The 267,771-nt window shown below is 43.7% G+C and overlaps 1 protein-coding gene and 213 non-coding genes across 214 annotated transcripts; 5 read left to right on the top strand and 209 right to left on the bottom strand.

The window, feature by feature from the left end:
• Positions 1-4,217: 4,217 nt before the first annotated feature.
• Positions 4,218-5,690, top strand: LOC137502202 (uncharacterized). The gene is made up of 2 exons (XM_068229253.1): positions 4,218-4,751; positions 5,064-5,690. Exons 1-2 carry the CDS (start codon positions 4,218-4,220, stop codon positions 5,457-5,459), a joined length of 930 nt encoding a protein of 309 aa, XP_068085354.1. The 3' UTR covers positions 5,460-5,690.
• Positions 5,691-20,693: 15,003 nt separating this feature from the next.
• TRNAG-UCC (transfer RNA glycine (anticodon UCC)) lies at positions 20,694-20,765 on the bottom strand. The gene has a single exon. It is a non-coding gene; the product is annotated as a tRNA-Gly (tRNA).
• A 3,299-nt stretch (positions 20,766-24,064) lies between these two features.
• Positions 24,065-24,136, top strand: TRNAG-UCC (transfer RNA glycine (anticodon UCC)). Its single transcript has one exon. It is a non-coding gene; the product is annotated as a tRNA-Gly (tRNA).
• Positions 24,137-65,755: 41,619 nt separating this feature from the next.
• TRNAG-UCC (transfer RNA glycine (anticodon UCC)) lies at positions 65,756-65,827 on the bottom strand. Its single transcript has one exon. It is a non-coding gene; the product is annotated as a tRNA-Gly (tRNA).
• A 145-nt stretch (positions 65,828-65,972) lies between these two features.
• TRNAG-UCC (transfer RNA glycine (anticodon UCC)) lies at positions 65,973-66,044 on the bottom strand. The gene has a single exon. It is a non-coding gene; the product is annotated as a tRNA-Gly (tRNA).
• A 146-nt stretch (positions 66,045-66,190) lies between these two features.
• TRNAG-UCC (transfer RNA glycine (anticodon UCC)) lies at positions 66,191-66,262 on the bottom strand. Its single transcript has one exon. It is a non-coding gene; the product is annotated as a tRNA-Gly (tRNA).
• Positions 66,263-67,624: 1,362 nt separating this feature from the next.
• Positions 67,625-67,696, bottom strand: TRNAG-UCC (transfer RNA glycine (anticodon UCC)). The gene has a single exon. It is a non-coding gene; the product is annotated as a tRNA-Gly (tRNA).
• A 145-nt stretch (positions 67,697-67,841) lies between these two features.
• On the bottom strand, positions 67,842-67,913 carry TRNAG-UCC (transfer RNA glycine (anticodon UCC)). Its single transcript has one exon. It is a non-coding gene; the product is annotated as a tRNA-Gly (tRNA).
• A 146-nt stretch (positions 67,914-68,059) lies between these two features.
• TRNAG-UCC (transfer RNA glycine (anticodon UCC)) lies at positions 68,060-68,131 on the bottom strand. The gene has a single exon. It is a non-coding gene; the product is annotated as a tRNA-Gly (tRNA).
• A 360-nt stretch (positions 68,132-68,491) lies between these two features.
• TRNAG-UCC (transfer RNA glycine (anticodon UCC)) lies at positions 68,492-68,563 on the bottom strand. The gene has a single exon. It is a non-coding gene; the product is annotated as a tRNA-Gly (tRNA).
• Positions 68,564-69,430: 867 nt separating this feature from the next.
• On the bottom strand, positions 69,431-69,502 carry TRNAG-UCC (transfer RNA glycine (anticodon UCC)). Its single transcript has one exon. It is a non-coding gene; the product is annotated as a tRNA-Gly (tRNA).
• A 145-nt stretch (positions 69,503-69,647) lies between these two features.
• TRNAG-UCC (transfer RNA glycine (anticodon UCC)) lies at positions 69,648-69,719 on the bottom strand. Its single transcript has one exon. It is a non-coding gene; the product is annotated as a tRNA-Gly (tRNA).
• A 362-nt stretch (positions 69,720-70,081) lies between these two features.
• TRNAG-UCC (transfer RNA glycine (anticodon UCC)) lies at positions 70,082-70,153 on the bottom strand. The gene has a single exon. It is a non-coding gene; the product is annotated as a tRNA-Gly (tRNA).
• Positions 70,154-71,783: 1,630 nt separating this feature from the next.
• On the bottom strand, positions 71,784-71,855 carry TRNAG-UCC (transfer RNA glycine (anticodon UCC)). The gene has a single exon. It is a non-coding gene; the product is annotated as a tRNA-Gly (tRNA).
• A 1,557-nt stretch (positions 71,856-73,412) lies between these two features.
• On the bottom strand, positions 73,413-73,484 carry TRNAG-UCC (transfer RNA glycine (anticodon UCC)). Its single transcript has one exon. It is a non-coding gene; the product is annotated as a tRNA-Gly (tRNA).
• Positions 73,485-73,846: 362 nt separating this feature from the next.
• On the bottom strand, positions 73,847-73,918 carry TRNAG-UCC (transfer RNA glycine (anticodon UCC)). Its single transcript has one exon. It is a non-coding gene; the product is annotated as a tRNA-Gly (tRNA).
• Positions 73,919-74,719: 801 nt separating this feature from the next.
• On the bottom strand, positions 74,720-74,791 carry TRNAG-UCC (transfer RNA glycine (anticodon UCC)). The gene has a single exon. It is a non-coding gene; the product is annotated as a tRNA-Gly (tRNA).
• Positions 74,792-74,930: 139 nt separating this feature from the next.
• On the bottom strand, positions 74,931-75,002 carry TRNAG-UCC (transfer RNA glycine (anticodon UCC)). The gene has a single exon. It is a non-coding gene; the product is annotated as a tRNA-Gly (tRNA).
• Positions 75,003-89,271: 14,269 nt separating this feature from the next.
• Positions 89,272-89,343, bottom strand: TRNAG-UCC (transfer RNA glycine (anticodon UCC)). The gene has a single exon. It is a non-coding gene; the product is annotated as a tRNA-Gly (tRNA).
• Positions 89,344-93,812: 4,469 nt separating this feature from the next.
• TRNAG-UCC (transfer RNA glycine (anticodon UCC)) lies at positions 93,813-93,884 on the bottom strand. Its single transcript has one exon. It is a non-coding gene; the product is annotated as a tRNA-Gly (tRNA).
• A 798-nt stretch (positions 93,885-94,682) lies between these two features.
• Positions 94,683-94,754, bottom strand: TRNAG-UCC (transfer RNA glycine (anticodon UCC)). The gene has a single exon. It is a non-coding gene; the product is annotated as a tRNA-Gly (tRNA).
• Positions 94,755-95,117: 363 nt separating this feature from the next.
• TRNAG-UCC (transfer RNA glycine (anticodon UCC)) lies at positions 95,118-95,189 on the bottom strand. Its single transcript has one exon. It is a non-coding gene; the product is annotated as a tRNA-Gly (tRNA).
• Positions 95,190-95,334: 145 nt separating this feature from the next.
• On the bottom strand, positions 95,335-95,406 carry TRNAG-UCC (transfer RNA glycine (anticodon UCC)). The gene has a single exon. It is a non-coding gene; the product is annotated as a tRNA-Gly (tRNA).
• A 146-nt stretch (positions 95,407-95,552) lies between these two features.
• TRNAG-UCC (transfer RNA glycine (anticodon UCC)) lies at positions 95,553-95,624 on the bottom strand. The gene has a single exon. It is a non-coding gene; the product is annotated as a tRNA-Gly (tRNA).
• Positions 95,625-96,636: 1,012 nt separating this feature from the next.
• TRNAG-UCC (transfer RNA glycine (anticodon UCC)) lies at positions 96,637-96,708 on the bottom strand. The gene has a single exon. It is a non-coding gene; the product is annotated as a tRNA-Gly (tRNA).
• A 363-nt stretch (positions 96,709-97,071) lies between these two features.
• Positions 97,072-97,143, bottom strand: TRNAG-UCC (transfer RNA glycine (anticodon UCC)). The gene has a single exon. It is a non-coding gene; the product is annotated as a tRNA-Gly (tRNA).
• Positions 97,144-97,288: 145 nt separating this feature from the next.
• Positions 97,289-97,360, bottom strand: TRNAG-UCC (transfer RNA glycine (anticodon UCC)). Its single transcript has one exon. It is a non-coding gene; the product is annotated as a tRNA-Gly (tRNA).
• Positions 97,361-97,505: 145 nt separating this feature from the next.
• On the bottom strand, positions 97,506-97,577 carry TRNAG-UCC (transfer RNA glycine (anticodon UCC)). Its single transcript has one exon. It is a non-coding gene; the product is annotated as a tRNA-Gly (tRNA).
• A 796-nt stretch (positions 97,578-98,373) lies between these two features.
• Positions 98,374-98,445, bottom strand: TRNAG-UCC (transfer RNA glycine (anticodon UCC)). The gene has a single exon. It is a non-coding gene; the product is annotated as a tRNA-Gly (tRNA).
• Positions 98,446-98,808: 363 nt separating this feature from the next.
• Positions 98,809-98,880, bottom strand: TRNAG-UCC (transfer RNA glycine (anticodon UCC)). Its single transcript has one exon. It is a non-coding gene; the product is annotated as a tRNA-Gly (tRNA).
• A 145-nt stretch (positions 98,881-99,025) lies between these two features.
• Positions 99,026-99,097, bottom strand: TRNAG-UCC (transfer RNA glycine (anticodon UCC)). Its single transcript has one exon. It is a non-coding gene; the product is annotated as a tRNA-Gly (tRNA).
• A 146-nt stretch (positions 99,098-99,243) lies between these two features.
• TRNAG-UCC (transfer RNA glycine (anticodon UCC)) lies at positions 99,244-99,315 on the bottom strand. The gene has a single exon. It is a non-coding gene; the product is annotated as a tRNA-Gly (tRNA).
• Positions 99,316-100,327: 1,012 nt separating this feature from the next.
• Positions 100,328-100,399, bottom strand: TRNAG-UCC (transfer RNA glycine (anticodon UCC)). Its single transcript has one exon. It is a non-coding gene; the product is annotated as a tRNA-Gly (tRNA).
• Positions 100,400-100,762: 363 nt separating this feature from the next.
• Positions 100,763-100,834, bottom strand: TRNAG-UCC (transfer RNA glycine (anticodon UCC)). The gene has a single exon. It is a non-coding gene; the product is annotated as a tRNA-Gly (tRNA).
• Positions 100,835-100,979: 145 nt separating this feature from the next.
• TRNAG-UCC (transfer RNA glycine (anticodon UCC)) lies at positions 100,980-101,051 on the bottom strand. Its single transcript has one exon. It is a non-coding gene; the product is annotated as a tRNA-Gly (tRNA).
• Positions 101,052-101,196: 145 nt separating this feature from the next.
• TRNAG-UCC (transfer RNA glycine (anticodon UCC)) lies at positions 101,197-101,268 on the bottom strand. The gene has a single exon. It is a non-coding gene; the product is annotated as a tRNA-Gly (tRNA).
• A 579-nt stretch (positions 101,269-101,847) lies between these two features.
• On the bottom strand, positions 101,848-101,919 carry TRNAG-UCC (transfer RNA glycine (anticodon UCC)). Its single transcript has one exon. It is a non-coding gene; the product is annotated as a tRNA-Gly (tRNA).
• A 145-nt stretch (positions 101,920-102,064) lies between these two features.
• On the bottom strand, positions 102,065-102,136 carry TRNAG-UCC (transfer RNA glycine (anticodon UCC)). Its single transcript has one exon. It is a non-coding gene; the product is annotated as a tRNA-Gly (tRNA).
• Positions 102,137-102,932: 796 nt separating this feature from the next.
• Positions 102,933-103,004, bottom strand: TRNAG-UCC (transfer RNA glycine (anticodon UCC)). Its single transcript has one exon. It is a non-coding gene; the product is annotated as a tRNA-Gly (tRNA).
• A 797-nt stretch (positions 103,005-103,801) lies between these two features.
• On the bottom strand, positions 103,802-103,873 carry TRNAG-UCC (transfer RNA glycine (anticodon UCC)). Its single transcript has one exon. It is a non-coding gene; the product is annotated as a tRNA-Gly (tRNA).
• Positions 103,874-104,018: 145 nt separating this feature from the next.
• TRNAG-UCC (transfer RNA glycine (anticodon UCC)) lies at positions 104,019-104,090 on the bottom strand. Its single transcript has one exon. It is a non-coding gene; the product is annotated as a tRNA-Gly (tRNA).
• A 579-nt stretch (positions 104,091-104,669) lies between these two features.
• Positions 104,670-104,741, bottom strand: TRNAG-UCC (transfer RNA glycine (anticodon UCC)). The gene has a single exon. It is a non-coding gene; the product is annotated as a tRNA-Gly (tRNA).
• Positions 104,742-105,536: 795 nt separating this feature from the next.
• On the bottom strand, positions 105,537-105,608 carry TRNAG-UCC (transfer RNA glycine (anticodon UCC)). The gene has a single exon. It is a non-coding gene; the product is annotated as a tRNA-Gly (tRNA).
• Positions 105,609-106,183: 575 nt separating this feature from the next.
• Positions 106,184-106,255, bottom strand: TRNAG-UCC (transfer RNA glycine (anticodon UCC)). The gene has a single exon. It is a non-coding gene; the product is annotated as a tRNA-Gly (tRNA).
• Positions 106,256-106,400: 145 nt separating this feature from the next.
• Positions 106,401-106,472, bottom strand: TRNAG-UCC (transfer RNA glycine (anticodon UCC)). The gene has a single exon. It is a non-coding gene; the product is annotated as a tRNA-Gly (tRNA).
• A 417-nt stretch (positions 106,473-106,889) lies between these two features.
• Positions 106,890-106,961, bottom strand: TRNAG-UCC (transfer RNA glycine (anticodon UCC)). The gene has a single exon. It is a non-coding gene; the product is annotated as a tRNA-Gly (tRNA).
• A 145-nt stretch (positions 106,962-107,106) lies between these two features.
• TRNAG-UCC (transfer RNA glycine (anticodon UCC)) lies at positions 107,107-107,178 on the bottom strand. The gene has a single exon. It is a non-coding gene; the product is annotated as a tRNA-Gly (tRNA).
• Positions 107,179-107,324: 146 nt separating this feature from the next.
• On the bottom strand, positions 107,325-107,396 carry TRNAG-UCC (transfer RNA glycine (anticodon UCC)). The gene has a single exon. It is a non-coding gene; the product is annotated as a tRNA-Gly (tRNA).
• A 145-nt stretch (positions 107,397-107,541) lies between these two features.
• TRNAG-UCC (transfer RNA glycine (anticodon UCC)) lies at positions 107,542-107,613 on the bottom strand. The gene has a single exon. It is a non-coding gene; the product is annotated as a tRNA-Gly (tRNA).
• A 1,009-nt stretch (positions 107,614-108,622) lies between these two features.
• Positions 108,623-108,694, bottom strand: TRNAG-UCC (transfer RNA glycine (anticodon UCC)). The gene has a single exon. It is a non-coding gene; the product is annotated as a tRNA-Gly (tRNA).
• A 363-nt stretch (positions 108,695-109,057) lies between these two features.
• Positions 109,058-109,129, bottom strand: TRNAG-UCC (transfer RNA glycine (anticodon UCC)). Its single transcript has one exon. It is a non-coding gene; the product is annotated as a tRNA-Gly (tRNA).
• Positions 109,130-109,274: 145 nt separating this feature from the next.
• On the bottom strand, positions 109,275-109,346 carry TRNAG-UCC (transfer RNA glycine (anticodon UCC)). The gene has a single exon. It is a non-coding gene; the product is annotated as a tRNA-Gly (tRNA).
• Positions 109,347-110,142: 796 nt separating this feature from the next.
• TRNAG-UCC (transfer RNA glycine (anticodon UCC)) lies at positions 110,143-110,214 on the bottom strand. Its single transcript has one exon. It is a non-coding gene; the product is annotated as a tRNA-Gly (tRNA).
• A 145-nt stretch (positions 110,215-110,359) lies between these two features.
• TRNAG-UCC (transfer RNA glycine (anticodon UCC)) lies at positions 110,360-110,431 on the bottom strand. Its single transcript has one exon. It is a non-coding gene; the product is annotated as a tRNA-Gly (tRNA).
• A 146-nt stretch (positions 110,432-110,577) lies between these two features.
• On the bottom strand, positions 110,578-110,649 carry TRNAG-UCC (transfer RNA glycine (anticodon UCC)). The gene has a single exon. It is a non-coding gene; the product is annotated as a tRNA-Gly (tRNA).
• Positions 110,650-111,877: 1,228 nt separating this feature from the next.
• Positions 111,878-111,949, bottom strand: TRNAG-UCC (transfer RNA glycine (anticodon UCC)). The gene has a single exon. It is a non-coding gene; the product is annotated as a tRNA-Gly (tRNA).
• A 362-nt stretch (positions 111,950-112,311) lies between these two features.
• TRNAG-UCC (transfer RNA glycine (anticodon ACC)) lies at positions 112,312-112,383 on the bottom strand. The gene has a single exon. It is a non-coding gene; the product is annotated as a tRNA-Gly (tRNA).
• Positions 112,384-112,528: 145 nt separating this feature from the next.
• On the bottom strand, positions 112,529-112,600 carry TRNAG-UCC (transfer RNA glycine (anticodon UCC)). Its single transcript has one exon. It is a non-coding gene; the product is annotated as a tRNA-Gly (tRNA).
• A 146-nt stretch (positions 112,601-112,746) lies between these two features.
• TRNAG-UCC (transfer RNA glycine (anticodon UCC)) lies at positions 112,747-112,818 on the bottom strand. The gene has a single exon. It is a non-coding gene; the product is annotated as a tRNA-Gly (tRNA).
• Positions 112,819-112,963: 145 nt separating this feature from the next.
• TRNAG-UCC (transfer RNA glycine (anticodon UCC)) lies at positions 112,964-113,035 on the bottom strand. The gene has a single exon. It is a non-coding gene; the product is annotated as a tRNA-Gly (tRNA).
• A 146-nt stretch (positions 113,036-113,181) lies between these two features.
• TRNAG-UCC (transfer RNA glycine (anticodon UCC)) lies at positions 113,182-113,253 on the bottom strand. The gene has a single exon. It is a non-coding gene; the product is annotated as a tRNA-Gly (tRNA).
• An 820-nt stretch (positions 113,254-114,073) lies between these two features.
• On the bottom strand, positions 114,074-114,145 carry TRNAG-UCC (transfer RNA glycine (anticodon UCC)). Its single transcript has one exon. It is a non-coding gene; the product is annotated as a tRNA-Gly (tRNA).
• Positions 114,146-114,290: 145 nt separating this feature from the next.
• TRNAG-UCC (transfer RNA glycine (anticodon UCC)) lies at positions 114,291-114,362 on the bottom strand. The gene has a single exon. It is a non-coding gene; the product is annotated as a tRNA-Gly (tRNA).
• A 359-nt stretch (positions 114,363-114,721) lies between these two features.
• TRNAG-UCC (transfer RNA glycine (anticodon UCC)) lies at positions 114,722-114,793 on the bottom strand. The gene has a single exon. It is a non-coding gene; the product is annotated as a tRNA-Gly (tRNA).
• Positions 114,794-115,156: 363 nt separating this feature from the next.
• On the bottom strand, positions 115,157-115,228 carry TRNAG-UCC (transfer RNA glycine (anticodon UCC)). Its single transcript has one exon. It is a non-coding gene; the product is annotated as a tRNA-Gly (tRNA).
• A 795-nt stretch (positions 115,229-116,023) lies between these two features.
• On the bottom strand, positions 116,024-116,095 carry TRNAG-UCC (transfer RNA glycine (anticodon UCC)). The gene has a single exon. It is a non-coding gene; the product is annotated as a tRNA-Gly (tRNA).
• A 145-nt stretch (positions 116,096-116,240) lies between these two features.
• Positions 116,241-116,312, bottom strand: TRNAG-UCC (transfer RNA glycine (anticodon UCC)). The gene has a single exon. It is a non-coding gene; the product is annotated as a tRNA-Gly (tRNA).
• Positions 116,313-116,458: 146 nt separating this feature from the next.
• Positions 116,459-116,530, bottom strand: TRNAG-UCC (transfer RNA glycine (anticodon UCC)). Its single transcript has one exon. It is a non-coding gene; the product is annotated as a tRNA-Gly (tRNA).
• A 1,228-nt stretch (positions 116,531-117,758) lies between these two features.
• TRNAG-UCC (transfer RNA glycine (anticodon UCC)) lies at positions 117,759-117,830 on the bottom strand. The gene has a single exon. It is a non-coding gene; the product is annotated as a tRNA-Gly (tRNA).
• Positions 117,831-118,650: 820 nt separating this feature from the next.
• On the bottom strand, positions 118,651-118,722 carry TRNAG-UCC (transfer RNA glycine (anticodon UCC)). Its single transcript has one exon. It is a non-coding gene; the product is annotated as a tRNA-Gly (tRNA).
• A 145-nt stretch (positions 118,723-118,867) lies between these two features.
• TRNAG-UCC (transfer RNA glycine (anticodon UCC)) lies at positions 118,868-118,939 on the bottom strand. The gene has a single exon. It is a non-coding gene; the product is annotated as a tRNA-Gly (tRNA).
• Positions 118,940-119,953: 1,014 nt separating this feature from the next.
• On the bottom strand, positions 119,954-120,025 carry TRNAG-UCC (transfer RNA glycine (anticodon UCC)). The gene has a single exon. It is a non-coding gene; the product is annotated as a tRNA-Gly (tRNA).
• A 361-nt stretch (positions 120,026-120,386) lies between these two features.
• On the bottom strand, positions 120,387-120,458 carry TRNAG-UCC (transfer RNA glycine (anticodon UCC)). The gene has a single exon. It is a non-coding gene; the product is annotated as a tRNA-Gly (tRNA).
• A 362-nt stretch (positions 120,459-120,820) lies between these two features.
• Positions 120,821-120,892, bottom strand: TRNAG-UCC (transfer RNA glycine (anticodon UCC)). Its single transcript has one exon. It is a non-coding gene; the product is annotated as a tRNA-Gly (tRNA).
• Positions 120,893-121,037: 145 nt separating this feature from the next.
• Positions 121,038-121,109, bottom strand: TRNAG-UCC (transfer RNA glycine (anticodon UCC)). Its single transcript has one exon. It is a non-coding gene; the product is annotated as a tRNA-Gly (tRNA).
• Positions 121,110-121,255: 146 nt separating this feature from the next.
• Positions 121,256-121,327, bottom strand: TRNAG-UCC (transfer RNA glycine (anticodon UCC)). Its single transcript has one exon. It is a non-coding gene; the product is annotated as a tRNA-Gly (tRNA).
• Positions 121,328-121,690: 363 nt separating this feature from the next.
• Positions 121,691-121,762, bottom strand: TRNAG-UCC (transfer RNA glycine (anticodon UCC)). Its single transcript has one exon. It is a non-coding gene; the product is annotated as a tRNA-Gly (tRNA).
• A 362-nt stretch (positions 121,763-122,124) lies between these two features.
• Positions 122,125-122,196, bottom strand: TRNAG-UCC (transfer RNA glycine (anticodon UCC)). The gene has a single exon. It is a non-coding gene; the product is annotated as a tRNA-Gly (tRNA).
• A 145-nt stretch (positions 122,197-122,341) lies between these two features.
• TRNAG-UCC (transfer RNA glycine (anticodon UCC)) lies at positions 122,342-122,413 on the bottom strand. Its single transcript has one exon. It is a non-coding gene; the product is annotated as a tRNA-Gly (tRNA).
• A 363-nt stretch (positions 122,414-122,776) lies between these two features.
• Positions 122,777-122,848, bottom strand: TRNAG-UCC (transfer RNA glycine (anticodon UCC)). Its single transcript has one exon. It is a non-coding gene; the product is annotated as a tRNA-Gly (tRNA).
• A 145-nt stretch (positions 122,849-122,993) lies between these two features.
• TRNAG-UCC (transfer RNA glycine (anticodon UCC)) lies at positions 122,994-123,065 on the bottom strand. The gene has a single exon. It is a non-coding gene; the product is annotated as a tRNA-Gly (tRNA).
• A 146-nt stretch (positions 123,066-123,211) lies between these two features.
• Positions 123,212-123,283, bottom strand: TRNAG-UCC (transfer RNA glycine (anticodon UCC)). The gene has a single exon. It is a non-coding gene; the product is annotated as a tRNA-Gly (tRNA).
• Positions 123,284-124,294: 1,011 nt separating this feature from the next.
• TRNAG-UCC (transfer RNA glycine (anticodon UCC)) lies at positions 124,295-124,366 on the bottom strand. The gene has a single exon. It is a non-coding gene; the product is annotated as a tRNA-Gly (tRNA).
• Positions 124,367-124,729: 363 nt separating this feature from the next.
• Positions 124,730-124,801, bottom strand: TRNAG-UCC (transfer RNA glycine (anticodon UCC)). The gene has a single exon. It is a non-coding gene; the product is annotated as a tRNA-Gly (tRNA).
• A 145-nt stretch (positions 124,802-124,946) lies between these two features.
• TRNAG-UCC (transfer RNA glycine (anticodon UCC)) lies at positions 124,947-125,018 on the bottom strand. The gene has a single exon. It is a non-coding gene; the product is annotated as a tRNA-Gly (tRNA).
• Positions 125,019-125,163: 145 nt separating this feature from the next.
• Positions 125,164-125,235, bottom strand: TRNAG-UCC (transfer RNA glycine (anticodon UCC)). Its single transcript has one exon. It is a non-coding gene; the product is annotated as a tRNA-Gly (tRNA).
• A 579-nt stretch (positions 125,236-125,814) lies between these two features.
• On the bottom strand, positions 125,815-125,886 carry TRNAG-UCC (transfer RNA glycine (anticodon UCC)). The gene has a single exon. It is a non-coding gene; the product is annotated as a tRNA-Gly (tRNA).
• Positions 125,887-126,465: 579 nt separating this feature from the next.
• On the bottom strand, positions 126,466-126,537 carry TRNAG-UCC (transfer RNA glycine (anticodon UCC)). Its single transcript has one exon. It is a non-coding gene; the product is annotated as a tRNA-Gly (tRNA).
• Positions 126,538-127,333: 796 nt separating this feature from the next.
• Positions 127,334-127,405, bottom strand: TRNAG-UCC (transfer RNA glycine (anticodon UCC)). The gene has a single exon. It is a non-coding gene; the product is annotated as a tRNA-Gly (tRNA).
• A 797-nt stretch (positions 127,406-128,202) lies between these two features.
• Positions 128,203-128,274, bottom strand: TRNAG-UCC (transfer RNA glycine (anticodon UCC)). The gene has a single exon. It is a non-coding gene; the product is annotated as a tRNA-Gly (tRNA).
• Positions 128,275-128,419: 145 nt separating this feature from the next.
• Positions 128,420-128,491, bottom strand: TRNAG-UCC (transfer RNA glycine (anticodon UCC)). Its single transcript has one exon. It is a non-coding gene; the product is annotated as a tRNA-Gly (tRNA).
• Positions 128,492-129,939: 1,448 nt separating this feature from the next.
• On the bottom strand, positions 129,940-130,011 carry TRNAG-UCC (transfer RNA glycine (anticodon UCC)). Its single transcript has one exon. It is a non-coding gene; the product is annotated as a tRNA-Gly (tRNA).
• Positions 130,012-130,156: 145 nt separating this feature from the next.
• Positions 130,157-130,228, bottom strand: TRNAG-UCC (transfer RNA glycine (anticodon UCC)). Its single transcript has one exon. It is a non-coding gene; the product is annotated as a tRNA-Gly (tRNA).
• Positions 130,229-130,373: 145 nt separating this feature from the next.
• Positions 130,374-130,445, bottom strand: TRNAG-UCC (transfer RNA glycine (anticodon UCC)). Its single transcript has one exon. It is a non-coding gene; the product is annotated as a tRNA-Gly (tRNA).
• A 579-nt stretch (positions 130,446-131,024) lies between these two features.
• Positions 131,025-131,096, bottom strand: TRNAG-UCC (transfer RNA glycine (anticodon UCC)). The gene has a single exon. It is a non-coding gene; the product is annotated as a tRNA-Gly (tRNA).
• A 796-nt stretch (positions 131,097-131,892) lies between these two features.
• On the bottom strand, positions 131,893-131,964 carry TRNAG-UCC (transfer RNA glycine (anticodon UCC)). Its single transcript has one exon. It is a non-coding gene; the product is annotated as a tRNA-Gly (tRNA).
• Positions 131,965-132,760: 796 nt separating this feature from the next.
• On the bottom strand, positions 132,761-132,832 carry TRNAG-UCC (transfer RNA glycine (anticodon UCC)). Its single transcript has one exon. It is a non-coding gene; the product is annotated as a tRNA-Gly (tRNA).
• A 145-nt stretch (positions 132,833-132,977) lies between these two features.
• Positions 132,978-133,049, bottom strand: TRNAG-UCC (transfer RNA glycine (anticodon UCC)). Its single transcript has one exon. It is a non-coding gene; the product is annotated as a tRNA-Gly (tRNA).
• Positions 133,050-133,195: 146 nt separating this feature from the next.
• Positions 133,196-133,267, bottom strand: TRNAG-UCC (transfer RNA glycine (anticodon UCC)). The gene has a single exon. It is a non-coding gene; the product is annotated as a tRNA-Gly (tRNA).
• A 361-nt stretch (positions 133,268-133,628) lies between these two features.
• TRNAG-UCC (transfer RNA glycine (anticodon UCC)) lies at positions 133,629-133,700 on the bottom strand. The gene has a single exon. It is a non-coding gene; the product is annotated as a tRNA-Gly (tRNA).
• A 795-nt stretch (positions 133,701-134,495) lies between these two features.
• TRNAG-UCC (transfer RNA glycine (anticodon UCC)) lies at positions 134,496-134,567 on the bottom strand. The gene has a single exon. It is a non-coding gene; the product is annotated as a tRNA-Gly (tRNA).
• Positions 134,568-135,143: 576 nt separating this feature from the next.
• On the bottom strand, positions 135,144-135,215 carry TRNAG-UCC (transfer RNA glycine (anticodon UCC)). Its single transcript has one exon. It is a non-coding gene; the product is annotated as a tRNA-Gly (tRNA).
• Positions 135,216-135,360: 145 nt separating this feature from the next.
• Positions 135,361-135,432, bottom strand: TRNAG-UCC (transfer RNA glycine (anticodon UCC)). Its single transcript has one exon. It is a non-coding gene; the product is annotated as a tRNA-Gly (tRNA).
• A 146-nt stretch (positions 135,433-135,578) lies between these two features.
• TRNAG-UCC (transfer RNA glycine (anticodon UCC)) lies at positions 135,579-135,650 on the bottom strand. The gene has a single exon. It is a non-coding gene; the product is annotated as a tRNA-Gly (tRNA).
• Positions 135,651-135,794: 144 nt separating this feature from the next.
• TRNAG-UCC (transfer RNA glycine (anticodon UCC)) lies at positions 135,795-135,866 on the bottom strand. Its single transcript has one exon. It is a non-coding gene; the product is annotated as a tRNA-Gly (tRNA).
• A 146-nt stretch (positions 135,867-136,012) lies between these two features.
• On the bottom strand, positions 136,013-136,084 carry TRNAG-UCC (transfer RNA glycine (anticodon UCC)). Its single transcript has one exon. It is a non-coding gene; the product is annotated as a tRNA-Gly (tRNA).
• Positions 136,085-136,229: 145 nt separating this feature from the next.
• On the bottom strand, positions 136,230-136,301 carry TRNAG-UCC (transfer RNA glycine (anticodon UCC)). The gene has a single exon. It is a non-coding gene; the product is annotated as a tRNA-Gly (tRNA).
• Positions 136,302-136,529: 228 nt separating this feature from the next.
• Positions 136,530-136,601, bottom strand: TRNAG-UCC (transfer RNA glycine (anticodon UCC)). Its single transcript has one exon. It is a non-coding gene; the product is annotated as a tRNA-Gly (tRNA).
• Positions 136,602-136,747: 146 nt separating this feature from the next.
• Positions 136,748-136,819, bottom strand: TRNAG-UCC (transfer RNA glycine (anticodon UCC)). The gene has a single exon. It is a non-coding gene; the product is annotated as a tRNA-Gly (tRNA).
• A 797-nt stretch (positions 136,820-137,616) lies between these two features.
• Positions 137,617-137,688, bottom strand: TRNAG-UCC (transfer RNA glycine (anticodon UCC)). The gene has a single exon. It is a non-coding gene; the product is annotated as a tRNA-Gly (tRNA).
• A 146-nt stretch (positions 137,689-137,834) lies between these two features.
• TRNAG-UCC (transfer RNA glycine (anticodon UCC)) lies at positions 137,835-137,906 on the bottom strand. The gene has a single exon. It is a non-coding gene; the product is annotated as a tRNA-Gly (tRNA).
• Positions 137,907-138,267: 361 nt separating this feature from the next.
• TRNAG-UCC (transfer RNA glycine (anticodon UCC)) lies at positions 138,268-138,339 on the bottom strand. Its single transcript has one exon. It is a non-coding gene; the product is annotated as a tRNA-Gly (tRNA).
• Positions 138,340-139,134: 795 nt separating this feature from the next.
• Positions 139,135-139,206, bottom strand: TRNAG-UCC (transfer RNA glycine (anticodon UCC)). The gene has a single exon. It is a non-coding gene; the product is annotated as a tRNA-Gly (tRNA).
• Positions 139,207-139,351: 145 nt separating this feature from the next.
• Positions 139,352-139,423, bottom strand: TRNAG-UCC (transfer RNA glycine (anticodon UCC)). Its single transcript has one exon. It is a non-coding gene; the product is annotated as a tRNA-Gly (tRNA).
• Positions 139,424-139,569: 146 nt separating this feature from the next.
• Positions 139,570-139,641, bottom strand: TRNAG-UCC (transfer RNA glycine (anticodon UCC)). Its single transcript has one exon. It is a non-coding gene; the product is annotated as a tRNA-Gly (tRNA).
• A 579-nt stretch (positions 139,642-140,220) lies between these two features.
• TRNAG-UCC (transfer RNA glycine (anticodon UCC)) lies at positions 140,221-140,292 on the bottom strand. Its single transcript has one exon. It is a non-coding gene; the product is annotated as a tRNA-Gly (tRNA).
• A 146-nt stretch (positions 140,293-140,438) lies between these two features.
• On the bottom strand, positions 140,439-140,510 carry TRNAG-UCC (transfer RNA glycine (anticodon UCC)). The gene has a single exon. It is a non-coding gene; the product is annotated as a tRNA-Gly (tRNA).
• A 362-nt stretch (positions 140,511-140,872) lies between these two features.
• TRNAG-UCC (transfer RNA glycine (anticodon UCC)) lies at positions 140,873-140,944 on the bottom strand. The gene has a single exon. It is a non-coding gene; the product is annotated as a tRNA-Gly (tRNA).
• A 644-nt stretch (positions 140,945-141,588) lies between these two features.
• Positions 141,589-141,660, bottom strand: TRNAG-UCC (transfer RNA glycine (anticodon UCC)). The gene has a single exon. It is a non-coding gene; the product is annotated as a tRNA-Gly (tRNA).
• Positions 141,661-141,806: 146 nt separating this feature from the next.
• Positions 141,807-141,878, bottom strand: TRNAG-UCC (transfer RNA glycine (anticodon UCC)). Its single transcript has one exon. It is a non-coding gene; the product is annotated as a tRNA-Gly (tRNA).
• A 579-nt stretch (positions 141,879-142,457) lies between these two features.
• Positions 142,458-142,529, bottom strand: TRNAG-UCC (transfer RNA glycine (anticodon UCC)). Its single transcript has one exon. It is a non-coding gene; the product is annotated as a tRNA-Gly (tRNA).
• Positions 142,530-142,891: 362 nt separating this feature from the next.
• TRNAG-UCC (transfer RNA glycine (anticodon UCC)) lies at positions 142,892-142,963 on the bottom strand. The gene has a single exon. It is a non-coding gene; the product is annotated as a tRNA-Gly (tRNA).
• A 145-nt stretch (positions 142,964-143,108) lies between these two features.
• TRNAG-UCC (transfer RNA glycine (anticodon UCC)) lies at positions 143,109-143,180 on the bottom strand. The gene has a single exon. It is a non-coding gene; the product is annotated as a tRNA-Gly (tRNA).
• Positions 143,181-143,326: 146 nt separating this feature from the next.
• Positions 143,327-143,398, bottom strand: TRNAG-UCC (transfer RNA glycine (anticodon UCC)). Its single transcript has one exon. It is a non-coding gene; the product is annotated as a tRNA-Gly (tRNA).
• A 145-nt stretch (positions 143,399-143,543) lies between these two features.
• Positions 143,544-143,615, bottom strand: TRNAG-UCC (transfer RNA glycine (anticodon UCC)). Its single transcript has one exon. It is a non-coding gene; the product is annotated as a tRNA-Gly (tRNA).
• A 146-nt stretch (positions 143,616-143,761) lies between these two features.
• On the bottom strand, positions 143,762-143,833 carry TRNAG-UCC (transfer RNA glycine (anticodon UCC)). The gene has a single exon. It is a non-coding gene; the product is annotated as a tRNA-Gly (tRNA).
• A 145-nt stretch (positions 143,834-143,978) lies between these two features.
• On the bottom strand, positions 143,979-144,050 carry TRNAG-UCC (transfer RNA glycine (anticodon UCC)). The gene has a single exon. It is a non-coding gene; the product is annotated as a tRNA-Gly (tRNA).
• A 228-nt stretch (positions 144,051-144,278) lies between these two features.
• On the bottom strand, positions 144,279-144,350 carry TRNAG-UCC (transfer RNA glycine (anticodon UCC)). Its single transcript has one exon. It is a non-coding gene; the product is annotated as a tRNA-Gly (tRNA).
• Positions 144,351-144,496: 146 nt separating this feature from the next.
• TRNAG-UCC (transfer RNA glycine (anticodon UCC)) lies at positions 144,497-144,568 on the bottom strand. The gene has a single exon. It is a non-coding gene; the product is annotated as a tRNA-Gly (tRNA).
• Positions 144,569-145,365: 797 nt separating this feature from the next.
• On the bottom strand, positions 145,366-145,437 carry TRNAG-UCC (transfer RNA glycine (anticodon UCC)). Its single transcript has one exon. It is a non-coding gene; the product is annotated as a tRNA-Gly (tRNA).
• Positions 145,438-145,583: 146 nt separating this feature from the next.
• TRNAG-UCC (transfer RNA glycine (anticodon UCC)) lies at positions 145,584-145,655 on the bottom strand. Its single transcript has one exon. It is a non-coding gene; the product is annotated as a tRNA-Gly (tRNA).
• Positions 145,656-146,016: 361 nt separating this feature from the next.
• TRNAG-UCC (transfer RNA glycine (anticodon UCC)) lies at positions 146,017-146,088 on the bottom strand. The gene has a single exon. It is a non-coding gene; the product is annotated as a tRNA-Gly (tRNA).
• Positions 146,089-146,883: 795 nt separating this feature from the next.
• Positions 146,884-146,956, bottom strand: TRNAG-UCC (transfer RNA glycine (anticodon UCC)). The gene has a single exon. It is a non-coding gene; the product is annotated as a tRNA-Gly (tRNA).
• Positions 146,957-147,538: 582 nt separating this feature from the next.
• On the bottom strand, positions 147,539-147,610 carry TRNAG-UCC (transfer RNA glycine (anticodon UCC)). The gene has a single exon. It is a non-coding gene; the product is annotated as a tRNA-Gly (tRNA).
• Positions 147,611-147,755: 145 nt separating this feature from the next.
• TRNAG-UCC (transfer RNA glycine (anticodon UCC)) lies at positions 147,756-147,827 on the bottom strand. Its single transcript has one exon. It is a non-coding gene; the product is annotated as a tRNA-Gly (tRNA).
• Positions 147,828-147,973: 146 nt separating this feature from the next.
• On the bottom strand, positions 147,974-148,045 carry TRNAG-UCC (transfer RNA glycine (anticodon UCC)). The gene has a single exon. It is a non-coding gene; the product is annotated as a tRNA-Gly (tRNA).
• Positions 148,046-148,624: 579 nt separating this feature from the next.
• Positions 148,625-148,696, bottom strand: TRNAG-UCC (transfer RNA glycine (anticodon UCC)). The gene has a single exon. It is a non-coding gene; the product is annotated as a tRNA-Gly (tRNA).
• Positions 148,697-148,842: 146 nt separating this feature from the next.
• Positions 148,843-148,914, bottom strand: TRNAG-UCC (transfer RNA glycine (anticodon UCC)). Its single transcript has one exon. It is a non-coding gene; the product is annotated as a tRNA-Gly (tRNA).
• A 362-nt stretch (positions 148,915-149,276) lies between these two features.
• Positions 149,277-149,348, bottom strand: TRNAG-UCC (transfer RNA glycine (anticodon UCC)). The gene has a single exon. It is a non-coding gene; the product is annotated as a tRNA-Gly (tRNA).
• Positions 149,349-149,992: 644 nt separating this feature from the next.
• On the bottom strand, positions 149,993-150,064 carry TRNAG-UCC (transfer RNA glycine (anticodon UCC)). Its single transcript has one exon. It is a non-coding gene; the product is annotated as a tRNA-Gly (tRNA).
• Positions 150,065-150,210: 146 nt separating this feature from the next.
• TRNAG-UCC (transfer RNA glycine (anticodon UCC)) lies at positions 150,211-150,282 on the bottom strand. The gene has a single exon. It is a non-coding gene; the product is annotated as a tRNA-Gly (tRNA).
• A 579-nt stretch (positions 150,283-150,861) lies between these two features.
• Positions 150,862-150,933, bottom strand: TRNAG-UCC (transfer RNA glycine (anticodon UCC)). Its single transcript has one exon. It is a non-coding gene; the product is annotated as a tRNA-Gly (tRNA).
• A 362-nt stretch (positions 150,934-151,295) lies between these two features.
• Positions 151,296-151,367, bottom strand: TRNAG-UCC (transfer RNA glycine (anticodon UCC)). Its single transcript has one exon. It is a non-coding gene; the product is annotated as a tRNA-Gly (tRNA).
• Positions 151,368-151,512: 145 nt separating this feature from the next.
• Positions 151,513-151,584, bottom strand: TRNAG-UCC (transfer RNA glycine (anticodon UCC)). Its single transcript has one exon. It is a non-coding gene; the product is annotated as a tRNA-Gly (tRNA).
• A 146-nt stretch (positions 151,585-151,730) lies between these two features.
• Positions 151,731-151,802, bottom strand: TRNAG-UCC (transfer RNA glycine (anticodon UCC)). Its single transcript has one exon. It is a non-coding gene; the product is annotated as a tRNA-Gly (tRNA).
• Positions 151,803-151,947: 145 nt separating this feature from the next.
• On the bottom strand, positions 151,948-152,019 carry TRNAG-UCC (transfer RNA glycine (anticodon UCC)). Its single transcript has one exon. It is a non-coding gene; the product is annotated as a tRNA-Gly (tRNA).
• Positions 152,020-152,165: 146 nt separating this feature from the next.
• TRNAG-UCC (transfer RNA glycine (anticodon UCC)) lies at positions 152,166-152,237 on the bottom strand. Its single transcript has one exon. It is a non-coding gene; the product is annotated as a tRNA-Gly (tRNA).
• Positions 152,238-152,382: 145 nt separating this feature from the next.
• TRNAG-UCC (transfer RNA glycine (anticodon UCC)) lies at positions 152,383-152,454 on the bottom strand. The gene has a single exon. It is a non-coding gene; the product is annotated as a tRNA-Gly (tRNA).
• Positions 152,455-152,682: 228 nt separating this feature from the next.
• On the bottom strand, positions 152,683-152,754 carry TRNAG-UCC (transfer RNA glycine (anticodon UCC)). The gene has a single exon. It is a non-coding gene; the product is annotated as a tRNA-Gly (tRNA).
• A 146-nt stretch (positions 152,755-152,900) lies between these two features.
• TRNAG-UCC (transfer RNA glycine (anticodon UCC)) lies at positions 152,901-152,972 on the bottom strand. The gene has a single exon. It is a non-coding gene; the product is annotated as a tRNA-Gly (tRNA).
• A 797-nt stretch (positions 152,973-153,769) lies between these two features.
• TRNAG-UCC (transfer RNA glycine (anticodon UCC)) lies at positions 153,770-153,841 on the bottom strand. The gene has a single exon. It is a non-coding gene; the product is annotated as a tRNA-Gly (tRNA).
• Positions 153,842-153,987: 146 nt separating this feature from the next.
• Positions 153,988-154,059, bottom strand: TRNAG-UCC (transfer RNA glycine (anticodon UCC)). Its single transcript has one exon. It is a non-coding gene; the product is annotated as a tRNA-Gly (tRNA).
• A 145-nt stretch (positions 154,060-154,204) lies between these two features.
• Positions 154,205-154,276, bottom strand: TRNAG-UCC (transfer RNA glycine (anticodon UCC)). Its single transcript has one exon. It is a non-coding gene; the product is annotated as a tRNA-Gly (tRNA).
• Positions 154,277-154,422: 146 nt separating this feature from the next.
• TRNAG-UCC (transfer RNA glycine (anticodon UCC)) lies at positions 154,423-154,494 on the bottom strand. The gene has a single exon. It is a non-coding gene; the product is annotated as a tRNA-Gly (tRNA).
• Positions 154,495-154,640: 146 nt separating this feature from the next.
• Positions 154,641-154,712, bottom strand: TRNAG-UCC (transfer RNA glycine (anticodon UCC)). Its single transcript has one exon. It is a non-coding gene; the product is annotated as a tRNA-Gly (tRNA).
• A 362-nt stretch (positions 154,713-155,074) lies between these two features.
• Positions 155,075-155,146, bottom strand: TRNAG-UCC (transfer RNA glycine (anticodon UCC)). Its single transcript has one exon. It is a non-coding gene; the product is annotated as a tRNA-Gly (tRNA).
• A 644-nt stretch (positions 155,147-155,790) lies between these two features.
• On the bottom strand, positions 155,791-155,862 carry TRNAG-UCC (transfer RNA glycine (anticodon UCC)). The gene has a single exon. It is a non-coding gene; the product is annotated as a tRNA-Gly (tRNA).
• A 146-nt stretch (positions 155,863-156,008) lies between these two features.
• Positions 156,009-156,080, bottom strand: TRNAG-UCC (transfer RNA glycine (anticodon UCC)). Its single transcript has one exon. It is a non-coding gene; the product is annotated as a tRNA-Gly (tRNA).
• A 144-nt stretch (positions 156,081-156,224) lies between these two features.
• Positions 156,225-156,296, bottom strand: TRNAG-UCC (transfer RNA glycine (anticodon UCC)). The gene has a single exon. It is a non-coding gene; the product is annotated as a tRNA-Gly (tRNA).
• Positions 156,297-156,442: 146 nt separating this feature from the next.
• TRNAG-UCC (transfer RNA glycine (anticodon UCC)) lies at positions 156,443-156,514 on the bottom strand. Its single transcript has one exon. It is a non-coding gene; the product is annotated as a tRNA-Gly (tRNA).
• Positions 156,515-157,160: 646 nt separating this feature from the next.
• Positions 157,161-157,232, bottom strand: TRNAG-UCC (transfer RNA glycine (anticodon UCC)). The gene has a single exon. It is a non-coding gene; the product is annotated as a tRNA-Gly (tRNA).
• A 644-nt stretch (positions 157,233-157,876) lies between these two features.
• On the bottom strand, positions 157,877-157,948 carry TRNAG-UCC (transfer RNA glycine (anticodon UCC)). The gene has a single exon. It is a non-coding gene; the product is annotated as a tRNA-Gly (tRNA).
• A 1,665-nt stretch (positions 157,949-159,613) lies between these two features.
• Positions 159,614-159,685, bottom strand: TRNAG-UCC (transfer RNA glycine (anticodon UCC)). Its single transcript has one exon. It is a non-coding gene; the product is annotated as a tRNA-Gly (tRNA).
• Positions 159,686-159,830: 145 nt separating this feature from the next.
• TRNAG-UCC (transfer RNA glycine (anticodon UCC)) lies at positions 159,831-159,902 on the bottom strand. The gene has a single exon. It is a non-coding gene; the product is annotated as a tRNA-Gly (tRNA).
• Positions 159,903-160,482: 580 nt separating this feature from the next.
• On the bottom strand, positions 160,483-160,554 carry TRNAG-UCC (transfer RNA glycine (anticodon UCC)). The gene has a single exon. It is a non-coding gene; the product is annotated as a tRNA-Gly (tRNA).
• A 145-nt stretch (positions 160,555-160,699) lies between these two features.
• Positions 160,700-160,771, bottom strand: TRNAG-UCC (transfer RNA glycine (anticodon UCC)). Its single transcript has one exon. It is a non-coding gene; the product is annotated as a tRNA-Gly (tRNA).
• Positions 160,772-161,352: 581 nt separating this feature from the next.
• TRNAG-UCC (transfer RNA glycine (anticodon UCC)) lies at positions 161,353-161,424 on the bottom strand. The gene has a single exon. It is a non-coding gene; the product is annotated as a tRNA-Gly (tRNA).
• Positions 161,425-161,569: 145 nt separating this feature from the next.
• On the bottom strand, positions 161,570-161,641 carry TRNAG-UCC (transfer RNA arginine (anticodon UCG)). The gene has a single exon. It is a non-coding gene; the product is annotated as a tRNA-Gly (tRNA).
• A 363-nt stretch (positions 161,642-162,004) lies between these two features.
• On the bottom strand, positions 162,005-162,076 carry TRNAG-UCC (transfer RNA glycine (anticodon UCC)). The gene has a single exon. It is a non-coding gene; the product is annotated as a tRNA-Gly (tRNA).
• Positions 162,077-162,438: 362 nt separating this feature from the next.
• Positions 162,439-162,510, bottom strand: TRNAG-UCC (transfer RNA glycine (anticodon UCC)). The gene has a single exon. It is a non-coding gene; the product is annotated as a tRNA-Gly (tRNA).
• Positions 162,511-162,655: 145 nt separating this feature from the next.
• TRNAG-UCC (transfer RNA glycine (anticodon UCC)) lies at positions 162,656-162,727 on the bottom strand. Its single transcript has one exon. It is a non-coding gene; the product is annotated as a tRNA-Gly (tRNA).
• Positions 162,728-163,522: 795 nt separating this feature from the next.
• TRNAG-UCC (transfer RNA glycine (anticodon UCC)) lies at positions 163,523-163,594 on the bottom strand. The gene has a single exon. It is a non-coding gene; the product is annotated as a tRNA-Gly (tRNA).
• Positions 163,595-163,957: 363 nt separating this feature from the next.
• TRNAG-UCC (transfer RNA glycine (anticodon UCC)) lies at positions 163,958-164,029 on the bottom strand. The gene has a single exon. It is a non-coding gene; the product is annotated as a tRNA-Gly (tRNA).
• A 362-nt stretch (positions 164,030-164,391) lies between these two features.
• On the bottom strand, positions 164,392-164,463 carry TRNAG-UCC (transfer RNA glycine (anticodon UCC)). The gene has a single exon. It is a non-coding gene; the product is annotated as a tRNA-Gly (tRNA).
• A 143-nt stretch (positions 164,464-164,606) lies between these two features.
• Positions 164,607-164,678, bottom strand: TRNAG-UCC (transfer RNA glycine (anticodon UCC)). The gene has a single exon. It is a non-coding gene; the product is annotated as a tRNA-Gly (tRNA).
• A 146-nt stretch (positions 164,679-164,824) lies between these two features.
• On the bottom strand, positions 164,825-164,896 carry TRNAR-UCU (transfer RNA arginine (anticodon UCU)). The gene has a single exon. It is a non-coding gene; the product is annotated as a tRNA-Arg (tRNA).
• Positions 164,897-165,040: 144 nt separating this feature from the next.
• On the bottom strand, positions 165,041-165,112 carry TRNAG-UCC (transfer RNA glycine (anticodon UCC)). Its single transcript has one exon. It is a non-coding gene; the product is annotated as a tRNA-Gly (tRNA).
• Positions 165,113-165,473: 361 nt separating this feature from the next.
• On the bottom strand, positions 165,474-165,545 carry TRNAG-UCC (transfer RNA glycine (anticodon UCC)). The gene has a single exon. It is a non-coding gene; the product is annotated as a tRNA-Gly (tRNA).
• A 579-nt stretch (positions 165,546-166,124) lies between these two features.
• On the bottom strand, positions 166,125-166,196 carry TRNAG-UCC (transfer RNA glycine (anticodon UCC)). Its single transcript has one exon. It is a non-coding gene; the product is annotated as a tRNA-Gly (tRNA).
• Positions 166,197-166,559: 363 nt separating this feature from the next.
• On the bottom strand, positions 166,560-166,631 carry TRNAG-UCC (transfer RNA glycine (anticodon UCC)). Its single transcript has one exon. It is a non-coding gene; the product is annotated as a tRNA-Gly (tRNA).
• A 145-nt stretch (positions 166,632-166,776) lies between these two features.
• TRNAG-UCC (transfer RNA glycine (anticodon UCC)) lies at positions 166,777-166,848 on the bottom strand. Its single transcript has one exon. It is a non-coding gene; the product is annotated as a tRNA-Gly (tRNA).
• Positions 166,849-166,994: 146 nt separating this feature from the next.
• TRNAG-UCC (transfer RNA glycine (anticodon UCC)) lies at positions 166,995-167,066 on the bottom strand. Its single transcript has one exon. It is a non-coding gene; the product is annotated as a tRNA-Gly (tRNA).
• Positions 167,067-167,211: 145 nt separating this feature from the next.
• Positions 167,212-167,283, bottom strand: TRNAA-UGC (transfer RNA alanine (anticodon UGC)). Its single transcript has one exon. It is a non-coding gene; the product is annotated as a tRNA-Ala (tRNA).
• Positions 167,284-167,645: 362 nt separating this feature from the next.
• TRNAG-UCC (transfer RNA glycine (anticodon UCC)) lies at positions 167,646-167,717 on the bottom strand. The gene has a single exon. It is a non-coding gene; the product is annotated as a tRNA-Gly (tRNA).
• A 1,500-nt stretch (positions 167,718-169,217) lies between these two features.
• On the bottom strand, positions 169,218-169,289 carry TRNAG-UCC (transfer RNA glycine (anticodon UCC)). The gene has a single exon. It is a non-coding gene; the product is annotated as a tRNA-Gly (tRNA).
• A 1,296-nt stretch (positions 169,290-170,585) lies between these two features.
• TRNAG-UCC (transfer RNA glycine (anticodon UCC)) lies at positions 170,586-170,657 on the bottom strand. The gene has a single exon. It is a non-coding gene; the product is annotated as a tRNA-Gly (tRNA).
• A 362-nt stretch (positions 170,658-171,019) lies between these two features.
• TRNAG-UCC (transfer RNA glycine (anticodon UCC)) lies at positions 171,020-171,091 on the bottom strand. Its single transcript has one exon. It is a non-coding gene; the product is annotated as a tRNA-Gly (tRNA).
• A 143-nt stretch (positions 171,092-171,234) lies between these two features.
• TRNAG-UCC (transfer RNA glycine (anticodon UCC)) lies at positions 171,235-171,306 on the bottom strand. The gene has a single exon. It is a non-coding gene; the product is annotated as a tRNA-Gly (tRNA).
• A 578-nt stretch (positions 171,307-171,884) lies between these two features.
• TRNAG-UCC (transfer RNA glycine (anticodon UCC)) lies at positions 171,885-171,956 on the bottom strand. The gene has a single exon. It is a non-coding gene; the product is annotated as a tRNA-Gly (tRNA).
• Positions 171,957-172,102: 146 nt separating this feature from the next.
• Positions 172,103-172,174, bottom strand: TRNAG-UCC (transfer RNA glycine (anticodon UCC)). The gene has a single exon. It is a non-coding gene; the product is annotated as a tRNA-Gly (tRNA).
• An 861-nt stretch (positions 172,175-173,035) lies between these two features.
• Positions 173,036-173,107, bottom strand: TRNAG-UCC (transfer RNA glycine (anticodon UCC)). The gene has a single exon. It is a non-coding gene; the product is annotated as a tRNA-Gly (tRNA).
• A 1,080-nt stretch (positions 173,108-174,187) lies between these two features.
• Positions 174,188-174,259, bottom strand: TRNAG-UCC (transfer RNA glycine (anticodon UCC)). The gene has a single exon. It is a non-coding gene; the product is annotated as a tRNA-Gly (tRNA).
• Positions 174,260-174,621: 362 nt separating this feature from the next.
• On the bottom strand, positions 174,622-174,693 carry TRNAG-UCC (transfer RNA glycine (anticodon UCC)). Its single transcript has one exon. It is a non-coding gene; the product is annotated as a tRNA-Gly (tRNA).
• A 362-nt stretch (positions 174,694-175,055) lies between these two features.
• On the bottom strand, positions 175,056-175,127 carry TRNAG-UCC (transfer RNA glycine (anticodon UCC)). Its single transcript has one exon. It is a non-coding gene; the product is annotated as a tRNA-Gly (tRNA).
• A 145-nt stretch (positions 175,128-175,272) lies between these two features.
• Positions 175,273-175,344, bottom strand: TRNAG-UCC (transfer RNA glycine (anticodon UCC)). Its single transcript has one exon. It is a non-coding gene; the product is annotated as a tRNA-Gly (tRNA).
• A 146-nt stretch (positions 175,345-175,490) lies between these two features.
• TRNAG-UCC (transfer RNA glycine (anticodon UCC)) lies at positions 175,491-175,562 on the bottom strand. The gene has a single exon. It is a non-coding gene; the product is annotated as a tRNA-Gly (tRNA).
• Positions 175,563-176,423: 861 nt separating this feature from the next.
• TRNAG-UCC (transfer RNA glycine (anticodon UCC)) lies at positions 176,424-176,495 on the bottom strand. Its single transcript has one exon. It is a non-coding gene; the product is annotated as a tRNA-Gly (tRNA).
• A 146-nt stretch (positions 176,496-176,641) lies between these two features.
• TRNAG-UCC (transfer RNA glycine (anticodon UCC)) lies at positions 176,642-176,713 on the bottom strand. Its single transcript has one exon. It is a non-coding gene; the product is annotated as a tRNA-Gly (tRNA).
• Positions 176,714-177,294: 581 nt separating this feature from the next.
• On the bottom strand, positions 177,295-177,366 carry TRNAG-UCC (transfer RNA glycine (anticodon UCC)). Its single transcript has one exon. It is a non-coding gene; the product is annotated as a tRNA-Gly (tRNA).
• Positions 177,367-180,586: 3,220 nt separating this feature from the next.
• Positions 180,587-180,658, bottom strand: TRNAG-UCC (transfer RNA glycine (anticodon UCC)). The gene has a single exon. It is a non-coding gene; the product is annotated as a tRNA-Gly (tRNA).
• Positions 180,659-181,237: 579 nt separating this feature from the next.
• TRNAG-UCC (transfer RNA glycine (anticodon UCC)) lies at positions 181,238-181,309 on the bottom strand. Its single transcript has one exon. It is a non-coding gene; the product is annotated as a tRNA-Gly (tRNA).
• Positions 181,310-181,671: 362 nt separating this feature from the next.
• Positions 181,672-181,743, bottom strand: TRNAG-UCC (transfer RNA glycine (anticodon UCC)). The gene has a single exon. It is a non-coding gene; the product is annotated as a tRNA-Gly (tRNA).
• A 579-nt stretch (positions 181,744-182,322) lies between these two features.
• On the bottom strand, positions 182,323-182,394 carry TRNAG-UCC (transfer RNA glycine (anticodon UCC)). Its single transcript has one exon. It is a non-coding gene; the product is annotated as a tRNA-Gly (tRNA).
• Positions 182,395-182,539: 145 nt separating this feature from the next.
• Positions 182,540-182,611, bottom strand: TRNAG-UCC (transfer RNA glycine (anticodon UCC)). The gene has a single exon. It is a non-coding gene; the product is annotated as a tRNA-Gly (tRNA).
• Positions 182,612-184,055: 1,444 nt separating this feature from the next.
• Positions 184,056-184,127, bottom strand: TRNAG-UCC (transfer RNA glycine (anticodon UCC)). Its single transcript has one exon. It is a non-coding gene; the product is annotated as a tRNA-Gly (tRNA).
• A 145-nt stretch (positions 184,128-184,272) lies between these two features.
• TRNAG-UCC (transfer RNA glycine (anticodon UCC)) lies at positions 184,273-184,344 on the bottom strand. Its single transcript has one exon. It is a non-coding gene; the product is annotated as a tRNA-Gly (tRNA).
• A 9,264-nt stretch (positions 184,345-193,608) lies between these two features.
• TRNAG-UCC (transfer RNA glycine (anticodon UCC)) lies at positions 193,609-193,680 on the bottom strand. The gene has a single exon. It is a non-coding gene; the product is annotated as a tRNA-Gly (tRNA).
• Positions 193,681-194,689: 1,009 nt separating this feature from the next.
• TRNAG-UCC (transfer RNA glycine (anticodon UCC)) lies at positions 194,690-194,761 on the bottom strand. The gene has a single exon. It is a non-coding gene; the product is annotated as a tRNA-Gly (tRNA).
• Positions 194,762-195,122: 361 nt separating this feature from the next.
• Positions 195,123-195,194, bottom strand: TRNAG-UCC (transfer RNA glycine (anticodon UCC)). Its single transcript has one exon. It is a non-coding gene; the product is annotated as a tRNA-Gly (tRNA).
• A 16,989-nt stretch (positions 195,195-212,183) lies between these two features.
• On the top strand, positions 212,184-212,255 carry TRNAG-UCC (transfer RNA glycine (anticodon UCC)). Its single transcript has one exon. It is a non-coding gene; the product is annotated as a tRNA-Gly (tRNA).
• Positions 212,256-213,057: 802 nt separating this feature from the next.
• On the top strand, positions 213,058-213,129 carry TRNAG-UCC (transfer RNA glycine (anticodon UCC)). The gene has a single exon. It is a non-coding gene; the product is annotated as a tRNA-Gly (tRNA).
• Positions 213,130-216,169: 3,040 nt separating this feature from the next.
• TRNAG-UCC (transfer RNA glycine (anticodon UCC)) lies at positions 216,170-216,241 on the top strand. The gene has a single exon. It is a non-coding gene; the product is annotated as a tRNA-Gly (tRNA).
• A 9,212-nt stretch (positions 216,242-225,453) lies between these two features.
• On the bottom strand, positions 225,454-225,525 carry TRNAG-UCC (transfer RNA glycine (anticodon UCC)). The gene has a single exon. It is a non-coding gene; the product is annotated as a tRNA-Gly (tRNA).
• Positions 225,526-244,973: 19,448 nt separating this feature from the next.
• Positions 244,974-245,045, bottom strand: TRNAG-UCC (transfer RNA glycine (anticodon UCC)). Its single transcript has one exon. It is a non-coding gene; the product is annotated as a tRNA-Gly (tRNA).
• Between the last annotated feature and the right edge of the window lie 22,726 nt (positions 245,046-267,771).

Raw genomic sequence — 267,771 nt, 5'->3', positions numbered from 1 at the left:
TGTTGAATTGGTGAGGTACTTTTGAATGCTCGGCCAAATCGAATGCTAATTGTACATTTTTTCCTGCCCAGGGACATGAAGATTTTCTAGATCCTTCATATAAGTAACCAACTGATTTTACATATCGTAATAAAAGGATTTTTTAATTCTTCCCATCTGAGGAGTTAGATCTACAGCCACACCCACTCTAAGTGCTCTCAGACGATCTCCTAACGTACTTCTTGGCGCATAAAAAGCCTCAGCAGCTTGCCTTGCAGTCATTTTGTTATATATAATTTAGTTCAGTGCCATCTTCATCCCGTCCTCGATCCACTTTTATTTTATTTTACTCCCTTTCTCTGCCATTTCACTATGGAAAGTGATAAGAAGTGGATATAATTTTATTTCTTTAAAAGTCCTATTGGCCGGTACTGGAAGACATATGGTTGGCCGGTACTGTACGACACTAACGTGAAGGAACTTCCCCAGCTGGATATTGTTTAAGAGACGATGTCGTGAAACTCTTACCAGCTATAGCGTCCTCAAGGAATGTATATAATATATAAGTAAAAACAAAATCAACAGCTTACCTGGAAATAGAGTACCTGGGGCTTGAAAATAACTTTTCGCGCGCGATCGTAAGCCGGCCAACGTATAACACTCACATCGCACACAAGACTTAACGCTAAACGAAACCCCCAAAGTATGACACGCGGGAATGTAGCATCCTTCATATGCCACCTGTAAGCTACTGCCATATAACACCTACAACGAGAAACAGCAATGGCCGGTACTGCCAGCCGGCCGGTACTGTAGGGCTCTCCCCTATACAAACCTTCAATTTGGTACTTCGAAAAACTTATGTTTTTGAAGGACTATGTCCAGCCCAGAAAAGGGACCAGCAGTGCAGCTCTGTCCAGAACACATGATGCCTCCCAAGGAACAGCCAATAGAGTACGTACGGAAATTTGTAAGAATTGCATAAGAATTGAATATTTTATTTATTATTATTATTATTATTATTATTATTATTATTATTATTATTATGATTATTATTATTATTATTTGATATATAGAGTATACCAGTATCTATGCCAACATTTTACAATAGAGTAGGCCTAGTAACATTTGAATCGAACTAGAAACCATTATAATGTTCATAAAATTAATACTAACATTCTATTGTCTATGCCCTAGTATTATATTATGATAAATTATGGAAACTGAAACATGAATCCAACATTTAACAGTTATTCTTCATTTCAGGTTGAATTTACATGCGAAGCTGTTCCAACCCTTGATGAAGTCCCTGTAGTTGGAGACTGGGAAGTGATGACGCCAGTTCCATCAACATCTAATGATCTACCACCACAGTTAATTGCTTCACCAAATCAACCATCACCACATGAAAGGAGCATATCAAGAGGCCAGAAAAGGAAACTAATCGTGCAAGAGGAAGACAACTCCTTCAACAAGCCACTTCAGTTCTGGACTCTGTGACAAAGGAAAAACAGCAGCTGTCTGATCTGGATGCATTTGGTGTGTTTGTTTCTAGTGCTTTAAAACAACTAAAGAAAAAACCCCTTGTCTTTCAAGGGAAGAGAGAAATATTTGATGTTATATTGAATCTGCAAGAAGAAGACCACAGGCTGAGTGAGTAATGAAGGAAGACTGGTTTAGATGTTCTTAATTTAATACTGCAAGTTTGTTTTTCTTTCTTACTTTCTTGTAATTTCACACTGATATGATTTTTCAGATACAACACAGTCAAATTAAAATACTATCACATACATGTGTAATGACAGAAGCATAGATTGAATTATAGTACATTTTTGCCTTGTTTTCTTTCCTATTTATTATGTTAATTTTTGTAATGCACACTGGTATTTTTTTCACATACAGCATAACAAAGTAAAAGCTAACTTAAAAAATAAAATACTAGCACTTACATATGGAATGACAGAAGCATAACTTAGATTAAAATATGAATTATGATACATTTTACATTTACATCTTAATTAATGTAATAAATTAAACATTATGAACTTAGTCAAATTTCTAGGAACACCACATTCCACATAGTTCAAATTTAATTTATTTTATTCACATTTATTGTAAGTTACTTATATTTCAAAATATACTTATGAAATTTCAATAATTACAATTCTTTATCGACTCCCACTGCCATGGCACAAAACCAGTAGTATTAAAATATTCTTGGTAAGTATCCCTTATTTTCCTAGCATCCTCTGCAGACCTGTGCCTCCCTACCCTCTGTAATCCTACAAGATTCTCCTTCCTCCATCCACCAGGAACAACTACACACTGTTCTGTATCTTCCCTCTCTTCTAGATGCCCTACATATCTTTTATTACCTGTAGTTAATAAAAAATTATGCAGTGCACAGGCAGATAATGTTATTATTTCCACTGTCTCCACAGGAAGCTCAATTTTTTTCAACAAAATCCTAAATCTGTTGCACAGTATGCCAAATGCATTTTCTGATGTGCGCCTAGCCCTGCTCAAGCGATAATTAAATATTTTCTGCTGCTGAGTGAGATTCCCTTTATAAGGCTTCATGATGTTTTCTTGTAGCGGGAAAGCATCATCTGCAACTATCACATAGGGAACTTTGACAGTGCTGCCTGGTAATTGTTTTGACAAAGGGAAGTTGGCTAAATTTTTGTCCATTATTGTATGTAATGTACTATTTCTCAACACACCCCCATCACTTATTCGTCCATTGCATCCTACATCTACATACAGAAATTTATATCCTGCATCAACTAGAGCAGTAACACTATGCTATTTCCTCCTTTGTAATTAAAATAGTATGAACCTATGCACCTTGGTGGCCTAAATTCAACATGTTTTCCATCAAGAGCACCAAGGCAATTGGGAAAGTTCCATATTTTTTCATACTGCTTGGATATTTCAAGCCACTCATTTTCTGTTGATGGCATCTGAAAAAGAAAATGTGCCATGTGAAAGTTCCAATGCAGAGTATAAATATAATAATGGAGCCTACAAACTCAACAAATAATGCTATCAACCTGTAGCATGAAACATTTATTTATATCACAGTTTAAATAAAACAGAATATGGTTTGAAAAATATTGGTTTACATGTTGCAGAAATTAGGCCTACTGTACAGTAGGCTATAGTTGCCATAAGCTGATGAAAAATATAGATACTATAGCATATATCCATGGTACCTACTAAGCATGCTAAATTCTACCAACATAACATGAGAATAATTAAATCTGTAGGCCTACCTTCAAGTATTCATCCTTCAGACTTTCATATATATCTTTACATGTTTCTGGAATTATTGTTGAGATAGCACTCGCAGAAATCCTAAAAGAATACATCAAACTTTTGTAGCTTTCTCCAGTTGCCAGGAACCTCAAGGTCAGCACTAATCTGTTGAAAGGGAAAATAGTGTTAATATTTCGGTGTTAGGTTAGGCTACATAGGCCTATAAGATGTACCGGTAGTGTGTTTTAAGGAACCATGTAACATTCATATACGTACCTCCTTGATGCTGAAATGCTTTCTCGCATGTTGGTGTTCATCTTTATGATTCTGGGTTCTACCAGATTTAACAGCTTTGTAAACTGTACTTCATCCATTCTCAAGAAATTTTTGTAGGATTCTGAGTCTTCAAGTCGTAGCTCGTTATTTAATAAGCTGTGCAATTCTCTATCTTCATCACGCCTCTGAATCCATGGTCGAGTCCACCACCTTCTATTGTACCATCGTAACTTTCTTCTCCTTCGACGTCGAGAAATCACGGCAATAATAACTGCAGCTGCAGCGGCTATCGTCCTCGTATCTTCGGCGTCAGCCATTTTCTAGCAATAACTTGCCACGGAAATGGTAAGCGTGTGTACAAGCTCCCGTGCAAGATTGCATACAAGGCAGTGGAGCAAAAAGTTGCACCATTGCGTGGCGCCATCTGTTGTACAATAGATGGCGCCACGTCGAGATGTCTCCGTGTGTACGTTCACCTTGCATGCCATCTACTGGCATACCAGGGAATTGCTTGTAAATGGCATGCCATTGCAGCATGCTATATTCCTTACCATCTGGTAGCCATTTCGAGCAAGAGCTGACGTGAGAAGTGTGAAGTGTGTGTTACATTACCGGTACCGTGTAACTCTGCTGTATTTTTATCGTTAACTATTAAATTAACTGTAAATTATAGTTGTTTCTATTTTTATTCCTTTTTAATTGTTATGGAGTGGTCTAAAGTCGCGATAGATGTCCTGATTGAGGCCTACAGCCGAGAATCGTGCCTCTACAACAACAAGTCGCCCTCGTACCACAATAAACATGCGAGACACGTGGCTATGGAAAATGTGCGCGAGGCTTTAAAAGAAATTAGACCATCGACAACAAATGGGGACATAATTAATAAAATGAAAAGTTTACGTACCACGTTCGTGGCAGAACTAAATAAAGTTAACAATTCGAAGAAAAGTGGTGCTGGGATGGACGAAGTATACAAACCTTCAATTTGGTACTTCGAAAAACTTATGTTTTTGAAGGACTATGTCCAGCCCAGAAAAGGGACCAGCAGTGCAGCTCTGTCCATAAATAAAGTTAACAATTCGAAGAAAAGTGGTGCTGGGATGGACGAAGTATACAAACCTTCAATTTGGTACTTCGAAAAACTTATGTTTTTGAAGGACTATGTCCAGCCCAGAAAAGGGACCAGCAGTGCAGCTCTGTCCAGAACACATGATGCCTCCCAAGGAACAGCCAATAGAGTAAGTACGGAAATTTGTAAGAATTGCATAAGAATTGAATATTTTATTTATTATTATTATTATTATTATTATTATTATTATTATTATTATTATTATTATTATTATTATTATTTGATATATAGAGTATACCAGTATCTATGCCAACATTTTACAATACAGTAGGCCTAGTAACATTTGAATCGAACTAGAAACCATTATAATGTTCATAAAATTAATACTAACATTCTATTGTCTATGCCCTAGTATTATATTATGATAAATTATGGAAACTGAAACATGAATCCAACATTTAACAGTTATTCTTCATTTCAGGTTGAATTTACATGCGAATCTGTTCCAACCCTTGATGAAGTCCCTGTAGTTGGAGACTGGGAAGTGATGACGCCAGTTCCATCAACATCTAATGATCTACCACCACAGTTAATTGCTTCACCAAATCAACCATCACCACATGAAAGGAGCATATCAAGAGGCCAGAAAAGGAAACTAATCGTGCAAGAGGAAGACAAACTCCTTCAACAAGCCACTTCAGTTCTGGACTCTGTGACAAAGGATAAACAGCAGCTGTCTGATCTGGATGCATTTGGTGTGTTTGTTTCTAGTGCTTTAAAACAACTAAAGAAAAAAACCCTTGTCTTTCAAGGGAAGAGAGAAATATTTGATGTTATATTAAATCTGCAAGAAGAAGACCACAGGCTGAGTGAGTAATGAAGGAAGACTGGTTTAGATGTTCTTAATTTAATACTGCAAGTTTGTTTTTCTTTCTTACTTTCTTGTAATTTCACACTGATATGATTTTTTCACATACAACACAGTCAAATTAAAATACTATCACATACATGTGGGATGACAGAAGCATAACTTAGATTAAAATATTAATTATGATACATTTTACATTTACAGCTTAATTAATGGAATAAATGAAACATTATGAACTTTTGTCGAATTTCTAGGAACACCACATTCCACATAGTTTAAATTTAATTCCTTTTATTCACATTTATTGTAAGTTAGTTATATTTCAGAATATACTCCTGAAATGTCAATAATTACAATTCTTTATTGACTCCCACTGCCATGGCACAAAACCAGTATTATTAAAATATTCTTGGTAGGTATCTCTTATCTTCCTAGCATCCTCTGCATACCTCTGTCTCCCTACCCTCTGTAATCCTACAAGATTCTCCTTCCTCCATCCACCAGGAACAACTACACACTGTTCTGTATCTTCCCTCTCTTCTAGATGCCCTACATATCTTTTATTACCTGTAGTTAATAAAAAATTATGCAGTGCACAGGCAGATAATGTTATTATTTCCACTGTCTCTACAGGAAGCTCAATTTTTTTCAACAAAATCCTAAATCTGTTGCACAGTATGCCAAATGCATTTTCTGATGTGCGCCTAGCCCTGCTCAAGCGATAATTAAATATTTTCTGCTGCTGAGTGAGATTCCCTTTATAAGGCTTCATGATGTTTTCTTGTAGAGGGAAAGCATCATCTGCAACTATCACATAGGGAACTTTGACAGTGCTCCCTGGTAATTGTTTTGACAAAGGGAAGTTGGCTAAATTTTTGTCCATTATTGTATGTAATGTACTATTTCTCAACACACCCCCATCACTTATTCGTCCATTACATCCTACATCTACATACAGAAATTTATATCCTGCATCAACTAGAGCAAGTAACACTATGCTATTTCCTCCTTTGTAATTAAAATAGTATGAACCTATGCACCTTGGTGGCCTAAATTCAACATGTTTTCCATCAAGAGCACCAAGGCAATTGGGAAAGTTCCATATTTCTTCATACTGCTTGGATATTTCAAGCCACTCATTTTCTGTTGATGGCATCTGAAAAAGAAAATGTGCCATGTGAAAGTTCCAATGCAGATTATAAATATAATAATGGAGGCTACAAACTCAACAAATAATGCTATCAACCTGTAGCATGAAACATTTATTTATATCACAGTTTAAATAAAACAGAATTTGGTTTGAAAAATATTGGTTTACATGTTGCAGAAATTCGGCCTACTGTACAGTAGGCTATAGTTGCCATAAGCTGATGAAAAATATAGATACTATAGCATATATCCCTGGTACCTACTAAGCATGTTAAACTCTACCAACATAACATGAGAGTAATTAAATCTGTAGGCCTACCTTCAAGTATTCATCCTTCAGGCTTTCATATATAGCTTTACATGTTTCTGGAATTATTGTTGAGATAGCACTCGCAGAAATCCTAAAAGAATACATCAAACTTTTGTAGCTTTCTCCAGTTGCCATTAACCTCAAGGTCAGCACTAATCTGTTGGAAGGGAAAATAGTGTTAATATTTCGGTTTTAGGTTACATAGGCCTATAAGATGTACCGGTAGTGTGTTTTAAGGAACCACGTAACATTCATATACGTACCTCCTTGATGCTGAAATGCTTTCTCGCATGTTAGTGTTCATCTTTATGATTCTGGGTTCTACCAAGTTTAAAAGCTTTGTAAACTGTACTTCATCCATTCTCAAGAAATTTTTGTAGGATTCTGAGTCTTCAAGTCGTAGCTCGTTATTTAATAAGCTGTGCAATTCTCTACCTTCATCACGCCTCTGAATCCATGGTCGAGTCCACCACCTTCTATTGTACCATCGTATCTTTCTTCTCCTTCGACGTCGAGAAATCACGGCAATAATAACAGCAGCTGCAGCGGCTATCTTCCTCTTATCCTCGGCGTCAGCCATTTTCTAGCAATAACTTGCCACGGAAATGGTAAGCGTGTGTACAAGCTCCCGTACAAGATTGCATACAAGGCAGCGGAGCAAAAAGTTGTACCATCGCGTGGCGCCATCTGTTGTACAATAAATGTCCTCGTCTGTTCATGGCAGTCAACAACACACTGACACTTATTCACTGAAGACAGGAAAAAGAAACACAGTGAAACAATGAAAGAATACTGGAAGAAAAGGAAAGAACAACTAAGGAGGAACAATTGAAATTGTAACGTGGTCCTTAGAAGGCCGGAACGCAAGAAGAAGAAGAAGAAGAAGAAGAAGAAGAAGAAGAAGAAGAAGAAGAATAGTAATTGCGTATGAAGCCTGCTGCATGTCTTTTGATTAGACGCCCTATTAGAGGCAAACGGCGCGGCTGCGAGGAAGGGGCTCTACATGAGATGAATTCTAATGTTGATGGCACAAATGCCCAGCCCCCAAACCAGAAGAATTAACCAATTAAAGCAAAAATTCTGACTCTAACCTAGGATCCCTTGGCCAGCATGCTAAACCTTTCGACTTGGACCCGGACTTTATTAACAACAACAACAACAACAACAACAACAACAACAACAACAACAACAACAACAACAACAACAACAACAACATTTAACGCCTTGGGGACCCAGACGTTCCTATACCTCCAATGTTAAATGCAAGGAACTTTTTTCTTCTAAACTATTAACACTAGAATGATGAAACTTTTAAAGTAGCGTGTGTCATTTATTTACCATTATACAGTATATCGTAGGTAATTTAATGTATTGGTATTTTCTGGGAAGATATTAATTATTTTGTTCCTGAAAATAATTGACATATTTTTTGATATAACGTAGTATCTTTCTTTCTTAATCTGCTTACCCTCCAGGGTTGGTTTTTCCCTCGGACTCTGCGAGGGATCCCACCTCTACCGCCTCAAAGGCAGTGTTCTGGAGCTTCAGACTCTGAGTCGTGGGATACAACTGGGGAGGATGACCAGTACCTCGCCCAGGTGGCCTCACCTGCTATGCTGAACAGGGGCCTTCCGGGGGATGGGAAGATTGGAAGGATAGACAAGGAAGAGGGAAAGAAGCGGCCGTGGCATTAAGTTAGGTACCATGCCGGCATTTGCCTGGAGGAGAAGTGGGAAACCGCGGAAAACCACTTTCAGGATGGCTGAGGTGGGAATCGAACCCACCTCTACTCAATTGACCTTCCGAGGCTGAGTGAACCCCGTTTCAGCCCTCGTACCACTTTTCAAATTTCGTGGCAGAGCCGGAAATTGAACCCGGCCTCAGGGGGTGGCAGCTAATCACACTAACCACTACACCGCAGAGGCGGGCAATTATTTTGTTACTGAAAAGAATTGACACTTTGATATATTATCTTTGAAAAAGGGCTATTGTTTACAATTCCTGAAAATTTGAGTTCTGTATCTCTCATAGTTTAGGAGAAAATGTTCCTTATGTGCTAAAAAAGTAAACTTGTAGAAAACAAGGTTCAAAGCTTGACTAACTTTTTTTTTTTTTTTCTGTCAGTAGACATCTTCTCATCTAGCCTTCTGTTTATACGTTTCATTCTTCGTTTGGCTTGCCTTTACACTCCTATTCTTTCCTTTCAGCATTTTCCTCTCATTGTCCATCATCATTATATCAGTGACGCTGTATTTTCCGAGCACTACACCTATCTTCTGCAGCAAATAGACTTTATAATCTTAATTCGTCATGATCTTACCTTTGTTGTATATAGTAATAGCATCATATACTCCAAAATGAAGAGTGTAAATTGCAATGAACACATTTTTCGAATTATGGCCCAAATTACATTATTCACACTCCCATTTTGATTTTGACGTCCTTTGTGTCGCTTGACATTTGCTGAAGTAGGTCATTTTGCAACATTCATTACACAATACCGAATTACCTATTACCTTTTATAGCAATGAAATTTCGTTCACTGTTTCAATAAATTGGAGTATTTTTCAGTTGATCAATGCAACATTTTCCTTGTGCTAGAGACAGCAGTAGATATCACTTCATAATTATATATAATTTCACTATTTTCAGAATCATTTCCTACGGTAATAGAAATTGTCTCAATTCCACTAGTGTCTCCAATGAGGATTTTCCGTTTTATTAATTCTACTACTAAATCGAGGAATGTTCGATAAGTTCCAGTCACACAATAGAAATAATGCAATGCAAATCTTCGAACTAACTACCAAATGACTCAATGTAAACAATTATATCCAAGGAATACAGCAATGGACATCAAACAATAGCGTGTAAAATAAAGAAGGCAACACAAGAAATATGTCCTGCATACTTAATATAATGTCTTTGGAAAGATCTGGAAATAGGAATAAAGATGTTTACTGTTTTCACTCAACACGTATCCATGGAAATTTTATGTGGTGACACACCCAACACAACACATTATTAAGTAATATTTTTAATACTTAGAGTTGAGCTACCGGTAATATGAATATGTAATTTCAAAGAGGAAAATCTGTCGTATTTGATTTCATAATAAACTGAAAACACAAAATATCATTTTCATGGTTCGGGTTCTCTTAAGTCTTTATCGATTGATGGGGCGTCGGAATTTTGTTCCTCAATTCTTTAATGTGCAGGAAGCTAAAGGCACGGAGTTTTCGGGTTGAAACCCCTTCAAATTCCTTTGATCGACCCGCGTTCCGAACCACAATCTTGAGAACAGACTAATCTATTCATAATGTTATTTGTTTTTACGTCCCACTAACTAATTTTACGGTTTTAAGAGACGCTGAGGTGCCGGAATTTAGTCCCGCAGAGTTTTTTCACGTGCCAGTGAATCTACCGACACGAGGCTAACGTATTTGAACACCTTGAAATACCACCGGACAAAGGCAGGATTGAACCTGCCAATTTAAGGTCAGAAAGCCAGCGCCTCAACCGTCTTAGCCACTCAGCCCAGCCAGACTAATCTACTGTGCCATAGGTCGTCTGGATATAGTAAACTTTTTCTACAGTATTTAGTTATGAATAATTTGTGGTAAGTTGTAAAAATAAGCGGTAACCCCTTTCATAGCATCGTGTACACGAACACAGATTTATAACAATTAATTAAGTAATTAACAAAGAAAATATTTTCTCAAAGGACGTTAGTCATGCTGTATCTTCCTAGATGACCTAATTTCATAAAATAATATGTTTCTACTTCTTGGGGCAAACTTCAGACTTGAAAGGACTAATATATCCCGTTCTTACACTATTTTTGTTGTATATATTCCATAGTATTCTTTTCCTCGAAACGAATTATTTTCTTTCTTTCTTTCTTTCTTTCTTTCTTTCTTTCTTTCTTTCTTCCTTAATGGCAGCTGATCACACTAAACATTACACCACAGAGGCGGACATTTTGCTAAGATACTGATATTTTCCTTTTCGAAATAATGATTTTAGCAATGCTATTTATGCAATGTGAGGAAGACTCTCGGGTGTGAGGCAGTTGCTCGGTGATTAGCAGCCCTGATGGGGAGAGATGTCTGCACCACTGTCAATCACAGTCGCAGAGCGCAGAAGGCAGGTACGGTAACTGTGTTTCAGAAGACTGCCTGCGGTCCCCACACAATGTTGTTACCGCATATCAATTGCTCGTTCGCTTACACCCAGTTAGCTGGTAATAGCATATTTTGCATTTCAATCTAGTGCCTCCCTCGCAGCAGGAACGAGCTTCTCTTTTATGTGTTTATCTTCCAACAGCTTATGCCCCAGGTGCCACAAGCTGACTGCCAAGTTATTCTGTGGTACTTATCATCGACTATTTGCACCTGCAAGGCACTTCATTGTGTATTCCCTCCAGTACAGGCCGTTCGCTCCCGATTTGTAGCTGCATAAGAAAGTATCGTGGCCCGGAAAATATTTATAAGACTGACGCTGAATTGACCCTTGTTAATAAATAGGAGAATTACCCACCACAGGAAATGCTGGAAACCGTAATTTCGATGCACCAATCGGTTGCTGTTACATGTCTGTCCGTGTGCATCTCCCGAGTACGTCGCTATGTCATTACGTGTGAGTGAGTAAGAGGAGCGGACGTGTTTAGTGACACAGAATAGTCCTTACGATAAAAGAGCACGTGTTCATTGTCGAGTGTTATGCGAAGCACGATTCGTGGAAAACATGTGCGGGACTGCTTGCGTAAGAGTTTAAGACTGGAAGTGTTTTTCGCAAAACCTCCAGCAAAGTCTGGAATACAAAACGTATTGGCAAAATGGCGCGAATTGGGCTCTGTAGCGAATAAATCCTTAACTATCCGAAAAGAGTTTGAACACCAGAAAACATTGCTCGAGTGAAGGAAAGCCTGGAACGAAGTCAGACGAAATCTCAACGACCGTTTATCTGTGCAGGTGGGAACTAAGAGATCTTCGTGTCGAAATATTATCAAAAATGACCTGCATCTGTACCGTTGTGCATACATTAAAGCGTCCAGATGAACCTTCGCGTATTGAGCATGCACAGATATGACAGCAACCGATTGGTGCATCGAAATCAAGGTTTCCAGCATTTCCTGTGATGGGCAGTTCTCAAGGGTCAATTCCTGGTCAGTCGTATAAATATTTTCTGGGTCAGTTTTTATCCCACCTTTATATTACTGTAAAGGAGATGTTTTACTTATTTATTTATTTATTTATTTATTTATTTATTTATGTATTTATTTATTTATTTATTTATTTATTTATTTATTTATTTATTTATTTATTTATTTATTTATTTATTTATTTATTTAGCTTCAGGCAGGTACAAGCCGAATGATGTAAAACACATACTGGTATACTATTACATTAAGTGAAAACAAATATAAATGTAAAATTATATTAACTCTTGTGAAAGTCCTTGTTAAATAAAATCATTCTGGTACCTTATATGAAATAATAATACACTTTTCTTCTGTAGCATAATATCGACAATTTAAGACAATATTCAGTTATATATGCACATTATTATTTTACTAACGATTTTAAACTTGTATTAGTATTGTAATTATACACTGACTGACAGAGCAAATGCAACACCAAGAAGAAGTGGTTCGAAAGGGATGAAAGTTGGGGAAAAAACAGAGACGGCACGAACGAATAATTGATGTTTATTTCAAACCGATATGCAGGTTACACAATGCGCACGGCATCGACTCAGTAGGATGTAGGACCACCGCGAGTGGCGATGCACGCAGAAACACGTCGAGGTACAGAGTCAATAAGAGTGCGGATGGTGTCCTGAGGGATGGTTCTCCATTCTCTGTCAACCATTTGCCACAGTTGGTCGTCCGTACGAGGCTGGGGCAGAGTTTGCAAAAGGCGTCCAATGAGATCCCACACGTGTTCGATTGGTAAGAGATCCGGAGAGTACGCTGGCCACGGAAGCATCTGTACACCTCGTAGAGCCTGTTGGGAGATGCGAGCAGTGTGTGGGCGGGCATTATCCTGCTGAAACAGAGCATTGGGCAGCCCCTGAAGGTACGGGAGTGCCACCGGCCGCAGCACATGCTGCACGTAGCGGTGGGCATTTAACGTGCCTTGAATACGCACTAGAGGTGACGTGGAATTATACGCAATAGCGCCCCAAACCATGATGCCGCGTTGTCTAGCGGTAGGGCGCTCCACAGTTACTGCCGGATTTGACCTTTCTCCACGCCGACGCCACACTCGTCTGCGGTGACTATCACTGACAGAACAGAAGCGTGACTCATCGGAGAACACGACGTTCCGCCATTCCCTCATCCAAGTCGCTCTAGCCCGGCACCATGCCAGGCGTGCACGTCTATGCTGTGGAGTCAATGGTAGTCTTCTGAGCGAACGCCGGGAGTGCAGGCCTCCTTCAACCAATCGACGGGAAATTGTTCTCATCGATATTGGAACAGCCAGGGTGTCTTGCACATGCTGAAGAATGGCGGTTGACGTGGCGTGCGGGGCTGCCACCGCTTGGCGGCGGATGCGCCAATCCTCGCGTGCTGACGTCACTCGGGCTGCGCCTGGACCCCTCGCACGTGCCACATGTCCCTGCGTCAACCATCTTCGCCACAGGCGCTGCACCGTGGACACATCCCTATGGGTATCGGCTGCGATTTGACGAAGCGACCAACCTGCCCTTCTCAGCCCGATCACCATACCCCTCGTAAAGTCGTCTGTCTGCTGGAAATGCCTCCGTTGACGGCGACCTGGCATTCTTAGCTATACACGTGTCCTGTGGCACACGACAACACGTTCTACAATGACTGTCGGCTGAGAAATCACGGTACGAAGTGGGCCATTCGCCAACGCCGTGTCCCATTTATCGTTCGCTACGTGCGCAGCACAGCGGCGCATTTCACATCATGAGCATACCTCAGTGACGTCAGTCTACCCTGCAATTGGCATAAAGTTCTGACCACTCCTTCTTGGTGTTGCATTTGCTCTGTCAGTCAGTGTATGAAGATGATAGTGATGTTATCGAAGATGATATTGATTATGATGGGTAGATGGTGTGAATAGAAACTAGTAAGTGAACTAAATCCATGAACTAAACAGTAAGTTATCAAAGTGGGATTTTAATTTATAATTTATTTAAAAAACATTTAAGTTATTCGTTTACATTGTTTTACTCTGGAAAATAATGTAGCTGCAAATATTTCTAGACTGTACTCACTGCTATATTTATTGAACATTTTCATTAACTTTAACACTGGTGAATTAAATATTGTTGAGTCCTTGATCTTGAGCATTAGAAGGTAGCCTAATATGTTTTTGGCGCGCTGATGGATTAGGGACAGACAAGTTGAACAGAGAGAGCAAGTTTGTGTTACCAATAATATTGTTAAATAATGTATAGATAAATAAAGGACCTGCGATTGTAGCCAATCTTTTTCATTTTTATCATAATAATCAAATTTAGGGTGAGATAACTTTCTTCTTTAGCATGCCATTCTTCTGGTTCATACGTGTTCTGATACTGCTGGTACGTAACACACTGGTTCATCATAGTATGCCAGCTATCCGATACATACTCTGACGCGCTGTTTTGAATGAGCAGTGTGCGCACTTAAGTCAGAGGCTCAGTTAGTAGTAGTATGAACTGGTCCAGAATTACAATTTAGGCCTATTCCAAATTATAGTACCACAATTCACTAAATAACTCAAAATTCAACCCTGAAAAGAGCCGTTTCTTAAGAAATGCTTCTTCCTCTTCACTTTTATTAAATCTACATTAATTTTATTCCAAATTAGCAGCGAAGATGTGGTTTCTTCTCTGGCTTGGAGGAAAAATTGCCTCCACGTCAGATAGTTCTTTCCCCCGCCAGTGTAGTGTATTGAGATTTTTCGACTCACCGGGTACTCCCAGGAAACAGATAAGTAAACGGGCATAGTTTTTGCCGTGGGACTATCCACTATTCGAATCCCCCCGCCGAAAAAAAAGACGAAGATTGTTCACGGATGTCTGCGTTTTGGTCATTCCAGCTCTGTAGCTTTGGACTGTTAGTTCGGCAGCATAGTACTGTTCGTTAAAAATGAGAAAATGTGTGGTTTTTCATTTGATCGAGTATTTCATATGAAAGCATTGCTTTGAATCGCGCCATACCTACTGACGTCATTGTAATGCCTCATGTTCATTTCAGCTGGGGAAACCACTAAGAGTCTTCCTGAGAATCTATAAAGGCAGGCGGAGAGTGAGTGTCTGCCATTATAATGAAAACTCCCCAACCTGATTGTGACTGACGGTAGGCAAGCGGGCCTACCATTACAATGAAAATTCCCTAATCCAGTCTTCATATGAGGAAAGACGTTGGTGATTTGCCCGTCGTGCTTCTAGGGCAACGTTAAGAGCTATGCAACTTAATACAGTCTTGCTCACAACGTTTACACTACCTAACCTAGAATTCTGTATAAAATTTAGAATTCCGTAGCGAAGCACGGGTACATCAGCTAGTTGTATAATAACTTTATTGCCTCGGGATTACTGAATTCATGTGTGCATCTCTTAATAAATCCTAACAGTCTGTAAGTATCTGAAACTACTTCGTTTATGTCTACAGCGTCAAAATGCACACCAAGATCCCTGTTAGAATTCACTGATGACAAATTAGTATTTAAAATGTTATATGAGCGACTAATGTTAATTCCTCGAAAATAAAATTACATGGCACTTGTTTATGTTAAAACCTAACTTGTTAATAACGCTCCAGTGCAATTTGTTATTGAGGTCTTTCAAAAGAAATATATCTAGTCCTCCTGTGACTGAATGGCTTTGAAAATTTTACGTCGTCTGTGAATATCAAGCAATATGTTTGAATGCACTTTGCATTTAGGAAGATCATTAATAAGTAGTAAACATAGTAATGCTCCAAGATTTGAACCCCGTGGGACACCAACTCGAGTATTGTAACACGCAGGGTCAATTTCTTTATAAATTCAAATTATTGTCTATAAGAGAGATGTGATCAGTTAAAACATAGAGCAGTGTTAAGAAACTTACCCTTACAACATACACTATATCGAAACGACTGAATAGTGATGATAGTTTGAGTGCGTCTACAGAAAATCACCCCATCGTCAGACACCTGTCTAACTCTAAACACATTTCTCTATATCCCCTACAATGAAGGACGCTGGTTGCTGGTTAAATCATTATTCCATAGCACAAGAACCATTGCATCGATTGTCCTTGTATACCATGGCTTTCCTGAGCGAACAAAGATCCTGGAATCTCCACCGAGGCATGCAACTAGTAACCATGCAGCAACACAATGTATTAAGTAAATTTCAATTCTACTCAGCCTAATTACATGTACGTGAACTCAAGCCAAACAGTTTTACTGTAAGTTTCTGGATTGAACGTGCGTACACAATTCTTGTTTTCTGTTTTTAAATGTGCGAGGGTAGAGAGAGGTCTCCCTGCTTTAACTATTTGAATCTTTTCATCAAACGAACGGCCATTAAATGGCTTTTCAAACTGATTTACAATTATATCCGTTTTGGACTCATCCATCGTTAATACCACATATGCGCAAAATATAATAAAACACCGAAAACGACGAATAGCACAGGAACAGCACACACAGAATGAACTCACTAAGCAACAAAACACACAATGAATGAACTCACTAGTTAGCCACAACTCAAGCACTGGAGGTAAGTCACCCCAGTGGCACTGGCCAGTTTCGTCACGTTGAGTTCTCGCTGGGAGGGGGGGGGGGGGTAATCTGTGGGTCCCGTCCGCTGTAAACTTGGACATGCCGACTTTCTCCAAGTTGCTAACAGACGGCAGAGGGTAGCACGTGTATAGGGTGACAAAGTCTGACCAATTTTCAATTGCAGTGACATCATTCGGAGGGTTTCAAAACTATGTCTGCCACCGAATGCAATTTTAAGATTGAATGCCTTACATCCTTAACTCCTTCATTTGCTATCTCTTTCTTTCCAGAATGGCGAGACTACACCAGCACCACACGTAGTCAAGCAACGGAACTAGTACAGCTGCGCGGAACTTTTGAACTTCTGAGAGATGAAATCGTTAATATTTGACTTGAAACAACCTAAAATCGTACTTCAGACAGTTGTTTGTTATCATAACGCATGCAGTGAATGCCTTGCATTCAAGGAGAATACGCCCCTGTGACTGCCTGAAGGGGAGAGGTCTTGGTTGTAAGGCGGGTGATCCATAAGTCTCCAGCGAAAACAGCGAAGGCAGAGGCAACGTGTTGCCGTGCGTTAACGTGGGGTATAGGGTCTAAGCATACTTCGTGGAAGATTTCCCAATCAAAGCACTTCATTTGCCCAAGAAATGCATCATGCCATGTTGTATCCGTTTGGACATAACCATTATACGAGAATGTTGCATCAACCATTTCCTCTACTTGTACGTTTATTGAACTTCATACAAGTGACGTTTACAATTCAAATAAGATTTGATGAAATGTTATCTTCGTTTCTGGTAACACAGATACATAGCTGATTTAGTACTAACATGTTTTATGAATAGCGGAGTATTTAAAGATAATATTTGTTGAAGTTTTCCCTTTTTTGTTCATTTTGGGGGTAATTTAGTTTTTTGTCCACTTTGTTCTTTTATCACTTTATTTGATCTTTAATATTTGAGCTATACATTTTTGCGTTAATACCCATGTTTTGTACTTGTTAATTTTTTTAACAAACTCAATACTTCCATTTTAACATTCACTCCTTCAGTAAAGTTTCGCTTTGTGTTCCATATTAGGTTCATTCTCGAGAACAATTCTCACTCGAGGCAGGAAATCACAATGATATTGTGTATTTTAAACATGCCCCTTTTCAGATTTGAAAACGTACATCAATTGTTATTTGTGCATTGCAACTCAGTGAGAATGAAAAGTAACAACTAACTAGAACTGATTGGTGGAAACTACATAAACAATACTTGCGCACTCGCTCAGTTAAAAATAATGCAAGTTTACGTAAATAATCTAGTATACGGTCTTCTACCTTAGTACTTAAATTGCTAGAGTGACAGTTAGAGGTGTAAATAAAACATATCACGACCACTTTTCCTACTAAGAAAAAAAATTAGGAACATAAACTTTATTTTTAGGTCATTTTAAAATCATTTTCGGGCATTTTTTAAGGATTTTAAAGTCGCAAATTCTTTTCATGGGGATTTTTTTGATAATGTATAGGTCATCAAATTCTTAGTCCTAAAGATTAGTGCTTGTTTTCTGACTTTAAATATTGTCAAAAATAAACTGGCATATAAGTTTGTCTAATATTCAAGACGTAAGTGAGATTTTCTCTCATTTTGGTTCAGTGGCTTCCTCAATGGACCAGTGGTAGAATACTGACATCCGAATCAGAAGATCGCGGGTTCAAACCTGGTAATCGGATTTCTGAAGGGTGGCAAAATGTCCATTAAACATTCCATGTCGTACGATGACGGAGATGTAAAAGATATCCGGTGGCACATTCGATGTTTACCTAAAAATATTAAAAGATTTAAAAAACCTTAGCCTTAGATTACCCAACATAAATCTGATTTATTCTGCCATCTGGTAGACTTAAACAGCATGTCGAATTTGACAGCCTGATTGGCGTCAAATTAATATGGCTGCTCATGCAAACGAGGTAATGCAATTATTTCTTTTCTTGCTAGGGGCTTTACGTCGCACCGACACAGATAGGTCTTATGGCGACGATGGAATAGGAAAGGCCTAGGAGTTTGAAGGAAGCGGCCGTGGCCTTAATTAAGGTACAGCCCCAAATGCAATTATTATTATTATTATTATTATTATTATTATTATTATTATTATTATTATTATTATTATGTCCGACTCGTTGGCTGAATGGTCAGCGTACTGGCCTTCGGTGCATAGGGTCTCGGGTTCGATTCCCGGTCGGGTCGGGGATTTTAACCTTCATTGGTTAATTCCAATGGCTCGGGGGCTGGGTGTTTGTGCTGTCCCCAACATCCCTGCAACTCACACACCACACATAACACTATCCTCCACCACAATAACACGCAGTTATCTACACATGGCAGATGCCGCCCACCCTCATCGGAGGGTCTGCCTTACAAGGGCTGCACTCGGCTAGAAAGAGCCACACGAAATTAAAATTAAAATTTATTATTATTATTATTATTATTATTATTATTATTATTATTATTATTATTATTATTATTATTACTATTACTATTACTATTATTATTATTATTATTAGTTTTATAACATATCCGAAAATGTTAATTCGATCGTTTTAGTAGCTTATGAACCGAACATGTTAGCTCAGTGCATTTAAGCACAGCCAGTTGTGACTGCTGGCTCTGTACACGGAAGACATGTGGCTTCGAATACCCAGTCGGACATCCTCGAAATGGTTTTCAGTGGTTTATTTCACTTCAAAGCAAATACCGGTAAGGTACCTTTCTCAAGGCTACTGCCACTTCCTTCCCATTCCTATTCCGTACAATTACAGCTACACTCACAGACAACACTCTCATACAGTGGTACATGTAGATCAGCCCATGGGGTGCACCGCGAAAAGGAGTTACAGAACCGACAATCCGACGATGTTCTCTGATACTCTCGGCACTAAAAGCGATACACTAAAATAAAGAACTTTTGAAACAAAGGAACGTATTACGATGAAAATATTAAATACTAGAAACTGAGATCAAAATAATTCAGCATGAAAGCTCACACAACCAAACCATGAACTACGATCATATACCGAACTCTAAACATCCATACTTTTTATGGCATTGCTACCCACGAAGGAATACACTTTAAGTTACCCGATCACGAAAGCCAAGCAACACGGCTAAGTATGTTGTTATGTCGACCACATAGTACCTCAGTATCTGGTTGAGCAGCAGTCTTCTTGGCTGTATGAGCTACCGGTTGGTTTGTTTTTAGACAATCTTTTAAATTTATTTTTAACACACACACACACACACACACACACACACACACACACACACACACACACACACACACACACACACACACACACACACACACACACACACACACACACACACACAAAATATTCGATTTCGACAATTTTTCCTCTCTTTGTTTTACTTCGAGCACAAACATGTAGTTACAATACTTCGGTGGGAGACATGCGTTGCGGGATTTAATGACGAAATAACATGATTTTTACCGAGCTCGACAGCTGCAGTCGCTAAAGTGCGGCCAGTATCCAGTATTCGGGAGATAGTAGGTTCAAACCCCACTGTCGGCAGCCTTGAAGATGGTTTTCCGTGGTTTCCCATTTTCACACCAGGCAAATGCTGGGGCTGTACCTTAATTAAGGCCATGGCCGCTTCCTTCCCACTCCTAGCTCTTTCCTGTCCCATCGTCGCCATAAGACCTATCTGTGTCGGTGCGACGTAAACAACTAGCAAAAAAAACCAAAAAACCAAAAAACCCCCAAGAAATATGATTTTCACATTTACAATAAAATAGAATTATTTATTTACTTATTTTATTTAATCCGTTCACCCTCCAGGGTTGGTTTTTCTCCCGGACTCAGCAAAGGATCGCGCCTCTACCGCCTCCAGGGCAGTGACGTGGAGCGTGAGACATTTGGTCTGGGATACATTTGGGGAGGAGTACCTCACCCAGGCGGCCTCACTTGTTATGCTGAATAGGGATCCCGTTTCCAGAGTAGAAGTTAACCTTGACGAATGACGTAATACCGACGCTTTCAAAAATGTGCGATGGCCGGGAATCGAACCCGGATCAACTGCTTGGAAGGCAACTATGCTCACCATTACACCACCATCGCACCTCCAGCATACAGTGAAAAAGTTAAAGACACGAGATTTTCTCTACTGACGTACAGCTTTCACCAGCAAGAAGAAGCATAACTTTAACAAGTTCCACAAGTCGCCAACACTGGAATTATCCATTGGTAGAGCTCAGGCAATAAGCGATGAGAAGCTGTATTATCTGCGGGTAGAATCCTAACAGGATCGCATTCAGGGTGCTTGGTAAAGTAAGTTGAGGATATTTAGGACCAAGCAAGAGGCCTGATGGCTTGTGTCACGTAGCTATCACCTTCCATTCGGCGGACAGTGAGTTTTCCCATTTTCACATCTTTCTTTCTTTCTTTCTTTCTTTCTTTCTTAATCTGTTTAATATCCAGGGTTGGTTTTTCCTCGGACTCAGCGAGGGATCCCACCTCTACCACCTCAAGGCCAGTGTCCTGGAGCGTGATACTTGGGTCGTGGGTATAACTAAGGAGGAGGAAAAGTACCTCGCCCAGGTGGCCTCACCTGCTATGCTGAAGATGGGTCTTGGTCGAGGGTTAGACGTGACGAGGGAAGGAAGTGACCGTGGCCTTAAGTTTGGTACCATCCAGGCATTTGCCTGGAGGAGAAGTGGAAAACCACGGAAAACCACTTCTAGGATGGCTGAGGTGGAAATCGAATCCCCCCCCCCCCTCAGTTAAGCAACCCGAGGCTGGGTGGACAAGGTTCCAACCCTCGTACCACTTTTCAAATTTCGTGGCAGAGCCGGAAATCGAACCTGGGCCTCCGGAGTAGGCAGCTAACCACACTAACCACTACACCCCAGACGCAGACCTCGTAATTACTTAACTGTTTACAATTTACGTTATATCCTGAACAAAGCTAAAGAGAGATTTTAACCGTATTTAGAAGTGCCAGTTTGGAGCTGAATTCAGTTCTTTTAAAGATACAATGAAACTGTACTGGAACTACTGAAATTACTACTCTTGAGCGCCATTAAAATTGACTACTGAGTATTTCCTCAAGGATATTCTGATGTAAATATATGCCTGTATTCATCGTAGGATCACGTGACCCTGAATCTCCACACTGACCGGATGTAGCAGAACAGAATAATTCATCGTTTACTGTCTGTTGAGACAATCACAGGTTTCCTTTGACTCTCTGCGAACGATTGGGATATATCGAAGCCAAAATTATAATAAAACGAAAATTTAAAAAATAAGAAAATAACGTTTTAGGCACTTGACTAGGCACGTGCTCGCCTCTGTGGTGTAGTCGTTAGTGTGATTAGCTGCTACCCGCGAGGAATCGGGTTCGATTCCCGGCTCTGCCACGAAATTTGAAAAGCTGTACGAGGGTGGGAACGGGGTCCACTCATCATCGGGAGGTCAACTTATTAGACGTGGGTTCAATTTCCACCTCAGCCATCCTGGAAGTAGTTTTCCATGGTTTTCCAATCTTCCCACCCCCCGCAAGGCCCCTGTTCAGCATACCAGGTGAGGCCGCCTGGGCGAGGTACTGGTCATCCTCCCCAGTTGTATCACCCGATACAGAGTCTGAAGTTCCAGAACACTGCCCTTAAGGGGGTAGAAGTGGGATCCCTCGCTGAGTCTGAGGGAAAATCGACCCAGGATAGAAAACAGATAAACAAGAAGAAGAAGAAGACTAGGAATGTGTTACAAAATCGCATTTTCAATGGCAATGTTACTCTCGACGAATGACATGACACGACGCTTTCAAAGCGAGCGATGACCGGGAATCGAACGCGGATCAACTGCTTGGAAGGCAACTATGCTCACCATAACACCACCATCGCACGTTCGCAAAGCAACGAAAAACTTTAATATCTTCTTCACTAAAGTCAATAGAACGCTACAGGCATGTTCTTTCTTTCTTAATCTGTTTATTGTTCAGGGTTGGCTTTTCCCTCGGACTTAGCGAGGGATCCTACCTCTACCGCCTCAAGGGCAGTGTCCTGGAGCTTCAGACATCGGATCGGGGGGTACAACTGGGGAGAATGATCAGTACCTCGCCCAGGCGGTCTCACCTGCTATACTGAACAGGGGCCTTGGTGGGGGATGGGAAGATTGGAAGGGATAGACAAGGAAGAGGGAAGGAAGCGGCCGTGGCCTTAAGTTAGGTACCATCCCGGCATTTGCCTGGAGGAGAAGTGGGAAACCACGGAAAACCACTTCCAGGATGGCTGAGGTGGGAATCGAACCCACCTCTACTCAGTTGACCTCCCGAGGCTGAGTGGACCCCGTTCCAGCCCTCGTACCACTTTTCAAATTTCGTGGCAGAGCCGGGAATCGAACCCGTGCCTCCGGGGGTGGCAGCTAATCACACTAACCACTACACCACAGAGGCGGACTACAGGCATGTAATAAGGAAAATGAAAATCCTCAGCCTGTTTCCAGTAATGAAGCCCCATCTAGCGGCGAGGATAGGAATTGTGCTGACTGCCGAAGCCTCTCGCACTTCTCTGGGATAATGACCGACGGCAATGTAATAATATCGGAGAGTGTCGCTGGAATGAAAGACGCAGGGAAAACTGGAGTACACGGAGAAAAAACTGTACCCCGCCTTCGCTTTGCCAAGCACAAATCTCACATGGAGTGTCAGGGATTTGAACCACGAAATACAGCAGTGAGATGCCGGTGCGCTGTCACCTGAGCCACGGTGGCTCAAACAGGCATGTATTACCACAAAATAGCTTTTTCAGTTTAGAAGTTAATCTCGGCTGAAAACATGACACTGACGCTTTTGAAAATGTGCGATGGGCGGGAATCAAACCCGGATCAACTGCTTGGAAGGCAACTCTGCCCATTTTACACCACCATAGCACCTTACAATGAGTTTCAATACACAAGACTTTTTTACTGACGTCAACTGAAAGTTATAGATATGTAACACAAAACCGCGTTTTCAGCTTACAAGTTAATCTGGGCGAATGACATGACACCGTCGATCTTAAAAATGTGCGTTGGCCGGGAATTGAGCCCGGATCAACTGCTCGGATGGCAGTTATGCTCACCAATACGCCATCACCTCACCTTATCAGATGAGCGAACAAGAATAATTAAGCAAGTTTTTCTTTATTGACGTCAGCAGAAAGCTTTCACCTGCATGAAGAAAAATCTAAATCTGATCCTGTTGGGACTTCCCCGCTCCCCTGCCGACAATCGTGTCGGAACTCTGTCAATGAACAATTGCAGTGTTGGTGACTTGTGGAACTGGTTATGGTTATGCTTCTTCCTGGAGGTGAGAACTTTTTGCTGACGTCAGTAAAGAAGAGCTTGTGTATTCAACTCTTTCGCCTTTCACTCGAAGTGCGATGGTGGTGTAATGGTGAGCATAGTTGCCTTCCAAGCAGTTGATCCGGGTTCGATTCCCGGCCATCGCACACTTTTTAAAACTGTCTATATTAAATCCTTCGCCTATATTAACTTCCAGACTGGAAACGCAATGGCCAGCAAGGTTGACCTGAACATTCATAAAATCAAGTTTTAGTCAACTTGACGATACTGCAGGGTTCAAAACTTATGAGACGTGACGATCAGGGGTTCATAGCTGAGTCTGTATTCACTTAGTTTTTTCATGTTATTCCCTTCTTCTTCTCCTTCTTAATCTGTTTATCTTCGAGGGTCGGTTTTTCCCTCGGACTCAGTGAGGGATCCCACCTCCACCGCCTCAAGGGCAATGTGCTGGAGCTTCAGACTCTGGGTCCGGGAACACAACTAAGGAGGATGACGAGTAACTCGCCCAGGCGGCCTCTCCTGCTATGCTGAACAGGGGCCTTGGGGACGGATGGGAAGATTGGAAGGGATAGAGAAGGAAGAGGGAAGGAAGCGGCCGTGGCCTTAAGTGGCCATCCCGGCATTTGCCTGGAGAAGAAGTGGGAAACCACGGAAAACCGCTTCCAGGATGGCAGAGCCGGGAATCGAACCCGGGCCTCCGGGGGTGGCAGCTAATCACACTAACCACTCCACCACAGAGGCGGACCATGTTTATTCTCTTTCATTTATATGGTCCGACCCCCCTCAGTCAACATTTGTTCTATTCATCCTCGGGGGGGGGGGGGGGTCCTGAAAAGTAATCTTTCTCCTTTCTCAATCTATTTACCCCCCAGGGTTGGTTTTTCCCTGGAACTCAGAGAGCAATCCCACCTCTACCACCTCAAGGGCAGTGTCCTGTAGCGTGAGACATTGTGTTAGGGAATACAGCTGGGGAAGATTAACAGTACTTCGCCCAGGCGGCCGACCTGCTATACTGAAAAGGCGGCCTCTGGGGGGGGATTGAAATACTGCCATTTGCTTTACGTCGCACCAACACAGATAGGTCTTATGGCGACGATGGGACAGGAAAGGCTTAGGAATAGGAAGGAAGCAGACATGGCCGTAATTAAGGTTCAGTCCCAGCATTTGCCTGGTGTGAAAATAGGGAAACCACGGAAAACCATCCTCAGGGCTGTAGACAGTGGGATTCGAGCCCACTATCTCCCGGATGCGAGCTCACAGCTGCGCGCTCCTAACCGCACGGCCAACTCGCCCGGTAATGGAAACATTGGAAGGGATAGACAAGGAAGAGGAAAAGTAGCGGCAGTGGCCTTAGGTAAGATTCCATGCCGGCATTTGCCTGGAGGAGAAGCAGGAAGTCCGCCTCTGTGGTGTATGATTAGTGTGCTTAGCTGTCACCCGGGTTCGATTCCCGGCTCTCCACGAAATTTAAAAAGTGGCACTAGGGTTGGAACGGTGTCCACTCAGCCTCGGGACGTCAACTGAGTGGAAGGGGGGCGGGGTATCTATTTCCACCCCAGCCATCCTTGAAGTGGTTTTGCGTGGTTTTCCACTTCTTCTCCAGGCAAATCCCTGGATGGTACCAAACTTAGGCCACGGTCGCTTCCTTCCCTCTTCCACGTCTATCCCTTCCAATCTTCCCATGCCGCCACAAGGCCCCTCTTCAGCATATCAGGTGTGGCCACCTGGGCAAGGTACTGGTCCTCCTCCCTTTTTACACCCATGACCCAAAGTCTCACGCTCCAGGACACTACCCTTGAGGCGGTAGAAGTGGGATCGCTAAACCACGGAAACCACTTCGAGGATAGCTGAGTTGGGAATCGAACCTCCCTCTACTCAGTTGACCTCCCGAGGCTGAGTGGACCCCGTTCCATCCCTCGTGGCAGAGTCAGGAATCGAACCCGAGCCTCCGGGGGTAGCAGCTAATCATGCTAAACCTTACACATTAATAATAATAATAATAATAATAATAATAATAATAATAATAATAATAATAATAATAATAATAATAATAATAATAATTGTACCGGGTGGTACACCTCCACGCCGCTAATTTAAATGCGCGCCAGTTAAAACTCCTCTGCTGGAGGAAGTCTGAACTTTATTGACGTTATTAATTTTCTACCTTCTCAGAAGATGTCACTACCTGTAAATTTTGGAGTTTTAGAACTGTGTCACTTTTGATGTGTTTTTGTTTCGCTTGAAGTAAGAAGTGTGAACTTTCTCTTCTAGAGGACACTACTGAAGATCTACAATAGTGCAACCTAGTGCGGAGTCAAAGAACTATTTTTTTGGGAGAAAATTTAATTTCAAGAGTTTGTTCTTTGTTAAATTTCTTTCTGTCATTGTTTAAGTTGGCAATATTTACCCCTTTCTTCCCCTTGTTATGAATGTATCCAATCCCGAATTTCTTCTATTAATTTCTGACCAATCTGGTGTATCTTCCCCCAACTTGTATCTGTTGCGGGGTCCTACCCAATAAAGAGTTTGTGGGAGGGTGTTTTCTTTCCCCTAACGCCTAGAACCTTCCGCGAGAGGATATAAACTGCTGATTTTCGGGTCTCCGGGCCACTTCTGTTCCATCTTTCAGTGTGTTAAGTACATAGCAGGGGGCGGGAAGCGCCTCTTTCTTCTCCAGCCGTTCAACACAAGGTAATGGCCGATTAATATCTTCTTTCTTTGCTAGCTCAGCAGTTTAACTTTTGGGGCGGGTTCTAAGCGTTCAACCATGTAACCTTTTCCTAAAATGTAACTACTCTTTTCATATATTCTCTTTTAAAACGACATATCGGGATAGAGAGTGCTTAACCCTCTCGAGCTCCCACTCACATCGTCCTGAGGTGAACTTATTTTTCTCAACCAATTCTTCCGTAATGTAATGTAAATTGCTATTAAGTCACCTCTGTAGTATGGGATTAGCCCTTGTATTAACGGCCTAGTGCCAGTTAGGTCTTAAGCAAAGTGTATTAGGAGGGCAAGTTCGCCTCCTCTCAAATTGTATTTTAGAGGTCATGTATTAATCTTCTTGTTATTTAACAGACCTCAGTAGGTTGGGTATTTTGCCCCTGTGTATATGTCCTTTGAGGACGGCTTAAAGGTGGAGTTCGGAGTGGCCTATGATAGGCTTGTATTTTAGGAAGTTGCCCTTTTTGAAAATTGTGTTTCTGCCTCAAGGAGGCTTTTGGATGTAATTGGAAGCAGATGTTTCTGGCATGTTTGGGGGGGTTTTCGGCCCCTTTGTTGTATGGTGTTCATTGTAAGGTTGGGCTCATTGCTCAAGAATTATGTTTCTGACTTTTGAAGCCCCAAATGGGGTACCTATGTAAATGTATTTGTCAATCGTGTTTCGGCTAATAAGTACCTGTTCTATTTGTTGTTACCTAATTTTGAAAAGAAAATATAACCTTGTTAAATTTTAAAATTAATTTCACTTTAGTAGCTTGAGACCCGTTCACCACCCCGCACCTTCTTTCATGCATAACTACCACCAAAACACGGTAACAATAATAATAATAATAATTGTTTCGGGCATTTCGTGGAACGCAGAGATCTAAGAAGGTGCCGGGGTGAATGGGTGGACAGGGAATGACCAGAGCATAAGTTAAAGCACTCAGTTTTGAAATCTTATTTCTTACCTTCTTTTTATTTATTTTAATATTTGATAAATAATCTGGATGTTCAATAATGTAAGGGTGAGTTCGTCAACTCCTACAACAAGAAGGACTTAGAGTCAAAAATCAGGTGCAATAGAGAAAATTATTGACACAATAATTTACAAGTGATGAGCAATAAAGCTGTAAATGCGAACATTTTACAATAGCATACTTGCACCGCTCATTTACATTCCAGGAGACTGAGCTCCAAAAGGTTACTGTAGCCCAGCCTCTATGAGGCACAAGCTTCTTACAAAATAATGCCTCACAAATTTCGAAATACTGCGTTAATAGTCACTTCTACTCAACAGTGTGTTACACACTCGTTTATCCATAACTAGCAAATGTACCCATGCTTCGCTACGGTATTTTGCATTGTATACGAATATAGAAGTAAATACTGTACATGCAGTAAATAAGATTGTTTTAAAATTGCATGTCACTTAGCGTTATCCGAGAAACAGCATGGAGAGGTCCCCATACGTTGTTTCCAATGTAAAGTGCTTGTTACGTATTTGTGATGATAACGACAGGCTCACTTGCCTACTGCCATTCGTAATCGAATTGGAAAGTTTACATTATAATTGCTCTGCATTCATTTACCAAGGTGTTAATGCTGTATTTACCAACAGCATTTCGTCATATAACTATTATATGAGAATAGTAAGGTAAGGGTGAATTCTGCCCGAAGAGAGGTCCGACTTCCGCAGGGGAGTGCCTGAGCAGGAGTTTACGTATTGTAGGGTGGCCAGTTTCTTCCCTCTCCTCCATTCCCTTACCACCCCACCAACAGCGCGTGGCAACCCATCCAAATCTTGACTACGCCCAATGAAGCTTAACTTCGGAGATATCACGGGATCTGGTGTTTCAGAACGGCTACAACCGTTACGTGAGGGTGAACGTCACGTACAAACACATTTCCACAGGAAGCACTTAATTCTGTCAGACTTACATATAATAATACTAATAATAATAATTGAACCGGGCGGTACACCTCCACGCCGCTAGTTCAAATATTGCACCAATTGAAACTCCTCTACAGGAGAAAGTCTGAACTTTAAAAAACTGTATCAACTCACTGTTTCTCCGAAGATGGCTCTGTGTAAATTTTGATGTGTTTTTGTTTGTCATTGATCAAAAATTGTGGACATTCTCTACCAGATGTCTCTACAAAAACTATGGTAATACACTCTGGTGCAATGGAATGAACTTTCTTGAAGAAATTTGGTATTCATAAGTTTTGTCTTTACTAAATTTTGTTCTGTCATTTGTAGGTTGGCAATATAAATCCTTTCTTTCCGCCTGTTTTGAATGTAGCCAATCAGGAATTTCTGTAATTAATTTTCCACCAATAAGCTGTTTCTTCCTCGTCTTGTGTATTAGTTTTTGCTGTTATCCAATAAACGTTTGTGGGCGTGTTGTTATCATTCATGAAAGGTCTCGAACTTTCAACGAGGGTATAAAAACTGCTGATTTTCTTGTCTCCTGGCCACTTCAGTAACATCTTTCTTAGTGTGTGGATATGTAGCAGGGGGCGGGAAGCGCCTCTTTCTTCGGGCAACAGATCTCCAACAAGGTAATGGCCTTTTAACATCTGTTTTTCTTGCTAGCTCAGCAGTTTAACACTCGGGGAGGGTTCGAAACCTTTAATATGTAACCAATTCCTTTAAAATGTAAATTACTTTTCTGTAAAAATTTCAAATCCCTTTTCCATAAAGCAGGGATAGAGAGTGCTTCACCCTCTCGAGCTCCATTTCATTTTGAAATCGAGGTGACTACGTTTTCATAACCGTTTCGTCTCTTCCTTAATGTATTAAAGTTTTTTCACACGAGTCACCTCCCTAGCTTGGGATTAGCCCCTGTATATCGGCCTAGAGCCACTTAGGTTTTAATATTGTATTTTTAGGAGTGCAAGTTCACGCCTCCAGTCCTTCCTGTACTTTGGGCCATTAACTTAACCTGATGTTTTGTTTTGTTCATGCGAAGGCCCTGTAGGTTGGGTATTAAATACCCCCGTTTCTTTGTATGCCTTGATGGCAGCTTGGATAAGAGCCTGTTATTGCCTTTATAGGCTTGAAAGATCGAGAGCGGGTCAGCTCTTTATGGTGTTGTGGTAAAGGTGCCTTAGAGAGGCTTGAGGTTAATAGTTGGGAGCAAGTGCTCCTTGTAGGAAGGGGTTTTCTGCCCCTGGGATCTGATTTGTAACCTGGCAAAGTTGAGCTTGCAGCTCGAGGAACGTAAAATGGGGCTCGAAGCCCAAATCTTATAACGAACTGTAATTTGTAATTGCTTTATTTGTTGATCTGCTACTTGGTACCTGTTAATACTCTGTGATTTGTTGATTTTGAAAAGAAACTATAACCTTTGTTAAAGTTTTAAATTAACTTTAATTTTGTAGTTGAGACCTATTCCAGCCCGCACCTTCTTTCACCTCTAACTACCACGGATATCTCCGTAATAATAATAATAATAATAATAATAATAATAATAATAATAATAATAATATAATAATAATAATAATAATAATAATAATAATAATAATAATAATAATAATAATAATAATAATAATAATAATAATAATAATAATAATTGTACAGGGCGGTACACCTCCACGCCGCGAATTCAAATATTGCGCCAGTTGAAACCTCTCTACAGGAGAAACCCTGAACTTTAACAACTGTATTAACTCAACGGTTTCTCGAAAGATGTCACTACTGTAAATTTGGTTATCTTGAAGTGTTCTGAACTGTGTCTATTTTGATTTGTGTTTGTTTGCTCCGTATCAAGAAGTTTGAACATTCTCTAACAGATGCAGCTATCCAAAATTATGGTAACACACTCTGGTGCAATGGAATGAACTTTCCTGAAGAAATATTGTATTCCTAAGTTTTATTTTTACTAAATTTTGTTCTGTGGTTCGTGGGTTGGCAATATAATCCTTTCCTTCCGCCAGTTTTGAAATTAGCCAATCATAAATTTCTGTAATTAATTTTCCACCAATAAGGTGTTTCTTCATCGTCTTGTGTATCAGTTTTTGCTGTCGGCCAATAAAAGTTTGTGGGCGGGTTGTTATCATTCATGAAAGGTCTCGAATGTTCCACGAGGGTATATAAACTGCTGATTTTCTTGTCTCGGGGCCACTTCAGTAACATCTTTCGCAGTGTGTGAACATATATAGCAGGGGGCGGGAAGCGCCTCTTTCTCCAAGCAGCAGTTCATCTACAAGGTAATGGCCTGTTAACATCTTCATTTCTTGCTAGCTCAGCAGTTTTAACCCGCGGGGGGAGGTTCGAATCCTTTTTAATGGAAACCTTACTGTATTCATGTAAAGTAGCTGCAATTTGGGATAGAGAGTGCTTAACCTTCTCGAACTCCCCTTCATTTTGAATTTGAGGTGACTATGTTTTCGTAACCGTTTTTCTCTTCCTTCTTAAAGTCTTAAACTTATTTGCCAACTAGTCACCTCCCTAGTATGGGATTAGCCCCTGTATAACTGGCCGAGTGCCACCTAGGTTTTAAGAAGTTTCATGTAGGAGTGCAAGCTACGCCTCCAGTCAATTTGGTTTTTTGGGCCATTTAATTAACCATGAGTTTGTTTTCTTCATGTGAAGGCCCGGTAGGTTGGGTACAATATACCCCTGTTTCTCTGTATGTGTGCCTTAAGGGCAGTTAGGAAAGAAGTTTGTTGTAGCCTGTGATAGGGTTGTAAAATTGAGAGTGGGCCTGCTCTTTCCCTCTTAATATTGTCATTAGGAGCAAGTGCTCCTTGTACTTAGGGGTTTTCTGCTCTGTAACTATTGTGGTGGTGAGCTGAGAGCTCATAAATCAATCTTGGGGCTCGAAGCCCAAATCTTGTAACAATTGTAATTTCTTAAATTGTTTTCTGCTACTTGGTACCTGTTACTCTGTTGTTGTTATCTGTTGATTTTGAAAAGAAAATATAACCTTTGTTAAAGTTTTAAATTCACTTTAATTTCGTAAGTTGAGACCTATTCCAGCCAGCATTTTCTTTCACCTCCAACTACCACGGATAACTCCGTAACAAGTGGTAGCAGAGCGTGGTTGAATGGGTCTCAATTTAGCCCCTTTTGATGGCTAAACATTGTTTTCGTTTCGAACTCTAACAATTTTCTCAGTTGCTGGAAATTTTTTTATTTTTCTAAAATTTATCTGTCATCATGTCCGGCTCTCGCGACGTCCTCCATCCCGGCTATTTGCGCAAGGAGGAATTGATCTATGAATTAACGATCAGGAATGCTCAATCTGGAGGCACGGTTGCTATAGACACCAATAAGTTAAAAGATTCCCTTGATTTGACTATTACCATACCGACTTTGGGAGAAAAAGAGATCGATGACGCTCTCTCCACGATCACTGATAATGCTACTGAGCTAGCATCTGTAGTTAGTTTTTTTGAAGAAAGTGATCCATCTCCTAATCAACTCAAAAGAGTACAGGCCAGATTGTACCACTTTTATAATAGGGTATGTGATCTATTGTCCTTGAAGTTAAATGACCTTCAGGGTAAGGAAGCTAGCGCTGTTACTGAAAATCTGTCTAAAATGTCTAGTAAAGTTAGCCAGTTGTTATCTGGATCTGCTATTCCAAAAACCGACCAGCCTATGGTAGTAAATATCGTAAGTGGGGAGGACCCCTCTAAGGAGGAAAGAGGTAGTACTGCGGAGGCTACCCAACGAACATCTGCCCCATTAGAAACTGTGTCCGATGTCGCACGTCCATTTCACCCTTCGTGTTAAATAATCCTCCTTCTGAATCTGCTTCTCCGCCACTTAGGCCCCTTCCTACTACGTCCCCGGGTTTCAGCAGTTTGCCCCATCCTTTAGCAATGTTGCTCAGAGGTATTTCTAAGTTTTCTGTTAACTCCACCAGTGACGTAATTTCATTCTTAAGGTTTTTAGTTGAGTATCAGGATCATGCCCTTGTTTTTTCTCTTTCTCCGTGTCAAATTTTGTAGATCGTTTATCCCTATGCAATTGGTGTTCTCTCCGATAAGATAGTCAGGGCAATTGCTGAACAGTCATCCATAGAAGACTTCCATGCCCATCCGTTGGCAAATTTTATCTCCGCTCGAGCTAGGTCATCGCTCATTCAAAAGTACTACTACCGAGTACAACGGTTGGATGAAAATTTGGCAGACTTCATCCAAGACATTAAGTTCTACACTAGCGTATTTGCTCTACATTTCCCTGAAGATCAAATTGTACAGGCTATTGTGGAAGGAATTTCACCACATTATAGATCATACTTGTGTTCTGCATCGCGTCCGCAAACTTTTGCCGAGTTAGAAGCTATGGTTGTCTCACCCGAAGGAGTTAGATACGCCGATACCTTGCGTGTCGTGAAAGAACCCCCTCCATCCTCTAGCAGTTTTCGGCCTCCACCTCGCCGACCCGTCACACCCCGTAAATGTTACGCTTGCGGGTCGCCAGACCATCTTCGCAATAAATGTCCACTGATCGAATCTAGTAGGACAAATAAGGAGCAGGTTCATCCCAAGGCTGCTTTAAATGCTGCGGTTTTCACATATTGCCAAGAACTGCCCTAATGCTAGCAGCACTCCCTCCTGCTCAACTTCGGGTGCAACTTCCACCAACAATCAAAAATGACTAGTGGCTTCGGCTGAGTCGGCTAACCCATCTTCCCTAGGCTCAGCCCCAAGTAAACATGTCGAAATTTCAGGGAAAATTCAGTCTTCAAATTTATCTTTTGAAGGTCCCGAAGAATGTCTTAGGATTGCGGCGGATACCCCTGCACCTGTTCCATTTCTCAAAATTGAATTGAATAATGAGCCCGTAACAGCTCTATTAGATTCTGGCAGTGTTTGTCCCATTATTTCGGCTGAGTGGTATTCCAAATTAAAATCCATTTGTAAACTTCCTGGTTTTTGCTTGTCTTCGGTTCAATATGTTTCGGCTAATTCTTCTCCATTAGAAATTTTAGGTTCCTTAAAGGCCAAAATTCGTATTTCTAAATTTACTTGGAAGGTTAAACTATTGGTGGCAAAGCACTTGTCTTGCCCCATTATATTGGGAGCAGACTTCATGTCCCATACTGGTCTAGTGCTCGATCTTCTGAGCAAGTCGTGCACATTCAAATTTGCTTCTAATTGTAAAATCCCTTCACTTAAATGTAGTTCTGTGTCATGCTCATCTGTTTCGCCTACCCAGGATGAGATGTTGTTAGATCTTAGACATCTACCTGAGGAACAGGCTGATAGTATTCGTAAGCTGTGTCAGTCGTTTCCAGAGGTTTTCTCGGATACTCTTGGTGTTACTGACCTTATTGAATACAAGATTGTGGTTACGGATTCCATCTCCGTCAAAGTTCCACCTTATCGACTATCTCCGCCTAAAATGAAGGCTCTGAAGGAGATCATTGATCAGATGTTGAAAGATGGTATTATTCGGCCCTCTAAGTCGGCGTATTCATAGCCTATTTTCCTTGTTCCGAAATCCCAAGGTGGTTTCAGGCCTGTGATTGATTATAGGGCTCTCAATCGGAAGGTGGTGTTACAATCTGTGCCCCTTCCTGACCTTCATTCTTGCTTTTCCTGGTTTCGTAAAGCTAAGTTTTTCACCATCTTGGACCTCAACCAGGCTTATAACCAGATACCATTAGCAGAGGAATCCAAGCACCTGACAGCGTTTGCCACGGATTGGAATTTGTATGAATACAACCCCGTGCCTTTTGGGCTCCCCACGGGAGCAGCGGTACTCAATAGACTGCTAGACAGGTTCTTCTCCGACATCAAGTTTGAGTACTTGTACCACTATCTTGATGATGTCGTCGTATTTTCGGAGACCTTCGAAGAACATCTAGATCATCTGAGAGAAGTTCTCAATCGCCTTCGTAAGGCTGGGTTAACTGTGAAGTTGTCCAAGGTCGCCTTCGCTAAGCCTTCCGTGTCATTCCTAGGGCATATTGTGTCGCCCGATGGTGTTGCAGTCGATCACTCTAGAACACAAGCCATCCGTGATTTCAAGCCTCCCAAGGACATCAAAGGTATTGCTAGGTTCATTGGTATGTTGAATTTCTTCAGGAAATTTATTCCAAATTTCGCCAATAGAGCGGCGCCCTTGAACTTACTACGTAGAAAAGGCGTCAAATTTGAGTGGGGAACTTCTCAAAAAGCCGCTTTTGAAGATCTCAAATTAGCTCTGTGTAATGCCCCTGTTCTGGCTATGCCCGATTTCTCCAAGAAATTCATCGTCCAAACCGACTCGTCGTAGTCGGCGGTAGCTGCAGTCCTTCTTCAAGAGACTGAACTAGGGAGGCGACCCATCGCCTATGCATCTAGGACTCTATCGACTCAAGAAGCCAACTATTCCATCTAAGAGCTCGAAGTTTGGGCAGCCTTATTTGCTTTAGAAAAGTTCCGTCTCTATCTGGAACATGTCAAATTCGACTGGGAGACCGATAACCAAGCCTTAAGTTGGGTCTTAGCTAGGCTGCGTCGTACTGGTCGTATAGCCCGGTGGGCCATTCGAATTTCTGCCTTCCAATTTGACGTTAGGCATATCAGAGGTACTGAAAATGTTGTGGCAGACGGACTAAGCCGTATGTTACCCAATGATGTAGAGACCAATGAACTGGTCGATAGTTCTTCACCTCCCGAGTCCATACGACCCGAGGTTAATGCCATTTTAACTGATGCTCCCATGTTGTTTAGGGATCTTGAGAAATATCAACGTGAAGATCCGACGCTGGCCCCTATCATAGAAACCCTTTCTTCTGGGGAAAATGTTGTCTCTTATGTTCTGAGGAATGGTGTTTTATGTTGCCCGTCGAGGCATGATAATAAGATGAAGGTTGTGGTTCCAGCTGTTCTCGTGCCCATGATCTTCAAGTACTATCATGAAACCCCATTAGGGGGGCATTTAGGTAACTTCAAAACCCGTGAAAAGATCCGGGAGATGTTTATTTGGAAAGGTATGGACGGTGAAATTCGTGAACTAGTAAAAGCTTGTAAATCTTGCTTGCTTTGTAAACCCACCATGTCCACCAATGTAGGCCTATTGTCTTCTCATCAAGCATCGCGCCCTATGGAACGTCTGTATATCGACTACGTCGGACCCTTCCCCCAGTCAAATGGGAATGCCAACAAGTTCATCCTTGTGTGTGTAGATGGCTTCACTAGATTTTCATGGTTATTTCCGACTAAGCTGGCTACCGCTCAGTCCACCATTTCCTGTTTAAATTCTATCTTTGCTTCTTTTGGCCCGTGTCAATATATCGTGTCCGACAATGCTAAAGCTTTCACTTCCTATATTTTTCGTAAATTTTGTTTCGATCTATCTATCTCTCATGTAACAACTTCAGCTTACTATCCTCAACCATCTCTGGCTGAACGGGTCAATCGTAATTTGAGGTCGGCGCTGATTGCATATCATCATGAAGATCATTCTAGGTGGGGCACGTCCCTGCATTGGTTAGCTTTTGCTTTGAATTCGGCGGTTCATGAATCTCATAAGTTTACTCCAGCTTCCTTGATGTTCAAGTTTGTTCCCAACACGCCGCTCTCTAGCCTTTCGTCTCTTAGTGATATTCTACCCGAGACAATAGACCCTGATAACATTAAAGATGTTTGGAAGAAGGCTAAGGCCAACCTTAAAGTGTCTTATGAAAAGGTTAGGGAAAGATATGATCGTGAACGGTGACCCACCCATTTGAAGGTAGGCGACCAGGTTATGGTCAAGAATTTTGTTCCCGCGGGCAAGCTTGCCCCTAGAATTCATGGGCCGTGTATTATTCTCGATTTCCTCACACCCGTTACTTTATTATTAAACAATCCAGCCACCGAGAGGATATTTAGGGTTCACCTGTCGCAGGTGAAACCTGTGTAATTTACGTGCTAACTTGGTCCTTATAATTTTGTCAGAATCCTGAAGGTTATATTTTTTAGTTCATTTTAAGGCCTTCTGCCCCTTGTTGTTTTACATTTGGTTGAATCTGCCTTGTATAAATTGTGTGAAACCTTCCCTCAGGTTACTCTGATGTTCTCTCCATAAGGCCATTACCAAGCTCCCGTCTCCTGCTAAACCACACCAGTGGCTAATTAAAATGAAATAAAATCTTCCACGCCGCTGGCCCCTCAGCCTCACCACAAAGACTGTACCCTAAAAACATTTCTGTCCAACAAAAATTCTGCCGCCGAGATCTTAATGTTTCAGTGCCTCCGCAGCCGTGTGGCGCCGTACCGCCACTGTGGTGGAGTACGGGTCCGCTCTACTCCAGTGAGGTGAACCAGTGTACGGCGAGTCGGTGCCCTCTTTCCGGCCAAGGCTGATGTGCGGCGCACCACCTGCTAACTGCCCGCGGTCTGTAAACATCGAAGCGTGTGCGGCGTATTTCACCACAACTACTCCTCTCATAGTAGCGGGAGAGGTCTATCTCAGGGTACTTGAGGGGTCCGAGCGGCCTCCTCTGGACACAAGCAGCGGCGGCTGATCTGGTCGTCAAAGTAATCGGCAACTAATGCACTTATTCAGCTACATGGACATTCCATATCCACAAATACGGCGATTTTGGATTCAACATCAACATCTGGTGGACTTAAAAAAAAATATTCTTCCAAGAATTAAAGTTTTCCTTTGGAATTCAACTACTACAACCATAGAGACCTTTCATCAAAAGCTACTACTAAGAAATTCCAAAACTGGATTTTATTTAATCCCACTTATATCAAATAACTTCTGTGGCCTTCAACTACTGCAAAATTAGATTTCTCTCTTCTAAATTCTGCAACTCATCAGCAAAACTTGGACCTTTTTGTAACAAATTTTTGTTTTCTTCTGTGTCACCCCTTGGGAGGACTTTTTGGAGGGGTGGGTCTGTACCGGGCGGTACACCTCCACGCCGCGAATTCAAATATTGCGCCAGTTGAAACCTCTCTACAGGAGAAACCCTGAACTTTAACAACTGTATTAACTCAACGGTTTCTCGGAAGATGTCACTACTGTAAATTTGGTTATCTTGAAGTGTTCTGAACTGTGTCTATTTTGATTTGTGTTTGTTTGCTCCGTATCAAGAAGTTTGAACATTCTCTAACAGATGTAGCTACCCAAAACTATGGTAACACACTCTGGTGCAATGGAATGAACTTTCCTGAAGAAATATTGTATTCCTAAGTTTTATTTTTACTAAATTTTGTTCTGTGGTTTGTGGGTTGGCAATATAATCCTTTCCTTCCGCCAGTTTTGAAATTAGCCAATCATAAATTTCTGTAACTAATTTTCCACCAATAAGGTGTTTCTTCATCGTCTTGTGTATCAGTTTTTGCTGTCGGCCAATAAAAGTTTGTGGGCGGGTTGTTATCATTCATGAAAGGTCTCGAATGTTCCACGAGAGTATATAAACTGCTGATTTTCTTGTCTCGGGGCCACTTCAGTAACATCTTTCGCAGTGTGTGAACATATATAGCAGGGGGCGGGAAGCGCCTCTTTCTCCAAGCAGCAGTTCACCTACAAGGTAATGGCCTGTTAACATCTTCATTTCTTGCTAGCTCAGCAGTTTTAACCCGCGGGGGAAGGTTCGAATCCTTTTTAATGGAAACCATACTGTATTCACGCAAAGTAGCTGCAGTTTGGGATAGAGAGTGCTTAACCCTCTCGAACTCCCCTTCATTTTGAATTTGAGGTGACTATGTTTTCGTAACCGTTTTTCTCTTCCTTCTTAAAGTCTTAAACTTATTTGCCAACTAGTCACCTCCCTAGTATGGGATTAGCCCCTGTATAACTGGCCAAGTGCCACCTATGTTTTAAGAAGTTTCATGTAGAAATGCAAGCTACGCCTCCAGTCAATTTGGTTTTTTGGGCCACTTAATTAACCAAGAGTTTGTTTTCTTCATGTGAATGCCCGGTAGGTTGGGTACAAGATACCCCTGTTTCTCTGTATGTGTGCCTTAAGGGCAGTTAGGAAAGAAGTTTGTTGTAGCCTGTGATAGGGTTGTAAAATTGAGAGTGGGTCTGCTCTTTCCCTCTTAATATTGTAATTAGGAGCAAGTGCTCCTTGTACTTAGGGGTTTTCTGCCCTGTAACTATTGTGGTGGTGAGATGAGAGCTCATAAATCATTCTTTAGGCTCGAAGCCCAAATCTTGTAACAATTGTAATTTCTTAAATTGTTTTCTGCTACTTGGTACCTGTTACTGTGTTGTTATCTGTTGATTTTGAAAAGAAAATATAACCTTTGTTAAAGTTTTAAATTAACTTTAATTTCGTAAGTTGAGACCTATTCCAGCCAGCACCTTCTTTCACCTCTAACTACCACGGATAACTCAGTAACAATAACAATAATAATAATAATAATAATAATAATAATAATAATAGTAATGCCATCAATAATGCCCAGCAAAATATGGCAATTCATGACAACACAGTATGTAAAACAATTTGCTTCAAATACTTAGGAGAGTGGATAACGAACGACACAAAAGAAAAAAAACAGCTATAAAAACTAGAGTGCACAAAATGGAATGGATGCTCCACATGACAAAAAATGCATATAACAAAAAAAAAAAAAAATTCCTTATCCTGGAAGACAATTCGAAACATTACCAAACAGTAGTCAGACTTGAAAATTTATATGCGGCGGAAACAATTAAACTAACAAGAACTGGATATCTCGAAAAACAAGAGAAGGTTGAGAGAAGAAGTTTGAGAAAAATACTGGAAGCTAAAAGAAATAATAATGCAGAACACAGGTTAAGACCAAACAGAGAGCTATATATGGAATTTGAAAAACTAACTGACGTAGTGAGGAAAAGAAGACTACAAATGTTTGGACACGTTTACAGAATGGATGACAACAGACTAACCAAGCGCATTTTCAACCTTCGGAATAGCTACAAATCTAAACCCACATGATTCACTGAAATTGAAAACATGAAAAATGCTGTAATTAATACAGTTACAATCAAAAACAGATTTTTTTAATGAAGCAGTTCAAAAGAAAGCGTTTCAGGAGCGGAAGAAACCAACAAGTCCGCCTCTGTGGTGTAGTGGTTAGTGTGATTAGCTGCCACCGCCCGCAGACTGGTGTTCGATTCCCGGCTCTGCCACGAAATTTGAAAAGAGGTACGAGGGCTGGAACGGGGTTCACTTAGCCTCCGGAGGTCAACTGAGTAGAGGTGGGTTCGATTCCCACCTCAGCCATCCTGGAAGTGGTTTTGCGTGGTTTCCCACTTCTCCTCCAGGCAAATGCCGGGATTGTACCTAAATTAATGCAACGGCCGCTTACTTCCCTATTCTTTGTCTATCACTTCCAATCTTTCTATGTCCCCCACAAGGCCCCTGTTCAGCATAGCAGGTGAGGCCGAGTGGGCTAGGTACTGGTCCTCCCCCAGTTGTATCCCTCGACCCAAATTCTGTCGCTCCAGGACACTGCCCTTGAGGCGGTAGAAGTGGGGTCCCTCGGCAAGTCCGAGGGAAAAACCACCTCTGAGAGGTAAACAGATTAAGAAGGAAAGACATGAAGAAGAAGACAGTTTCGAAGTTAATCTCGGCAAATGACATGATACCGATGGTTTTAAAAAATGCGCGATAGCCTGGTATCAAGCGCGGATCAACTGCTCACCAATACACCGCCATCGCCCTTCGGCAGAAAAGACAAATTTTAATACGCAATTTCCCTTTTTACTGACACCAGCAGAAAACAATAGGTACGTACCACAAAATCGCGTTTTTCTTTTCGATGTTAATGTCGGAGAATTACGTAATACGGACGCTTCTCCAAATTTGCGACGGCCGGGAATCAAACCCGAGTAAACTGCTCGGAAGGCAACTATGCTCACCATTACACCACAGTGGCATCTTGGCCTGTCGGTTAGGTCATCAGGCCTGAGAGTGGTTGGATCCTCAAATAGCACCACCAAATGCTATGCAGGTATAGGAAAATCAGAAAACTAATGGCAGCACTAAAATGAGGCAAGGCGAGGAGTGAGGTAGTTTGCCATTGCTTTCCTCACTGGACCAGACAGTGGTATTGCAGCACGACTTACCCTATGAGCAACAGCTCTGATAACACAGACGCACTGGTCGTGCTACGAGTGTCATTCATTACTCAGCATCACCCACACCCCAGCAGCTTCATATTGTCACAATCATGGATGAGACTCGGACTTCGGTGGAAGCTAAACTTTGCTTTGGTCTATGCCAAGAGATGATAAAAGAAGACTGTATCCACCAAGAACCGACAGCAGGCAGGGGCATCTTTGGTACAAGAAGGAAAAAGTTTATTATACAAGGTCTTCTTTACTGAAATCAGTTGAAAGCAGAGACACGTATCACAGATTCGCGTTAGAAGTTTAGTGGAGAATGACACGATACCGTCGCTTTCAAAAATGTGCGTCGGTCGGGAATCGCACCCCGGTTAACTGCTTCGAAGGCAACTATACTCACCATTACACCACCATCGCACCATAGCAGAGCACTGAAGAGGTCAATACACAAGCACTTCTTTACTGATGTCAGCAGAAAGCTATAGGCATGTGTTGTAAAATCACGTGTTCAACCGTCGGTAGATGCAGTATGGGTCTCGGCCCATAAGTGGCCACGGCTGGCCCGCGGTCCAACAGCTCCGCACTCCGACCGGCCAACCGAGCAGAGGAGGAGTGGCCACGGCTTTACCGCTGCTCTATGCCTCTGCATTCGGGATACGGGACACGACTGGACCACACGGCTGGTCCCAACCGTCGGCTGTCCTGAGAATTATTTTCCGTTCTTTTCCAGTCTTCTGCAATAAGGCGAATGGCGGGGCAGTTCCTAGTATAGGCCACGGCCGCCAACTCCCTCATATTCTCTAGGCATCTCCTTCACCAAAACAAATCTCCCAGCCTGAGAGACGGCGTCACCGTCTAAGAGGCCCGCCTCCCCATTCATGGAGGAGTGAAAACATTTTCTGCTAGTGACTTTACGTCGCACTGGCGACGATAGAATATGAAAGGCCTAGGAGTTGGAAGAAGGCAGCCGTGGCCTTAATTAAGGTACAGCCCCAATTTTTGCCTGGTGAGAAAATGGGATACCATGGAAAACCATCACCAGGGCTGCCGATAGTGGAATTCCAAACCACTATATCCTGGATGCATGCTCACAGCCGCGCGCCCCTAACCGCATAGCCAACTCGCCCGATGAAAACATTTTTGTAGTAGTAGTAGTAGAGCACGTGTTCAGTTCCGACGTTCATGTCGGCGAATGACATGATACAGAGGATCTTAAAAATAGCCGGAAATCGAACCCGGAACAATTGTATGAAAGGCAAATATTACACCACCATCGTAATCTTAAGACGTTTAATACACAAGTTCTTCTTTAGTGGCGTCACTAAAAAACTGCAGGTATGATTCGAAGTTACTCCCGGCGAGTGTAATGGTACCGAAGATCTTTTTTTTTTTTTTTTTTTGCTAGGGGCTTTACGTCGCACCGACACAGATAGGTCTTATGGCGACGATGGGATAGGAAAGGCCTAGGAGTTGGAAGGAAGCAGCCGTGGCCTTAATTAAGGTACAGCCCCAGCATTTGCCTGGTGTGAAAATGGGAAACCACGGAAAACCATTTTCAGGGCTGCCGATAGTGGGATTCGAACCTACTATCTCCCGGATGCAAGCTCACAGCCGCGCGCCTCTACGCGCACGGCCAACTCGCCCGGTACCGAAGATCTTAATAATAATAATAATGTTATTAGTTTTACGTCTCACTAACTACTCTTTTACGGTTTTCGGAGACGCCGAGGTGCCGGAATTTAGTCCCGCAGGAGTTCTTTTACGTGCCAGTAAATCTACCGACACGAGGCTGACGTATTTGAGCACCTTCAAATACCACCGGACTGAGCCAGGATCGAACCTGCCAAGTTGGGGTCAGAAGGCCAGCGCCTCAACCGTCTGAGCTACTCAGCCCGGCACCGAAGATCTTAAAAGATCTTAAAAGTGTGCGAAGGCCGGGAATCGCACGCGGATCTTTTTTTTTTTTTTTTTTTTTTTTGCTAGTTGCTTTACGTCGCACCGACACAGATAGGTCTTATGCCGACGACGGGACAGAAAGGGCTAGGAGTGGGAAGGAAGCGGCCGTGGGCTTAATTAAGGTACATCCCCAGCATTTGCCTGGTGTGAAAATGGGAAACCACGGAAAACCATTTTCAGGGCTGCCGAGATTGGGGTTCGAACCTACTATCTCCCGAATACTGGATACTGGCAGCACTTAAGCGACTGCAGCTATCGAGCTCGGTCGCACCCGGTTCAACTGCTCGGAAAGCAACCTTGCTCACCATTAAACCACCATGGAACCTTGAGATGCGAGTGAACTGCTTTAATACACAAGTTCTTCTTTAGTGACGTCACCAGAACGCTACAGGTTTGTATCACAAATTCACATGTTCAGTTTCGAAGTTACTCTCGGGTAGTGTAATGGTACCGAAGATCTTGAAAGTGCGCGATGGCCGGGAATCGAACCAGGATTAACTGCTTGGAAGGCAACTATGCTCACCATTACACCAACATCGTATTTTGGCGGGTGATAGAATTGCTTTAATACACAAGTTCTTCTTTAGTGGCGCTTAAGAAAGCTACAGGTATGTATCATAAATACGCGTGTGCAGGTTCGAAGATACTCCCGGCGAGTGAAATGGAACCGCAGATCTTAAAAGTGTACGATGGCCGTGAATCGAGCCCGGATCAAATGCTTGGAAAGCAACTGTGCTCACCATTACACCACCATCGCACCTTGGCATCCGAGCGAACTACTTTAATACACAAATTCATCTTTAGTGACGTCACAAGAAAGCTACAGGTATATATCATAAGTTCACGTGTCCAGCTTCGAAGGTACTCTCGGTGAGTGACATGGTGTCGAAGATCTTAAATGAGTTCTATGGCCGTGAATCTATCCCGTATCAAATGTTTGGAAGGCAACAATACTAACCATTACAAAATCAGCGCAACTTGGCATATGAGTGAACTGCTTTAAAACACACCTTCTTTTAAGTGACGTCACCAGAAAGCCACAGGTATGTATCGTAAATTCACGTGTTCAGTTTCGAAGTTACTCTCGCCGAGTGCAATGGTAACAAAGATCTTAAAAGTGTGCGATGGCCGGGAATCGAACCCGGATCAACTGCCTGGAAGGCAACTATGCTCACCATTAAACCACCATCTCACATATGCACGTGAGCGAACTGCTTTAGTACACAAGTTCTTCTTTAGTGACGTTTAAGAAAGCTACAGGTGTGTATCGTAATTTCGCGTGTTCAGGTTCGAAGTTACTCTCGGCGATTGTGTTGGAACCGAAGATCTTAACAGTGTACGATGGCCGGGAATCAAACCTGGATCAACTGCTTGGAAGGCACCTATGCTCACCATTACACCACCATCGCACCTTGGCATTCGAGCGAACTACTTAAATATACAAATTCTTCTTTAGTGACGTTTAAGAAAGCTACAGGTGTGTATCGTAATTTCGCGTGTTCAGGTTCGAAGTTACTCTCGGCGATTGTGTTGGAACCGAAGATCTTAACAGTGTACGATGGCCGGGAATCGAACCCGGATCAACTGCCTGGAAGGCAACTATGCTCACCATTAAACCACCATCTCACATATGCACGTGAGCGAACTGCTTTAGTACACAAGTTCTTCTTTAGTGACGTTTAAGAAAGCTACAGGTGTGTATCGTAATTTCGCGTGTTCAGGTTCGAAGTTACTCTCGGCGATTGTGTTGGAACCGAAGATCTTAACAGTGTACGATGGCCGGGAATCAAACCTGGATCAACTGCTTGGAAGGCACCTATGCTCACCATTACACCACCATCGCACCTTGGCATTCGAGCGAACTACTTAAATATACAAATTCTTCTTTAGTGACGTCACAAGAATGCTACTGGTATGTATAATAAATTCGCGTGATCAGCTTCGAAGGTACCCTCCGATAGTGACATGGTATCGAAAATATTAACAGTGTGTGATGGCCGGGAATCTATATCGCATCAAATGCTTGGAAGGCAACAATGCTAACCATTACACAATCAGCGCTATTTGGCATGCGAGCGAACTGCTTTAAAACACACCTTCTTCTTTAGTGACGTCACCAGGAAGCAACAGGTATGTTATATAAAGTCACGTGTTCAGTTTCGAAGTTATTCTCGCTGAGTTTAATGGTACCGAACATCTTCCAAGTGTGCGATCGCCGGGAATCGAACCCGTATCTACTGCTTGGACGGCAACTATGCTCACCATTACACCACAATCCCACATTGGCACGCGAGCGAACTGCTTTGAAACATAACTTCTTGTTTAGTGACATCACAAGAAAGCTAGAGGTATGTATCAAAAATTCGTGTGTTCAGGTTCGAAGTTAGTCTCGGCGAGTGTAATGGCACCGAAGGTCTTAAAAGTGTGCTATGGCCGACAATCGAACCCTTATCAACGGCTTGGAAGGCAACTATGCTCACCATTATACCACCATCGCACACTGGCACGCGAGGCACCAGAAATGAGAAAAGAACCATCTTTCGACAATTCGGATAATGAAATATATTAGACAATTGACCTTGTAAATTACATACACAGATTAACATGGGATTTGAAAAAAGTCCAAGGACAATATAAATGAAGTCTAGTAATGCGTTTTCCCACTTTTATTAAAGACCACAGAGTTCGAAACAATCAAAACAAAGGAAGAAACTGCTACCCAAAATCTTCTCACAAACTTTAAAACGACTTACACATATCGTAAACTCATAACATTCTTTTTTAGGATAACAAAGATAAACTTTTCATAAAGCAACATTTTAGCAAGACAACCATAATTATTGGCCACGATTTAAAAAAACCTAACTCCAGGGTGTTTTACAAAACTCTAATAATGCTAGCATAGGAGGGACGGGAGGGAAAGGAGGAAGATAAAACAATAACAAGGATGAAAGAAAATCAGGAATCCGTTTGCGCAATACCTACAGAGAGTTCTTTCGCCGGCTACTGTGCTATTCAAAAGGTTTGAACATATCATGTCGACGGTGGTCACTCAGTCCAAATTAAGGTTTTTCATCTTCATTTTATGTCGTGAAAATTTTAAGTCCAGAGAACATGGAAACAGATTAGGCACGAAATAAGGCCTTCAGAATGAATAGACAGACAAGTGCCAGACAGGGCAAATTTAGTCTTTGCAAAATTAGGAGTGAAGTGTTAGCTCACCCAGTCTCCCGACGATACGATGTTTCCTGTTGGACGAAAAAGACTAGCGCTTGAATACAGCAAGGCGCACAAGGACAGTGGCCCCCTCCACACACACACTCTGAATACAATTCGATGGCAGGCTGGCTGAAACTTTTTTTTTTTACGGGGGGTACCCGTAGCCTGCTCCCCCGCCGTGACCATCGACTCAATCTACATGGCCTCCGACACGCTATTAATTTCTAAGAAGAAAAGAGATAATTGGCTAGAGTGGGAAGTGATACTACAGCAGTATCTGCCTGTCCCCATGCTCAGCACGTTACCAGGCCAGATGTGGTGGTGGGTATCAATAGTGGTGTAATCGGGTAGTAAGAGTCAGGAAAAAACCACATAGGCGGAAATAGAAAGATGCCTACATGTAAAACCTGACATTTTGTAGATAGCACATGCAAGGATGTGCTTCTGGAGAGGTCCAGGAATTTGTGTTGGGAATGGGTATCATGCACTAGTCATTAGCCTATTCCTCGCCATTCCAGTTATTCAGGGGATCAGTCCTTCTGGGTACTGCTGTGACTAGCGCGGGCCATGCCGGTTGCCGAGCCATGCGGCAATAGCCACTAGTGCCTGCCGCACCGCCCGACCCCCTTGAGGTCCCTCGTACACAGTCTCCAGTCCAGGAGAATGAGGCCAAGCCCGCCGAGGCGGGGACCTGCTGGATGGTTGTGGGACATGGCGCCGGGCCTCCTTCCTTTTGGCCCCCGAGTGCTGCGCAGGCCGTGTAGTGGTGATCACCACCATAGCGGTTGCACCTCACCTCGAGCCCACAACTGACCTGACGGTGGCCCCACCTCAGACAGCCGAAACACTGCAAGAGCTGCTGAGGGAGACGTTTTACTCTCACCTGACTGCCGCTACCCGCTGAGGTCCTCTCCTAATTGGCTCCTCAATTGACTGCTGTCCTGGGAGCAGTCTTGGGTTGCGGCTGGGCGGTCCTCTCCTGATGGGCCGGCGTCGCCTTCTGCTTCGTGGTCCGGCGTTGTCTTCTTCTTCTTCCCGGGCGTGTCTTCTCGGCAGGGGAAGAGGCCTCGTCCTGGTGGCCCTCCTCCCGGCCTGGTGATCCCAGGGTAGCTGATGGCTCCGCTGCGTCGCCGTCTTCCTCCTTCTCCCGGTTGGCTGCAGCGGCGTCGGTCGGTGCTAACACTCGACTACGTTCCCGGTCCTGGGGCGCGCACATCGAGGTCTGCAGCTCGAAAGACACGATGGTAGGCTGGGCCTGGGTAGCAGCCTCCGAACGCCATGGGGCGTCCTTTTCCACTGCTGTGCTACCATCCGCCATCAGGGGCGCCTTCCTGGATTGCACCCGGGTGACAGGCCCTTCCTGGTAGGCCTGGGTCTGCGACCACTTCGAGGAGGTGGCCCTTGGAGGAGCGGTCTGCGTCCACTTCGCAGTTCCAAGCCGCTCAGCCTGGGTCGCACAGTCGCGGCGCCAGGGGGCGGCATGCTCCACCTCCGTAGTGGCGTCGCTGGTCTCCGGCTGAGTGGCTTGGACTAGGTCGGTGTTAACCGCCCTATGCCTTAGCCTCCTCGGCGTCTGGGTGATGGCCTCCCTGGTCTCCGGCTCAGCATTCCTCCTGAGGGCGCCGGCGTTCGTCCCTGGCACGCCGTTCTTCCAAGTCAGTCGGACTACCTGAAACAGAGTAGAGAGCTCCATCTCCACGTCGTGTATCCGCTCCTGGTCGTGATGCCTTATGATGAGGCCTCCTGGTAGAAAGCTCTCCACGGACATGGTCGTCGGGAGCCTCCTGCCTCCCAGTAGGGGGCGCCGCACTCTGTCCAGGACTAGGGCACGTTCGGAATGAACAGGGCGACTTGGCTTGTAGTAGACGAGCAGGGCCTCGTACACCGGATCGGTGTAGCCCTCAGAGAAAAAGCCATCAGGGGGGTTGAACCCCTCCCTGTGCGGCTCCGTCTCCACCGCGGTCTGCGACGCGTCCTGCTCCTTCGGTGAGGACGGTGTCTTCGGTTCGGGGTGGTCCTACATCCATTGCCGCGTTGGGTAGAAGCGGCCTCCCTTGTAGATAACTCCTTTCGCCAACGCCATGCCATAGGGAGCGTCTCTGAAGTTCGCCGTGGTCATCCTGAAATAAAATCCTGAAAGAGAAAAGCGAGCACTGAGAAGTGCTCAGCTTAGACAAATGCTCCTTCGAAGATGTACTAATAAGTACAAGTGGCTGGCTGATACTTGAAAAGTACAGAGCGCCTGGCAAGGAGAGAGAAAGCGCAGCGAGAGGCACGTACGTCCTTTCACTACGACTGTCAGCTCGTCCCTGGCTGAGACTTTTCTTTTTTCCTTTCTTTTTCTTTTTTTATACGGGGGGCCCCCGTATCCCGCTCCCCCGCCGTGACCATCGACTCAATCTACATGGCCTCCGACATGCTATTAGATTCTAAGAAGAAAAGAGATAGCTGGGTAGAGTGGGAAGTGATACAAGGAGTATATGCCGGTTTCCGAGTCAGACTCGCTACCACGGCAAAGTTTGTGTTGGTTGGAAATTGTTAAGGTGTGGTATTGAAGGGTCAGGGAAAAATCACATAGGCAGAAAGAAGAGAGAGCCTACATGTAAAACCTGACATCTTTTTATAGCACATGCAAGGATGTGGGCTGGAAGAAGACCAGAGGTTGTGTTAGTTAGGTACAGGTAACATGCACAGAACGTAAACCCATTCCTCGCCGTTCCATCGTCTGGGCACTGCTATGACTAGCACGGTCCTTGCCGGCTGCGGAGCCATGCGTCGAGTACCAGTAGGGCCTGTCGCACAGCTCCACCTCCTTGGGGTACCTCGTACCCAGTCTCCAATCCCGGAGAATGAGGCCAAGCCCGCCGAGGCGGGGGCCTCCTGGAAGGGAGTGGGTCATGGCGCCGGGCCTCCTTCCTCTCTGCCCGCGCCATGGCCCTGTAGACTGGGCAACTGCGGTGGGAGGCCGGGTGGCCCCCCCGTGCAATTGGCGCACACCGGCGCCTCCTTAAGTGTTGCGCAGGCCGTGTAGTGGTGATGACCACCACAGCAGTTGCACCTCACCTCGAGCCCACAGCTGACCTGACGGTGGCCCCACCTCAGACAACGGAAACACTGCAAAAGCTGCTGAGGGGGACGTTTTGCTCTCACCTGACTGCCGCTACCCGCTGAGGTACTCTCCTGATTGGCTCCTCGGTTGACTGCTGTCCTGGGAGCAGTCTTGGGTTGCGGCTGGGCGGCCCTCTCCTGGTGGGCCGGCGTCGCCTTCTGCTTCGTGGTCCGGCGTCGTCGTCTTCTTCTTCTTCCCGGGCGTGTCTTCTCGGCAGGGGAAGTGGCCTCGTCCTGGTGACCCTCCTCCCGGCCTGGTGACCCCAGGGTAGCTGGTGGCTCCGCTGCGTCGCCGTCTTCTTCCTTCTCCTGGCTGGCGGCGGCGGCGGCGTCGGTCGGTGCTAACGCTTGACTGCGTTCCCTGTCCTGTGGGGCGCACATCGAGGTCTGCAGCTCGCTAGACGTGCTGGCAGGCTGGCCCTGGACAGCAGCCTCAGAACGCCAGGGGGCGTCCTTCTCCACTGAAGTCGCACAGTCGCGGCGCCAGAGGGCGCCATGCCCCACCTCCGCGGTGGCGTCGCTGGTCGCCGGCTGGGTGGCCAGGACTAGGTCGGTGTTAACCGCCCTATTCCTTAGCCTCCTCGGCGTCTCCCTGGTCTCCGTCGCGGCCCTGACTGCGCCGGTGTTCATCCCCGGCACTCCGTCCCTCCCTGGTAGACGGATGACCTGGAACAGAGAAGAAAGCTCCCTCTCTGCGTCGCGCATCCGTTCCTGGTCGTGATGCCGGATAATGAGGCCTCCTGTTAGGAAGCTCTCGACGGCCATGGTGGACAACCAGGTTGTCCACGGCTCGTGTGCCGGGGTCTCCGGCACAGGTTCCAGCGTCTGCGGCTCCGGGTTGCTCTCCGGTGTCGGTGTCATGTCGGTGAAGAGATCTCGGGAGCAGGAGCCCGATCGCCACCGTCCGTTCTTCGGTCGTCATCGTATCCGCCTGGTTGTCCACCCTGGTCCTCCTGTAATAAACTCTGAAAGAGAAAGAGCGAGCACTGAGAAGTGCTCAGCTCAGACAAATGCTCTTCCGAAGTCGTACTTGTTACCGTGTTTTTGTGGTAGTTAAGCATGAAAGAAGGTGCTGGGTGGTGAATAGGTCTCAAGCTACTAAAGTGAAATTAATTTTAAAATTTAACAGGGTTATATTTTCTTTTCAAAATTAGGTAACAACAAATAGAACAGGTACTTAGTAGCCAAAACACGATTGAAAATAATACATTTACAAAGGTACCCCATTTGGGGCTTCAAAAGTCAGAAACATAATTCTTGAGCAATGAGCCCAACCTTACAATGAACACCATACAACAAAGGGGCCGAAAACCCCCAAACATGCCAGAAACATTTGCTTCCAATTACCCCCAAAAGCCTCCTTGAGGCAGAAACACAATTTTCAAGAAAGGGTAACTTCCCCCTAAAATACAAGCCTATCATAGGCCACTCCGAACTCCACCTTTAAGCTGTCCTCAAAGGACATATACACAGGGGTAAAATACCCAACCTACTGAGGTCTGTTAAATGACAAGAAGGTTAATGCGTGACCTCTAAAATACAATTTGAGAGGAGGCGAACTTGCACTCCCAATACACTTTGCTTAAGACCTACTTGGCACTAGGCCGTTAATACAAGGGCTAATCCCATACTACAGAGGTGACTTAATAGCAATTTATGTTATATTACGGAAGAATTGGTTGAGAAAAATAAGTTCACCTCAAAACGATGTGAGTGGGAGCTCGAGAGGGTTAAGCACTCTCTATCCCGATATGTCGTTTGAAAATAGAATAGATACCAGTTGTTTTTACATTTTAGGAAAAGGTTACATGGTTGAACGCTTAGAACCCGCCCCGAAAGTTAAACTGCTGAGCTAGCAAAGAAAGAAGTTATTAATCGGCCATTACCTTGTTGTTGACCGCTGCCGAAGAAAGAGGCGCTTCCCGCCCCCTGCTATGTACTTAACACACTGATAGATGGAACAAAAGTGGCCCGGAGACCCAAAAATCAGCAGTTTATAACCTCTCGTGGAAGGTTCTAGGCGTTAGGGGAATGAAAACACCCGCCCACAATTATTTTATTGGCTAGGACCCCGCAATCGATACAAGTTGGGGGAAGATACTCCAGATTGGTCAGAAATTAATAGAAGAATTCCGGGATTGGATACATTCATAACAAGGGGAAGAAAGGGGTAAATATTGCCAACTTAAACAAGGACAGAAAGAAATTTAACAAAGAACAAACTCTTGAAATTAAATTTTCTCCAACAAAATAGTTCTTTGACTCCGCACTAGGTTGCACTATTGTAGATCTTCAGTAGTGTCCTCTAGAAGAGAAAGTTCACACTTCTTACTTCAAGCGAAACAAAAACACATCAAAAATGACACAGTTCTAAAACTCCAAAATTTACAGGTAGTGACATCTTCTGAGAAGGTAGAAAATTAATACCGTCAATAAAGTTCAGACTTCCTCCAGCAGAGGAGTTTCAACAGGCGCACATTTTAAATTAGCGGAGTGGAGGTGTACCGCCCGGTACAGTACTAATAAGTACAGCTGCCTGGTTAGCACTTGAGAAGTACTGAATGCCTGGCAAGGAGAGAGAGAGCGCAGCGAGAGGCACGTACGTCCTTTCACTTCGGCAGTCAGCTCGTCCTTTAAAAAAAACCTGGCTGAGACGTGCACGGCAGTGCATTATATACGCCAACAAACGAAGCCCAGTAAAGTCGAGAAGTTTTGGGTGACGTAGCAGATGACGTAGACCATAGAATGTAAACACAGAGTGGCAGTCAGTATGTAGTGAGACACGGGAAGGAAGAGACGGGTGAACAACAAATATGTATAAACCATTAATACATAGATAATAATAAAAGTAGAAAGCATATAGTCCAGTAGAAATGTAGATATTGCAGAGTACATGGAGCCGTAGATGAGACGATGTTTCGAGAAGCATATAGAACGTAGATCGACGGGTTATGGCAGGAGCACGTTACAGACGTCAACAGAAAGCTAGAGGTATGTATCATAAAGTAACGTGTTCAGTTTCGAAGTTACTCTAGGCGAGAGTAACAGTACCAAATATCTTAAAAAAATTTGATAGCCGGGGATCGAAAACGGATCACCTGTTTCGAAGGCAACTATGCTCATCATTACACCACCATCGAACCTCGGCATATGAGTGTACTGCTTTAATACACAAGTTCTTTAGTCTTCTTTAGTAACGTCACAAAAAAGCTACAGGTATGTATCTTAAATTCACGTATTCAGTTTCGAAGTTACTCTCGGCGAGTGTAATGGTACTGTACCGGTTACGACATGTACATGAGTATTTTTTGAGTATAAATGACATTTAATTATTACGCGTAATGTTATGAGAACGCCTGGTTTGTTTACCGTCAGCGGGGCAAGCAAACGAGTGAAGGACAGCTGTGAGCTGTGACGTAGCCACAGGGGCTAGTTAGACCGCCCGCCCGTCACAGCACGTGTTCCCAGCCTGGACTCGTATATTCTAGATTCCACGTCACATCTTCCAGATTGTTCGACGGGGAAAATTTTGTAACTCCCGTAATAATTACGCTAGCGGCTTGAGCGATATGTCATCTTGTTTAGGATCACCTGAACATCGCAATGTTCGAGTTTGAAGTAAATCCATCGAGGGATTCAGGAGATATTCAGTCAAGCCGTATTATGACGTAGACGTCCCGGATCGAATAAAAGGTGGGCCCACTGTAGCCTGTTCACTCAGTTACAGCTGAGTAGTCAGCGTGGATACTCTCGCTGCTACTATCGTCGTGTAGTGACAGTCCCGACGGGAACTCTGTAATTTTCTAAGTATTCATAAAGTGAACTTGTATTTTTCTTCGAGTGTGAGAGAACGAATTCTTCCAAGTATTCTCAAGTGGACTTGCAATATTTCGAGTGTTAAAGAACTTTTTCTAAGTCTTCATAATTGAACTTACAATATTTACGGGTGTTCGAGATTGGAATTTTTCCAATTATTCATGAAATGGACTTGTATTATTTACGTGTGTTAAATTCATAATTGGACTTGTATTATTTACGTATTTTAAAGGACGAATTCTTCATAAATTGAACCTGCAATATTTGCGAGTGTTAAAAGACTCATTCCTCTAATAAACTTGTGTTTTTCGTACATGTTCACTCAAAGACTTGTACATTCGCCAGTGTTGATTCAAAGACTTATAAATTTTGCCAGTGATAGACTGTGAATTTATTCATGTGGATTGACTTGTGTTTTTCGTACATGTTCACTCAAAGACTTGTACATTCGCCAGTGTTGATTCAAAGACTTATAAATTTCGCCAGTGATAGACTGTAAATTTATTCATGTGGATGGACTTGTGTTTTTCGTCCGTGTTCATTCAAAGACTTGTACCTTCGCCAGTGATGAACTTTAAATTTGGTCATAGTTTCATGAGAAGGGACTTGTGTTATTTTTGCCAGTATTTATTCAGAGATGAGGACTTTGCTAGTGGTGAACTTTGAAAGTACTCATAATCCTCGTATACAGAGACATATCATTTTACGAGTGTTAAATTTTGAAAGTCTTGACGAATAATAACCAGTGACTTCGCTAATAGGTTAATCACCCAAGGTTTTTATGAACTCAAATTTATCAGTACTGCGAGTGACCTTGGAGACATCAACCCTCTCAGTCACATTGGACTGAGGGCGTAAATGATTATCTGCAACATCACCAGGATCATCGGGGTTCAACCTGGGCCTCGAAAGTTCGAGGCATCTCTACCTTCTACCAACCCAGACAGTCCAGCTGCTTCTGTACGGAGTCCCTGGAATCTTCTGGAACGTGTTCCAACCTGCTCGGCTTGGTGAACTGGAGAATCCGAGCCATATTATAGGACTATGTGGAAGACAACTTATATCTACCTGGAGGTGATGTGCAATTTCATGTCTTATATGTATAAACTCATGTTCAGTCAAAGTCAAAGTTTTCTTGTAGATAGGACCCTACCTCCTGTACCGAGCCCTAGCTACTAGTCACCCAGTTTTTGCCCTGAGAACTATATACTTGCATACTTTAAAATATAATCTGAGAGTCGGGCTCTTTTACCGGTGCAGAGAGGAGGGTAATATACGTGGCACCCTACACGTTGGGCTCGATAGCTAGGTTAACAGTGCTATCAATTAATAGACAATCACAACACCCTGGACTTGGTGTTCTTCTTTTTTTGTTTACAAAGTGAAACTTATGCAATGGACGTGGCAAATAATTTGTGTTTTATGTGTTCTTTGTCATATGGTTGATTTCTATGTGTTGATATATGATGAACTGAGTGCTTTTGAACTTTTAAAGCCACTGATATTGCAATTTCCATTTGAAATTTTCTATGTGTCACATTTTGAAATATTTACATTGCTCTAAACATGGAAAATATACTAGCAGCAATTGGATCCCTTAGGCTTAATATGAGTGAGGCTCATGCCAATTTAGAGACTAGGCTTACTTCAACTTGTGCTAACTTAGAGCGACGTCTTACCGAAACTAATACTAATCTTTCTAGCTTGGCTGAAGCTAATGTTCAAACTAATACTAATATTTCTAGCTTGGCTGAGGCTAATGTTCAAACTAATGCTAATCTTGCCAATGTAGACCAACGTTTAAATAACTTAGCCCAAGCAAATGTTAAATCTAATGCCAACCTAGATAGGCGCTTAGCTGAATCAAATGCTAAGTTAAATAATTTAGCAGAATCAAATGCCAACCTAGATAGACGCTTAAATAATATAGCAGAATCTAATGCCAACCTAGATAGGCGGTTAGTGGAAGCTGATGGGAGGTTAGATAAGCGTTTACATGACGTGGTTCATTCCCAATTTACTGATATGAACACGAAATTAGAATCACGTTTCGACCAAGCAAGTGTTAGAATAGAAGAAAGATTCTCTGAGTCCAATAAGAAAATTGATGACCGATTTACGGAAATTAATTCTCAGCTTACTCGTAACATCGAGGAGATGAGAAAAAGGTTGTACCTTCCGTTCAACAGCTTTCACGGGATATTGAGGAATTCAAGGCCGAATTTCAAGAGTCACATGGTCAGCTTTCGCAAATGCAGGCTAAAATTGTTTCTGTCCAAGATACTCTTCGGGACACGGTTAAGAATGACATGTCCAGAGTTGGAAACGAAGTTGCTTTATTAAAAGCTAAGCAGGGCGAGTTTGACAAACGATTCACGCAGCAAGCCGATAATACGACCACACAAATTAGTCGTATTTGTAAAGATGTTGGTGAACTTAAAACTGAATTGAAGAACGATGTCAAACAAGTCGAAGGAATAGTCCAACTCCAGTTGGGAGATGTTAAAAATAATCTCGAACAACTAGCCACTAAGGTCGTTAATCTTGAATCTCGAGATACTTCCAGACCTATTTGTAGTTCGATGGAAGGAGTTGAAGGAACGTCATACCAGACAACTATCGTTAAAATCCAAGAGGAAAACCTCCTAACTTCTCCGGTAAAGAAGATTATACTGCTAAAGAGTCTCTGATTAATGTAGCGGAATATTTTCAAGAACATAAGATTAGCGAGGATAGAAAGCTAAGAACAGTTGCCCGATTACTTGAAGGCAAAGCTCTTTCTTGGTATTCCGTATTCAAATCCAATTTCAAGACGAACTCTGACTTTGAGAAAGCTTTAATTGAATGTTTTTGGAACGCAGAAACTCAACACCTTATCAAATTTCAACTATATTCGAGAAGGTATAACACCTCCATTAACACCTCTCGATACGCAGACTTTTTATTATCTCAGTTGAAGAAGATGCAGTATTTAGATCCTCCTCTGCCTGAGAAGGAACTTATTCAGGTTATTACATTACAATACCCTTCTCACGTTCAAGAGATCCTAGTAGCTGCGAACATTCAGAACTTGGATCAATTCGATGCTGTATTACGACGTCTTGATACTGCTCATGCACAGGGTACTTTGAAACCGAGCAAGAGTAAGGACATAGCTGCTCATCCAGTTCAGATTAATGCTTCTGAACAACCACAACAAAGTCCAGAACGAAAGGTAGAAAGGAAGAAAGGGATACTCAATCATCACCTACGCGGTATAGAGGGTTTAGGAAACGCCCATACCGTGGCCAGATGCCATACCAAACCAAACCTACTTGGTTAAAACAAGAAAAAACAAGAGAGTAGAGACTCAAATAATTCGGACTTGCACAAACGATGGAAGGAAACACAGGACTACCTCCATCAGATGAAACAAGAGGGTCAACAACCTGGAGCGACTTCTCTTGAATATCAAGAATATCATAGGAGAAACAACACCTTTGGTCAAAATCCAGAATCCACAGGTGCTGTTACCAAAAAAACTTAATTTTTTCAAAAATAAGATTGCGTGAAAATGAGGAGGTCGGGTCATTTCACGTAGACATAATAAATTATTGGCATATCGATGATGACTTAGTGTTTGAGGACGAGTTACCTATTCGTCAACATGTCCAACGAAGTTTACCCATAATTAGTATTACCATAGGGGGATTCCAAGTATCATCATTAGTGGATTCGGGAGCGCAAGTGTCACTAATTTCTGACAAACTGATAACATTGATTAAGGATAAATGTGATCTTCTGATTTTGCCAGTTGCACAAGTGAAGATCAAGGGCATTATTCCTGACCGGAATATCAAATGCAAGCAGCAAGTATTCCTTGAGTTCACCATTAATGAGGAAGTGTGTGAACATGTCTTCCTGATAGTTTCGCCTATGAAATTCAACCTTATCTTGGGTTCAGACATTTTGTCTAAATATAAGGCTACTATTGACTACTCTGCCAACACCATTCATCTATGTAGGATTGGATCTGTAGAGTTGCAGCTGGTGGATGGTGAAGATTTTAGGCTTCAAGGGATTGATTTACCCTGTACACAAGTCGATGGTGTGATTGGCGATGCCGCCCCAGTCGACCAGGTACTGAAAGAAGAGGGTGATCCCGAGGAAGAAAAGGGACCCGTGTCAGAAGAAGGAGATCCCGATGAAGAGGGACCCATTGATGAAATTTTAAATGACAAAGGGCCCGATTTTCTCACATACATCTCCAGTGTAACTGAAGCCCCAGATTACCACCCTGACATAGCAGCGGCGGAGGAAGAAATCTATCAGGCTTATCCGGACGTCTTTGATGAGAAGCCCGGAGAAATTAAGAATTTTAAGCACCACTTCAACGTCAAGGATGCTTCGCCTTATAAACGCAAACCATATCCAGTGCCCGAGAAGTACATGGATGAAACCAGGACACCGATTCGTCAGATGGAGGCTGACGGAATTATCTCAAAATGCGTTACGCCCTATATTAATCCACTTACCATAGTAAGGAAACCCGATGGCAATCTACGTTTGTGTTTGGACGCTCGTGCCTTGAATGACCGACTGGTCCTTGAATATGACCACCCTCCTCCGCTTAAAGATGTCATTAAGCGATTTTATGGAAAGAAATATTTTTCAGGTATGGACATGACATCATCGTACTTCCATATTGTACTGGATGAACATAGCCGTCTCTTCACTGGATTTATCTTCGACAATATATTATATGTCTTCAACCGGTTGCCCTTTGGCATTAAGAACTCGGGAGCCGTTTTAATAAGAGTGTTGGAAAGCCAGTTATCTGATAAAGTAAAGGCCATCGCCACTATTTATGTCGACGATATCTTGATAGCATCTGATACATGGGAGCAGCATTTGGAAGATGTACACACTGTACTTAAGGAATTGAGAGAAAAGAACTTTAAAATTAATTTGAAGAAAAGTCAATTTTTCAAGACGGAAGTTCTTTTTCTTGGGCATGTCATTAGCGGGGAGTGCATCCGCCCAAATCCTGCCAAAATTCAATGCATTGCGGATTTTCCTAGGCCTTGCAGGATTAAGCAAGTTCGGCAATTCCTGGGACTTTGTCAATTCTTTTCGCAACATTGCCCTCAGTACACAGAAACTGTAGCGCCTCTCCAGGAATTACTGAAGAAAAACAAGCGCTGGAAGTGGACTACTGAATGTGAGCAATCCTTTAATGCTACTAAAAGGATGCTCAGAAATAATGTGCAGCTCTGCTATCCTAATTACGAGTGGCCTTTCCATATTGCATGTGACGCCAGTAAGATAGGAATTGGAGCCGTTCTTTACCAAGTCGACCCTAATAGGCCCGATGTCAAGTTGTTCATTTCATTTGTGAGTCGGAAGCTTAGGACACATGAAGAGTCATACACCATTACGGAGCTAGAAGCCCTCGCGATTGTATATTCGCTTTTGTATTGGAAAAAGGTTTTCTTTGGGTTTCCAATCACCATTTGCACGGACCACAAGGCACTTACCTTCATTCTGTCTTCCGACCTTACGAATGAACGAGTCACCAGATGGGCATTATTCATCCAACAATTCAATGTCTCTATTGTGCATCGATCTGGAAAGAACAACGTATTAGCCGATGCTCTCAGTCGGAATCCTTCCGATGCGGCCGTAGCTTGTCCAATTTCAGTCACTAAGAGTGATGACGAAGAATTTCTGAGAAAACTTCGATATCTAGCCAAAGCCCAGCGGAGAGATCACAGGCTAAGAGAAATAATTAGCTTCTGTAAAGGATCTATTCCACAACATGATCCAGACTATGCACGGATCGAGCAGGCAGCCCAATCTTTTTCTTGGGACAACAACTTACTCTACAAGTACACTAATACAACCAAGACTGCTAAAAGGATTTATGCCCCGGCTAAACTTCGGGAAGACATCATCTGGCATTGCCACTTCATCACAGGACTTGATGGAGTAGACAAAGTGGCTAGTGTAATTAAGGAAAGGTTCATCTGGGAATACCTCCGTAATGATATAAGAAAGACCATAAGAACCTGTGACTTGTGCCAACGGATTAAACCAAACAATTACCTTATGAGGGAATATCCGAGGCTTATCATTCCGGAGGAGCCACGGGAGGTGATGGCGCTTGATCTGTACGGCCCACTTCCAAAGGCGGCCAGGGGTAAGAAGCACGTCTTAGTTATTGTTGATGTCTTTTCAAAATTCACAATGTTGTTACCTATCCAGAAGGCAAACACTGGAAATATTTTAAGGAGACTCCGCAGGAATGTCTTCCCTGAGATGGGGAAACCTACGTTTCTACTAACAGATCATGGAAGCCAGTTTACGTCTGCAGAATTCCAGGCGGCGATAGAAGAGTTGGAGATTCATCATATAATGAATTCCATTCGTCATCCCGAAGCCAACCCTGCTGAGCGATTGATGAGAGAAATTGCCAGATTCTGTCGGGTTTACTGCCAGCAGGAACACTGGAGATGGATTGAAGTACTTCCAGTGATGCAGAAAATAGTCAATTCCACTGTCCACGAATCTACCGGAGATATTCCGATGTTGGTGCATCATGGGCATATTCCTCATCGCCCGTGGGATGCTATTCTTCCTGCTCCGCCTGATGCAGCCATCGGTCAAGAAGCAAGAATCGTTAAGGCCCTGGGAAAATTGAGAAACGCTGCAGATACCAGACAGCGGAGAAATAGGAATCGAAAATTCAGACCACCCTTGCAAGTGGGAGACAAGGTGTTAATTCGCAAACCGGCGATGTCTCGTCCGGAATTGAGAATCTATGCGAAATTTTGCCCCTTGTACATTGGACCTTTCAGGATTGCTAGATCTTTGGACAACGGTGCTTATGAGATCACAAGATTAGATGGCAACCTTGAAGGCATCTACAATGCTTCCAATATCAAAAAATACTTTGAATAAGGTTAACTAAAGAAAATCCTCATCGTATTTTCTTTTCCCTGAGAGGGAGGGATATGTACCGGTTACGACCTGTACATGAGTATTTTTTAGCATAAATGACATTTAAATATTACGCGTAATGTTATGAGAACGCCTGGTTTGTTTACCGTCAGCGGGGCAAGCAAACGAGTGAAGGACAGCTGTGAGCTGTGACGTAGCCACAGGGGCTAGTTAGACCGCCCGCCCGTCACAGCACGTGTTCCCAGCCTGGACTCGTATATTCTAGATTCCACGTCACATCTTCCAGATTGTTCGACGGGGAAAGTTTTGTAACTCCTGTAATAATTACGCTAGCGGCTTGAGCGATATGTCATCTTGTTTAGGATCACCTGAACGTCGCAATGCTCGAGTTTGAAGTAAATCCATCGAGGGATTCATGAGATATTCAGTCAAGCCGTATTATGACGTAGACGTCCCGGATCTAATAGAAGGAGGGCCCACTGTAGCCTGTTCACTCAGTTACAGCTGAGTAGTCAGCGTGGATACTCTCGCTGCTACTATCGTCGTGTAGTGACAGTCCCGACGGGAACTCTGTAATTTTCTAAGTATTCATAAAGTGAACTTGTATTTTTCTTCGAGTGTGAGAGAACGAATTCTTCCAAGTATTCTCAAGTGGACTTGCAATATTTCGAGTGTTAAAGAACATTTTCTAAGTCTTCATAATTGAACTTACAATATTTACGGGTGTTCGAGATTGGAATTTTTCCAATTATTCATGAAATGGACTTGTATTATTTACGTGTGTTAAATTCATAATTGGACTTGTATTATTTACGTATGTTAAAGAACGAATTCTTCATAAATTGAACCTGCAATATTTGCGAGTGTTAAAAGACTCATTCCTCTAATAAACTTGTGTTTTTCGTACATGTTCACTCAAAGACTTGTACATTCGCCAGTGTTGATTCAAAGACTTATAAATTTTGCCAGTGATAGACTGTGAATTTATTCATGTGGATGGACTTGTGTTTTTCGTACATGTTCACTCAAAGACTTGTACATTCGCCAGTGTTGATTCAAAGACTTATAAATTTCGCCAGTGATAGACTGTAAATTTATTCATGTGGATGGACTTGTGTTTTTCGTCCCTGTTCATTCAAAGACTTGTACCTTCGCCAGTGATGAACTTTAAATTTGGTCATAGTTTCATGAGAAGGGACTTGTGTTATTTTTGCCAGTTTTTATTCAGAGATGAGGACTTTGCTAGTGGTGAACTTTGAAAGTACTCATAATCTTCGTATACAGAGACATATCATTTTACGAGTGTTAAATTTTGAAAGTCTTGACGAATAATAACCAGTGACTTCGCTAATAGGTTAATCACCCAAGGTTTTTATGAACTCAAATTTATCAGTACTGCGAGTGACCTTGGAGACATCAACCCTCTCAGTCACATTGGACTGAGGGCGTAAATGATTATCTGCAACATCACCAGGATCATCGGGGTTCAACCTGGGCCTCGAAAGTTCGAGGCATCTCTACCTTCTACCAACCCAGACAGTCCAGCTGCTTCTGTACGGAGTCCCTGGAATCTTCTGGAACGTGTTCCAACCTGCTCGGCTTGGTGAACTGGAAAATCCGAGCCATATTATAGGACTATGTGGAAGACAACTTATATCTACCTGGAGGTGATGTGCAATTTCATGTCTTATATGAATAAACTCATGTTCAGTCAAAGTCAAAGTTTTCTTGTAGATAGGACCCTACCTCCTGTACCGAGCCCTAGCTACTAGTCACCCAGTTTTTTGCCCTGAGAACTATATACATGCTTACTTTAAAATATAATCTGACAGTCGGGCTCTTTTACCGGTACTGTACCGAAGATATTAAAAGTGTGCGATGGCCAGGAATCGACCCTGATCAATTAATTGGAAGGCAACTATGCTCACCGTTATACCACCATCGCGCCTTGACATTCCAGCGAAATACTTTAATAGCTAAACAAGTTCATCTTTAGCGACGCTTAAGAAAGCTAGAGGTATGTATAAAAAATTCGCGTGTTCAGATTCGAAGTTACTCTCGGGGAATGTAATGGAACCGATGATTTTAAAAAACTGCGATGGCCGGGAATTGAACCCGGATCAACTGCTTGGATGGCAACTAAGCTCACCTTTACACCACCATCACACACTGGCACGCGAGCGAACTGCTTTAAAAAACACCTTCTTTAGTGACGTCACCAGAAATCTAGAGGTATATATATCATAAATTCACGCTTTCTGCTTCGAAGTTACTCTCGCTGCGCGTCAAGGTACCGACGATCTTAAAAGCGTGCGATAGTCGGGAATCGAGCCCCGAACAACTGCTTGGAAGGCAACTAAGCTCACCTTTACACCACTATCGCATAATGGCACGCGAGCGACCTGCTTTAATACACAAGTTCTTCTTTAGTGACATCACCAGAAAGCTACAGGTATGTATCATAAATTCAAGTGTTCAGGTTACAACATACTCTCGGAAAATGTCATAGCATCGAATATCCTAAAAGTTGGCGATGGCCGGTAATCGGACCCGGATCAACTGCTTGGAAGGCAACTATCCTCACCATTACACTGCCATCGCACATTGGCATCCGAGCGAACTACTTTAATACACAAATTCTTCTTTAGTGACGTCACAAGAAAGCCACAGGTATGTATCATAAATTCACGCGTTCAGTTTCGAAGTTACTGTCGGCGAGTGTAATGGAACCGAAGATATTAAAAGTGTGGGATGGCTGAGAATCGAACCCGGATCAACTGCTTGGACGGCAACTATGCTCACCATTACACTACCATCGCACCTTGGCATTCGAGCTAACTACATTTATACACAAGTTGTTCTTTAGTGACGTTACCAGAAAGCTATATCTATATAAATAAAATTGTGCCTGTTTGTCTGTTTGTCTGTTCCACCATCACGTCGAAACGGCTGGATAGATCTCAACCAAACTTCATATTTAGGGTATACTCATCCCGGGGAAGGTTTTGATATGCATATCATTTTAAAATCCTTGAATAGACGGGGGGTTTATAGGAAAACCAGAATGGTTTTTCCACCATCACGTCGAAACGGCTGGATAGACCTCAACCAAATTTCATATTTAGAGTATACTCATCCCGGGGAAGTTTTCCATATGCATATCATTTTAAAATAGGATTTTATAGGAAAATCGGAATGGTTTTTCCACCATCACGTCGAAACGGCTGGATAGATCTCAGCCAAACTTCATATTTAGAGCGTATACTCATCCAGGGGAAGATTCCGATATGCATATAATTTTAAAAACTTTGAATAGACGGGGTGTTTATAGGAAAACCACATTGGTTTTCCTCCATTTTCTCTTATACTATTGATTTTCTGTAAACTTCGTTTACCGTACGTGAAACGTCTCTTCATTATAAACAACTTTCGTTATGTTCATAATTTACCTTACTCTTCACATGACGGAGAAATTTACAATTTTCTGCTGGTATCATGCTCTGCATTTAGTGATCGACAGACCGACAACGAACCTACAGGTTACCATGGCAACGTCTCTGACTGCATGCTAGTAGGGAAGTAACGTATTGCCATTTTCCTCATCATGCTTTTAAATTCGTGGTTGTTCCTTGGGTAGATGGCAAGAGAGGCGTCAATCGGCTCATCTGCGGGATATTGGCGGAATATCGTTGGAGGTTATAACCGCCCTCGAATAGATTAAGTAATAACACCTTTAGTCATCTTCTTATTTGTTTACCTAAGAATCACTGGACCTAAATTTCTCCTCTGTTACCGCTTTATTATATCTGTTCCGAGGTATCTGTGGAACAGCAGAGGTGAAAGAAGGTGCGGGGGTGAACAGGTCTCAGGCTACGAAATTAAAGTTAATTTAAAATTTAACAAGGTTATATTTTCTTTGCAAAATCAAGAAATAACAAGCATGGCAAGTACAGAGTAGCAAGGCAACAAAGTACAATTACAGTATTTACAGGATTTGGGCTTCGAGCCCCGAACTCACAATTCTTGAGCAATTAGCCCAGCTTTACCCCAAAACAAGTTTCAACAGAGGGGCAGAAAACCCCATTCATGCCCAGGAGCACTTGCTCCAAATTACACAGTAAAGCCACCTGAGGCGCGCAGAAAACAAAATTTTCAAGAAAGAGCAACTCGCTCTCAAAATTGAAGCCTGTCAAAGGCCACACCAAATTCCACCTTCAAGCTGTCCTCTAAGGACATAAACACAGGGGTAAAATACCCAACCTACTGAGGCCTATTAAGTGAGAAAAGGTTAATTACATGGCCTCTAAAATACCAATTTGAGAGGAGGCGATCTGCACTCCTAATACATTTGTTTAAAACCTATTTGGCACTAGGCCGTTAATGCAAGGGCTAATCCCATACTAAAGAGGTGACTTTAGAAAGAAACAATTTACATTACGTTAAGGAAGAAACGGTTGTGAAAAATAAGTTCACCTCAATGCAATATGAGTGGGAGCTCGAGAGGGTTAAGCACTCTCTATCCCAATATGTAGTTAAAACAGAAAGAATTGACACCGAGTGTCTTTACATTATTTTTAAAGGAAAGTTACATGGAAAAGGCTTCGGACCTGCCCCGAGAGTTAAACTGCTGAGCTAGCAAGAAAAGAAGTTATTAAAAGGCCATTACCTTGTGGATGAATTGCTGCCCGAAGAAAGAGGCGCTTCCCGCCCCCTGCTACGTACTTTACACACTGAAAGATGTTACTGAAGTGGCGCGGGGACCCGAAAATCAGCAGTTTATATACTCTCGAGGAATGTTCGAGGCGTTTCAGGAATGAGAACACCCTCCCACAAAAACTTTATTGGCTAGGGTTAAGCAATATATCCCCTTTGGAGAAAATACCCCTGATTGGTCATAAATTAATTAAAGAAATTCGGGATTGGCTAAATTCAAAACAAGGGGAAAGAAAGGGTTATACAGCCAACTTAAACAATAACAGAAAGAAATTTAACAAGAAACAAACTTTTGAAATCAAAATTTCTCCAAAAAACAGTTCTTTCACTTCGCACTAGGGTGCACCATTGTAGTTCTTCAGTAGTGTCCTCTAGAAGAGAATGTTCACACTTCTTACTACAGGCAAAACAAAAATACATCGAAAACGACCCAGTTCAGAAACTTCAAAATTTCCAAGTAGTGACATCTTCTGAGAAACTTGAAAATTAGCACATTAGGTAAAGTTCAGACTTCATCCAGTAGGGGAGTTTCAACTGGCGCAAAGTTTGAATTAGCGACGTGGAGGTGTACCGCCCGGTACAATATCCATAACTCACACTAGCATAATTTATTGAGGGGCATTTGATTTTCCAATACATTCACTTGGCATTTACATATTTGTCGTTATCCGGCTGTCCTCAGTTATAATCCATTTTCTATTAGTTTCAACATTCTTAACTGTCTTATTTTCTTCCTTAAAACGCCGTATGTACGTGAGTGCTAGAAACTACTGGATGCATTTCCACCAAGATTCGTATTTAGAATACACCTGTCCTTGATAGGTTTTAGGGGAAATATTGTTTCTAAATCCCTGAACTGACTGGGGGTTTATACGAAACCGAAACAGTGATTTTGCACTTCCAAAAAATATACACAACCAAACTTTATGGAAGTCTACCTACCTTGGTAGAAATTAATTTCTAAACTACTTTAATACACAAATTCTTCCTTAGTGACGTCACCAGAAAGCTACAGGTATGTATCATAAATTCACGTGTTCAGTTTTGAAGTTGCTCTCGTAGAGAGACGATGTATCGAATATTTTAGACGAGTGCGACGGCCGTTAATCGATCCCGGATCAACTGCTTGGAAGGCAACTATGCTAACAATTACACAGTCAGCGCAACATTGCATGCAAGCGAACTGCTTTAAAAAACACCTTTTTAGTGACGTCACCAGAAAGCCACAGGTATGTATCATAAATTCACGTATTCAGTTTCTAAGATAGTCCCGCCGAGTGTAAATGTACCGAAGATCTTAAAATCGTGCGATGGCCGGGAATCGAACCCGGATCAACTGCTTGGAAGGCAACTATGCTCACCATTACACCACCATCGCACACAGGCAAGTGAGCGAACTGCTTTAGTACACAAGTTCTTCTTTAGTGACGTCACCCGAAAGCTGCAGGTTTTATCATAAATTCACGTGAACAGCTTCGAAGGTACTCTCGGAAAGTAACATGGTATCAAGTATCTTAAAAGTGTGCGATGGCCGGGAATCGAACCCGGATGAACTGCTTGGAAGGCAACTATGCTCACCATTACACCACCATCGCACGTAGGCGTCAGCGCGGACTTCATTAACACACAAATTCTTCTTTAGTGACGTCACAAGGAAGCTAGAGTTATGTGTCATAAATTTACGTGTTCAGTTTCTAAGATAGTCCCGCCGATTGTAATGGAACCGAACATCCTAAAAGTGTGCGATGGCCGGGAATCGAACCCGGATAAAGTGCTTGGAAGGCAACTATGTTCACCATTACACCACCATCGCACATAGGCACGTAAGCCAAATAGTTTAGTACACAAGTTCTTCCCGCCTCTGTGGTGTAGTGGTTAGTGTGATTAGCTGCCACCCCCGGAGGTCCGGGTTCGATTCCCGGCTCTGCCACGAAATTTGAAAAGTGGTACGAGGGCTGGAACGGGGTCCACTCAGCCTCGGGAAGTCAACTGAGTAGAGGTGGGTTCGATTCCCACCTCAGCCATCCTGGAAGTGGTTTTCCGTGGTTTCCCACTTCTCCTCCAGGCAAATGCCGGGATGGTACCTAACTTAAGGCCACGGCCGCTTCCTTCCCTCTTCCTTGTCTATCCCTTCCAATATTCCCCATCCCCCGCAAGGCCCCTGTTCAGCATAGCAGGTGAGGCCGCCTGGGCGAGGTACTGGTCATTCTCCCCAGTTGTATCCCCCGACCAAGAGTCTGAAGCTCCAGGACACTGCCCTTGTGGCGGTAGAGGTGGGATCCCTCGCTGAGTCCGAGGGAAAAACCGACCCTGGAGGATAAACAGATGATGATGATGATGATGACACAAGTTCTTCTTTAGTAACGTTTACGAAAGCTGAAGGTATGTATCATAAATTCACGAGTTCAGGTTACAAATTACTTATGGAGAGTGTCATGGTATCGAATATGTCAATGGTGTGCCGTGGCCTGGAATCGAACCCACATCCACTGCTTTGAAGGCAACTATGCTAACCATTGCACAATCAGGGTAACATGGCATGCAAGCGAACTGCTTTTAAAAAACACCCTCTTTTTAGTGACGTCTCCCGAAAGCCACAGGTCATCATCATCATCTGTTTACCCTCCAGGTTCGGTTTTTCCCTCGGACTCAGCGAGGGATCGCACCTCTACCGCCTCAAGGGCAGTGTCCTGGAGCTTCAGACTCTTGGTCGTGGGATGGAACTGGGGAGTATGACCAGTACCTCGCCCAGGCGGCCTCAGCTGCTATGGTGAACAGGGGCCTTGTAGGGGGATGGGAAGATTGGAAGGGATAGACAAGGATGAGGGAAGGAAGCGGCCGTGGCCTTAAGTTAGGGACCATCCCGGCATTCGCCTGGAGGTGAAGTGGGAAACCACGGATAACCACTTCGAGGATGGCTGAGGTGGGAATCGAACCCACCTCTACTCAGTTGACCTCCCGAGGCTGAGTGGACCCCGTTCCAGCCCTCGGACCACTTTTCAAATTTCGTGGCAGAGCCGGGAATCGAACCCGGACCTCCGGGGGTGGCAGCTAATCACGCTAACCACTACACCACAGAGGCGGCCCGAATGCCACAGGTATGTATCATAAGTTGGCGTGTTCAGTTTGCATGATAGTCCCGCCGAGTGTAAATGTACCGAAGATCTTACAATCGTGCGATGGCCGGGAATCGAACCCGGATCAACTGCTTGGAAGGCAACTATGCTCACCATTACACCACCATCGCACACAGGCAAGTGAGCGAACTGCTTTAGTACACAAGTTCTTCTTTAGTGACGTCACCCGAAAGCTGCAGGTTTTATCATAAATTCACGTGAACAGCTTCGAAGGTACTCTCGGAGAGTAACATGGTATCAAGTATCTTAAAAGTGTGCGATGGCCGGGAATCGAACCCGGATCAACTGCTTGGAAGGCAACTATGCTCACCATTACACCACCATCGCACGTTTTCGTCAGAGCGGACTTCATTAATACACAAATTCTTCTTTAGTGACGTCACATGAAAGCTAGAATTATGTGTCATAAATTTACGTGTTCAGTTTCTAAGTTAGACCCGCCGATTGTAATGGAACCGAAGATCCTAAAATCGTGCGATGCCCGGGAATCGAACCCGGATCAACTGCTTGGAAGGCAACTATGCTCACCATCACACCACCATCGCACGTTGGCTTCGGAGCGGACTCCATTAATACACAAATTCTTCTTTAGTGACGTGACAAGAAAGCTAGAGTTATGTATAACGAATTTACGTGTTCAGCTTCGAAGGTACTCTCGATGAGTGTAACGGAACCGAAGATCTTAAGAGTGTGGGATGGCCGGGAATCGAACCTGGATCAAACGCTTGGAAGGCGACTAAGGTCACCATTACAAAATCTGCGCAACTTGGCATGCGAGCATTCTGCTTTAAAACACACCTTTTTTGTGACGTCACCAGAAAGCCACAGGTATGTATCATAAATTCACGTATTCAGTTTCTAAGATAGTCCGGCCGATTGTGATGGAACCGAAGATCCTAAAAGTGTGCGATGGCCGGGAATCGAACCCGGATCAACTGCTTGGAAGGCAAGTATGCTCACCATTACACCACCATCGCACATGGGCACGTAAGCGAAATAGTTTAGTACACAAGTTCTTCTTTAGTAACGTTTACGAAAGCTGCAGGTATGTATCATAAATGCACGTGTTCAGGTTACAAATTACTTATGGAGAGTGTCATGGTGGCCGCCTCTGTGGTGTAGTGGTTAGCGTGATTAGCTGCCACCCCCGGAGGTCCGGGTTCGATTCCCGGCTCTGCCACGAAAATTTGAAAAGTGGTACGAGGGCTGGAACGGGGTCCACTCAGCCTCGGGAGGTCAACTGAGTAGAGGTGGGTTCGATTCCCACCTCAGCCATCCTGGAAGTGGTTTTCCGTGGTTTCCCACTTCTCCTCCAGGCGAATGCCGGGATGGTACCTAACTGAAGGCAACGGCCGCTTCCTGCCCTCTCCCTTCCTTATACCTTCCAATCTTCCCATCCCTCCACAAGGCCCCTGTTCAGCATAGCAGGTGAGGCCGCCTGGGCGAGGTACTGGTCATTCTCCCCAGTTGTATCCCCCGACCAAGAGTCTGAAGCTCCAGGACACTGCCCTTGAGGCGGTAGAGATGGGATCCCTCGCTGAGTCCGAGGGAAAAGCCGAACCTGGAGGGTAAACAGATGATGATGATGATGATGATGAGTGTCATGGTATCGAATATGTCAATGGTGTGCAATGGCCTGGAATAGAACCCACATCCACTGCTTGGAAGGCAACTATGCTAACCATTGCACAATCAGGGTAACATGGCATGCAAGCGAACTGCTTTAAAAAACACCCTCTTTTTAGTGACGTCATTAGAAAGCCACAGGTATGGATCATAAATTCACGTGTTCAGTTTGGATGTTAGTCCCGCCGAGTGTAAATGTACCGAAGATCTTAAAATCGTGCGATGGCCGGGAATCGAACCCGGATCAACTGCTTGGAAGGCAACTATGCTCACCATTACACCACCATCGCACACAGGCAAGTGAGCGAACTGCTTTAGTACACAAGTTCTTCTTTAGTGACGTCACCCGAAAGCTGCAGGTTTTATCATAAATTCACGTGAACAGCTTCGAAGGTACTCTCGGAGAGTAACATGGTATCAAGTATCTTAAAAGTGTGCGATGGCCGGGAATCGAACCCGGATCAACTGCTTGGAAGGCAACTATGCTCACCATCACACCACCATCGCACCTTGGCTTCGGAGCGGACTCCATTAATACACAAATTCTTCTTTAGTGACGTCACAAGAAAGCTAGAGTTATGTATAACGAATTTACGTGTTCTGCTTCGAAGGTACTCTCGATGAGTGTAACGGAACCGAAGATCTTAAGAGTGTGGGATGGCCGGGAATCGAACCCGGATCAAACGCTTGGAAGGCAACTATGGTCACCATTACAAAATCTGCGCAACTTGGCATGCGAGCATTCTGCCTTAAACACTCCTTTTTTTTAGTGACGTCACCAGAAAGCCACAGGTACGTATCATAAATTCACGTATTCAGTTTCTAAGATAGTCCCGCCGATTGTAATGGAACCGAAGATCCTAAACGTGTGCGATGGCCGGGAATCGAACCCGGATCAACTGCTTGGAAGGCAACTATGCTCACCATTACACCACCATCGCACATGGGCACGTAAGCGAAATAGTTTAGTACACAAGTTCTTCTTTAGTAACGTTTACGAAAGCTGCAGGTATGTATCACAAATGCACGTGTTCAGGTTACAAATTACTTATGGAGAGTGTCATGGTATCGAATATGTCAATGGTGCGCGATGGCCTGGAATAGAACCCAACTAAGAAGGCAACTAAGCTAACCACTACACAATCAGGGCAACTTGGCTTGCAAGCGAACTGCTTTAAAACACACATTCTTTTTACTGACGTCTCCCGAAAGCTACAGGTATGTATCATAAATACATGTGTTCAGGTACGAAGTTACTCTCGGCGGGTGACAGGGCATCGAATATGTTAAAATGATCAGATGGCCGGCAATCGTGCGCGGATCAACTGCTTGGAAGGCAACTGTGCTCACCATTAATCACATCTTTTCGGGCGAACGACCTGCATTAATACACAAGTTCTTCTTTAGTGACCATTAAGAAAGCCTCAGGTATGTATCATAATACCGAAATACAAGGGATTGGAGGCGTGAATTTGCACTCCTATATGAAACTTCTTAAAAGCTAAAAGGCACTAGGCCGATGAAACAGGGGCTATTCCCAAACTATGGAGGTGACCCGTATAAGAAAGAAATTTAAACGTTAGGGAAGAAAAGAAAATCAGTTACCTAAACGTAGTCACGGCAAGTCAAAATGAAGGGATGCACGAAAGGGTAAAGCACTCACTATCCCCAATTTACAATTAAAAATATTTATATCAGCCGGCAAAATATACATTACAGAATAGTAGGTTACACGGCAAATGTTTCGGACTTTGGCCGCGGGTTAAACTCCTGAGCTAGCAAGAAAATAAAGATGTCAAACGGCCATTACATTACTGAAGAGCAGGTGCCTGAAGAAAGAAGCGCTTCCGGCCTCCTGCTACACGTCCATACACTAGGTTAGATGTTGATCAAGTGGCCGAGAGACAAGGAAATCTGCAGTTTTTATACCCGCGGGGAAGGTTGGACAACTTTCATGAATAATTAAAACACACCCACAGGTTTTTATTGGCTACAGTACACAGTTACACACACGATCGAAGAAGAACCAGTGATTGGTGGGAAATTAATTACAGAAATTCTTGATTGGCTAACTTCAAATCAGGCGGAAGGAAAAGCTAAATATTGCCAACCCACAAAAGAATGAACGAAATTTAGTAAAGGCAAAAAACTTATGAGTACAAAACTTCTTCAAGAAAGTTCCTTCACTTCGCACCAGAGTACATGATCATAGTTTTTGCAGTAACATCTGTGATAGAATGTCCAGACATCTTGATAAATAGGAAACAAAAAAGTCGAAATTCACACCGTGAAATCTTCAGAGGAAAGATTTAAGTAGGTCCAGTTTTAAGTTCAGTGTTTTTCGAGTAGACGAGTTCCAATTGGCGCAATATTTAAACGTGCGGTGTAGAAGTGTACCTACCGGTACACTAACCATTACACAATCAGCGCTCATTGGCATGCCAGCGAATGCTTTAAAACACACCTTCTTTAGTAACGTCACCAGAAAACTACAGGTATGTATCATAAATTCACGTGATCGGTATCGAAGTTACTCTCGCCGTGTGTAACGGTACAAAGATCTTAAAATATTGCGATGGCCGGGAATCGAACCCGGATCTACAACTTGGAAGGCAATTATGCTCACCATTACACCACCATCGCACATAAGCACGTGAGCGAAATACTTTAGTACACAAGTTCTTCTTTAGTAACGTTTACGAAAGCTGCTGGTATGTATCATAAATTCACGTGTTCAGGTTACAAATTACTCATGGAGAGTGTCATGGTATCGAATATGTCAATGGTGTGCGATGGCCTGGAATCGAACCCACATCCACTGCTTGGAAGGCAACTATGCTAACCATTGCACAATCAGGGCAACATGGCATGCAAGCGAACTGCTTTGAAAAACACCTTTTTTAGTGACGTCATTAGAAAGCCCCAGTATGTATCATAAATTCACGTGTTCTGTTTGGAAGTTAGTCCCGCCGAGTGTAAATGTACCGAAGATGTTAAAATTGTGCGATGGCCGGGAATCGAACCCGGATCAACTGCTTGGAAGGCAACTATGCTCACCAATTCTCCACCATCACACCTTTCTGCGGGCGAACGACCTGCATTAATACACAAGTTCTTCTTTAGTGACCATTAAGAAAGCCTCAGGTATGTATCATAATACCGAAATACAAGGGATTGGAGGCGTGAATTTGCACTCTATATGAGACTTCTTAAAACCTAAAAGGCACTAGGCCGATGAAACAGGGGCTATTCCCAAACTATGGAGGTGACCCGTATAAGAAAGAAATTTAAACGTTAGGGAAGAAAAGAAAATCAGTTACCTAAACGTAGTCACGGCAAATCAAAATGAAGGGATGCACGAGAGTGTAAAGCAACCACTATCCCCGATTTACAATTTAAAATATTTACATAAGCCGGCAAAGATTACATTACAGAATAGTAGGTTACATGGCAAAAGTTTCGGACCTTGGCCGCGGGTTAAACTCATGAGCTAGCAAGAACATAAAGATGTCTAACGGCCGAGAGTGGCCGAGAGACAAGAAAATCTGCAGTTTTTATACCCGCGGGGAAGGTTCGACAACTTTCATGAATAATTAAGACACACCCACAGGTTTTTTTGGCTACAGTCCACAGTTACGCACACGATCGAAGAAGAAACCTGTGATTGGTGGGAAATTAATTACAGAAATTCTTGATTGGCTAACTTCAAAACAGGCGGAAGGAAAAGCTAAATATTGCCAACCCACGAAAGAATGAACGAAATTTAGTAAAGACAAAAACTTATGAGTACAAAACTTCTTCAAGAACGTTCCTTCACTTCGCACCAGAGTACATGATCATAGTTTTTGCACTGACATCTGTGAGAGAATGTCCAAACATCTTGATAAATAGTAAACAAAAAAGTCGAAATTCACACCGTGAAATCTTCAGAGGAATGATTTAGGTAGGTCCAGTTTTAAGTTCAGTGGTCCTCGAGTAGAGGTGTTCCAATTGGCGCAATATTTAAACGTGCGGCGTAGAAGTGTACCTTCCGGTACACTAACCATTACACAATCAGCGCTCATTGGCATGCCAGCGAATGCTTTAAAACACACCTTCTTTAGTAACGTCACCAGAAAACTACAGGTATGTATCATAAATCACGTGATCGGTTTCGATGTTACTCTCGCCGTGTGTAATGGTACGAAGATCTTAAAATATTGCGATGGCCGGGAATCGAACCCGGATCAACTGCTTGGAAGGCAAATATGCTCACCTTTACACCACCATCGCACATAGGCACGTGAGCGAAATACTTTAGTACACAAGTTCTTCTTTAGTAACGTTTACGAAAGCTGCAGGTATGTATCATAAATTCACGTGTTCAGGTTACAAATTACTCTCGGAGAGTGTCATGGTATAGAATATATCAATGGTGTGCGATGGCCTGGAATCGAACCCACATCCACTGCTTGGAAGGCAACTATGCTAACCATTGCACAATCAGGGGAACTTGGCATGCAAGCGAACTGCTTTAAAAAACACCCTCTTTTTAGTGACGTCATTAGAAAGCCACAGGTATGTATCATAAATTCACGTGTTCAGTTTGGATGGTAGTCCCGCCGAGTGTAAATGTGCCGAAGATCTTAAAATTGTGCGATGGCCGGGAATCGAACCCGGATCAACTGCTTGGAAGGCAACTATGCTCACCATTACACCACCATCGCACACAGGCAAGCAAGCGAACTGCTTTAGTACACATGTTCTTCTTTAGTGACGTCACCCGAAAGCCACAGGTTTGTATCATAAATTCACGTGTTCAGCTTCGAAGGTACTCTCGGAGAGTAACATGGTATCAAGTATCTTAAAAGTGTGCGATGGCAGGTAATCGAACCCGGATCAACTGCTCGGAAGGCAACTATGCTCACCATTACACCACCATCGCAGTTGGCGTCGGAGCGGACTTCATTAATAAACAAATTCTTCTTTAGTGACGTCACAAGAAAGCTAGAGTTATGTGCCATAAATTTACGTGTTCAGCTTCGAAGGTACTCCCGGTGAGTGTAACGGACCGAAGATCTTAAGAGTTTGGGATGGCCGGGAATGGAACCCGGATCAACCGCTTGGAAGGCAACTATGGTCACCATTACACAATCAGCGCAACTTGGCATGCGATCAATCTGCTTTAAAAAACACCTTATTTTTAGTGACGTCACCAGAAAACCAGAGGTATGTAATATAAAGTCACGTGTTCAATTTCGAAGTTACTCCCGCAGAGTGTATTGTCACCGACGATGATAAAAATGTGCGATGGCCCGGAATCGAACCCTTATCAACCGCTTGCAAGGCAATTATTCTCACCTTTACACCACCATCGCACATTGGAACGCGGGCGAATTACTGTACTTTAACACACAAATTATCTTTAGTGACGTCACCAGAAGGCTACAGGTATGTATCATAAATTCACGTGTTCAGTATGGAAGTTAGTCCCGCCGAGTGTAAATGAACCGAAGATCTTTAAATTGTGCGATGGCCGGGAATCGAACCCGGATCAACTGCTTGGAAGGCAACTATGCTCACCTTTACACCACCATCGCACACAGCAAGTGAGCGAACTGCTTTAGTACAAATGTTCTTCTTTAGCGACGTCATCCGAAAGGTTTGTATCATAAATTGAAGTGAACAGCTTCGAAGGTACTCTCGGAGAGTAACATGGTATCAAATATCTTAAAAGTGAGCGATGGCCGGGAATCGAACCCGGACCAGCTGCTTGGAAGGCAACTATGCTCACCATTACACCACCATCGCACGTTGGCGTCTTTACGGACTACATTAATACACAGTTCTTCTTTAGTGACGTCACAAGAAAGCTAGAGTTATCTATATATATAAAGTAACTTGTCCTTGTCCGCCTCTGTGGTGTAGTGGTTAGTGTGATTAGCTGCCACCCCCGGAGGTCCGGGTTCGATTCCCGGCTCTGCCACGAAATTTGAAAAGTGGTACGAGGGCTGGAACGGGGTCAACTGAGTAGAGGTGGGTTCGATTCCCACCTCAGACACCCTGGAAGTGGTTTTCCGTGGTTTTCCACTTCTATTCCAGGCGAATGCCGGGATGGTACCTAACCTATACCTTCCACTCTTCCCATCTCTCCACAATCCCCCTGTTCAGCATTTCGAAGGCCGCCTGGGCGAGGTACTGGTCATTCTCCCGAGTTGTATCCCCGACCAAGAGTCTGAAGCTCTAGGGCACTGCTCTTGAGGCGGTAGAGGTGGGATCCCTCGCTGAGTCTGAGGGAAAAGCCGAACCTAGAGGGTAAACAGATGATGATGATGATGATGAACTTGTCCTGACTGACTGACTGAGTGACTGACTGACTGATTCATCATCGCCGAGCCGAAACTACTGGACACAGAGAAATGAAATTTTGGGGATACAATCATATTAACATGTAGGTGCTCGCTAAGGGAGGATTTTTGGATATCAGTCGCTAAGGGGGTAAAAAGGGGGGTTAATTTCAAAAATGGGAATATCCATATCTCAAAAACTTAAAGGTTTAGAGTAATAAAAATTGGTATTTTATTTTTCCCTTAAAAATAAAGAAACACGTATTTTTTTGTTTTCGGAAAATCCGATGAAGGGGGTTGAAAAGGGGGGGGGGGAAACAGTCGAACACCTTTTATGTGGAGACTTATATCTCAAAAACTGAAGATGTTATAGTCATAAAAAATTAAATTTGGAACCACCTTTAAAAATAAAGAAACACGTATTTTTTATTTTTGGAAAATCCAAATAATGGGGATGAAAACGGGGGGGGGGGTTAATTTTTAAATTGAGTGTATCTATATCTCAAAACTCTACAAGTTTTCAAACGTAGAAATCGGTATTTAGTTTCTCCTTTCAAAATAAAGAAACACGTATTTTTTTGTTTTCGGAAAATCACAATAGGAGGGGCGAAAAGGAGTGAAGAATGGGTTGAATACCTTTAATGAGGATACTTATATCTCAGAAACTGAAGATATTACAGACTTGAAAATTGGTATTTGTGAAATATATATAAAGAAATATATATATATTTTTGCTTTTTGACAATCCAAATATTGGGGGGTGAAAAGGGGTAGATTTTTAAAACGAGTGTATCTATATCTCAAGACTTTAAAAGTTTACACATGAAAAAATTGATATTTAGAATCTCCTTTTAAAATAAAGAAACACGTATTTTATGTTTTCGAAAAATCTCAATAGGAGGATTGAAAGGGGGTGAAAAATGGTTGAATGCCTTTAATAAGGATCCTTATATCTCAGAAACTGAAGATGTTACAGACCTGAAAATCGGTATTGTGGATCTCCTTTATAAATAAAGAAACATGTATTTTTTGTTTTTAGAAAATCCAAACAGTGGGGGATTGAAAGGGGGGTTAATTTTTAAAATGAATGTATCTATATCTCAAAATTGTAAAAGTTTACGGATGTAAAAATTGGTATTTAGAATCTCCTTTCAAAATAAAGAAACACGTAACTTTGTTTTCGGAAAATCCCATGAAGGGGGTGAAAAGTGGGGGGGCAATGGGTTGAACACCTTTCATGAGGAGGTCTCAAAAACTGATGTCATGAAAATTTAAATTTGTAACCTCCTTGAAAAATAAAGGAAAACGTACTTTTTTCGAAAATCCAAATAGTGGGGTCGGGGGGGGGTGAAAAGTGGGGTGAATTTTTAAAATGAGTGTATCTATATCTGGAAACTGTAAAAGTTTACAGACGTAGAAATTGGTACTTAGAATCACTTTTTAAAATAAAGAAACACCTATTTTTTTGTCTTCGGAAAATCCCAATAGGGGGGTGAAAAGGAGTGAAAAATGGGTTGAATGCCTTTAATGAGGATACTTATATCTCAGAAACTGAAGATATTAACAGACCAGACAGTTAGTATATGGAACCTCCTTTCAAAATACCGAAACATTTACTTTTTTGTTTTTGGAAAATCTAATTAATGGGGGTTAAACAGAAGTGACAAATTGGGGTGATTTTTTAGAAAGACTATATCTATAGTATATCTCAGAAACGTAAAATGTTGCAGACGTAAAAACTGGTATTTAGAATCTCCTGTTGAAGTAAAGAAACAGGTATTCTCGGAAAATCCAATGAAGGGAGGGGGATGAAAATAGAAAAATTAATTGAATTTGTTACCGTTGTTTTTGTGGTAGTTAAGCATGAAAGAAGGTGCTGGGTGGTGAATAGGTCTCAAGCTACTAAAGAGAAATTAAATTTTAAAATTTAACAAGGTTATATTTTCTTTTCAAAATTAGGTAACAACAAATAGAACAGGTACTTAGTAGCCGAAATACAACTTGAAATGTACAATTACAGGGATTAAAGAATTTGGGCTTCGAACCCTGAAAACACAATTCTTGAGCAACTAGCTCAACTTTACGATATACCAATTTCAACAAAGGGGCAGAAGACCCCAATCAAATCCTAGAGCCCTTGCTCCAAATTACACAGCAAAGCCTCCTCGAGGCATACAACTCTCAGTTTTAGAAAAGAGCCACTCGCTCTTAAAGTTAAGCCTCTCCCAGGCCACACCAAATTCAACTTTCAAGTTGTCCTCAAAGGACATATACACAGGGGTAAAATACCCAACCTACTGAGGTCTATTAGGTGAACAAAAGATTAATACATGACCTCTAAAATACCACTTGAGAGGAGGCGAACTTGCACTCCTAATACACTTTGCTTAAGACCTACTTGGCACTAGGCCGTTAATACAAGGGCTAATCCCATACTACAGAGGTGACTTAATGGCAATTTACATTACCTTACGGGAGAATTGGTTGAGAAAAATAAGTTCACCTCAAGACGATGTGAGTGGGAACTCGAGAGGGTTAGCACTCTCTATCCCATAATATAGCTTTACAAGAGAATAGAAGAAAAGAGTAGTTACATTTTAGGAAAAGGTTACATGATGGAAAACGCTTCGAACCCGCCGCGAGAGTTAAACTGCCGACCTAGCAAGAAAAGAAGTTATTAATAGGCCATTACCTGGTGTTGAACGGCTGAAGAAGAAAGAGGCGCTTCCCGCCTCCTGCTATGTACTTAATACACTGAAAGATGGAACAGAAGTGGCCCGGAGACCCCAAAATCAGCAGTTTATATCCTCTCGCGGAAGATTCTAGGCGTTAGGGGAAAGAAAACACCCTCCCACAAAATCTTTATTGGTTCGGGAAAAGAAACCCCTACATAGAGGAAAAAGAAACACATTATTGGTGGAAAATTAATTAAAGAAATTCGGGATTGGCTAGATCCAAACTAAGGGGAAAAAGAGGGGTATACAGCCAACTTAAACAATAACAGAAAGAAATTTAACAAGAAACAAACTTTTGAAATAAAAATTTCTCCAACAAAATAGTTCTTTGACTCCACACTAGGTCGCACTATTGTTGATCTTCAGTAGTGTCCTCTAGAAGAGAAAGTTCACACTTCTTACTTCAAGCGAAACAAAAACACATCAAAAGTGACACAGTTCAAAAACTCAAAATTTTCCACGTGGTGACATCTTCTGAGAAAGTAAAGAATTAATAGAATAGATAAAGTTCAACCTTCCTCCGGAAGAGGAGTTTCAACTGGCGCAACTTTTAAATAAACGGTGTAGAGGTGTACCGCCCGGTACAGACCTCCCCCCCCAAAAGTTCCTCCAAGGGGTAACACAGAAGAACATAAACTTTTGTTTGAAATAAGTTCCAAGTTTTGATGTTGAGATTAAGATAACTTGCAGAAGTATTTGAGAAATTTCTTAAGTCGGTTCCAAAATTTTGTTGTTGCAGGTGAATGAAAGTCTTTATGTTTGTAGAATTTGAATTTCTGAAGATAAACTTTTAATACTTAAAGGTGAAGAAAAATTTTGCAATGTCCACCAAATATTGTTGTTGAATTCCCAAGGGTAGTTATTGCTTATGGTGACTGTCCATGTAGTTGATGTAGATTGAGTCGAATGGCCGGACCGGCCGTTGCAGCTTGCGTCCAACGGAGGCCGCTCGGACCCCTCAAGTACCCTGAGATACCGCTCGCCCGCGCTATGAGGGGAGCAGAGGTGTTGAAGTCCGCCGCGCCCGCGGTGAACAGATACAGGCTGCGGGCATGTAGTAGGTCGTGCGCCGCACATCAGCCTTGGCCGGGAGGAGAGCTCCGGTTCGCCGTGCACATGTCGTCCTCGCTGGAGAGGAGGGGGCCCATCCCCCTCCCCAGTCGCTGCACGGCGCTGCGCGGCTGCTGGGGCGCTGAAACATTAAAGCTAGGCGGCAGAATTGTGTTGGACAATCATTTTCTTTGAGGGTACCGGCTTTTGGAGAGGTTGAGGGGCCAGCGGCGTGTAGATATCCATGGCATTTACTATTATGAAGCCACAGTGTAAGGTGGAGCAGGAGACGGGAGCGTGGTAATGGCCGTGGCAAGGACAGAATGGCAGTTTAACGGGTCGGGACAGGTTTCACAAAAATGCTTACATCTGAAACAAAATATTATAGGTAGTGCAGAATGCCTTAAAAGTGAAACTCAAAAAAAAAAAAAATATAACCTTCATATCCTTTCAAAATAATATGAAGCAAGTTAACACAGAAATTACACCGGTTTCACCTGGGACAGGTGAACTCTAAATATCCTCTCGGTGGCTGGATTACTTAACAATAAAGTAACCGGCGTAAGAAAATCGAGAATGATACAAGGCCCATGAAATCTGGGGGCAAGCTTGCCCGCGGGAACAAAATTTTTGACCATAACCTGGTCACCTACCTTCAAGGTGGTGGGTCTCCGTCCACGATCATACCTTTCCCTAACCTTTTCATGAGACACTTTAAGATTGGCTTTAGCCTTCTTCCAAAGATCTTTAATGTTATCCGGATCTATTGTCTCGGGTAGAATGTCATTCAAAGACCAGAGGTTAGAGAGCGGCGAGTTGGGAACAAACTTGAACATCAAGGAAGCTGGAGTAAACTTGTGAGATTCATGAACCGCCGAATTCAAAGCAAAAGCTATCCAATGCAGGGACGTGTCCCACCTGGAAGGATCTTCATGATGATAGGCAATAAGTGCGGACCTGAGATTACGGTTAACTCGTTCAGCCAGAGATGGTTGCGGGTAATAAGCAGAAGTAGTTACATGAGAGATGAACAAGTCAAAACAGAATTTACGAAATAAATTAGATGTAAAAGCCTTAGCATTATCAGATACAATGTATTGGCACGGACCAAAAGAAGCGAAAATAGAATTTAAGCAGGTAATGGTAGACTGAGCGGTAGCCAGTTTAGTCGGAAATAACCAAGAAAATCTTGTAAAACCATCTACACACACAAAGATGAACTTGTTGGCATTGCCCTTTGACTGGGGGAAGGGTCCCACATAATCAATATACAGGCGTTCCATGGGGCGCGATGCTTGATGCGAAGACAAGAGGCCTACCTTGGTGGACATGGTTGGTTTACTGAGCAAACAAGATTTACAAGCTTTTACAAGTTCACGGATTTCACCGTCCATACCTTTCCAGATGAACATTTCACGAATCTTTTCACGAGTTTTAAAGATACCCAGATGCCCTCCTAATGGGGTCTCATGATAATACTTGAAGATCATAGGTACAAGAACCGCTGGAACAACAACTTTCATCAACTTATCATGCCTCGAAGGGCAACATAGAACACCATTCCTCAGAACATAAGGGACAGCATGTTCCCCAGAAGAAAGGGTTTCCATTATCGGAGCCAGCGTAGGATCTTCACGTTGGTATTTCTCAATATCCCTAAAAAGCATGGGAGCATCTGTTAGGATGGCATTAACCTCGGATAGTATGGACTCGGAAGGTGATGAACTGTCGACCGGTTCGTGGGTTTCGACGTCGTTATGAAACATACGGCTGAGTCCATCAGCAACAACATTTTCGGTACCTCTTATATGTCGTACATCAAATTGGAAGGCAGAAATACGGATGGCCCAGCGGGCTATACGACCAGTACGACGCGGCCTACCTAAGACCCAGCTTAAGGCTTGATTATCTGTCTCCAGGTCGAATTTGACATGTTCCAGATAGAGACGGAACTTTTCTAAGGCGAATAAGACTGCCAACCCTTCGAGCTCATAGATGGAATACTTGGCTTCTTGAGCCGATAGAGTCCTAGATGCATAGGCGATGGGACGCCTCCCTAGTTCAGTCTCTTGAAGAAGGACTGCAGCTACAGCTGACGACGACGCGTCCGTTTGGACGATGAATTTCTTCGAGAAATCAGGCATAGCAAGTACAGGGGCATTACAGAGAGCTAATTTAAGATCTTCGAACGCGGCTTGTTGAGAAGGTCCCCACTCGAATTTGATGCCTTTCCTACGAAGAAGGTTTAAGGGCGCCGCTCTATTAGCGAAGTTAGGAATAAACTTCCTGAAGAAATTCACCATACCAATGAATCTAGCGATACCTTTGATGTCCTTAGGAGGTTTAAAATCACGGATGGCCTGTGTTCTAGAATGATCGACAGCTACACCATCAGGTGACACAATATGCCCAAGGAAGGACATAGAGGGCTTAGCGAAGGCAACCTTGGACAACTTAACAGTTAACCCAGCCTTACGAAGGCGATCGAGAACTTCGCGCAGATGATCTAGATGCTCTTCAAAAGTCTCTGAAAATACGACGACATCATCCAAGTAGTGATATAAGTACTCAAATTTGATGTCGGAGAAGACCCTATCTAGTAGCCTAGTGAGCACAGCTGCCCCCGTGGGGAGCCCGAAAGGCACGCGGTTGTATTCGTATAAATTCCAGTCCGTGGCAAACGCTGTAAGATGTTTAGACTCTTCGGCAAGGGGAATTTGATTATAGGCCTGATTCAAGTCCAAGATGGTGAAGAACTTGGCCTTACGAAACCATGAAAAACAAGAATGAAGGTCAGGAAGGGGCACAGATTGCAACACCACCTTCCGATTGAGAGCCCTGTAATCAATGACAGGCCTGAAGCCTCCTTGGGGTTTCGGGACTAGAAAAATAGGCGATGAATACGCCGACTTAGAGGGCCTAATAATACCATCCTTCAACATCTGATCGATAATTTCTTTCAGAGCCTTCATTTTAGGTGGAGATAGCCTATAAGGTGGAAAACGGACAGGAATCGAATCCGTGACCTCAATTTTGTATTCAATAAGGTCAGTAACACCAAGAGTATCAGAGAATACCTCGGGAAACGACTGACACAGTTTGCGAATACTATCAGCCTGCTCCTCAGGTAGATGTCTAAGGTCTAACAACATCTCATCCTGGGTAGGCGAAACAGACGAACATGACACAGAATTACACTTTAATAGTGGAATTTTACAACTAGAAGCAAATTTGAATGTGCACGACCTAGACTGGAGATCGAGCACAAGACCAGTGTGAGAAATAAAGTCAGCTCCCAATATAATGGGGCAAGACAATTGCTTGGCCACAAACAATTTAACTTTCCATGTAAACTTAAAAACACGAATTTTGACCAGTAAGGAACCTAGAATTTCTAATGGAGATGAATTAGCCGAAACGTATTGAACAGGAGAAGAGACATAGTCAGGGAGTTTACAAACAGATTTCAATTTAGAATACCAATCAGCCGAAATAATGGAACAAACACTGCCTGAATCTAAGAGAGCTGTTATAGGCTCGTTATTTAACTCAATCTTAAGAAAAGGAACAGGTGCGGGGGTATCCGCCGCAATCCTAAGACACTCTTTAGGGCATTCAAAAGATGAATTTGAAGGCTGGTCGTTCTCTGCATTTACAACCTGTTTACTAGGGGCTGAGTCTCGGGAAGATGGATTAGTCGGCTCAGCCGACGCCACTAGTCACTTTTTATTATTGGCATAGCTGGAATTTGCACCAGAAGTTGAGCAGGAGGGGGTGCTATTTGAGTTTGGGCAATTCTTGGCGATATGTGAGAAGGCCCCACACTTAAAACAGCCTTGTGATGACTCTGCTCCATTCCTTGTCCCACTTGACTTGATCAGAGGACACTTATTCCGCAGATGATCGGGCGACCCGCAAGCATAACATTTACGGGGATTGACTGGTCGGCGAGGTGGAGGCCGAGTGTTACTAAAGGAAGGCGGGGGTTCTTTCGCCACACGCAAGGAATCGGCATACCTAACTCCTTCCGCAGAGACGGCTAATGCTTCCAGTTCAGAGAAGGTTTGCGGGCACGCCGCGAAACACAAATATGACCTGTAGGGTGGTGAAATCCCTTCGACAATAGCTTGCACGATCTGATCCTCAGGGAAGTGGAGAGCAAACGCCCTAGTATAAAACTTAATATCTTGGATGAAGTCTGCCAGGTTTTCATCCAAGCGCTGTACCCGATAATAGTATTTCTGAATAAGGGAGGACCTGGCCCTAGCCGGGATGAAGTTAGCTAGCAAATGGGCATGGAAATCCTCAATAGAAGATTGCTCGGCGATGGCTCTAACTATTTTATCTGAGAGAACACCAATAGCATAAGGATAGATTATTTGTAAAATTTGACATGGAGACAGAGAAAACACAAGGGCATGATCCTGAAATTCAACTAGAAATCTTAAAAATGAAATTACATCACTGGTGGTGTTGACGGAAAACTTAGAGATACCTCTAAGCAACATTGCCAATGGATGAGGCAAGCTGCTGAACCCAGGTGACATAGTCGTTAAAGGTTTCAATGGCAAAGAAGTTAATTCAGAGCGGATGTTACTCAATGACGCACGGCGTTCAGATTCGTCGTTCGATGGGGCAGAGATAGTTTGAGCAGCAACGGTTATCCTATTGACTTCTCCCTGAGGAGGCTCTTCCTCGTTTCCTACATTCACCGCGGCGGGTTGATCAGTTTTGGGAGGAGCTTCGCCGGTTAGCAATTGAGTGACCTTATTAGACAATTCAGAAATAGTTTCAAGGAGCGTATTAGCTTGCTTCCTCTGAACGTCATTCACCTTTAGAGACAACAGATCATTAACTCTATTTGCAAAGTGATACAGCCTGCCTTGCACACGCTTAATTTGATTAGGAGATGGGTCGTTTTCATCAAAAAAGCTGACTACCGATGCTAGCCCAGTAATATTCTCGACAATCGTGGAAAGAGAGTCATCAATTTCTTTCTCTCCCAAATTGGGGATGGAAATGGGCAAATCAAGGGACTCTCTAAGCTTGTTAGTGTCTATTGCAACCGTGCCTCCAGATTGAACGTTTCTGATAGTTAACTCATATATCAATTCCTCTTTGCGCAAATAGTTAAGGAGGAGAACATCGCGAGGGCCGGGCATGATGAGAGAACAATTTTGAAAAACTCAAAAAATTCCAGCAACTGAGAAAATTGTTAGAGTTCGAATCAAAGCAATGTTTAGCCGTCAAAAGGGGCTAAATTTGAGACCCATTCAACCACGCTCTGCTACCACATGTTACCGTTGTTTTTGTGGTAGTTAAGCATGAAAGAAGGTGCTGGGTGGTGAATAGGTCTCAAGCTACTAAAGAGAAATTAAATTTTAAAATTTAACAAGGTTATATTTTCTTTTCAAAATTAGGTAACAACAAATAGAACAGGTACTTAGTAGCCGAAATACAACTTGAAATGTACAATTACAGGGATTAAAGAATTTGGGCTTCGAACCCTGAAAACACAATTCTTGAGCAACTAGCTCAACTTTACGATATACCAATTTCAACAAAGGGGCAGAAGACCCCAATCAAATCCTAGAGCCCTTGCTCCAAATTACACAGCAAAGCCTCCTCGAGGCATACAACTCTCAGTTTTAGAAAAGAGCCACTCGCTCTTAAAGTTAAGCCTCTCCCAGGCCACACCAAATTCAACTTTCAAGTTGTCCTCAAAGGACATATACACAGGGGTAAAATACCCAACCTACTGAGGTCTATTAGGTGAACAAAAGATTAATACATGACCTCTAAAATACCACTTGAGAGGAGGCGAACTTGCACTCCTAATACACTTTGCTTAAGACCTACTTGGCACTAGGCCGTTAATACAAGGGCTAATCCCATACTACAGAGGTGACTTAATGGCAATTTACATTACCTTACGGGAGAATTGGTTGAGAAAAATAAGTTCACCTCAAGACGATGTGAGTGGGAACTCGAGAGGGTTAGCACTCTCTATCCCATAATATAGCTTTACAAGAGAATAGAAGAAAAGAGTAGTTACATTTTAGGAAAAGGTTACATGATGGAAAACGCTTCGAACCCGCCGCGAGAGTTAAACTGCCGACCTAGCAAGAAAAGAAGTTATTAATAGGCCATTACCTGGTGTTGAACGGCTGAAGAAGAAAGAGGCGCTTCCCGCCTCCTGCTATGTACTTAATACACTGAAAGATGGAACAGAAGTGGCCCGGAGACCCCAAAATCAGCAGTTTATATCCTCTCGCGGAAGATTCTAGGCGTTAGGGGAAAGAAAACACCCTCCCACAAAATCTTTATTGGTTCGGGAAAAGAAACCCCTACATAGAGGAAAAAGAAACACATTATTGGTGGAAAATTAATTAAAGAAAATTCGGGATTGGCTAGATCCAAACTAAGGGGAAAAAGAGGGGTATACAGCCAACTTAAACAATAACAGAAAGAAATTTAACAAGAAACAAACTTTTGAAATAAAAATTTCTCCAACAAAATAGTTCTTTGACTCCACACTAGGTCGCACTATTGTTGATCTTCAGTAGTGTCCTCTAGAAGAGAAAGTTCACACTTCTTACTTCAAGCGAAACAAAAACACATCAAAAGTGACACAGTTCAAAAACTCAAAATTTTCCACGTGGTGACATCTTCTGAGAAAGTAAAGAATTAATAGAATAGATAAAGTTCAACCTTCCTCCGGAAGAGGAGTTTCAACTGGCGCAACTTTTAAATAAACGGTGTAGAGGTGTACCGCCCGGTACAGAATTAATTGTATGAAGATACTTACATCTAATAAAAACTAAAGTTGATACAGACGTGAAAATTGGTATTTAGACCTTTAAAAAAAACGACGCGTTTGGGGGGGGGGGGAATCATTTTTGGGGGCGGGTGTGAAAAGGAGTTGAATTCGTTTCATGAGGACACATATCTCAAAAACTGAAGATAATCGGTATTTAGAAGATCCTTTACAACTGAAAATGAAAACCTACAACCTGTTTTCCAGTCATTGGCGGGGCAGGGATGTAATGAATGAAACTTATATAGGCTGTTATCACAATGGGGTCGCCACTGCCAAGGTGATTTATTAATGAGTGATAAATGCTATGAAATGATAATGGAGAGTGTTGCTGGAATGAAAGATGACAGGGAAAACCGGAGTACCCGGAGAAAAACCTGTCCCGCCTCCGCTTTGTCCAGCACAATTCTCACATGGAGTCACCGGGATTTGAACCTCGGTATCCAGCGGTGAGGGGCCGACGCGCTGTGAGCCAAGGAGGCTCTATCCTTTACTATTAAAGAAACAAACATTTTTCCCGGAAATTTAACTTAAGGGGGGGAGTGTGAAAGTAAGTGAAAAAAAGTGAATTATTTTTATGGGAATACTTATATCTCAAAACTGAAGTAAACACACGTGAACATTGGTATTTGGAATCTCCTTTAAACATAAAGAAACACGCCTTCTTTTTTTTTTTTTGGAGAGGGGCGTAAGTCATCTTAACCGCGGTGGGGTAAAAACGGAGGTGGGACCAATTGCTTTTACTGTTCCTAATGTACTTATCAGGAGCCTCCGTGGCTCAGGCAGCAGCGCGCTGGCCTCTCACCGCTGGGTTTCGTGGTTCAAATCCCGTTCACTCCATGTGAGGTTTGTGCTGGACAAAGCGGAGGCGGGACAGGTTTTTCTCCGGGTACTCCGGTTTTCCCCGTCATCATTCATTCCAGCAACACTCTCCAACATCATTTCATTTCATTTGTCATTCATTAATCATTGCCCCAGAGGAGTGCGACAGGCTTCGGCAGCCGGCACAATTCCTATCCTCGCCGCTAACTGGGGGCTTATTCATTCCATTCCTGACCCGGTTGAATGACTGGAAACAGGCTGTGGATTTTCAATGTACTTATTCTGATCATAAACCGATCATTTTTAATCTTTCCTGGGTTCGTTTTCAAGAGCCATCTTTTCCTTTGGAGAACCTTCTTAGATTAAAGTAGATTCTTCTGGCATTTAAATAAAAAATTTAACACATTTGAAATAATCGATAGGAATGAGATTGACCGTGCAATTGTTCACCTCTATAATAAGGTCAATAATGCACGGAAGTATGTCATTCGTATCTCCAGAAATTTCGCGTACTTGCCTATGCGCGACAATGGTGCTCAAAAATGACAATGGCAGCAGATGGAATTTACCGCCAATTTGCGGTCTTGCATCTTGCTGTGGGGTCCAGAACATCCATAATAATAATAATAATAATAATAATAATAATAATAATAATAATAATAATAATAATAATAATAATAATAATAATAATAATAATAATATTCTGGACCGTCGTCAAATGTGCGGACCGCGCTGGAAACGGGTCTGGACGGGTAATGACTACAAATGCAGTCCGGCTGCGGGTTCAGTACTGTCAAGGCACCCAAGAAGACACCACGCCGAATCTCCTAGAGAAATTGATCCATATTAAAAATGTTTATAGGAAAAGATGGCAAACATTTAGGGAACGAACTGACCGGGTAGAATACGTGGTCCTAGACCGGGAAGTACGAAATCGATTGCTGGAACGAAAGATTGAAAAATCGGAGGGAACTTGACGCAATCTCTCAGAAAACGAGTCAGATCTCGAATTTTGACGGATTATATATAAATTGATATCCATTCAACTATAAATTTCAGTATAATACCGTAGCGAAGAACGGGTATCTTGCTAGCGTATAATAAATTTACGTGTTCAGCTTCGAAGGTACTCTCGATGAGTGTAACGGAACCGAAGATCTTAAGAGTGTGGGATGGCCGGGAATCGAATCCGGATCAAACGCTTGGAAGGCAGATATGCTCACCTTTACACCACCATCGCAAGTGAGCGAATTACTTAAGAACACAAGTTCTTCTTTAGTAACGTTTACGAAATCTACAGGTCATCATCATCATCATCATCTGTTTACCCTCCAGGTTCGGTTTTTCCCTCGGACTTAGCGAGGGATTCCACCTCTACCGCCTCAAGGGCAGTGTCCTGGAGCTTCAGACACTTGGTCGGGGAATACAACTGGGGTGTATGACCAGTACCTCGCCCAGGCGGCCTCACCAGCTATGCTGAACAGGGGCCTTGTGGAGGGATGGGAAGATTGGAAGGGAGAGGCAAGGAAGAGGGAAGGAAGCGGCCGTGGCCTTAAGTTAGGTACCATCCCGGCATTCGCATGGAGGAGAAGTGGGAAACCACGGAAAACCACTTCCAGGATGGCTGAGGTGGGAATCGAACCCACCTTTATTCAGTTGACCTCCCGAGGCTGAGTGGACCCCGTTCCAGCCCTCGTACCACTTTTCAAATTTCGTGGCAGAGCCGGGAATCGAACCCGGGCCTCCGGGGGTGGCAGCTAATCACGCTAACCACTACACCACAGAGGCGGACGAAATCTACAGGTATGTATCATAAATTCACGTGTTTAGGTTACAAATTACTCTCGGAGTGTCATCGTATCGAATATGTCAATGGTGTGCGATGGCCTAGAAACGAATCCACATCCACTGCTTGGATGACAACAATGCTCACCATTACACCACCATCGCACGTTGCACGCGAGTGAACTACTTTAATACACAAATTCTTCCTTAGTGACGTCACCAGAAAGCTACAGGTATGTATCATAAATTCACGTGTTCAGTTTTGAAGTTGCTCTCGTAGAGTGACGATGTATCGAATATTTTAGACGAGTGCGACGGCCGTTAATCGATCCCGGATCAACTGCTTGGAAGGCAACTATTGTAACAATTACACAGTCAGCGCAACTTTGCATGCAAGCGAACTGCTTTAAAAAACACCTTTTTAGTGACGTCACCAGAAAGCCACAGGTATGTATCATAAATTCATGTGTTCAGTTTCTAAGATAGTCCCGCCGATTGTAATGGAACCGAAGATCTTAAAAGTGTGCGATGGCCGGGAATCGAACCCGGATCAACTGCTTGGAAGGCAACTATGCTCATCATTACACCACCATCGCACATAGGCACGGGAGTGAAATAGTTTAGTACACAAGTTCTTCTTTAGTAACGTTTACGAAAGCTGCAGGTATGTATCATAAATTCACGTGTTCAGGTTACAAATTACTCTCGGAGAGTGTCATGGTGTCCGCCTCTGTGGTGTAGTGGTTAGCGTGATTAGCTGCCACCCCCGGAGGTCCGGGTTCGATTCCCGACTCTGCCACGAAATTTGAAAAGTGGTACGAGGGCTGGAACGGGGTCCACTCAGCCTCGGGAGGTCAACTGAGTAGAGGTGGGTTCGATTCCCTCCTCAGCCATCCTGGAAGTGGTTTTCCGTGGTTTCCCACTTCTCCTCCAGGCAAATGCCGGGATGGTACCTAACTTAAGGCCACGGCCGCTTCCTTCCCTCTTCCTTGCCTATCCCTTCCAATCTTCCCATCCCTCCTCAAGGCCCCTGTTCAGCATAGCAGGTGAGGCCGCCTGGGCGAGGTACTGGTCATACTCCCCAGTTGTATCCCCCGACCAAGAGTCTGAAGCTCCAGGACACTGCCCTTGAGGCGGTAGAGGTGGGATCCCTCGCTAAGTCCGAGGGAAAAACCGAACCTGGAGGGTAAACAGATGATGATGATGATGATGAGTGTCATGGTATCGAATATGTCAATGGTGTGCGATGGCCTGGAATCGAACCATATCCACTGCTTGGAAGGCAACTATGCTAACCATTACACAATCAGGGCAACTTGGCATGCAAGCGAACTGCTTTAAAAAACACCTCATTTTTAGGGACGTCACCAGAAAGCCACAGGTATGTAATTTAAAGTAACGTGTTCAATTTCGAAGTTACTCCCGCAGAGCGTATTGGTACCGACGATCATAAAAGTGTGCGATGGCCGGGAATCGAACTCGGATCAACTGCTTGGAAGGCAATTATGCTCACCATTACAACACCATCGCACGTTGGCGTCGGGGCGGACTACATTAATACACAAACTCTTCCTTAGTGACGTCACCAGAAAGCTACAGGTATGTATCATAAAGTCACGTGTTCGGTTACGAAGATTCTCTCGTAGAGTGACCTGGTATCGAATATTTTATACGAGTGTGATGGCTGGGAATCAAACCCGGATCAACTGCTTGGAAGGCAACTATGCTCACCATTACAGCACCATCACACGATGGCGTCGGAGCGGACTTCATTAATACACAAATTCGTCTTTAGTGACGTCACCAGAAAGCCACAGGTATGTAATATAAAGTCACGTGTTCAATTTCGAAGTTACTCCCGGTGAGTGTAAAGGAACCGAAGATCTTAAGAGTGTGGCATGGCCGGGAATCGAAGCCGGATCAACCGCTTGGAAGGCATCTATGGTAACCATTACACCACCATCGAACGTTGGCGTCGGGGGGACTACATTAATACACAAATTCTTCTTTAGTGACGTCACAAGAAAGCTAGAGTTATGTATCATAAATTTACGTGTTCAGCTTCGAAGGTACTCTCGGTGAGTGTAACGAACCGAAGATCTTAGGAGTGTGGTATGGAAGGGAATCGAACCGGGATCAACCGCTTGGAAGGCAACTATGGTCACCATTACACAATCAGCGCCATTTGGCATGCGAGCAATCTGCTTTAAGGTGCCTGGGAAGTGTGCAACCCTCATAAATGCATACCTTTGTTCAATATTAAATTTCAGCATGCTGTATTTGTAGGTTAGAAGACGTGCACAGATTATCGTCATTACTACTAGTATTTAAATGCTTATTGCCGCAGAATTTTCGCTTTTTAAACAGTCTACTCCTTCTCGGCCTTGTTAAGTAACTTCTAAAGTACACTTGGAAAGAAAACACCACTAGCAAATTAAGTTACAAAAGTAATACCTAATAACTGTTGCTGTTTATAAACAATCATTCCCAATGAACAAAATTCAGACAAATGAAAAGCAAAATGCAGACACAGGACACGTTGCCAACATAACTACGTGCGTAAACAAAAATTCCCAAGGAGTTTCAACACCACACTTTCAGAGAAAAGCAAAGTCTGTAAGGAGGGGCGTGGCACTACTGAACTGAATGACGCACGTCCTCTTTAAATATTTTTGTTCCGAGGTATCTGTGGAACAGCAGAGGTGAAAGTAGGTGCGGGCGGGAATAGGTCTCAACTTACGAAATTAAGGTAAATTTAAAACTTAAACAAAGGTTATATTTTCTTTTCAAGATAAATAAATAACAGAATATAACACGTACCAAGTAGCATATCAACAAATTAAGAAAGTACAATTACAGTTTGTTACAGGATTTGGGCATCGAGCCCCAGAATCACAATCCTTGAGCAATGAGCCCAACTTTACCTATATACAAGGTTCAAAAAAGGGGCAGAAAACCCCAATCATGCCAAGAGCACTTGCTCCCAATTACCCAGTAAAGCCTCCTCGAGGCACACAGAAAATCCACTTTTAAGAAAGAGCAAACCCGCTCTCAAGGTTCAAGCCCACCAAAGGCCACAATAAACTATACTTCAAACTGCCCTCAAGGCATACCAAGAACAGGAGTAATAAATACCCAACCTACTGGGCCTATTCAGTAAAGAAGCAGGTTAATTACATGGCCCAAAATACCAACTTGACTGGAGGCGTAACTTGCACTCCTAATACACTTTTAAAACCTACTTGGCACTAGCCCGCATACACAAGGGCTAATCCCATACTAAAGAGGTGACTTGTATTACATTAAGAAAGGAAGAAACGGTTGTGAAAACAAAGTCACTTCAAAACAATAGGAGTGGGGGCTCGAGAAGGTTTAGCACTCTCTATCCCAATTTATAGTTAAAGAGACGAAGTTTTACCAAGTGTTTATTACATTTTAAAGATAGGTTACATGAGAAAAGTTTTCGAACCTGCCCCGAGGGTTAAACTGATGAGCTAGCGAGAAATGAAGTTGTTAAATGGTCATTACCTTATGGATGAACTGCTGCCCGAAGAAACAGGCGCTTCTCGCCCCCTGCTACATAATCACACTAGGAGAGATGTTACTGAAGTGGCCAGGAGACCAGAAAATCAGCAGTTTATATACCCTCGTGGAACATTCGAGACCTTTCATGAATGATAAGACACACCCACAGCAGTTTATTGGTAACAGAATACAGTCACAGAGAAGGTTGGGGAAGAAAGCCCCGATTGGCCGAAAATTAATTTAAGAAATTCGGGATTGGCTAATTTCAAAGCAGGCGGAAAGAAAGGATTAACATTGCCAACTCTCAAACCACAGAACAAAATTTAGCGAAAACAAAACTTACGAAAGTTAAATTTCTTCAGGACAGTTCATTCCTTTACACCAGAGTGCGTGATTATAGTTTTTTAGAGATATCTGTTAGGGAACGTCCAAACTTCTTGATCCAGATGAAACAAACACAAGTCGAAATAGACACCGTTCAACACTGCAAAATTACCAAACATTACTGTGGTGACATCTTTCGAGAAACCATTGAATTAGTACAGTTTTTTTAAAGTTCAGGCGTTCTCCTGCAGAGGAGTTTAAACTGGCGCAATATTTGAATTAGCATTGTGGAGGTGTACCGCCCGGGACAATTTTATACAGCACAAATGATGCAGCAATATACTTGATGTATATATATATCATTTTATTCAGGAAACTCCCTGGAATAATTTTGCAATATAACAAAATTTGCAATTTTTTACATTTTCACACTTCCCAGGCCACTTAAAACACCACTTATTGTTAGTGATGTCACCGGAAAGCCACAGGTATTTATCATAAGTTCATGTGTTCAGTTTCTAAGATAGTCCCGCCGATTGTAATGGAACCGAAGATCCTAAAAGTGTGGGATGGCCGGGAATCGAACCCGGATCAAACGCTTGGAAGGCAACTATGGTCACCATTACAAAATCTGCGAAACTGGGCATGCGAGCATTCTGCTTTAAAACACACCTTTTTTTAGTGACGTCACCAGAAAGCCACAGGTATGTATCATAAATTCACGTATTCAGTTTCTAAGATAGTCCCGCCGATTGTAATGGAACCGAAGATCCTAAAAGTGTGCGATGGCCGGGAATCGAACCCGGATCAACTGCTTGGAAGATAAGTATGCTCACCATTACACCACCATCGCACATGGGCACGTAAGCGAAATAGTTTAGTACATAAGTTCTTCTTTAGTAACGTTTACGAAAGCTGCAGGTATGTATCATAAATGCACGTGTTCAGGTTACAAATTACTTATGGAGAGTGTCATGGTATCGAATATGTCAATGGTGTGCGATGGCCTGGAATAGAACCCACATCCACTGCTTGGAAGGCAACTATGCTAACCATTGCACAATCAGGGTAAGATGGCATGCAAGCGAAATGCTTTAAAAAAACACCCTCTTTTTAGTGACGTCACTAGAAAGCCACAGGTATGGATCATAAATTCACGTGTTCAGTTTGGATGTTAGTCCCGCCGAGTGTAAATGTACCGAAGATCTTAAAATCGTGCGATGGCCGAGAATCGAACCCGGACCAACTGCTTGGAAGGCAACTATGCTCACCATTACACCACCATCGCACGTAGGCGTCAGAGCGGACTTCATTAACACACAAATTCTTCTTTAGTGACGTCACAAGAAAGCTAGAGTTATGTGTCATAAATTTACGTGTTCAGTTTCTAAGATAGTCCCGCCGATTGTAATGGAACCGAAGATCCTAAAAGTGTGCGATGGCCGGGAATCGAACCCGGATCAAGTGCTTGGAAGAGCAACTATGCTCACCATAACACCACCATCGCACATAGGCAGGTAAGCGAAATAGTTTAGTACACAAGATCTTCTTTAGTAACGTTTACGAAAGCTGAAGGTATGTATCATAAATTCACGTGTTCAGGTTACAAATTACTTATGGAGAGTGTCATGGTATCGAATATGTCAATGGTGTGCGATGGCCTGGAATCGAACCCACATCCACTGCTTGGAAGGCAACTATGCTAACCATTGCACAATCAGGGTAACATGGCATGCAAGCGAACTGCTTTAAAAAACGCCGTCTTTTTAGTGACGTCATTAGAATGCCACAGGTATGTATCATAAATTGGCGTGTTCAGTTTGGATGTTAGTCGCGCCGAGTGTAAATGTACCGAAGATCTTAAAATCTTGCGATGGCCGTGAATCGAACCCGGATCAACTGCTTGGAAGGCAACTATGCTCACCATTACACCACCTTCGCACACAGGCAAGTCGGCGAACTGCTTTAGTACACAAGTTCTTCTTTAGTGACGTCACCCGAAAGCTGCAGGTTTTGTCATAAATTCACGTGAATAGCTTCGAAGGTACTCTCGGAGTGTAACATGGTATCAAGTATCTTAAAAGTGTGCGATGGCCGGGAATCGAACCCGGATGAACTGCTTGGAAGGCAACTATGCTCACCATCACACCACCATCGCACGTTGGCGTCGGAGCGGACTCCATTAATACACACATTCCTCTTTAGTGACATCACAAGAAAGCTAGAGTTATGTATAACAAATTTACGTGTTCAGCTTCGAAGGTACTCTCGATGAGTGTAACGGAACCGAAGATCTTAAGAGTGTGGGATGGCCGGGAATCGAACCCGGATCAAACGCTTGGAAGGCAACTATGGTCACCATTACAAAATCTGCGCAACTTGGCATGCGAGCATTCTGCCTTAAAACACACCTTTTTTTTAGTGACGTCACCAGAAAGCCACAGGTACGTATCATAAATTCACGTATTCAGTTTCTAAGATAGTCCCGCCGATTGTAATGGAACCGAAGATCCTAAAAGTGTGCGATGGCCGGGAATCGAACCCGGATCAACTGCTTGGAAGGCAACTATGCTGACCATTACACCACCATCGCACATAGGCAAGTGAGCGAACTGCTTTAGTACACATGTTCTTCTTTAGTGACGTCACCCGAAAGCGGCACGTTTTATCATCACTTCACGTGAACAACTTCGAAGGTACTCTCGGAGAGTAACATGGTATCAAGTATCTTAATAGTGTGCGATGGCCGGGAATCGAACCCGGATCAACTGCTTGGAAGGCAACTACGCTCACCATTACACCACCATCGCACGTTGACGGCAGAGCGGACTTCATTAATACACAAATTCTTCTTTAGTGACGTCACAAGAAAGCTAGAGTTATGTGTCATAAATTTACGTGTTCAGTTTCTAAGATAGTCCCGCCGATTGTAATGGAACCGAAGATCCTAAAAGTGTGCGATGGCCGGGAATCGAACCCGGATGAACTGCTTGGAAGGCAAGCATGCTCACCACTACACCACCATCGCACATGGGCACGTAAGCGAAATAGTTTCGTACACAAGTTCTTCTATACTAACGTTTACGAAAGCTGCAGGTATGTATCATAAATGCACGTGTTCAGGTTACAAATTACTTATGGAGAGTGTCATGGTATCGAATATGTCAATGGTGTGCGATGGCCTGGAATAGAACCCACATCCACTGCTTGGAAGGCAACTATGCTAACCATTGCACAATCAGGGTAACATGGCATGCAAGCGAACTGCTTTAAAAAAAACCCTCTTTTTAGTGACGTCATTAGAAAGCCACAGGTATGTATCATAAATTCGCGTGTTCAGTTTGGATGTTAGTCCCGCCGAGTGTAAATGTACCGAAGATCTTAAAACCGTGCGATGGCCGAGAATCGAACCCGGCTCAACTGTTTGGAAGGCAACTATGCTCACCATAACACCACCATCGCGCGTTGACACGCGAGCGAAGTACTTAAACACACAAATGCTTCCTTAGCGACGTCACCCGAAAGCTATAAGTTTGTATCATAAATTCAAGTGAACAGCTTCGAAGGTACTCTCGGAGGGAAACATGGTATCAAATATCTTAAAAGAACGATGGCCGGGAATCGAACCCGGATCAACTGCTTGGAAGGCAACTACGCTCACCATCACACCACCATCGCACGTTGGCGTCGGAGCGGACTCCATTAATACACAAATTCTTCTTTAGTGACGTCACAAGAAAGCTAGGGTTATGTATAACGAATTTACGTGTTCAGCTTCGAAGGTACTCTCGATGAGTGTAACGGAACCGAAGATCTTAAGAGTGTGGGATGGCCGGGAATCGAACCCGGATCAAACGCTTGGAAGGCAACTATGGCCACCATTACATAATCTGCGCAACTTGGCATGCGAGCATTCTGCCTTAAAACACACCTTTTTTTTGTGACGTCACCAGAAAGCCACAGGTATGTATCATAAATTCACGTATTCAGTTTCTAAGATAGTCCCGCCGATTGTAATGGAACTGAAGATCCTAAAAGTGTGCGATGGCCGGGAATCGAACCCGGATCAACTGCTTGGAAGGCAAGTATGCTCATCATTACACCACCATCGCACATGGGCACGTAAGCGAAATAGTTTAGTACACAAGTTCTTCTTTAGTAACGTTTACGAAAGCTGCAGGTATGTATCATAAATGCACGTGTTCAGGTTACAAATTACTTATGGAGAGTGTCATGGTATCGAATATGTCAATGGTGTGCAATGGCCTGGAATAGAACCCACATCCACTGCTTGGAAGGCAACTATGCTAACCATTGCACAATCAGGGTAACATGGCATGCAAGCGAACTGTTTTAAAAAAACACCCTCTTTTTAGTGACGTTATTAGAAAGCCACAGGTATGTATCCTAAATTCACGTGTTCAGTTTGGATGTTAGTCCCGCCGAGTGTAAATGTACCGAAGATCTTAAAATCGTGCGATGGCCGGGAATCGAACCCGGATCAACTGCTTGGAAGGCAACTATGCTCACCATTACACCACCATCGCACACAGGCAAGTCGGCGAACTGCTTTAGTACACAAGTTCTTCTTTAGTGACGTCACCCGAAAGCTGCAGGTTTTATCATAAATTCACGTGAACAGCTTCGAAGGTACTCTCGGAGAGTAACATGGTATCAAGTATCTTAAAGGTGCGCGATGGCCGGGAATCGAACCCGGATAAACTGCTTGGAAGGCAACTATGCTCACCATTACACCACCATCGCACACAGGCAAGTGAGCGAACTGCTTTAGTACACACGTTCTTCTTTAGTGACGTCACCCGAAAGCTGCAGGTTTTATCATAAATTCACGTGAACAGCTTGGAAGGTACTCTCGGAGTGTAACATGGTATCAAGTATCTTAAACGTGTGCGATGGCCGGGAATCGAACCCGGATGAACTGCTTGGAAGGCAACTATGCTCACCATTACACCACCATCGCACATGGGCACGTAAGCGAAATAGTTTAGTACACAAGTTCTTCTTTAGTAACGTTTACGAAAGCTGCAGGTATGTATCATAAATTCACGTGTTCAGGTTACAAATTACTTATGGAGAGTGTCATGGTATCGAATATGTCAATGGTGTGCGATGGCCTGGAATCGATCCCACATCCACTGCTTGGAAGGCAAGTATGCTCACCATTACACCACCATCGCACATGGGCACGTAAGCGAAATAGTTTAGTACACAAGTTCTTCTTTAGTAACGTTTACGAAAGCTGCTGGTATGTATTATAAATGCACGTGTTCAGGTCACAAATTACTTATGGAGAGTGTCATGGTATCGAATATGTCAATGGTGTGCAATGGCCTGGAATAGAACCCACATCCACTGCTTGGAAACCAACTATGCAAACCATTGCACCATCAGGGTAACATGGCATGCAATCGAACTGCTTTAAAAAACACCCTCTTTTTAGTGACGTCATTAGAAAGCCACAGGTATGGATCATAAATTCACGTGTTCAGTTTGGATGTTAGTCCCGCCGAGTGTAAATGTACCGAAGATCTTAAAATCGTGCGATGGCCGTGAATCGAACCCGGATCAACTGCTTGGAAGGCAACTATGCTCACCATTACACCACCTTCGCACACAGGCAAGTCGGCGAACTGCTTTAGTACACAAGTTCTTCATTAGTGACGTCACCCGAAAGCTGCAGGTTTTGTCATAAATTCACGTGAATAGCTTCGAAGGTACTCTCGGAGTGTAACATGGTATCAAGTATCTTAAAAGTGTGCGATGGCCGGGAATCGAACCCGGATGAACTGCTTGGAAGGCAACTATGCTCACCATCACACCACCATCGCACGTTGGCGTCGGAGCGGACTCCATTAATACACACATTCCTCTTTAGTGACGTCACAAGAAAGCTAGAGTTATGTATAACAAATTTACGTGTTCAGCTTCGAAGGTACTCTCGATGAGTGTAACGGAACCGAAGATCTTAAGAGTGTGGGATGGCCGGGAATCGAACCCGGATCAAACGCTTGGAAGGCAACTATGGTCACCATTACAAAATCTGCGCAACTTGGCATGCGAGCATTCTGCCTTAAAACACACCTTTTTTTTAGTGACGTCACCAGAAAGCCACAGGTACGTATCATAAATTCACGTATTCAGTTTCTAAGATAGTCCCGCCGATTGTAATGGAACCGAAGATCCTAAAAGTGTGCGATGGCCGGGAATCGAACCCGGATCAACTGCTTGGAAGGCAACTATGCTGACCATTACACCACCATCGCACATAGGCAAGTGAGCGAACTGCTTTAGTACACATGTTCTTCTTTAGTGACGTCACCCGAAAGCGGCACGTTTTATCATCACTTCACGTGAACAGCTTCGAAGGTACTCTCGGAGAGTAACATGGTATCAAGTATCTTAATAGTGTGCGATGGCCGGGAATCGAACCCGGATCAACTGCTTGGAAGGCAACTACGCTCACCATTACACCACCATCGCACGTTGACGGCAGAGCGGACTTCATTAATACACAAATTCTTCTTTAGTGACGTCACAAGAAAGCTAGAGTTATGTGTCATAAATTTACGTGTTCAGTTTCTAAGATAGTCCCGCCGATTGTAATGGAACCGAAGATCCTAAAAGTGTGCGATGGCCGGGAATCGAACCCGGATGAACTGCTTGGAAGGCAAGCATGCTCACCACTACACCACCATCGCACATGGGCACGTAAGCGAAATAGTTTCGTACACAAGTTCTTCTATACTAACGTTTACGAAACCTGCAGGTATGTATCATAAATGCACGTGTTCAGGTTACAAATTACTTATGGAGAGTGTCATGGTATCGAATATGTCAATGGTGTGCGATGGCCTGGAATAGAACCCACATCCACTGCTTGGAAGGCAACTATGCTAACCATTGCACAATCAGGGTAACATGGCATGCAAGCGAACTGCTTTAAAAAAAACCCTCTTTTTAGTGACGTCATTAGAAAGCCACAGGTATGTATCATAAATTCGCGTGTTCAGTATGGATGTTAGTCCCGCCGAGTGTAAATGTACCGAAGATCTTAAAACCGTGCGATGGCCGAGAATCGAACCCGGCTCAACTGTTTGGAAGGCAACTATGCTCACCATAACACCACCATCGCGCGTTGACACGCGAGCGAAGTACTTAAACACACAAATGCTTCCTTAGCGACGTCACCCGAAAGCTATAAGTTTGTATCATAAATTCAAGTGAACAGCTTCGAAGGTACTCTCGGAGGGAAACATGGTATCAAATATCTTAAAAGAACGATGGCCGGGAATCGAACCCGGATCAACTGCTTGGAAGGCAACTACGCTCACCATCACACCACCATCGCACGTTGGCGTCGGAGCGGACTCCATTAATACACAAATTCTTCTTTAGTGACGTCACAAGAAAGCTAGGGTTATGTATAACGAATTTACGTGTTCAGCTTCGAAGGTACTCTCGATGAGTGTAACGGAACCGAAGATCTTAAGAGTGTGGGATGGCCGGGAATCGAACCCGGATCAAACGCTTGGAAGGCAACTATGGTCACCATTACATAATCTGCGCAACTTGGCATGCGAGCATTCTGCCTTAAAACACACCTTTTTTTTGTGACGTCACCAGAAAGCCACAGGTATGTATCATAAATTCACGTATTCAGTTTCTAAGATAGTCCCGCCGATTGTAATGGAACTGAAGATCCTAAAAGTGTGCGATGGCCGGGAATCGAACCCGGATCAACTGCTTGGAAGGCAAGTATGCTCATCATTACACCACCATCGCACATGGGCACGTAAGCGAAATAGTTTAGTACACAAGTTCTTCTTTAGTAACGTTTACGAAAGCTGCAGGTATGTATCATAAATGCACGTGTTCAGGTTACAAATTACTTATGGAGAGTGTCATGGTATCGAATATGTCAATGGTGTGCAATGGCCTGGAATAGAACCCACATCCACTGCTTGGAAGGCAACTATGCTAACCATTGCACAATCAGGGTAACATGGCATGCAAGCGAACTGTTTTAAAAAAACACCCTCTTTTTAGTGACGTTATTAGAAAGCCACAGGTATGTATCCTAAATTCACGTGTTCAGTTTGGATGTTAGTCCCGCCGAGTGTAAATGTACCGAAGATCTTAAAATCGTGCGATGGCCGGGAATCGAACCCGGATCAACTGCTTGGAAGGCAACTATGCTCACCATTACACCACCATCGCACACAGGCAAGTCGGCGAACTGCTTTAGTACACAAGTTCTTCTTTAGTGACGTCACCCGAAAGCTGCAGGTTTTATCATAAATTCACGTGAACAGCTTCGAAGGTACTCTCGGAGAGTAACATGGTATCAAGTATCTTAAAGGTGCGCGATGGCCGGGAATCGAACCCGGATAAACTGCTTGGAAGGCAACTATGCTCACCATTACACCACCATCGCACACAGGCAAGTGAGCGAACTGCTTTAGTACACACGTTCTTCTTTAGTGACGTCACCCGTAAGCTGCAGGTTTTATCATAAATTCACGTGAACAGCTTGGAAGGTACTCTCGGAGTGTAACATGGTATCAAGTATCTTAAACGTGTGCGATGGCCGGGAATCGAACCCGGATGAACTGCTTGGAAGGCAACTATGCTCACCATTACACCACCATCGCACATGGGCACGTAAGCGAAATAGTTTAGTACACAAGTTCTTCTTTAGTAACGTTTACGAAAGCTGCAGGTATGTATCATAAATTCACGTGTTCAGGTTACAAATTACTTATGGAGAGTGTCATGGTATCGAATATGTCAATGGTGTGCGATGGCCTGGAATCGAACCCACATCCACTGCTTGGAAGGCAAGTATGCTCACCATTACACCACCATCGCACATGGGCACGTAAGCGAAATAGTTTAGTACACAAGTTCTTCTTTAGTAACGTTTACGAAAGCTCCTGGTATGTATTATAAATGCACGTGTTCAGGTCACAAATTACTTATGGAGAGTGTCATGGTATCGAATATGTCAATGGTGTGCAATGGCCTGGAATAGAACCCACATCCACTGCTTGGAAACCAACTATGCAAACCATTGCACCATCAGGGTAACATGGCATGCAATCGAACTGCTTTAAAAAACACCCTCTTTTTAGTGACGTCATTAGAAAGCCACAGGTATGGATCATAAATTCACGTGTTCAGTTTGGATGTTAGTCCCGCCGAGTGTAAATGTACCGAAGATCTTAAAATCGTGCGATGGCCGGGAATCGAACCCGGATCAACTGCTTGGAAGGCAACTATGCTCACCATTACACCACCATCGCACACAGGCAAGTGAGCGAACTGCTTTAGTACACAAGTTCTTCTTTAGTGACGTCACCCGAAAGCTGCAGGTTTTATCATAAATTCACGTGAACAGCTTCGAAGGTACTCTCGGAGAGTAACATGGTATCAAGTATCTTAGAAGTGTGCGATGGCCGGGAATCGAACCCGGATCAACTGCTTGGAAGGCAACTATCCTCACCATTACACCACCATCGCACGTTGGCGTCAGAGCGGACTTCATTAATACACAAATTCTTCTTTAGTGACGTCACATGAAAGCTAGAATTATGTGTCATAAATTTACGTGTTCAGTTTCTAAGATAGTCCCGCCGATTGTAATGGAACCGAAGATCCTAAAAGTGTGCGATGGCCGGGATTCGAACCTGGATGAACTGCTTGGAAGGCAACTATGCTCACCATTACACCAAAATCGCACATAGGCGCGTAAGCGAAATTGTTTAGTACACAAGTTCTTCTTTAGTAACGTTTACGAAAGCTGACGGTATGTATCATAAATTCACGTGTTCGGGTTACAAATTACTTATGGAGAGTGTCATGGTATCGAATATGTCAATGGTGTGCGATGGCCTGGAATCGAACCCACATCCACTGCCTGCAAGGCAAATATGATAACCATTGCACAATCAGGGTAACATGGCATGCAAGCGAACTGCTTTAAAAAACACCCTCTTTTTAGTGACGTCATTAGATAGCCACAGGTATGTATCATAAATTCGCGTGTTCAGTTTGGATGTTAGTCCCGCCGAGTGTAAATGTACCGAAGATCTAAATATCTTGCGATGGCTGGGAATCGAACGCGGATCAACTGCTTGGAAGGCAACTATGCTCACCATAACACCACCATCGCGCGTTGACACGCGTGCGAAGTACTTAAACACAGAAATGCTTCCTTAGCGACGTCACCCGAAAGCTATAAGTTTGTATCATAAATTCAAGTGAACAGCTTCGAAGGTACTCTCGGAGAGTAACATGGTATCAAATATCTTAAAAGAACGATGGCCGGGAATCGAACCCGGATCAACTGCTTGGAAGGCAACTATGCTCACCATCACACCACCATCGCACTTTGGCGTCCGAGCGGACTCCATTAATACACAAATTCTTCTTTAGTGACGTCACAAGAAGGCTAGAGTTATGTATAACAAATTTACGTGTTCAGCTTCGAAGGTACTCTCGATGAGTGTCACGGAACAGAAGATCTTAAGAGTGTTGGATGGCCGGGAATGGAACCTGGATCAAACGCTTGGAAGGCGACTATGGTCACCATTACATAATCTGCGCAACTTGGCATGCGAGCATTCTGCTTTAAAACACACCTTTTTTTTGTGACGTCACGAGAAAGCCACAGGTATGTATCATAAATTCACGTATTCAGTTTCTAAGATAGTCCCGCCGATTGTAATGGAACCGAAGATCCTAAAAGTGTGCGATGGCCGGGAATCGAACCCGGATCAACTGCTTGGTAGGCACGTATGCTCATCATTACACCACCATCGCACATCGGCACGTAAGCGAAATAGTTTAGTACACAAGTTCTTCTTTAGTAACGTTTACGAAAGCTGCAGGTATGTATCATAAATGCACGTGTTCAGGTTACAAATTACTTATGGAGAGTGTCATGGTATCGAATATGTCAATGGTGTGCAATGGCCTGGAATAGAACCCACATCCACTGCTTGGAAGGCAACTATGCTAACCATTGCACAATCAGGGTATCTTGGCATGCAAGCGAACTGCTTTAAAAAAACACACTCTTTTTTTTGACGTCATTAGAAAGCCACAGGTATGGATCATAAATTCACGTGTTCAGTTTGGATGTTAGTCTCGCCGAGTGTAAATGTACCGAAGATCTTAAAATCGTGCGATGGCCGGGAATCGAACCCGGATCAACTGCTTGGAAGGCAACCATGCTCACCATTACACCACCATCGCACAGAGGCAGGTGAGCGAACTGCTTTAGTACACAAGTTCTTCCTTAGTGACGTCACCCGAAAGCTGCAGGTTTTATCATAAATTCACGTGAACAGCTTCGAAGGTACTCTCGGAGAGTAACATGGTATCAAGTATCTTAAAAGTGTGCGATGGCCGGGAATCGAACCCGGATCAACTGCTTGGAAGGCAACTATGCTCACCATTACACCACCATCGCACGTAGGCGTCAGAGCAGACTTCATTAACACACAAATTCTTCTTTAGTGACGTCACAAGAAAGCTAGAGTTATGTGTCATAAATTTACGTGTTCAGTCTCTAAGATAGTCCCGCCGATTGTAATGGAACCGAAGATCCTAAAAGTGTGCGATGGCCGGGAATAGAACCCGGATCAAGTGCTTGGAAGGCAACTATGTTCACCATTACACCACCATCCAACATAGGCAGGTAAGCGAAATAGTTTAGTACACAAGATCTTCTTTAGTAACGTTTACGAAAGCTGAAGGTATGTATCGTAATTCACGTGTTCAGGTTAGAAATTACTTATGGAGAGTGTCATGGTATCGAATATGTCAATGGTGTGCGATGGCCTGGAATCGAACCCACATCCACTGCTTGGATGGCAACTATGCTAACCATTGCACAATCAGGGTAACATGGCATGCAAGCGAACTGCTTTAAAAAACACCCTCTTTTTAGTGACGTCATTAGATAGCCACAGGTATGTATCATAAATTCACGTGTTCAGTTTGGATGTTAGTCCCGCCGAGTGTAAATGTACCTAAGATCTTAAAATCGTGCGATGGCCGGGAATCGATCCCGGATCAACTGCTTGGAAGGCAACTATGCTCACCATTACACCACCATCGCACATGGGCACGTAAGCGAAATAGTTTAGTACACAAGTTCTTCTATACTAACGTTTACGAAAGCTGCAGGTATGTATCATAAATTCACGTGTTCAGGTTACAAATTACTTATGGAGACTGTCATGGTATCGAATATGTCAATGGTGTGCGATGGCCTGGAATAGAACCCACATCCACTGCTTGGAAGGCAACTATGCTAACCATTGCACAATCAGGGTAACTTGGCATACAAACGAACTGCTTTAAAAAACACCCTCATTTTAGTGACGTCATTAGAAAGCCACAGGTATGTATCATAAATTCGCGTGTTCAGTTTGGATGTTAGTCCCGCCGAGTGTAAATGTATCGAAGATCTAAATATCTTGCGATGGCTGGGAATCGAACGCGGATCGACTGCTTGGAAGGCAACTATGCTCACCATAACACCACAATCGCGCGTTGACACGCGAGCGAAGTACTTAAACGCACAAATACTTCCTTAGCGACGTCACCCGAAAGCTATAAGTTTGTATCATAAATTCAAGTGAACAGCTTCGAAGGTACTCTCGGAGGGTAACATGGTATCAAATATCTTAAAAGAACGATGGCCTGGAATAGAACCCACATCCACTGCTTGGAAGGCAACTATGCTAACCATTGCACAATCAGGGTAACATGGCATGCAATCGAACTGCTCTAAAAAACACCCTCTTTTTAGTGACGTCATTAGAAGGCTACAGGTATGTATCATAAATTCGCGTGTTCATTTTGTATGATAGTCCCGCCGAGTGTAAAGGTACCGAAGATCTTAAAATCGTGCGATGGCCGGGAATCGAACCCGGATCAACTGCTTGGAAGGCAACTATGCTCACCATTACACCACCATCGCACACAGGCAAGTCGGCGAACTGCTTTAGTACACAAGTTCTTCTTTAAGGAGGTCACCCGAAAGCTGCAGGTTTTACCATAAATTCACGTGAACAGCTTCGAAGGTACTCTCGGAGAGTAATATGGTATCAAATATCTTAAAAGAACGATGGCCGGGAATCGAAACCGGATCAACTGCTTGGAAGGCAACTGTGCTCACCATCACTCCACCATCGCACGTTGGCGTCGGAGCGGACTCCATTAATACACAAATTCTTCTTTAGTGACGTCACAAGAAAGCTAGAGTTATGTATAACAAATTTACGTGTTCAGCTTCGAAGGTACTCTCGATGAGTGTAACGGAACAGAAGATCTTAAGAGTGTGGGATGGCCGGGAATCGAACCTGGATCAAACGCTTGGAAGGCGACTATGGTCACCATTACAAAATCTGCGCAACTTGGCATGCGAGCATTCTGCTTTAAAACACACCTTTTTTGTGACGTCACCAGAAAGCCACAGGTATGTATCATAAATTCACGTATTCAGTTTCTAAGATAGTCGGGCCGATTGTAATGGAACAGAAGATCCTAAAAGTGTGCGATGGCCGGGAATCGAACCCGGATCAACTGCTTGGAAGGCAACTATGCTCACCATTACACCACCATCGCACACAGGCAAGTGAGCGAACTGCTTTAGTACACAAGTTCTTCTTTAGTGACGTCACCCGAAAGCTGCAGGTTTTATCATAAATTCACGTGAACAGCTTCGAAGGTACTCTCGGAGAGTAACATGGTATCAAGTATCTTAAAGGTGCGCGATGGCCGTGAATCGAACCCGGATCAACTGCTTGGAAGGCAACTATGCTCACCACTACACCACCATCGCACGTTGGCGTCAGAGCGGACTTCATTAATACACAAATTCTTCTTTAGTGACGTCACAAGAAAGCTAGAGTTATGTGTCATAAATTTACGTGTTCAGTTTCTAGGATAGTCCCGCCGATTGTAATGGAACCGAAGATCCTAAAAGTGTGCGACCGGGCGAGTTGGCCGTGCGCGTAGAGGCGCGCGGCTGTGAGCTTGCATCCGGGAGATAGTAGGTTCGAATCCCACTATCGGCAGCCCTGAAGATGGTTTTCCGTGGTTTCCCATTTTCACACCAGGCAAATGCTGGGGCTGTACCTTAATTAAGGCCACGGCCGCTTCCTTCCAACTCCTAGGCCTTTCCTATCCCATCGTCGCCATAAGACCTATCTGTGTCCGTGCGACGTAAAGCCCCTAGCAAAAAAAAAAAAAAAAGGTGTGCGATGGCCGGGAATCGAACCCGGATCAACTGCTTGGAAGGCAACTATGCTCACCATTACACCACCATCGCACAAAGGCAAGTCGGCGAACTGCTTTAGTACACAAGTTCTTCTTTAGTGACGTCACCCGAAAGCTGCAGGTTTTATCATATATTCACGTGAACAGCTTCGAAGGTACTCTCGGAGAGTAACATGGTATCAAGTATCTTAAAGGTGCGCGATGGCCGTGAATCGAACCCGGATCAACTGCTTGGAAGGCAACTATGCTCACCATTACACCACCATCGCACGTTGGCGTCAGAGCGGACTTCATTAATACACAAATTCTTCTTTATTGACGTCACAGGAAAGCTAGAGTTACGTGTCATAAATTTACGTGTTCAGTTTCTAAGATAGTCCCGCCGATTGTAATGGAACCGAAGATCCTAAAAGTGTGCGATGGCCGGGAATCGAACCCGGATCAACTGCTTGGAAGGCAACTATGCTCACCATTACACCACCATCGCACACATTCAAGTGAGCGAACTGCTTTAGTACACACGTTCTTCTTTAGTGACGTCACCCGAAAGCTGCAGGTTTTATCATAAATTCACGTGGACAGCTTCGAAGGTACTCTCGGTGTGTAACATGGTATCAAGTATCTTAAACGTGTGCGATGGCCGGGAATCGAACCCGGATGAACTGCTTGGAACGCAACTATGCTCACCATTACACCACCATCGCACATGGGCACGTAAGCGAAATAGTTTAGTACACAAGTTCTTCTTTAGTAACGTTTACGAAAGCTGCAGGTATGTATCATAAATGCACGTGTTCAAGTTACAAATTACTTATGGAGAGTGTCATGGTATCGAATATGTCAATGGTGTGCGATGGCCTGGAATAGAACCCACATCCACTGCTTGGAAAGCAACTATGCTAACCATTGCACAATCAGGGTAACATGGCATGCAAGCGAACTGCTTTAAAAAACACCCTCTTTTCAGTGACGTCATTAGATAGCCACAGGTATGTATCATAAATTCGCGTGTTCAGTTTGGATGTTAATACCGCCGAGTGTAAATGTACCGAAGATCTAAATATCTTGCGATGGCTGGGAATCGAACGCGGATCAACTGCTTGGAAGGCAACTATGCTCAGCATAACACCACAATCGTGCGTTGACACGCGAGCGAAGTACTTAAAAACACAAATGCTTCCTTAGCGACGTCACCCGAAAGCTATAAGTTTGTATCATCAATTCAAGTGAACAGCTTCGAAGGTACTCTCGGAGAGTAACATGGTATCAAATATCTTAAAAGAACGATGGCCGGGAATCGAAACCGGATCAACTGCTTGGAAGGCAACTATGCTCACCATCACACCACCATCGCACGTTGGCGTCGGAGCGGACTCCATTAATACACAAATTCTTCTTTAGTGACGTCACAAGAAAGCTAGAGTTATGTATAACAAATTTACGTGTTCAGCTTCGAAGGTACTCTCGATGCGTGTAACGGAACAGAAGATCTTAAGAGTGTGGGATGGCCGGGAATCGAACCTGGATCAAACGCTTCGAAGGCGACTATGGTCACCATTACAGAATCTGCGCAAAATGGCATGCGAGCATTCTGCTTTAAAACACACCTTTTTTGTGACGTCACCAGAAAGCCACAGGTATGTATCATAAATTCAGTATTCAGTTTCTAAGATAGTCCGGCCGATTGTAATGGAACCGAAGATCCTAAAAGTGTGCGATGGCCGGGAATCGAACCCGGATCAACTGCTTGGAAGGCAAGTATGCTCACCATTATACCACCATCGCACATGGGCACGTAAGCGAAATAGTTTAGTACACAAGTTCTTCTTTAGTAACGTTTACGAAAGCTGCAGGTATGTATCATAAATGCACGTGTTCAGGTTACAAATTACTTATGGAGAGTGTCATGGTATCGAATATGTCAATGGTGTGCAATGGCCTGGAATAGAACCCACATCCACTGCTTGGAAGGCAACTATGCTAACCATTGCACAATCAGGGTAACATGGCATGCAAGCGAACTGCTTTAAAAAAACACCCTCTTTTTAGTGACGTCATTAGAAAGCCACAGGTATGGATCATAAATTCACGTGTTCAGTTTGGATGTTAGTACCGCCGAGTGTAAATGTACCGAAGATCTTAAAATCGTGCGATGGCCGGGAATCGAACCCGGATCAACTGCTTGGAAGGCAACTATGCTCACCATTACACCACCATCGCACATAGGCAAGTGAGCGAACTGCTTTAGTACACAAGTTCTTCCTTAGTGACGTCACCCGAAAGCTGCAGGTCTTATCATAAATTCACGTGAACAGCTTCGAAGGTACTCTCGGAGAGTAACATGGTATCAAGTATCTTAAAAGTGTGCGATGGCCGGGAATCGAACCCGGATCAACTGCTTGGAAGGCAACTATGCTCACCATTACACCACCATCGCACGTAGGCGTCAGAGCGGACTTCATTAACACACAAATTCTTCTTTAGTGACGTCACAAGAAAGCTAGAGTTATGTGTCATAAATTTACGTGTTCAGTTTCTAAGATAGTCCCGCCGATTGTAATGGAACCGAAGATCCTAAAAGTGTGCGATGGCCGGGAATCGAACCCGGATCAACTGCTTGGAAGGCAACTATGCTAACCATTGCACAATCAGGGTAACATGGCATGCAAGCGAACTGCTTTAGAAAACACCCTCTTTTTAGTGACGTCATTAGAAAGCCACAGGTATGTATCATAAATTCGCGTGTTCAGTTTGGATGTTAGTCCCGCCGAGTGTAAATGTGTCGAAGATCTAAATATCATGCGATGGCTGGGAATCGAACGCGGATCGACTGCTTGGAAGGCAACTATGCTCACCATAACACCACAATCGCGCGTTGACACGCGAGCGAAGTACTTAAACACACAAATGCTTCCTTAGCGACGTCACCCGAAAGCTATAAGTTTGTATCATAAATTCAAGTGAACAGCTTCGAAGGTACTCTCGGAGAGTAACATGGTATCAAATATCCTAAAAGAACGATGGCCTGGAATAGAACCCACATCCACTGCTTGGAAGGCAACTATGCTAACCATTGCACAATCAGGGTAACATGGCATGCAATCGAACTGCTTTAAAAAACACCCTCTTTTTAGTGACGTCATTAGAAGGCTACAGGTATGTATCATAAATTCGCGTGTTCATTTTGTATGATAGTCCCGCCGAGTGTAAATGTACCGAAGATCTTAAAATCGTGCGATGGCCGGGAATCGAACCCGGATCAACTGCTTGGAAGGCAACTATGCTCACCATTACACCACCATCGCACACAGGCAAGTCGGCGAACTGCTTTAGTACACAAGTTCTTCTTTAGTGAGGTCACCCGAAAGCTGCAGGTTTTATCATAAATTCACGTGAACAGCTTCGAAGGTACTCTCGGAGAGTAACATGGTATCAAGTATCTTAAAGGTGCGCGATGGCCGGGAATCGAACCCGGATCAACTGCTTGGAAGGCAACTATGCTCACCATTACACCACCATCGCACGTTGGCGTCAGAGCGGACTTCATTAATACACAAATTCTTCTTTATTGACGTCACGGGAAAGCTAGAGTTACGTGTCATAAATTTACGTGTTCAGTTTCTAAGATAGTCCCGCCGATTGTAATGGAACCGAAGATCCTAAAAGTGTGCGATGGCCGGGAATCGAACCCGGATCAACTGCTTGGAAGGCAACTATGCTCACCATTACACCACCATCGCACACAGGCAAGTGAGCGAACTGCTTTAGTACACACGTTCTTCTTTAGTGACGTCACCCGAAAGCTGCAGGTTTTATCATAAATTCACGTGGACAGCTTCGAAGGTACTCTCGGAGTGTAACATGGTAGCAAGTATGTTAAACGTGTGCGATGGCCAGGAATCGAACCCGGATGAACCGCTTGGAAGGCAACTATGCTCACCATTACACCACCATCGCACATGGGCACGTAAGCGAAATAGTTTAGTACACAAGTTCTCCTTTAGTAACGTTTACGAAAGCTGCAGGTATGTATCATAAATGCACGTGTTCAGGTTACAAATTACTTATGGAGAGTGTCATGGTATCGAATATGTCAATGGTGTGCGATGGCCTGGAATAGAACCCACATCCACTGCTTGGAAGGCAACTATGCTAACCATTGCACAATCAGGGTAACATGGCATGCAAGCGAACTGCTTTAAAAAACACCCTCTTTTTAGTGACGTCATTAGATAGCCACAGGTATGTATCATAAATTCGCGTGTTCAGTTTGGATGTTAGTCCCGCCGAGTGTAAATGTACCGAAGATCTAAATATCTTGCGATGGCTGGGAATCGAACGAGGATCGACTGCTTGGAAGGCAACTATGCTCACCATAACACCACAATCGCGCGTTGACACGCGAGCGAAGTACTTAAAAACACAAATGCTTCCTTAGCGACGTCACCCGAAAGCTATAAGTTTGTATCATAAATTCAAGTGAACGGCTTCGAAGGTACTCTCGGAGAGTAACATGGTATCAAATATCTTAAAAGAACGATGGCCGGGAATCGAAACCGGATCAACTGCTTGGAAGGCAACTATGCTAACCATCACACCACCATCGCACGTTGGCGTCGGAGCGGACTCCATTAATACACAAATTCTTCTTTAGTGACGTCACAAGAAAGCTAGAGTTATGTATAACAAATTTACGTGTTCAACTTCGAAGGTACTCTCGATGAGTGTAACGGAACAGAAGATCTTAAGAGTGTGGGATGGCCGGGAATCGAACCTGGATCAAACGCTTGGAAGGCGACTATGGTCACCATTACAAAATCTGCGCAACTTGGCATGCGAGCATTCTGCTTTAAAACACACCTTTTTTTGTGACGTCACCAGAAAGCCACAGGTATGTATCATAAATTCACGTATTCAGTTTCTAAGATAGTCCGGCCGATTGTAATGGAACCGAAGATCCTAAAAGTGTGCGATGGCCGGGAATCGAACCCGGATCAACTGCTTGGAAGGCAAGTATGCTCACCATTATACCACCATCGCACATGGGCACGTAAGCGAAATAGTTTAGTACACAAGTTCTTCTTTAGTAACGTTTACGAAAGCTGCAGGTATGTATCATAAATGCACGTGTTCAGGTTACAAATTACTTACGGAGAGTGTCATGGTATCGAATATGTCAATGGTGTGCAATGGCCTGGAATAGAACCCACATCCACTGCTTGGAAGGCAACTATGCTAACCATTGCACAATCAGGGTAACATGGCATGCAAGCGAACTGCTTTAAAAAACACCCTCTTTTTAGTGACGTCATTAGAAAGCCACAGGTATGTATCATAAATTCGCGTGTTCAGTTTGGATGTTAGTCCCGCCGAGTGTAAATGTACCGAAGATCTTAAAATCGCGCAATGGCCGGGAATCGAACCAGGATCAACTGCTTGGAAGGCAACCATGCTCACCATTACACCACCATCGCACAGAGGCAGGTGAGCGAACTGCTTTAGTACACAAGTTCTTCTTTAGTGACGTCACCCGAAAGCTGCAGGTTTTATCATAAATTCACGTGAACAGCTTCGAAGGTACTCTCGGAGAGTAACATGGTATCAAGTATCTTAACAGTGTGCGATGGCCGGGAATCGAACCCGGATCAACTGCTTGGAAGGCAACTATGCTCACCACTACACCACCATCGCACGTTGGCGTCAGAGCGGACTTCATTAATACACAAATTCTTCTTTAGTGACGTCACAAGAAAGCTAGAGTTATGTGTCATAAATTTACGTGTTCGGTTTCTAGGATAGTCCCGCCGATTGTAATAGAACCGAAGATCCTAAAAGTGTGCGATGGCCGGGAATCGAACCCGGATCAACTGCTTGGAAGGCAACTATGCTCACCATTACACCACCATCGCACACAGGCAAGTCGGCGAACTGCTTTAGTACACAAGTTCTTCTTTAGTGACGTCACCCGAAAGCTGCATGTTTTATCATAAATTCACGTGAACAGCTTCGAAGGTACTCTCGGAGAGTAACATGGTATCAAGTATTTTAAAAGTGTGCGACGGCCGGGAATCGAACCCGGATCAACTGCTTGGAAGGCAACTATGCTCACCATTACACCACCATCGCACGTAGGCTTCAGAGCGGACTTCATTAACACACAAATTCTTCTTTAGTGACGTCACAAGAAAGCTAGAATTATGTGTCATAAATTTACGTGTTGAGTTTCTAAGATAGTCCCGCCGATTGTAATGGAACCGAAGATCCTAAAAGTGTGCGATGGCCGGGAATCGAACCCGGATCAAGTGCTTGGAAGGCAACTATGTTCACCATTACACCACCATCGCACATAGGCACGTAAGCGAAATAGTTTAGTACAAAAGTTCTTCTTTATTAACGTTTACAAAAGCTGAAGGTATGTATCATAAATTCACGTGTTCAGGTTACAAATTACTTATGGAGAGTGTCATGGTATCGAATATGTCAATGGTGTGCGATGGCCTGGAATCGAACCCACATCCACTGCTTGGAAGGCAACTATGCTAACCATTGCACAATCAGGGTAACATGGCATGCAAAGCGAAAGCCACAGGTCATCATCATCATCTGTTTACCCTCCAGGTTCGGTTTTTCCCTCGGACTCAGCCAGGGATCCCACCTCTACCGCCTCAAGGGCAGTGTCCTGGAGCTTCAGACTCTTGGTCGTGGGATAGAACTGGGGAGTATGACCAGTACCTCGCCCAGGCGGCCTCACCTGCTATGGTGAACAGGGGCCTTGTAGGGGGATGGGAAGATTGGAAGGGATAGGCAAGGATGAGGGAAGGAAGCGGCCGTGGTCTTAAGTTAGGGACCATCCCGGCATTCGCCTGGAGGTGAAGTGGGAAACCACGGAAAACCACTTCGAGGATGGCTGAGGTGGGAATCGAACCCACCTCTACTCAGTTGACCTCCCGAGGCTGAGTGGACACCGTTCCAGCCGTCGGACCACTTTTCAAATTTCGTGGCAGAGCCGGGAATCGAACCCGGACCTCCGGGGGTGGCAGCTAAACACGCTAACCACTACACCACAGAGGGGGCCCGAATGCCACAGGTATGTATCATAAATTGGCGTGTTCAGTTTGGATGTTAGTCCCGCCGAGTGTAAATGTACCGAAGATCTTAAAATCGTGCGATGGCCGGGAATCGAACCCGGATCAACTGCTTGGAAGGCAACTATGCTCACCATTACACCACCATCGCACACAGGCAAGTGAGCGAACTGCTTTAGTACACACGTTCTTCTTTAGTGACGTCACCCGAAAGCTGCAGGTTTTATCATAAATTCACGTGAACAGCTTGGAAGGTACTCTCGGAGTGTAACATGGTATCAAGTATCTTAAAAGTGTGCGATGGCCGGGAATCGAACCCGGATCAACTGCTTGGAAGGCAACTATGCTCACCATCACACCACCATCGCACGTTGGCTTCGGAGCGGACTCCATTAATACACAAATTCTTCTTTAGTGACGTCACAAGAAAGCTAGAGTTATGTATAACAAATTTACGTGTTCAGCTTCGAAGGTACTCTCAATGACAGTAACGGAACCGAAGATCTTAAGAGTGTGGGATGGCCGGGAATCGAACCTGGATCAAACGCTTCGAAGGCGACTATGGTCACCATTACAGAATCTGCGCAAAATGGCATGCGAGCATTCTGCTTTAAAACACACCTTTTTTGTGACGTCACCAGAAAGCCACAGGTATGTATCATAAATTCAGTATTCAGTTTCTAAGATAGTCCGGCCGATTGTAATGGAACCGAAGATCCTAAAAGTGTGCGATGGCCGGGAATCGAACCCGGATCAACTGCTTGGAAGGCAAGTATGCTCACCATTATACCACCATCGCACATGGGCACGTAAGCGAAATAGTTTAGTACACAAGTTCTTCTTTAGTAACGTTTACGAAAGCTGCAGGTATGTATCATAAATGCACGTGTTCAGGTTACAAATTACTTATGGAGAGTGTCATGGTATCGAATATGTCAATGGTGTGCAATGGCCTGGAACAGAACCCACATCCACTGCTTGGAAGGCAACTATGCTAACCATTGCACAATCAGGGTAACATGGCATGCAAGCGAACTGCTTTAAAAAAACACCCTCTTTTTAGTGACGTCATTAGAAAGCCACAGGTATGGATCATAAATTCACGTGTTCAGTTTGGATGTTAGTACCGCCGAGTGTAAATGTACCTAAGATCTTAAAATCGTGCGATGGCCGGGAATCGAACCGGGATCAACTGCTTGGAAGGCAACTATGCTCACCATTACACCACCATCGCACATGGGCACGTAAGCGAAATAGTTTAGTACACAAGTTCTTCTTTAGTAACGTTTACGAAAGCTGCAGGTATGTATCATAAATGCACGTGTTCAGGTTACAAATTACTTATGGAGAATGTCATGGTATCGAATATGTCAATGGTGTGCGATGGCCTGGAATAGAACCCACATCCACTGCTTGGAAGGCAACTATGCTAACCATTGCACAATCAGGGTAACTTGGCATGCAAGCGAACTGCTTTAAAAAACACCCTCTTTTTAGTGACGTCATTAGAAAGCCACAGGTATGTATCATAAATTCGCGTGTTCAGTTTGGATGTTAGTCCCGCCGAGTGTAAATGTGTCGAAGATCTAAATATCATGCGATGGCTGGGAATCGAACGCGGATCGACTGCTTGGAAGGCAACTATGCTCACCATAACACCACAATCGCGCGTTGACACGCGAGCGAAGTACTTAAACACACAAATGCTTCCTTAGCGACGTCACCCGAAAGCTATAAGTTTGTATCATAAATTCAAGTGAACAGCTTCGAAGGTACTCTCGGAGAGTAACATGGTATCAAATATCCTAAAAGAACGATGGCCTGGAATAGAACCCACATCCACTGCTTGGAAGGCAACTATGCTAACCATTGCACAATCAGGGTAACATGGCATGCAATCGAACTGCTTTAAAAAACAACCTCTTTTTAGTGACGTCATTAGAAGGCTACAGGTATGTATCATAAATTCGCGTGTTCATTTTGTATGATAGTCCCGCCGAGTGTAAATGTACCGAAGATCTTAAAATCGTGCGATGGCCGGGAATCGAACCCGGATCAACTGCTTGGAAGGCAACTATGCTCACCATTACACCACCATCGCACACAGGCAAGTCGGCGAACTGCTTTAGTACACAAGTTCTTCTTTAGTGAGGTCAACCGAAAGCTGCAGGTTTTATCATAAATTCACGTGAACAGCTTCGAAGGTACTCTCGGAGAGTAACATGGTATCAAGTATCTTAAAGGTGCGCGATGGCCGGGAATCGAACCCGGATCAACTGCTTGGAAGGCAACTACGCTCACCATTACACCACCATCGCACGTTGGCGTCAGAGCGGACTTCATTAATACACAAATTCTTCTTTATTGACGTCACAGGAAAGCTAGAGTTACGTGTCATAAATTTACGTGTTCAGTTTCTAAGATAGTCCCGCCGATTGTAATGGAACCGAAGATCCTAAAAGTGTGCGATGGCCGGGAATCGAACCCGGATCAACTGCTTGGAAGGCAACTATGCTCACCATTACACCACCATCGCACACAGGCAAGTGAGCGAACTGCTTTAGTACACACGTTCTTCTTTAGTGACGTCACCCGAAAGCTGCAGGTTTTATCATAAATTCACGTGGACAGCTTCGAAGGTACTCTCGGAGTGTAACATGGTAGCAAGTATGTTAAACGTGTGCGATGGCCAGGAATCGAACCCGGATGATCCGCTTGGAAGGCAACTATGCTCACCATTACACCACCATCGCACATGGGCACGTAAGCGAAATAGTTTAGTACACAAGTTCTCCTTTAGTAACGTTTACGAAAGCTGCAGGTATGTATCATAAATGCACGTGTTCAGGTTACAAATTACTTATGGAGAGTGTCATGGTATCGAATATGTCAATGGTGTGCGATGGCCTGGAATAGAACCCACATCCACTGCTTGGAAGGCAACTATGCTAACCATTGCACAATCAGGGTAACATGGCATGCAAGCGAACTGCTTTAAAAAACACCCTCTTTTTAGTGACGTCATTAGATAGCCACAGGTATGTATCATAAATTCGCGTGTTCAGTTTGGATGTTAGTCCCGCCGAGTGTAAATGTACCGAAGATCTTAAAGCCGTGCGATGGCCGAGAATCGAACCCGGCTCAACTGTTTGGAAGGCAACTATGCTCACCATAACACCACCATCGCGCGTTGACACGCGAGCGAAGTTCTTAAACACACAAATGCTTCCTTAGCGACGTCACCCGAAAGCTATAAGTTTGTATCATAAATTCAAGTGAACAGCTTCGAAGGTACTCTCGGAGGGAAACATGGTATCAAATGTATTAAAAGAACGATGGCCGGGAATCGAACCCGGATCAACTGCTTGGAAGGCAACTACGCTCACCATCACACCACCATCGCACGTTGGCGTCGGAGCGGACTCCATTAATACACAAATTCTTCTTTAGTGACGTCACAAGAAGGCTAGGGTTATGTATAACGAATTTACGTGTTCAGCTTCGAAGGTACTCTCGATGAGTGTAACGGAACCGAAGATCTTAAGAGTGTGGGATGGCCGGGAATCGAACCCGGATCAAACGCTTGGAAGGCAACTATGGTCACCATTACATAATCTGCGCAACTTGGCATGCGAGCATTCTGCCTTAAAACACACCTTTTTTTGTGACGTCACCAGAAAGCCACAGGTATGTATCATAAATTCACGTATTCAGTTTCTAAGATAGTCCCGCCGATTGTAATGGAACTGAAGATCCTAAAAGTGTGCGATGGCCGGGAATCGAACCCGGATCAACTGCTTGGAAGGCAAGTATGCTCATCATTACACCACCATCGCACATGGGCACGTAAGCGAAATAGTTTAGTACACAAGTTCTTCTTTAGTAACGTTTACGAAAGCTGCAGGTATGTATCATAAATGCACGTGTTCAGGTTACAAATTACTTATGGAGAGTGTCATGGTATCGAATATGTCAATGGTGTGCAATGGCCTGGAATAGAACCCACATCCACTGCTTGGAAGGCAACTATGCTAACCATTGCACAATCAGGGTAACATGGCATGCAAAGCGAAAGCCACAGGTCATCATCATCATCTGTTTACCCTCCAGGTTCGGTTTTTCCCTCGGACTCAGCCAGGGATCCCACCTCTACCGCCTCAAGGGCAGTGTCCTGGAGCTTCAGACTCTTGGTCGTGGGATAGAACTGGGGAGTATGACCAGTACCTCGCCCAGGCGGCCTCACCTGCTATGGTGAACAGGGGCCTTGTAGGGGGATGGGAAGATTGGAAGGGATAGGCAAGGATGAGGGAAGGAAGCGGCCGTGGTCTTAAGTTAGGGACCATCCCGGCATTCGCCTGGAGGTGAAGTGGGAAACCACGGAAAACCACTTCGAGGATGGCTGAGGTGGGAATCGAACCCACCTCTACTCAGTTGACCTCCCGAGGCTGAGTGGACCCCGTTCCAGCCGTCGGACCACTTTTCAAATTTCGTGGCAGAGCCGGGAATCGAACCCGGACCTCCGGCGGTGGCAGCTAATCACGCTAACCACTACACCACAGAGGGGGCCCGAATGCCACAGGTATGTATCATAAATTGGCGTGTTCAGTTTGGATAATAGTCCCGCCGAGTGTAAATGTACCGAAGATCTTAAAATCGTGCGATGGCCGGGAATCGAACCCGGATCAACTGCTTGGAAGGCAACTATGCTCACCATTACACCACCATCGCACACAGGCAAGTGAGCGAACTGCTTTAGTACACACGTTCTTCTTTAGTGACGTCACCCGAAAGCTGCAGGTTTTATCATAAATTCACGTGAACAGCTTGGAAGGTACTCTCGGAGTGTAACATGGTATCAAGTATCTTAAAAGTGTGCGATGGCCGGGAATCGAACCCGGATCAACTGCTTGGAAGGCAACTATGCTCACCATCACACCACCATCGCACGTTGGCTTCGGAGCGGACTCCATTAATACACAAATTCTTCTTTAGTGACGTCACAAGAAAGCTAGAGTTATGTATAACAAATTTACGTGTTCAGCTTCGAAGGTACTCTCAATGACAGTAACGGAACCGAAGATCTTAAGAGTGTGGGATGGCCGGGAATCGAACCCGGATCAAACGCTTGGAAGGCAACTATGGTCACCATTACAAAATCTGCGCAACTTGGCATGCGAGCATTCTGCCTTAAAACACACCTTTTTTTTAGTGACGTCACCAGAAAGCCACAGGTACGTATCATAAATTCACGTATTCAGTTTCTAAGATAGTCCCGCCGATTGTAATGGAACCGAAGATCCTAAAAGTGTGCGATGGCCGGGAATCGCACCCGGATCAACTGCTTGGAAGGCAAGTATGCTCGCCATTACACCACCATCGCACATGGGCACGTAAGCGAAATAGTTTAGTACACAAGTTCTTCTTTAGTAACGTTTACGAAAGCTGCAGGTATGTATCATAAATGCACGTGTTCAGGTTACAAATTACTTATGGAGAGTGTCATGGTATCGAATATGTCAATGGTGCGCGATGGCCTGGAATAGAACCCACATCCACTGCTTGGAAGGCAACTATGCTAACCATTGCACAATCAGGGTAACATGGCATGCAATCGAACTGCTTTAAAAAACAGCCTCTTTTTAGTGACGTCATTAGAAGGCCACAGGTATGTATCATAAATTCGCGTGTTCAGTTTGCATGATAGTCCCGCCGAGTGTAAATGTACCGAAGATCTTAAAATCGTGCGATGGCGGGGAATCGAACCCGTATCAACTGCTTGGAAGGCAACTATGCTCACCATTACACCACCATCGCACATTGGCATGTTAGCGAACTGCTTTAGTACACAAGTTCTTCTTTAGTGACGTCACCCGAAAGCTGCAGGTTTTATCATAAATTCACGTGAACAGCTTCGAAGGTACTCTCGGACAGAAACATGGTATCAAGTATATTAAAAGTGTGCGATGGCCGGGAATCGAACCCGGATCAACTGCTTGGAAGGCAACTATGCTCACCATCACACCACCATCGCACGTTGGCGTCGGAGCGGACTCCATTAATACACAAATTCTTCTTTAGTGACGTCACAAGAAAGCTAGAGTTATGTATAACAAATTTACGTGTTCAGCTTCGAGGGTACTCTCGATGAGTGTAACGGAACGGAAGATCTTAAGAGTGTGGGATGGCCGGGAATCGAACCTGGATCAAACGCTTGGAAGGCAACTATTGTCACCATTACAAAATCTGCGCAACTTGGCATGCGAGCATTCTGCTTTAAAACACACCTTTTTTTGTGACGTCACCAGAAAGCCACAGGTATGTATCATAAATACACGTATTCAGTTTCTAAGATATTCCGGCCGATTGTAATGGAACCGAAGATCCTAAAAGTGTGCGATGGCCGGGAATCGAACCCGGATCAAGTGCTTGGAAGGCAACTATGTTCACCATAACACCACCATCGCACATAGGCAGGTAAGCGAAATAGTATAGTACACAATATCTTCTTTAGTAACGTTTACGAAAGCTGAAGGTATGTGTCATAAATTCACGTGTTCAGGTTACAAATTACTTCTGGAGCGTGTCATGGTATCGAATATGTCAATGGTGTGCGATGGCCTGGAATCGAACCCACATCCACTGCTTGGAAGGCAACTATGCTAACCATTGCACAATCAGGGTAACATGGCATGCAAGCGAACTGCTTTAAAAAACACCCTCTTTTTAGTGACGTCATTAGAAAGCCACAGGTATGGATCATAAATTCACGTGTTCAGTTTGGATGTTAGTCCCGCCGAGTGTAAATGTACCGAAGATCTTAAAACCGTGCGATGGCCGGGAATCGAACCCGGATCAACTGGTTGGAAGGCAACTACGCTCACCATTACACCACCATCGCACACAGGCAAGTGAGCGAACTGCTTTAGTACACAAGTTCTTCTTTAGTGACGTCACCCGAAAGGTGCAGGTTTTATCATAAATTCATGTGAACAGCTTCGAAGGTACTCTCGGAGAGTAACATGGTATCAAGTATCTTAAAAGTGTGCGATGGCCGGGAATCGAACCCGGATCAACTGCTTGGAAGGCAACTATGCTCACCATTACACCACCATCGCACGTTGGCGTCAGAGCGGACTTCATTAATACACAAATTCTTCTTTAGTGACGTCACATGAAAGCTAGAATTATGTGTCATAAATTTACGTGTTCAGTTTCTAAGATAGACACGCCGATTGTAATGGAACCGAAGATCCTAAAAACGTGCGATGGCCGGGAATCGAACCCGGATCAACTGCTTGGAAGGCAACTATGCTCACCATCACACCACCATCGCACGTTGGCTTCGGAGCGGACTCCATTAATACACAAATTCTTCTTTAGTGACGTCACAAGAAAGCTAGAGTTATGTATAACGAATTTACGTGTTCAGCTTCGAAGGTACTCTCGATGAGTGTAACGGAACCGAAGATCTTAAGAGTGTGGGATGGCCGGGAATCGAACCCGGATCAAACGCTTGGAAGGCAACTATGGTCACCATTACAAAATCTGCGCAACTTGGCATGCGAGCATTCTGCCTTAAAACACACCTTTTTTTTAGTGACGTCACCAGAAAGCCACAGGTACGTATCATAAATTCACGTATTCAGTTTCTAAGATAGTCCCGCCGATTGTAATGGAACCGAAGATCCTAAAAGTGTGCGATGGCCGGGAATCGAACCCGGATCAACTGCTTGGAAGGCAACTATGCTCACCATTACACCACCATCGCACATGGGCACGTAAGCGAAATAGTTTAGTACAAAAGTTCTTCTTTAGTAACGTTTACGAAAGCTGCAGGTATGTATCACAAATGCACGTGTTCAGGTTACAAATTACTTATGGAGAGTGTCATGGTATGGAATATGTCAATGGTGCGCGATGGCCTGGAATAGAACCCACATCCACTGCTTGGAAGGCAACTATGCTAACCATTGCGCAATCAGGGTTACATGGCATGCAATCGAACTGCTTTAAAAAACACCCTCTTTTTAGTGACGTCATTAGAAGGCCACAGGTATGTATCATAAATTCGCGTGTTCAGTTTGCATGATAGTCCCGCCGAGTGTAAATGTACCGAAGATCTTAAAATCGTGCGATGGCCGGGAATCGAACCCGGATCAACTGCTTGGAAGGCAACTATGCTCACCATTACACCACCATCGCACATTGGCATGTGAGCGAACTGCTTTAGTACACATGTTCTTCTTTAGTGTCGTCACCCGAAAGCTGCAGGTTTTATCATAAATTCACGTGAACAGCTTCGAAGGTACTCTCGGAGAGTAACATGGTATCGAGTATCTTAAAAGTGTGCGATGGCCGGGAATCGAACCCGGATCAACTGCTTGGAAGGCAACTATGCTCACCATCACACCACCATCGCACGTTGGCGTCGGAGCGGACTCCATTAATACACAAATTCTTCTTTAGTGACGTCACAAGAAAGCTAGAGTTATGTATAACAAATTTACGTGTTCAGCTTCGAAGGTACTCTCGATGAGTGTAACGGAACCGAAGATCTTAAGAGTGTGGGATGGCCGGGAATCGAACCCGGATCAAACGCTTGGAAGGCAACTATGGTCACCATTACAAAATCTGCGCAACTTGGCATGCGAGCATTCTGCCTTAAAACACACCTTTTTTTTAGTGACGTCACCAGAAAGCCACAGGTACGTATCATAAATTCACGTATTCAGTTTCTAAGATAGTCCCGCCGATTGTAATGGAACCGAAGATCCTAAAAGTGTGCGATGGCCGGGAATCGAACCCGGATCAACTGCTTGGAAGGCAACTATGCTGACCATTACACCACCATCGCACATAGGCAAGTGAGCGAACTGCTTTAGTACACATGTTCTTCTTTAGTGACGTCACCCGAAAGCGGCACGTTTTATCATCACTTCACGTGAACAGCTTCGAAGGTACTCTCGGAGAGTAACATGGTATCAAGTATCTTAATAGTGTGCGATGGCCGGGAATCGAACCCGGATCAACTGCTTGGAAGGCAACTACGCTCACCATTACACCACCATCGCACGTTGACGGCAGAGCGGACTTCATTAATACACAAATTCTTCTTTAGTGACGTCACAAGAAAGCTAGAGTTATGTGTCATAAATTTACGTGTTCAGTTTCTAAGATAGTCCCGCCGATTGTAATGGAACCGAAGATCCTAAAAGTGTGCGATGGCCGGGAATCGAACCCGGATGAACTGCTTGGAAGGCAAGCATGCTCACCACTACACCACCATCGCACATGGGCACGTAAGCGAAATAGTTTCGTACACAAGTTCTTCTATACTAACGTTTACGAAAGCTGCAGGTATGTATCATAAATGCACGTGTTCAGGTTACAAATTACTTATGGAGAGTGTCATGGTATCGAATATGTCAATGGTGTGCGATGGCCTGGAATAGAACCCACATCCACTGCTTGGAAGGCAACTATGCTAACCATTGCACAATCAGGGTAACATGGCATGCAAGCGAACTGCTTTAAAAAAAACCCTCTTTTTAGTGACGTCATTAGAAAGCCACAGGTATGTATCATAAATTCGCGTGTTCAGTTTGGATGTTAGTCCCGCCGAGTGTAAATGTACCGAAGATCTTAAAACCGTGCGATGGCCGAGAATCGAACCCGGCTCAACTGTTTGGAAGGCAACTATGCTCACCATAACACCACCATCGCGCGTTGACACGCGAGCGAAGTACTTAAACACACAAATGCTTCCTTAGCGACGTCACCCGAAAGCTATAAGTTTGTATCATAAATTCAAGTGAACAGCTTCGAAGGTACTCTCGGAGGGAAACATGGTATCAAATATCTTAAAAGAACGATGGCCGGGAATCGAACCCGGATCAACTGCTTGGAAGGCAACTACGCTCACCATCACACCACCATCGCACGTTGGCGTCGGAGCGGACTCCATTAATACACAAATTCTTCTTTAGTGACGTCACAAGAAGGCTAGGGTTATGTATAACGAATTTACGTGTTCAGCTTCGAAGGTACTCTCGATGAGTGTAACGGAACCGAAGATCTTAATAGTGTGGGATGGCCGGGAATCGAACCCGGATCAAACGCTTGGAAGGCAACTATGGTCACCATTACATAATCTGCGCAACTTGGCATGCGAGCATTCTGCCTTAAAACACACCTTTTTTTGTGACATCACCAGAAAGCCACAGGTATGTATCATAAATTCACGTATTCAGTTTCTAAGATAGTCCCGCCGATTGTAATGGAACTGAAGATCCTAAAAGTGTGCGATGGCCGGGAATCGAACCCGGATCAACTGCTTGGAAGGCAAGTATGCTCATCATTACACCACCATCGCACATGGGCACGTAAGCGAAATAGTTTAGTACACAAGTTCTTCTTTAGTAACGTTTACGAAAGCTGCAGGTATGTATCATAAATGCACGTGTTCAGGTTACAAATTACTTATGGAGAGTGTCATGGTATCGAATATGTCAATGGTGTGCAATGGCCTGGAATAGAACCCACATCCACTGCTTGGAAGGCAACTATGCTAACCATTGCACAATCAGGGTAACATGGCATGCAAGCGAACTGTTTTAAAAAAACACCCTCTTTTTAGTGACGTTATTAGAAAGCCACAGGTATGTATCCTAAATTCACGTGTTCAGTTTGGATGTTAGTCCCGCCGAGTGTAAATGTACCGAAGATCTTAAAATCGTGCGATGGCCGGGAATCGAACCCGGATCAACTGCTTGGAAGGCAACTATGCTCACCATTACACCACCATCGCACACAGGCAAGTCGGCGAACTGCTTTAGTACACAAGTTCTTCTTTAGTGACGTCACCCGAAAGCTGCAGGTTTTATCATAAATTCACGTGAACAGCTTCGAAGGTACTCTCGGAGAGTAACATGGTATCAAGTATCTTAAAGGTGCGCGATGGCCGGGAATCGAACCCGGATAAACTGCTTGGAAGGCAACTATGCTCACCATTACACCACCATCGCACACAGGCAAGTGAGCGAACTGCTTTAGTACACACGTTCTTCTTTAGTGACGTCACCCGAAAGCTGCAGGTTTTATCATAAATTCACGTGAACAGCTTGGAAGGTACTCTCGGAGTGTAACATGGTATCAAGTATCTTAAACGTGTGCGATGGCCGGGAATCGAACCCGGATGAACTGCTTGGAAGGCAACTATGCTCACCATTACACCACCATCGCACATGGGCACGTAAGCGAAATAGTTTAGTACACAAGTTCTTCTTTAGTAACGTTTACGAAAGCTGCAGGTATGTATCATAAATTCACGTGTTCAGGTTACAAATTACTTATGGAGAGTGTCATGGTATCGAATATGTCAATGGTGTGCGATGGCCTGGAATCGAACCCACATCCACTGCTTGGAAGGCAAGTATGCTCACCATTCCACCACAATCGCACATGGGCACGTAAGCGAAATAGTTTAGTACACAAGTTCTTCTTTAGTAACGTTTACGAAAGCTGCTAGTATGTATTATAAATGCACGTGTTCAGGTCACAAATTACTTATGGAGAGTGTCATGGTATCGAATATGTCAATGGTGTGCAATGGCCTGGAATAGAACCCACATCCACTGCTTGGAAACCAACTATGCAAACCATTGCACCATCAGGGTAACATGGCATGCAATCGAACTGCTTTAAAAAACACCCTCTTTTTAGTGACGTCATTAGAATGCCACAGGTATGGATCATAAATTCACGTGTTCAGTTTGGATGTTAGTCCCGCCGAGTGTAAATGTACCGAAGATCTTAAAATCGTGCGATGGCCGGGAATCGAACCCGGATGAACTGCTTGGAAGGCAACTATGCTCACCATTACACCACCATCGCACATGGGCACGTAAGCGAAATAGTTTAGTACACAAGTTCTTCTTTAGTAACGCTTACGAAAGCTGCAGGTATGTATCATAAATTCACGTGTTCAGGTTATAAATTACTTATGGAGAGTGTCATGGTATCGAATATGTCAATGGTGTGCGATGGCCTGGAATCGAACCCACATCCACTGCTTGGAAGGCAAGTATGCTCACCATTACACCACCATCGCACATGGGCACGTAAGCGAAATAGTTTAGTACACAAGTTCTTCTTTAGTAACGTTTACGAAAGCTGCTGGTATGTATTATAAATGCACGTGTTCAGGTCACAAATTACTTATGGAGAGTGTCATGGTATCGAATATGTCAATGGTGTGCAATGGCCTGGAATAGAACCCACATCCACTGCTTGGAAACCAACTATGCAAACCATTGCACCATCAGGGTAACATGGCATGCAATCGAACTGCTTTAAAAAACACCCTCTTTTTAGTGACGTCATTAGAATGCCACAGGTATGGATCATAAATTCACGTGTTCAGTTTGGATGTTAGTCCCGCCGAGTGTAAATGTACCGAAGATCTTAAAATCGTGCGATGGCCGGGAATCGAACCCGGATCAACTGCTTGGAAGGCAACTATGCTCACCATTACACCACCATCGCACGTTGGCGTCAGAGCGGACTTCATTAATACACAAATTCTTCTTTAGTGACGTCATATGAAAGCTAGAATTATGTGTCATAAATTTACGTGTTCAGTTTCTAAGATAGTCCCGCCGATTGTAATGGAACCGAAGATCCTAAAAGTGTGCGATGGCCGGGAATCGAACCTGGATGTACTGCTTGGAAGGCAACTATGCTCACCATTACACCAAAATCGCACATAGGCGCGTAAGCGAAATTGTTTAGTACACAAGTTCTTCTTTAGTAACGTTTACGAAAGCTGACGGTATGTATCATAAATTCACGTGTTCGGGTTACAAATTACTTATGGAGAGTGTCATGGTATCGAATATGTCAATGGTGTGCGATGGCCTGGAATCGAACCCACATCCACTGCCTGCAAGGCAAATATGATAACCATTGCACAATCAGGGTAACATGGCATGCAAGCGAACTGCTTTAAAAAACACCCTCTTTTTAGTGACGTCGTTAGATAGCCACAGGTATGTATCATAAATTCGCGTGTTCAGTTTGGATGTTAGTCCCGCCGAGTGTAAATGTACCGAAGATCTAAATATCTTGCGATGGCTGGGAATCGAACGCGGATCAACTGCTTGGAGGGCAACTATGCTCACCATAACACCACCATCGCGCGTTGACACGCGTGCGAAGTACTTAAACACAGAAATGCTTCCTTAGCGACGTCACCCGAAGGCTATAAGTTTGTATCATAAATTCAAGTGAACAGCTTCGAAGGTACTCTCGGAGAGTAACATGGTATCAAATATCTTAAAAGAACGATGGCCGGGAATCGAACCCGGATCAACTGCTTGGAAGGCAACTATGCTCACCATCACACCACCATCGCACTTTGGCGTCCGAGCGGACTCCATTAATACACAAATTCTTCTTTAGTGACGTCACAAGAAAACTAGAGTTATGTATAACAAATTTACGTGTTCAGCTTCGAAGGTACTCTCGATGAGTGTCACGGAACAGAAGATCTTAAGAGTGTTGGATGGCCGGGAATGGAACCTGGATCAAACGCTTGGAAGGCGACTATGGTCACCATTACATAATCTGCGCAACTTGGCATGCGAGCATTCTGCTTTAAAACACACCTTTTTTTTGTGACGTCACGAGAAAGCCACAGGTATGTATCATAAATTCACGTATTCAGTTTCTAAGATAGTCCCGCCGATTGTAATGGAACCGAAGATCCTAAAAGTGTGCGATGGCCGGGAATCGAACCCGGATCAACTGCTTGGTAGGCACGTATGCTCATCATTACACCACCATCGCACATGGGCACGTAAGCGAAATAGTTTAGTACACAAGTTCTTCTTTAGTAACGTTTACGAAAGCTGCAGGTATGTATCATAAATGCACGTGTTCAGGTTACAAATTACTTATGGAGAGTGTCATGGTATCGAATATGTCAATGGTGTGCAATGGCCTGGAATAGAACCCACATCCACTGCTTGGAAGGCAACTATGCTAACCATTGCACAATCAGGGTAACTTGAAATGCAAGCGAACTGCTTTAAAAAAACACACTCTTTTTTTTGACGTCATTAGAAAGCCACAGGTATGGATCATAAATTCACGTGTTCAGTTTGGATGTTAGTCTCGCCGAGTGTAAATGTACCGAAGATCTTAAAATCGTGCGATGGCCGGGAATCGAACCCGGATCAACTGCTTGGAAGGCAACTATGCTCACCATTACACCACCATCGCACATAGGCGAGTGAGCGAACTGCTTTAGTACACATGTTCTTCTTTAGTGACGTCACCCGAAAGCGGCACGTTTTATCATCACTTCACGTGAACAGCTTCGAAGGTACTCTCGGAGAGTAACATGGTATCAAGTATCTTAATAGTGTGCGATGGCCGGGAATCGAACCCGGATCAACTGCTTGGAAGGCAACTACGCTCACCATTACACCACCATCGCACGTTGACGGCAGAGCGGACTTCATTAATACACAAATTCTTCTTTAGTGACGTCACAAGAAAGCTAGAGTTATGTGTCATAAATTTACGTGTTCAGTTTCTAAGATAGTCCCGCCGATTGTAATGGAACCGAAGATCCTAAAAGTGTGCGATGGCCGGGAATCGAACCCGGATGAACTGCTTGGAAGGCAAGCATGCTCACGACTACACCACCATCGCACATGGGCACGTAAGCGAAATAGTTTCGTACACAAGTTCTTCTATACTAACGTTTACGAAAGCTGCAGGTATGTATCATAAATGCACGTGTTCAGGTTACAAATTACTTATGGAGAGTGTCATGGTATCGAATATGTCAATGGTGTGCGATGGCCTGGAATAGAACCCACATCCACTGCTTGGAAGGCAACTATGCTAACCATTGCACAATCAGGGTAACATGGCATGCAAGCGAACTGCTTTAAAAAAAACCCTCTTTTTAGTGACGTCATTAGAAAGCCACAGGTATGTATCATAAATTCGCGTGTTCAGTTTGGATGTTAGTCCCGCCGAGTGTAAATGTACCGAAGATCTTAAAGCCGTGCGATGGCCGAGAATCGAACCCGGCTCAACTGTTTGGAAGGCAACTATGCTCACCATAACACCACCATCGCGCGTTGACACGCGAGCGAAGTACTTAAACACACAAATGCTTCCTTCGCGACGTCACCCGAAAGCTATAAGTTTGTATCATAAATTCAAGTGAACAGCTTCGAAGGTACTCTCGGAGGGAAACATGGTATCAAATATCTTAAAAGAACGATGGCCGGGAATCGAACCCGGATCAACTGCTTGGAAGGCAACTACGCTCACCATCACACCACCATCGCACGTTGGCGTCGGAGCGGACTCCATTAATACACAAATTCTTCTTTAGTGACGTCACAAGAAGGCTAGGGTTATGTATAACGAATTTACGTGTTCAGCTTCGAAGGTACTCTCGATGAGTGTAACGGAACCGAAGATCTTAAGAGTGTGGGATGGCCGGGAATCGAACCCGGATCAACTGCTTGGAAGGCAAGTATGCTCATCATTACACCACCATCGCACATGGGCACGTAAGCGAAATAGTTTAGTACACAAGTTCTTCTTTAGTAACGTTTACGAAAGCTGCAGGTATGTATCATAAATGCACGTGTTCAGGTTACAAATTACTTATGGAGAGTGTCATGGTATCGAATATGTCAATGGTGTGCAATGGCCTGGAATAGAACCCACATCCACTGCTTGGAAGGCAACTATGCTAACCATTGCACAATCAGGGTACCATGGCATGCAAGCGAACTGTTTTAAAAAAACACCCTTTTTTAGTGACGTTATTAGAAAGCCACAGGTATGTATCCTAAATTCACGTGTTCAGTTTGGATGTTAGTCCCGCCGAGTGTAAATGTACCGAAGATCTTAAAATCGTGCGATGGCCGGGAATCGAACCCGGATCAACTGCTTGGAAGGCAACTATGCTCACCATTACACCACCATCGCACACAGGCAAGTCGGCGAACTGCTTTAGTACACAAGTTCTTCTTTAGTGACGTCACCCGAAAGCTGCAGGTTTTATCATAAATTCACGTGAACAGCTTCGAAGGTACTCTCGGAGAGTAACATGGTATCAAGTATCTTAAAGGTGCGCGATGGCCGGGAATCGAACCCGGATAAACTGCTTGGAAGGCAACTATGCTCACCATTACACCACCATCGCACACAGGCAAGTGAGCGAACTGCTTTAGTACACACGTTCTTCTTTAGTGACGTCACCCGAAAGCTGCAGGTTTTATCATAAATTCACGTGAACAGCTTGGAAGGTACTCTTGGAGTGTAACATGGTATCAAGTATCTTAAACGTGTGCGATGGCCGGGAATCGAACCCGGATGAACTGCTTGGAAGGCAACTATGCTCACCATTACACCACCATCGCACATGGGCACGTAAGCGAAATAGTTTAGTACACAAGTTCTTCTTTAGTAACGTTTACGAAAGCTGCAGGTATGTATCATAAATTCACGTGTTCAGGTTACAAATTACTTATGGAGAGTGTCATGGTATCGAATATGTCAATGGTGTGCGATGGCCTGGAATCGAACCCACATCCACTGCTTGGAAGGCAAGTATGCTCACCATTACACCACCATCGCACATGGGCACGTAAGCGAAATAGTTTAGTACACAAGTTCTTCTTTAGTAACGTTTACGAAAGCTGCTGGTATGTATTATAAATGCACGTGTTCAGGTCACAAATTACTTATGGAGAGTGTCATGGTATCGAATATGTCAATGGTGTGCAATGGCCTGGAATAGAACCCATTTCCACTGCTTGGAAACCAACTATGCAAACCATTGCACCATCAGGGTAACATGGCATGCAATCGAACTGCTTTAAAAAACACCCTCTTTTTAGTGACGTCATTAGAATGCCACAGGTATGGATCATAAATTCACGTGTTCAGTTTGGATGTTAGTCCCGCCGAGTGTAAATGTACCGAAGATCTTAAAATCGTGCGATGGCCGGGAATCGAACCCGGATCAACTGCTTGGAAGGCAACTATGCTCACCATTACACCACCATCGCACGTTGGCGTCAGAGCGGACTTCATTAATACACAAATTCTTCTTTAGTGACGTCACATGAAAGCTAGAATTATGTGTCATAAATTTACGTGTTCAGTTTCTAAGATAGTCCCGCCGATTGTAATGGAACTGAAGATCCTAAAAGTGTGCGATGGCCGGGAATCGAACCTGGATGAACTGCTTGGAAGGCAACTATGCTCACCATTACACCAAAATCGCACATAGGCGCGTAAGCGAAATTGTTTAGTACACAAGTTCTTCTTTAGTAACGTTTACGAAAGCTGACGGTATGTATCATAAATTCACGTGTTCGGGTTACAAATTACTTATGGAGAGTGTCATGGTATCGAATATGTCAATGGTGTGCGATGGCCTGGAATCGAACCCATATCCACTGCCTGCAAGGCAAATATGATAACCATTGCACAATCAGGGTAACATGGCATGCAAGCGAACTGCTTTAAAAAACACCCTCTTTTTAGTGACGTCATTAGATAGCCACAGGTATGTATCATAAATTCGCGTGTTCAGTTTGGATGTTAGTCCCGCCGAGTGTAAATGTACCGAAGATCTAAATATCTTGCGATGGCTGGGAATCGAACGCGGATCAACTGCTTGGAAGGCAACTATGCTCACCATAACACCACCATCGCGCGTTGACACGCGTGCGAAGTACTTAAACACAGAAATGCTTCCTTAGCGACGTCACCCGAAGGCTATAAGTTTGTATCATAAATTCAAGTGAACAGCTTCGAAGGTACTCTCGGAGAGTAACATGGTATCAAATATCTTAAAAGAACGATGGCCGGGAATCGAACCCGGATCAACTGCTTGGAAGGCAACTATGCTCACCATCACACCACCATCGCACTTTGGCGTCCGAGCGGACTCCATTAATACACAAATTCTTCTTTAGTGACGTCACAAGAAAACTAGAGTTATGTATAACAAATTTACGTGTTCAGCTTCGAAGGTACTCTCGATGAGTGTCACGGAACAGAAGATCTTAAGAGTGTTGGATGGCCGGGAATGGAACCTGGATCAAACGCTTGGAAGGCGACTATGGTCACCATTACATAATCTGCGCAACTTGGCATGCGAGCATTCTGCTTTAAAACACACCTTTTTTTGTGACGTCACGAGAAAGCCACAGGTATGTATCATAAATTCACGTATTCATTTTCTAAGATAGTCCCGCCGATTGTAATGGAACCGAAGATCCTAAAAGTGTGCGATGGCCGGGAATCGAACCCGGATCAACTGCTTGGTAGGCACGTATGCTCATCATTACACCACCATCGCACATGGGCACGTAAGCGAAATAGTTTAGTACACAAGTTCTTCTTTAGTAACGTTTACGAAAGCTGCAGGTATGTATCATAAATGCACGTGTTCAGGTTACAAATTACTTATGGAGAGTGTCATGGTATCGAATATGTCAATGGTGTGCAATGGCCTGGAATAGAACCCACATCCACTGCTTGGAAGGCAACTATGCTAACCATTGCACAATCAGGGTAACTTGAAATGCAAGCGAACTGCTTTAAAAAAACACACTCTTTTTTTTGACGTCATTAGAAAGCCACAGGTATGGATCATAAATTCACGTGTTCAGTTTGGATGTTAGTCTCGCCGAGTGTAAATGTACCGAAGATCTTAAAATCGTGCGATGGCCGGGAATCGAACCCGGATCAACTGCTTGGAAGGCAACTATGCTCACCATTACACCACCATCGCACATAGGCGAGTGAGCGAACTGCTTTAGTACACAAGTTCTTCCTTAGTGACGTCACCCGAAAGCTGCAGGCTTTATCATATATTCACGTGAACAGCTTCGAAGGTACTCTCGGAGAGTAACATGGTATCAAGTATCTTAAAAGTGTGCGATGGCCGGGAATCGAACCCGGATCAACTGCTTGGAAGGCAACTACGCTCACCATTACACCACCATCGCACGTAGGCGTCAGAGCAGACTTCATTAACACACAAATTCTTCTTTAGTGACGTCACAAGAAAGCTAGAGTTATGTGTCATAAATTTACGTGTTCAGTTTCTAAGATAGTCCCGCCGATTGTAATGGAACCGAAGATCCTAAAAGTGTGCGATGGCCGGGAATCGAACCCGGATCAAGTGCTTGGAAGGCAACTATGTTCACCATTACACCACCATCGCACATAGGCAGGTAAGCGAAATAGTTTAGTACACAAGATCTTCTTTAGTAACGTTTACGAAAGCTGAAGGTATGTATCGTAATTCACGTGTTCAGGTTAGAAATTACTTATGGAGAGTGTCATGGTATCGAATATGTCAATGGTGTGCGACGGCCTGGAATCGAACCCACATCCACTGCTTGGAAGGCAACTATGCTAACCATTGCACAATCAGGGTAACATGGCATGCAAGCGAACTGCTTTAAAAAACACCCTCTTTTTAGTGACGTCATTAGATAGCCACAGGTATGTATCATAAATTCACGTGTTCAGTTTGGATGTTAGTCCCGCCGAGTGTAAATGTACCTAAGATCTTAAAATCGTGCGATGGCCGTGAATCGAACCCGGATCAACTGCTTGGAAGGCAACTATGCTCACCATTACACCACCATCGCACATGGGCACGTAAGCGAAATAGTTTAGTACACAAGTTCTTCTATACTAACGTTTACGAAAGCTGCAGGTATGTATCATAAATGCACGTGTTCAGGTTACAAATTACTTATGGAGACTGTCATGGTATCGAATATGTCAATGGTGTGCGATGGCCTGGAATAGAACCCACATCCACTGCTTGGAAGGCAACTATGCTAACCATTGCACAATCAGGGTAACTTGGCATGCAAGCGAACTGCTTTAAAAAACACCCTCTTTTTAGTGACGTCATTAGAAAGCCACAGGTATGTATCATAAATTCGCGTGTTCAGTTTGGATGTTAGTCCCACCGAGTGTAAATGTATCGAAGATCTAAATATCTTGCGATGGCTGGGAATCGAACGCGGATCGACTGCTTGGAAGGCAACTATGCTCACCATAACACCACAATCGCGCGTTGACACGCGAGCGAAGTACTTAAACGCACAAATGCTTCCTTAGCGACGTCACCCGAAAGCTATAAGTTTGTATCATAAATTCAAGTGAACAGCTTCGAAGGTACTCTCGGAGAGTAACATGGTATCAAATATCTTGAAAGAACGATGGCCTGGAATAGAACCCACATCCACTGCTTGGAAGGCAACTATGCTAACCATTGCACAATCAGGGTAACATGGCATGCAATCGAACTGCTCTAAAAAACACCCTCTTTTTAGTGACGTCATTAGAAGGCTACAGGTATGTATCATAAATTCGCGTGTTCATTTTGTATGATAGTCCCGCCGAGTGTAAAGGTACCGAAGATCTTAAAATCGTGCGATGGCCGGGAATCGAACCCGGATCAACTGCTTGGAAGGCAACTATGCTCACTATTACACCACCATCGCACACAGGCAAGTCGGCGAACTGCTTTAGTACACAAGTTCTTCTTTAGTGAGGTCACCCGAAAGCTGCAGGTTTTATCATAAATTCACGTGAACAGCTTCGAAGGTACTCTCGGAGAGTAATATGGTATCAAATATCTTAAAAGAACGATGGCCGGGAATCGAAACCGGATCAACTGCTTGGAAGGCAACTGTGCTCACCATCACTCCACCATCGCACGTTGGCGTCGGAGCGGACTCCATTAATACACAAATTCTTCTTTAGTGACGTCACAAGAAAGCTAGAGTTATGTATAACAAATTTACGTGTTCAGCTTCGAAGGTACTCTCGATGAGTGTAACGGAACAGAAGATCTTAAGAGTGTGGGATGGCCGGGAATCGAACCTGGATCAAACGCTTGGAAGGCGACTGTGGTCACCATTACAAAATCTGCGCAACTTGGCATGCGAGCATTCTGCTTTAAAACACACCTTTTTTTGTGACGTCACCAGAAAGCCTCAGGTATGTATCATAAATTCACGTATTCAGTTTCTAAGATAGTCCGGCCGATTGTAATGGAACCGAAGATCCTGAAAGTGTGCGATGGCCGGGAATCGAACCCGGATCAACTGCTTGGAAGGCAACTATGCTCACCATTACACCACCATCGCACACAGGCAAGTGAGCGAACTGCTTTAGTACACAAGTTCTTCTTTAGTGACGTCACCCGAAAGCTGCAGGTTTTATCATAAATTCACGTGAACAGCTTCGAAGGTACTCTCGGAGAGTAACATCGTATCAAGTATCTTAAAGGTGCGCGATGGCCGTGAATCGAACCCGGATCAACTGCTTGGAAGGCAACTATGCTCACCACTACACCACCATCGCACGTTGGCGTCAGAGCGGACTTCATTAATACACAAATTCTTCTTTAGTGACGTCACAAGAAAGCTAGAGTTATGTGTCATAAATTTACGTGTTCAGTTTCTAGGATAGTCCCGCCGATTGTAATGGAACCGAAGATCATAAAAGTGTGCGATGGCCGGGAATCGAACCCGGATCAACTGCTTGGAAGGCAACTATGCTCACCATTACACCACCATCGCACACAGGCAAGTCGGCGAACTGCTTTAGTACACAAGTTCTTCTTTAGTGACGTCACCCGAAAGCTGCAGGTTTTATCATAAATTCACGTGAACAGCTTCGAAGGTACTCTCGGAGAGTAACATGGTATCAAGTATGATAAGGTGCGCGATGGCCGTGAATCGAACCCGGATCAACTGCTTGGAAGGCAACTATGCTCACCATTACACCACCATCGCACGTTGGCGTCAGAGCGGACTTCATTAATACACAAATTCTTCTTTATTGACGTCACAGGAAAGCTAGAGTTACGTGTCATAAATTTACGTGTTCAGTTTCTAAGATAGTCCCGCCGATTGTAATGGAACCGAAGATCCTAAAAGTGTGCGATGGCCGGGAATCGAACCCGGATCAACTGCTTGGAAGGCAACTATGCTCACCATTACACCACCATCGCACACATTCAAGTGAGCGAACTGCTTTAGTACACACGTTCTTCTTTAGTGACGTCACCCGAAAGCTGCAGGTTTTATCATAAATTCACGTGGACAGCTTCGAAGGTACTCTCGGAGTGTAACATGGTATCAAGTATCTTAAACGTGTGCGATGGCCGGGAATCGAACCCGGATGAACTGCTTGGAACGCAACTATGCTCACCATTACACCACCATCGCACATGGGCACGTAAGCGAAATAGTTTAGTACACAAGTTCTTCTTTAGTAACGTTTACGAAAGCTGCAGGTATGTATCATAAATGCACGTGTTCAGGTTACAAATTACTTATGGAGAGTGTCATGGTATCGAATATGTCAATGGTGTGCGATGGCCTGGAATAGAACCCACATCCACTGCTTGGAAGGTACTCTCGGAGAGTAACATGGTATCAAGTATTTTAAAGGTGCGCGATGGCCGGGAATCGAACACGGATCAACTGCTTGGAAGGCAACTATGCTCACCATTACACCACCATCGCACGTTGGCTTCAGAGCGGACTTCATTAATACACAAATTCTTCTTTATTGACGTCACAGGAAAGCTAGAGTTATGTGTCATAAATTTACGTGTTCAGTTTCTAAGATAGTCCCGCCGATTGTAATGGAACCGAAGATCCTAAAAGTGTGCGATGGCCGGGAATCGAACCCGGATCAACTGCTTGGAAGGCAACTATGCTCACCATTACACCACCATCGCACACAGGCAATTGAGCGAACTGCTTTAGTACACACGTTCTTCTTTAGTGACGTCACCCGAAAGCTGCAGGTTTTATCATAAATTCACGTGGACAGCTTCGAAGGTACTCTCGGAGTGTAACATGGTATCAAGTATCTTAAACGTGTGCGATGGCCTGGAATCGAACCCGGATGAACTGCTTGGAGCGCAACTATGCTCACCATTACACCACCATCGCACATGGGCACGTAAGCGAAATAGTTTAGTACACAAGTTCTTCTTTAGTAACGTTTACGAAAGCTGCAGGTATGTATCATAAATGCACGTGTTCATGTTACAAATTACTTATGGAGAGTGTCATGGTATCGAATATGTCAATGGTGTGCGATGGCCTGGAATAGAACCCACATCCCCTGCTTGGAAGGCAACTATGCTAACCATTGCACAATCAGGGTAATATGGCATGCAAGCGAACTGCTTTAAAAAACACCCTCTTTTTAGTGACGTCATTAGATAGCCACAGGTATGTATCATAAATTCGCGTGTTCAGTTTGGATGTTAGTCCCGCCGAGTGTAAATGTACCGAAGATCTAAATATCTTGCGATGGCTGGGAATCGAACGCGGATCGACTGCTTGGAAGGCAACTATGCTCACCATAACAACACAATCGCGCGTTGACACGCGAGCGAAGTACTTAAAAACACAAATGCTTCCTTAGCGACGTCACCCGAAAGCTATAAGTTTGTATCATAAATTCAAGTGAACAGCTTCGAAGGTACTCTCGGAGAGTAACATGGTATCAAGTATCTTAAAAGTGTGCGATGGCCGGGAATCGAACCCGGATCAACTGCTTGGAAGGCAACTATGCTCACCATTACACCACCATCGCACGTAGGCGTCAGAGCTGACTTCATTAATACACAAATTCTTCTTTAGTGACGTCACAAGAAAGCTAGAGTTATGTGTCATAAATTTACGTGTTCAGTTTCTAAGATAGTCCCGCCGATTGTAATGGAACCGAAGATCCTAAAATTGTGCGATGGCCGGGAATCGAACCCGGATCAACTGCTTGGAAGGCAACTATGCTCACCATCACACCACCACCGCACGTTGGCGTCGGAGCGGACTCCATTAATACACAAATTCTTCTTTAGTGACGTCACAAGAAAGCTAGAGTTATGTATAACAAATTTACGTGTTCAGCTTCGAAGGTACTCTCGATGAGTGTAACGGAACGGAAGATCTTAAGAGTGTGGGATGGCCGGGAATCGAACCTGGATCAAACGCTTGGAAGGCGACTATTGTCACCGATACAAAATCTGCGCAACTTGGCATGCGAGCATTCTGCTTTAAAATACACCTTTTTTTGTGACGTCACCAGAAAGCCACAGGCATATATCATAAATACACGTATTCAGTTTCTAAGATAGTCCGGCCGATTGTAATGGAACCGAAGATCCTAAAAGTGTGCGATGGCCGGGAATCGAACCCGGATCAAGTGCTTGGAAGGCAACTATGTTCACCATAACACCACCATCGCACATAGGCAGGTAAGCGAAATAGTTTAGTACACAAGATCTTCTTTAGTAACGTTTACGAAAGCTGAAGGTATGTATCATAAATTCACGTGTTCAGGTTACAAATTACTTATGGAGCGTGTCATGGTATCGAATATGTCAATGGTGTGCGATGGCCTGGAATCGAACCCACATCCACTGCTTGGAAGGCAACTATGCTAACCATTGCACAATCAGGGTAACATGGCATGCAAGCGAACTGCTTTAGAAAACACCCTCTTTTTAGTGACGTCATTAGATAGCCACAGGTATGTATCATAAATTCACGTGTTCAGTTTGGATGTTAGTCCCGCCGAGTGTAAATGTACCGAAGATCTTAAAATCGCGCGATGGCCGGGAATCGACCCCGATGAACTGCTTGGAAGGCAACTATGCTCACCATTACACCACCATCGCACATAGGCGCGTAAGCGAAATAGTTTAGTACACAAGTTCTTCTTTAGTAACGTTTACGAAAGCTGACGGTATGTATCATAAATTCACGTGCTCAGGTTACAAATTACTTATGGAGAGTGTCATGGTATCGAATAGATCAATGGTGTGCGATGGCCTGGAATCGAACCCACATCCACTGCTTGGAAGGCAACTATGCTAACCATTGCACAATCAGGGTAACATAGCATGCAAGCGAACTGCTTTAAAGAACACCCTCTTTTTAGTGACGTCATTAGAAAGCCACTGGTATGTATCATAAATTCGCGTGTTCAGCTTGGATGTTAGTCCCGCCGAGTGTAAATGTACCTAAGATCTTAACATCGTGCGATGGCCGGGAATAGAACCCGGATCAACTGCTTGGAAGGCAACTATGCTCACCATTACACCACCATCGCACCCAGGCAAGTCGGCGAACTGCTTTAGTACACATGTTCTTCTTTAGTGACGTCACCCGGAAGCTGCAGGTTTTATCATAAATTCACGTGAACAGCTTCGAAGGTACTCTCGGAGAGTAACATGGTATCAAGTATCTTAAAGGTGCGCGATGGCCGGGAATCGAACCCGGATCAACTGCTTGGAAGGCAACTAAGCTCACCATTACACCACCATCGCACGTTGGCGTCAGAGCGGACTTCATTAATACACAAATTCTTCTTTATTGACGTCACGGGAAAGCTAGAGTTATGTGTCATAAATTTACGTGTTCAGTTTCTAAGATAGTCCCGCCGATTGTAATGGAACCGAAGATCCTAAAAGTGTGCGATGGCCGGGAATCGAACCCGGATCAACTGCTTGGAAGGCAACTATGCTCACCATTACACCACCATCGCACACAGGCAAGTGAGCGAACTGCTTTAGTACACACGTTCTTCTTTAGTGACGTCACCCAAAGGCTGAAGGTTTTATCATAAATTCACGTGGACAGCTTCGAAGGTACTCTCGGAGTGTAACATGGTATCAGGTATCTTAAACGTGTGCGATGGCCGGGAATCGAACCCGGATGAACTGCTTGGAATTCAACAATGCTCACCATTACACCACCATCGCACATGGGCACGTAAGCGAAATAGTTTAGTACACAAGTTCTTCTTTAGTAACGTTTACGAAAGCTGCAGGTATGTATCATAAATGCACGTGTTCAGGTTACAAATTACTTATGGAGAGTGTCATGGTATCGAATATGTCAATGGTGTGCGATGGCCTGGAATAGAACCCACATCGACTGCTTGGAAGGCAACTATGCTAACCATTGCACAATCAGAGTAACATGCCATGCAATCGAACTGCTTTAAAAAACACCCTCTTTTTAGTGACGTCATTAGAAGGCCAAAGGTATGAATCATAAATTCGCGTGTTCAGTTTGCATGTTAGTCCCGCCGAGTGTAAATGTACCGAAGATGTTAAAATCGTGCGATGGCCGGGAATCGAACCCGGATCAACTGCTTGGAAGGCAACTATGCTCACCATTACACCACCATCGCACGTAGGCGTCAGAGCGGACTTCATTAACACACAAATTCTTCTTTAGTGACGTTACAAGAAAGCTAGAGTTATGTGTCATAAATTTACGTGTTCAGTTTCTAAGATAGTCCCGCCGATTGTAATGGAACCGAAGATCCTAAAAGTGTGCGATGGCCGGGAATCGAACCCGGATCAAGTGCTTGGAAGGCAACTATGCTCACCATAACACCACCATCGCACATAGGCTGGTAAGCGAAATAGTTTAGTACACAAGATCTTCTTTAGTAACGTTTACGAAAGCTGAAGGTATGTATCATAAATTTAGGTGTTCAGGTTACAAATTACTTATGGAGAGTGTCATGGTATCGAATATGTCAATGGTGTGCGATGGCCTGGAATCGAACCCACATCCACTGCTTGGAAGGCAACTTTGCTAACCATTGCACAATCAGGGTAACATGGCATGCAAGCGAACTGCTTTAAAGAACACCCTCTTTTTAGTGACGTCATTAGAAAGCCACAGGTATGTATCATAAATTCGCGTGTTCAGTTTGGATGTTAGTCCCGCCGAGTGTAAATGTACCTAAGATCTTAAAATCGTGCGATGGCCGGGAATCGAACCCGGATCAACTGCTGGGAAGGCAACTATGCTCACCATTACACCACCATCGCACACAGGCATGTCGGCGAACTGCTTTAGTACACAAGTTCTTCTTTAGTGACGTCACCCGAAAGCTGCAGGTTTTGTCATAAATTCACGTGAACAGCTTCGAAGGTACTCTCGGAGAGTAACATGGTATTATCATCATCATCATCATCTGTTTACCCTCCAGGTTCGGTTTTTCCCTCGGACTGAGCGAGGGATCCCACCTCTACCGCCTCAAGGGCAGTGTCCTGGAGCTTCAGACTCTTGGTCGGGGGATACAACTGGGGAGTATGACCAGTACCTCGCCCAGGCGGCCTCACCTGCTATGCTGAACAGGGGCCTTGTGGAGGGATGGGAAGATTGGAAGGGATAGGCAAGGAAGAGGGAAGGGTGCGGCCTTGGCCTTAAGTTAGGTACCATCCCGGCATTCGCCTGGAGGAGAAGTGGGAAACCACGGAAAACCACTTCCAGGATGGCTGAGGTGGGAATCGAACCCACCTCTACTCAGTTGACCTCCCGAGGCTGAGTGGACCCCGTTCCAGCCCTCGTACCACTTTTCAAATTTCGTGGCAGAGCCGGGAATCGAACCCGGACCTCCGGGGGTGGCAGCTAATCACGCTAACCACTACACCACAGAGGCGGCAACATGGTATCAAGTATCTTAAAAGTGTGCGAAGGGCGGGAATCGAACCCGGATCAACTGCTTGGAAGGCAACTATGCTCACCACTACACCACCATCGCACGTTGGCGTCAGAGCGGACTTCATTAATACACAAATTCTTCTCTAGTGACGTCACAAGAGAGCTAGAGTTATGTGTAATAAATTTACGTGTTCAGTTTCTAAGATAGTCCCGCCGATTGTAATGGAACCGAAGATCCGAAAAGTGTGCGATGGCCGGGAATCGAACCCGGATCAACTGCTTGGAAGGCAACTATGCTCACCATTCCACCACCATCGCACATAGGCACGTAAGCGAAATAGTATAGTACACAAGTTCTTCTTTAGTAACGTTTACGAAAGCTGAAGGTATGTATCATAAATTCACGAGTTCAGGTTACAAATTAGTTATGGAGAGTGTCATGGTATCGAATATGTCAATGGTGTGCGGTGGCCTGGAATCGAACCCACATCCACTGCTTGGAAGGCAACTATGCTAACCATTGCACAATCAGGGTAACATGGCATGCAAGCGAACTGCTTTAAAAAACACCCTCTTTTTAGTGACGTCATTAGATAGCCACAGGTATGTATCATAAATTCGCGTGTTCAGTTTGGATGTTAGTCCCGCCGAGTGTAAATGTACCTAAGATCTTAAAATCGTGCGATGGCTGGGAATCGAACGCGGATCGACTGCTTGGAAGGCAACTATGCTCACCATAACACCACAATCGCGCGTTGACACGCGAGCGAAGTACTTAAACACACAAATGCTTCCTTAGCGACGTCACATCGAAAGCTATAAGTTTGTATCATAAATTCAAGTGAACAGCTTCGAAGGTACTCTCGGAGAGTAACATGGTATCAAATATCTTAAAAGAACGATGGCCGGGAATCGAACCCGGATCAACTGCTTGGAAGGCAACTATGCTCACCATCACACCACCATCGCACGTTGGCGTCGGAGCGGACTCCATTAATACACAAATTCTTCTTTAGTGACGTCACAAGAAAGCTAGAGTTATGTATAACAAATTTACGTGTTCAGCTTCGAAGGTACTCTCGATGAGTGTAACGGTACAGAAGATCTTAAGTGTGTGGGATGGCCGGGAATCGAACCTGGATCAAACGCTTGGAAGGCGACTATGGTCACCATTACAAAATCTGCGCAAGTTGGCATGCGAGCATTCTGCTTTAAAAAAACACCTTTTTTTGTGACGTCACCAGAAAGCCACAGGTATGTATCATAAATTCACGTATTCAGTTTCTAAGATAGTCCCGCCGATTGTAATGGAACCGAAGATCCTAAAAGTGTGCGATGGCCGGGAATCGAACCCGGATCAACTGCTTGGAAGGCAACTATGCTCACCATTACACCACCATCGCACACAGGCAAGTGAGCGAACTGCTTTAGTACACAAGTTCTTCTTTAGTGACGTCACCCGAAAGCTGCAGGTTTTATCATAAATTCACGTGAACAGCTTCGAAGGTACTCTCGGAGAGTAACATCGTATCAAGTATCTTAAAGGTGCGCGATGGCCGTGAATCGAACCCGGATCAACTGCTTGGAAGGCAACTATGCTCACCACTACACCACCATCGCACGTTGGCGTCAGAGCGGACTTCATTAATACACAAATTCTTCTTTAGTGACGTCAAAAGAAAGCTAGAGTTATGTGTCATAAATTTACGTGTTCAGTTTCTAGGATAGTCCCGCCGATTGTAATGGAACCGAAGATCATAAAAGTGTGCGATGGCCGGGAATCGAACCCGGATCAACTGCTTGGAAGGCAACTATGCTCACCATTACACCACCATCGCACACAGGCAAGTCGGCGAACTGCTTTAGTACACAAGTTCTTCTTTAGTGACGTCACCCGAAAGCTGCAGATTTTATCATAAATTCACGTGAACAGCTTCGAAGGTACTCTCGGAGAGTAACATGGTATCAAGTATCTTAAAGGTGCGCGATGGCCGTGAATCGAACCCGGATCAACTGCTTGGAAGGCAACTATGCTCACCATTACACCACCATCGCACGTTGGCGTCAGAGCGGACTTCATTAATACACAAATTCTTCTTTATTGACGTCACAGGAAAGCTAGAGTTACGTGTCATAAATTTACGTGTTCAGTTTCTAAGATAGTCCCGCCGATTGTAATGGAACCGAAGATCCTAAAAGTGTGCGATGGCCGGGAATCGAACCCGGATCAACTGCTTGGAAGGCAACTATGCTCACCATTACACCACCATCGCACACATTCAAGTGAGCGAACTGCTTTAGTACACACGTTCTTCTTTAGTGACGTCGCCCGAAAGCTGCAGGTTTTATCATAAATTCACGTGGACAGCTTCGAAGGTACTCTCGGAGTGTAACATGGTATCAAGTATCTTAAACGTGTGCGATGGCCGGGAATCGAACCCGGATGAACTGCTTGGAACGCAACTATGCTCACCATTACACCACCATCGCACATGGGCACGTAAGCGAAATAGTTTAGTACACAAGTTCTTCTTTAGTAACGTTTACGAAAGCTGCAGGTATGTATCATAAATGCACGTGTTCAGGTTACAAATTACTTATGGAGAGTGTCATGGTATCGAATATGTCAATGGTGTGCGATGGCCTGGAATAGAACCCACATCCACTGCTTGGAAGGTACTCTCGGAGAGTAACATGGTATCAAGTATCTTAAAGGTGCGCGATGGCCGGGAATCGAACACGGATCAACTGCTTGGAAGGCAACTATGCTCACCATTACACCACCATCGCACGTTGGCTTCAGAGCGGACTTCATTAATACACAAATTCTTCTTTATTGACGTCACAGGAAAGCTAGAGTTATGTGTCATAAATTTACGTGTTCAGTTTCTAAGATAGTCCCGCCGATTGTAATGGAACCGAAGATCCTAAAAGTGTGCGATGGCCGGGAATCGAACCCGGATCAACTGCTTGGAAGGCAACTATGCTCACCATTACACCACCATCGCACACAGGCAATTGAGCGAACTGCTTTAGTACACACGTTCTTCTTTAGTGACGTCACCCGAAAGCTGCAGGTTTTATCATAAATTCACGTGGACAGCTTCGAAGGTACTCTCGGAGTGTAACATGGTATCAAGTATCTTAAACGTGTGCGATGGCCTGGAATCGAACCCGGATGAACTGCTTGGAGCGCAACTATGCTCACCATTACACCACCATCGCACATGGGCACGTAAGCGAAATAGTTTAGTACACAAGTTCTTCTTTAGTAACGTTTACGAAAGCTGCAGGTATGTATCATAAATGCACGTGTTCATGTTACAAATTACTTATGGAGAGTGTCATGGTATCGAATATGTCAATGGTGTGCGATGGCCTGGAATAGAACCCACATCCCCTGCTTGGAAGGCAACTATGCTAACCATTGCACAATCAGGGTAATATGGCATGCAAGCGAACTGCTTTAAAAAACACCCTCTTTTTAGTGACGTCATTAGATAGCCACAGGTATGTATCATAAATTCGCGTGTTCAGTTTGGATGTTAGTCCCGCCGAGTGTAAATGTACCGAAGATCTAAATATCTTGCGATGGCTGGGAATCGAACGCGGATCGACTGCTTGGAAGGCAACTATGCTCACCATAACAACACAATCGCGCGTTGACACGCGAGCGAAGTACTTAAAAACACAAATGCTTCCTTAGCGACGTCACCCGAAAGCTATAAGTTTGTATCATAAATTCAAGTGAACAGCTTCGAAGGTACTCTCGGAGAGTAACATGGTATCAAGTATCTTAAAAGTGTGCGATGGCCGGGAATCGAACCCGGATCAACTGCTTGGAAGGCAACTATGCTCACCATTACACCACCATCGCACGTAGGCGTCAGAGCTGACTTCATTAATACACAAATTCTTCTTTAGTGACGTCACAAGAAAGCTAGAGTTATGTGTCATAAATTTACGTGTTCAGTTTCTAAGATAGTCCCGCCGATTGTAATGGAACCGAAGATCCTAAAATTGTGCGATGGCCGGGAATCGAACCCGGATCAACTGCTTGGAAGGCAACTATGCTCACCATCACACCACCACCGCACGTTGGCGTCGGAGCGGACTCCATTAATACACAAATTCTTCTTTAGTGACGTCACAAGAAAGCTAGAGTTATGTATAACAAATTTACGTGTTCAGCTTCGAAGGTACTCTCGATGAGTGTAACGGAACGGAAGATCTTAAGAGTGTGGGATGGCCGGGAATCGAACCTGGATCAAACGCTTGGAAGGCGACTATTGTCACCGATACAAAATCTGCGCAACTTGGCATGCGAGCATTCTGCTTTAAAATACACCTTTTTTTGTGACGTCACCAGAAAGCCACAGGCATATATCATAAATACACGTATTCAGTTTCTAAGATAGTCCGGCCGATTGTAATGGAACCGAAGATCCTAAAAGTGTGCGATGGCCGGGAATCGAACCCGGATCAAGTGCTTGGAAGGCAACTATGTTCACCATAACACCACCATCGCACATAGGCAGGTAAGCGAAATAGTTTAGTACACAAGATCTTCTTTAGTAACGTTTACGAAAGCTGAAGGTATGTATCATAAATTCACGTGTTCAGGTTACAAATTACTTATGGAGCGTGTCATGGTATCGAATATGTCAATGGTGTGCGATGGCCTGGAATCGAACCCACATCCACTGCTTGGAAGGCAACTATGCTAACCATTGCACAATCAGGGTAACATGGCATGCAAGCGAACTGCTTTAGAAAACACCCTCTTTTTAGTGACGTCATTAGATAGCCACAGGTATGTATCATAAATTCACGTGTTCAGTTTGGATGTTAGTCCCGCCGAGTGTAAATGTACCGAAGATCTTAAAATCGCGCGATGGCCGGGAATCGACCCCGATGAACTGCTTGGAAGGCAACTATGCTCACCATTACACCACCATCGCACATAGGCGCGTAAGCGAAATAGTTTAGTACACAAGTTCTTCTTTAGTAACGTTTACGAAAGCTGACGGTATGTATCATAAATTCACGTGCTCAGGTTACAAATTACTTATGGAGAGTGTCATGGTATCGAATAGATCAATGGTGTGCGATGGCCTGGAATCGAACCCACATCCACTGCTTGGAAGGCAACTATGCTAACCATTGCACAATCAGGGTAACATAGCATGCAAGCGAACTGCTTTAAAGAACACCCTCTTTTTAGTGACGTCATTAGAAAGCCACTGGTATGTATCATAAATTCGCGTGTTCAGCTTGGATGTTAGTCCCGCCGAGTGTAAATGTACCTAAGATCTTAACATCGTGCGATGGCCGGGAATCGAACCCGGATCAACAGCTTGGAAGGCAACTATGCAACACCACTACACCACCATCGCACGTTGGCGTCAGTGCGGACTTCATTAATACACAAATTCTTCTTTAGTGACGTCACAAGAAAGCTAGAGTTATGTGTCATAAATTTACGTGTTCAGTTTCTAAGATAGTCCCGCCGATTGTAATGGAACCGAAGATCCTAAAAGTGTGCGATGGTCGGGAATCGAACCCGCATCAACTGCTTGGAAGGCAACTATGCTCACCATTCCACCACCATCGCACATAGGCACGTAAGCGAAATAGTTTAGTACACAAGTTCTTCTTTAGTAACGTTTACGAAAGCTGAAGGTATGTATTATAAATTTACGAGTTCAGGTTACAAATTACTTATGGAGAGTGTCATGGTATCGAATATGTCAATATGGTGTGCGATGGCCTGGAATCGGACCCACATCCACTGCTTGGAAGGCAACGATGCTAACCATTGCACAATCAGGGTAACATGGCATGCAAGCGAACTGCTTTAAAAAACACCCTCTTTTTAGTGACATCATTAGAAAGCCACAGGTATGTATCATAAATTCGCGTGTTCAGTTTGGATGTTAGTCCCGCCGAGTGTAAATGTACCTAAGATCTTAAAATCGTGCGATGGCCGGGAATAGAACCCGGATCAACTGCTTGGAAGGCAACTATGCTCACCATTACACCACCATCGCACCCAGGCAAGTCGGCGAACTGCTTTAGTACACATGTTCTTCTTTAGTGACGTCACCCGGAAGCTGCAGGTTTTATCATAAATTCACGTGAACAGCTTCGAAGGTACTCTCGGAGAGTAACATGGTATCAAGTATCTTAAAGGTGCGCGATGGCCGGGAATCGAACCCGGATCAACTGCTTGGAAGGCAACTAAGCTCACCATTACACCACCATCGCACGTTGGCGTCAGAGCGGACTTCATTAATACACAAATTCTTCTTTATTGACGTCACGGGAAAGCTAGAGTTATGTGTCATAAATTTACGTGTTCAGTTTCTAAGATAGTCCCGCCGATTGTAATGGAACCGAAGATCCTAAAAGTGTGCGATGGCCGGGAATCGAACCCGGATCAACTGCTTGGAAGGCAACTATGCTCACCATTACACCACCATCGCACACAGGCAAGTGAGCGAACTGCTTTAGTACACACGTTCTTCTTTAGTGACGTCACCCAAAGGCTGAAGGTTTTATCATAAATTCACGTGGACAGCTTCGAAGGTACTCTCGGAGTGTAACATGGTATCAGGTATCTTAAACGTGTGCGATGGCCGGGAATCGAACCCGGATGAACTGCTTGGAATTCAACAATGCTCACCATTACACCACCATCGCACATGGGCACGTAAGCGAAATAGTTTAGTACACAAGTTCTTCTTTAGTAACGTTTACGAAAGCTGCAGGTATGTATCATAAATGCACGTGTTCAGGTTACAAATTACTTATGGAGAGTGTCATGGTATCGAATATGTCAATGGTGTGCGATGGCCTGGAATAGAACCCACATCGACTGCTTGGAAGGCAACTATGCTAACCATTGCACAATCAGAGTAACATGCCATGCAATCGAACTGCTTTAAAAAACACCCTCTTTTTAGTGACGTCATTAGAAGGCCAAAGGTATGAATCATAAATTCGCGTGTTCAGTTTGCATGTTAGTCCCGCCGAGTGTAAATGTACCGAAGATGTTAAAATCGTGCGATGGCCGGGAATCGAACCCGGATCAACTGCTTGGAAGGCAACTATGCTCACCATTACACCACCATCGCACGTAGGCGTCAGAGCGGACTTCATTAACACACAAATTCTTCTTTAGTGACGTTACAAGAAAGCTAGAGTTATGTGTCATAAATTGACGTGTTCAGTTTCTAAGATAGTCCCGCCGATTGTAATGGAACCGAAGATCCTAAAAGTGTGCGATGGCCGGGAATCGAACCCGGATCAAGTGCTTGGAAGGCAACTATGCTCACCATAACACCACCATCGCACATAGGCTGGTAAGCGAAATAGTTTAGTACACAAGATCTTCTTTAGTAACGTTTACGAAAGCTGAAGGTATGTATCATAAATTTAGGTGTTCAGGTTACAAATTACTTATGGAGAGTGTCATGGTATCGAATATGTCAATGGTGTGCGATGGCCTGGAATCGAACCCACATCCACTGCTTGGAAGGCAACTTTGCTAACCATTGCACAATCAGGGTAACATGGCATGCAAGCGAACTGCTTTAAAGAACACCCTCTTTTTAGTGACGTCATTAGAAAGCCACAGGTATGTATCATAAATTCGCGTGTTCAGTTTGGATGTTAGTCCCGCCGAGTGTAAATGTACCTAAGATCTTAAAATCGTGCGATGGCCGGGAATCGAACCCGGATCAACTGCTGGGAAGGCAACTATGCTCACCATTACACCACCATCGCACACAGGCATGTCGGCGAACTGCTTTAGTACACAAGTTCTTCTTTAGTGACGTCACCCGAAAGCTGCAGGTTTTGTCATAAATTCACGTGAACAGCTTCGAAGGTACTCTCGGAGAGTAACATGGTATTATCATCATCATCATCATCTGTTTACCCTCCAGGTTCGGTTTTTCCCTCGGACTGAGCGAGGGATCCCACCTCTACCGCCTCAAGGGCAGTGTCCTGGAGCTTCAGACTCTTGGTCGGGGGATACAACTGGGGAGTATGACCAGTACCTCGCCCAGGCGGCCTCACCTGCTATGCTGAACAGGGGCCTTGTGGAGGGATGGGAAGATTGGAAGGGATAGGCAAGGAAGAGGGAAGGGTGCGGCCTTGGCCTTAAGTTAGGTACCATCCCGGCATTCGCCTGGAGGAGAAGTGGGAAACCACGGAAAACCACTTCCAGGATGGCTGAGGTGGGAATCGAACCCACCTCTACTCAGTTGACCTCCCGAGGCTGAGTGGACCCCGTTCCAGCCCTCGTACCACTTTTCAAATTTCGTGGCAGAGCCGGGAATCGAACCCGGACCTCCGGGGGTGGCAGCTAATCACGCTAACCACTACACCACAGAGGCGGCAACATGGTATCAAGTATCTTAAAAGTGTGCGAAGGGCGGGAATCGAACCCGGATCAACTGCTTGGAAGGCAACTATGCTCACCACTACACCACCATCGCACGTTGGCGTCAGAGCGGACTTCATTAATACACAAATTCTTCTCTAGTGACGTCACAAGAGAGCTAGAGTTATGTGTAATAAATTTACGTGTTCAGTTTCTAAGATAGTCCCGCCGATTGTAATGGAACCGAAGATCCGAAAAGTGTGCGATGGCCGGGAATCGAACCCGGATCAACTGCTTGGAAGGCAACTATGCTCACCATTCCACCACCATCGCACATAGGCACGTAAGCGAAATAGTATAGTACACAAGTTCTTCTTTAGTAACGTTTACGAAAGCTGAAGGTATGTATCATAAATTCACGAGTTCAGGTTACAAATTAGTTATGGAGAGTGTCATGGTATCGAATATGTCAATGGTGTGCGGTGGCCTGGAATCGAACCCACATCCACTGCTTGGAAGGCAACTATGCTAACCATTGCACAATCAGGGTAACATGGCATGCAAGCGAACTGCTTTAAAAAACACCCTCTTTTTAGTGACGTCATTAGATAGCCACAGGTATGTATCATAAATTCGCGTGTTCAGTTTGGATGTTAGTCCCGCCGAGTGTAAATGTACCTAAGATCTTAAAATCGTGCGATGGCTGGGAATCGAACGCGGATCGACTGCTTGGAAGGCAACTATGCTCACCATAACACCACAATCGCGCGTTGACACGCGAGCGAAGTACTTAAACACACAAATGCTTCCTTAGCGACGTCACATCGAAAGCTATAAGTTTGTATCATAAATTCAAGTGAACAGCTTCGAAGGTACTCTCGGAGAGTAACATGGTATCAAATATCTTAAAAGAACGATGGCCGGGAATCGAACCCGGATCAACTGCTTGGAAGGCAACTATGCTCACCATCACACCACCATCGCACGTTGGCGTCGGAGCGGACTCCATTAATACACAAATTCTTCTTTAGTGACGTCACAAGAAAGCTAGAGTTATGTATAACAAATTTACGTGTTCAGCTTCGAAGGTACTCTCGATGAGTGTAACGGTACAGAAGATCTTAAGTGTGTGGGATGGCCGGGAATCGAACCTGGATCAAACGCTTGGAAGGCGACTATGGTCACCATTACAAAATCTGCGCAAGTTGGCATGCGAGCATTCTGCTTTAAAAAAACACCTTTTTTTGTGACGTCACCAGAAAGCCACAGGTATGTATCATAAATTCACGTATTCAGTTTCTAAGATAGTCCCGCCGATTGTAATGGAACCGAAGATCCTAAAAGTGTGCGATGGCCGGGAATCGAACCCGGATCAACTGCTTGGAAGGCAACTATGCTCACCATTACACCACCATCGCACACAGGCAAGAGAGCGAACTGCTTTAGTACACAAGTTCTTCTTTAGTGACGTCACCCGAAAGCTGCAGGTTTTATCATAAATTCACGTGAACAGCTTCGAAGGTACTCTCGGAGAGTAACATCGTATCAAGTATCTTAAAGGTGCGCGATGGCCGTGAATCGAACCCGGATCAACTGCTTGGAAGGCAACTATGCTCACCACTACACCACCATCGCACGTTGGCGTCAGAGCGGACTTCATTAATACACAAATTCTTCTTTAGTGACGTCAAAAGAAAGCTAGAGTTATGTGTCATAAATTTACGTGTTCAGTTTCTAGGATAGTCCCGCCGATTGTAATGGAACCGAAGATCATAAAAGTGTGCGATGGCCGGGAATCGAACCCGGATCAACTGCTTGGAAGGCAACTATGCTCACCATTACACCACCATCGCACACAGGCAAGTCGGCGAACTGCTTTAGTACACAAGTTCTTCTTTAGTGACGTCACCCGAAAGCTGCAGATTTTATCATAAATTCACGTGAACAGCTTCGAAGGTACTCTCGGAGAGTAACATGGTATCAAGTATCTTAAAGGTGCGCGATGGCCGTGAATCGAACCCGGATCAACTGCTTGGAAGGCAACTATGCTCACCATTACACCACCATCGCACGTTGGCGTCAGAGCGGACTTCATTAATACACAAATTCTTCTTTATTGACGTCACAGGAAAGCTAGAGTTACGTGTCATAAATTTACGTGTTCAGTTTCTAAGATAGTCCCGCCGATTGTAATGGAACCGAAGATCCTAAAAGTGTGCGATGGCCGGGAATCGAACCCGGATCAACTGCTTGGAAGGCAACTATGCTCACCATTACACCACCATCGCACACATTCAAGTGAGCGAACTGCTTTAGTACACACGTTCTTCTTTAGTGACGTCGCCCGAAAGCTGCAGGTTTTATCATAAATTCACGTGGACAGCTTCGAAGGTACTCTCGGAGTGTAACATGGTATCAAGTATCTTAAACGTGTGCGATGGCCGGGAATCGAACCCGGATGAACTGCTTGGAACGCAACTATGCTCACCATTACACCACCATCGCACATGGGCACGTAAGCGAAATAGTTTAGTACACAAGTTCTTCTTTAGTAACGTTTACGAAAGCTGCAGGTATGTATCATAAATGCACGTGTTCAGGTTACAAATTACTTATGGAGAGTGTCATGGTATCGAATATGTCAATGGTGTGCGATGGCCTGGAATAGAACCCACATCCACTGCTTGGAAGGTACTCTCGGAGAGTAACATGGTATCAAGTATCTTAAAGGTGCGCGATGGCCGGGAATCGAACACGGATCAACTGCTTGGAAGGCAACTATGCTCACCATTACACCACCATCGCACGTTGGCTTCAGAGCGGACTTCATTAATACACAAATTCTTCTTTATTGACGTCACAGGAAAGCTAGAGTTATGTGTCATAAATTTACGTGTTCAGTTTCTAAGATAGTCCCGCCGATTGTAATGGAACCGAAGATCCTAAAAGTGTGCGATGGCCGGGAATCGAACCCGGATCAACTGCTTGGAAGGCAACTATGCTCACCATTACACCACCATCGCACACAGGCAAGTGAGCGAACTGCTTTAGTACACACGTTCTTCTTTAGTGACGTCACCCGAAAGCTGCAGGTTTTATCATAAATTCACGTGGACAGCTTCGAAGGTACTCTCGGAGTGTAACATGGTATCAAGTATCTTAAACGTGTGCGATGGCCTGCAATCGAACCCGGATGAACTGCTTGGAACGCAACTATGCTCACCATTACACCACCATCGCACATGGGCACGTAAGCGAAATAGTTTAGTACACAAGTTCTTCTTTAGTAACGTTTACGAAAGCTGCAGGTATGTATCATAAATGCACGTGTTCAGGTTACAAATTACTTATGGAGAGTGTCATGGTATCGAATATGTCAATGGTGTGCGATGGCCTGGAATAGAACCCACATCCACTGCTTGGAAGGCAACTATGCTAACCATTGCACAATCAGGGTAACATGGCATGCAAGCGAACTGCTTTAAAAAACACCCTCTTTTTAGTGACGTCATTAGATAGCCACAGGTATGTATCATAAATTCGCGTGTTCAGTTTGGATGTTAGTCCCGCCGAGTGTAAATGTACCGAAGATCTAAATATCTTGCGATGGCTGGGAATCGAACGCGGATCGACTGCTTGGAAGGCAACTATGCTCACCATAACAACACAATCGCGCGTTGACACGCGAGCGAAGTACTTAAAAACACAAATGCTTCCTTAGCGACGTCACCCGAAAGCTATAAGTTTGTATCATAAATTCACGTGAACAGCTTCGAAGGTACTCTCGGAGAGTAACATGGTATCAAGTATATTAAAGGTGCGCGATGGCCGGGAATCGAACCCGGATCAACTGCTTGGAAGGCAACTAAGCTCACCATTACACCACCATCGCACGTTGGCGTCAGAGCGGACTTCATTAATACACAAATTCTTCTTTATTGACGTCACGGGAAAGCTAGAGTTATGTGTCATAAATTTACGTGTTCAGTTTCTAAGATAGTCCCGCCGATTGTAATGGAACCGAAGATCCTAAAAGTGTGCGATGGCCGGGAATCGAACCCGGATCAACTGCTTGGAAGGCAACTATGCTCACCATTACACCACCATCGCACACAGGCAAGTGAGCGAACTGCTTTAGTACACATGTTCTTCTTTAGTGACGTCACCCGAAAGCTGCAGGTTTTATCATAAATTCACGTGAACAGCTTCGAAGGTACTCTCGGAGAGTAACATGGTATCAAGTATCTTAAAAGTGTGCGATGGCCGGGAATCGAACCCGGATCAACTGCTTGGAAGGCAACTACGCTCACCATTACACCACAATCGCGCGTTGACACGCGAGCGAAGTACTTAAACACACAAATGCTTCCTTAGCGACGTCACCCGAAAGCTATAAGTTTGTATCATAAATTCAAGTGAACAGCTTCGAAGGTACTCTCGGAGAGTAACATGGTATCAAGTATCTTAAAAGTGTGCGATGGCCGGGAATCGAACCCGGATCAACTGCTTGGAAGGCAACTATGCTCACCATTACACCACCATCGCACGTAGGCGCCAGAGCGGACTTCATTAACACACAAATTCTTCTTTAGTGACGTTACAAGAAAGCTAGAGTTATGTGTCATAAATTTACGTGTTCAGTTTCTAAGATAGTCCCGCCGATTGTAATGGAACCGAAGATCCTAAAAGTGTGCGATGGCCGGGAATCGAACCCGGATCAAGTGCTTGGAAGGCAACTATGCTCACCATAACACCACCATCGCACATAGGCTGGTAAGCGAAATAGTTTAGTACACAAGATCTTCTTTAGTAACGTTTACGAAAGCTGAAGGTATGTATCATAAATTCAGGTGTTCAGGTTACAAATTACTTATGGAGAGTGTCATGGTATCGAATATGTCAATGGTGTGCGATGGCCTGGAATCGAACCCACATCCACTGCTTGGAAGGCAACTTTGCTAACCATTGCACAATCAGGGTAACATGGCATGCAAGCGAACTGCTTTAAAGAACACCCTCTTTTTAGTGACGTCATTAGAAAGCCACAGGTATGTATCATAAATTCGCGTGTTCAGTTTGGATGTTAGTCCCGCCGAGTGTAAATGTACCTAAGATCTTAAAATCGTGCGATGGCCGGGAATCGAACCCGGATCAACTGCTTGGAAGGCAACTATGCTCACCATTACACCACCATCGCACACAGGCATGTCGGCGAACTGCTTTAGTACACAAGTTCTTCTTTAGTGACGTCACCCGAAAGCTGCAGGTTTTGTCATAAATTCACGTGAACAGCTTCGAAGGTACTCTCGGAGAGTAACATGGTATTATCATCATCATCATCATCTGTTTACCCTCCAGGTTCGGTTTTTCCCTCGGACTGAGCGAGGGATCCCACCTCTACCGCCTCAAGGGCAGTGTCCTGGAGCTTCAGACTCTTGGTCGGGGGATACAACTGGGGAGTATGACCAGTACCTCGCCCAGGCGGCCTCACCTGCTATGCTGAACAGGGGCCTTGTGGAGGGATGGGAAGATTGGAAGGGATAGGCAAGGAAGAGGGAAGGGTGCGGCCGTGGCCTTAAGTTAGGTACCATCCCGGCATTCGCCTGGAGGAGAAGTGGGAAACCACGGAAAACCACTTCCAGGATGGCTGAGGTGGGAATCGAACCCACCTCTACTCAGTTGACCTCCCGAGGCTGAGTGGACCCCGTTCCAGCCCTCGTACCACTTTTCAAATTTCGTGGCAGAGCCGGGAATCGAACCCGGACCTCCGGGGGTGGCAGCTAATCACGCTAACCACTACACCACAGAGGCGGCAACATGGTATCAAGTATCTTAAAAGTGTGCGAAGGCCGGGAATCGAACCCGGATCAACTGCTTGGAAGGCAACTATGCTCACCACTACACCACCATCGCACGTTGGCGTCAGAGCGGACTTCATTAATACACAAATTCTTCTCTAGTGACGTCACAAGAGAGCTAGAGTTATGTGTAATAAATTTACGTGTTCAGTTTCTAAGATAGTCCCGCCGATTGTAATGGAACCGAAGATCCGAAAAGTGTGCGATGGCCGGGAATCGAACCCGGATCAACTGCTTGGAAGGCAACTATGCTCACCATTCCACCACCATCGCACATCGGCAAGTGAGCGAACTGCTTTAGTACACATGTTCTTCTTTAGTGACGTCACCCGAAAGCTGCAGGTTTTATCATAAGTTCACGTGAACAGCTCGAAGGTACTCTCGGAGAGTAACATGGTATCAAGTATCTTAAAAGTGTGCGATGGCCGGGAATCGAACCCGGATCAACTGCTTGGAAGGCAACTACGCTCACCATTACACCACAATCGCGCGTTGACACGCGAGCGAAGTACTTAAACACACAAATGCTTCCTTAGCGACGTCACCCGAAAGCTATAAGTTTGTATCATAAATTCAAGTGAACAGCTTCGAAGGTACTCTCGGAGAGTAACATGGTATGAAGTATCTTAAAAGTGTGCGATGGCCGGGAATCGAACCCGGATCAACTGCTTGGAAGGCAACTATGCTCACCATTACACCACCATCGCACGTAGGCGTCAGAGCGGACTTCATTAACACACAAATTCTTCTTTAGTGACGTTACAAGAAAGCTAGAGTTATGTGTCATAAATTTACGTGTTGTCCGCCTCTGTGGTGTAGTGGTTAGCGTGATTAGCTGCCACCCCCGGAGGTCCGGGTTCGATTCCCGGCTCTGCCACGAAATTTGTAAAGTGGTACGAGGGCTGGAACGGGGTCCACTCAGCCTCGGGAGGTCAACTGAGTAGAGGTGGGTTCGATTCCCACCTCAGCCATCCTCGAAGTGGTTTTCCGTGGGTTCCCACTTTTCCTCCAGGCGAATGCCGGGATGGTACCTAACTTAAGGCCACGGCCGCTTCCTTCCCTCTTCCTTGCCTATCCCATCCGATCTTCCCATCCCTCCACAAGGCCCCTGTTCAGCATAGCAGGTGAGGCCGCCTGGGCGAGGTACTGGTCATTCTCCCCAGTTGTATCCCACGACCAAGAGTCTGGAGCTCCAGGACACTGCCCTTGAGGCGGTAGAGGTGGGATCCCTCGCTGAGTCCGGGGGAAAAACCGAACCTGGAGGATAAACAGATGATGATGATGATGAAATTTACGTGTTCAGTTTCTAAGATAGTCCCGCCGATTGTAATGGAACCGGAGATCCTAAAAGTGTGCGATGGCCGGGAATCGAACCCGGATCAAGTGCTTGGAAGGCAACTATGCTCACCATTACACCACCATCGCACACAGGCATGTCGGCGAACTGCTTTAGTACACAAGTTCTTCTTTAGTGACGTCACCCGAAAGCTGCAGGTTTTGTCATAAATTCACGTGAACAGCTTCGAAGGTACTCTCGGAGAGTAACATGGTATTATCATCATCATCATCATCTGTTTACCCTCCAGGTTCGGTTTTTCCCTCGGACTGAGCGAGGGATCCCACCTCTACCGCCTCAAGGGCAGTGTCCTGGAGCTTCAGACTCTTGGTCGGGGGATACAACTGGGGAGTATGACCAGTACCTCGCCCAGGCGGCCTCACCTGCTATGCTGAACAGGGGCCTTGTGGAGGGATGGGTAGATTGGAAGGGATAGGCAAGGAAGAGGGAAGGGTGCGGCCGTGGCCTTAAGTTAGGTACCATCCCGGCATTCGCCTGGAGGAGAAGTGGGAAACCACGGAAAACCACTTCCAGGATGGCTGAGGTGGGAATCGAACCCACCTCTACTCAGTTGACCTCCCGAGGCTGAGTGGACCCCGTTCCAGCCCTCGTACCACTTTTCAAATTTCGTGGCAGAGCCGGGAATCGAACCCGGACCTCCGGGGGTGGCAGCTAATCACGCTAACCACTACACCACAGAGGCGGCAACATGGTATCAAGTATCTTAAAAGTGTGCGAAGGCCGGGAATCGAACCCGGATCAACTGCTTGGAAGGCAACTATGCTCACCACTACACCACCATCGCACGTTGGCGTCAGAGCGGACTTCATTAATACACAAATTCTTCTCTAGTGACGTCACAAGGGAGCTAGAGTTATGTGTCATAAATTTACGTGTTCAGTTTCTAAGATAGTCCCGCCGATTGTAATGGAACCGAAGATCCGAAAAGTGTGCGATGGCCGGGAATCGAACCCGGATCAACTGCTTGGAAGGCAACTATGCTCACCATTCCACCACCATAGCACATAGGCACGTAAGCGAAATAGTATAGTACACAAGTTCTTCTTTAGTAACGTTTACGAAAGCTGAAGGTATGTATCATAAATTCACGAGTTCAGGTTACAAATTAGTTATGGAGAGTGTCATGGTATCGAATATGTCAATGGTGTGCGGTGGCCTGGAATCGAACCCACATCCACTGCTTGGAAGGCAACTATGCTAACCATTGCACAATCAGGGTAACATGGCATGCAAGCGAACTGCTTTAAAAAACACCCTCTTTTTAGTGACGTCACTAGATAGCCACAGGTATGTATCATAAATTCGCGTGTTCAGTTTGGATGTTAGTCCCGCCGAGTGTAAATGTACCTAAGATCTTAAAATCGTGCGATGGCTGGGAATCGAACGCGGATCGACTGCTTGGAAGGCAACTATGCTCACCATAACACCACAAACGCGCGTTGACACGCGAGCGAAGTACTTAAACACACAAATGCTTCCTTAGCGACGTCACATCGAAAGCTATAAGTTTGTATCATAAATTCAAGTGAACAGCTTCGAAGGTACTCTCGGAGAGTAACATGGTATCAAATATCTTAAAAGAACGATGGCCGGGAATCGAACCCGCATCAACTGCTTGGAAGGCAACTATGCTCACCATCACACCACCATCGCACGTTGGCGTCGGAGCGGACTCCATTAATACACAAATTCTTCTTTAGTGACGTCACAAGAAAGCTAGAGTTATGTATAACAAATTTACGTGTTCAGCTTCGAAGGTACTCTCGATGAGTGTAACGGTACAGAAGATCTTAAGTGTGTGGGATGGCCGGGAATCGAACCTGGATCAAACGCTTGGAAGGCGACTATGGTCACCATTACAAAATCTGCGCAAGTTGGCATGCGAGCATTCTGCTTTAAAAAAACACCTTTTTTTGTGACGTCACCAGAAAGCCACATGTATGTATCATAAATTCACGTATTCAGTTTCTAAGATAGTCCCGCCGATTGTAATGGAACCGAAGATCCTAAAAGTGTGCGATGGCCGGGAATCGAGCCCGGATCAACTGCTTGGAAGGCAACTATGCTCACAATTACACCACCATCGCACATGGGCACGTAAGCGAAATAGTTTAGTACACAAGTTCTTCTTTAGTAACGTTTACGAAAGCTGCAGGTATGTATCATAAATGCACGTGTTCAGGTTACAAATTACTTATGGTGAGTGTCATGGTATCGAATATGTCAATGGTGCGCGATGGCCTGGAATAGAACCCACATCCACTGCTTGGAAGGAAACTATGCTAACCATTGCACAATCAGGGTAACATGGCATGCAATCGAACTGCTTTAAAAAACACCCTCTTTTTAGTGACGTCATTAGAAGGCCACAGGTATGTATCATAAATTCGCGTGTTCAGTTTGCATGATAGTCCCGCCGAGTGTAAATGTATCGAAGATCTTAAAATCGTGCGATGGCCAGGAATCGAACCCGGATCAACTGCTTGGAAGGCAACTATGCTCACCATTACACCACCATCGCACATTGGCATGTGAGCGAACTGCTTTAGTACGCATGTTCTTCTTTAGTGACGTCACCTGAAAGCTGCAGGTTTTATTATAAATTCACGTGAACAGCTTCGAAGGTACTCTCGGAGAGTAACATGGTATCAAGTATCTTAAAAGCGTGCGATGGCCGGGAATCGAACCCGAATCAACTGCTTGGAAGGCAACTATGCTCACCATTACACCACCATCGCACGTAGGCGTCAGAGCGGACTACATTAACACACAAATTCTTCTTTAGTGACGTTACAAGAAAGCTAGAGTTATGTGTCATAAATTTACGTGTTCAGTTTCTAAGATAGTCCCGCCGATTGTAATGGAACCGAAGATCCTAAAAGTGTGCGATGGCCGGGAATCGAACCCGGATCAAGTGCTTGGAACTCAACTATATTCACCATAAGACCACCATCGCACATAGGCAGGTAAGCGAAATAGTTTAGTACACAAGATCTTCTTTAGTAACGTTTACGAAAGCTGAAGGTATGTATCATAAATTCAGGTGTTCAGGTTACAAATTACTTATGGAGAGTGTCATGGTATCGAATATGTCAATGGTGTGCGATGGCCTGGAATCGAACCCACATCCACTGCTTGGAAGGCAACTATGCTAACCATTGCACAATCAGGGTAACATGGCATGCAAGCGAACTGCTTTAAAGAACACCCTCTTTTTGGTGACGTCATTAGAAAGCCACAGGTATGTATCATAAATTCGCGTGTTCAGTTTGGATGTTAGTCCCGCCGAGTGTAAATGTACCTAAGATCTTAAAATCGTGCGATGGCCGGGAATCGAACCCGGATCAACTGCTTGGAAGGCAACTATGCTCACCATTACACCACCATCGCACACAGGCATGTCGGCGAACTGCTTTAGTACACAAGTTCTTCTTTAGTGACGTCACCCGAAAGTTGCAGGTTTTGTCATATATTCACGTGAACAGCTTCGAAGGTACTCTCGGAGAGTAACATGGTATCAAGTATCTTAAAAGTGTGCGAAGGCCGGGTATCGAACCCGGATCAACTGCTTGGAAGGCAACTATGCTCACCATTACACCACCATCGCACGTAGGCATCAGAGCGGACTTCATTAATACACAAATTCTTCTTTAGTGACGTCACAAGAAAGCTAGAGTTATGTGTCATACATTTACGTGTTCAGTTTCTAAGATAGTCCCGCCGAATCTAATGGAACCGAAGATCCTAAAAGTGTGCGATGGCCGGGAATCGAACCCGGATCAACTGCTTGGAAGGCAAGTATGCTCACCATTACACCAACATCGCACATGGGCATGCAAGCGAAATAGTTTAGTACACAAGTTCTTCTTTAGTAACGTTTACGAAAGCTGCAGGTATGTATCATAAATGCACGTGTTCAGGTTACAAATTACTTATGGAGAGTGTCATGGTATCGAATATGTCAATGGTGCGCGATGGCCTGGAATAGAACCCACATCCACTGCTTGGAAGGCAACTATGCTAACCATTGCACAGTGAGGGCAACATGGCATGCAAGCGAACTGCTTTAAAAAAACACCCTCTTTTCAGTGACGTCATTAGAAAGCCACAGGTATGGATCATAAATTCACGTGTTCAGTTTGGATGTTAGTCCCGCCGAGTGTAAATGTACCGAAGATCTTAAAATATTGCGATGGCCGGGAATCGAACCCGGATCAACTGCTTGGAAGGCAACTATGCTCACCATTACACCACCATCGCACACAGGCAAGTGAGCGAACTGCTTTAGTACACACGTTCTTCTTTATTGACGTCACCCGAAAGCTGCAGGTTTTATCATGAATTCACGTGAACAGCTTCGAAGGTACTCTCGGAGTGTAACATGGTATCAAGTATCTTAAAAGTGTGCGATGGCCGGGAATCGAACCCGGACGAACTGCTTGGAAGGCAACTATGCTCACCATCACACCACCATCGCACGTTGGCTTCGAAGCGGACTCCATTAATACACAAATTCTTCTTTAGTGACGTCACAAGAAAGCTAGAGTTATGTATAACAAATTTACGTGTTCAGCTTCGAAGGTACTCTCGATGAGTGTAACGGAAACGAAGATCTTAAGAGTGTGGGATGGCCGGGAATCGAACCCGGATCAAACGCTTGGAAGGCAACTATGGTCACCATTACAAAATCTGCGCAACTTGGCATGCGAGCATTCTGCCTTAAAACACACCTTTTTTTTAGTGACGTCACCAGAAAGCCACAGGTACGTATCATAAATTCACGTATTCAGTTTCTAAGATAGTCCCGCCGATTGTAATGGAACCGAAGATCCTAAAAGTGTGCGATGGCCGGGAATCGAACCCGGATCAACTGCTTGGAAGGCACCTATGCTCACCATTACACCACCATCGCACATGGGCACGTAAGCGAAATAGTTTAGTACACAAGTTCTTCCTTAGTAACGTTTACGAAAGCTGCAGGTATGTATCATAAATGCACGTGTTCAGGTTACAAATTACTTATGGAGAGTGTCATGGTATCGAATATGTCAATGGTGCGCGATGGCCTGGAATAGAACCCACATCCACTGCTTGGAAGGCAACTATGCTAACCATTGCACAATCAGGGTAACATGGCATGCAATCGAACTGCTTTAAAAAACGCCCTCTTTTTAGTGACGTCATTAGAAGGCCACAGGTATGTATCATAAATTCGCGTGTTCAGTTTGCATGATAGTCCCGCCGAGTGTAAATGTATCGAAGATCTTAATATCGTGCGATGGCCAGGAATCGAACCCGGATCAATTGCCTGGAAGGCAACTATGCTCACCATTACACCACCATCGCACATTGGCATGTGAGCGAACTGCTTTAGTACACATGTTCTTCTTTAGTGATGTCACCCGAAAGCTGCAGGTTTTATCATCAATTCACGTGAACAGCTTCGAAGGTACTCTCGGAGAGTAACATGGTATCAAGTATCTTAAAAGCGTGCGATGGCCGGGAATCGAACCCGGATCAACTGCTTGGAAGGCAACTATGCTCACCATCACACCACCATCGCACGTTGGCGTCGGAGCGGACTCCATTAATACACAAATTCTTCTTTAGTGACGTCACAAGAAAGCTAGAGTTATGTATAACAAATTTACGTGTTCAGCTTCGAAGGTACTCTCGATGAGTGTAACGGAACAGAAGATCTTGAGAGTGTGGGATGGCCGGGAATCGAACCTGGATCAAACGCTTTGAAGGCGACTATGGTCACCATTACAAAATCTGCGCAACTTGGCATGCGAGCATTCTGCTTTAAAACACACCTTTTTTGTGACGTCACCAGAAAGCCACAGGTATGTATCATAAATTCACGTATTCAGTTTCTAAGATAGTCCGGCCGATTGTGATGGAACCGAAGATCCTAAAAGTGTGCGATGGCCGGGAATCGAACCCGGATCAACTGCTTGGAAGGCAAGTATGCTCACCATTATAAGACCATCGCACATGGGCATGTAAGCGAAATAGTTTAGTACACAAGTTCTTCTTTAGTAACGTTTACGAAAGCTGTAGGTATGTATCATAAATGCACGTGTTCAGGTTACAAATTACTTATGGAGAGTGTCATGGTATCGAATATGTCAATGGTGTGCAATGGCCTGGAATAGAACCCACATCCACTGCTTGGAAGGCAACTATGCTAACCATTGCACAATCAGGGTAACATGGCATGCAAGCGAACTGCTTTAAAAAAACACCCTCTTTTTAGTGACGTCATTAGAAAGCCACAGGTATGGATCATAAATTCACGTGTTCAGTTTGGATGTTAGTCCCGCAGAGTGTAAATGTACCGAAGATATTAAAATCGTGCGATGGCCGGGAATCGAACCCGGATCAACTGCTTGGAAGGCAACTATGCTCACCATTACACCACCATCGCACACAGGCAAGTGAGCGAACTGCTTTAGTACACAAGTTCTTCTTTAGTGACGTCACCCGAAAGCTGCAGGTTTTATCATAAATTCACGTGAACAGCTTCGCAGGTACTCTCGGAGAGTAACATGGTATCAAGTATCTTAAAAGTGTGCGATGGCCGGGAATGGAACCAGGATCAACTGCTTTTAAGGCAACTATGCTCACCATTACACCACCAACGCACGTAGGCGTCAGAGCGGACTTCATTAACACACAAATTCTTCTTTAGTGACGTCACAAGAAAGCTAGAGTTATGTGTCATAAATTTACGTGTTCAGTTTCTAAGATAGTCCCGCCGATTGTAATGGAACCGAAGATCCTAAAAGTGTGCGATGGCCGGGAATCGAACCCGGATCAAGTGCTTGGAAGGCAACTATATTCACCATTACACCACCATCGCACATAGGCTCGTAAGCGAAATAGTTTAGTACACAAGTTCTTCTTTAGTAACGTTTACGAAAGCTGAAGGTATGTATCATAAATTCACGTGTTAAGGTTACAAATTACTTATGGAGAGTGTCATGGTATCGAATATGTCAATGGTGTGCGATGGCCTGGAATCGAACCCACATCCACTGCTTGGAAGGCAACTATGCTAACCATTGCACAATCAGGGTAACATAGCATGCAAGCGAACTGCTTTAAAGAACACCCTCTTTTTAGTGACGTCATAAGAAAGCCACAGGTATGTATCATAAATTCGCGTGTTCAGTTTGGATGTTAGTCCCGCCGAGTGTAAATGTACCTAAGATCTTAAAATCGTGCGATGGCCGGGAATCGAACCCGGATCAACTGCTTGGAAGGCAACTATGCTCACCATTACACCACCATCGCACACAGGCAAGTCGGCGAACTGCTTTAGTACACATGTTCTTCTTTATTGACGTCACCCGAAAGCTGCAGGTTTTGTCATAAATTCACGTGAACAGCTTCGAAGGTACTCTCGTAGAGTAACATGGTATCAAATATCTTAAATGAACGATGGCCGGGAATCGAACCCGGATCAACTGCTTGGAAGGCAACTATGCTCACCATCACACCACCATCGCACGTTGGCGTCGGAGCGGACTCCATTAACACACAAATTCTTCTTTATTGACGTCACAGGAAAGCTAGAGTTATGTGTCATAAATTTACGTGTTCAGTTTCTAAGATAGTCCCGCCGATTGTAATGGAACCGAAGATCCTAAAAGTGTGCGATGGCCGGAAATCGAACCCGGATCAACTGCTTAGAAGGCAACTATGCTCACCATTACACCACCATCGCACACAGGCAAGTGAGCGAACTGCTTTAGTACACACGTTCTTCTTTAGTGACGTCACCCGAAAGCTGCAGGTTTTATCATTAATTCTCGTGGACAGCTTCGAAGGTACTCTCGGAGTGTAACATGGTATCAAGTATCTTAAAGTGTGCGATGGCCGGGAATCGAACCCGGATGAACTGCTTGGAAGGCAACTATGCTCACCATTACACCACCATCGCACATGGGCACGTAAGCGAAATAGTTTAGTGCAAAAGTTCTTCTTTAGTAACGTTTACGAAAGCTGCAGGTATGTATCATAAATGCACGTGTTCAGGTTACAAATTACTTATGGAGAGTGTCATGGTATCGAATATGGCAATGGTGTGCGATGGCCTGGAATAGAACCCACATCCACTGCTTGGAAGGCAACTATGCTAACAATGCACAATCAGGGTAACATGGCATGCAATCGAACTGCTTTAAAAAACACCCTCTTTTTAGTGACGTCATTAGAAGGCCACAGGTATGTATCATAAATTCGCGTGTTCAGTTTGCATGTTAGTCCCGCCAAGTGTAAATGTACCGATGATCTTAAAATCGTGCGATGGCCGGGAATCGAACCCGGAATAACTGCTTGGAAGGCAACTATGCTCACCATTACACCACCATCGCACACAGGCAAGTGAGCGAACTGCTTTAGTACACACGTTCTTCTTTAGTGACGTCACCCGAAAGCTGCAGGTTTTATCATAAATTCACGTGAACAGCTTCGAAGGTACTCTCGGAGTGTAACATGGTATCAAGTATCTTAAAAGTGTGCGATGGACGGGAATCGAACGCGGATGAACTGCTTGGAAGGCAACTATGCTCACCATCACACCACCATCGCACGTTGGCTTCGGAGCGGACTCCATTAATACACAAATTCTTCTTTAGTGACGTCACAAGAAAGCTAGAGTTATGTATAACAAATTTACGTGTTCAGCTTCGAAGATACTCTCGATGAGTGTAACGGAACCGAAGATCTTAAGAGTGTGGGATGGCCGGGAATCGAACCTGGATCAAACGCTTGGAAGGCGACTATGGTCACCATTACAAAATCTACCCAACGTGGCATGCGAGCATTCTGCTTTAAAACACACCTTTTTTTTGTGACGTCACCAGAAAGCCACAGGTATGTATCATAAATTCACGTATTCAGTTTCTAAGATAGTCCGGCCGATTGTGATGGAACCGAAGATCCTAAAAGTGTGCGATGGCCGGGAATCGAACCCGGATCAACTGCTTGGAAGGCAAGTATGCTCACCATTACACCACCATCGCACATGGGCACGTAAGCGAAATAGTTTAGTACACAAGATCTTCTTTAGTAACGTTTACGAAAGCTGCAGGTATGTATTATAAAAGCACGTGTTCAGGTTACAAATTACTTATGGAGAGTGTCATGGTATCGAATATGTCAATGGTGTGCAATGGCCTGGAATAGAACCCACATCCACTGCTTGGAAGGCAACTATGCTAACCATTGCACAATCAGGGTAACATGGCATGCAAGCGAACTGCTTTAAAAAAACACCCTCTTTTTAGTGATGTCGTTAGAAAGCCACAAGTATGGATCATGAATTCACGTGTTCAGTCTGGATGTTAGTCCCGCCGAGTGTAAATGCACCGAAGATCTTAAAAACGTGCGATGGCCGGGAATCGAACCCGGATTTACTGCTTGGAAGGCAACTATGCTCACCATTATACCACCATCGCACACAGGCAAGTGAGCGTACTGCATTAGTACACAAGTTCTTCTTTAGTGACGTCACCCGAAAGCTGCAGGTTTTATCATAAATTCACGTGAACAGCTTCGCAGGTACTCTCGGAGAGTAACATGGTATCAAGTATCTTAAAAGTGTGCGATGGCCGGGAATCGAACCCGGATCAACTGCTTGGAAGGCAACTATGCTCACCATTACACCACCATCGCACGTTGGCGTCAGAGCGGACTTCATTAATACACAAATTCTTCTTTAGTGACGTCACAAGAAAGCTAGAGTTATGTGTCATATATTAACGTGTTCAGTTTCTAAGATAGCCCCGCCGATTGTAATGGAACCGAAGATCCTAAAAGTGTGCGATGGCCGGGAATCGAACCCGGATCAACTGCTTGGAAGGCAACTATGCTCACCATTACACCACCATCGCACACAGGCAAGTGAGCGTACTGCATTAGTACACAAGTTCTTCTTTAGTGACGTCACCCGAAAGCTGCAGGTTTTATCATAAATTCACGTGGACAGCTTCGAAGGTACTCTCGGAGTGTAACATGGTATCAAGTATATTAAACGTGTGCGATGGCCGGGAATCGAACCCGGATGAACTGCTTGCAAGGCAACTATGCTCACCATTACACCACCATCGCACATGGGCACGTAAGCGAAATAGTTTAGTGCACAAGTTCTTCTTTAGTAACGTTTACGAAAGCTGCAGGTATGTATCATAAATGCACGTGTTCAGGTTACAAATTACTTATGGAGAGTGTCATGGTATCGAATATGTCAATGGTGTGCGATGGCCTGGAATAGAACCCACATCCACTGCTTGGAAGGCAACTATGCTAACCATTGCACAATCAGGGTAACTTGGCATGCAAGCGAACTGCTTTAAAAAACACCCTCTTTTTAGTGACGTCATTAGAAGGCCACAGGTATGTATCATAAATTCGCGTGTTCAGTTTGGATGTTAGTCCCGCCGAGTGTAAATGTACCGAATATCTTAAAATCGTGCGATGGCCGGGAATCGAACCCGGTTCAACTGCTTGGAAGGCAACTATGCTCACCATTACACCACCATCGCACGTTGACGTCAGAGCGGACTTCATTAATACACAAATTCTTCTTTAGTGACGTCACATGAAAGCTAGAATTATGTGTCATAAATTTACGTGTTCAGTTTCTAAGATATTCCCGCCGATTGTAATGGAACCGAAAATCCTAAAAGTGTGCGATGGCCGGGAATCGAAAACGGATGAACTGCTTGGAAGGCAGCTATGCTCACCATTACACCACCATCGCACATAGGCGCGTAAGAGAAATAGTTTTTTTTTTTTTTTGCTATGGGCTTTACGTCGCACCGACACAGATAGGTCTTATGGCGACGATGGGATAGGAAAGGCCTAGGAGTTGGAAGGAAGCGGCCGTGGCCTTAATTAAGGTACAGCCCCAGCATTTGCCTGGTGTGAAAATGGGAAACCACGGAGAACCATTTTCAGGGCTGCCGATAGTGGGATTCGAACCTACTATCTCCCGGATGCAAGCTCACAGCCGCGCGCCTCTACGCGCACGGCCAGCTCGCCCGGTGAGAAATAGTTTAGTACACAAGTTCTTCTTTAGTAACGTTTACGAAAGCTGAAGGTATGTATCATAAATTCACGTGTTCAGGTTACAAATTACTTATGGAGAGTGTCATGGTATCGAATATGTCAATGGTGTGCAATGGCCTGGAATCGAACCCACATCCACTGCTTGGAAGGCAACTATGCTAACCATTGCACAATCAGGGTAACATCGCATGCAAGCGAACTGCTTTAAAAAACACCCTCTTTTTAGTGACGTCATTAGATAGCCACAGGTATGTATCATAAATTCGCGTGTTCAGTTTGGATGTTAGTTCCGCCGAGTGTAAATGTACCGAAGATCTAAATATCTTGCGATGGCTGGGAATCGAACGCGGATCGACTGCTTGGAAGGCAACTATGCTCACCATAACACCACAATCGCGCGTTGACACGCGAGCGAAGTACTTAAACACACAAATGCTTCCTTAGCGACGTCACCCGAAAGCTATAAGTTTGTATCATAAATTCAAGTGAACAGCTTCGAAGGTACTCTCGGAGAGTAACATGGTATCAAATATCTTAAAAGAACGATGGCCGGGAATCGAACCCGGATTAACTGCTTGGAAGGCAACTATGCTCACCATCACACCACCATCGCACGTTGGCGTCGGAGCGGACTCCATTAATACACAAATTCTTCTTTAGTGACGTCACAAGAAAGCTAGAGTTATGTATAACCAATTTACGTGTTCAGCTCGAAGGTACTCTCGATGAGTGTAACGGAACAGAAGATCTTAAGAGAGTGGGATGGCCGGGAATCGAACCTGGATCAAACGCTTGGAAGGCGACTATGTTCACCATTACAAAATCTGCGCAACTTGGCATGCGAGCATTCTGCTTTAAAACACACCTTTTTTCTGTGACGTCACCAGAAAGCCACAGGTATGTATCATAAATTCACGTATTCAGTTTCTAAGATAGTCCGGCCGATTGTGATGGAACCGAAGATCCTAAAAGTGTGCGATGGCCGGGAATCGAACCCGGATCAACTGCTTGGAAGGCAAGTATGCTCACCATTATACCACCATCGCACATGGGCACGTAAGCGAAATAGTTTAGTACACAAGTTCTTCTTTAGTAACGTTTACGAAAGCTGCAGGTATGTATCATAAATGCACGTGTTCAGGTTACAAATTACTTACGGAGGATGTCATGGTATCGAATATGTCAATGGTGTGCGATGGCCTGGAATAGAACCCACATCCACTCCTTGGAAGGCAACTATGCTAACAATGCAAATCAGGGTAACATGGCATGCAATCGAACTGCTTTAAAAAAACACCCTCTTTCTAGTGACGTCATTAGAAGGCCACAGGTATGTATCATAAATTCGCGTGTTCAGTTTGCACGTTAGTCCCGCCGAGTGTAAATGTACCGAAGATCTTAAAATCGTGCGATGGCCGGGAATCGATCCCGGATCAACTGCTTGGGTCCGCCTCTGTGGTGTAGTGGTTAGCGTGATTAGCTGCCACCCCCGGAGGCCCGGGTTCGATTCCCGGCTCTGCCACGAAAATTTGAAAGGTGGTATGAGGGCTGGAACGGGGTCCACTCAGCCTCGGGAGGTCAACTGAGTAGAGGTGGGTTCGATTCCCACCTCAGCCATCCTGGAAGTGGTTTTCCGTGGTTTCCCACTTCTCCTCCAGGCGAATGCCGGGATGGTACCTAACATAAGGCCACGGCCGCTTCCTTCCCTCTTCCTTGCCTATCCCTTCCAATCTTCCCATCCCTCCACAAGGCCCCTGTTCAGCATAGCAGGTGAGGCCGCCTGGGCGAGGTACTGGTCATTCTCCCCAGTTGTATCCCCGACCAAGAGTCTGAAGCTCCAGGACACTGCCCTTGAGGCGGTAGAGGTGGGATCCCTCGCTGTGTCCGAGGGAACAGCCGACCCTGGAGGGTAAACAGATGATGATGATGATGATCAACTGCTTGGAAGGCAACTATGCTCACCTTTACACCACCATCGCACCTAGGAAAGTGAGCGAACTGCTTTAGTACACATGTTCTTCTTTATTGACGTCACCCGAAAGCTGCACGTTTTATCATAAGTTCACGTGAACAGCTTCGAAGGTACTCTCGGAGTGTAACATGGTATCAAGTATCTTAAAAGTGTGCGATGGCCCGGAATCGAACCCGGATCAACTGCTTGGAAGGCAACTACGCTCACCATTACACCACCATCGCACGTTGGCGTCAGAGCGGACTTCATTATTACAAAAATTCTTCTTTAGTGACGTCACAAGAAAGCTAGAGTTATGTGTCATAAATTTACGTGTTCAGTTTCTAAGATAGTCCGGCCGATTGTAATGGAACCGAAGATTCTAAACGTGTGCGATGGCCGGGAATCGAACCCGGATGAACTGCTTGGAAGGCAAGTATGCTCACCATTGCACCACCATCGCACATGGGCACGTAAGCGAAATAGTTTAGTACACAAGTTGTTCTTTAGTAACGTTTACGAAAGCTGCAGGTATGTATCATAAACGCACGTGTTCACGTTACAAATTACTTATGGAGAGTGTCATGGTATCGAATATGTCAATGGTGTGCGATGGCCTGGAATAGAACCCACATCCACTGCTTGGAAGGCAACTATGCTAACCATTGCACAATCAGGGTAACTTGGCATGCAAGCGAACTGCTTTAAAAAACACACTCTTCTTAGTGACGTCATTAGAAAGCCACAGGTATGTATCATAAATTCGCGTGTTCAGTTTGGATGTTAGTCCCGCCGAGTGTAAATGTACCGAATATCTTAAAATCGTGCGATGGCCGGGAATCGAACCCGGTTCAACTGCTTGGAAGGCAACTATGGTCACCATTACACCACCATCGCACAGGGGCAAGTGGGCGTACTGCTTCAGTACACAAGTTCTTCTTTAGTGACGTCACCCGAAAGCTGCAGGTTTTATCATAAATTCACGTGAACAGCTTCGAAGGTACTCCCGGAGAGTAACATGGTTTCAAATATCTTAAAAGAACGATGGCCGGGAATCGAACCCGGATCAACTGCTTGGAAGGCAACTATGCTCACCATCACACCACCATCGCACGTTGGCGTCGGAGCGGACTCCATTAATACACAAATTCTTCTTTAGTGACGTCACAAGAAAGCTAGAGTTATGTATAACAAATTTACGTGTTCTGCTTCGAAGGTACTCTCGATGAGTGTAACGGAACAGAAGATCTTAAGAGAGTGGGATGGCCGGGAATCGAACCTGGATCAAACGCTTGGAAGGCGACTATGGTCACCATTACAAAATCTGCGCAACTTGGCATGCGAGCATTCTGCTTTAAAACACACCTTTTTTTGTGACGTCACCAGAAAGCCACAGGTATGTATCATAAATTCACGTATTCAGTTTCTAAGATAGTCCGGCCGATTGTGATGGAACCGAAGATCTTAAAATCGTGCGATGGACGGGAATCGAACCCGGATCAACTGCTTGGAAGGCAACTATGCTCACCATTACACCGCCATCGCACACAGGCAAGTCGGCGAACTGCTTTAGTACACAAGTTCTTCTTTAGTGACGTCACCCGAAAGCTGCAGGTTTTGTCATAAATTCACGTGAACAGCTTCGAAGGTTCTCTCGGAGAGTAACATGGTATCAAGTATCTTAAAAGTGTGCGATGGCCGGGAATCGAACCCGGATCAACTGCTTGGAAGGCAACTATGCTCACCACTACACCACCATCGCACGTTGGCGTCAGAGCGGACTTCATTAATACACAAATTCTTCTTTAGTGACGTCACAAGAAAGCTAGAGTTATGTGTCATAAATTTACGTGTTCATTTTCTAAGATAGTCCCGCCGATTGTAATGGAACCGAAGATCCTAAAATTGTGCGATGGCCGGGAATCGAACCCGGATCAACTGCTTGGAAGGCAACTATGCTCACCATTCCACCACCATCGCACATAGGCACGTAAGCGAAATAGTTTAGTACACAAGTTCTTCTTTAGTAACGTTTACGAAAGCTGAAGGTATGTATCATAAATTCACGAGTTCAGGTTACAAATTACTTATGGAGAGTGTCATGGTATCGAATATGTCAATGGTGTGCGGTGGCCTGGAATCGAACCCACATCCACTGCTTTGAAGGCAACTATGCTAACCATTGCACAATCAGGGTAACATGGCATGCAAGCGAACTGCTTTTAAAAAACACCCTCTTTTTAGTGACGTCTCCCGAAAGCCACAGGTCATCATCATCATCTGTTTACCCTCCAGGTTCGGTTTTTCCCTCGGACTCAGCGAGGGATCCCACCTCTACCGCCTCAAGGGCAGTGTTCTGGAGCTTCAGACTCTTCGTCGTGGGATAGAACTGGGGAGTATGACCAGTACCTCGCCCAGGCGCCCTCACCAGCTATGGTGAACAGGGGCCTTGTAGGGGGATGGGAAGATTGGAAGGGATAGGCAAGGATGAGGGAAGGAAGCGGCCGTGGCCTTAAGTTAGGGACCATCCCGGCATTCGCCTGGAGGTGAAGTGGGAAACCACGGAAAACCACTTCGCGGATGGCTGAGGTGGGAATCGAACCCACCTCTACTCAGTTGACCTCCCGAGGCCGAGTGGACCCCGTTCCACCCCTCGGACCACTTTTTTAATTTCGTGGGAGAGCCGGGAATCGAACCCGGACCTCCGGGGATGGCAGCTAATCACGCTAACCACTACACCACAGAGGCGGCCCGAATGCCACAGGTATGTATCATAAATTGGCGTGTTCAGTTTGGATGTTAGTCCCGCCGAGTGTAAATGTACCGAAGATCTTAAAATCGTGCGATGGCCGGGAATCGAACCCGGATCAACTGCTTGGAAGGCAACTATGCTCACCATTACACCACCATCGCACACAGGCAAGTGAGCGAACTGCTTTAGTACACACGTTCTTCTTTAGTGACGTCACCCGAAAGCTGCAGGTTTTATCATAAATTCACGTGAACAGCTTCGAAGGTACTCTCGGAGTGTAACATGGTATCATCATCATCATCATCATCTGTTTACCCTCCAGGTTCGGCTTTTCCCTTGGACTCAGCGAGGGATCTTATCTCTACCGCCTCAAAGGCAGTGTCCTAGAGCTTCAGACTCTTGGTCGGGGGATACAACTGGGGAGAATGACCAGTACCCCGCCCAGGCGGCCTCACCTGCTAGGCTGAACAGGGGCCTTGTGGAGGGATGGGAAGATTGGAAGGGATAGGCAAGGAGGAGGGAAGGAAGCGGCCGTGGCCTTAAGTTAGGTACCATCCCGGCATTCGCCTGGAGGAGAAGTGGGAAACCACGGAAAACCACTTCCAGGATGGCTGAGGTGTGAATCGAACCCACCTCTACTCAGTTGACCTCACGAGGCTGAGTGGACCCCGTTCCAGCCCTCGTACCACTTTTCAAATTTCGTGGCAGAGCCGGGAATCGAACCCGGACCTCCGGGGGTGGCAGCTAATCACGCTAACCACTACACCACAGAGGCGGGTAACATGGTATCAAGTATCTTAAAAGTGTGCGATGGACGGGAATCGAACGCGGATGAACTGCTTGGAAGGCAACTATGCTCACCATCACACCACCATCGCACGTTGGCTTCGGAGCGGACTCCATTAATACACAAATTCTTCTTTAGTGACGTCACAAGAAAGCTAGAGTTATGTATAACAAATTTACGTGTTCAGCTTCGAAGGTACTCTCGATGAGTGTAACGGAACCGAAGATCTTAAGAGTGTGGGATGGCCGGGAATCGAACCCGGATCAAACGCTTGGAAGGCAACTATGGTCACCATTACAAAATCTGCGCAACTTGGCATGCGAGCATTCTGCCTTAAAACACACCTTTTTTTTAGTGACGTCACCAGAAAGCCACAGGTACGTATCATAAATTCACGTATTCAGTTTCTAAGATAGTCCCGCCGATTGTAATGGAACCGAAGATCCTAAAAGTGTGCGATGGCCGGGAATCGAACCCGGATCAACTGCTTGGAAGGCAACTATGCTCACCATCACACCACCATCGCACGTTGGCGTCGGAGCGGACTCCATTAATACACAAATTCTTCTTTAGTGACGTCACAAGAAAGCTAGAGTTATGTGTCATAAATTTACAGGTTCAGCTTCGATGGTACTCTCGATGAGTGTAACGGAACAGAAGATCTTAAGAGTGTGGGATGGCCGGGAATCGAACCTGGATCAAACGCTTGGAAGGCGACTATGGTCACTATTACAAAATCTGCGCAACTTGGCATGCGAGCATTCTGCTTTAAAACACACCTTTTTTTTGTGACGTCACCAGAAAGCCACAGGTATGTATCATAAATTCACGTATTCAGTTTCTAAGATAGTCCGGCCGATTGTAATGGAACCGAAGATCCTAAAAGTGTGCGATGGCCGGGAATCGAACCCGGATCAACTGCTTGGAAGGCAAGTATGCTCACCATTACACCACCATCGCACATGGGCACGTAAGCGAAATAGTTTAGTACACAAGTTCTTCTTTAGTAACGTTTACGAAAGCTGCTGGTATGTATCATAAATGCAAGTGTTCAGGTTACAAATTACTTATGGAGAGTGTCATGGTATCGAATATGTCAATGGTGTGCAATGGCCTGGAATAGAACCCACATCCTCTGCTTGGAAGGCAACTATGCTAACCATTGCACCATCAGGGTAACATGGCATGCAAGCGAACTGCTTTAAAAAACACCCTCTTTTTAGTGACGTCATTAGAAAGCCACAGGTATGTATCTTAAATTGGCGTGTTCAGTTTGGATGTTAGTCCCGCCGAGTGTAAATGTACCTAAGATCTTAAAATCGTGCGATGGCCGGGAATCGAACCCGGATCAACTGCTCGGAAGGCAACTATGCTCACCATTACACCACCATCGCACACAGGCAAGTCGGCGAACTGCTTTAGTACACAAGTTCTTCTTTAGTGACGTCACCCGAAAGCTGCAGGTTTTGTCATAAATTCACGTGAACAGCTTCGAATTTACTCTCGGAGAGTAACATGGTATCAAGTATCTCAAAAGTGTGCGATGGCCGGGAATCGAACCCGGATCAACTGCTTGGAAGGCAACTATGCTCACCACTACACCACCATCGCACGTTGGCGTCAGAGCGGACTTCATTAATACACAAATTCTTCTTTAGTGACGTCACAAGAAAGCTAGAGTTATGTGTCATAAATTTGCGTGTTCAGTTTCTAAGATAGTATCGCCGATTGTAATGGAACCGAAGATCCTAAAAGTGTGTGATGGCCGGGAATCGAACCCGGATCAACTGCTTGGAAGGCAACTATGCTCACCATTCCACCACCATCGCACATAGGCACGTAAGCGAAATAGTTTAGTACACAAGTTCTTCTTTAGTAACGTTTACGAAAGCTGAAGGTATGTATCATAAATTCACGAGTTCAGGTTACAAATTACTTATGGAGAGTGTCATGGTATCGAATATGTCAATGGTGTGCGGTGGCCTGGAATCGAACCCACATCCACTGCTTTGAAGGCAACTATGCTAACCATTGCACAATCAGGGTAACATGGCATGCAAGCGAACTGCTTTTAAAAAACACCTTCTTTTTAGTGACGTCTACCGAAAGCCACAGGTCATCATCATCATCTGTTTACCCTCCAGGTTCGGTTTTTCCCTCGGACTCAGCGAGGGATCCCACCTCTACCGCCTCAAGGGCAGTGTACTGGAGCTTCAGACTCTTGGTCGTGGGATAGAACTGGGGAGTATGACCAGTACCTCGCCCAGGCGGCCTCACCTGCTATGGTGATCAGGGGCCTTGTAGGGGGATGGGAAGATTGGAAGGGATAGGCAAGGATGAGGGAAGGAAGCGGCCGTGGTCTTAAGTTAAGGACCATCCCGGCATTCGCCTGGAGGTGAAGTGGGAAACCACGGAAAACCACTTCGAGGATGGCTGAGGTGGGAATCGAACCCACCTCTACTCAGTTGACCTCCCGAGGCCGAGTGGACCCCGTTCCAGCCCTCGGATCACTTTTCAAATTTCGTGGCAGAGCCGGGGATCGAACCCGGACCTCCGGGGGTGGCAGCTAATAACGCTAACCACTACACCACAGAGGCGGCCCGAAAGCCACAGGTATGTATCATAAATTGGCGTGTTCAATTTGGATGTTAGTCCCGCCGAGTGTAAATGTACCGAAGGTCTTAAAATCTTGCGATGGCCGGGAATCGAACCCGGATCAACTGCTTGGAAGGCAACTATGCTCACCATCACACCACCATCGCACGTTGGCGTCGGAGCGGACTCCATTAATACACAAATTCTTCTTTAGTGACGTCACAAGAAAGCTAGAGTTATGTGTCATAAATTTACGTGTTCAGTTTCTAAGATAGTCCCGCCGATTGTAATGAAACCGAAGATCCTAAAAGTGTGCGATGGCCGGGAATCGAACCCGGATCAACTGCTTGGAAGGCAACTATGCTCACCATTACACCACCATCGCACACAGGCAAGTGAGCGAACTGCTTTAGTACACACGTTCTTCTTTAGTGACGTCACCCGAAAGCTGCATGTTTTATCATAAATTCACGTGGACAGCTTCGAAAGTACTCTCGGCGTGTAACATGGTATCAAGTATCTCAAAAACGTGTGCGATGGCCGGGAATCGAACTTGGATGAACTGCTTGCAAGGCAACTATGCTCACCATTACACCACCATCGCACATGGGCACGTAAGCGAAATAGTTTAGTACACAAGTTCTTCTTTAGTAACGTTTACGAAAGCTGCAGGTATGTATCATAAATGCACGTGTTCAGGTTACAAATTACTTACGGGGAGTGTCATGGTATCGAATATGTCAATGGTGTGCGATGGCCTGGAATAGAACCCACATCCACTGCTTGGAAGGCAACTATGCTAACAATGCACAATCAGGGTAACATGGCATGCAATCGAACTGCTTTAAAAAAACACCCTCTTTCTAGTGACGTCATTAGAAGGCCACAGGTATGTATCATAAATTCGCGTGTTCAGTTTGCACGTTAGTCCCGCCGAGTGTAAATGTACCGAACATCTTAAAATCGTGCGATGGCCGGGAATCGAACCCGGATCAACTGCTTGGAAGGCAACTATGCTCACCTTTACACCACCATCGCACATAGGAAAGTGAGCGAACTGCTTTAGTACACATGTTCTTCTTTATTGACGTCACCCGAAAGCTGCACGTTTTATCATAAGTAGGGCCCGGATTTATATGCACTAAAAAACCTGAAAATATGCATGCAAATATGCACTAAAAAGTTACAATATATGCACGGAAAATAAGGAAATATGCTCTTAAAAACATGCAATTTTATTCACTTACCTATTTACAGGTATCATTTATTGCAAAAAGAAGCATCACAATAGGTAACTAGTAGTCTTTCAATGTTTTCTGGAGACAAACTATGTCTGTTGTCCGTCAAAATGAGTTTATAGGCTGAAAATGATCGTTCTACATCAACTGACGTAATTGGACAGTACTTATACATGGGCACCAACGTTTCGGAGCATACATCTGGCAAGGATACCCTAGTTCCACTCAAGTATTGACTAATTAACTTAATCTTCTTCAGTCCTGGGTTCGAATTCAACACCTTTTCTAACTTGCATTTAATCTTCTCTCCAATTTCGCCTGGAGCGTAATTCAACGAAGATGCAGCTTTTTCAACGAGATCAAGTGATTCATGGAGGGGAGTACCAAAAGATTCCAAGCTCTCAATGGCTTTTGGAAGTTCAGAAAAATGTGCATGAATGAAATTCACATCTTGGTAAACAGTAGCGGTTTCAAACACACCTTTTGCATCACGGACACACGCAATATGTTCATCTTCAAGTTTTGTAACCACTTCTTTCACTTCATTAAAATGTTCCTGATAAAATGATACTGCAGATAACCATGTCCCCCACCTAGTCAGGACAGGTTCAGGTGGCAAAGGAACTTCAGGTAGACAATCTTTGTAGAGCTGGACACGAGCTGGTGTTTTCAGAAACAGTTTCTTCCCACATCCAATTAAATTGTTAACAGCTGGAAACTGTGCGCGTATTTCTTCTGCAATGCGGTGTAATCCGTGCGCTAAACAGGTTACGTGTATGAGTTTTGGATAAAATACTTGGAGGGCCTTTGCTGCTTTCAACATATACGAAGCTGCATCTGTGAGTAGTACAAGCACTTTACAACAATTAGTCTCAATTTCAGATGGCCACAATAGTCGCAGAGAATCATTTACAAATCTTGCTATTGTGCTATGGTTGGTTTTCTCTAGTACTTTACAAGCAAGAAGATGTGGCTTACCGGGTTCGTCTGGATGTAATTTACCAACCACGAAATTTGCTATGTAACGGCCACACGAATCCGTTGTCTCATCCACCGATATCCAGACACAGTTCCTTCCGATATCAGAACGAATCAATTACAGGGTAGATTCATATAGCGGAGGTAGGTAATTTTTCCTAAGAGTTGATTCATCTGGTATTTTTTGATTTACGCAATATTTCTCGAGAAATGATCGCAGAACTGGATTGTTTAATTTATTCCATGGAATGTTGCTGCATACGAAAGCCCGACAAAGATCATTTGAAAATGTATTAAGACTACAGGACTTGGGCTTTACCTGTGTAAAAAGTAGTTGTTGTGGTGTGCTGCTCTTCCCCTCCTTTGCTTTAATATGTGCAGTTGTTTTTGAATGCTGTTCAAGCTGAAATTTCTTTTCACATTTCACTTCCTTTGAGCAAACTTGACAGTACACGATGACACCATCTGTTGAATAGTCCCTATTACCCGACACCCACTGATTTAGTAAATCTCTTCTGCTGCTCTTTTCCTTAGGCATTTTTTAAAAACTAACACTTTTAGAAATGAGATGCAGGGCACTAAAATGGAACGTAACTAGTGAACTGAAGATACTTCTCTCCTGACCAAGTGCCCAGCCCCCTGAGATTATTATCTGCTGTGGTAGAGAAAGGAATTCAGGGAAGTCCAGCCTGCCTACCCACACCTAAGATATCTGTGGCCATTTTCAGTTGTGAAAGTAAAATGCCGTTACACAGACAGTCCAAAATACCAACTAGCCAGGGATGCACATAAAATAGGCAACTAGCTAGGGATGTACAAAACAGATTTATTTAGTAGTTCTTGTAATTATCCTTAAATTCAGACATTATATACCGGAATATGCTGTTACGTCTAGAATATGCACTAACCCTCAAAATATGTCAAAATATGCAATTGCATATGCGCATATGCATTTTTTAAAAATCCGGGCCCTAATCATAAGTTCACGTGAACAGCTTCGAAGGTACTCTCGGAGAGTAACATGGTATCAAGTATCTTAAAAGTGTGCGATGGCCCGGAATCGAACCCGGATCAACTGCTTGGAAGGCAACTACGCTCACCATTACACCACCATCGCACGTTGGCGTCAGAGCGGACTTCATTATTACACAAATTCTTCTTTAGTGACGTCACAAGAAAGCTAGAGTTATGTGTCATAAATTTACGTGTTCAGTTTCTAAGATAGTCCGGCCGATTGTAATGGAACCGAAGATTCTAAAAGTGTGCGATGGCCGGGAATCGTACCCGGATCAACTGCTTGGAAGGCAACTATGCTCACCATTCCACCACCATCGCACATAGGCACGTAAGCGAAATACTATAGTACACAAGTTCTTCTTTAGTGACGTCACCCGAAAGCTGCAGGTTTTGTCATAAATTCACGTGAACAGCTTCGAAGGTACTCTCGGAGTGTAACATGGTATCATCATCATCATCATCATCTGTTTACCCTCCAGGATCGGCTTTTCCCTTGGACTCAGCGAGGGATCTTACCTCTACCGCCTCAAAGGCAGTGTCCTAGAGCTTCAGACTCTTGGTCGGGGGATACAACTGGGGAGAATGACCAGTACCTCGCCCAGGCGGCCTCACCTGCTAGGCTGAACAGGGGCCTTGTGGAGGGATGGGAAGATTGGAAGGGATAGGCAAGGAGGAGGGAAGGTAGCGGCCGTGGCCTTAAGTTAGGTACCATCCCGGCATTCGCCTGGAGGAGAAGTGGGAAACCACGGAAAACCACTTCCAGGATGGCTGAGGTGTGAATCGAACCCACCTCTACTCAGTTGACCTCACGAGGCTGAGTGGACCCCGTTCCAGCCCTCGTACCACTTTTCAAATTTCGTGGCAGAGCCGGGAATCGAACCCGGACCTCCAGGGGTGGCAGCTAATAACGCTAACCACTACACCAAAGAGGCGGCCCGAAAGCCACAGGTATGTATCATAAATTGGCGTGTTCACTTTGGATGTTAGTCCCGCCGAGTGTAAATGTACCGAAGGTCTTAAAATCTTGCGATGGCCGGGAATCGAACCCGGATCAACTGCTTGGAAAGCAACTATGCTCACCATTACACCACCATCGCACACAGGCAAGTGAGCGAACTGCTTTAGTACACACGTTCTTCTTTAGTGACGTCACCCGAATGCTGCAGGTTTTATCATAAATTCACGTGAACAGCTTCGAAGGTACTCTCGGAGTGTAACATGGTATCAAGTATCTTAAAAGTGTGCGATGGCCGGGAATCGAACCCGGATCAACTGCTTGGAAGGCAACTATGCTCACCATCTCACCACCATCGCACGTTTGCTCGGAGCGGACTCCATTAATACACAAATTCTTCTTTAGTGACGTCACAAGAAAGCTAGAGTTATGTATAACGAATTTACGTGTTCAGCTTGGAAGGTACTCTCGATGAGTGTAACGGAACCGAAGATCTTAAGAGTGTGGGATGGCCGGGAATCGAACCCGGATCAAACGCTTGGAAGGCAACTATGGTCACCATTACAAAATCTGCGCAACTTGGCATGCGAGCATTCTGCCTTAAAACACACCTTTTTTTTAGTGACGTCACCAGAAAGCCACAGGTACGTATCATAAATTCACGTATTCAGTTTCTAAGATAGTCCCGCCGATTGTAATGGAACCGAAGATCCTAAAAGTGTGCGATGGCCGGGAATCGAACCCGGATCAACTGCTTGGAAGGCAACTATGCTCACCATTACACCTCCATCGCACATAGGCACGTAAGCGAAATAGTTTAGTACACAAGTTCTTCTTTAGTAACGTTTACGAAAGCTGCAGGTATGTATCATAAATGCAAGTGTTCAGGTTACAAATTACTTATGGAGAGTGTCATGGTATCGAATATGTCAATGGTGCGCGATGGCCTGGAATAGAACCCACATGCACTGCTTGGAAGGCAACTATGCTAACCATTGCACAATCAGGGTAACATGGCATGCAATCGAACTGCTTTAAAAAACACCCTCTTTTTAGTGACGTCATTAGAAGGCCACAGGTATGTATCATAAATTCGCGTGTTCAGTTTGCATGATAGTCCCGGCGAGTGTAAATGTACCGAAGATCTTAAAATCGTGCGATGGCCGGGAATCGAACCCGGATCAACTGCTTGGAAGGCAACTATGCTCACCATTACACCACCATCGCACATTGGCATGTGAGCGAACTGCTTTAGTACACATGTTCTTCTTTAGTGACGTCACCCGAAAGCTGCAGGTTTTATCATAAATTCACGTGAACAGCTTCGAAGGTACTCTCGGAGAGTAACATGGTATCAAGTATCTTAAAAGTGTGCGATGGCCGGGAAAAGAACCCGGATCAACTGCTTGGAAGGCAACTATACTCACCATTACACCACCATCGCACATAGGCACGTAAGCGAAATAGTTTAGTACACAAGTTCTTCTTTAGTAACGTTTACGAAAGCTGAAGGTATGTATCATAAATTCACGAGTTCAGGTTACAAATTACTTATGGAGAGTGTCATGGTATCGAATATGTCAATGGTGTGCGGTGGCCTGGATTCGAACCCACATCCACTGCTTTGAAGGCAACTATGCTAACCATTGCACAATCAGGGTAACATGGCATGCAAGCGAACTGCTTTAAAAAACACCCTCTTTTTAGTGACGTCATTAGAAAGCCACAGGTATGTATCATAAATTGGCGTGTTCAGTTTGGATGTTAGTCCCGCCGAGTGTAAATGTACCGAAGATCTTAAAATCGTGCGATGGCCGGGAATCGAACCCGGATCAACTGCTTGGAAGGCAACTATGCTCACCATTACACCACCATCGCACACAGGCAAGTGGGCGTACTGCTTCAGTACACAAGTTCTTCTTTAGTGACGTCACCCGAAAGCTGCAGGTTTTATCATAAATTCACGTGAACAGCTTCGAAGGTACTCTCGGAGAGTAACATCGTATCAAGTATCTTAAAAGTGTGCGATGGCCGGGAATCGAACCCGGATCAACTGCTTGGAAGGCAACTATGCTCACCATTACACCACCATCGCACGTTGGCGTCAGAGCGGACTTCATTAATACACAAATTCTTCTTTAGTGACGTCACATGAAAGCTAGAATTAAGTGTCATAAATTTACGTGTTCAGTTTCTAAGATAGTCCCGCCGATTGTAATGGAACCGAAGATCCTAAAAGTGTGCGATGGCCGGGAATCGAACCCGATGAACTGCTTGGAAGGCAACTATGCTCACCATTACAGCACCATCGCACATAGTCGCGTAAGCGAAATAGTTTAGTACACAAGTTCTTCTTTAGTAACGTTTACGAAAGCTGACGGTATGTATCATAAATTCACGTGTTCAGGTTACAAATTACTTATGAAGAGTGTCATGGTATCGAATATGTCAATGGTGTGCGATGGCCTGGAATCGAACCCACATCCACTGCTTGGAAGGCAACTATGCTCACCATTACACCACCATCGTGCGTTGACACGCGAGCGAAGTACTTAAACACACAAATGCTTCCTTAGCGACGTCACCCGAAAGCTATAATTTTGTATCATAAATTCAAGTGAACAGCTTCGAAGGTACTCTCGGAGAGTAACATGGTATCAAATATCTTAAAAGAACGACGGCCGGGAATCGAACCCGGATCAACTGCTTGGAAGGCAACTATGCTCACCATCACACCACCATCGCACGTTGGCGTCGGAGCGGACTCCATTAATACACAAATTCTTCTTTAGTGACGTCACAAGAAAGCTAGAGTTATGTATAACAAATTTACGTGTTCAGCTTGGAAGGTACTCTCGATGACTGTAACGGAACCGAAGATCTTAAGAGTGTGGGATGGCCGGGAATCGAACCTGGATCAAACGCTTGGAAGGCGACTATGGTCACCATTACAAAATCTGCGCAACTTGGCATGCGAGCATTCTGCTTTAAAACACACCTTTTTTTGTGACGTCACCAGAAATCCACAGGTATGTATCATAAATTCACGTATTCAGTTTCTAAGATTGTCCCGCCGATTGTAATGGAACCGAAGATCCTAAAAGTGTGCGATGGCCGGGAATCGAACACGGATCAACTGCTTGGAAGGTAAGTATGCTCACCATTACACCACCAACGCACATGGGCACGTAAGCGACATAGTTTAGTACACAAGTTCTTCTTTAGTAACGTTTACGAAAGCTGCAGGTATGTATCATAAATGCACGTGTTCAGGTTACAAATTACTTATGGAGAGTGTCATGTTCGAATATGTCAATGGTGTGCAATGGCCTGGAATAGAACCCACATCCACTGCTTGGAAGGCAACTATGCTAACCATTGCACAATCAGGGTAACATGGCATGCAAGCGAACTGCTTTAAAAAAACACCCTCTTTTTAGTGACGTCATGAGAAAGCCACAGGTATGGATCATAAATTCACGTGTTGAGTTTGGTTGTTAGTCCCGCCGAGTGTAAATGTACCGAAGATCTTAAAATCGTGCGATGGCCGGGAATCGAACCCGGATCAACTGCTTGGAAGGCAACTATGCTCACCATTACACCACCATCGCACACAGGCAAGTGAGCGAACTGCTTTAGTACACACGTTCTTCTTTAGTGACGTCACCCGAAAGCTGCAGGTTTTATCATAAATTCACGTGAACAGCTTCGAAGGTACTCTCGGAGAGTAACATGGTATCAAGTATCTTAAAAGTGTGCGATGGCCGGGAATCGAGCCCGGATCAACTGCTTGGAAGGCAACTATGCTCACCATTACACCACCATCGCACACAGGCACGTGAGCGAACTGCTTTAGTACACATGTTCTTCTTTAGTGACGTCACCCGAAAGCTGCAGGTTTTATCATAAATTCACGTGAACAGCTTCGATGGTACTCTCGGAGAATAACATTTCACTGGCGTAGCGAAGGGGGGGGGGCAGTGGGGCTGGGCCCCCCCAAAATATATTTTCTGAAACTAGAGCGATGATCACCCGTTGTTTTATGTACGGTATGAACAACTTAAAATCGTACGCCGAAATGTTCAGTTAACGTAGCGACAAGAATCTACTAGCAGGGCTCAATAGGGCCATACATATGTCTCCATATTTGTACTGCTTGAATGAAAGGAAGACACTTAGGATTGTGATGCGCGGGGATATTTACCTGTAGAGGCCCCAGTATTGAGAATGTAACCGTGTGCTGACAAATGTCATGACATGGAGAAAGGGGCAATTAGGAAGGGATTACTCAGTAGGGGGCCGGAACGTGACCACCGAGATAAGAACATCGTGTCAGATTTTGCATATCGGTTCCGGGAAACAACAATGTCCTAGGGATCCTCGGGTTGTACCGTGGTTGAGAGATGTGCTGTGTTTAAGTTGCAGCGCTGGGAAGACTGTGACAGGATTGCGAGCTGCACGTTAGTTCCTCATTTTGTGCCATATAAGTAACTTTTTTTGAAGAGGGGCGGTTCTGTCACTGAGAATCCAACACCATGTGCATCCTCGGTAAGTTATGAATTATTTCTTTTTTACTTTTAAAATAGCAAGGCAATCGCGGAGTCGTGCCTAAGTTCGATAGGTAGGCCTTATATTTGATCAAATGCCCGGGGACTGATTAGAACCTCAAATGGCACCATCAAAAGTGCGGGTAACTATTTTGTAATTGGCGGGCGTGGTAACTCAGTTCCAATGGTTCTATCTTCTCATCAGGACGGCCCAGGCTTGAATCGCAGTCGATACATTGTGCCCTACAGGACTCTAAATTTCCGGCCAGGCGAAAGCCGGTCTCGAACCCAGAGTACAGTAGTGAAAGAACTCTCACAAACGTGAGCTGGTGCACATAGTCTTACCTGAACACATATCTTCGCTCAGCCGGATAAAAGCGCTCTTCTCAGGGATAACATGGGGATCAATGGGCAACATAAAGATAAACACTAGGATATGTGACTAATCAGGTAAGAATCAGCTAAATTAAAACAAAAATATCTAACAGAAAACATCGCTGCATTCAAAGTTTAACAAATAGGGATTTATTACATAAAATTAAATTATTTACAAATGTAAGAGCTTTCAAAATGCTTGGGTAAAGATAACGTTGAGCCGATGACAACCAGTTCACTGCCTTCACGAAAACAGCTGTGCTGTAACAAGCATGTTACAATTTGTGTAAGTAACGAAATCTAGAAAACGGATATCTGCTGAAATACACAACTAACAGTAATTCCCATAAAATTTATTATGCCTCGTACCATCGAACCCCGGTGCAAACAAATATCACCACATAATGTACAGTGTCCTGACTCGGTCACGAACCCTAGTCCCATGAAAAATATGGCGTTGAATATACAGATACAAACAATATAAAATGAACGCAACCAACATATCCAAGGATGCCAATATCAAATGGGTCAGTGTAAACATTAACGTAGAGCAAATAGAACATTAAAAATCTCTCTCTGCTTTCAAAACACCAAGGTCGTCTCCTTCCCCCATACACACTCGACAAGCTGCAGACAGAAATATCACCGAGTTTCAAGACTGTGACGTCAGACACACCAACCCTCACCCTTCGACCATTTGACTAGCGGCACTCCACATAATTTATGAGCTCAGCTGGCTGCCGGCAAAAACATCTCGCCTCTCACAATACCTCACGTAACCTGGCTGCTAAAAAGTACTCTTTTAAATACACATGGGCGATCCGCCCCTCATCTCAATATCACCAGCACTATAGCAAATCTTATTTCCGCCTCCCATGGGCTCAACCTTGATAAGACAAAGACACAAATCAATATGCGATAATCACATGGCCATAATCAGGCATCTCTAATGCAGCCAATACACTCTCAAACTGTGCTGGGCTTTCTCATCTCAAATACATACAGCCAGCTACATGAATAATGCTCACCTCTCTCAAACATTCGGACTTGCTCGCCCTGTCAGTAAAACTGGTTGAATTACGGGTTGAATCCTGGTCTGAAATATACAGCCTACGTCTGCAGAAACAAATTCCTGAACGTGACAAATAGTGCCTGCCTGTTAGACTAACCTACTATGACCAAGGGAGTTCGACCTGACCCATGAAGATAATACTTACGCTAATATAATACAATTAAAATGAATGATAAACACACCAATAAGGAATCTACAAACAATCATCTACCCTAATGTACGGGGTTCGAGCTTGAGGCCTAGCTCTATATTACAAAGAATTATTCCTACCATAACTAACCTGTTGACTGACGGCCCCCCTATTCCTATCTAAATTTAAATGACATGCTTGAAACAGAATTGGAAAGCTCTGACCTTATGTGATTGATGACATGACGGAGCGGCCCTCCCTGTGGACCACTGAATTTACCACATCATGACTGACTGCGACGGTTGTAGCAGATACTGGTGACCACTTGGAGACATTCTTTCTTGCGTGACTCCTTCGTACAGCTCCTTAGATGGTTGGAAGGTGTCCCCTTCGACGTCGCGCTGATCAGGTACTCCCAACGTTCCTGGATCGATGCCCGTTGTCGTGTTGGCTTCAGCTCCGGTTGTGGCTTCCTCGAAATGATGATGTGAAAGCTCGTTCTGACTTGATGCAAGGGTAACTGAAAACAAATTCATTTATTACAGACTGTCCAAACTCGATGCCTGTTTCCACTACTATAGTGTCTCACACGTTACATTGACCAAGTCTTGTTCAGAAATTTAAACCTGGTACACTATAGTTTCTTCACTACTCTTAGTCACTGTTATTTCATCCTTTCACTCGGATAACACGTAGTTCTGAATTACCCTGAGCCTATAGCATTACGTCTGTTATAACTTGACCTCACAGAAATATGAAGCTACTAGTTCATCAGTCTCTTACAGGCAGGACCTCATCTCCCCATAGCATATCCTCACAGGTAAAATCAAGAATTCAGCTGAATATTCAAGTTGATTACTTACTTCCTCGCAGATACAGTAGTATTAGTAGTATGTGCAGCTCGAAGACAAAGCGTTGTTCTCAGTACCAACACGCAGTATGACGACTCGTTCAAGCAGCCTTCCGGTCAAAGAATGAGACTGGTATGCCAGGCGGCCTCTCTTTTATAATCAGTTAGCGTAACCACGCCACTTGATCGCGTGCAGGATACGCGCGCCCACGACTCGAAGTTTTCCCGCACAAAGTACATCACGTACTCTATTTAACGAGTGCATTTATGATTGCAGCCCTAATGCATATCAAAATTAAGCAGAAATTATGCAGGTTGCAATTCTTGTCTCAAATCTAATGCAACTCTTCCGTAACCAAAGATATTAATTTAATTATTTCTTCCCTCCTAATGTAATTTTTGCCGGGATCTGGGAAGCGTCCCCAATCTTTATTAAGAGGCTTGGCTTGGGACATAAATCCCTTTAATGAGGTTCTGGAGATTTCTCATAATGACGCTCTAGCTCACTTCACATAAGAACGCTTCTTCTGGACTCTTTTATGAAATATACTATAAGACAATGACTTCGTGGGTGGTCTTATGTAATCCCAATATCCAATACTGAAATCTATACGATTGACCCATGAACAGTATTGTTCAACATGAAACATTTTTAAAATGGGAAGTCACGTTCTATTGATACGGTTTCTACTTAAAACACAGATCCCGTCCCTTACGTTTCCTTACACTTTTGAGCCAGAACCGCATCATTTATGGTGGCGTATTTTGAGTATCCAACCATTCTTCGGACTTACCTTGTACCTTAAATGGTGAGTGGATGCAGTGGCGTACCCACAAAATAATTTCAGTGGGTGGGGTGTAAGTCCAGGCCAGTAGTGTGCATACAACTTTTTCTTGGAAGGGGGTGTGAAAAGATTTTTTATTTTTTATTTAGAATTTACTTTACGTCGCACCGTAGGTCTTATGGCGACGATGGGAAAGGAAAGGGCTGAGAGTAGGAAGAAGCGGCCGTGGCCTTAATTAAGGTACAGCCCCAGCATTTGCCTGGTGTGAAAATGGGAAACCACAGAAAACCATCTTTAGGACTGCCGATAGTAGTGTTTGAACCCACTATCTTCCGGATGCAAGCACACAGCTGTGCGCCCCTAACCGCACGGCCAACTCGCCCGGTGGATATAAAAAGAAAGCTGGTCCTACCGAGTGCGTTGACGGATCTTCAGTATATATTGTTGGTTTTGATTGTTACCATGTACAATCATAGCTTCTGTACTCTTAACATACACCAGCTGCATTATTGAAACTGTTCGTAAAATTGATATCATTCTTCATTTGTGAGGAAGTAAAATCTTTATTTAATTTCTCTTCTTTAAAAAGGAACCACTTTGGTACTACACTCCGTGAAGGTGACTACCGTCCAGGCCGTAGATATTTCGATTACGGGAAACTCAAGGAATACTCTACTGCACCCCAAAACAAGGTTGTATCCTCCCGATCCCATGCCTTTCTTAACTCTGTCAGTGCCGGGAATCGAATGCAGAATGCCTTAAGTCAAATTCGTAAATAAGGAGACCTAAAAGTAACCAGCCGGCCCCACGGTGTAGGGGTAGCGTGCCTGCCTCTTACCAGACGCCCCGGGTTCGATTCCCGGCCAGGTCAAGGACTTTTACCTGGATCTGAGGGCTGGTTCGAGTTACACTCAGCCCACGTATTTATAATTGAGGAGCTATCTGACGGTGAGATGGCTGCCCCGGTCTAGATCCCCCTGTGGGTTAGGGCGGTAGAATAACACCCACGGTATTCCCTGCCTGTCGTAAGAGGCGACTAAAAGGGGCCCCAGGGGCTCTGAACTTTGGAGCGTGGGTTGGCGACCACGGGGCCCTCAGCTGAGTCCTGACATGGCCTCCACTTACTTGTGCCAGGCTCCTCACTTTCATCTATCCTATCCGACCTCCCTTGGTCAACTCTTGTTTTTTTCCGACCCCGACGCTATTAGGTTTGCGAGGGCTAGGGAGTCTTTCATTTTCACGCCCTCTGTGGCCCTTGTCTTTCTTTGGCCGATACCTTCATTTTTCGAAGTGTCGGACCCCTTCCATATTTTCCCTCTGATTAGTGTTATATAGAGGATGGTTGCCTAGTTGTACTTCCTCTTAAAACAATAATCACCACCACCACCACCACCACCCCGGTCTAGAAAGCCAAGAATAACGATGGAGAGGATTCGCCGTGCTGACCACACGCCACCTCGTAATCTGCAGGCCTCCGGGCTGAATAGCCGTCGCTTGGTAGGCGATGACGCTTCGGGGCTTTTACGTCATGGAGTTTGGTTTGGAAAAGTGAACAGAGAAGGAAGGGACACCCCTGCAAGGCTCCTTAGCTTCCAGCTAGTTCTTCTGTGCGGCCTCGTGCATTTAGGACAGTAAGGAAACGTACGCCTTAATAAATGCTCCTCATAAAACCTTTGTAAAAATACTAACTGCATCTATTTATAACAATAATCACAAACGCCTTCTTTTCATGTGGCTCAGTTGGTTGTGTCTCTGTCCTTCTGAGTCCGAGTTCACAGGTTCAAATCCCGGCTTGGATCGGTAACCCTTAAAATGGTGTTGAAATGGCAACAGCTCAGTGTCGTTGGTTTCTGACACGTTAATAAAAATTATACATACGAATATTAGCGTCACAAAATTCTAACTTTATACTACTATATTCTGTGTCCCAGACTTGCGAGGAAAGTAATTAACAATTTACTTTACGTCGCACCGACACAGATAGGTCCTATGGTGACGGTGGGATAGGAAAGGCTTAGGAGTGGGAAGGAAGCGGCCGTGGCCTTAATTAAGGTACAGCTCCAGCATTTGCCTGGTGTGAAAATTGGAAACCACGGGAAAGCATTTTCAGGGCTGCCGACAGTGGGGTTCGAATCCACTATCTCCCGGATGCAAGCTCACAGTTGCGTCGCCCTAACCGCGTTGAAACTAATAGGACAAGGTAAACACTACATAGCATATGTTGTAACGCGTGTTTTTTTTTTACCAACTAACAAAATATCTATACCCATACGCTTTACATTATATATATTTATTTATTAGTGCCTTCAGTACAGTGGCGAAGTTAGGGCTCCAGGCCCTCTCGTACACTTAAGCACATACTAATCAGAATCTTAAATAAAATACTGAGATACTTAAAATAGTTTAAACTACATAAATTAATAGAATTGAAAATACATTTAAATAAATTACTAACTAAATTAATATTAGAAGTAATTAATATTTAAAACTCTTAAAAATGGCTAATCCTCAGGAACGCACACATTCATACTTAAACCATTCAGTCAGCTGTCCTCAGCAGGTAGTCTCGGCAGGTGACCTTAAATCGTGATTTAAAAAAGCTAGTTTCTCTGACCTGAACTGGCAGGGAATTACATAATCTGGCGACAGTCACCACAAATTGTCTATTAATTTTATTTGTGTGGTGCAGTGGAATAGAAAGAATGAATCTAGAACGGTGTATTTAAGTTGTGAAATGATGATAAAAAGATGGATTTAGAAGAAATATACATTGGCTGACTTTCAGCTACCACTCTGATCACCATCGTTAAAGTGTGTAGCTGCCGACGTTTATCAGACATCAGCCATGAGACAGCCTGATAGTATGGGGTGATATGAACATCGTACGCGATATTGTAAATAAATCGCAGGCAGGTATTCAGTGCTCGTTGAAGTTTAAGTGTTTATTCTCTCTTCATGTCAACTAAAACAACGTCACAATAACCAAGAATAGGGAGAATGAGTGTCTGTATTCGTTTGACCTGTAGCTCAAATGGAAATACATCCCTCTGCCGTTTAAGAGGGTGAAAAACTCCAAAAATCTTTTTACGCATTTGTTTCGTCTGATCAGACCAATCAGCTGCTTCAATCATCATTACGCCGGGATTTTAAACCGTTTTACTGTAGGGAATAATTCAGTAGGATTGGCGGGATTGCGACATTGTTTGAGCAGCTCAGTAATTTTCGTGATCCAATTATAATTGTCTGAGTTTTTTTTGCAGTTTAGTATAAGAGAGCTTCGTTGTGCATATACAGTACACTGAGTCGTCGGAGGTCCCTGTTAATATCTTGTCTTGCAGTGTCGATATATTTGAAGATCGTCAGCACAGAGGTCATGTGTTTTATTTCCTGTCAGAGAAGGTATGTCATTGATAAAAATACAGAAAATTAGGGGCCGAGGAATACTGCCCTGTGGGGCAACACTAAGTTTCATTTTCCATTTAGAGGCCTTGTCGTTTACTGTTACACGCTGTTGACGGTTATTCAAATAAGAACTAAAAACCTTATGCACAGTCAGGTCGACATTTAGCAGTTCCATTTTCTTTATCATAGTCGGAATTACTATAGTGTCAAAGGCGCTACTGAAGTCAAGAAGGATACGTATAGTGAGCAGTCGTTTGTCCCAAGCGTTTCTAATGTCTTCAGTAACCTTCAAAAGTGCTGTCGCGGTACTGTGACCCTTCTCAAATCCCGATTGTAAAGGGTACAAAAGAGCATTTTTATTTAGGTATTCCAGAACTTCCTCGTATATTAAACGTTCAAAGTCTTGTATTGGTGCCGAACATCTTAAAAGTGTGTGATGGCCGGGAATCGAACCCGGGTTAACTACTTCGAAGGCAACTATGCTCACCACAACACCACCATCGCAGAGAGCCACGTGTGCGAAATGCTTTAGTACACAAGTTCTTCTTTAGTGACGTCACACGAAAGCTACAGGTATGTATCATAAATACATGTGTTCAGATACGAAGTTACTCTCGGCGGGTGACAGGGCATCGAATATGTTAAAATCATCAGATGGCCTGCAATCAGACGCGGATCAACTGCTTGGAAGGCAACTATGCTCACCAATTCTCCACCATCACATCTTGGCGGGCGAACGACCTGCATTAATACACAAGTTCTTCTTTAGTGACCATTAAGAAAGCCTCAGGTATGTATCATAATACCGAAATACAAGGGATTGGAGGCGTGAATTTGCACTCTATATGAAACTTCTTAAAACCTAAAAGGCACTTGGCCGATGAAACAGGGGCTATTCCCAAACTATGGAGTTGACCCGTATAAGAAAGAAACTTAAACGTTAGGGAAGAAAAGAAAATCAGTTACCTAAACGTAGACACGGCAAATCAAAAATGACGGGATGCACGAGAGTGTAAAGCAACCACTATTCCCGATTTACAATTAAAAATATTTACATAAGCCGGCAAAGATTTCATGACAGAAAAGTAGGTTACATGGCAAAAGTTTCGGACCTTGGCCGCGGGTTAAACACCTGAGCTAGCAAAAAAATAAAGATGTCAAACGGCCATTACCTTACTGAAGAGCGGATGACTGAAGAAAGAATCACTTCCTGTCTCCTGCTACACGTCCATACACTAGGTTAGATGTTGATAAGTGGCCGAGAGACAAGAAAATCTGCAGTTTTTATACCCGCGGGGAAGGTTTGACTACTTTCATGAATAATTAAGACACACCCACAGGTTTTTTTGGCTACAGTCCACAGTTACACACACGATCGAAGAAGAAACCAGTGATTGGTGGGAAATTAATTACAGAAATTCTTGATTGGCTAACTTCAAAACAGGCGGAAGGAAAAGCTAAATATTGCCAACCCACGAAAGAATGAACGAAATTTAGTAAAGACAAAAAACTTATGAGTACAAAACATCTTCAAGAAAGTTCCTTCACTTCGCACCAGAGTACATGATCATAGTTTTTGCAGTGACATCTGTGATAGAATGTCCAAACATCTTGATAAATAAATTAAAAAAAATCGAAATTCACAACGTGAAATCTTCAGAGGAATGATTTATGTAGGTCCAGTTTCAAGTTCAGTGTTTCTAGAGTAGAGGAGTTCCAATTGGCGCAATATTTAAACGTGCGGCGTAGAAGTGTACCTTCAGGTACACTAACCATTACACAATCAGCACTCATTGGCATGCCAGCGAATGCTTTAAAACACACCTTCTTTAGTAACGTCACCAGAAAACTACAGGTATGTATCATAAATTCACGTGATCGGTTTCGATGTTACTCTCGCCATGTGTAATGGTACGAAGATCTTAAAATATTGCGATGGCCGGGAATTGAACCCGGATCAACTGCTTGGAAGGCAACTATGCTCACGATTACACCACCATCGCACACACGCACGAGAGCGAAATACTTTAGCACACAAGTTCTTCTTTAGTACCGTTTACGAAAGCTGCAGGTATGTATCATAAAATCACGTGTTCAGGTTACAAATTACTCATGGAGACTGTCATGGTATCGAATATGTCAATGGTGTGCGATGGCCGGGAATCGAACCCACATCCACTGCTTGGAAGGCAACTATGCTAACCATTGCACAATCAGGGCAACTTGGCATGCAAGCGAACTGCTTTAAAAAACAACCTCTTTCTAGTGACGTCATTAGAAAGCCACAGGTATGTATCATAAATTTACGTGTTCAGTTTGGATGTTAGTCCCGCCGAGTGTAAATGTACCGAAGATCTTAAATTGTGCGAAGGCCGGGAACCGAACCCGGATCAACTGCTTGAAGGCAACTATGCTCACCATTACACCACCATCGCATACAGGCAAGTGAGCGAATTACTTTAGAACACAAGTTCTTTTTTAGTAACGTTTACGAAAGCTACAGGTATGTATCATAAATTCACGTGTTTAGGTTTCAAATTACTCTCGGAGTATCATCGTATCGAATATCTCAGTGGTGTGCGATGGCCTGGAATCGAACCCACATCCACTGCTTGGATGACAACAATGCACACCATTACATCACCATCGCGCGTTGCACGCGAGTGAACTACTTTAATACACAAATTCTTCCTTAGTGACGTCACCAGAAAACTACAGGAATGTATCATAAATTCACGTGTTCAGTTTTGAAGTTGCTCTCGTAGAGTGACGATGTATCGAATATTTTAGACGAGTGCGATGGCCGGGAATCGAACCCGGATCAACTGCTTGGAAGGCAACTATGCTAACAATTACACAGTCAGCGCAACTTTGCATGCAAGCGAACTGCTTTAAAACACACCTTCTTTTTAGTGACGTCACCAGAAAGCCACAGGTATGTATCATAAATTCATGTGTTCAGTTTCTAAGATAGTCCCGCCGATTGTAATGGAACCGAAGATCTTAAAAGTGTGCGATGGCCGGGAATCGAACCCGGATCAACTGCTTGGAAGGCAACTATGCTCACCATTACACCCCCATCGCACATTGGCGTCGAAGCGGACTTCATTAATACACAAACTCTTCTTTAGTGACGTCACAAGAAAGCTAGAGTTATGTGTCACAAATTTACGTGTTCAGCTTCGAAGGTACTCTCGGTGAGTGTAACGGAACAGAAGATCTTAAGAGTGTGGGATGGCCTTGAATCGAACCCGGATCAACCGCTGGGAAGGCAACTATGCTCACCATTACACAATCAGCGCAACTTGGCATGCGAGCAATCTGCTTTAAAAAACACCTTATTTTTAGGGACGTCACCAGAAAGCCACAGATATGCAATATAGAGTAACGTGTTCAATTTCGAAGTTACTCCCGCAGAGTGTATTGGTACCGACGGTCATAAAAGTGCGATGGCCGGGAATCGAACCCGGATCAACTGCTTGGAAGGCAATTATGCTCACCATTACAACACCATCGCACGTTGGCTTCGGGGCGGACTACATTAATACACGAAATCTTCCTTAGTGACGTCACCAGAAAGCTACAGGTATGTATCATAAATTCACGTGTTCAATTACGAAGATTCTCTCGAAGAGTGACCTGGTATCGAATATTTTAGACGAGTGCGATGGCCGGGAATCGAAGCCGGATCAACTGCTTGGAAGGCAACTATGCTCACGATTTCACCACCATCGCACGTTGGCTTCGGGGCGGACTACATTAATACCCAAATTATTCTTTAGTGACGTCACAAGAAAGCTTGGCATGCAAGCGAACTGCTTTAAATGACACCTTCTTTGTTCCTCCAGTTTATGTTCAAGACTGTTCAGTTCATCTCTAAGCAACTTGAGTTCACTGGTTATCATCATCATCATCATCTGTTTACCCTCCAGGTTTGGCTTTTCCCTCGGACTCAGCGAGGAATCCCACCTCTACCACCTCAAGGGCAGTGTCCTGGAGCTTCAGACTCTTGGTCGGGGGATACAACTGGGGAGTATGACCAGTACCTCGCCCAGGCGGCCTCACCTGCTATGCTGAACAGGGGCCTTGTAGAGGGATGGGAAGATTGGAAGGGATAGGCAAGGATGAGGGAAGGAAGCGGCCGTGGCCTTAAGTTAGGTACCATCCCGGCATTCGCCTGGAGGTGAAGTGGGAAACCACGGAAAACCACTTCGAGGATGGCTGAGGTGGGAATCGAACCCACCTCTACTCAGTTGACCTCCCGAGGCTGAGTGGACCCCGTTCCAGCCCTCGTACCACTTTTCAAATTTCGTGGCAGAGCCGGGAATCGAACCCGGACCTCCGGGGGTGGCAGCTAATCACGCTAACCACTACACCACAGAGGCGGACTCACTGGTTATCGCGGACCTAAATTCCATGAATTCCTGCCTCAAGAAAGCTAGGGAGTTACCAGCTTTGTTGGTTGTGCTGGAGCCTCGGGAACCATCAACAAATTCTAGGCGTGCCTCGAACCTGTTCATACCGAGCTCGATAGCTGCAGCCGCTTAAGTGCGGCCAGTATCCAGTATTCGGGAGTTCGAACCCCACTGTCGGCAGCCCTGAAAATGGTTTTCCGTGGTTTCTCATTTTCACACCAGGCAAATACTGGGGCTGTACCTTAATTAAGACCACGGCCGCTTCCTTCCAACTCCTAAGCCTTTCCTATCCCATCGCCGCCATGAGACCTATCTGTGTCTCTGCGACGTAAAGCAACTAGCAAAAAAAAAAAAAAAAAAAAAAAAAAAACTCTTCATAGCTGCTTCAAATTTATCCAGTCTTTCGTGTGCATCTTTGACTGAAGGCATCTTCCAACGTACACTAGTTACTAGTTACCTCCTACTTAACACCGCTTTCCACACAACTTACGGACTATATATGTTGTTTTAAATGCAGTTATCGTGGGATAAATACGGAACACACTCACAGCGTCATTTGAAAGTCCGCCATCTTGTGATCGAGCTGACCGTGACTTGCTCCATGGCTAAATGGTTAGCGTGCTGGCATTTGGTCCAGAGGGACACAGGTTCGATTCCCGACCGTGTCGGGGATTTTCACCTTCACTGGTTAATTCCCATGGCTTGGGGGCTCGGTGGGTGTGACTTCTTCGGCATTAGAATTCGTCATATGTAGGGCCTCACCCTCATACACCCGCAGGTCGCCTATATGGCATCAACTCAAAAGACCTGCACCAGGCCTCTTAGGAGTCAACATTGCTGACCGTAATAAGTTGGGATTAAGACCCAAGACGAAGGAGGATTCAAGTATAGTGTGTACAACGTTTGATAATGCCTATTTAGGCTGCCTAAAATACCATGTTTAGTGCCTAAACATCCTCAGCGTACTGATGATAATGCCTATTTAGGCTGCCTAAAATACCATGTTTAGTGCCTAAACATCCTCAGCGTACTGATGCTAATGCCTATTTAGGCTGCCTAAAATACCATGTTTAGTGCCTAAACATCCTCAGCGTACTGATGATAATGCCCATTTAGGCTGCCTAAAATACCATGTTTAGTGCCTAAACATCCTCAGCGTACTGATGATAATGCCTATTTAGGCTGCCTAAAATACCGTGTTTAGTGCCTAAACATCCTCAGCGTACTGATGATAATGCCTATTTAGGCTGCTTAAAATACCATGTTTAGTGCCTAAACATCCTCAGCGTACTGATGATAATGCCTATTTAGGCTGCCTAAAATACCATATTTAGTGCCTAAACATCCTCAGCGTACTGATGATAATGCCTATTTAGGCTGCCTAAAATACAATGTTTAGTGCCTAAACATCCTCAGCGTACTGATGATAATGCCTATTTAGGCTGCCTAAAATACCATGTTTAGTGCCTAAGCATCCTCAGCGTACTGATGATAATGCCTATTTAGGCTGCCTAAAATACCATGTTTAGTGCCTAAACATCCTCAGCGTACTGATGATAATGCCTATTTAGGCTGCTTAAAATACCATGTTTAGTGCCTAAACATCCTCAGCGTACTGATGATAATGCCTATTTAGGCTGCTTAAAATACCATGTTTAGTGCCTAAACATCCTCAACGTACTGATGATAATGCCTATTTAGGCTGCTTAAAATACCATGTTTAGTGCCTAAACATCCTCAGCGTACTGATGATAATGCCTATTTAGGCTGCTTAAAATACCATGTTTAGTGCCTAAACATCCTCAGCGTACTAATGATAATGCCTATTTAGGCTGCCTAAAATACCATGTTTAGTGCCTAAACATCCTCAGCGACTGATGATAATGCCTATTTAGGCTGCTTAAAATACCATGTTTAGTGCCTAAACATCCTCAGCGTACTGATGATAATGCCTATGTAGGCTGCCTAAAATACCATGTTTAGTGCCTAAACATCCTCAGCTTACTGATGATAAGTCCGGCTCTATGGCTAAATGGTTAGCGCCCTTTAGCACAGTGCGTTTCGGGGTCGATTCCCGGTTGGGTGGGGGTTACAACCATCATAAAGTTTGGGTGTGTGCGTCACCCTCAGCATGAAATACCATCATAGGTAGGGCCCTGTTCTCACAGACGCGTAGATTGCCCATACGGCGTAAATTCGAAAGACCTACACCAGGCCTCTTCAGAGGCCACACTCCATTATTATTACTCACGATGAAATAAGAGGGGGGTCCGCTTCTGTGCTTGTAGTGGTTAGCGTGAATAGCTACCACCCCCGGAGGCCCGGGTTGGATTCCCGGCTCTGCCACGAAATTTGAAAAATGGTACGAGGGCTGGAACGGGGTCCACTCAGTCTCGGGAGGTCAACTGAGTAGAGGTGAGTTCAATTCCTACCTCAGCCATCCTGCAAGTGGTTTTCTGTGGTTTCCCCACTTCTCCTCCAGGCAAATGCCGGAATGGTCAAATGCCCCTGTTCAGCATAGCATGTGAGGCCGCCTGGGCGAGGTGCTGGTTCTCCTCCCCAGTTGTAACCATCGACCCAAAGTCCCCAACTCTAGGACACTGCCCTTGAGGCGGTAGAGATGGGATCCTTCGCTGAGTTCGAGGGAAAAACCAACCTTGGAGGGTAAACAGATCGTGTTGTGCCATTTCGTCCAGATGCCATTTCGCCCAAATTCCACGAACAGAGGCAGGTGGTTAACTCTCTACCGGCCCACTAGTGCTATTTCGTCCAAGCACCTATGATTGACAGTTTCACAGATCTACAATAACTGTTCCATTTCATTGCGTTCCTTGTTAGAAATAAGTACGTTTTTTAATGGTTGTAATAATGGACGTTACTCGCTGCGTTCGTTTGCCACCAGTCAACTGTATTTTACAATGAAATGCTTATAATGTAAACAACATAGTGAGAATTAAAACAAATATTTTCACAAATCAGGTGATAATTGTCCGCCTCTGTGGTGTAGTAGTTAGCGTGATTACCTGCCACCCCCGGAGGCCCGGGTTCGATTCCCGGCTCTGCCACGAAATTTGAAAAGTGGTATGAGGGCTTGAACGGGGTCCACTCAGCCTCGGGAGGTCAACTGAGTAGAGGTGGGTTCTATTCCCACCTCAGCCATCCTGGAAGTGGTTTTCCGTGGTTTCCCACTTCTCCTCCAGGCGAATGCCGGGATGGTACCTAACATAAGGCCACGGCCACTTCCTTCCCTCTTCCTTGCCTATCCCTTCCAATCTTCCCATCCCTCTACAAGGCCCCTGTTCAGCATAGCAGGTGAGGCCGCCTGGGCGAGGTACTGGTCATTCTCCCCAGGTGTATCCCCGACCGAGAGTCTGAAGCTCCAGGACACTGCCCTTGAGGCGGCAGAGGTGGGATCCCTCGCTGTGTCCGAGGGAAAAGCCGACCCTAGAGGGTAAACAGATGATGATGATGAGGTGATAATTAATTATATCGAAAGTTGCATTGCTAAAACATCTGTTTAAATAAATATCTTATCATATATCAAGCAGGAATATCTGTTTATTCACAAAAATTACATGGGGACTTTGAAGGGCTTTGGGGAGGGAGTCCTAAGTGAATTTAGGGAAACCATGTCCTTTCAAAACATCTATGGCAAGTTCCCTTTAATTTGACACCTCAGTCATCAAAATCGGACTTATAATAAAAAAAAAGTAACCGAGCTCGATAGCTGCAGTCGCTTAAGTGCGGCCAGTATCCAGTATTCGGGAGATAGTAGGTTCGAACCCCACTGTCGGCAGCCCTGAAGATGGTTTTCCGTGGTTTCCCATTTTCACACCAGGCAAATGCTGGGGTTGTACCTTAATTAAGGCCACGGCCGCTTCCTTCCCACTCCTAGCCCTTCCCTGACACATCGTCGCCATAAAACCTATCTGTATCGGTGCGACGTAAAGCAACTAGCAAAAAAAAAAAAGAAAAAAAAAAGTAGTTCATGGGACAATAAATTCCTAACGGAATTAAATATAAGACAATATACTCACTATTAGCTGCGTTCCTGGAGACTGTTATGAAGTCACGTTCAGCCAATTTTCACACTACTAAAAAGGTTTGATTAGAAACACAAACCAAATCTGCCAATGCAAAAAGCGGCCTTTTTTTTTTTTTTTTTTTTTTTTTTGCTATTTGCTTTACGTCGCACCGACACAGATATGTCTTATGGCGACCATGGGACAGGAAAGGCCTAGGAATCGAAAGGAAGAGGCCGTAGCCTTAATTAAGGTACAGCCCCAGCATTTGCCTTTTGTGAAAATGGGAAACCACGGAAAACCATCTTCAGGAATGCCGACAGTGGGATTCGAACCCACTATCTCCAGATTACTGGATACTGGCCGCACTTAAGCGACTGCAGCTATCGAGCTCGGTAAAGCGGCCTTTCAGCCTTGTCAAGTTTTGTGTCTATTTACAAATACATACAGTATGTACAATGTATGCAGCATCTAATGAGTTGTCCGATGATGCAAATCAGTAACTTTTTTGTTACTCTTAATCCATTTTAATTATCTTGGAGACGTTCCTCAAAAACTTTTCAAAGTCTCGTGACTTCTCCAATTTTTCAATGGCTCTTTCTATTCTGTTGTCCATTAAAATGAACTTGTTTCTCCTCTTTAGACCTTCTAAATTTAGGTCAATCCTGATGATTTTCGTGGCAGAATATTCTGCTTCTTTCTTTAGTGTCATAATTAGGTGTTTTTTTCTAGGGTGTGGATTGCCTACGATTGCATTCAAGCGATGGTTCCATTCTTCCACAGCGTTGTTGACACGATGTCGCCTGCCGGTACAATTACACGCATCAGTTGGGAAATGAGGGTTTTCTAACCACTGGTCAATGAAATAGTCAAAAACCTCATTGAGTTTCTCATGTGCTACAGCAACACTGTGGATGTGTAGCCAGCCTTCCTCTACATCTGTTGTTTTGAAAAAGGCCAGAGCAGCGCACATTCTCACGGAGTCTCGTGTTTCCTGGCGTGTGTAATATCTTTGGCAAACCCAAGGTTTTGTACATTCCTCCATAGACTTTGTGGAAAATGAAAAAAGCACCCATGAAATTCTGCAGGAGGAAATACAGTTTTGATTTCCTCGATCACTCCAGCTTCGAAATCTGCGGTTCCTGTCTCAGGGAACCAGTCTGGAATCACCCGAAGAATGGCGTTAAACAGGCGAATGTAAGGTGACTTTCTTTTGTCAGGAAGTAATGCGAAACTACGGAGGTTACGTTTGTTTCTTCCACAGTGCTTCCTAAATCCACGTGGATGGTGTTCAACTGAGAAAATTGTTTGCTAACACTCGTAAAGGTGCCATCCATGAAAAAAATAATGTTATTCTCTTTTAATGCAGATTTTCCTGTGGAACTGGCAAAAATAAGTATCCGCTCACCATCACAGTTGTCAGCTAGTAAGAAATTATTTCCATCTGCCATCTTCAAACTTTCTGAATCCAACTCAACTTCATCTCGATGATTGGGTTCAGCCTGAATTCCCTGAGCATCCTTTCGCTGTCTGTGCAGAGTAGACTTGCAGTTATATAACTGAGGAATTCTGGTAACTAGTTCAAATACGGATTGTAGAAGAGGTTTGAATTCGTCGTCAAAAATCCGAAACCAAATGGAACTAACTATACTATCTATATACATAAAATGAGAGTTCTGTCTGTACATTACTTGGAATAGTGAAATTTTGGCATAATTTCATGTATTATACATCGTAGAAGCCGAATCGAACTTTATCTCAATTTCGGTCGGTCTGTCTGTCTGTCTGTCTGTCTGTCTGTCTGTCTGTCTGTCTGTCCGTCGAGCAAGAAGCCGCTCGCAGAATGTAAACTCGCTTCGCTAGTTTACTTCCTTCGTCCTTCAGCCTCATGATTTGCAAGGAGTTCAAACTCAATTTAAATTAGTAAATGCCCATTTATAAGCCAGTGGGGCGCATTCCTAGAGTCTGGGCCATCAATATTGTCACAAATAAAAAATATCAACCTACCTGTGAAATGAATGTATCAGTTTCTTCGCGGGCTCTATCCTTCCCTGTGCACCGCATGTGGGTGGGGGACGCAGACAAAGAAATCACCCATGGTATACCCTGCCTGTCGTAAGAGGCGACTGAAAGGGGAGACCAAGGGATGATCAAATTAGAACCATGAAACTACTTGCGATTAGTACCACCACACGGGGAACACCATTGGTCGCTTTTACTTGCGCTTAGTACCACTAATTTGGGTACCAAATAGGTTTGTGATTAGCAGTAAATGACAGCGCGACGGCTTTTACAGTACCTGTGATTAGTAGCACTGTATAAGCGACACCGTGGGATGAGGGAACCCATGGTTCCGGTTTGCCTATCATTAGTACCCACTATATGAGGAACACCACGGGATAGTACGAGTCCCTGTGGTTACTACCCTTATGTGATGAACACCATAGGTTAGCGTTGCCTGTAAATGGCGCCGCAATATGCGAAAGAGCGTAGGTCTGTAATACATATGCGAATTTCATTACCTGTGAGTAGTACCATAATGTGTGGAATGCCGCGAGTCTACGCTACTCTTAATCAGTACCGCAACATGACGAATACCATGGTTCTACTTTTCTAGCGATAAGTACCATTGTGAGGGGCCGCTGACTTGGATTTTGGACCCCTTTCGACTACAAGTATCATCGATTCAGTATTGTGCTATAGAAGCAGTCCCTTGGTCAGTAATACTATTGTTCTACGCCAGCTTCTGTGCATGTGAGGCACTGAAGGTAAGTTTCACTGGTCGTTTTAAATTAATATCCATCCATCCATCCATCCATCCATCCATCCATCCATCCATCCATCCATCCATCCATCCATCCATCCATCCATCCATCCATCCATCCATCCATCCATCCATCCATCCATCCATCCATCCATCCATCCATCCATCCATCCATCCATCCATCCATCCATCCATCCATCCATCCATCCATCCATCCATCCATCCATCCATCCATCCATCCATCCATTCAATCTTCATCCTCAAATTTTGAATTGTGGTCAGTTGATGTTTTTGGGCTTTTAATTTGTAATTTCATTTTGTCTTATTTCGTACCATTAGGGGCAGATGACCTAGATGTTAGGCCCCTTTAAACAAAAAGCATCATCATCATCATCCTTCCCTGTGCCAAAGCCTTGTGGACTTCTTGTGCAGCCAACACTTTTCCACTACAAGAACGGTTAACACAACGCCACACAACTTCACCGCACTTCTTCTCATTCATAACCGTATACCGATACCCGTTAAGTAATAAACTAGGTTGACCCCTTACTAGTTGCTTTACGTCGCCCCGACACAGATAGTTCTTATGGCGACGATGGGACAGGAAAGGGCTAGGAGTGGAAGGAAGCGGCCGTGGCCTTAATTAAGGTACAGCTCCAGCATTTGCCTTGTGTGAAAACGGGAAACCACAGAAAACCATTTTCAGGGCTACCGACAGTGGGGTTCGAACCTACTATCTCCCGATTACTGGATACTGGGCGCACTGAAGCGACTGCAGCTATCGAGCTCGGTAAAGCGGCCTTTCAGCCTTGTCAGGTTTTGTGTCCATTTACAAATACATACAGTGTGTACAATGTATGCAGCAGCTAATGCGTTGTCCGATCATGCAAATCAGTAACTTTTTTTCCTCTTAATCCATTTTAATTATCTTGGAGACGTTCCTCAAAAACTTTTCAATGTCTCGTGACTTCTCCAATTTTTCAATGGCTGTCTGTCCATTACAATGAACTTGTTTCTCCTCTTTAGATCTTCTAAATTTAGGTCAATCCTGATGATTTTTGTGGCAGAATATTCTGCTTCTTTCTGTAGTGTCATAATTAGGTGTTTTATTCTAGGGTATGGTTTGCCTACGATTGCATTCAAGCGATGGTTCCATTCTTCCACAGCGTTGTTGACACGATGTCGCCTGCCGGTACAATTACACGCATCAATTGGGAAATGAGGGTTTTCTAACCACTGGTCAATGAAATAGTCAAAAACCTCATTGAGTTTCTCATGTGCTACAGCAACACTGTGGATGTGTAGCCAGCCTTCCTCTACATCTGTCGTTTTGAAAAAGGCCAGAGTAGGGCACATTCTCACGGAGTCTCGTATTTCCTGGCGTGTGTAATATATTTGGCAAGCCCAAGGTTTTGTACCTTTCTCCATAGACTTTGTGAAAAATGAAAAAAGCACCCATGAAATTCTGCAGGAGGAAATACAGTTTTGATTTCCTCGATCACTCCAGCTTCGAAATCTGCGGTTCCTGTCTCAGGGAACCAGTCTGGAATCACCCGAAGAATGGCGTTAAACAGGCTAATGTAAGGTGACTTTCTTTTGTCAGGAAGTAATGCGAAACTACGGGGGTTACGTTTGTTTCTTCCACAGTGCTTCCTAAATCCACGTGGATGGTGTACAACTGAGAAAATTGTTTGCTAACACTCGTAAAGGTGCCATCCATGAAAAAAATAATGTTATTCTCTTTTAATGCAGATTTTCCTGTGGAACTGGCAAAAATAAGTATCCGCTCACCATCACAGTTGTCAGCTAGTAAGAAATTATTTCCATCTGCCATCTTCAAACTTTCTGAATCCAACTCAACTTCATCTCGATGATTGGGTTCAGCCTGAATTCCCTGAGCATCCTTTCGCTGTCTGTGCAGAGTAGACTTGCAGTTATATAACTGAGGAATTCTGGTAACTAGTTCAAATACGGATTGTAGAAGAGGTTTGAATTCGTCGTCAAAAATCCGAAACCAAAAGGAACTATCTATATTGCACCCATAATCGAATGAGCCTAATGGAAGTGGTAATTAAATTATTGAAATTCGTATATGCGAATACTGCAGAGGTAGGGAAAAGCTAGCAGTCTCACAAAGCGCCACCCAGGAGCCGCGTTGGCTGGAAGTACATCCGTCATATGCTTTAAGTCACGAAAAGGAAATAGCTAACTAAAAGCCTCCCTCAAATAAAGTTTATGGCACCGAAAAGTGCAGACTTTCTACTTAGTTCCTCACGGGAAACCGGCAATACGGAATTTGCCCATCCCTAGTGTGTGACAAGGAAAGAGAGAATACCTTTCACCCCTTGGCAGAAAATGGTTCCACCCGAGCTACGATGCGCGGCAAGATTTTAACCAATCACAATTTACAAAATGTAATTGTCATGTCCTAGCGGGAATCTGTATCCAGTGTTTCGTGATTTGGTGTCGAAAGTAGTAGTGAAATACTGTGTCCTGACCTGAAAATAATATTTAACGAATATTTCACGCGAATACGTGGTTAATTATTTCTCAAATATAAGTTTTCAACATTGAGTGGAAGAGTGGTTGCGCCCAAGGAGCAATGTGTCATGGCGGCAAGGCGCCGTGCTCCGAGTGTAAATAGGCCCTGTGACTCATTTCAATTTATAAAATAAGCTACGATCATTTCTGATGGCGCAGTGCAACATACAAATCGAACCAAATTTTGGAATATTTAGAGTGCATTTGCCGAACATTTAACCTACGGGCAAGTGGAAAAACGATCCAAGGTGCCGTATTACTACGCCGCATCCCCTCCAATCGGACTATTTTTGAAGTGGGGGTGTGAGAATTTACAAAAGCGGTAGCCGCAGTGTGATGATATCTCAGTCCTACGTGAAATTTCAGTGCAGACAGGCGATTCTACAGAAAGTGCAGCGCTAAGAGACGACTCAACATTTGTGTGAGTAGAATCTTAGTCAAGCAATGAACATTTAGGGAGAACTCTAAAATAACATCAGATCATAGGAAACAATCAGACAATTACCTAGCAAAAATGACAATGGTAGTTATTTTACACACCGAGCTCGATAGCTGCAGTCGCTTAAGTGCGGCCAGTGTCCAGTAATCGGGAGATCGTGGGTTCGAGCCCCACTGTCGGCAGCCCTGAAGATGGTTTTCCGTGGTTTCCCACTTTCACTCCAGGCAAATGCCGGGGCTGTACCTTAATTAAGGCCACGGCCGCATCCTTCAACTTCCTGGGCATTTCCCATCCCATCGTCGCCATAAGACCTATCTGTGTCGGTGCGACGTAAAGCAAATAGCAAAAAAAAAGTTATTTTACAAACTTTTTCATAAATGAACATTTAACGTAGTGAGACAGGCGGACAACGGAGATGGACAATAGGAGTTTTCATAACATGTAATTATACAACATCCCTTAGCTCAGACGTAACTTGCACGCTAGTATTCTAGTGGAGAAGTATTGTTTTTGGAGGACTGTATTTTCATAAACATTTCTCCATGTCTTACATGGGAACGTCACAATTAAACGTGCGCAGTCTATAAAATGGTTATTTCATCTGAGACACTGGGAGCAAACATTAGGTGAGCTAAATTACAGGGAGAGACTTTGTTTACTAGTGGAGCTTAACAGTACAAGGACTAGTGTCCACTTTCATTTGTCAGAGTGAGGTCGATGGCTGCTAAACCCCTTGTGTAAACAAGCGGTAAAGGAGGGAGCTGGACAGAGACGACCAGAAGGAGACCGCGCCAGGTAGCTGTTTTTCCTGACAGTGCACGTCAACTCATCGAGAGCTATTGCTGTGTAATTTATGTTTTTCTTCATATGATTGTTAAAAGGCGTGTACGGAAATAATCTTACGTGTGCTACGCAAGTATGAGAATGGATCCAATTCGTGTGTATAAAGTGGTAAATATCCTCGGCAAGATGAAGAAGATGGAATAAAGTTATGTAGCGGGGACTGTGGAGGATCCAACCTGCCTTCCAGCACAAAGGTAAAATGAGCATTTGATAATCATGTAACAATATACTTGAGGGCTATAAACAATCAGTGGTCAAATCTAGGGTAGCGATTTATGTAGGCTTATAAATATTAAAATTTCACGTACCGGATGGTAAATTATATTTTAGATGTCATTTGCAGTTAGAGTTAGAAGTGAGACCAGGACAATCACATCTGACGACTCGGGATGTGAATGCCATGGTGTCATAATAATAATAAAAATATAATAATCAGAAAATAGTCGTATTTTTTCTCAGGAGCCTCTCTCACATATTTCTGGATAAATTTTTGATATGAGTTACTATTTTAACATACGTGAATCTAAAATTTCTGTAGATATTGTACGTCCAGTAAAATTTCAGATCTTAACATAAATAGGAATATAAAAATATAATATAAGTGTTTTGGTGATATTTGATTTTGATGGACGCTGCCGAGTTGTTTTTGAATTTAACTAGCTGTAATTATAGCGCATCCAATTTTATCATTCACTTGAGTGATCACATTTAGATGATCGCTTCCGTTGGATATCATACCTTATATTTTGCGGTATAGTGTTTAATACGTAATTTTTATTTTTACTTGTGAGTGCGTGGATTCATATTTTCGATAGCTGGGTATTTGACAGGCAAATCTTGTTGTTACAGTCAATAAATAAGGATAGGGAAACCATTGCAGGTCAGGTCTGATAATTCATGGCATGTGAATGTGAAATAAGATCAAATAGATGAACAAGGAGATAGTAATGCCCCTGATGATAGCAATTGAAAAATGGAAAATATGAAGCTTGAGGACCATGTTGTATTATGGTGTCGTAATAAATGAATGTGAACGACACAGCGTATTATTAAAGATTAGCCCGTATTCAAATGAGCGAGGCTACATTGACAAGTACATGCTACTTTGAGAATAATGAGATGAATGTGAATTGGGAGGTAAACAATTTAACTAGCATAGTTAAATCTACGACGATATATGTGATAATTGTAGGAAGAAGGCTTACATATTCATAATTTTTCCAGGGACGAATATATCACTCGGAAATATGCAAATCAAAGGCCGAGTTGAGACATGGAAGAGACTGACCGTGCAATGTGTAAAATTTTGAAAGTCAATTGTAATCATGATGACGTGTAATATTCTTAGTTAGTATTCTTGAAAGTTGTGGGATGTCATGCCCAGACGTTTACGTTTGATGTCACGAGACTGCCGTCAAATTCACCCTGTTGTTACTTAAAAATCCGTTTGTTTACGATTCTTCTGCATTCTTGATCGTGCGCATTTTTATTAAAATTTGATAGGCAGTGATCACGTCCAAGTTGGGATGTTTCTCTAAAGTTTTCTTTTTTTTGCGCGGATATTTTTTGGGGCACCGTGTTTTAATTTTTTTTATAGTGACAGAAGGTACGTGAAAGATTGTTCATGATTTAAATGATGTAAATAAGATAGGAGTAGTTATATCATTTTGAATTATGTATTCCATTGTCATGTACATTTTGTAAATAATAAATTTCATGTGTTAGGTTAGCAAGACCACAGATCGTTCATAGTCAGAATCAAAGTACATTTATGCTCTAGGACATCGTAAATCACAAAACCTTTGAATCCCACTACAAAAGTTAAATTAGGTAAATGATTCGACCTTTGATAAAAGGTTATGTCATAAGTGCCGCGAATTAAGTAGACAAGATGGAATCTGCCTCCATCGATGATGATGTCATACAATTTTAATCATTCCCTGTACAAATACAGACAGCGGCAAGTTAGATAAAATTAATATTGTAAAAGGGTCGAAATTCATTTAATAAGGTAAAACTAAGGCACTTGGCCTTACTTGTTCTACTTTTTTGTAAATTGTCCAGGCTATCACAGCTAGTAATGTGTAAATTAACTAAACAAGTGAATGTTCATCCTCAACGTTTGATTTCAAAACTGTTCTTGGTTCAGCCAATGTTTATTAAGTTTGTGGATAAGAAATAGAATGGTAGTGAGATACCGTGTTCATGGATTTTCCTTTATTAACCATGGTTATTGTACACAATAATGTTTTACAGTTGGGTAGTTATCAACTTAAAATTGAATTTGGAGTCAACAAGCTAATCATTCATTTAATGTTACGCAAGTCCAGTTATTTGAGATTTGATTTAAATGCATTTCATGGTGTCTTATTCAAATGCTGTATATTAGTGGACCAGTGATCTGTTGCGGTTGTGTTTCGAATATAAAAGGCACCAATTTTATCGACCTTCAGTCAAGTTCATTAAGGGAGATGTTTTCTTTTTATTGAGGAGATTTGAATTGTAATATTTTCCATGTAACCTTATTGCATTTTAATTTAACTTCACTTCAGTTCATTTTAAAATGTCATTTATTTACATATTTTGCCGATTTTGTTAATAAACCATTTTAATTAGTTAAATTTAATTCAGTCTCTGGGTACCGTCATTTTAGTAGTTAGGTGACCCCTCGTCTTTCATTTCCTCACCCCCGATCGTGTGTGGGCTGTCAACCCCGAGGAAAGCTGAAGGACGTGACCATCCCTGAGAAGATAAGAGTCTACATGAGCGGTAGGTATTATGTGATGTCATTTTTTTACAGGAGCAGCCGGCGCATCAATCAAGCAGTGGGGCGCATTCCTAGAGTCTGGACCATCAATATTGTCACAAATAAAAAATATCAACCTACCTGTGAATACCGCATCGCATGCCTTGAAAAGGGCACAATATACACAAAATAAGAGTTCTGTCTGTACATTACTTGGAATAGTGAAATTTTGGCATAATTTCATGTATTATACATCGTAGAAGCCGAATCGAACATTATCTCAATGTCTGTCTGTCTGTCTGTCTATCTGTCTGTCTGTCTGTCTGTCTGTCTGTCTGTCTGTCTGTCTGTCTGTCTGTCTGTCTGTCGAGCAAGACGCCGCTCGCAGAATGTAAACTCGCTTCGCTAGTTTACTTCCTTCGTCCTTCAGCCTCATGATTTGCAAGGAGTTCAAACTCAATTTAAATTAATATATGCCCATTTATAAGCCAGTGGGGCGCATTCCTAGAGTCTGGACCATCAATATTGTCACAAATAAAAAATATCAACCTACCTGTGAAATGGATGTATCAGTTTCTTCGGGGGCTCTTTCCTTCCCTGTGCACCGCATGTGGGTGGGGGACGCAGACAAAGAATTCACCCATGGTATACCCTGCCTGTCGTAAGAGGCGACTGAAAGGGGAGACCAAGGGATGATCAAATTAGAACCATGAAACTACTTGCGATTAGTACCACCACACGGGGAACACCATTGGTTGCTTTTACTTGCGCGTAGTACCACTAATTTGGGTACCAAATAGGTTTGTGATTAGTAGCAAACGACAGCGCGACGGCTTTTACAGTACATGTGATTAGTAGCACTGTATAAGCGACACCGTGGGATGAGGGAACCCATGGTTCCGGTTTGCCTATCATTAGTACCCACTATATGAGGAACACCACGGGATAGTACGAGTCCCTGTGGTAAGTACCCTTATGTGATGAACACCATAGGTTAGCGTTGCCTGTAAGTGGCGCCGCAATATGCGAAAGAGCGTAGGTCTGTAATACATATGCGAATTTCATTACCTGTGAGTAGTACCATAATGTGTGGAATGCCGCGAGTATACGCTACTCTTAATCAGTACCGCAACATGACGAATACCATGGTTCTACTTTTCTAGCAATAAGTACCATTGTGAGGGGCCGCTGACTTGGATTTTGGACCCCTTTCGACTACAAATATCATCGATTCAGTATTGTGCTATAGAAGCAGTCCCTTGGTCAGTAATACTATTGTTCTACGCCAGCTTTTGTGCATGTAAGGCACTGAGGGGCAGTTCCACTGATCGTTTTAAATTAATATCCATCCATCCATTCAATCTTCATCTTCAGATTTTGAATTGTGGTCAGTTGATGTATTTGGGCTTTTAATTTGTCATTTCATTTTGTCTTATTTCGTACCATTAGGGACAGATGACCTAGATGTTAGGCCCCTTTAAACAAAAAGCATCATCATCATCATCCTTCCCTGTGCCATAGCCTTGTGGACTTCTTGTGCAGCCAACACTTTTCCACTACAAGAACGGTTAACACAACGCCACACAACTTCACCGCACTTCTTCTCATTCATAACCGTATACCGATACCCGTTAAGTAATAAACTAGGTTGACCCCTTACTAGTTGCTTTACGTCGCACCGACACAGATAGGTCTTATGGCGACGATGGGGCGGGAAAGGGCTGGGAGTGGAAGGAAGCGGCCGTGGCCTTAATTAAGGTACAGCCCCAGCATTTGCCTGGTGTGAAAACGGGAAACCACGGAAAACCATTTTCAGGGCTGCCGACAGTGGGGTTCGAACCTACTATCTCCCGAATACTGGATACTGGGCGCACTTAAGCGACTGCAGTTATTGAGCTCGGTACTCCATAATTAATAAAGATGTTAATTCATAGAGATCATACGAACGAAGTCTCTGTTCAAAAACAAAGGGGGGGGGGGAGGAATGGAATTTCACAGCCAGATGTGGATATCCCACAACCTGTGGTTGTGCACGTAAGCGTTAACCTGCACTGCCTCAACCCTTGTCAACATTCCGTCTGGACGAGATGGTACTCATTAACTTGTGTAATAATTTGTAAAACCGACCTGGACGAAATGGCACGTTTTTCAAGGAAATTTGTTGATGGACAAAATGGCACTTGGACGAAATGGCACTGAACCAAACAGATTAAGAGAGAAAGAAAAAGATAGAAAGAAATAGGAGGGGCTATCAAGTCGGTCTGAATGGTTGAAGCGTTGACTTTCTGACCCGCACCTGGCTTATTCCGGTAGATTTACTGACACGTAAAAGAACTCTTGCAGGACCACATTCCGACACGTCGGCGTCTCCGAAAACCGTACAATTAGTTAGTGGGATGTAAAGCCAATAACATTATTATTATTATTATTATTATTATTATTATTATTATTATTATTATTATTATTATTATTATTATTATTATTATTATTATTATTATTAGAGGGTACCAAGCACACTAAATCCGATCCTCTTGGGACTCTACCCCCTGATCATGCAGCTTCTAATCCCTTTTTGTCTGAGCTCTGCCAATGAATAATTAATTCCAGTACTTGTATCATACCATTGCAGACTTGTGGAACTGGTTATGCATCTACCTGCAGGTGAAAGCTTTCTGCTGACGTCAGTAAAGGACAGTTTGTGTATTAAACCTTTTCACTGGTTAGAGAAGGTGCGATGCGATGGTGGTGTAGTGGTGAGCATAGTTGCCTTCCAAGCAATTGATCCGAGTTCGATTCCCGGCTATCGCACACTCTTAAAATTGTCGGTAATGTGTTCTTAGCTAATATTAACTTCTAGACTGGAAACGCAAATGGTCAGGAAGGTTGACCTGATCGTTCATGAAGAAAGAATATTTTCCAGAATAAACTTCGTTTTCCCCAACTTTATGGTACTAGAGGGATCAAAGCTTATGAGATGTGTAGACCGGGGGTTCATAGCTGCGTCTGTATTCACTTAATTCTTCTTCTTCTTCTTCTCATCAATCTGGTTACCCAGATTCCGTTTTTCCCTCGGACTCAGCGAGGGATCCCACCTCTACCGCCTCAAGGGCAGTGTAGTGGAGCTTCAGAATCTGGGTCGGGGATACAACTGGGGAGGATGACCAGTACGTCGCCAGGACGGCCTCACCTGATATGTTAAACTGGGGCCTTGTGGGGGGATGGGAAGATTGGAAGGAATAGGCAAGGAAGTGGAAACGAAGAGGCCGTGGCCTTAACTTAGGTACCATCGCGGCATTTGCTTGGAGGAGAATTGGGAAACCACGGAAAACCACTTCCAGGATGGTTGAGGTGGGAATCGAACCCACCTCTACTCAGTTGACCTCCCGAGGCTGAGTGGACCTCGTTCCAGCCCTCGGACCACTTTTTCAAATTTCGTGGCAGAGGCGGGAATCGAACAAGGGCCTCTGGGTGTGGCAGCTAATCACACTACCATACCATACCATTGCTGACTTGTGGAACTGGTTATGCATCTACCTGCAGGTGAAAGCTTTCTGCTGACGTGAGTAAAGAAGAACTTGTGTATTAAACGTTTTCACTGTTCAACCAAGGTGCGATGGTGGTGTAATGGTGAGCATAGTTGCCTTCCAAGCAGTTGATCCGGGTTCGATTCCCGGCCATCGCACACTTTTAAAATTGTCAGTAATGTGTTCTTAGCTAATATTAACTTCTAGACCGGAAATGGTCAGGAAGCTTGACCTGATTGTTCATGAAGAAAGAATATTTTCCAGAATAAAAGTTTTCACAAACTTTATGGTATTAGAGGGATCAAAGCTCATGAGATGTGACGACCAGGGGTTCATTGCTGGGTCTGTATTCACATAGTATTGTCATGTTATTCTCTGTCATTTATACAGTCCGACCTCTCTCTGTTAATACTTGCTCTATTCCCACTTGTACCGTAAATCCACAGAGGGGGGCTTTAATAATAATAATAATAATAATAATAATAATAATAATAATAATAATAATAATAATAGTAATAATTGTTCTGAGGTATCTGTGGAACAGCAGAGGTGAAAGAAGGTGCGGGGGTGAACAGGTCTCAGAATTCGAAATTAAAGTTAAGATAAAATTTAACAAGGTTATATTTTCTTAGCAAAATCAAGAAATATCAAGAATGGCAGGTACAGAGTAGCAAAGCAACTATTCGAGAATGTATAATTACAGAGTTACAGGATTTGGGCTCCGAGAGCCAGTCACACAATTCTTGAGCAATGAGCCCAACCTTCCTTCTATACAAGGTTCAACAAAGGGGCAGAAAACCCCAATCATGCCTAGGAGCACTTGCTCCCCTTTACACAGTAAAGCCTCCTCGAGGCACGCAAAAACAAATTTTTATTTTGGAAAGAGCAACCCGCTCTCAAAGTGCTAGCCTATCAAAGGCCACACCAAATTCCACCTTCAAGCTGTCCTCCAAGGACATAGACACAGGGGTACAAATACCCAACCTACTGAGGCCTATTAAGTGAAGAAACAGAAATATTACATGGCCTCGATAACACCAACTTGAGAGGAGGCACAACTGCACTCCTAATATATTTTACTAAAACCTACTTGGCACTAGGCCGCTTATGCAAGGGCTAATCCCATACTAAAGAGGTGACTTATTTGAGAAGACAATTTACATTACGCTAGACTGGAAGAAACGGTTGAGAAAAATAAGTTCACCTCAAAGCAATATTTGTGGGAGCTCGAGAGGGTTAAGCACTCTCTATCCCAATTTGTAGTTTAAAAGATAGAATATATACTAAGTGTCTTTACATTTTAGGGGAAAAGTTACATGGTGGAAAACCTTCGGACCTGCCCCGAGAGTTAAACTGCTGAGCTAGCAAAAAAGAAGTTATTAAACGGCCATTACCTTGTGGTTGAACTGCTGCCCGAAGACAGAGGCGCTTCCCGCCCCCTGCTACGTACTTTACACACTGAAAGATGTTACAGAAGTGGCGCGGAGACCCGAAAATCAGCAGTTTATATACTCTCGCGGAAAGTTCGAGGCGTTTCAGGAATGAGAACACCCTCCCACAAGAATTTTATTGGTTAGGGTTAAGCAACATATCCACGTTGAAGAAGATACATCTGATTGGTCATAAATTAATTAAAGAAATTCGGGATTGGCTAAATTCAAAACAAGGGGAAAGAAAGGGTTAATATTGCCAACTTAAACAATAACTGAAAGAAATTTAACAAAGAACAAACTTATAAACACAAAATTTCTTAAAAAACATAGTTCTTTCACTTCGCACTAGGGTGCATAATTGTATTTCTTCAGTAGTGCCATCTGGAAGAGAATGTCCACACTTCTTACAACAGGCAAAACAAAAATACATCGAAAACGACCCAGTTCAGAAACTTCAAAATTTACAAGTAGTGACATCTTCTGAGAAACTTGAAAATTTACGCAGTAGATAAAGTTCAGACTTCCTCTAGTAGAGGAGTTTCAACTGGCGCAAAGTTTGAATTAGCGGCATGGAGGTGTACCACCCGGTACAATAATAATAATAATAATAATAATAATAATAATAATAATAATAATAATAATAATAATAATAATAATAATAATAATAGTCCGCCTCTGTGGTGTAGTGGTTAGCGTGATTAGCTGCCACCCCCGGAGGTCCGGGTTCGATTCCCGGCTCTGCCACGAAATTTGAAAAGTGGTACGAGGGCTGGAACGGGGTCCACTCAGCCTCGGGAGGTCCACTGAGTAGAGGTGGGTTCGATTCCCACCTCAGCCATCCTGGAAGTGGTTTTCCGTGGTTTCCCACTTCTCCTCCAGGCGAATGCCGGGATGGTACCTAACTTAAGGCCACGGCCGCTTCCTTCCCTCCTCCTTGCCTATCCCTTCCAATCTTCCCATCCCTCCACAAGGCCCCTGTTCAGCATAGCAGGTGAGGCCGCCTGGGCGAGGTACTGGTCATTCTCCCCAGTTGTATCCCCGACCAAGAGTCTGAAGCTCCAGGACACTGCCCTTGAGGCGGTAGAGGTGGGATCCCTCGCTGTGTCCGAGGGAAAAGCCGACCCTGGAGGGTAAACAGATGATGATGATGATGATAATAATAATAATAATAATAATAATAATAATAATAATAATAATAATAATAATATACGTCTTTGAGGTGTAGTGGTTAGTGTGATTACCTGCCAACCCAGGAGGCCCGAGTTGGATTCCCGGCTTCGCCACGATATTTGAAACGTGGTACGAGGACTGGAACGAGGTCCACTCAGTCTCGTGCGGTCAACTGAGTAGAGGTGGGTTCCATTCCCACCTCAGCCATCCTGCAAGTGGTTTTCCGTGGTTTTCCGTGGTTTTCCCACTTCTCCTCCAGGCAAATGACGGGATGGTGAAATTCCCCTGTTCAGCATAGCAGGTGAGGCCGCCTGGCTGAGGTGCTGGTCCTCCTCACCAGTTGTAACCCCCTACCCAAAATCTAACAATCCAGGACACTGCCCTTGAGGCGGTAGAGATGGGCTGCTTCGCTGAGTTCGAGGGAAAAAACTAACACTGGAGGGTAAGCAGATAAAGAAAGAAAGAAAGAAAGATTGATGCCATACCACTGCTGACTTGTGGAACTGGTTATACATCTACCTGCAGGTGAAAGCTTTCTGCTGACGTCAGTAAAGAAGAACTTGTGTCTTAAACGTTTTCACTGTTTAACCAAGGTGCGATGGTGGTGTAATGGTGAGCATAGTTGCCTTCCAAGCAGTTGATCCGGGTTCGATTCCCGGCCATCGCACACTTTTAAAATTGTCAGTAATGTGTTCTTAGCTAATATTAACTTCTAGACTGGAAATGGGCAGGAAGCTTGACCTGATTGTTCATGAAGAAAAAAATATTTTCCAGAATAAAAGTTTTCACCAACTTTATGGTACTAGAGGGATCAAAGCTTATGAGATGTGACGACCAGGGGTTCATAGCTGGGTCTGTATTCACCTAGTTCTATCATGTTATTCTCTGTCATTTATACAGTCCGACCTCTCTCTGTCAATACTTGCTCTATTCCCCCTTGTACCGTTCATCCACAGAGGGGGCTTTAATAATAATAATAATAATAATAATAATAATAATAATAATAATAACAATAATAATATACGCCTTTGAGGTGTAGTGGTTAGTGTGATTACCTGCCACCCCCGGAGGCCCAGATGGATTCCCGGCTCTGCCGCGAAATTTGAAAAGTGGTACGAGGGCTGGAACGGTGTCCACTCAGCCTCGTGAGGTCAGCTGAGTAGAGAGGGTTCGATTCTCACCTCAACCATCCTCGAAGTGGTTTTCAGTGGTTTCCAACTTCTCCTCCAGGCATATGCAGGGATGGTACCTAACTTAAGACAACGGCTGCTTCCTTCCCTCTTCCTTGTCTACCTCTTCCCATGTTATCCCCCACAGGGCCCTGTTCAACATAACAGGAGAGAGAGCCTGTTCGAAGTATGGTCCTCCTTCCCAGTTCCATACTCCCGACCCAAAGTCTCACGCTCCAGGACACTGCTCTTGAGGCGGTAGAGGTGACATACCTCGCTGACTCCGAGGGAAAATACAACCCTGGGGGGTAAATGGGTTAAAAAAGAAAGAAGGAAAGAAAGGAAGAAAGATAATAATAATAATAATAATAATAATAATAATAATAATAATAATAATAATAATAATAATAATAATAATAATAATAATAATAATAATTGTACCGGGCGGTACACCTCCACGCCGCTTATTTAAAATTTGCGCCAATTGAAACTCCTCTGCTGGAGGAAGTCTGAACTTTATCTACGGTATTAATTTTCAAGTTACCCAGAAGATGTCACTACTTGGAAATTTTGGAGTTTTTGAACTGGGTCATTTTTGATGTACTTTTGTTTTACCTGTAGTAAGAAGTGTGAACTTTCTCTTCTAGAGGACACTACTGAAAAACTACAATGGTGCACCCTAGTGCGAAGTGAAAGAACTGTTTTTTGGAGACATTTTTATTTCAAAAGTTTGTTTCTTGTTAAATTTCTTCCTGTTATTGTTTAAGTTGGCTGTATACCCCTCTCTTTCCCCTCGTTTTGTATTTAGCCAATCCCGAATTTCTTTAATTTATTTCTGACCAATCTGATGGATCTTCCCCCAACTTGAATAGGCTGCTTATCCCTAACCAATAAATGATTGTGGGCGGGTGTTTTCTTTCCTGAAACGCCTCGAACTTTCCGCGAGAGTATATAAACTGCTGATTTTAGGGTCTCTGCGCCACTTCAGTACCATCTTTCAGTGTGTAAAGTACATAGCAGGGGGCGGGAAGCGCCTCTTCCTTCGGGCAGCAGTTCAACAAGGTAATGGCCGATTAATAACTTCTTTTCCTGCTAGCTCAGCAGTTTAACTCTCGGGGCGGGTCCGAAGCGTTTCCGCCATGTAACTTTCCCTAAAATGTAAAGACACTTTGTATTTATTCTATCTTTTAAGCTACATATTGGGATAGAGAGTGCTTAACCCTCTCGAGCTCCCTCTCATATTGCATTGAGGTGAACTTATTTTCACAACCGTTTCTTCCCTAACGTAATGTAAATTGTTTCTTTCTAAAAGTCACCTCTTTAGTATGGGATTAGCCCTTGTATTAACGGCCTAGTGCTAAGTAGGTTTTGAACAAAGTGTATTAGGAGCGCAAGTTCGCCTCCTCTCAAATTGTTATTTTAGAGGTCATGTAATTAATCCTTTTCTCACTTAATAGACCTCAGTAGGTTGGGTATTTTACCCCTGTGTCTATGTCCTGAGAGGACAACTTGAAGGTGGAGTTTGGTGTGGCCTTTGAGAGGCTTAAAGTTTGAGAGCGAGTGGCTCTTTCTTGAAAATTGAGTGTTGTATGCCTCGAGGAGGCTTTTCTGTGTAATTTGGAGCAAGTGCTCCTGAGCGTGAATGGGGTTTTCTGCCCCTCTGTTAAAACTTATTTTGGAGTAAGGTTGGGCTGATTGCCCAAGATTTGTGAAGTCGGGGCGCGAAGCCCAAATCCTGTAAATATTGTAATTGTACTTTTATTGCCTTGCTACTCTGTACCTGTCTTTCGTGTTATTTCTGAATTTTGGAAAGAAAATATAACCTTGTTAAATTTTACATTAACTTTAATTTCGTAGTTTGAGACCCGTTCACACCCGCACCTTCTTTCACCTCTATCTACCACAAAAATACGGTAACAATAATAATAATAATAATAATAATAATAATAATAATAATAATAATAATAATAATAATAATAATAATAATAATAATAATAATTGTACCAGGAGGTACACCTCAACCCCGCACATTCATAGGAAGCGCCTTTATGAACTCTATCTATCTAACCAAACGTGAAATTGCCACTACAGGAATTTGGGACATTAATCTGAAGATGTCACTACTGAAATATTGAGAAGTTTATCAGTTCTGAGTTTCCTAAACTGATTGGATTTATTTTGTTTTGTTTGGCTGTACATCAAGAAGTTTGGACATTTCTCCATAGATTCCATTACAAAAACGGAGGTCATGCACTTTGGTGCAAGGTGGAAGACTTGTGATTTAAAGAAGTCTAGTGTTTCTAGGTTTTCATAACAATCAATGTTCATTTATTTTTCGGTTGGCAACACTTCTTTTTCATTCCGCCAGTTTTTAAACTGGCCAATCATGAATTTTTGTTAATAATTTTCAACCATTCCCGCTTTTTTTGTTCACTTTGAGCCAATAAAAATTAAGAGGGTGTGTCCGGATTAGTCCAGAATTCTCTCGAACCTTCCTTGAGGGTACTCGTATATAAGTTGCGGCTTTTCAAGTTTCCTTGTCTCATTGATCGTCGTCTTTCTGAGTGTGTGTGTTAAGGCAGGAGGCGGTGCGCCTCATTCTTCGGCAGGCAGAACATCAGCCAGCTAATGGCCACATAAATTCTATCTTTCTTGCTGTCTCCGCATACTTATCCGAGGAGAAGGTCCGAATTTCTGCAATCAACATTTTCTAAAATGTAACGTTCCGTTTCGGCTAATGTAAACATTTCATAAAGTCTTTAACTGTAAATCGGGGATAGAGAGTGCGTTACCCTCTCGAGTTCCCCTTCAACTTGGATCGAGGTGACTACGACTTTGTAAATGCTATTCTTCTTTCCTGTAATGCCTTAAAGTAACCTTCATTCGAGTCACCTCAGTAGCTCGGGATTAGCCCCTGTATATCTGGGACGAGAGCCCTGTTAGGATTTTATTCTTCATTATCTAGGAGTGTAAGTATACGCCTCTATTCATTTTGTGTTCGGGCCAGTAATCTAACCTGTTCTTTTTCCATGAACGCCCAGTAGGTTGGGTAATAGATACCCCTTTGTAAAAATAACTTCTATTGTAAATCGTGCGTAGAGAGGCTAGAGAGTGTAAGATTTTTGATATAATGTTGCCTTAAGCGGGCTGTTAGAAATGTGTTAATGTTGGAGAGCATGTAAGCTCTTTTCTAAGTTTTCTGTAATTGTGAGGGGTGCCTCTAGAAGGCTAGAGATTGTAACTTTTGGAGCAAGTGCTCTTGAATTGCTGGATTTCTGCCCTTGCCTAAATTAGAATTCATTTGTAAAATTGTAAATTGTGTAAACTTGAGCTGGTAGCTCAGAATTTGTAAATCTGGGTCTTGTAGCCCAAAGCTGTTAAATTCCCTATTCTGGGGTCCTCTATTTTTAATCCCCAAAATGTTATTGTTATTTCACTAAGTGAAAGTTTGTTAAGTTTGTTGTTTTGAAAAAATACACCCTTCAGTTCAAGTTTTAAATTAATTTTGATATTGTAGATAGACCCATTCGCCCCAGCACCTTCTTTCACCTCTCTCGCAATCTACCAAAACACGGTAATAATAATAATATTAATAATAATAATAATAATAATAATAATAATAATAATGTCCTCCTGTGTGGTGCAGTGGTTTGTGTGATTAGTGAACATCCCCGGAGGCCCGGATTCGATTCCTGGCTCTGCCACGAAATTTGAAAAGTGGTACGAGGGCTGGAAATGAGTCAACTCAGAATCATGTGGTCATTTGAGTAGGGGGGGGAGGAGTGTTCGATTCCCACCTCAACCATCCTCGAAGTAATTTTCCGTGCTTTCACTCTTCTCCTCCAAGCAAACGTCGTTATAGTACCTAACTTAAGTCCACGCCCGTGTCCTTCTCTCTTCTTTGTCTGACCCTTACCATGTCTATCCCCCCACCCCCACAAGGCACCTGTTCAGCATAGTATGTGAGGCCTCCTCCCCAGTTGTACCACCCGACCCAAAGTCTCACGCTCCAGGACACTGACCTTGAGGCGGTAGAGGTGGGATCCCTCGCTGAATCCGAGGGAAAGTACGACCCTGGATATTGGACGCATTAAGAAAAAAGAAGAAAGATAATAATAATAATAATAATAATAATAATAATAATTGGCCAACGGAACAAAGCAAGTCTGTGTCCCGCAGGCCGCACTCGTCGGCGGCGGGCTACGACGCTCGGTTTCGGCTCTCGAGCCAGCCAGTTGCCTGGTTGATCCTGCCAGTAGTCATATGCTTGTCTCAAAGATTAAGCCATGCATGTCTCAGTGCAAGTCAAATTCAGGTGAAACCGCGAATGGCTCATTAAATCAGTTACGTTCTTTAGATCGTACCACTTTACTTGGATTACTGTGGTAATTCTAGAGCTAATACACGCAAACAGAGTCCCGACCAGAAGTGGAAGGAACGCTTTTCGTTCGTTCGTAATCTGTTTACCCTTCAGGGTCGGTTTTTCCCTCGGACTCAGCGAGGGATCCCACCTCTACCACCTCAAGGGCAGTGTCCTGGAGATTCAGACTTTGGGTCGGGGATACAACTGGGGAGAATGACCAGTAACTCGCCCAGGCGGCCTCACCTGCTATGCTGAACAGGGGCCTAGTGGAGGGATGGCAATATTGGATGGGACAGGCAATGAAGAGGGAAGGAAGCGGCCGTGGCCTTCAGTTAGGTACCATCCCGGCATTTGCCTGGAGGAGAAGTGGGAAACCACGGAAAACCACTTCCAGGATGGCTGAGGTGGGAATCGAACCCACCTCTGCTCAGATGACCTCCCGAGGCTGAGTGCACCCCGTTCCAGTCCTCGTGCCACTTTTCAAATTTCGTGGCAGAGCCGGGAATCGAACCCGGACCTCTGGGGGTGGCAGCTAATCACGCTAACCACTACACCACAGAGGCGGACAGGGACGCTTTTATTAGATCAAAATCAATCGGTCGGCTCGTCCGGTCCGTTTGCCTTGGTGACTGAATAACTTTGGGCTGATCGCACGGTCCTCGTACCGGCGACGCATCTTTCAAATGTCTGCCTTATCAACTGTCGATGGTAGGTTTTGCGCCTACCATGGTTGTAACGGGTAACGGGGAATCAGGGTTCGATTCCAGAGAGGGAGCCTGAGAAACGGCTACCACATCCAAGGAAGGCAGCAGGCGCGCAAATTACCCACTACCGGCCCGGGGAGGTAGTGACGAAAAATAACGATACGGGACTCATCCGAGGCCCCGTAATCGGAATGAGTACACTTTAAATCCTTTAACGAGTATCCATTGGTGGGCAAGTCTGGTGCCAGCAGCCGCGGTAATTCCAGCTCCAATAGCGTATATTAAAGTTGTTGCGGTTAAAAAGCTCGTAGTTGGATTTGTGTCCCACGCTGTCGGTTCATCGCTCGTCGGCGTCTAACTGGCATGGTTCGTGGGACGTCCTGCCGGTGGTGGCGAGTCTCAAGAACTCCTCTATCTATCAAATGTGAAACCAATAATACAACAAGTTAGAACTTTACTCACCACTAAAATCTGATATCATTTTGTTACTGTGAAGTTTCCTGAACTGTGTGAATTTCTACTTGTTTTGTTTTCCATTCATCAAGAAGTTTGGACATTCTCTCATAGATGACACTACCAAGGAATTATGATCATGCACCCTGGTGCGAAGTGAAAGAACTTTTGATATAAAGAAGTTTTGTATTCTTAAGTTTTTTACTAATTGATGTTCATTTATTTCATCTGGTGGCCATGATCGTTAAGGCGCTGAAGTCTAAAAACGGTCTAACACCGAGGTTAGCCGGTTCGAGTCCCGTTGGTCGAAAAAATTTTCACCATCAGAATGTTGGCCGGCAGGGTAGGGGAGGTGGTGGTATACAATTTCTAATCACTAGATTGCGTGCCAAAAGCCTGGATTAAATTCCAAAACTCTCCGCAGTGCTCATATGGAGTGAGGGCATATGACGCTGTTGATGGTGATTCGTCCGTCGGATGGGGACGTTAAGCCTTGAGCAGACCCCTTGGTGCTATTCGACAGGAGTAGGCTATGTGCCGGCACCGGGTTTCACCCTCTCCCTACTATCATATATCACGTCATTCATTTCATCTCTCATTAACTCCTCTGATGAGGTTGACGTCAGGAAGGGCATCCGGTCATAAAAAAAAACCGCCACGACAAATTCATCTCACCTCATACCCGACCCCGTAGGGAAACGGGACAAGGGTTGGACAAACAACAAACATTTTTGGGTTGGCAATATTTCCTTTTTTATTTCCGCCAGTTTTGAATCTAGCCAATCCCTAATTTCTGTAATTAATTTTCTACCAATCACAGTCTTCTTCGCCTTCTTCTTGTTGTTCTTCTTCTATTTTTAGTGTAACTTTTAAATTCACCAATAAAAGTGAGAGGGTGTGGCTAGTTTAATCTTGAATGATCTCGAACTTTTTCCGAGGATTTCTGCGGATTTTCATGTCTCTTGACCAATTGATCGTCATCTGACCTAGTGTGTGTGTGTCAAAGCAAGAGGCGGGCGTCGCCTCTTTCATCAGGCAGCAGTACACCGACAATGTAATGGCCGCATAACATCTTTATTTCTTGCTAGCTCCGCAGTTTAACCTGAGGGAAAGGGCCGAATCATTAACTATGTAACCTAGTTTTCCTAAAAATGTAACTTTCTGCCGGATAATGTAAAAACATCATAAAATCTTTAACTGTAAATCGGGGATAGAGAGTAATGTACACTCTCGAGCTCCCCTTCATATTGGTTTGAGGTGACTACGTTTTGTAACTGGTTTTCTTCCTTTCCGTAATGTCTTAATTTATTCTTATACGAGTCACCTTCACAGTTTGGGAATAGCCCCTGTTTCATCGGCCTAGGGCCCTTTAGGTTTTAAGTGTTCATATCTAGGAGTGCAAGTATTCGCCTCCATTCATTTTGTGTTTGGGCCATTTATTTAGCCATTATTCTTATTCCATGAAGGCCCAGTAGGCCTTCTTAACGCCGCCCATGGCCCCTACCGCACAGAACTAACTGGAGCAAAGAAGACAATACGGCCCTAAATCTCCCATCTTTTATAGTATTTTTGAAGAGAAGTTTCCAGAACTCTTAACTGTAAATCGGGGGTAGAGAGTACACACCCTTATTTTGATTGGCTAGAAAAGATATTTGCCAATTTCTTATGGGTTGATTACTATTGAAGAAGGAGACAGTAGAAGTCTAGACAACATTGATACATAAAAAAACAATCCTAAGAACTAGGTTGAAAAACCTCAAAAGTACAAATTTCTTTATTGTGCCCTTTCGCCTTATGGGTGCATTATGGAGTAATTGTAGTTTACCCCGCAAGATGGAGCAATTAAAGCTATGGTAGAGCCATTTGACAGTTGAAAATCAAAATATCTTGCAATTTATCAGTTTAAGTTAGATTACACAGATAGCCTTATAAATGGCGCGCAGTTTAACTGGCCGGAGAAGGTGTACCCTGGTACAATTATTATTATTATTATTATTATTATTATTATTATTATTATTATTATTATTATTATTATTAATAATAATAATAGTAGTATAGTTTAACGTTGCACTAACACATTCAAAGTTTTGGATGACGGAAGAATGGGAAAAGGATCGGATTGGGAAGGTAGCGGCTGTGCCGAACTTCCCACTGAGTATCAGTGGCAGTGGTGAGAACAGAAAGAGCGTTGGCTAAGGGTGGTCGAAGAGCATAAATGAAAGAGAGGAGCCTGATGGAGAAGTGAAATTAACACTGGACACATCTATTGGTCGTCATATCTTACCGAGTACCCCTGTGGTATCAAGGTGACTAAACCTAGATTTGTTTGGGATAGTACATATATAGTTTTTACAATTTGTTTTACGATACACCAACACAGGTGTTATGGTGACGTTGGGAGGGGAAAGGCCTAGGAGTGGGAAGAAAGTAGCCGTGGCCTTATGTAAGGTACAGCCCCAACATTTTCCCGATGTGAAAATGGGAAACCACAGAAAACCACCTTCAGGGCTGCCGACAGTGGGGTTCGAACCCACTATGTTCCGGATGCAAGCTCATAGCTGCGCACCCCTAACTGCACGGCCAAATCCCCTTGTAGGGCGAAAATATTTGTCACTAGTCTGTAGAGGCCGACCCCGTGGTGTAGGGTTAGCGTGCCTGCTCGTTACCCGGAGGCCCCGGGTTCGGTTCCCGGCCAGGTCAGGGATTTTGAGGGCTGGTTCGAGGTCCACTCACCTTACGTGATTAGAATTGAGGAGCTGTATGACGGTGAGATAGCGGCCCCGGTCTAGACAGCTAAGAATAACGGCCGAGAGGATTCGTTGTGCTGACCACACGATACCTCGTAATCTGCAGGCCTTCGCGCTGAGCAGCAGTCGCTTGGTAGGCCAAGGCCCTTCAAGGCTATAGTGTCATGAGGGGTTAGTTGGTCTGTAGAGAGTTATCCTCCAATTACAATAGACGTTGTGAAGGAATTGATTGAATTAATAAATAAATAAATAAACAAACAAACAAACACTTTTCTCTCCCAGCCACGGATAACCATCAAATGGGTAGAGAGCATTCATTATTGAATGCATGTATTAATGAGTTGGGAAAATATGACTTTATTATCTGTGAAAATGTCTGCTCACTTGGTAGTGATCGCGTTTCCAATGTGGAAGATGAATCAATCTCGACTTTATTAAAAACGTGCGATGGCCGGGAATCGAACCCGGATCAACTGCTTGGAAGGCAACTATGCTCACCATTACACCACCATCGCACTTGCTTTGTGTGAAGAAGAAAGAAGCTCATCAACGAAGTTACGGTTGATATAACGTGACACTCGAGTCGTGCTTCAAAGAGCTTCTTGAGCACCTTTCACTCGCTGTAACATTCAAGTACCTATAGCTATGAAATGTCTCTCAAGGATCGTGTTTGGGATTATAATAATTATAGGATAAGCCGACGTCTTGTAAACTATGGCAAAAATCGCGTTATTTGGAAGGACGGATAACATAAGTCTGCATGTTATCTCGTATCATCGTATGACTTCTAGGAGACTGATGTATTCAAGCTCGGGGACCCACAAACCACTGCCTTCGTAATGATCAGGCCGTACTGTAACTTCTGTGACGTCACGCAAAGAGGCGGTCGGTTAGGTCCGTCCGACCTGTTCAATGCATGCACATATCGTTGTAATGCGATATAATTTGTCTTTTAGTTACGAAATATTAACGATTGTCCGCCTCTGTGGTGTAGTGGTTAGCGTGATTAGCTGCCACCCCCGGAGGCCCGGGTTCGATTCCCGGCTCTGCCACGAAATTTGAAAAGTGGTACGAGGGCTGGAACGGGGTCCACTCAGCCTCGGGAGGTCAACTGAGTAGAGGTGGGTTCGATTCCCACCTCAGCCATCCTGGAAGTGGTTTTCCGTGGTTTCCCACTTCTCCTCCAGGCGAATGCCGGGATGGTACCTAACTTAAGGCCACGGCCGCTTCCTTCCCTCTTCCTTGCCTATCCCTTCCAATCTTCCCATCCCTCCACAAGGCCCCTGTTCAGCACAGCAGGTGAGGCCGCCTGGGCGACGTACTGGTCATACTCCCCAGTTGTATCCCCCCGACCAAGAGTCTGAAGCTCCAGGACACTGCCTTTGAGGCGGTAGAGGTGGGATCCCTCGCTAAGTCCGAGGGAAAAACCGAACCTGGAGGGTAAACAGATGATGATGATGATATTAACGATTGATTGCATTAATATAACAGATGAAAACGATAACACTGTGATTTTAGGAAAATTTGGTTTAGAACGTGATAAAAACAGTCAAAGCATAACGATTGTCTTACTTGTCAACGCACTCAACAAATCATATTTTTCATATTTTCAATGGAGACAACGAACGTACAAAAATAAAATGTGTAATAATAAAAGGCATTACCTCCATAACTTTAGATGTCCATAAATACGGCAGCTTTCCTGGTTTTCTTGGAACTTCCGGCACTATCCTTCCAAGATCGTTTGGAGGCACTTTCTTCCACACAAACATTTGTTTGAATTTTACTGTAGTTATTTAGCAATACATTCGCCCAAATGGTAACACACCGGCCATCAAGATATACTAATGTTTTCCCACGTTCACATACAATTGTAGAGGAACTAAGTTGCATTGCTTCTAGTACCAGATGATTAAGCACAGATTTGGGGTCCTCAGAATACAAAAATAACGTGTTGTAACTATCAGAAACAAGAACTTCAAAAATTTTATACACCTGAATTCCAATTTCAAGTGAGAAACTAGATGGATACTTTAACCCTCCACGATTTAGATGGTTTAAATAACTCACTTCAGGGGGTAAATCACAAATTAAGTCTGAAGCTGTAATTAGAGTTGTCTTACACAACAAGCATTCACATCTGAGAGAGACTTTAAAGCCAGCAAGAAATATTATTATTTCTAAAGTAGAGGATTCTATCTCAATTTCCTCACTTTCATTTATGACATGGTCATATTCAGCAGCCAAAAGGAATTCGTTGGATATGTCCTGGTCTGAAGCTGCATTAATATCTTTGATCATCTCAGAAACATTGAAAATTGCTTGCCTAGACTTAAACTTCAGTAAATTTGTAACTTTTATTTTTTCTCTCAGATTCTATTATCTGCTGAACTGAAACATTGTAGTTGCACCCACTCATCTGCTTATACTTTCCAAATCTTTGCTCCAAGTCATCAGTTTGAAAAGTGCCTAACATTACATAATACAACTTCAGATCATTCAGAAGGTATTTACATAGTTCGAGCAAGGTCTCAGTGGAATGTAACAACGCTGAAAATGTCTCCTTACTGAGCTTTCCACAACTTTTGGAAGAGTCAATGATAACAATATCATTCCAGCTTTTGAGCCAGGAGCAAAAGGAATACAAATACTAAACACTTCCCTGACCCATGTTTCTAATAGGCTCAGCATACTTCTCTCTCAAACGAATCCCCTTCTCGGGATGCTTCACATTAACAATCATCCACCACTTCCTGATAATTTGCAACCACTCTTTTGTACCCTCTGTATCCTGGATATTAGACATTGCAGCAATTGTTTTATCATCAAAAAGCGCTACGGCATAATTAACATTTTGTCGTTCAAAACTGTTTGGATAGCACACTCGATAGCAAAGTCCTGAAGATGAAGTTTCTGGTCCTGATGAATTCTTCTGACATCCTGAAATTTACACAACTGAATGGTGTTAACATCGTTCATTGATGGGTAGATGAAAGTACTGTCCCTCTCGTTTAACCAATTGTTTCTTAAATTCTTCAACAGATGAACTGTATCAAATAGTAAAAAGCACTTCTTCTGACTGTCACAGGGGTTAAAGATAAATGGGTGGATCACACTATCATTACTTAACAGTTTGTAACATTTAACATTAACCTTAGCATTGTCTGCAATAACAGCAACAACCTCATAGCCTGCTTCATGAAGTGTGCGTAAGACATTCATGACTGACTGATAGAGAAAATCAGCATCCATATTTTTTACTGGCAGTAAAGCTACTACATCTTTCTGTTTTGACAAAATAGATTTAATCATAAAAGTCGGAACAGTAGTTGCTGATGTAAGATCCAATGAATTCCTTGCCATGCCAACAATTTTGTTGTCTTTGTATGTAATTTTTGGTTTAACATATATCTCATCTAACAACAGACATACCAGTTTTTCATGCGCTTCCAGGGCATCATATTTTACTTTCAGATACTTCTTAAGTGAATCAGTAACATCAGAACTAATGCTAGATAAAGTGAATGTTTTGAGATAAGAGGGATGTGGCAACACAAGAATTTCCAAATTCCTAAGAAATCTGTAAGCAGCAGGAAATTAATAAAAAAAGCTACAGGCAAAAACTAAAGTATCAACAGAATACCTCATCTGACTGGAAAATAAAAGTGCAAGCTGTTCACTAATGAAATCCAGAGCAGCTTTTATTCTGCTTTCCTCACAAACATCATTGCACTCTTTAAGAACAACCTGGATATGTCTAATTTTATCCTTAATTGTAACATCTTTACTTTCAAGGTTGTTTACTGCCGTTAACAAATTAACCAGTTTAGAATAAGTTGCATAATAGCTCTGGGCGTAAAATATATGAAAACTGCCCTTCCTCAATATTTATACTATCAACAAAAATATTTACTTTTAACTCTTTATCAATGGTCACAGTTCTTTTAAGGGATGCACAATCACTGAAATCTACATTCATAAAATACAATTTCTCATTTTTACCTTTGACTATCCAATCTAAATTATTATACTTTGATTCATTATTTAAAACCTGATCTAAATTTGAAATTTCATCTTCTGACAACCACTGAGTATATTTCCTGTTTTCATTCTCGATGTAAGTTTTTCTTCTTTCCTCTGAATCTTTACGATAAACGCGATTGTCTGAAGTAAGATACTTTGGTAAATTTGGAAATATTGATGGTACGGCATCACTTGTCAGTTCCAATTTCTTGCGTGGTACCACCAATTCAGTACCTAAGCAAAAAAAAATTGGCCCATTTGTTGTTGTCTACAAGATGAACATCATTCATACTAGCAACAGTTTAATTTTTCAGTGTTATAATCATGCTAAAATCATTTAACAAAGATTAGGATTTATAAACTGCATTCATTTCTACATTTTAAGCTATGTTTTAATCTTACTTAGCATCAGAGGAAAAAAAGGCAGCTAATTCTCAATATTCCCTACCCAAGAAACATCACAAATTCAGGCTCAGTTATTGCCGATTTAATTACTTGTAGGCTTATTCTGCAAAACTCACTACTATAAATCTGTACCACAAGATGAAAGACAAAAGCAGGACTCACAATCAGCACGGGTTGCTCTGATTTCTCTCACAGTCTGGTCTTCAGGAAAATGAATTATTCATACTCCCGTATTCTTTGTAATTGTTAAATTTTCCTTCGGTATTTTTCTCTTCCATAAATGAATTCTTTCCTCATCCGAAGGAAATGAAAATACTGGTGTATGGTGGTGTGTGTAGTTGGATTTTCATCCTGGCACACAACAACTTTTTGGCATAGTGGCAATTGCTTTTCACACACACTTCAACTCACAACACATTGTATTAACACAGAACAGAAAATATTCAATTAATGTATTTAACAAGGAGCAATAAATCCTCTGAATTAACTCAGCTCCCCACGAGGAGATAGGATACCTAACCTAAACAACCTTGTCTCACTATTTCAATTACAGCTACTAATGTGGATCTTGCTTTGATGAATTACGATAATTTAGAAGAAAAGGCATTTAACGTATTTAAAAATCAATAATTGACTTTCAATAACCTCTATTATTCACAGAAAGCTTTCAAACACTTCGTATTACACTCAGAGTTGCAACTCGTAACATTCGCCCTAATCGATCAGATGTTTGCCTTCGCGCGCTTCCTACAGTATGGCCTGTTGCATTCCGAAGGCAGTGCACAAACCCTCCCCCAGAAATAACCAAATATTTTCTATACCGCTGGAGTCAATAGCCACTGCCATTGGCTGAAATTTATACAATATGGCATCATTCCCAGAATACGTCACATACAGCCATCATACTGTAGTCCGCCTCTGTGGTGTAGTGGTTAGCGTGATTAGCTGCCACCCCTGGAGGCCCGGGTTCGATTTCCGGCTCTGCCACAAAATTCCAATAGTGGTACGAGGGCTGTAAGGAGGTCCACTCAGCCTCGGGAGGTCAACGGAGTAGAGGTGAGTTCGATTCCCTTTTCAGCCATCCTCGAATTGGTTTTCCATGGTTTCCCAATTCTCCTCCAGGCAAATGCCGGGATGGTACCTAACTTAAGGCCACAGCCGCTTCCTTCCTTCTTACTTGGCTATCTCTTCCAATCTTCCCATCCCCCACAAGGCCCGTGTTCAGCATAGCAGATGAGACCGCCTGGGCGAGATACTGGCCCCCTCCCCAGTTGTATCCCCGACCCAAAAGTCTCACGCTCTAGGACACTGCCCTTGAGGCGGCAGAGGTGGGATCCCTTGTTGATTTCGAGGGAAAAACCAATCCTGGAGAGTAGACAGATTAAAGGAAGAAACATACGGTGTCGTCCCATTTGCGATCAGTCTCATTGCTGTGAGGGAATTCCTTACTGAAGGACTGGTACAGGAAGACATCCCTCAAATAACTGGCGAAACTACATACTAGGATTCTTACGAATCGTATGTTGAAAGTCATTAAATTACTTATGTTTACGGTTTGAGACTGATGCGTTAATACCGGGACTGACTGAGAATAAAAAGGACTCAAATGAACCTTTTATTTAGAGTTACTAGATGATTGTGGGTGTAAAGGCGGTTAAATGAGTTTTAAGAAGTAGGTCAAAAGATAGGCGTATTAAAGCCGTTGAATTTTACACTTACCAATTTCAAAACAAAGGATTTCGCTGTAACACTTTGCTTCTTCGACAGTGCTACCCTTTTTTTAAAGCAATTACTGTATATCTCATTTCAAACTTAGCAGTTAACTTACACTTTCTTATACAGTAGGGGACACTAGTAAATTACTGCTTAAATACTGTTCAAACTGTTCAAATATTCATACTGACACGTTTAGCAAACAGCTGCTCAAAATATAATTTGACTACTTTCATCTATCTGTATGTATGCCTACCCATTAGTCTCGTTTCTTGATACAGGGTCGGGGATGAGATGAGATGAATTTATACGGCATGTTTCTACGACAGGATGCCCTTCCTGACGCCAATCTCAGTTGAGAAGCTAATGAAGATGAAATGTGTTATGGTGAATGATTTTTTTTGCTAGGGGCTTTACGTCGCGCCGACACAGCTAGGTCTTATGGCGACGATGGGATAGGAAAGGCCTAGGAGTTGGAATGAAGCGGCCGTGGCCTTAATTAAGGTACAGCCCCAGCATTTTCCTGGTGTGAAAATGGGAAACCACGGAAAACCATTTTCAGGGCTGCCGATAGTGGGATTGGAACCTACTATCTCCCGGATGCAGTGAATGAAATTGGGTAAGGGGGTGGGGGATTCAGCTCTGGCCTGTGGATAGGAACTGTACCGGTATTTGCCTGGAAGTGAAAATATTAAAGCACACAAAACCATTCTGAGAACAGCCGACGGTGGGGGTTCGAACCCACGCCTTTCCCGAATGCAGAGCTTGGCTTCATAGCCATAGCGCGTTAAAACGCGTGGCCACTCAGCCTACTTTCACCTATATAAGTAAAATGAAAATTTTTGCCTTTACGCTCGGATTGGATGTACAAGATTCCAGAACTTAATATTAAGGAAATGTTTAGATTAAATTAAGTTGAAGAAATTATAATTCTATAATGATAGCGCGAAAAGATGTGTCTTCGGGAAATAGTGGGTTCGAACCACATTGTCGGCACCCTTGAAGGTGGTTTTCCGTGGTTTCCTATTTTCGCAACAATCAAGTGTACCTTAATTAAGGCTAAGGCCACTTCCTTCCCACTCCTAGCCCTTTCCTATCCCATTGTCATCATAAGACCTGTCTGTGTCGGTGCGACGTAAAGCCAGCGATAAAAAGAAAAACACTCGTGTCACCATACATCCCTGACTTTTCTATAAATTTCTGTAAGGGTATCCATAATATAAAGCACAAAGCTTGCCTCTCTTCGTCTCAATGACCTGCATATCATAAGTAAGCACGCAGATAACAACAAAAGCTACATCAACGATGGATGCTTACAGCTGGATTAATTACAGTATGTTAAAAACTATAGACTAATATTACCTCAAAAAACGTTCAAGAGAGAGGGGACGGGCTGGGAGAATCCTTATCACACGGTTGTGTGGAGTGCGCCCCAATTAGCAGTCCCCCTGCTACATGGACGTTGGAAAACCGCGATAGGTTGCTGATAATTTTACAGTGATCGCAAATGGGACACGAACTGGTCTTTCTTCACATTCGTTTTTTTCCACTGTAATGGGGGTGATCGCAAATGGGACAAATTTTGCTGTGATCGCAAATGGGACACAACCAAACATACAGTATCATTACCAACTGTGGCACAGTAACGAGCCTAAGTAAATAAAGTGAAACTTCCAATTAGGCTACAGCCACACGAGCAGTAAATGCTGTTGGAAGTGAGCAGCAAATCTATCTATCTTAATCTGTTTACCCTCCAGGGTTGGCTTTTCCCTCGGACTCGGCGAGGGATCCCACCTCTACCGCCTCAAGGGCAGTGTCCTGGAGTTTCAGGCTTTGGGTCGAGGATACAACTGGGGAGAATGACCAGTACCTTGCCCAGGCGGCCTCACCTGCTATGCTGAACAGGGGCCTTGTGGAGGGATGGGAAGATTGGAAGGGATAGACAAGGAAGAGGGAAGGAAGCAGCCGTGGCCTTAAGTGAGGTACCATCCCGGCATTTGCCTGGAGGAGAAGTGGGAAACCACGGAAAACCACTTCGAGGATGGCTGAGGTGGGAATCGAACCCACCTCTACTTAGTTGACCTCCCGAGGCTGAGTGGACCCCGTTTCAGCCCTCGTACCACTTTTCAAATTTCGTGGCAGAGCCGGGAATCGAACCCGGACCTCCGGGGGTGGCAGCTAATCACGCTAACCACTACACCACAGAGGGGGACGAGCAGCAAATACAGGAGGAAAAAAATGTGCACCATGTGTTGCAATGTGATGGGCCACACTTGCCAGTAAATGCAGTTCGTCGGATGCAGTTCAAGGTCTTGCTGTTGAAGGGATAGGCCAGAGCCCATTTCTTTCACTGCATAAGCTGTTGGACAGTGGCCACACAAGACGGTATTTACTGCGTATAACATTTTCGTTCAATACGTAGATAACACTAGAACATTTACGAAATGTGGACAGTGAACGTATCATTCTGGAAGTGGAGAAGTACCCATGTTTGTACAATACTCGATGTGAAATTTTCATATATATATATATATATATATATATATATATATATATATATATATATAAAATAAGGGTTTTGTCTGTACATTGCTCAGAACTTAAAAAGGATGGTATTTCTGTATCGGTCGTGTCCACAGTAACAAGGAAATGCACTATTTAATTTTCCGTAATTTCTGCCTGAGTGTATGTACACGCATCACTAGAAAACAACTAAAGAGAATTTAATGAAAATCGGTATGCAAAGTCGGGAAATAAGTCGCTACAATCTAGGCTATAAATAATTTTATTCACGCTGAGAAAAATTGTAGTTTAGGGGAAGGCGTAAAATTTAATTTTCAAGTATTTTTGTAATTAGTGGTCCTATCTTAATGAAAATCGGTATGCGAAGTAGGGGAATAAGTCACTACAATCCACGCTATAAATAATTTTATTCATGCAGAGTGAAATGGTAGTTTAGAGAAAGGCCTAAAATGCAATTCTTAAATATTTATTAGTGGTCCTGTCGATAAATACTACATAAATAAAGTCATATAGTATTAAATTTTCGATCATTTATGTCTTATACATTTTTATCATACCGGCTATGATAACAGAGATATTCATGAATTTGGGTTTTTGTTGCTTAAGTCAATATCAGCGCCGAGTCACGAGAAAATGGGCAAACAGAATTTAATGAAAATCAGTGTGCGGAGTCGAGGAATAAGAAACTACTGTCTACGCTATAAATAATTTTATAAGACGCGCTAATATCACAGAGTCCACAGAAAACTAAATGTGAACGCTTACTATATAGAAAGCTCATACAATTGATCAACAGTAACATTGCATTGACCATTGTTTGTTGTGATGTGATTTATGTCTTCTATTGCCACTCATCTCCGATAGATGGGATTACTGTTGCGTACCGAGTTTTTTAAATTTGCTTTACGTCGCACGACACAGATAGGTCTTATGGCGATGATTGGATAGGGAAAGACTAGGAGTGGGAAGGAAGCGGCCGTGCCCTTAATTAAGGTACAGACCCTGCATTTGCCTGGTGTGAAAATGGGAAACCACGGAAACCCATGTTTAGAACTGCCGACAGTGGGGTTCGAACCCACTATCTCTCGGATACAAGCTCACAGCTGCGCGCCCCTAACCACACGGCCAACATGCCCAGTCGTACGAGTGTAACAGTCTACCTAAATATTGACGGGTAGTAGCTGGGGAGTTAGGTAACTTTCTTTTTAGCATGCCATTCCTCTGTTTCATAAATTTTCCGATACTACTGGTACGTAACACACTGGTTCATCATAGCATTCGAGCTATTCAATCCTTACTCTGTGGCACAGACTGGATTGAGCAGTGTGCACACTTACATAAATAATGGCAGAGGAGTGTTCACGGCTATCTGTGGCCTGGTTATTCCAGCACTGGAACTTTGGACTGTCAGATCGGCACCGTAGTACTGTTCGCTAAAAGTGAGAAAAAGTGCTGTTTTTCATTTGATCGAGTATTTTATATGATAACATTGCTTTTAATCCCTACATTCCTACTGACGTTTTTGTAATGACCTATGTTGACTTCAGTTAGAAAAGCACGAAGACAGAAAATCCCGTTGCGAAGCACGGGTACATCAGCTAGTAAGAAATAAGCTAGATCTTCGGGAACAACAGATGATCCTTGCACTGCAGCAACTGTGCTACAACTGCATTTGTTGCCACGTGTGGCATCCAGCGGCAGCAATTGGCGTGGTACAGTTTTCGCTGCTTGCTGCAACTGTATTTACTGTCTCGTGTGGCCTTAGCCTAAGACAGAAGAAAGGAAGAAACATACAGTATCATTACCAACTGTGGCACAGTAACAAGCCTAGGTATTAACGTGAAACTTCCAAATATCTAGGCTCAATAATAACAGCGGACAAGGCTGCCTGCTGTCATTTCTTGATGGATACAGTACTTTTGCATCCATCTCTTGGCACAGGCCAGAGTAAAGTGTTGCTTCCACCGAAGTCCCAGTCAACATCCATGGCTGTGACAATATGGAAGTTGCTGGGGTATGGGTAGTGCTGAGTAATGACATTCAGAGCATGACTAGTGCATCTGAGAGTTATGAAAGGTGCTGCTCATAGGGTCAGTCGTGCTGCAATAGTACTTTCTGACCCAGTGAGGAAAGCAATGGCAAACTACCTCACTCCTCATCTTGCCTAGTACGCCTCATTTTGGTGCTGCCATTGGTTTTTGGGGTTTCCTTATAACCGCATAACTTTTGGTGGTGTTATTTGAGGATCCAACCAGCCTCTGGGCTGATGACCTAACAGACAGACATAGTTGCAAGGATTGTTTGGCCAGCCAGATATTTTCATTAAAATCAAGAAAGAAAGGATTTTGTGGGCTAGTCATGTCCAGAGAAAGGAAGAAAACCGTAGTGTCAAAAAGGTCTTTATAGGAGAATTTGAAGGAATAGGAGAAAAGGAAGGACCACGAATAGATGTATTGACGATGTTGAGGACGACCTTGGAAAGATGGGAGTTAAATGCTGGAAAACGAAAGCTGAGGACCAACATGCTATTTGTTTTATGTCGCACCGACACAGATATGTCTTATGGCGACCATGGGACAGGAAAGGCCTAGGAATGGGAAGCAAGCGTCCGTGGCCTTAGTTAAGGTACAGCCCCAGCATTTGCCTGTTGTGAAATGGGAAATCACGGAAAACCATCTTTAGGGCTGCCGACAGTGGGGTTCGAACCCACTGTCTCCCGAATACCGGATACTGGCCGCACTTAAGCGACTGCAGCTATCGAGCTCGGTAGGACCAAGATGAATGGAGGCAGGTGATTAAGGAGGGCAAGGACCTACGTGGACTGTAGCGCCGACCAGTAAGTAAGTAATTTAATAAATAATTAATTATGTTATTGGCTTTACGTCCCACTAACTATTTTTTCGGTTTTCGGAGACGCCGAGGTGCTGAAATTTTGTCCCGCTGGAGTTCTTTTACGTGCTAGTAAATCTACCGACACGAGGCTGACGTATTGGAGCACCTTCAAATACCACCGGACTGAGCCAGGATCGAACCTAGTAAGTTAAGTAAGTGAATAACCAAGTTAAGTGAACAAAACAATCGTCAAAGGTCAATAAACAAATATACACCAAGTCTATCTCCATATGCATCGCTTCGCTCGGCATAAATTTATGCTGTAAAGAAACCAATATTGAAAAATTACCTTCACCTCGCAACCCTTATACACCTTTCCTCACAAGGAAGCGTTTTTACGAATTAAGAACGTCCCTGGCAACAAACGAGCATCAAACAGCGATACGAGCGGGAGCGATCCGAGTTGTGCGGGCTGGAGTGCGTTTCGTTAAGTTTAACCTAAACGATTGTTGTTGTTGTTGTTGTTGTTGTTGTTGTAAAGTAGTTTGAAGATGGCGGGAGCAGGGTCGATTAGCGTTTATGAATGCTTAAATTTTTGAGACCCGTGCCATACTGACATAATTACAGCACTACCATGTACTACTACTACTGTGTTGTGTGTTTGAGTCATCAGTCCATAGACTGGTTTGATGCAGCTCTCCATGCCACCCTATCCTGTGCTAACCTTTTCATTTCTACGTAACTATTGCATCCTACATCTGCTCTAATCTGTTTGTCATATTCATACCTTGGTCTACCCCTACCGTTCTTGCCACCTACACTTCCTTCAAAAACCAACTGAACAAGTCCTGGGTGTCTTAAGATGTGTCCTATCATTCTATCTCTTCTTCTCGTCAAATTTAGCCAAATCGATCTCCTCTCACCAATTCGATTCAGTATCTCTTCATTCGTGATTCGATGTATCCATCTCACCTTCAGCATTCTTCTATAACACCACATTTCAAAAGCTTCTATTCTCTTTCTTTCTGAGCTAGTTATCGTCCATGTTTCACTTCCATACAATGCCACGCTCCACACAAAAGTCTTCAAAAACATCTTTCTAATTCCGATATCAATGTTTGAAGTGAGCAAATTTCTTTTCTTAAGAAAGCTCTTCCTTGCTTGTGCTAGTCTGCATTTTATGTCCTCCTTACTTCTGCCATCGTTGGTTATTTTACTACCCAAGTAACAATATTCATCTACTTCCTTTAAGACTTCGTTTCCTAATCTAATATTTCCTATATCACCTGCCTTCGTTCGACTGCACTCCATTACTTTTGTTTTGGACTTATTTATTTTCATCTTGTACTCCTTACCTAAGACTTCATCCATACCATTCAGCAACTTCTCGAGATCTTCTGCAGTCTCAGATAAAATAACAATATCATCGGCAAATCTCAAGGTTTTGATTTCCTCTCCTTGGACTGTGATTCCCTTTCCAAATTTCTCTTTGATTTCCTTTACTGCCTGTTCTATGTAAACATTGAAAAGGAGAGGGGACAAACTGCAGCCTTGCCTCACTCCTTTCTGGATTGCTGCTTCTTTTTCAAAGCCCTCGATTCTTATCACTGCAGACTGATTTTTATACAGGTTGTAGATAATTCTTCGTTCTCGGTATCTGATCCCTATCATCTTCAGAATCATAAATAGCCTGGTCCAATCAACATTATCGAATGCCTTTTCTAGATCTACGAATGCCATGTATGTGGGCTTGTCCTTCTTGATTCGATCCTCTAAGATCAGACGTAAAGTCAGGATTGCTTCACGTGTTCCTACATTTCTTCTGAAGCCAAATTGATCTTCCCCCAACTCAGCTTCAACTTGTTTTTCCATTCTTCTGTAGATAATACGTGTTAAAATTTTGCAGGCATGAGATACTAAACTAATAGTGCGGTAGTTTTCACACCTGTCAGCACCGGCTTTCTTGGGAATAGGTATAACAACATTCTGCCGAAAATCGGATGGGACTTCTCCTGTCTCATACATCTTGCACACTAAATGAAATAACCTTACCATGCTGGTTTCTCCTAAGGCAGTCAGTAATTCAGAGGGAATATCATCAATTCCAGGTGCCTTGTTCCTATTTAGGTCACTCACAGCTCTGTCAAACTCTGACCTCAAAATTGGGTCTCCCATTTCATCAGCATCAACAGCCTCTTCATGTTCCAGAACGAAATTATCTACATCGTTACCTTGATACAACTGTTGGATATGCTCCTGCCATCTTTCTGCTTTGTCTTCTTTCCCTAGAAGTGGCTTTCCATCTGAGCTCTTAATATTCATGCACCTAGATTTCCTTTCTCCAAAGGTTTCCTTGATTTTCCTGTATGCAGCATCTACCTTTCCCAGGACCATACAGCCTTCAACATCCTTGCACTTCTCCTTCAGCCATTCTTCCTTAGCTACCTTGCACTTTCTATTCACTTGATTCTTTAATCGCCTGTATTCTTTTCTGCCCTCTTCATTTCTAGCATTCTTGTATTTTCGTCGTTCATCAATCAGGTCTAGTATCTCCTGAGTTATCCACTGATTCTTAGTTGATCTTTTCTTCCTTCCTAACATTTCTTCAGCAGCCCTACTGACTTCATTTTTCATGACTCTCCACTCTTCCTCTACTGTGTTTCTTTCGACCTTTTCATTTAGTCGTTGTGCAACATGTTCCTTGAAACGATCCATCACACTTTTCTTTCAACTTGTCTAGATCCCATCTTTTTGCATTCTTTCCTTTCTTCAATTTCTTCAACTTCAGATGGCATTTCATGACCAACAAGCTGTGGTCAGAGTCCACGTCTGCTCCTGGGAAAGTTTTGCAATCCAACACCTGGTTTCTGAATCTCTGCCTAATCATAATGAAGTCTATTTGATACCTTCCAGTGTCTCCAGGTCTCGTCCACGTATACAGCCGTCGTTTGTGGTGTTTGAACCAAGTATTGGCGAGGACTAAATTATGGTCAGTGCAGAATTCAACCAGCCGACTTCCTCTTTCGTTCCTTTGTCCCAATCCAAATTCTCCTACTGTGCTACCTTCTCTTCCTTGGCCTACCACTGCGTTCCAGTCTCCCATCACAATTAGATTCTCGTCACCTTTGACATATTGTATTAAATCTTCTATCTCCTCATATATTCTTTCAATTTCTTCATCATCCGCTGAACTAGTAGGCATATAGACCTGCACTATTGTGGTGGGCATTGGTTTGGTGTCTATCTTGGCGACAATAATTCTTTCACTATGCTGGTCGTAGTAGCTTATCCGCTGCCCTATTTTCTTATTCATTATTAAACCAACTCCTGCATTACCCCTGTTTGATTTCGTGTTGATAATTCGGTAGTCGCCTGACCAAAAATCCTGTTCTTCCTGCCAACGTACTTCACTTATACCAACTACATCTAACTTTAGCCTATCCATCTCCCTTTTCAGATTCTCTAACCTACCACAACGATTCAAACTCCTAACATTCCACGCTCCGACTCGCAGAATGTCAGTATCCATCTTCCTGATGATCGCCCCCTCTCGTGTAGTCCCCACCCGGAGATCCGAATGGGGGACTAGTCTACCTCCGGAATATTTTACCCGGGAGGAAGCCATCATCAGTACATCTTTCATACAGAGAGAGCTGCATGTCCTCGGGAGGTGGTTACGGCTGTAGTTTCCCGTTGCTTTCAGCCGTGTAACAGTATCAACACAGCTAAGCCATGTTGTGTATTATTACAAGGCCGTATCAGTCAATCATCTAGACTGCCGCCCTTGCAACAACCGAAAGGCTGCTACCCCCCTTTCGATGAACCATTCGTTAGTCTGGTCTCTCAACAGATACCCATCCGATATGGTTGCACCTGCGGCTCGGCTATCTGCATCATTGGGACACGCAAGCCTCCCCACCGCGGCAAGGTCACATGATTCACAGAGGAGGACTACTACTACTACTACTAATAATAATAATAATGTCCGCCTCTGTGGTCTAGTGGTCAGTGTGATTAGCTGCCACCCCTGGAGGCGCGGGTACGATGCCGGGCTCTGCCACGAAATTTGAAAAGTGGTACGAGGGCTGGAACCGGGCTCACTCACCTTAGGGAGGTCAGCTGAGTAGAGGTGGGTTCGATTCCTACCTCAGCCATCCTGTAAGTGGTTTTCCGCTGTTTCCCACTTCTTAGCCAGGCAAATGCCGGGAGGGTACCTAACTTAAGGCCACGGCCGCTTTCTTCCCTCTTCCTTCTCTAAACCTTCCAATCTTCCCACCCCCACCAAGGCCCCTGTTAAGCATAGCAGGTTAGGCCGCCTGGGAGAGGTACTGGTCAACCTTCCCAGCTGTATCCCCCGACCCAATGTCACACGCTCCAGGACACTGCCCTTGAGGCGGTAGAGGTGCGATCCTCCGCCGAGTCCGAGGATAAAACCAACCCTGGAGGGTAAGTAGATTAATAATAATAATAATAATAATAATAATAATAATAATAATAATAATAATAATAATAATAATAATAATAAGGCTCTTTGGCTGAGTGGTCAGCAAAGTGGCTTTCGGTTCAGAGGACCCCGAATTCCATTCCCTGTCGGGTGAGGTATTTTAGCCGCCTCTGGTTAATTCCTGGTTAAGCTTAAGGACTGGGTGCTTTTGTTCGGATTAGTACTCATTTTCATTTAGACACAACAAACCACACTACCAACCACCACAGGATCATGCAATAGTGAATACAATACATCCCTCCACATAGTGTTGGTGTGAAGAAGGTATCCGGTCGTAAATATGAACTTATTGGACAGTAGTGCCGATCGTAGATAAATGGGAAATATGGCAATAATAATAATAATAATAATAATAATAATAATAATAATAATAATAATAATAATAATAATAATAATAATAATAATAATAATAATGTCCGCCTGTATGGCGTAGTGGTTAGTGTGATTAGCTGCCACCTCTTGAGGTCCGGGTTCGATTCCCGGCTTTGCCACGACATTTGAAAAGTGGTACGAGGACTGGAACGGGGTCCACTCAGCCTCGGGAGGTCAACTGAGTAGAGGTGGGTTCGATTCCCACCTCAGCCATCCTGGAAGTGGTTTTCCATGGTTTCCCACTTCTCCTCCAGGCAAATGCCGGGATGGTACCTAACTTAAGGCTACGGCCGCTTCCTTCCCTCTTCCTTGTCTATCCCTTCCTATCTTCCCATCCCCCCGCAAGGCCCCTGTTCAGCATAGCAGGTAAGGCAGCCTGGGCGAGGTAGTGGTCATCCTCCCCAGTTGTATTCCCCGACCCATTGTCTCACGCTCCAAGATACTGCCCTTGAGGCGGTAGAGGTGGGATCCCTCGCTGAGTCCGTTGGAAAAACCAACCCTGGAGGGTAAACAGATTAAGAAAGAAATAATAATAATAATAATAATAATAATAATAATAATAATAATAATAATAATAATAATAATAATAATAATAATAATAATAATAATAATAATAATAATTGTACCGGGCGGTACACCTCCACGCCGCTAATTCAAACCTTGCGCCAGTTGGAACTCCTCTGCTGGAGGAAGTCGGGACTTTATCTACTGTATTAATTTTCAAGTTTCTCAGAAGATGTCACTACTTGGAAATTTTGAAGTTTCTGAACTGGGTCGTTTTCGATGTATTTTTGTTTTACCTGTAGTAAGAAGTGTGAACTTTCTCTTCTAGAGGACACTACTGAAGAACTACAATGGTGCACCCTAGTGCGAAGTGAAAGAACTGTTTTTTGGAGAAATTTTTATTTCAAAAGTTTGTTCCTTGTTAAATTTCTTTCTGTTATTGTTTAAGTTGGCTGTATACCCCTTTCTTTCCCCTTGTTTTGTATTTAGCCAATCCCGAATTTCTTTAATTAATTTATGACCAATCAGGTGTATCTTCCTCAACGGGGATATGCTGCTTAACCCTAGCCAATAAAGTTTTTGTGGGAGGGTGTTCTCATTCCTAAAACGCCTCGAACTTTCCCGGAGAGTATTTAAACTGCTGATTTTCGGGTCTCCGGGCCACTTCAGTAACATCTTTCTGTGTGTAAAGTACGTAGCAGGGGGCGGGAAGCGCCTCTTTCTTCGGGCAGCAGTTCATCCATAAGGTAATGGCCGTTTAATAACTTCTTTTCTTTCTAGCTCAGCAGTTTAACTCTCGGGGCGGGTCCGAAGCTTTTCCACCATGTAACTTTCCCTAAAATGTAAAGACTCTTAGTGTCTATTCTCTTTTAAGCTACATATTGGGATAGAGAGTGCTTAACCCTCTCGAGCTCCCACTCATATTGCTTTGAGGTGAACTTATTTTTCACAACCAATTCTTCCTTAACGTAATGTAAATTGTTTCTTTCTAAAGTCACCTCTCTAGTATGGGATTAGCCCTTGCATTAGCGGCCTAGTGCCAGATTAGGTTTTAAACAAAATGTATTAGGAGTGCAGATCGCCTCCTCTCAAATTGGTAGTTTAGAGGCCATGTAATTAACCTTTTCTCACTTAATAGGCCTCAGTAGGTTGGGTATTTTACCCCTGTGTTTATGTCCTTAGAGGACAGCTTGAAGGTGGAATTTGGTGTGGCCTTTGATAGGCTTAAGGTTTGAGAGCGAGTGGCTCTTTCTTGAAAATTGAGTGTTGTATGCCTCGAGGAGGCTTTTCTGTGTAATTTGGAGCAAGTGCTCCTGGGCATGAATGGGGTTTTCTGTCCCTCTGTTGAAACTTGTTTTGGGGTAAAGCTGGGCTAATTGCTCAAGAATTGTGAGTTCGGGGCTCGAAGCCCAAATCCTGTAAATACTGTAGTTGTACTTTTGTTGCCTTGCTACTCTGTACCTGCCATGCTTGTTATTTCTTGATATTGAAAAGAAAATATAACCTTGTTAAATTTTAAATTAACTTTAATTTCGTAGCCTGAGACCTGTTCACCCCCGCACCTTCTTTCACCTCTGCTAATCCACCAAAGCTCGGTAATAATAATAATAATAATAATAATAATAATAATAATAATAATAATAATAATAATAATAATAATAATAATAATAATAATAATAATAATAATAATAATAATAATAATAATAATAATAATAATAATAATGCTACATTAGTGGTCTTGTGGTATGTATTGAATAGTCCTGATGGTCACAGGTTTGATTTTTGGCTGTTCCGAGCTTTTGACATCTGACGTGACCTTCTTTAAGGACAATTGCAGTAGGTCGAGGCACAGTTAAAAGTGGTCACCAGCGATTTTCTGCTAATTTTTAGCCAATGCTCATGTTCTTACCAAATCTTGGTCCACCGCTTAGTATCCTAATTCCCATTATTAAAAAAATGCCCGCGCACGATTTAGTAGATACCTGCCTCGGTGAAGGGCCAGGCTCTCTTCTGGGTAATAGACAAAATTTTATGATAAAAAAAAAAAAAAAGAAAACAATTCTTGCTAGTGCTAATACATCGAAGGTTGTCGGCGACGTCAGGATGGCGGAAAGAAGCGACCGTGGCCTCATCCAGGTACAGTTCCTGAATTTCCCTTGTGTGAAAATGAGAAGCAGTGCGAGACTATCAACAGGATGCTGAAAATGGGGTTCAAACTCACCATCTCCTGAAAGTGATCTCACATCTACCTGGTACGGGCCACGCAGGCAACTTACTCGGTAAACCTGCATATGTCCTTCACCAGGATACTGGCTGACGGGTGTATCAGTCTTTCTGCCTTTCTTAATCCGTTTACCTCCAGGGTTGTTTTTTCCCTCGAACTCGGCGAGGGGTCCCACCTCTACCGCCTCAAGGGCAGTGTCCTGGAGCATGAGACAATTGGTCGGGGATACAACAGAGGAGGAGGAGCAGTACCTCGCCCGAGCAGCCTCACCTGCGATGCTGAACACGGGCCTGGTGGAGGATAGACAAGGAAGAGGGAAGGAAGCGGCCGTGGCGTTAATTTAGATACCATCCCGGCGTTTGCCTGGAAAAGAAGTGAGGACCACCGAAAAACACTTCGAGAATGGCTGAGGTGGGAATCGAACATTCCCGCCTCCTCTACTCAGTTGTCCTCCTGAGACTGAATGGACGCCGTTCCAGCCCTCGTACCACTTGTCAAATTTCGTGGCCTGCTGGGGTGGCAGCTTATCACACTATCCACTACAGCACAGAGACGGACTAGTAGTATTTATTTTACTCCTTAAAAGAAATTTCTTTAGTAATAGTAATACTGCCATCTAATTCCAGTTGACTAGAATTCGTTATTTTTGTTGTTTCATGTAAGGGACTTGGCAATTCTTAATTACAAGCAGGAGTACATGGCATGGTGCATCAAATGTTCGTTGTTCTTACTCTAAACATCGTCCAACAGAATATACGAAAAACATTATACGACCTTGGTGTGAGAGCTATTGTAGTATGGCGCCACTCATTAGTGAACTAGAACGGTGTACGAGATTTAGTTTACGGGGTAAAAAATATCCATGCGAAGGCCGGGAATCGAACCCGGATCAACTGCTTGGAAGGCAACTATGCTCACCATTACACCACCATCGCACGTTACCATCTTGCAGAGGAAAGCTTGTCATCAGCAGCGATCCAGTTATTTGTAGTTCACGTGACAGTGCTCGAGAAGTCACGAGCTCCTTGAGCATTATCCACTCGTTGAAATATTCTTTCTTACTGTTTACTCTCCAGGGTTGTTTTCTTTTTTCCTCGGACTCAGCGAAGGATCGCACCTCTACCGCCTCAAGGACTAATGTGACTCCTTTGAGTACAAACAAGAAATGGCATCAGGCAGATTATTAAAATTAAGGACGATAACTTAAAAATTTAACACTAACCATAGTCCAGCGCAATGAAGAGTTTGGCCTGTTTGTCAACGCTTCCAAGACCAAAGTTGTAGTCTTCTCTCAAAGAAAAATCCAAGCAACCCTGTCAATAAGAGGCAATAAGATTGAACAAGTATCCTCCTACAAATACTTCGGCACTGTGCTAGATGAGGAATGTGATTCCAAGAGAGAGGTAAAATCTAGAACAGAACAGGCCAGGAGACAATTTTTAGCATGAAACAGCTATTTACAAGATCGAATCTAAGTCTGCAATTGAGAATGTGAATGATTCGGTGCTACGTGTTCTCCATTTTTCTCTTTGGATGTAAAAGCTGGACCCTTGACCAAAATCTAGAAAAAAGAATTGATGCTTTTGAAATGTATCTATATCGCCATCTATTCCGAGTACCTTGGGTGCTGAAAATTTAAAATGACGAAGTCCTTCATCGCATGAAGAAACAAAAAGAACTATTAATTACTGTAAAAGAAGGAAAACCCAATATCTAGGGCACATTATGAGAGGCGAGAAGTACCAGGTATTACAACTCATCACTGAAGGTAAGATGCAGGGGAAAAGGTCTGTAGGCAGGAGGAGGAATTCATGGCTGAAGGACATCCGAAGATGGCACAACTGCACTTCCGAAGATGCTTTCAATGCTGCAACATCACGTACGGAGCTGGCTATGTGGACCGCCAACCTTCGCTAGGAGAAGGCGCCTCAAGAAGAAGAATCATAGGATAGAGAAGAAACGCTCCAACCTCTCTAGAAATGAAGGTATCGGTAAAAATAGGAATGGGGTCATGAAAGGCAGGGAAGCGAAAGACCTCCTAAACCACGAAAACTACGTGGCTACCTGTCCAGGTGGTTATATCGTCAAATGTTGCTTAAATTCAGAGAGCTCACGGGATCCGGTGTTTCAATTATGGCTACGCCGTTCATCATAGCTTTTCATCGATAAGAATTCCGGAAAGTTTCATGTTCAAGATTCGAAGTTCAACCACACTGAGTGGAAAATAGCATTATTATTATTATTATTATTACGTGTTATTATAAGATCTTATTTTTTCTTCTTATTCTTCTACCACTTTCTCCCACATCTGATTGGGGGGTTCGCGGGTGCAAGCTGTTGCACTTATGGACTTGGCCCTGGTTTCCTTCCCGACGCCAGACCTATCTGCAGGAATGTGATTACTGTTACGCTTTTCTGTGGTGGTTGGTAGTGTAGTGCGTTGAATATGAAGAGGAGTGCATTTGCACAAACACAAATACCCAGTACCCTGGCAAGAAGAAATAACGAAACGCGGTTAAAATGCCCGAATTTGCCGGGAATCGAACCTGGGGCCCTCTGAACCGAATGCCTCGTTGCAGACCATTCAACCAAGGAGCATGAATTGGCTATTATAAATAATAATAATAATAATACTAATAATAATAATAATAATAATAATAATAATAATAATAATAATAATAATAATAATAATAATTTTTTGGTTCGTTTTGCCTTACTAAGGAGCCCGTTTGAACTTATTAACACTTTTTTCTTCTTCTCTTCCCAATATTTCTTCATCCGCTCGCTGTGTTCCCTTCTACGTTGTTCATTCCATCCTGTATTTAGTCGGGTAGGCTTTTCAAAAAATTTGTGTTTGTGAATTAAGGTTCTGAATTTCATTCTATCTTGAACGATTTCTTCATTCATTATTAATAATAATATGCATTTAGTTGAGGGAATATTCCGTCGATGATGTCCTATCATATAGCATCGATCCTTCTGTAAGGGATAACCTACCTTTTCTTTAGAATATAATTTATTTTTCTATTCCGGAGAGCAAAAGGAAAGACGGCTTAAAATCATGTTCCAAACATTAGGGAATGAACACTGCTTCGTCGACAGAATTGCCTTGCCTCTCTGTTACAGCTCTGCCTCAACTGAAACATATTACCTTCCGCCGGAGCAAAAAGAGAAAAATAATAATGAAAATCTCTCACGAAGAAATTTTTGATGGGGTTTTGTAGTCGCCTTAAGGCCCGAAGCCAAGAATTGACCAGGCAGTTTTTTTCTTCTCCTTCCTTCTCTTGCTCTGCTTCTTGCTACTGTCCGTGCTCTATATGGCCGGAGGCTAAAGGGCGGCGGAGAAACCCGGCGTCTTGCCAGCAAACTGACCCCTTATTATTTATACAATGCAAACGTGTGTTTTAGGGAACATGGGAGAGAGAGATAGGAAACCAAAATATGGACTGTCCCATTTAGCTAAGCGGTTGGTATACAATATGGAGCACATATTATATAACGGTGAAAAATACGAGGGAGGCGAAAGAAAAAGCCAAAGAGATTCTGATGTAACATCTTGAGGGCACGATGTCCAGTAGAATTACCTTACAGTCGCTCTTTCTTTATGTACTCATGCATTACTGTGGCAATGGATAATAATTCGTACACCAGTGTCAGCGAAAGAAAATGTGACAATTTACTTTATTAGATAAAGGCGATTTTTAATGAGTAGGATCAGGAAAATAATATTCTATACATAAGTCCCTGAAAATACTGTGGTATTAAGTGGTATATCTGAAGAGAAATATTCGCAAATGGTAGACACATCTCTGACTTATATTTTATTATTTATTTATTTAAAACTTTACCCTCCAGGGTTGGTTTTTCCTCCGGAATCAGAGAGGGACCCCATCTCTACCGCCTTAAGGGCAGTGTCCTGGAGCGTGAGATATTTGGTCGGGGATACAGCTGGGGAGCAGGATCAGTACCTTACCCAGGCGGCCTGACCTGCTATGCAGAACAGGGTCCTTTTGGGGGGTTGGGAAAATCGAAAGGATTGGATAAAGAAGAGGGAAGGAAGCAACCGTGACCTTAAGCTAGGTACCATCCCGACATTTTCCTGAAGAAGTAAGAAACCACAGAAAGCCACTTCGAGGATGGCTGAGGTCGGAATCGAACCCCCACCTGTACTTAGTTGAGATCCCGAGGCTGAGTGGACCTCGTTCCAGTCCTAGTACTATATTTTAAATGTTGTGGTAGATCTGGGAATCGAACCCGGGTCTCCGGGGGGGCGGCAGCTATTCACATTAACCGCAGTACACGGCGGAATGTTCGAATACTCAATATGCAAAATTGTACTGCATGTTTAGTCTCTAGGGCAACCTCTAAATAGGAGACGAGTATCACCGTATTGTTAAATGATTTATTTTTGTCACCGAATGACTTCAGTTAACATGTATAGGTATTTTAATTTGATGCTTTTCACATTGGTACCTTCAAATCGGTCCTGGAGCGTGAGATATTTGGTCAGGGATACAGCTGGGGAGGAGGACCAGTACCTTACTCAGGCAGCCTGACCTAGGCCTACTAGATATCAGTTAGTACTAACATCCGGTCTCCGCCCAATTATTCTCCTATAACTTTAATGCCAAAGGATTGGGTAAGGAAGAGGGAAGGAAGCAACCGTGGCCTTAAGCTAGGTAGGCCTACCATCCCGACATTTTCCTGAAGAAGTAAGAAACCACAGAAATGGAAATGAAACGAAATTAATTACGAACGCGAACAAGAGTACGTGCTGAAATTACTTCTGAAATCTGAAAAAAATGACGTGGCTGCAGAAGATTTTTAAGATTTTGTGGATGAAGATCACCTTGAAGGTCGTGAAGAAGATTCGGAGTCGGAACAGGACGTGGAGAAGATACAGGATGAACAAGATAATGATAATGGGACTTCTTCTACACAACAAAAACGACAACGTAATGTTATGCACTTCTTTGGAAAAGACGGTATCACAAAATGGAAAACGCATATTCCTCCTCAAAATGTGAGAACTCGCTCAGTGAATCTCGGAACTTTTGTGCCTGGGGTGAACGGACCGGCAAGAAATTTGACTTCTATTGTAGATATATGGAACTGCTTTTTTTGATGCCAGAATTCTAAACATTTTGGTCGATTGTACAAATCTTTTTATAATCCGTGAACCTCATGACCAAGAATATCGAATTGCCAGACTTACTGACTTATTGGAAATGAAGGCTTTGCTAGGTCTCTTGTATCTTTCTGGTGTATGTAAGACAAATCATTGGAACGGAACGGAACGGAACGGAACGGACTTACGTAAAACTAACGGTACATCAATCGAGATGTTTCGGCTCACTATGTCACTGGATAGCTTTAGGTTTCTGCTGAGGCATATTAGATTTCACAACAAAGAAACTAGATTACACCAACAACAAACAGATAAATTGGCTGCAATTCGGGATGTATTTGACGTTTTGGTGGCAAGTTGTCAAGCGAACTACACCCCATCGGAGTTGACGAAAAAACTTGAGGCTTTCAGGTGAAGATGTGGCTTCCATCTGACAATGGTGATTTTAATTCTTTTCCTCTTTATTGTTAATAGTAACAATGCAAGGCTTAGTAATCGGTTTTTGTAGTGTGGTTTCTCTTTAGTAAGTGTTTTACTTTCTTTGAAACGTAAGAAATATGCATGTTTACTACTTCGGACTCACAGACCGATGTTAGCACTCATGCTAGGATTTGTCATGTTAGTACTGGAGGGTTTTAGCTCGGTATCATGTTGGAAATAGTCATTCTTGTCTAGAAATACCAATTGCATGAACAAGTTTGTCTTCGTCCCATTCCGAGCCTAACATCAGTGTAATGAAATGTAATGTACAGGATTCATTGGGCAATACTATGTATTTTCTTCCGCCGATCAACGATTTTGAGAATATGGATGACCTTCGCCAATAAGGAATTTTATTTGTCGATTGAGGAATAAGATTGTCACATGATTCTGGGTATCCTTGAGTCCTAATCCACCAGCAGATCTTGACAGAGTTAAGGTATCACGATTCACCCTTAGGATTGAACCTTGCCATATGTACCATCCTATAGCAGACATTATCTTAATACCCTAAACCCGGGCCAGAGGTAGGATTTGACCCATTTATCCCAGTTTACTGATTATGTATGTATTGATATACTGAATTCTCTGTATTAATGATAGATTCCTGTATTTTTCTCGCTGTAACAGTCCGCGTATCACATTCACTGTTTTGCCCCAAGTTATGCTGGATCATTTTGTGTATACTATTTAAATAGCCTAACTAAGTCCTAAGTTTTTTTACCTCTTTCCGAACCGTTGCCCAGTTTAACAAAGGTTCATCACGTACATGGTTTGCTCCTAAATTTAACAAACACGATTTATTAACATTTAGTTTGCACCAGATATATTGCAGTAGTCATTGATAGTTTTTTGAAGATATCGTGTTTTTGTTCTGCGGTCCGCAATGATGGTGACATCATCAGCGAAGGTGAGGATTTCCATCATATCTCTGTCGCGTAAACATGCTAAATTACTCAATAGTGATTCAAGAGATAGTACAAATAATAATATCGATAACGGACTTTTGTAGATGCTCCCTGAAGAGCATGTTGCAGGATATTAATAAATCGGTTGTCTAGTTCCATTGCACGTAAAACACCAATTAAATAGGTATGATTCACCCTGTCACCCTGTCGAAATCTAAAGATATTACTTGTTTATCACTGCCTTCTTATCCTACAACACCAATAATGTCTTATTACACATACTGAGTGTATAATGCTTCTACCGGGAGCTCCGTCCGACTCGTTGGCCGAATGGTCAACGTACTAGCCTCAGAAATGGACGAGTGCACGGGCGATTTCGTTAGTGGCAGGGCTTTCTTTGATATTTTAATGGAAGCAGAAGAAGAAGTAGAAGAAAAAGAAGAAGAATAAGAAGAAGAAGAAGAAGAAGAAGAAGAATTGTTAATGTGGTATCTCGGCCCGAAAAGAAGGAAAGTCAACAGTATATGTGCATCGCACTTTGAGGAAGGACGCTATAACAATTTAAGTAAGAGGCATCTTTTAAGTGATGAGACAAAGTTCAGGAAGTATTTCAGACTGAGTGTTTAGTTATATTCTCTAACTTTTAAAAAGTGAAATTTTGAAAACCCCGTGCAAGCGGTACAAGAAGCCTATCGGCCCAGCTGAGAAACTTGCACTCACTCTCAGGTACGGATATTTTAATCTTATTTTAACAGTGTTTAGCTCGGCTGAATAAGTGTTTATACAATAAGACATAACGATCAGTAAATCTGTGGTCGTAATAGACTTCAAGATTTTTTTGCTAGTGGCTTTATGTCGCACCGACACACATAGGTCTTATGGCGACGATGGCATAGGAAAGGCCTAGGAGCTAGAAGGAAGCGGCCGTGGCTTCATTAAGGTACAGCCCCAGCATTTGCCTGGTGTAAAAATGGAAAATCACGGAAAACCATCTTCAGGACTGCCGATAGTGGGATTCGATCCCACTATCTCCCGGATGCAAGCTCACAGCTGCGCGCCCCTAACAGCACAGTCAACTGGGCCGGTAAACTTCAAGTTTAACAAGCCCGCAACTTAACTGAGTGACACAACATTAATTGCACCAATATGTCAATTATTTGCATGCCATTCCATCGGTGTAATCTAGGGAATTAAGGAATCGATAAAAACACACAAAAATGATAATGCAGAGTGGGATTTGCATTTTATTTAAAAGTACAATGTCATATTACACTGTATATCCATTCCTCTAAATTATGACCCAGTAATCTTGACAAGATATCAAGACTGTTTACATCTGAGCACGGCTCGGCTTTTATCGGCCCTTGATTGACAGAGGAGAATGCTTGCGGAGGAGGTGTTGAGCAATTGTCACTTCCGTCGCAGCGACTGCGGCCGCCAGCACTGCTCACTGCACCAGTGTGGCGGCTTAAGCCGCAATCGCAGCGAGTCGCAGACCAAATTCAAACTGCGCATGCGCGGAGATGGAAGACTGCTGTTGCCGTGCGGCTACAATCACACCTTGGAAAACGCACCTTTACCGGGATGAAACAGACCTGGGGAACTGAAGATCCCAAAGTAAACCTGCCGCATCTCCCCTTTGTCCTACGTACATTTCACATGTCACCGAGACTTGAATTCAGATTGCGACTATGAAGGGCTGACATTACGCGTTTCATGCTCCTACTGTCGACATGTCAGAGTAAAGAGAACTTCTTTCACGTGCTAGTGTATGCACCGAACTGAGTCTCTTGCAATTACCATTAATGTCAGCCTACGGTCAGGCTAAGTGGTGGATGAGATGATAGAGCGCTGGCTTCCTGATGCCACGATACCGGGTTCATTGGTATTTGGAAGTGCTTATATACGCCAGCGCCGTGTGTGAAGATTTATCACAACATAAGTGAACACCAGCGGGACAAAGTTTCGGCACTTGCCATCTCCGAAAACCATACAAGTACCTAGTTAGTGTGACGTAAACTCAATGATATTAATTTTACAGCGTTATTCCCATCTGTAGTGCGCGATAGAACTTACTTAGCTAATGTTGATATTTTATTCTTCCAAAATCTCTTCATCTGGGCAGTGAAAATCTTACTCTGTTCTTCTTCAGTCCATGATTTATTGGTCCTGGTATACATTTTCTCAACAAAATGATGGTTATTGACTGCTTTTTTTGAATTACCACTATTACTAAAATGTTTTCATTCCTCCCCTGAAGGGGGAGGCGGGCCTCTTAGACGGTGACGCCGTTTATCAGGCCGGGAGATTTGTTACGGTAAAGGAGATGCTCGGAGAAGGTGAGAGGGTTGGCGACCGTGACCAGTACTAGGAACTGTCCCGGCATTCTCCTTAGTGCAGGAGAATGGAAAACCACGGAAAACCATTCTCAGGACAGCCGACAGTGGGGGCCAGCCGGTGCGGTCCAAACCTGTCCCGTCTTTCGAATGCAGAGGCGTAGAGCCACGGTAAAGCCGTGGTCACCCCTCCTCTAATCGGTTGGCCAGTCAGAGTGCAGAGCTGTTGGACCACGCACCAGCCGTGGCCATTTGAGGGCCGAGACCCACTCTGCATCTACTGACCTTTTTTTAATTAGAGCCGATCTTGAATAATTTCCTGTGGGACACCAATTTCCTGAAAGTCTTTTTTTCTATTTCACTAAGCCAGTTGATCTTGACTTTCATTGAGAGAGCAAGGTTTGGAATCCTTTTGGTGAGTCTGTTACTGTGCATTTTGAGAATGTGGCCATGGAACGTTTCCTGATGGTGTCGGTGATGCTGATAAAGTTCCCGAGCATTCCGTTTCATCCAGATTCCCTCTGAGTTGACTGGACCAAAGATTTTTCTCAATATTTTCCTCTCCTCTTTCTCTATGTCTTTAATAAGTGATTTGCCTCCAGTGATCAAGGTTTCCGAAGCGTATAGTGCTTCAGATTTGATGACTGACTTGTAATGTCTTAATTTTGCGTTCCTGCATATTGATTTTTTGTTATATCTGTTCCAGGTGTGTCTATAGGCCTTCTGTAATTTTGAGATCATCATCTTAATTGCTTCACGATTCAAGCCTGACGGCAGTATTATTATTATTATTATTATTATTATTATTATTATTATTATTATTATTATTATTATTATTATTATTATTATTATTATTAATTCAGCGATCGTGAGCACACAAGGTGAGCACTTAACCAATTGTACTTCTTTGCCGATCTAATAAAAACGCCATGATAAAAATCAAACTACCAGAAATATCATTGGTCCCGTACCTGAAAACCTATTCCGTGGTTCGAATAAAATAATACTTTTTCTAAATACTTCTACTATGGAAATATTTTGTGTTCATCATCTTGTACCTCTATTTTATGAGGGGTTTAGACAAAAGAAGAAAGAAAGTGAGAGAGAGAGAGAGAGAGAGGGGGGGGGGGGAGAAAGAATGAGAAATGAGTTAGCTCATACTCGGGTAGCCATTCCAGCCACCGTAACTGCAAAACTGTTCCGCGGCCGCCACAGGCACTTTCTGGCGAATTGATTCTCAACTGTTTCGTCCCCTTTCGACCTCAATCTTCTAGTTCATTATCCTGACACCTCGGGCGCTAAGAGCGGTATTGTTACGATGAACTCAGCCGCAGGAAGACCAGCGAGGGACAGAGCGAGAGAGAAACAGAGGAAACAGAAACAAAAATAGAAGGAAACAAGAGATGGAAAGAGCAGCAAAAAATAAAAAAAAGAAGATATGAGACTAAAATCCCCATAGAATCAACAGAGATTGCTCTTTATCCCTTATTAAAAACTTTTCGTTACAGTATTAATTTGTTGAATGAAGTTAGGAAATATCTTTCTTTGGGGTCAGTTGTCAGACAAAGACACAACACAATATGTCAAATAAATTAACATATTTTTGACTTCAGAAAGTTTTCTTATGTAAGATGACTACAGATGCTACTTTACTTGATTCTTCATCATCCTGCCGTCCTAATACAGAGGCAAAATTCACGATATCAATTCTGAATGTGATTTTTCTTCGGGGATTTCTGTCTTTACACCAAGTAATTCCCAGCAACAAGGCACCACCATCACCACCACCTCTTCCTCCTCATCATCATCATCTGTTTACCCTCCAGGATCGGTTTTTCCCTCGGACTGAGCGAGGGATCCCACCTCTACCGCCTCAAGGGCAGTGTCCTGGAGCTTCATACTCTGGGTCGGGGGATACAACTGGGGAGGATGACCCGTACCTCACCCAGGCGGCCTCACCTGCTATACTGAACAGGGGCCTTGTGGGGTGATGGGAAGTTTGGAAAGGATAGACAAGGAAGAGGGAAGGAAGCGGCCGTGGCCTTAAGTTAGATACCATCCCGGCATTTGCCTGGAGGAGAAGTGGGAAACCACGGAAAACCACTTCCAGGATGGATGAGGAGGGAATAGAACTCCCTCTACTCAGTTGACCTCCCGAGGCTGAGTGGACCCCGTTCCAGCCCTCGTACCACTTTTCAAGTTTCATGGCAGAGCCGGGAATCGAATCCGGGCCACTGGGGGTGGCAGCTAATCACACTAACCACTACACCACAGAGGCGGACTCCATCATAATGTAAGAAACATTAATAATGCTATCTCTGTACAGGCCATGAAGGCTCTTATAGGTGTAGAAAGTAAGGGCTTCCATTGTCCGCCCCCGCAGTGTAGAGGGCAATGCGCCCGTATGTCACCCGGCAGCCCCGGGTTCGATTCCCGGCTTTGTCAGGGTTTTTAATTGTAAGTTATTAATATCCCTGGCCTGGGGACTGGGTGTTTGTGTCGTCCTTAACGTTCAACACTCTACACTTCTCTACACTCCATCCATTGCAATTACACGCAGGTTAATATCACATGGTAAAAGTAGGGGCAAAAGATCTCTATAGGTCGACGCCCAGAACTTCAGGCATTTTGATTTTGACGTCATCCAGGCTGCCTGCGTGTCAATTTCGACGTTCCATTTTCCGGCACGCCTACTCTACTAGATGGCCGAGAAATGGATCTCTCTTTTGGGCAATTTATGACTGAATTTTAATTTTGTTGGTCTGGACATATTAAAAGCGTGTACTAAAACAGATTTGTCTAGTCCGTCTCTCCGTTCTGCCGGACTGACTTGCTCCATTTTTTGTTTTATTTTCTCCGGAATTATCTGCAGGCGAATCATGAGGCAATGATAGGTCTCTAAGTTTAGTTAACTTTCAGTAATCGTAAAATCAAATCACCGAGCTCGATAGCTGCAGTCGCGTAAGTGGGGCCACTATCCAGTATTCGGGAGATAGTAGGTTCGAATCCCACTGTCGGCAGCCCTGAAAATGGTTTTCCTGGTTTCCCATTTTCACACCAGGAAAATGCTGGGGCTGTACCTTAATTAAGGGCACGGCCACTTCCTTCCCACTCCTAGCCCTTTCCTGTCCCATCGTCGCCGTAGGACCTATATGTCGGTGCGACGTAAAACAACTAACAAAAAAATCAAATCATTAAATGATCACTCCAGTAATTGCAGGCGTAGGCTTATCCTTGCCCGCAATACATTCTGTACTCAGATGGTTGCATACAGTTAAGGAGCAATGTCTTTACGTACAGTCATCGACCAAGTTAAACAATAAAGAACCGACGGCGATTATGGGCAAACCTGCAATGTCAAAGAAAAAACTTTCGTACACATATGATATCATACTAGGTACGTATCTGGATGAAAATACTTTGGGGGTAGGATACCCCTAGCTTCTCTGCGGATGAGGGTTGGGAAAGAGAGACATGTAAAATTAACCAAAAACAGCCAATATTAGTGTCGAATTCGTACTTTTCGGGGCCAATGAAATGAATTGCGACATTCTGGATGCTGTTTAACCCCTTACAGGTTAATTATTCTCAAGAGTCTGCAAAGTATTGTGTTCGTGCCGTTTGTATGGATGTAATTTTGATCAGACCAGTGTTTTAACTGCTTATTATCACAGTTGTTCCGGAATTGGATGACTAAATATTTAACTAGTATTCATCCAGGTTCAGAAAGCGAAAGATGGTCAAATATTTGTGGACAAAGTGTGCACACATGTAGTCACCAACCACCTATGCAAAAAGGGCATGAAAAGTGTGCACACATGTAGCCACCAACCATCTATGCAAAAAGGGCATGAAAAGTGTGCACACATGTAGCCACCAACCATCTATGCAAAAAGGGCATGAAAAGTGTGCACACATGTAGCCACCAACCATCTATGCAAAAAGGGCATGAAAAGTGTGCACACATGTAGCCACCAACCATCTATGCAAAAAGGGCATGAAAAGTGTGTACACATGTAGCCACCAACCATCTATGCAAAAAGGGCATGAAAAGTGTGCACACACGTAGCCACCAACCATCTATGCAAAAAGGGCATGAAAAGTGTGCACACACGTAGCCACCAACCATCTATGCAAAAAGGGCATGAAAAGTGTGCACACATGTAGCCACCAACCATCTATGCAAAAAGGGCATGAAAAGTGTGCACACATGTAGCCACCAACCATCTATGCAAAAAGGGCATGAAAAGTGTGCACACATGTAGCCACCAACCATCTATGCAAAAAGGGCATGAAAAGTGTGCACACATGTAGTCACCAACAATCTATACAAAAAGGGCATGAAGAAATGTAAGCGTTAAGGGGTTAAGTCCAAGTTCAACCTCTATCGGCATTGAGGTGAGAAGAGATAAGAATAAAAATGTCCAAATGACCGAGATTAGTACTGAATTCGCAGTTTTCGCTAGACTAATTGGTGACAGTCCCAATGACAGAATCGTGTACATCATATCTACAGCGGAAAGTACAAATACATACAGTTAACACTTATTTTTATTATCTGATGGGATCAATTACTTCCCAGACAATCTGTGCTGCCACAGAAACGAAGTACCATGCGAAACAAAACTATCTAAAACTCAAACATTACATTAGACACACAACACTAATTTTGAAACTACAAAATAGTTCGTAAAAACCGAGTGGTCTGCCTCAATGGTGTAGTGGTTAGTGTGATTAGCTGCCACCCCCGGAGGTCCGGGTTCGATTCCCGGCTCTGCCACGAAATTTGAAAAATTATACGAGGGCTGAAACGGGGTCCACTCAGCCTCGGGAGGTCAACTGACTAGAGGTTAATTCGATTCCCATCTCAACCATTCTCGAAGCGGTTTTCCATGGTTTCCCCACTTTTCCTCCAGGCAAATGCCGGGATGGTACCTAACTTAAGGCCACGGCCGCTTCCTTCCCTCTTCCTTGTCTATCCATCCCGACCTCTCCCCCCCCCCACAAGGTCCCTCTTCAGCATAGCAGGCGAGACCGCATGGGAGAGGTACTGGTCCTCCTCACTATTTGTATCCCTGACACAAAGTCTCACACTCCAGGACACTGCCCTTGAGGTGGTAGAGGTGGTATCCCTCGCTGAGTCCGAGGGAAAACCAACCCTGGAGGGTAAACAGATTAAGAAAGAAAGTAAAACAGAGTGAGTGTCTGCGCGGTTTGGGTCGCGTAGCTGTCGGCTTGCATTTGGGAAATAGTGGGTTCGAGTCCCACTGTCGGAAGGTCTGAAAATGGTTTTTCGTGGTTTCCTATTCTCACACCAGGACAGTGCTGGGGCTGTGCCTTGATTAAGGCCACTGCAGTTTCATTTCCACTCCTAGCCCTTTCCTATGCCATCGTCGGTGCGAAGTAAAACACATTGTAAACAAAAAAGGAGTTTGTAAAATGTCAATCAACATCACAATAAAGAAATCTACAAAATAATCTCTTCACACAGTAATAAAATCCTAGAAGTAAACATTGAAAAATACGCGAGCAGCCCATGGTGCAATTTTATATCAAGATACGTTATCTGACCTATTTATAACGAATGGTGCGGAGAAGCTCGGGTCTTCTAGTTTATAATATTCTAGAGGACTTGTGCGGCTCAGCATCATTTGTTATAAATAGGTCAGATAACTCATCTTGATATGCCTGTTGTAGTCATATTGTTTTGCCTGTCATTTTCGATAGTTTTATCAACATTCAATACCGTTACATAATAACTGATTCATTCGTAACGTAGTTTATAACACTTCTTTTTATGCAATATTTACAGTGCTTCGACCATTCTGGCTTATCTGAATCTCAACATTTTCAAACGCAACATACAACTGGCCGTGGCTAAGTAGACAGCCATTTTTTGAAGAGATTGCCCTGCGCTTTATTACTGATGATGGTCATACAGAAGTCGACTTGATACCTGTGCGTACGTCATGTTTTCTTTTAGTAGCATGTAAGTTATTAGGAACGTTCTGCCATCTGTTGAATATATTTAGAAGCTGGGGAAGGTCAGAGAATCAAAGAGTATATAGCACAGAATAATATTCTTCCATCATCAGAGGAAGTGTGTACTCTCTGGCTTCACAGGTAGTAATCAAATATAGCTGCACGCAATGACATTACAAAGGATGAAAATCACATAAATCAGAATATTAAGCTAAGTACAAAATGTATTGCGGGTTAGGGAAAGCCTTCGAATGCTATTGGAGTCATCATTTAATGTTTTGATTTTATGATTATTTAAAGTTGGCTGAGCTTAGGAACCTACCAATGTCTCATGATTCACCGGCAGGTAATTTCGGAGAGAAGGAAACAAAAATGAATCAAATCGGTCCAGTAGAACGGACGGACGTGTTTGCCAAAGCTGTTTTTATAATAAACTCCTTTTAATATACAGATCACCCTCATCGGAAGGTCTGCCTTACACGGGATGCACCCGGCTAGAAATAGCCACACGAAATTATTATTATTATTATTATTATTATTATTATTATTATTATTATTATTATTATTATTATTCTATAGATTTATCGTATCAAAAACGAAAAGCATTACATTAAAGCGAGTATAATACATATATACATTAAAAAATTGAAAAAGTAAAAAGTACGTAAACCGTATTGTATGGTCACTGCATTCGCCTGTAGAAGACGAAAACTTGACCACTCCATGAGCATTTTTTGCCTTGAGCAGGTCTTTCACTGTACAACGGGCTGGGCATGCAGGAAGTGTTCTATGGTCTGCTCTTCTCCACATTCACAATAACTGGAATCTCCACTGAAGCCCCACTTCTGCAGGTTTGAACACCATTTCATAACACCTGAACGCAGACTATTGAATGACTTCCAAGTCACCCAGTGCGCTGTGTAACTGGAGGGGAAATGTTCATTTGGCATCATTCAGTCATTTAGATTCTGGCTTCTTGTCTGTCACTCAGTTTTGCAAGCCCCGATGTACTCTATACCACACCCAGATTTAGCAACACCGCCTCGCAAAGACCATTCGAATTCACCCGCGAAGAGATCTAATTGGCTAACTTCAGCAACTCACAAAATGACAACGGCGCTAGGGGTAGCGTTCCCGCCTGTTATCCGGAGGCGTGCGGTTCGATTCCAGGCCTGATTTGAGGGTTCATTCGAGACCCACTCAGCCTACGTCATTACAGTTGAGGAGATATCTGGTGTTGAAATGGCTGCCCTGGTCAAGAAAGCCAAGAATAACGGCCGAGAGAATTCGTCGTGCTGACCACACGACACCTCGTGATCTGCAGGCCTTCGGGCTGAGCAGCAGTCGCTTGGTAGGCCATGGCCCTTCTGAGTTGTTGCGCCATGGGATGGGGGTTATCAGTATGACCAACCCTCCTACACTAATGTACCCGGTCCACGTTATTCCCGACCCCACTTTAGACTAACTTATATATATCATCGGAGTCCATGCTGAATAACCGTTGATCAAGAAGAGTAGGAACAGGAAAGACGAAAAAGAGGTGTCTGGCAAGTATAAAAGGAAGTAATGCCAGACTCAGCTTCCGGTTTCTTGACAGAATGATCAGCGTAACTATGTTCTGTTCAGAGGATCGCGGGGAATTTAGCCGCATCTGTCTAATTATTCTGTCTTTAAAACTGGGTGTTTGTGTGGCTTACATTCAATTGGCATTTACATATTTGTCGTTATCCGGCTGTCCTCAGTTATAATCCATTTTCGAATAATTTCAACTTTCTTAACTGTATTATTTTCTTTCTTAATTACTCCGTATGTACGCGAGTGCTAGAATCTACTGGATATATTTCCACCAAACTTCATGTTTAGAATCCACCTGTCCTGGGTAGGTTTTAGGGCAAATATTGTTTCTAAATCCCTGAACTGATTAGGGGTTTACACGAAACAGAAACCGTGATTTTGCACTCCCATAAAATATACACAACCAAACTTAATTGAAATCTGCCTGCCTTAATGGAAATTAATTTCTAAACCTTTTTTCTCATGAGCATCATTTCGATACGAGGATTAATAAGGGAGATTTCATTAACGGACCGTTTTTCGGTACAAGTCCCATCGGATATAACTTAAGAGCGGGTGCGTGTAAAGCGTATTTCTTACAACTTGAAAACTACTGAATATATTCGAACCAAACTTTATATTTAGCATCCACCTGTCCAAAGGTAGGTTTTAAAGGTCAATAACATTTCATGTTCACGGAATGTACTGGTGGTTTATAGGGAACCGAAATGGTGATTTTACTCTTCCACAATATATACAGTACAAGACCAACCTGACTGGAAATCGACCAAACATGATGGAATTCCATCTGTAAAACTTTTTTCATGTGCATTTTTTCGTCAGGAGGATTAATAAGGGAGATATCATGAATGGTCAGTTTTGCAGGTTAAGCCCAGCGGACATAGCCCAAAAGGTGTTGTACGTGGAGCAGATTCCTGATCTATCTATATAAATAAAATCGTAAGACTGCGTGTCTCTACATTGACTATTTTTGGCAAATTTTCACACAGCTACCCGATTAAGGGGCAATAATGACCATCTGCATAATTTTTGGTTTAGTTTCCTGAAAGTCCTAATTTTACCCTCCTCGCCCAAAATTCTGATTGCGGCATAATCTGCCAGACGAATAAGAAAATTGAACTTTGGAAAAACTATACGTTTTAGCCTGTAACGGACGGAAAACTTCCAAGATCTTTACATTTTTCACTTTTTATCCCCGAAGAATATCGAAATATGGAGGCAATTTTAATGATAGTGCAGACCTTCGGGAAGTCCTATCACATAACGGATTACACAATCTCCGTTCAATTTGAAATGACGTACAACCTTGGTCTTATGACTTTTTGTCGTATCTATATCCCTTTTACGTTTGATTTTTCTCTATTAATCGATGTTAAGTAAATTTGGACTTTTCACATGCATAATTCATACTTTCAATCACTTATAGGAAATATAGAATCATCAAACTCTTCACGAAAATTGGCCCACCAAGTAGCCATATGTGAGCCAAATGCTATGTGGGTAGGTGTCACATACTTATCCGAAAAGTAATGCAATGTGAGATAATCTTACAAAAACTTTACCCTATTCAACGTTTCTAACTCAATTTGACCCAAGAATAGATGAGATATCATAGGAACAGGCATTTAGGCCACTAAATCCGGTGTCTTATGGTACAATCCTTTGTCAATATGACGTACGTTCAGTAGTTAATCTGTAAATGAAGGTCTGCAATATTGTAAACACGCATATACTTTCGTATGTCGATCTATATATATTCACTGATGTCGATTTGAAGCGATCGAGAAAGTGTGTGTCTGCTATTGTAATCAGTACTCCCCACACCGACTTTGACTGGCAGTAGGAATGGGGTCCTTTTCCAACTCCTGTGTAACTGGCAGTAGTAAGGAAGGCCTACCATTGTAATGAATAGTTCACTTCTCGATTTGACATGCAGAAGGCAAGGGAGCATACAGTTTTGTCTAAACTCCCCTACCCGATTGTGTTTGGCAATTGGCAAGGGTGCCCTCAATTATAAACAAATGTCCTCATCTAAAATGTGACTGGCATTAGGCATAGTGGACTGCTATTTTGATGGGAAATCACCAACTTGGTGTGACTGGCAGTAAGCTGGCTGGCAGTAGGAAAAAGGGCCTGACATTATAATGATAACTGCACAACTCAATTTAGACTGATAGTAGGATAGTTGCCTGCCATTATAATAAACACTCCTCAACTGTTATCTGTCTGGAAGTAGGAAAGGGGCTGCCATTTTAACGAAAACTCCCCAAATCGATTGTGACAGCGCAGTAGGCAATGGGGCCTGCAGTTATAATGTAAACTTCCCAACTCGATTGTGAATGGCAGTAGGCAAGTGAACCTGCCGTTATTTGACAAATCCGTAACTAACACTTTACTTTGGAAACAGCGTATGGGGACCTCCCCATGCTCTTTCTCGGATAACAATCTTATTTGCTGCATGTACAGTATTTACTTCGATATTCGAATACAATGTAGAATACCGTAGCGAAGCACGGGTACATTTGCCAGTATTAAATAAATTTCTTCGCACAGGGTTAATGTTAGAAAGGGCGAACTGCCAACTGACCCAAGTCCACAAGTGCAACACAGATCAGTCTTGTGACCTCGGTAAGGTGTGAAAAGAGTAGTTGAGAGGAGGAGGAGGAAGAAGAGGAGGAGGAGAAGGACGATGCCTTACTATGCCAAGTGTCTTCGGTAATCGCGTGAAACTTACCCGAGATAGAGAGAGGTCTCAGTTCTTAGCAATACTCTTCTCCATCGTTGTCCTTATTGTGTAGGTATGGTCTTGTGTCTGTCTCCCCGGACGAAAAGCTGCCTGCTCCTCTCCCATATCCTCTTTCACTATATTGTGTCACCTCTTCAACATCTACAGTACTGTAGTCCTTGTACACTGTGAGTGGAATGACTGAACTTACTACCAGTCGTAGCTGCTCTTCTTTTTCAGAAGGATGTTTAATTTCTTCTTCCACTCCTTCGGTAACCTTTCCTCCTTCCACACTCCCTAAAACAGATTAGTAAGTTTCTTCACCACACGCACACCGACGTACAGTATTTTGATTAACTCTGGGGCTATCCCATCAGGATCTGCCGCTTTCCCTGTTCTTACTTGGTCGATTACCCTTTCGACCTTAACAAATTCTATTCACCTTCATTGTCTACGGTTAGGTTGAATGAAGAATCCCACCTGCCAATTCTTTTTTTATTGCTAGTCTGTGTAATTATGTAACATAATCCAGCTTAAAATCTAATTACAGTATTAGAAAAGTACATATTTCTTTTTTTAATAAGATGCTTTACGTCGCACCGACACAGATAAGTCTTATGGCGACGATGGGACAGGAAAGGGCTAGGACTGGGAAGGAAGCAGTCATGGCCTTAATTAAGGTACAGCCCCAGCATTTGGCTGGTGTGAAAATGGGAAACCACGTAAAACCATCTTCAGGGCTGCCGATAGTGGGGTTTGAACCCACGATCTCCCAAACACTGGATACTGGCCGCACTTAAGCGACTGCAGCTATCGGGCTCAGTAGTACCTATACATGTTTCATTCCTAACGTGGAACATCCTCAGCTGAAAAAGAAACAAAATTTGGCATAAACGAAATAAAAAACACGCTGCTGATGATGATAATCATAAGATAAAAAGTTCCATCGTGTTGGGTTAAAAAATAAACAAATCAATGTTCAAGTTTGAGATAAAAATCTGGGGTAAGGGATCTTCTTTCTTCAAAATCTGGAGAAGCATGTACTTTTAGTATCTTGAGAATAGACTTGTCCGCCTCTGTGGTGTAGTGGTTAGTGTGATTAGCTGCCACCCCTGGAGGTCCGGGTTCGATTCCCAGCTCCCCCACGAAATTTGGAAAGTGGTACGATGGTTGGAACGGGGTCCACTCAGCCTCGGGAGGTCAACTTAGTAGAGGTGGGTTCGATTCCCACCTCTGCCATCCTGGCAGAGGTTTTCCGTGGTTTCCCACTTCTCCTCCAGGCAAATGCCGGGATGGTACCTAACTTAAGACCACGGACGCTACCTTCCCTCTTCTTTGTCTATCCCTTCCAATCTTCCCATCCCTCCACAAGGCCCCTGTTTTGCATAGCAGGTGAGGTCGCCTGGGCGAGGTACTGGTTATTCTCCCCAGTTTCATCCTCCGACCCAAAGTTTGAAGTTCCAGGACACTGTCCTTGAGGCGGTAGAGGTGGGATCCCTCGCTGCGTCCGAGGGAAAAACCGAACCTGGAGGGTAAACAGATTAAGAAGAAGAAGAAGAAGAAGAAGAAGAAGAAGAAAATAGACTTAAAATGTAACATTTTTAAATACGATGATCTGGGGAAACTCCTAAAGAATAACCGAAGTTAAGGTTGATTTTTTTCTGGGGTCGATGACCTTCGATGTTAGGCCCCTTTAAACAACAAGCATAATTATCATCATCATCAGGTTGATTTTTTGTTTTAAAGTTGTTGAAGGGAGTTTCCCAGCCGGTCCCGCTATGTTTACTTCTTCCTTTACGCCGTTAGCTGACCGAGTATAGTTCATTTTCTAGTTACTGTACCTCTTCATTCTTTTTCTTCCTTGCCTTTTCTCAATGTCTAAGGGTCGGCACTTGAGTGAATTCTGCCATGTTTTATTGCTGGGTGCCCTTCCTGATGACAATCCTAAGTGGAGGGATGTAGTGACTATACTACTACTAACATGTTTCCAGTCCGTCCCTGAAGGAGACGGCCGGCCTCCTAGACGGTGACGCCGTCTCTCAGGCCAATGAGATGTGATACGGTGAAGTAGATGGTCGGAGAAGGTGAAGGGTTTGGCGTCCGTGGTCTATATTAGGAACTGTCGCGGCATTCGCCTTAGTGCAGGAAAATGGAAAACTACAGAAAACTGTTCTCAGGACAGCAGACGGTGGGGACCAGCCCCTGTCTGTCTCCCGAATGCAAAGGCGTAGAGCCACGACAGAGCCGCGGCCACACCTCCACTGCTCGATTGGTCGGTCGGAGTGCAGAGCCTTCGGACCACGCATCAGCCGTGGATACGTGCAGGCCGAAGCCCACTCTACATCCGCCGACGAATCACCGTTACGTATTTCTGTGCTAGTTGGTAGTGTGGTGTGTTCCGTGTAGATGAAGTTATGAATCGAGACGAACATAAACACCTACTTCTCGAGCTAGACCCCGCTGAGAATCGAACCCGGGGCTCTCTGAACCGAAAACCACCAAGCGCACCATTCACACAAGGAACTCGAAGTTGTACGTCTTCATAAGGTCCAAAGTCCGGCTCCATGGCTAAATGGTTAACGTGTTGGCCTTTGGTCACAGGGGTTCCGGGTTCGATTCCCGCCAGGGTCAGGAATTTTAACCATCATTGGTTAATTTCGCTGACACGGGGGCTGGGGATATGTCTCGTCTTCATCATCATTTCATCCTCATCATGACGCGCAGATCGCCTACGGGAGTCAAATCAAAAGACCATCACCTGGCGAGCCGAACATGTCCTCGGACACTCCCGGCACTAAAAGCCATACGCCATTTCATAAGGTCTAAAAATAATTCCTTCTTCTTGCACTGCCACAGTCCTCTGGAATTCGACTTGATAATGTCGTCTCCATATTTGAAGCATTTTAATGTTGAAAACATTTCTTGCCAGACAAAGTAGGGGTCTCCGTACTATGAAAAAATGTAAACTTGAGCAATTCCCCCAATTGTGACGAAAGTAGAGGAGATAAAGGGCCCGGAAAGCTTTCAAATTGTGAGTCGTGGATAGTTCTATCAAACTACAAAACAAATTTCGAAAATAGCTTCCGATATAAATGCAGTTCCGGAAAAACAACCTAAAATCGCGTGCTTATTTATTCATTTTCCTTTTTTATTCAAATCCTAACCAAATTAACTTATAAAGAGAATTATTTCTATAATGTTTTCCTTGGTTCAATACCCTCAGGCGTCTTTTGATTTTTGAAAAATGTCCACACCGAATGTAGTTATAAGGGCTTAAGTGAAACTCTACCATTGACTCATATTATCGCTCCTAGTGGTGCTTAAGTGAAACAATGCACTGACTCACATAGCGCTCATAGTGGTGCTTAAGTGAAACAATGTATTGACTCACATTATCGCTCCTAGTGGTGCTTAAGTGAAACAATGCATTGACTCATATTATCGCTCCTAGTGTTGCTTAAGTGAAACAATGTATTGATTCATATTATCGCTCCTAGTGGTGCTTAAGTGAAACAATGTATTGACTCATATTATCGCTCCTAGTGGTGCTTAAGTGAAACAATGTATTGACTCATATTATCGATCCTAGTGGTGCTTAAGTGAAACATGCACTGACTCACATAGCGCTCATAGTGGTGCTTAAGTGAAACAATGCACTGACAAATAAGCGCTCGGAGGGGTGCTTAAGTGAAACAATGTATTGACTCATATTATCGCTCCTATTGGTGCTTAAGTGAAACAATGTATTGACTCATATTATCGCTCCTAGTGGTGCTTAAGTGAAACAATGCACTGACTCACATAGCGCTCATAGTGGTGCTTAAGTGAAACAATGCACTGACAAATAAGCGCTCGGAGGGGTGCTTAAGTGAAACAATGTATTGACTCACATTATCGCTCCTAGTGGTGCTTAAGTGAAACAATGTATTGACTCATATTATCGCTCCTAGTGGTGCTTAAGTGAAACAACGTATTGACTCATATTATCGCTCCTTGCGGTGCTTAAGTGAAACAATGTATTGACTCATATTATCGCTCCTAGTGGTGCTTAAGTGAAACAATGCACTGACTCACATAGCGCTCATAGTGGTGCTTAAGTGAAACAATGCACTGACTCACATAGCGCTCATAGTGGTGCTTAAGTGAAACAATGCACTGACAAATAAGCGCTCGGAGGGGTGCTTAAGTGAAACAATGCACTGACAAATAAGCGCTCGGAGGGGTGCTTAATTGAAACAATGTATTGACTCACATTATCGCTCCTAGTGGTGCTTAAGTGAAACAATGCACTGACTCACATAGCGCTCATAGTGGTGCTTAAGTGAAACAATGTATTGACTCATATTATCGCTCCTAGTGGTGCTTAAGTGAAACAATGTATTGACTCGTATTATCGCTCCTAGTGGTGCTTAAGTGAAACAATGCACTGACTCACATAGCGCTCATAGTGGTGCTTAAGTGAAACAATGCACTGACAAATAAGCGCTCGGAGGGGTGCTTAAGTGAAACAATGTATTGACTCACATT

This window comes from Anabrus simplex, chromosome 1, assembly GCF_040414725.1.
Source record: "Anabrus simplex isolate iqAnaSimp1 chromosome 1, ASM4041472v1, whole genome shotgun sequence".
Taxonomy (NCBI): domain Eukaryota; kingdom Metazoa; phylum Arthropoda; class Insecta; order Orthoptera; family Tettigoniidae; genus Anabrus; species Anabrus simplex.
The sequence above is the reverse complement of the archived record's forward strand: the minus strand, read 5'-3'. Positions and strand labels throughout refer to the sequence as shown.

Bases quoted from the DNA above. Each gene is read 5' to 3' on its own strand.
- LOC137502202 (XM_068229253.1), top strand. From the start codon at position 4,218: ATGGAGTGGTCTAAAGTCGCGATAGATGTCCTGATTGAGGCCTACAGC. The intron at 4,752-5,063 runs GTAAGTACGGAA...TCTTCATTTCAG, and splicing joins CCCAAGGAACAGCCAATAGA to GTTGAATTTACATGCGAATC.